The sequence below is a fragment of the Chiloscyllium plagiosum genome, unplaced genomic scaffold, assembly GCF_037043375.1.
Source record: "Chiloscyllium plagiosum isolate Xiang-an unplaced genomic scaffold, Cpla_swu_hap1 HiC_scaffold_4, whole genome shotgun sequence".
Taxonomy (NCBI): domain Eukaryota; kingdom Metazoa; phylum Chordata; class Chondrichthyes; order Orectolobiformes; family Hemiscylliidae; genus Chiloscyllium; species Chiloscyllium plagiosum.
This window is the reverse complement of record NW_028270142.1, coordinates 98,533,205-98,761,723: the sequence shown is the minus strand read 5'-3', so window position 1 is coordinate 98,761,723 and position 228,519 is coordinate 98,533,205. Positions and strand designations below refer to the sequence as shown.

Sequence of the window (228,519 nt, the reverse complement as noted above, 5' to 3'; positions counted from 1 at the left end):
TAAACTTTTCCCAATTCAGTACAATTTATGTTATTTGACAGCGGTGATGGTTCAATGCAAGTTTGCATTGGACATGCTATTTTTTGTGAAAATGCATATAGTTCTATAGTGATTTGTGTTTTAAGTTAACCTTAATCATAAAGTGCAATTAATTTGGCAATATAAACCCAATAGTAATTATACCATTGCTATTGCTGGGTATTTGGTACACCTCTGCTTAACTAACTGAATGGACACTGGCTCAATGCCATCAACAAAAAAATTCGAATAAATGGGCCCTTTTTTCCAAGAAGCACAACTCATAGAAGGCAAAAGCACACAAACTAAAACTTTTATGAAACTAAGTAATTTTGTTAACTGTTTCTTTGACATCAGAAACCACTAGACACCTTAAAATTCAAGATATTTAGTATAATAAAATCATGAGTTTTTTTAAAACATAAACTCGTATAAATTGACAATTGGCCTACACACTTCATTGTAAGTATTGTTCTAGGCTTACACTTTCATTAATTATCTTGCATAGCTTTATACTGTCTTTCTGGGAAGTATTTTGTTTCAAGACCATAGTGATCTATTTCATCTTTTATTAATTTATTCATTCGTGAAATGTGTGCATCACTGACTGGGCCCACATTTATTACCCATTCCTAGCTTCTCTTGAGAAGATGGTGGTAAACTTCTTTTTTGAACTGCTGCAGTCCAGTTGGTGCAAGTAGCTTGGAAGGGAACATGCAGGGGCTGGTGTTCCCATGTACCTTCCTTCCGAATGGTAATGGTTGTGGGTTTGGAAAGTGCTGTCTAAAGAGTCTTGGTTTATTTTTCCTCAGTGCATTTTGCAGATGGTACACACTGGTCCTACTGAGTTTCTCTTCTAATTCCCCCAAGTCCCTTCTTTAAACACTGGTGATCAGATAAAGTGTCTTCTCTGTATTGATCTTTTATGATCAACATGGTATAGGATTGTACATGTTAGGCCACTTCATGAGATAAGAGTGTGCTGTTCAAAGTAGTATATTAGAATAGATAAAGGATTGGCTTATAAATGGAAGATAGGGAGCCTGGATATTGAGACTATTTTCAGAATTGCAACCTGTAACTAGTGGAATGCGACAGGATCAGTCCTGGGGCCACAGTTATTTAGAATATATATTAAAACCTTGGATGAGGATAGTGGATATATTATAGCCAAATTTGTAAAAGATACAAAAATAGATGTGAAGGCAAGTAGTGAGGATAACATGAAGAGTATGAAGACTGATATAAATAGTTTAAATGAGTGAGCGAATCTTGACAGATGGAATATTGTGCACTTTGGCAGGAAGAATGGAGGAGCTGAATATTACTTAAATGGAGAATGACTGTAGGAAGCTACAGCACAGGGATTTCAGAGTTCTCACGCATGAATTACAAAAAACTAACATCCAAGTTCAATGGATAATGGGGAAAACAAATGGAATGTTGACATTTATTTTGAAGAGAATGGAGTATTTAAATAGGGAAGTTTTGCTAAAACTGTACAAGATCATACTAAGGAATGTTTTAAATTTGATTAGATTAGATTACTTACAGTGTGAAAACAGGCCCTTCGGCCCAACAAGTCCACACCGACCCTCCGAAGAGCAACCCACCCGGACCCATTCCCCTAACACTACGGGCAATTTAGCATGGCCAATTCACCTGACCTGCACATTTTTGGACTGTGGGAGGAAACCGGAGCACCCGGAGGAAACCCACGCAGACACGGGGAGAATGTGCAAACTCCACAAAGTCAGTTGCCTAAGGCGGGAATTGAACCCAGGTCTTTGGCACTATAAGGAATGTTATGAACAGTTTTGGGCCCCTTATCAAAGGAAATATATACTGGCATCAGGGAAAGTGAAAATACTTTCAACTAAGTTGACCTTGGATATGGAGAGACTGTTTTGTGAGGAGAGGTTGAGTAGGTTGGGCCTGTGTCATTGAAATATAGAAAAATGTGATGTGACCTTACTGAAAAATACATGATTCTTAGGAGACATGACAGGGTAGATGAGGAGAGATTGTTTCCCCTTATGGGAAAGTCTAAGACCAGATGACATCAGAGAAAGAGGTCACCCATTTAAGACAGTGATGAGGAAGATTTTTTTTTCACTCAGGGGATAGTGAATCTGTGAAATGCTTTACAGCTGTATTGTTAACTACATTCAAAGCTGAAATAGATGCATTTTCAATCAATGAGTTATGGGAAAAAAGCAGGAAAGTGGAGTTGAGGATTATCTGATCAGTTATGATTCCATTGAATGGCAGAGTACATTCAATGTGTTGAATAGCTTACTTCTGCTCATGTCTTATAGTTTTCTGTGTAAAGGTAAAGTCACCATAGTCTTATCAGACCATAGTGTGGCTTTTTCATTAGAGAGAAATGACTGGTGGTGGTTTGACTGAAGTTTCAGCTCACCTCAGGTGAAGGGAGAGATTGAGAAGGAGAGTCTTCCAATTGTAAGCTCAGCCTGTATGGGAATTGAACCAGAGTTGGCATCACTCTGCCTTCCAAACCAGCCACCCAGCCAACTGGTGATGTACAACTTCACTGTGATTTGTGGGAATTCCAATTATTTTTATCCATTAGGAAGAAGGGGAAGGGGGGATATGGGGCTACTGCTCATCAATGTCTTCAGTGATAGCTACTGGCCTTTACTTATAGAAGAATAACTTTGAAGGTCAGGCATTAGCTGCGGTAGAGATTTTGTTAACATTGGGTACAAGTATAATGATCATCAGAAGTATGGAAAATAAAGGAGTCACACTATGAACTTAACTAATGAATATCCTGTGGTTGTACAATAAGTACAATGCAAGAATAGGCCCTTCAGCCCACCAAGCCTGCACCAACTCTAATCTTTATTTAGACCTGCTACCTATTGCCCATGCACAGTTTCTATCTCTCTGTTTGCCTGCTGTTCATGCATCTATCAAGATAAGCCTGAAACATTACTAACATGTTTGCTTCCATTACTTCCACTGGCAGTGTGTTCCAGGTACCCAACACCCTCTGAAAGATTTTCCCTGCACTTCTCCCCTAAACTTTCCCCCTCTCTCTTTGAACCTGTGCCTTCTTCTAGTTGAAAAGTTGAAAGTTATGTGATAACCTGGCTAATCACAATGTCATCATGCTGTCTGTGGATTATGGAAATCTGCCCTAAGTACTCTGAGAGCCTAAGTGAGTTGGCATTGAATAATATTTAATCAATCAAGGGTGATTTTTGGCAGAGGAGAAAGTGAGGTCTGCAGATGCTGGAGATCAGAGATGGAAATGTGTTGCTGGAAAAGCGCAGCAGGTCAGGCAGCATCTAGGGAACAGGAGAATCGACGTTTCGGGCATTAGCCCTTCTTCAGGAATGAGGAAAGTTGGTCCAGCAGGCTAAGATGATTTTTGGCAGAGTCAGTTACCACTGAGTGCTCTTTTCCATTCCCAAGTATCTTGAGTGTGAATTCAGCACTAGGGAACTGAGTACTTTCAGATTAACATATTGTCTGACTGACATACCATAGTTGGAGTTATGTACAGGCCTCCAAATAGTAGTAAGGAGCTGGGGTACAAGATACATCAGGAGGTAGAGAAGGTGTGTAAGAAAGGCGAACTTACAATGATCGTGGGCATTTCAATATGCTGGTGGACTGAGAAAATCAGGTTGGTAGTGGATTGCAAGGAAAGGTATTTGTGAAATGTCTATAAAGTGGCCTTTTAGAGCAGCTTTTGGTGGAGCCCACGAGGAAACAGGCAACACTAGCTTTAGTTTTGTACAATGAGGCAGATTGATAAGGAAGCTTAGGGTGAAGGAACCCTTAGGAGGCAGTGATCATAATATGATTGAATTTACTCTGAAATTTGAGATGGAGAAGATAGAATCAGAGGTAACGGTATTATGGCTAAATAAAAGCAACTATAGAGGCATGAGGGAGGGGCTGGACAGAATTGACTGGGAGAAGAGCCTAGTAGGAAAGACAGTAGAACAGCAATGGCAGGAGTTTCTGGGACCAATTCAGGAGACACAACAGAGATTCATCCTGAGGAAAAAAAAGCATGGTGCAGGGAGGATGACTAGGGAAGTCAGGGATAGCATTGAGGCAAAAGAGAAAGCATACAATGTGGTGAAGGTGGTGGGAAACCAAAGGATTGGAAAGCTTACAAAGACCAACAGAGGGCAACAAAAAAAGAAATAAGGAGGGAGAAGATTAAATATGAAGGTAAGCTTGCCACTGATATAAAAGAAGACTGTAAGAGTTTCTTTAGATATATAAAGTGCAAAAGAGAGGCAAAAGTGGACATTGGACTGCTGGAAAATGACACTGGTGAGATAGTTGAGGGGAATAAGGAAATGGTTGAGGAACTGATTAATTACTTTGTGTCAGTCTTCATAGTGGAAGACACAAGTAATATCCCAAAAATTCAAGAGAGTAAGGGGGCAGAGCTGAGTATGGTGGCTATCACCAAGGAGAAGGTACTAGAAAAAATGAATGGCCTGAAGGTGAATAAACTTTGGGGTCCATTGTGAAGGATGAGATTGCTGACTACTTGAAAATGTATGATAAAATAGGTAGAAAGTGAGGACTGCAGATGCTGAAGATCAGAGTTGAGAGTGTGGTGCTGGAAAAGCACAGCAGGTCAGGCAGCATCTGAAGAGCAGGAGAATCAACGTTTCAGATATAAGCCCTTCATCAGGAATGAGGCACCCACAGCGACCTAGACAACACATCCTCCCACCCTACCTCTTATAAAAATGCCATCCCTCATTCCTAATTCTTCCGCCTCCATTGCATCTGTTCCCAGGATGACCAATTCCACCTTAGAAAATCCCAGATGTACTCTTTCTTCCAAGATCGCAATTTCCCCTCCCATGTAGTCAACGATGCCCTCCAGGGCATCTCCTCCACTTCCCACACCTCTGCCCTAGAACCCTACCCCTCCCAATGCAACAAGGACAGAAACCCGCTTGTCCTCACCTTCCACCTCACCAATCTCCACATACATAGCATCAATCTCTGCCATTCTGCCACCTACAAACGGACCCCACCACCAGAGATATATTTCCCTCCTCACCTCTATCAGCATTCCGGAGAGACAATTCCTTTTGTGACTCCTTCATCAGGTCCACCCCCCTCCCCCCCCCCCCCCCCCCCCCCCCCCCACCAGCCCACACCCCACTCCCGGCACCTTCCCCTGCCACTGCAGGAAGTGCAAAACCTGCGCCCACACGACTCCCCTCACCTCTGTCGAAGGCCCCAAAGGATCCTTCCAGATGTGACAGAAATTTATCTGTACCTCCACCAATGTTATCTATGGTATCCGTTGCACCCGATATGGTCTCCTCTACATTGGGGATTCAGGACGCCTACTTGCAGATAGTTCCAGAGAACACCTGTGGGACACATGCACCCACCAACTCCACCACCACATGGCTGAACACTTCAACTCCCCCTCCCACTCCATCAAGGACATGCAGATCCTGCGCCTCCTGCATCACCAAACCCTTACCACCTGATGCTTGGAGGAAGAATGCCGCGTATTCCATCTTGGGACACATGATCAATGTGGATTTCAACAGTTTCCTCATTTCCCCTCACCCCACATTATCTCAGTTCCATGCCTCCAACTCGGCACCACCCTCCTGACCTGTTCATCACCTTTCCCATTTATCTGCTCCACCCTCCTCCCCCCCATTCCGATAGGAAGGAGACCAGAATTGCATGCAATATTCCAAAAGTGGCCTAACCAACATCCTGTACAGCATCAAAATTACCTTCTAACTCCTATACTCAATAATCTGACCAATAAAGGAAGGATGTTGTGAAACTTGAAAGTGTTCAGAAAAGATTTACAAGAATATAGCCAGGGTTGGAGGATTTGAGCTTGTAGGGAGAGGCTGAATAGGCAGTGGCTGTTTTCACTGGACCGTCAGAGGCTGAGGGGTGACCTTATAGAGGTTTATAAAATCATGAGGGGCATGGATAGGATAAATAGACAAAGTATTTTCCCTGGGGTTGGGGAGTCCAGAACTAGAGGGCATAGGTTTAGGGTGAGAGGGAAAAGATATACAAGAGACCTATGGGGCAACTTTTTTACACAGAGGGTGGTGCATGTACGGCATATACAAAGTGGTGGAGGGTTTGGGGGATATGGGCCGAGTGCTGGCAAATGGGACTAGATTAAGTTGGGATATCTGGTCAGCATGGACGAGTTGGACGAAGGGTCTGTTTCTGTGCAGTGCATCTCCATAACTCTGTGGCTCTATACTAAATGCCTTCTTCACTATCTTATCTATCTACGACTCTACTTTCAAGGAACTATGATCCTGCACTCCAAGGTCTCTTTGTTCACCAACACTCCCCAGGACCTTACAATTGAGTGTATAGGTCCTGCAAAGATTTGCTTTTCCAAAATGCAGCACCTCGCATTTATTTAAATTAAACTCCATCTGCCACTCCTCAGCCAATTGGCCCATCTGATCAAGATCCCATTGTACTCTGAGGTAACCTTCATTGCTGTCCAATATACATCTGCTTTTGCCAGAGAGTGGTGAATCTATGGAATTCACTCCCACAGGAAGCTGTGGAGGCCAGGTCATTCAGTATATTTAAGACAGAGATAGATAGGTCTTAATTGTCAAGTGGATCAAGGGTTACAGGAAGAAAGTGGGAGAATGGGGTTGAGAAACGTATCAGCCATGATTGAATGGTGGAGCAGATTCAATGGGCTGAATGGTCTAATTTCTGCTCCTATGTCTTATAGTCTTATGGTGTTATACTCTGAACTGTGTGTTTATGAACGTTTCCTGGGTGACTAGAAATTCTGGCAGTCTGCCCTGGCTGCCTGTGGGTCATTTCAGTCAGCCGTGCAGATATTTTTCTAATCAATCTGTTCCGACATGTTATTAAACTCCTGTGGTGCAGATGGCAGTTGAACTTGGGACCCGTGCACTCCTTTCCCTCCTACAGCCCCATCAGTGTATATACCACCTTTTCCGAGCTACCATCATCTGAAGAAGGGACATTGATCTCAAGTTTAACTCCAGTTTCTCTCCACAGGTGCTGTCAGAACTGCAGAGTTTCTCCAGAAAGTTCTGTTTTTTGTTTCTGGATACTCTCAGTCTGCTCCTATATTAAATCGGGACTGGGTGCTCATAGCCTGATCCTGGATTAAATCATGGCTCTGTACTCTCAATCTGACCTGGATTAAATCAGGGTTGAATGCTCGCAGTGCGATTCCCCCCAGATTAAATCAAGACTGGTGAGATCAGTGTCATCCGGAATTAAATCAGGATTCTGTATTTTTAATATGACCCTGTATTAAATCAGGAGTCTGTGTTGTCAGTGTGATCCTGGTGCAAATTCGAATTGACTGCTCTCAGTACGATCCTGGATTAAATTAGGACTCTGTTCTCTCAATCTAATCCTGTACTGAATCAGAATTGAGTGCTGTCATTGCGATCCTGCACGAAACCAGAAGTGGGTGTTATTACAGGGACTGGCCACTAGGGAGCAGCCGAACTCCTTATGACAGCGCCCCTGTTGGTCACAGGGGGCGATGCGGAGCGGCCCGGCCGAGGGGAGAATGGCGGCTGTCGGAGGCACCGGAGTTTTTCGGTTCCTGTTGAAAGCCACTGTGACCGGGCGCAGTGGGTGCTGCCGAGTGCAGTCGTACATTTCTAGGCCCGGGGTGAGAGCGCAGGTGGGTGGCGGGGCTTCCGGCCAGCGGATGTGTTATTACCGGGCTCAGATCGTGGCTTTAACCGTCTCCTGTCCCGATGGAAGTTGGACAAGTGGCGGTGACCGCGCATGCGCATTTCCGTTTATCTGGTCTCCAATTGCTACCCTGAGCCCCCAGTCCTGATCAGCATCACATTGCAGCTCCCAATTTAATCTTCGATCCTGGCAAACACCTCAACAGTTGTGTTGTAATCCCAAATATGTTCCGGTCTCATTTCATTTCTCATTTTAAACCTCCATTTCATCAGAGTTCTTATGCATGTTGTCACTGGGGCTCCTGCCCCCAAATTCTTGTCTTGCATCATACCAATTCGATTTCTGCCCTGTAGGCCCACGTTTGCAAGTTTCCGTATTTAAATGTTCTGTGAATGAAAGGTATCTGTAAGAATGTGCATGTTTTGGACATCAAAGCAGAATACCAGAAATTCAGGGGGCAGAGGTGAGGAAAAGGTATTGGGGCAGATGAAAGGTCTGAAGGTGGATAAATTACCCTGACCAGGTGGACTACATCCCACAGTTCGGAATGAGTTAGCTGAAGAGATTATATATGCATTGGTAAACATAGAACTGTACAGCCTTTTGGCCCACAATGTTATGTGAACATGACACCAAAATAAACTAATCCCTTCTGCCTGCCCTTGGTCCATACCCCTCCATTCCTTGCATATTCATGTGCTATTCTAAAAGATCCTTAAATGCCCCTATCTGCCTTCACTACCACCCCTGGTAGTGAGTTCCACACTCTTACCACTCTGTGTAAAACAAAGTTACCCCTCACACCTCCTTTGAACTTTCTGCTCTCACCTTAAATGCATGTCCCTCAGTTTTAGACATTTCAAATCTGGAAAAAAGTTTCTGACCATCAAGCCTATTTATGCTTCTCAAATTTCATAGTCTCCCCTCAATCTCCACTGCTCCAGAGAAAACAGCCCAAGTTTTTCCAGCCTCTCCCTATAATTTAAACCATCTAATCCAGACAGCATCCTAGTAAACCTCTTCTGCACCCTCGCCAAAGCCTCCACATCCTTCCTGTAATGTGGCAACCAGAATTGAATGCAATACTCTTAAGTGTGGCTGAACCAAAGTTTTATAAAGCTATAACATGACATCCTGACTCTTGTACTCAGTTCCCAGACCAAGAAAGGCGAGCATGCCTTCTTTACCACCCTATCTACTTGCATGGCCACTTTCAGAGAGCTATGGACTGAACCCCAGGATCCCTCTATACATCAATGCTGTTCAAGGTCCTTCAGGGTGGTGAACCTTCAGGAATCAGGGAGGCTCCAAAAGCTCTGAAAAAATGGTTAATGTAACACCCCTGTTTAAGAAGGGAGGGAGGCAGAAGACAGGAAACCATAGGCCAGTTAGTCTGATCTTGGTTATCGGTAAGATTTTAGAGTCAAATATTAAGGATGGAGATTGTGGAGTACTTGGAAATACATGGTAAAATAAGGCTGGGTCAACACAGCTTTGTCAAGGAAAGTCATTCCTGACAAATTTTTACAATTCTTTTAGGAGGTAAGAAGCAAGTTAGGCAAAGCAGAGCCTGGGGATGTAATTATTTGGATTTCCAGAAGGCCTTTGATAAATACTCTGCAGGAGAAAGGCTATGGAAATCTGAAGAACAGAGGGACCTAGGAGTCCTAGTTTAAGATTCTCTTCAGGTTACTATGTAGGTTCAGTTAGCAGTTAGGAAGGCAAATGCAAAATTAGCATTTATTTCAAGATGGCTAGAATACACGTTCAGAGATGTACTGCTGAGGCTGTACAAGGCTCCAGTCAGGCTGCATTTGGAATAATGTGAGCAGTTTTGGGCTAGTATAAGGAAGGATGTGCTGGTCTTGGAGGCAGTCCAGAGGAGATTTATAAGAATGATGAAGGGCTTGGCATATGAGGAGCAGTTGAGGTCTGTGTTTGCACTAAATGAAGTTTAAAATGATGGGGGGAGATTTGCTCGAAACTTACTGAGAGGCCTGTACAGAGTGAACATGGTGAAGATATTTCCATTAGTGAAAGAGACTCTGGCTTGAGGGCACAGCTTCAAAGTGGGAGTATGATCCTTTGGAACCGAGAGTAGGAGGAATTTCTTCAACCAGAGAGTGATGAATCTGTGGAACTCGTCACCACAGAAGGTCTGTGGAGGACAAGTCATTAAGGTTAGATTAGATTCCCTACAGTGTGAAACAGGCCCTTCGGCCCAACAAGTCCAAGCCGACCCTCCGAAGAGTAACTCACCCAGACCCATTTCCCTCTGACTAATGTACCTAACGCTATGGGCAATTTAGCATAGCCAATATACCTGGCCTGCACATCTTTGGACTGTGGGAGGAAACCCTTGCAGACACTGGGAGAATGTGCAAACTCCACACATACAGTCACCCGAGGCTGGAATCGAACCTGGGATTTTGGTGCTGTGAGGCAGCATTGCTAACCACTGAGCCACCGTGCCACCCCTAAGTATATTTAGTATATTTGAGACAGGGATAGATAGGTACTTGCTTGGTAAGGGGATCGAGGGTTATGGGGAGAAGCCAGGAGTATGGTGTTGAAAAGGGTCAGAATGGTAGAGCAGACTGGCTGATCCAAATGGCCTAATTCTGCTCTTATGTCTTACAGTCAGTGTCCTGCAATCCCAATGTAATTTGGAAATTTTCACTAAGACAAAGAAGTTGCATTTTGCAATATCTTCTAATATAGCATGCATCAAGAAATTTCACTTAAGATAACATGGATGATATTGGGAAATATGGCTGTTGGCTAGTTAAATTTGGAAAGGAGATTTAAAGAGATTAGGAGCAAGACAGAAGATTAAACAGTTGAGCTTTGATGATGGGAATAGAACAATAAATCGGTTTGGTATTACCATGTACTGGTATTATGGATACTGACTTTTTACCTGTTGATAATGTTTAAGGTGCAATAAGCTGCAAAAATGGATACATCTTGAGAAATCATTGATTGTGAATTCAGTTTACTATCCCTTGATTTATGGCTGGTTTTTCTGACTTTATGGTTTATTATCCATTGTAATTAGAAAAAAATGTGTTCAGGACCAGGGTCTCCAGTGTAGATGAAACAAACTTTCAGGGAGGAGAAGGAAGTCCCATGTAAATTACTGTTTATAATCAGTGCACTGCCAAAACAATTTAGTTCTTACTGTAAGCAGCTGTTCTGGGTTGTTGAGTTTGCTGTTGCAATGGTTGACACATTAGCTTTTTAAATCCTTTGCATTATGAGTCATAGAGTCATGAAGCATGGAAACAGACCCTTCAGTCCAACTAATCCACGCTGATCATGTTCCAGACTAAACATGTCCCACCTATCTGCACTTGGCCCTATTCCTCCAAACCTTTCCTATTCGTGAACTTATTTGAAAATCTTTTAAACATTGTAACTGCATTCACCACTTTCCCTGGCAGTTCATTCCACACATGAATCACTCTCTATATAAAAACATTGCCCCTCATATCCTTTTGAAATCTTTTTCCTCTCACCTGAAAAATATGCCTCCCCACCCCCCCCCTGGTTTTGAACGCCCCACCCTTGGGCGTCATTCACCTTATCTTTGCCCCTCATGATTTTATAAACCTCAGTAAGGTCATCTCTCAACCTCCTATTCTCCGGTGACAAAAGTCCCAGCCTTCTTTTCCAGCAACATCCTGATAAATCTTCTGAACCCCTCCCAGTTTAATAAAACCCTTCCTGTAACAGGGTGAACAGAACTGCACACAGCACTCCAGAAAAGGCCTCTTGTACAACCTCAACATGACACCCCAACTCCTATACTCAAAGATCTGAGCAATGAAAGCAAGTGTGCTAAATCCCTTCTTAACCACCCTATCTATATGTGATGTAATTTTCAAAGAATTATAAACCAGAACCCCTATATCTCTGTTTTACAACACTACTAAGGGCCCTTACATTAATTGCATACATTCTGCCCTTGTTTGGAAATATTATGTATTTTCTCCAAGAGGTAGAATTATCTCTCTTCCTTTTGTGGTGTTTATTTGAAGCATAAAATAGCCAACTAATATAACCATGTGTCAGCAAAGGATAAGCAGCAAGTTCTCTTGACCAGGTGTTCAAATTATCTTCAATTTTAAAATGATATTCTATTTACTGTTTATTATGACTTTGGAATTTAATTGTGTTTAACCATAACACTTATTTTCCATGTCTAGGTTTTGGGAGGTGGTAAAAATTTAGGAAGAGGACTAACTCTGTCATTAATGACCTTTCTGGGTTATGACGTTTACAGAAACATTCCAGGATTTCTCATAGTTCATGCTGATGAAAAAGGTAAACTTAGAATTGGAGATTTGCAGTATGATTTTCTCTGTGAAGTAACTGCGCATTTTTACATGAGAAAATCAGGCTAGCAATGATGCTGGTTATTTATTTTCTCCTCTGATAGTCAGAATTGTCTTCCTGTCAAGTCGGTTAGAATTCTTTGAGGAGACAACAAGCAAGTTAGACAAAGGAGAGCCGGTGGACATAAACTATTTAGATTTCCAGAAGGCCTTTGACAAGGTCTTGCACAGAAGGCTGCTAAATAAGAGCCCATGATGTTAGAGGCAGGGTACTGGGATGGATAGAGGACCAACTGACTGACAGAAAGCAGAGAGTGGGAATAAAGGTGTATTTTTCAGGATGGTAGCTCATGACTAGTAGAGTTCCACAAAGAGTCAGTGTTGGGACCCTGACTATTCATTATATATTGACAATCTGTACAAAGGAACTGAGAGCATTGTTGCTCAGTTTGCAGATGATACAAAGATAAGTGAAGGGACAGGTAGTGTTTAGCAAGGGGGAGGCTGTAGAAGGACGTGGATAGGTGAGAAGAGTGGGTAAAGAAGTGGCAGATTGAATATAATATGGCAAAATGTGAAGTTATGCACTTTGATAGGAAGAATAGAGGTGCAGACTATTTTCTAAATGGGGAAAGGCTTCGGAAAACTGAAACTCAAAGGAACTAAGGAATCTTAGTTCAGGATTCTCTTAAGGTTAACATACAGGTTCAGTTGGAGTTTAGGAAGGTAAATGCAATGTTAGCATTCATTTCAGGATGGCTAGAATACAAGAGCAGAGATGTACTGCTGACGCTGTATAAGTTTGAACAGACTGCATTTGGAATATGAGCAGTTTTGTGCCCTAAGGAAGGATGTGTTGGCATGAGAGAGGATACAGAACAGGTTTACAAGAGTGATGCTGGAGATGAAGGACTTGTTATATGAGGAGCAATTGAGGACTCTGGGTCAGTACTTAATTGAGTTCAGAAGGATGAGGGGCGGTCTGATTGAAATTTACATAAAACTGAGAGACCTGGATAGAGTGGACATTGTGAGGTAGTTCCACTAATAGAACCTGAGGGCACAGCCTCACAGTGAAGGAATGACCCTTTGGAATTGAGATGAAGAGGAATCTGTGGTTAATCTGGGGAACTCATTGCCACAGAAGGCAATGAAGGTTAAGTTAGTGAGTTTATTTAAGACAAAGATAGATAAGTTCTTGGTGAGTAAGGAGATCAAGAGTTATGGGGAGAAAGCAGGAGAATGGGGTTGAGAAACATATCAGCCATGATTGAATGGTGGGGCAGACTCAATGGGCTGAATGGTCTAATTGAACATTTGAACTAATACTTGAACTAAGTAAATGCTGAACATTTTATAATTTCTTGCATAAGGCCCATCTTGCTAAATGCGGTCTAAATGTCATAATGTCATAAGAATCTTGATCTCGCCAAAATCAAAGGTTGGTCCTTCTCCATGTCCAGCCTATTCAAAATTATGGTCTAGAAATTTGGTAGCATCCATTTTTGGGCACCTCCCCTAAAGTGTGTGTTCCAATGTAGAGGTCTGAGCAAAAACAGAAAGTGCCGGAGAAACTCAGCAGGCATGACCGTATTTGTGGAGACAAAAACAGAGCTACTGTTTCAAGTCCAGTGATCCTTTATCTCAACTGGTGGTATTTATGCTGCTGACGTGTGGGCCTGGGGTTGTCGGGAATGAGTGAGATAAATAGATGGAGACAGTGCCCAGAAAGAGAGTGAAAAGGGGAAACAGACAAAAGATAGTAAGCTGGAGAAGAACTAAATGCTGAATAGGTGCGAATGGGATGTGTGAATATCTGAAAATGGGTTAGTTATACTGGAAACAACCCATACAAAACAGGATCTAGGGTTATTCTATTGTGTTAAGAACATGGAGGGAGGTGTTCATTGTTCTGAAGTTGTTAAACTCAAATTGAGTCTTAAGGTCTGTAAGGTGCCAAGGTGGAAGATGAAGTGGTAATCCTCCAGTTTGTGTTGAGTTTTGCTAGAAGATTGAATTGTAGCTTTCCTGATTACAGAGCACTAAGTCCTTCCTCTACTTGTGCTCTACTCAAGGTATTCTCTAAAGCTTCTTAACTTTATTGACCAACAAGGAAAGTTGAGCACAACTGCATTATTGAAAATTAACATAGCCATTGACAGAAGACCGAGTGCTCCATTTTTAATTTTGTTTCAACACATCTTGCAAAGTGAGGCAAGAATACGACTTTTAGAAACTTAGTTTGAATTAGTTTGATGATTGTGGCTGACACCATTATGTTTTCAGAAATCAGTTGTAACGATTCAGAGTTCTTATTACATAATAATAGTAATTTGTATTTATGAAGGTACATGATACAATAAGATGCTCCAAGATGCTTCACAGGAGGATTAGGTCTGACCGACAGCTTGGTCAAAGATGGAGGCTATAAGGAACATCCGATAAGAGATAGAAAGTGAAAGGTTTTCAGGAGTGAATTTCAGGTTTAGGGTTTGGAGAGCTGAAGGCAAGGTCAGCAATGATGGAGTGATTAAAATCTAGAATGCCCATGGGGTTGAAATCTTTGGAGCATAGAGATCTTGGAGTGTTGTGTTTTTAAAAATTCTATTATAAAATGTGGTCTTCTCTGCTGGATCAACATTTGTTACCCATCCCCTTATTGCCCATCCGTAACTGGTCTTGAGAAGATGGCGAGATGCCTTCTGCACCAGTTCATGGAGGGTAGTAGCACCCTGTGTGCTGTTAGGAAGGGAATTTCAGGATTTTAATCCAGCGACTGCTGGAAGGATCAGTGATGTAGTCAGGATGGAGTATGGCTTGGAGGACAACACAGAACGTGGTAGTGGACTTGGTGAATGTTAAGGTGGTGGACTGGGTGCCAGTAAGCCAGTTGTCCTGAAGGTGTCGAGTTTCTTGACACAGCTGTTGCAGTTGCACTATCCATCACACTCCTAATTTGTGCTTTGTAGATGGTGAATAGACAGTTGCTTGCTGCAGTTTTTAAAAGACTTTAGTTTAAACAATACAATCTCTAGGTAGCTTATATTGTTTACCCACTTTATCTCCTGCCTCTGCACTTGAACAGGAAGTCTGTGCTGACAACACTATTATGCACTAGAATCTGAAACAATGTATATTCCTTGTTGCTGTTTCACACTCTCAGACCTGCTGCCTACCCCCTTCTCACCAGCTGCTACTCTGTCCATGCCCATCATTGGTGGCTGGACCCTTGTTTCCACTATGCTCCTGTCCATTCATACTTTCGCTGGCTGCCTCCTCATCACAGGCCATCCCTGTTTGTTGTCAGCCATCCCATTGGCTGCTCTGTCCATCACTGGCCACACACTATCCATTCTCATCATGTTGCCTGTCCCCACCCCTGTTGCTTGTCATCCTGCTTGCCAACCTCCTTGGCTTTGGCCATCCCACCGGCTAAGCCCATCCCAGACACTCGCGGCTGACTCCTGGCTGACCCACCTGACTTGCCATATGGCTCAGAGACTGTGGGCTCTTTCTGAGTTCCCATTGCATGTTTGGTTTTCCAATTATTTCATGAGCGTATGGCTGTTTCATGAGATATATTTGATATATGAAGCCATTACACAAGGCCTCCAAATGGTGATGTCAAAGGGACCATGACTTCATGGGTGCCCCCTGCATTTGTGGTGGCAATACAAGTATTGCTATTTAAACGCTGTTACCTAAATAAATAAACTTTGCTCTAAAATATATTGGTTGCAGTGAGCTCTTCTGTAAACTGTGCTCCATCTACAACTTACTGGATATTAATACTGCTAATAAACAATTGGAATTTGTACAATTTATTTTCATTTTGGAGACTGATGTTTGAGAGTCTCAACCATGTTTCCACTCCATGTATTTAAATTTAGGGATGACGTAAATGAATTAAAGGACAAACGTAGTACTTAAAAAAAGTTGTCATTCAGGATCTGTGGTGGACCATTTTAATTTATTTTTAGAACTGATAACAGGAAGTTCTTCTTCACTCAAAGACTAATCTCTGTGCACATTCACTAAAAACTTTGGAATATTTTCAGCAATAATTATACTCTATAATGTTATTGGGGGAAGGGAGATTGATATCACCCAGTATAGAATAAGCAAGAATGGCCTTGCACTTACATAATTACCTCAAGATCTTATTTGTTTTTGGGTCTTTAATCACTGAAGTTGAATTGTATCGAATGGCTACTCATTCAGTTATCCTTGTGTTAAAGTCTTTATTGTTTATATCTTAGAGAACTTAGACTTTAACAACGACAATGAGATTTGACAGTGATTTTACATTTCAATAAAAGTAATGTATTGGCCCTGTGTGGATAGATTATCTGAGTTAGATAGGTTAACAAGCAGCAGAGGACATGGGTGTGAATGATTTAGGTATAGAATTGGATTATTTGTGAGGAGATTATTTATTTCACAGAGAGTCATCGTTCTATGGAATGTGTTGCAGGCTTGTGCAGTGAGTTTGAATTTGCTGCAATCGATTAGCAGAGAGCTGCTTAAATTCTTGAGAGTAGTCAACCTAATTTATAGAAAATGGTTGGCACGTGAGGGAGGTAACTCCCAGTCATTGTAGTGCCACAAAATTTGTTTTCTTGCTTTAAAGATTGGCAAGAAATTTGTCCTTTTTTTCCTAGATTAGTCATTGGATTTCTTTTATTTTGTCTCTCCCAAGAAATTGGTGCGGTGCTGTTGGGAGTGGGTGGCTATGTCTCTGTTTTGGATGTGAGGTGGGGGGAGGGGGTCAGGGAAAATGTGACTGGAGTCACAGCCATATAATATGCAACATGACGATAGGATGGCCTTGAAGGACCTGATACTCTAAAATATTTTTTATCAACTTGTTTGGATGTATTACATACATAAAACAATACAGCACAGAACAGGCCCTTAGGCCCTCGATGTTGCGCCGACCGGTGAACTAATCTAAGCCCATCACCTATACTATCCCATCATCATCCATATGCTTATCCAAGGACTGTTTAAATGCCCCTAATGAAACTGAGTTAATTACATTGGCAGGTAGGGCATCCCACGCCTTTATCACTCTCTGAGTAAAGATCTGCCTCTGACATCTGTCTTAAATCTATCATACAAGCCAATGTCGTCATCCTTGGAAAAAGACTCTCACTGTCCACCCTATCTAATCCTCTGATCACCTTGTTTGTCTCTATTAAATCCCCTCTTAGCCTTCCTCTCTCCAATGAGAACAGCCCAAGTCCCTCAGCCTTTCCTCATAAGACCTACACTTCAGACCAGGCAACATCCTGGTACATCTCCACTGCAGCTTTTTCAATGCTTCCACATCCTTCCTGAAATGGTGTGACCAGAACTGTACATAATACTCCAAGTGCAGCCGCGCTAGCGTCTTGTACAGTTCAGCATGACATCATGGCTCCAGAACTCAATCCCTCTACCAGTAAAACCTAACACACCGTGTGCCTTCTTAATAGCAGTATCAACCTGGGTAGCAACATTCAGGGATCTATGTACATGGACTCCCAAGATCCCTCTGCACATCCAGAATCTTGCCATTCACCCAGTATTCTGCCTTCCTGTTATTCTTCCCAAAGTGAATCACCTCACATTTATCTGCATTGAACTCCATTTGCCATCTTTCAGCCCAATTCTGCAGTTTATCCAAGTCCCCCTCCACCCTGCAACATTCTTCCACACTGTCCACCACTCCACCGCTTTTAGTGTCATCTGCAAACTTACTAACCCATCCACCTATGCCTGTGTCTAAGTCATTTATAAAAATAGCAAACAGCAGTGGTCCCAAAACAGATCCTTGTGGCACACCACTAGTAACCGGACTCCAGGCTGAATATTTTCCATCAACCACCACTCACTGCCTTCTTACAGAAAGCCAGTTTCTTATTCAAACTGCTAAATCACCTTCAATCCCTCCGCATTTTCTCCAAAAGCCTATCATGTGGAACCTTATCAAAGGCTTTACTGAAGTCCATGTACACCTTGTCAACTGCCTCATCCACAGGGTCACCTTCTCAAAAACTCAATGAGGTTTGTGAGACATGACTTGCCCTTGACAAAATCATGTTGACGATCTCTAATTGTTGCTTGCTAGATGATAATAAATCGTATCTCTTATAACCCTTTCCAAAACTTTTCCTACAACAGACCTAAGCCTCACTGGTCTATAATTACCTGGGTCATCTCTACTGCCCCTGTTGAACAAGGGCACATAATTTGCAATCCTCCAGTCCTCTAATACCAAACCTGTAGGCAATGACGACTCAAAGATCAAGGCCAAAGGCTCTGCCATCTCCTCCCGAGCTTCCCAGAGAATCCTCAGACAAATCCCATCCGGCCCAGGGGACTTGTCTACTTTTACTCCTTCTAGAATTGATAACACCACCCCTTACTAACCTTAATCCTTTCTAGTCTTATATCTCATATCTCAGTCTTCCCTACAATATTCTCCTTTTCTTGAGTGAAAACCGATGAGAAATATTCGTTTAGCACCTCTTCAATCTCCACAGGGTCCACACACAACTTCCCATTTCTGTCTTTGACAGGCCGTATTCCTACCCTCATCATCCTTTTATTCCTCACATACCTATAAAAGCTTGAGGGTTCTCCTTTATTCTACCTGCTAAAGACTGCTCATGTCCCCTCCTTGATCTTCTTAACTCTCTTTAATTCCTTCTTAGCTAATCCTGTAACTCTCCATCACCTCATCTGAACCATCCTGTCTCAATATCACATAAGCCTCCCTCTTCCGCTTAACAAGACGTACAATTTCTGTGGTAAACCACGGTTCCTTATCTTATCACTTCCTCCCTGCCTGACAGGGACATACCTATCAAGGACATGCAATACCTGTTCCTTAAACCAGCTCCACATTTCTATTGTCTCATCTCCTGCATTTTGCTACCCCATTCTATGCCTCCTAAGTCTTGCCTAATTGGATTATAATTATCCTTCCCCCATCTGTAACTCTTGCTCTGTGACATGTACCTATCCCTTTCCATCGCTAAACTAAACATAACCGAATTATGGTCACTTTCTCCAAAGTGCTCACCTACCACTAAATCATGCACCTGGCCTGGTTCATTACCAAGTACCAGATCCCGTGCAGCCTCCCCTCTTGTCGGCCCTTCGACATACTGTGTCAGGAAACCCTCCTGCACACATTGGACAAAAACCAATTCACCCGATGTATGAGAGTTATAGCATTTCCAGCCAATGATGGGGAAGTTAAAGTCCCCCATAATGATGACCCTGTTCCTTTCACTCCAACCCAGAATTGTTTGGCCAATCCACTCCTCCACATCCATGGAACTTTGCAGAGACCTATAAAAAGCTCCCAGCAGTGTGACCTCTCCTCTCCTGTTTCTAACCTCAGCACACATACCTCAGTAGACAAGTCGTCGTCAAAAGTTCTTTCAGCCACCATTATACTGTCCTTGACTAACAAGGCCACACCTCCCCCTATTTTACCACCTTCCCTGATCTTAATGAAAGATCTAAACCATGGAACCTGCAACATCCATTCCTCACCCTGCTCGAAGCATGTCTCCAAAATGGCCACAACAATAAGATAGCTCACCTATCTTATTTCGGATACGTCTGGCGTTGAAGTAGACACACTCCAAACCAGCTTGCTGTCTGCCAGCACGTTCTTGTGACCGTGAAATCCTGTCCCTGGCCTCCCTACTCTCATCCTCCTGTGCACTGCAACTACACATCAGATTCCCATAGCCCTGCTGAGCTAGTTTCAACCCATCCGAATAGCACCAGCAAATTTCCCACCCAGGATATTAGTACCCCTCTGGTTCAAGTGAAGACCGTCCTGTTTGTAGAGGTCCCAAGAATGTGCCCCGATTATCCATATATCTGAAACCCTTCCTCCTGCACCATCCCTGCAGCCACATGTTTAGCTGATATCTCTCTCTGTTCCTTACCTCACTATCACATGGCACGGGTAACAAACCAGAGATAACAACTCTTTTTCTTCTAGTTCTCAGCTTCCACCCTAGCTCCCTGAAGATTAAATACCCTACAGTATGGAAACAGGCCCTTCGGCCCAACAAGTCCACACCGAAATCCTGTCTTACATCCCTAACCCTCTTTCTACCTATGTCATTGGTACCTATGTGGACCATGACTTGGGGCTGGTCATCCTCTACCTTCAGGACCCTAAAGACATTATCTGAGACATCACAGACTCTGGCACCTGGGAGGCAACACACCAACAGTGAGTCTCTTTTGTTCCCAACAAACCTTCTAATTATTGAGTCCCCAGTGACTAACACTGTCCTCCTTACCCCCTTTCCCTTCTGTGCAACAGGGACACACTTTGTCCCAGAGACCTGCACCCCAATGCAACGTATTATGGGAAAGATCACACAACAGGTTATAGTCCAACATGTTTATTTGGAAGCACTAGCTTTCGGAGCACTGCTCCTTCATCAGGTGGTTGATGAAGGATGATGAAGAACCATCTGATGAAGGGGCAGCGCTCCAAAAGCTAGTGCTTCCAAATAAACCTGTTGGGCTATAACTTGGTGTTGTGTGATTTTTAACTTTGTCCACCCCAGTCCAACACTGGCACCTCCAAATCATGGATGTACTATGACAGGCATTTGCTGAGCAGGTGAGACTTGAACTCAGACTTGTGGCCCAGGGATAGGGACACTACCACTGTGCCACAAGTGTTCTTTTATCTGTTATAGATTTCCTATTTGCATTTCTTAAAAAAACAGCAATTTGATCAGTGTTGCAATACTGCCATCTATTGGTTAGAAATAGAAATATGTGAACTGAAATCAGTTTGTCAACGAAATGGGGAATAGGTTGAAACTTTATTGCTGGAACAGCACAGCAGGTCAGGCAGCATCCAGGGAACAGGAGATTCGACGTTTCGGGCACAGGCCCTTCTTCAGGAATGAGCAGAGAGTGTTCAGCAGGAGAAGATAAAAGGTAGGGAGGAGGGACTTGGAGGAGGGGCGTTGGAAATGTGATAGGTGGAAAGAGGTCAAGGTGAGGGTGATAGGTCGGAGTAGGATGGAGGCGGAGAGGTCAAGAAGAAGACTGCAGGTCAGGAAGGCGGTGCCGGGCTGGAGGGATTCAGCTGAGACAAGGTGGGGGGAGGGGGGATGAAGAAACTGGTGAAGTCCAAGTTCATCCCCTGTGGTTGGAGGGTTCCCAGTCGGAAGATAAGACGCTCCTCCTCCTCCGACCGTCGCGTTGTTGTGGTTTGGCGGTGGATGAGTCCAATGACCTGCATATCCTCGGTGGAGTGGGAGGGGGAGTTGAAAAGCTGTGCCACAGGTTGGTTGGGTTGGTTCGTCCGGGTGGCCCAGAGGTGCTCTCTGAATCGCTCCGCAAGTAGGCGGCCTGTCTCCCCAATATAGAGAAGGCCACACCGGCTGCAGCGGATGCAGTAGATGATGTGGGTGGAGGTGCAGGTGAATCTGTGGCGGATATGGAAGTTTCCTTTGGGGCCTTGGAGAGAAGTGAGGGGGGAGGTGTGGGCGCAAGTGTTGCACCTCCTGCGGTTGCAAGGGAAGGTGCCGGGAGTGGAGGTTCCTTCGCTACATTGATGACTGTATCGGCGCTACCTCGTGCTCCCACGAGGAGGTTGAACAGTTCATCCACTACACTAACACCTTCCACCCCGACCTCAAATTCACCTGGACAGTCTCGGACTCCTCCCTCCCCTTCCTAGACCTTTCTGTTTCTATCTCAGGCGACCGAATCAACACGGACATCTACTACAAACCAACCGACCCCCACAGCTACCTGGACTATACCTCCTCCCATCCTGCCCCCTGTAAAAACGCCATCCCATTCTCCCAATTCCTTCGTCTCCGCCGCATCTGCTCCCAGGAGGACCAGTTCAAAATACGTACAACACAGATGGCCTCCTTCTTCAAGGACCGCAATTTTCCCCCCCGACGTGGTCGACGGTGCCCTCCACCGCATCTCCTCCACTTCCCGCTCCTCCGCCCTTGAGCCCCGCCCCTCCAACCGCCACCAGGACAGAACCCCACTGGTCCTCACCTACCACCCCACCAATCTCCATGTACAGCGCATCATCCGCCGTCACTTCCGCCACCTCCAAACAGACCCCAGCACCAAGGATATATTTCCCTCCCCTCCCCTATCAGCTTTCCGTAGAGACCACTCCCTCCGCGACTCCCTTGTCAGATCCACACCCCCCACCGACCCAACCTCCACTCCCGGCACCTTCCCTTGCAACCGCAGGAGGTGCAACACTTGCGCCCACACCTCCCCCCTCACCTCCCTCCAAGGCCCCAAAGGAAACTTCCATATCCGCCACAGATTCACCTGCACCTCCACCCACATCATCTACTGCATCCGCTGCAGCCGGTGTGGCCTCCTCTATATTGGGGAGACAGGCCGCCTACTTGCGGAGCGATTCAGAGAGCACCTCTGGGCCACCCGGACGAACCAACCCAACCACCCTGTAGCACAGCATTTCAACTCCCCCTCCCACTCCACCGAGGATATGCAGGTCATTGGACTCATCCACCGCCAAACCACAACAACGCGACGGTCGGAGGAGGAGCGTCTTATCTTCCGACTGGGAACCCTCCAACCACAGGGGATGAACTTGGACTTCACCAGTTTCTTCATCCCCCCTCCCCCCACCTTGTCTCAGCCGAATCCCTCCAGCCCGGCACCGCCTTCCTGACCTGCAGTCTTCTTCTTGACCTCTCCGCCTCCATCCTACTCCGACCTATCACCCTCACCTTGACCTCTTTCCACCTATCACATTTCCAACGCCCCTCCTCCAAGTCCCTCCTCCCTACCTTTTATCTTCTCCTGCTGAACACTCTCTGCTCATTCCTGAAGAAGGGCCTGTGCCCGAAACGTCGAATCTCCTGTTCCCTGGATGCTGCCTGACCTGCTGTGCTGTTCCAGCAATAAAGTTTCAACTTTGATCTCCAGCATCTGCAGACCTCACTTTCTCCTCTAAATGGGGAATACACTAGAGCTGTGGAAAATACTGAGAGTCTGAATATTATAATAGTTCAATCCACTGCCTTTCCAAGCATATTAGCAGGAAGAGAAATTATGAATCTTTCAAGTTCAGGATTGCTACATAAATTCTTCAATTGTGAAGCAATTCAGGAATTTTTATCATTGTTCCAAATCAAGTAGCAATGCTTTAGTTTGAAACATGCCTTTCACTTCCTGCATTAGATTTTTTTTGGTCTTTGTATGACTGTGATAAGTCAGTTTGCAACAAAGCAGCAGCTGAGTCAGACGCTCTAGAGAAGAAAGGACGTGGAGATCGTAGTAGCTATCGAGAAAGAAACAAATGTAGCATTTCAAGTCAAAAATGACTTCAGAGCCCAATGAACCAATCTGATTTCCAAAGACCAGTAACATTAAACTTGAAATGTTAATTTTGTTTCTATCTCCAAAGATACTGCCAAATCTCCTGAATTTCTCCAGCACTTTCAGTTTAAGTTTCAGAGCTCCAGTATGTGCAATATTTTACTTTTATTTTTGTAAGTTGAAGTTGTGTGTTTTCTGGATGTGACTGGTGCTGGCTTGGCCAGCATTTATTGTCAATCCCTCGGTGCCCTTTCTTGTGCAAGAGACTAGTCGCAATAACTGAACGATGTAAAGCTGATCATACTTACTGATTGGGTCCATCTTCAGAACGATTGAGGAAGTAGATATCTCTAGGTTACAGCAGTGGAGAGTCTCTTTCATTGGAAGTAGTATAGAACAATGAGAGATGCTAAGAGCACTTATGGAGTGATTGACACCATAAATAGAAATACTTAGGAATGATATTTTTGGTATAGTTGGTCTGTAGGATCGACCCAAGCCTCTTCTCATCCAATCCTATTAATATATCCCAATACGTTCTCTAACTTGCATTATCCGCAGTTTCCCATGATATGCACCAGTGCTACTCCCCTTGTTGCAAATGGTGCTCCTAGTGAGAATATTAATGAGGACAAATGCAAACACACAACTTACTTTAAAGCATGAAAAAATATACAGTACTACATAACTTGGTGCATAATAAAAAAAAACTCTTCAACTTCTCTCTGCTTCTTTTACCATTCACTTTAAATCTGTCTTCTGGTTCCTTACTATTTTTGAGTATGTTACCAACAAATCTCTCAAATAGTTTCTGCTGTTTGCTGTGAGAAACAGTGGGTGCTGCAGGCAAAATGTTTGCAAGTGTTAGTAATATGTTAAGCAATGCCCTGACAAACCAGATCTAATGTAGCTAGCTTGGGAGATTCTGCACAGCTCTTTAGCCATTAAGCTCCATTTTTGCAAGCTGTTAGCTCAGTTTGATTCATTGAGTATGCTTCCTGCACAGGACTACTGAAGCATCATGATTAGATACTTAGCTCTGTTTCCTACCTGTAACTTAGCTATGTTATCTCCTCATAGGCACACACTTGAAGGAGCAATATGAGAAAATGGTGTTTTAGAAAATTCTTCTTTCAGTCTCTTAGGCAGTCAAATCTAGTATGGTTTTTACTTTAATTTTCTAATCAAATTTTCTAATTCTATCACACATCTCTGGAGCAGTTAGGACTTGATCCTGAGCCTCCTGGCTCAGAGGCAGGGAGATTACCACTGTGGCACAAGAGCCGCTTCAAATCTGTAAGATATTTTCGAATCAAATTGATCAGAGATATTAATACACACCTCTGGAGCTGGGTTCCCAAGTGGTTTAAGTCTTGCTGTGGCAGTTAACCTTGGTCAGGGAACATGTGTTGAAGTGGCAAGCAACTGGAAGCTCAGGATCATTTACACAGGCAGAATGTAGTTGTCCTGCAAAGAAGTCATGCCTAGTCTCCCCAGTGTAGAAAAGAGCACATTGTCAACAGTGCAGCCAGTCTGTCTAGGACCTTGGATAGGAATGAGGCGGGATTAGAGGAACTTTGGGATTAGCGGGGCTTGATTTCCGTTAATGGAGTATGAATTGTAACTCTGTGCTACTTGTGTATTACCTTTCAGATACCACATTAAATAAACTAATGTTTAAATTGAGCAGATTAGTATAACTTTCTTGTCATACAGTGTGTTGTCTTGAAGAAAAATATTTCATGATGTGATGCTGTTTTCGTATCTGTGATAATGGATGTAACATTAGGCATTACATCGATGCAACCAGGGAATCAGATAGAATAAACTGAGTGAAATAATATTAGTAACGTAGCATGTTCAATGTAACCTTTTATTTTCACAATATTATACAGATGAAAGAATATTTTATGTGTTGACTTTTTAAAAAAGTCATTTTTGTATTTAGCATGGGTATTACATAAGTTAAATCTAATAAGCTTGCAATGCTCCAGTGACATGTTTATCCTAATTGGTATTGCTATCTTAGCAAAGTGAGGAATCATCTGTATATCTTTTGTAGTGCTGTGACTCTTGGGCAGATATTACAATATTGAACCACTTACAATGCTCAATAAATGATGACCCAGAACCGATCCCTGTGGAACAGGTCTCCAGTCGGAAAAGCAACCCTTCGCTACCACTCTGTCTCCTGCCTTTAAGTCAATTATGTGTCCAATTGACAAGCTCATCTTGATTTGTACATGACTTAACTTTACTAATTAGTCTACCATGCAGAACCTTGTCAAAGGCTTTATTAAAATTCAAGTAAACAATGTCTACTGTACTGTACCAAAATCTTTTTGGTAACTTTCTCAAAAACTCAATCAAGTTTGTCCTTAAAATTGCTTACAGATTTTATAACCTGCAGTATTGCTTTACTACTCAAGAGTTTCACAGTCTTGTGATTTGATAAATGCATGATGCTCCTGGAAATATCTGCAATTTTTAACTGTTACATATATAAGACAATGTTTTGTGTGATATCAATTATTCTTTGGATTTCCAGTGGAAGAAATTATAGACCGTGCTGACTATCTTTATGGCACTGGAGAAGTGGAAAAACTTTATCACCTCCTTATTGAACACAAGAACAGGTAATCTCTCAACCAACGTATACATGAAGCATTCAGCTGTGTTAATTACCTGCCACTCGGTGTTCTCTGTCTAATGTTTCTTTGAACTGAGTTTGTAAACCATGGAATGCCATTAATATCTTGAACCCTCAAAGAGGGATTGCTTACTATTAAGTAGAAGCAAATCAAGTGTGCTTTACTGGTGCTTTTTAGTCACCTGTGGATATCTTCAGCTCAAATTAAACTTCAGTATTAATTACATGCATTGACTTTAAATCCAAGTTGTACATATATATTTGAGTTAATTATTGTCAGTGGCTTAGTACAAGAGGTAAATTTTTGTTGACCTCTTTGCTATAGAAGGATGAATGCTTTTCACGTGAGAGTTGACAACTCTTGGCATATTGGTGAAAGTGAGGACTGCAGATGCTGGAGATCAGAGTCAAGATTAGAGTGGTGCTGGAAAAGCACAGCAGGTCAGGCAGCTGCTTGACCTGCTGTGCATTTTCAGCACCACTTTAATCTTAACTCTTGGCCAATGTAAGTACAAAGTAAAATTAAAATTGAAACTAAAATAAAATACTGCAGATATGCGAGTGAAATATTGGAAATGTTTAGCAAGTTTAATAGCATCTGTGGACAGAAAGAGTTCATCATCGGAAATTTGCCAGCCCTTGAGCAGTGTTGGCAAAGATGAGTAAGTTGGGGAAATATTGCAAGATTGGAATACAAGGTTGTTGATGTCGGGGAAGAAAAGGGTAGATTCTCTACGCAAGGCTTTTTTGGCAAGATGACAATCTCAGTAGTGAGTGGCAAGAGGCCCATTTACACTCATTAACACCCCATTATTACCTAAGCTTGCCTCATTTCTAACCAGTTTTCTATTTCTCCAAGTAGTGGAGTGAAACTAGTGGGTGACAATTCCTGACATGAGCACTGTGCGGGTACCAGGCAGCTCCATAGCTAGCGTTTCACAGCACCTCAGGGCAAGCTTCATGGGCAGCAGTTGCACATGCCCTCCATCCATAGACATTGCATTAGCAAGCCTCACTACATCATCGTGGCACTAACTTTTAATAGAATTCAGCACTTCAGGAGTACAATTTGGAGCTCACTGACCCCTTCAGTGCTGCTGCCAGGCCACTTTGTGTGCAAGGACAGGCAAACAGACGGCACCTCAACATCCTGGGACTTAGCAATGACCAGTAACTGCACTAGACTAGCCACTGTACAACACAGTGTCAAGCTTCTTTGTTTTGAATGGTGTCAAACTTATTGAGTGTTGTTGAAGCTGCACTCATCAAATGACAAGTATTCCATCATATTCATGACTTGTACCTTGTGGGTAGGCTTTGGTGAGTTAGGGATGATTTACCTGCTGTTGGCACAGTGGTTAGCACTGCTGCCTCACAGCGCCAGAGACCCGGGTTCAATTCCCGCCTCAGGCGACTGACTGTGTGGAGTTTGCACGTTCTCCCCGTGTCTGCGTGGGTTTCCTCCGGGTGCTTCGGTTTCCTCCCACAGTCCAAAGATGTGCAGGTCAGGTGAATTGGCCATGCTAAATTGCCCGTAGTGTTAGGTAAGGGGTAAAAGTAGGGGTATGGGTGGGTTACACTTCGGCGGGTCGGTGTGGACTTGTTGGGCCGAAGAGCCTGTTTCCACACTGTAATGTAATCTAATCTAATCTAGCCCCTACACTTCTCTTGTAGCCACTGTACAAACACAGTGGGCAGTAAATGAGGCCCAGAGATGGAAATGTGTTGCTGGAAAAGCGCAGCAGGTCAGGCAGCATCTAGGGAACAGGAGAATCGACGTTTCGAGCATTAGCCCTTCTTCAGGAATGAGCCCTTCTTCCCTCATTCCTTCGGGCATTAGCCCTTCTTCCCTCATTCCTGAAGAAGGGCTAATGCCCGAAACATCGATTCTCCTGTTCCCTAGATGCTGCCTGACCTGCGCTTTTCCAGCAACACATTTCCATCTCTGGGCCTCATTTACTGCCCACTGTGTTTGTACAGTGGCTACAAGAGAAGTGTAGGGGCTAGATTAGATTAGATTAAATTACAGCAACACATTTCCATCTCTGATCTCCAGCATCTGCAGACCTCACTTTCTCCAGTAAATGAGGCCCAGTCAGGAAAGCCCACTTCCCATGAATGAATTTTAAAAAATCTTTAAGTTGCCTATAATTTTAATCCTCCATTTTGCTCCAACTCTGACCTCAACCTCTTACACTTCCAGTGAACCTCAATGTAAACTTGAGGAACACCATCTTATCTGTTGACTTGGTATTTTATAGACTTTTGGATTCACAAATACGTACTGTATTACAATTTCAGATTATAATTTTATTTTCCTTTTCAGGTTTTTGCTTTTTAATATTTTCTTTCGGCTGGCAACTGTTCATAATCTTCCCATATCCGACTCCTCGAAATACTTGCAATTTTTTTTTACTTGTTCCATTACTATTCCTATTTTTCTTGCAATATCTGCCATTTAGAGTCATAGAGATGTATAGCATGGAAACTGACACTTAGGTCCAACCCGTCCATGCCGACCAGATATCCCAACCCAATCTAGTCCCACCTGCCAGCACCCGGCCCATCTCCCTCCAAACTCTTCCTATTCATATACCCATTCAAATGCCTTTTAAATGTTGCAATTGTACCAGCCCCCACCACTTCCTCTGGCAGCTCATTCCATACACATACCACCCTCTGTGTGAAAAAGTTGCCCCTTAGGACCCTTTTATATCTTTCCCCTCTCACCTAAAAGTATGCCTTCTAGTTCTGGACTTCCCGATCCCAGGGAAAAGACTTTGTCTATTTATCCTATCCATGCCCCTGATAATTTTGTAAACCTCTATATGGTCACCCCTCAGCTTCTGACGCTCCACGGAAAACAGCCCCATCCTATTCAGCCTCTCCCCATAGCTCAAATTCTCAAACCCTGACAACATCCTTGTAAATGTTTTTTGAACCATTTCATGTTTCAGAGCATCTTTCCGATAGGAAGGAGACCAGGATTGCACACAATATTTCAACAGTGGCCTAACCAATGTCCTGTACAGCCGCAACATGACCTCCCAACTCCTGTACTCAATACTCTGCCCAATAAACGAAAGCATACCAAACGCCTTCTTCACTATCCTATCTACCTGCGACTCCACTTTCAAGGAGGTATGAACCTGCACTCCAAGGTCTTTTTGTCCAGCAACACTCTCCAGGACCTTACGATTAAGTGTATATGTCTTGCTAAGATTTGCTTTTCCAAAATGCAGCACCTCGCATTTATCTGAATTAAACTCCATCTGCCCATCTGGTCCAGATCCTGTTGTAATCTGAGGTAACCTTCTTCGCTGTCCACTACACCTCCAATTTTGGTGTCATCTGCAGACTTACTAACTATACCTGTTAGGCTCGCATCCAATCTTCCATAATGGTACAGAAATTTAATTCCTTTTCCATGCTCATCCACATTTGATAGCCTTGCTTGCTTAAAACCTCTTGCACCTTTAACTTTTTCCAGTTCTGATGAAACGTTATCAACTTGAAAAGTTAATTCGACTTACTTTACCACAGATGTTGGCAGAACTGCCAACTATTTCCAAGATTTTCTGTTATTATTTCAAAATTTGGACTGATTTACTTGAAGCATTCAGAAAAGAGTTGAGATTAATTTGTGTCTTTGCAAGAACATGTGTAGCAAAATGAAAAGTAGTCAGAATCTTGAAAGGACCTCGCTATATTAAACTGCTTATTCAAATTCGTATGTGCTTATTTCCTTAATCCTGGTATTAACTGCATGTCGAATGTGACATGTATGTATTATCAGAAAACCAAAAGAATTGTGGATGGTGGGAATCTGAAACAAAAACAGAAATTGCTTGAACATATCAGCACGCCTGGCAGCATCTGTGGAGAGAAATCAGTTAACGTTTTGGTTCCAGTGACCCTTCTTCAGAACTCCAGTTCTACCAGACCTGCTGAGATTTTTCAGCAACTTTGTTTTTATTTCATTTATTATCAGAAGTCATTTATTCAAGTGATGCAGCATTTTTCTGCATTTAGAAAAATAAAAAAAAATCAGAATTGACATACTTTGTGAATGCTGTTTTATTAAAAATGCTTACTCAAAGGTCTACTGCAATGCATCAGACAGTGGAAGTCAGTTGAGTGTTTTTTTTCTAACATTAAAATGTACACCACATTTCCAAGAAGGATTTAATTGTGTCAGACATGTGGTATTGTACAGTTTAATATACAAAGTAATAATTTGCTAGTGTGAATGATAAAGATGATTTTACAGTAGCTGCTTTAAATGTAGGCATATTCAAATAATTTTGACTATTTGATTTTATTACTTAGTGCCAATCGCCTGCCTTTTCACCTATTGCAGCCTGCCACTTCGATCCAAAATATCATCAAATGACCTCATGAGTGCCTTAGTTTAAGGCAGTACAATCAATACCCTAACTACTCACTGTGTGAAAAGGTTTTCTCTTGCTTTGTTTGTACATCACTTTAATTCTTCTCCCTCTCATTTTCTTTCTTTTCCATGTGGAACAGCTTCTCCCTATCTACTCTGTCCAGTTAGCTCACAGTTTTGAAAATCTTACCAAATCATATCCAGCCATTTCCCCAAGGAGAACACCCCGACTTAAAGTCATAGAAATGTACTGCACGGAAACAAACCGTGCAGTCCAAATCATCCACGCTGACCAGATGTCCCAATCTAATCTAGTCCCATTATGACCCATATGGCCCACATGGCCCATAAGACATCGGAGTGGAAGTAAGGCCATTCGGCCCATCGAGTCCACTCCGCCATTCAATCATGGCTGATGCGCATTTCAGCTCCACTTACCAGCGTTCTCCCCGTAGCCCTTAATTCCTCGAGACAACAAGAATCTATCAATCTCGGCCTTGAAGACATTTAGCGTCCCGGCTTCCACTGCACTCCGTGGCAATGAATTCCACAGGCCCACCACTCTCTGGCTGAAGAAATGTCTCCGCATTTCTGTTCTGAAATGACCCCCTCTAATTCTAAGGCTGTGTCCACGAGTCCTAGTCTCCTCGTCTAACGGAAACAATTTCCTAGCATCCACCTTTTCCAAGCCATGTATTATTTTGTACGTCTCTATTAAGTCTCCCCTTAATCTTCTAAACTCCAATGAATACAATCCCAGTATCCTCAGCCGTTCCTCATATGTTAGACTTGTCATTCCAGGAATCATCCGTGTGAATCTCCGCTGGACACGTTCCAGTGCCAGTATGTCCTTCCTGAGGTGTGGGGACCAAAACAGGACACAGTACTCCAAATGGGGCTTAACCAGAGCTTTATAAAGTCTTAGTAGTACATCTCTGCTTTTATATTCCAACCCTCTTGAGATAAGAGACAACATTGCATTCGCTTTCTTAATCACGGACTCAACCTGCATGTTTACCTTTAGAGAATCCTCGACTAGGACTCCCAGATCCCTTTGTGCTTTGGCTTTATTAATTTTCTCACCATTTAGAAAGTAGTCTATGCTTTTATTCTTTTTGCCAAAGTGCAAGACCTCGCACTTGCTCACGTTAAATTCCATCAGCCATTTCCTGGACCACTCTCCCAACCTGTCTAGATCCTTCTGTAGCCTCCCCACTTCCTCAGTACTACCTGCCTGTCCACCTAACTTCGTATCATCGGCAAACTTCGCTAGAATGCCCCCATATCCCTCTAAACCCTTCCTATTCATATACTTATCCAGGTGCCTTTTAAATGCTGTAATTGTACCAGCCTCCACCACTTCCTCTGACAGCTCATTCCATACACGCACCACCCTCTGCATGGAAAAGTTGCCCCATAGGTTTCTTTGATATCTTTCTCCTCTCATCCTAAACCTGTGCCCTCTAGTTCTGGATTCCCCCACGCCAGAGAAAAGACTTTGTCTATTTATCCTCTCCATGCCCCTCATGATTTTATAAACCTCTGCCAGGTCACCCCTCGATCTCCGGCTTCTTCAAACTATGCTCATTACTGAAGTTTCTCATTCATGGAACTGACCTTGTAAATTGCTACTGCAGTCTCTCAAATGCATTCACATCTTTCTTATAATGTGGGGCCCACACTATTTAATAATCAGGCTGAATTCTGACAAGTATCTTAAGTAATTTGAACATCACCTCCTTACTGTTATACTGTATGCCCCTATCAATAAAGTCGAGAACATTTTATAATGTTTTATAAACTGTTCTCCACCTTTCCTGCCACCTTCAATGATCAGTGCACATATACACCCAGGTCGCTGTGCTCCTGCACCCCTATTTTATGTTGTCTTTCAACATTCATCCAATGTATTTTAGTTGTGGGCCAACTTAATCCAAGTCTGTGTTCTCTATTGAGATATGACATTAGTGTTAACCTCAGAATGGTTAATTTGTGTTTTCCTGCTTGGCATATGGTCCTGAATTAAAAGAAAAAAAAATTGGAAGCAGGACATTTGCAAAACTGAAATTTAAAACAGACAAGTTGAATTCCTTGTTTTATCTAGTACAAATGATGAGCTACTGTGGCGTCTAGCACGTGCGTCAAGAGATTTGGCACAGCTGGAAAGCACTTCAGTGGAAAGGAAGAAACAGCTGACATATGAGGCTTTGGAGTTTGCTGAAAAAGCGCTGGAGCAAAATGAATTGAGCTTTGCTGCTCATAAGGTAATGCATATTTATTTCCAATGTTTTTTTTTAAGTTTCTACCTGCTTGTGATTTTAATTTGTTTTTAATCTGTGCAGTGGTATGCTATTTGTATCAGTGATGTTGGAGACTACGAGGGTATCAAGACTAAAATTTCGAATGCATATGTCATTAAAGAACATTTTCAGGTAAATGTGAAACCTTCCATTATTACCACATTTATTTTCATGATTTTCATTTTGTGAAAAGTCACCCTGCTGCTGGTAAAGGGAAGATTGAGAAACCTAATTAGAGGTAATTTGGGAAGGAGTTAGAAATAAATGCAGTGAAATGTCAAAATAGTTAAAAAAGAAACAAGTTTGAAAAAGGAGAATAAAAGAAAGTGGGGAAAACTGAGGAGGAAAGGGTCTTTGAGTAATATGAGTGGGTTGCATTACGTTGTTTGGCTGTAAATATATAAAACAAAAAATAAGAAAACTGAAGGGAAATGATGTATTCTTGACAGAAACATGACTTCAATTGAAGTAGATCTGACAGCTCAATATTTCTAGATACAAAGTATTTAGAACTAGAAGAGGGAAATGGGTTTGGGATATGTATGGTAATTAAGGACTTCTTGACAAGTTTGGAAAGGGCAAGTTTTATGTCTGAAGAAGGATCACCGGACTTGAAACGTTAGCTCTGCTTTCTCTCCACAGATGCTGCCAGACGTGCTGAGTTTCTTCAGCAATTTCTGTTGTTGTTTTATCACTTGGGCGTAGGTGAGCTGAATTAAAGAATAATAGATGCAGGTCAGTCTTCCATGAACTTTGCACCCTGGCAGTAAATTTGGGGTTAGAGAGTGGACAGTAATTAGACCTTAATGTCTCCTTAATTAGTTAGAAGGGAGATGTAGATTCACATGTAGAATATGAAGCAGGAGAAGTGGGAATTAGATTGTCATCTGAAAGGAAGAACGTACAATGATAGGGAGAAGATTGGGGAATGGCACTAGAAAAATTGTTCATTTAGTGAGCTAGTGCAGACACGAAAGACCAAATGGCCTCTTTCTGTGCTGAAACAATTCTGTGATTCTGTAACCAGCAGATTGAATTGAGAAACAGCTTTTAATAAAACCAAAGGTCATTTCTTCTGTGGCGACTTTGTGAAATTTACTTTTATCAATGGAAGAAATAAAATCTTGATAGAAAATTATTTGAAAAACTTTTCTTCTCTTTCAGAAAGCTATTGAGCTTAATCCCAAAGATGCAACATCGATTCATTTAATGGGATTATGGTAGGAACCTTATCGTATTGGGCAGTTCTACTTACTGAGACTCATTCTAACATTGTTTAAAATTTGTAAAAGGCATTAACATTCATCACTGGAACTGCAAGTATCTCACATTGCTGCTTTTAAACATTTTGTTGTACTAACTGTTAAAGAGCATATGACTAAACTAAATTGTTTAATCTCCTGTTTTATTTACAGTTACCTTCAGTGCCGTATCTAGTTAGAAGTTGATAGATAAGTCTGCTGAACACTAATGGATAACTATGCTGTTGAGTGCAATGTTCTGCAATGTGTGTTGGGAGTGAAGCAGTTAAAGTAGCTATTATACTTAACTGCATAGACTCTGATCCTACATCACTGTTGTTACGTTTGATATTATACTAGACAACAAGCAAAATGAAGATTGTTTGTAACCTGTCAATTAGATAGTGTTAAAATCCCATTTGTATCATGTTATGAAGATGTAGTTGAAAGTTTTATTTGTTCTCATTTATTTCTCTGAAGGTGTTTTACATTTGCAGAATTGCCCTGGGTCCAACAGAAAATAGCTGCTATGTTCTTTGCCACACCACCAAGCTCCTCTTATGAAGAGGTAAAATAAAGCTAATAACTCAGTACTTTCTGCACGTTCGTTTGAAATTGCAAACATTTATTTGTAATGGTCTTTTGCAATGGTTGCCTTTTGATTACAGCTTCTGTTTCCTTCACATTTGGGTCTTTTGGGTCACAAATTGAGTTGAAAGTAGTTTCCAGATTACTTAATGGCAACTCGGATGGAGCAATAAATGCTGGCCGAGCAAGTGACACCCACATCCTGTGACCAGCTAAGAGCAATGTAATGCACTGAAAATGATATTAGGGAGTAAACAGGTGATCCTCTGTTATGAGGAAGGGTCACCAGACCTGAAATATTAACTTTGATTTCTCTGCACAGTTGCTGCCAGACATGCTGAGCTTTTCTAGCAACTTCTGTTTTTTGTTTTTGATTTACAGCATCTGCAGTCCTTTCAATTTTTATTAGTTTCTGTCTCTTTGATAGTGCAAGTTTATAAGTCCACATGCTTGTTCCTTACCATAGTTCCACAGAATTTTTCCTTCAAGTATTTAGCCTTTTGAAACATACCATTGAAACGGCTTCCCTAACAACTCACAATGTTTCTTTAAAAACTTTCTTCACTTCACCTTCGGTTCTTTTGCTGATTATCTTAAATCCCTGGCCCTGGGTTACAAGTGCTTATATCACTGGAAACAGTTTTCCTACTCTACCAAATACATTCATGTTTTTGATGACCTCTGAACTTTCCCTACTCTAAGAAGAACAATTCCAGTTTCCACACTCTCTCCACTTCAAATCAGTCATCCATGGTGACATTCTCGTAAATAAATATTTGGTTCTGTACTTGCTGTACTTTAGAAGCATGAGTAGCGATCTTGTTGAAACACATAAGATCCTTAGAGGCTAAGAGGATACTTCCCATTGTGGATAATTCGAGAACTGGGGCACAGTTTCAAAAAAAGAGTTCTCCTATTTGAAATAAGGGGGACTTTTCTCTTTTAGAGTGTTGTTAGTGTTTGGAATTCTCTCCTCCAGCAAGATATGGAGATAGTGTCAATATTATTAATGCTGAGTTACAGGGGATTCCAGGGTGATAGAGGACAGGGAGGAAGATGGAGTAAATTCCACATCGTATCAGCCCTGATTCTATTCAATGACAAATGGTCCATGTGCTCCTACAAAACCTCCCTCTCATCTTAGTGTCCTTCTCAAAGTGGTACCCAAAATTCAACAGGGTACTGAGACTTACTTTAAGTTCTCTAGTATTATATTCTGTGCCTCCACTAACAACAGCAGAAATTGAGTGTCATTTTCTAATCATCTGCACAACATGTCTTGCCACCTTCTAAGAATTGTGTCCAGACACCCCCAACTCTTGCTTGCTCTTGCATCACATTTCAAGTGGTACTATTTAATTTATATTTTCAGTCCTTCCATTCCAAAATGTAACATTTGACACTTCCCTCTGTTAAATTTCATCAGCCATGTGCTTGCATGTATTTATCTATGTTTCCATGGCTGATTTCTCCTGGAACCAGTCTGTCACCAGAGGCTATATTTCGAGGTCTCTAATCTATATCAAGCATGGCTGAATAGAAGCCTGTTCTGCTCTTACTGCCTGCCATTGTGATTGGAAAGATTTAAAAGTTGATAATTAACCTGTTTAGCCATGTTATGAATACCCCTTCTGTAGCCTTCATATCCTAGAGTGGGACTTGAACCCAAAGCTTAGGCTTAAAGGGAGTCTGTGCCCATTCTGCGTTCAGCATTTTTAGTGTAAGCAACAAAATGACAGAGACAGCTTAACATGTCTCTGGAATGACAAAATCAATTTTAATCATTAATCTACAAGTTGTCTTTCATGACTCCATGACATCCTAAAGTATTTTGTAACTAACAAAGAATTCATAAAGCAACAATGACTAATTTATAAATGGTAAGATCACATCAGTGTTTGATCAGATTAGATCAAATCTGAACAACTTCGAGTCATAGAGATGTACAGCATGGAAACAGACCCTTCTGTCCAACCTGTCCATGCCGAACAGATATCCCAACCCAAACTAGTCCCACCTGCCAGCACCCGGCCCATATCCCTCCAAACCCTTCCTATTCATATATCCATCCAAAGTTTCATTTTAAATTTCTTCTGTTGGATCATGGCCCTAATTAGGGGACAAGCTACACGACAAGAATAGCAATAACCACAGGGAAAATAGTCATCATACAGATGCACTTGGGATTCCTTCAGGCAGGAGAGATACAGAAGCCTGAACATACGCAATAACAGGTTCAGGGGCAGGTTTTTTTCTGACCATTATTAGACTGATGAATGGATTCTCTAGCCTCAATAAGCAATGTAACCTGTATGCCTCTGTCTAAATCTTTTTGATCTGTACATTCTTGCATACTATGATCTGCCTGTATTGCTTGTAAACAAAGCTTTCACTGTACTTCAGTATACATGACAATAAATAAATCAATCATTCGATTAGTCAGTACAACATAGTAGGTAAAGTAATGGAGTAATGGTGTGCTGAAGCAAAGTGTTTACATGCTACATAATGTTAACATCTGATGAGCAGTGTTAGGTTAAAAAATGGCTCTCTGTTGCATTTAGGAATGGAAAGTATCAAGGAGTTTATCAACATGTCTTTTTGGACCCAGTCAGAGCATTGGGTTTTAAGGTGACTCCTCATTTGTCAGTGATGGCTTAGTTGGTAGCAATCTTGCCTCTGAGTCAGAAGGTGAGACACACTCCAGAAATTAGAACACAAAATCCAGACCAGCCCACTAGTGAAGTACTGAGGAAATAATCCACTGGACGATATGTTAAACAAAGGCACTGTCCACCCTTAGGTAGGTGTAAAAGCCCTCATGCCAGTAATTTGAATTGAATTGAATTAGCTTTATTATTATCACATACTCAAATGAGTACAGTGAAAAGTCTATAAGTCTCTACTTATAGTATCATCTTAGAGACCTAGGTACAACCCTCAGTTACAGAATAGAGAAACGAAGAAGAAAGAAGTTATGTTAGCTATACATATTATGACTGTAGATTAGAGAAAACAAGAAGCAAAGTTAAGAAGACAAACATCACAGTCTGCCTCCAAAGGCTGTCCGCAGCAGACCAACGCAGAGAGCCTCCATGTGATCTGTCCACTGGCTGTTGCCACAGTCTGCCACTAGTCTCTCACCGAGTGAAGATGATTTGGGGAATTCTGTTCAATGGCCTGGCTTAGTTTTAATGCCTGAGCCAACATCATTTAAAGTGAATTATTTGGTCCCTATTAAAGTTCTACTTGTGTGATCTTACTCTGTGTAAATTAGCTGCTGTTGTTTCTTATGATAACAAAATGATTTAGGATGACATGGAGCCATGAGAGACACTTTGATGATTAAAAATATTTTTGTCTTTCTAGAAAAATGCTAATCTGTCTCTGTCATTACAATGCCTCTATTAGAAATACATTTCATATTTTGCACTTAATTATTTTAAATCGGATGTCATTTTAAATGCCCACATTTGCTGCTCACCCCTAACTGCCATAAATGAGATGATGGTGGTGAACTGCTTTCTGGAAATTCTGTGGTTCATCTGGTGTAGTTATGTCAGTGGTGCAAAGAAAGTTCCAAGTTTCTGACCCAGTGACTGAAAGAACCATGATATAATTTTAAGTTGGGATGGTGTATAGTTTGCAAGGGAACTTGCAGGTGGTGATATTCTCTAATCTGTTGCCCTTGTCATCCAGCAGGTAGAGATTGTAGTTTTGGAAGGTGTTGTCAAAGGAATACGTTACTGCAGTTCATTTTCTATATGGCATAGGACTGATACTCTGCTTTGACAGTGGAAGGAATGGATGTTTAAGATGGTAGATTGGGTACCAATAAAAAAACATATTTTGATCTGTTGAACTTAGTGTTTTTAGAGCTACATTTCATCCAGGCAAGTTTTCGAATATATTGCTGATGTGTTGATGGTGTAGGGAATTTAGAGATTGTGAGGTGATTTACTTCTTGCAACATTCTCCATACTTGTAGTATTTTATAAGCATAGTCCAGTTTAACATCTGGTTGATGGTTGATGGAGGATTCAAGAATTGTATTGCCATTATACGTCAAGGGGAAATTATTGCTTGGCGCTTGTGTGTTGCACATGTTACTGCCTGAAGAACATTGTAGAAGATACTAAAATTGAGTCATTTTTGTTTTAGGCACTCCAATATTTTAACAAGGCTGAGCAAGGTAGGAACTCAATAAGCCTAACTCCTCTAGTTGCACAGAATTGTATCCCGTTGAACTATTAAATACTGCGTATTAAATTAATAAATGCATTTCATTTGTATAGTTAAATTAAATATGTTGTATTAAACTTTAAATCATATCACTTGTACCATACCTATTACTTTCATAGTATTTAAGTTGACATAATTTCAAAGTTCACATGCGTCCAAAGGTAGATGGCATAGGTTTAAGGTGAGGGGAAAGATTTAAAAGGGACCTAAAGGGCAATGTGTTCATGCAAAGGAAGGTGTGTGTATGGAATGAGCTGCCAGAGGAAGTGGTGGAAGCTGATTACAACATTTAAAAGGCATCTGGACAGGTATATTAATAGGAAGGGTTTTGAGGGATTATGGGCCAAATGTTGACAAATGGGACTAGATTAATTCAAGATGTTTGGTTGGCAGTCTAGTCCCACTTGCTGGTGTTTTGTCCATATCCTGAATCATCGATGGATTGCACTGACGGGTCTGTTTCAGTGCTGTACAGCTGATTAAGAAATGTTTGTAGGGATTTGGGCCAAGTGGGTCTATGGTCAGCATGGGCTGGTCGGACCGAAGGGTCCATTTCTATGCTGTATGACTTACTCTATAATTGAGTCACTGGGGTGAGGAGTAGCAGATGGAGTTTAAGTTTGGCAAAAAACAAGGGCAAGACTAATGCAATTACTGGTAGGACTCTGTTGTGTTATAGAACCGAGACCTAGGGATTCAGGTACATAATCCTTTGAAATTTGCTTCATGTGTGGGAAGGGTGCTCTTTAGATAGGACTTGGGGTGTTATGTTGAGGTTGTACAGGATGTTGATGAGGCCTGTTCTGGAGCACTGTGTACATTTCTGGTCATCCTGCTTTAGGAAGGATATTATTAAATTGGAGAGGGTTCAGAAAAGATTAGCCAGGATGTTGCTGGAAATGGAAGGTCTAAGTTGTAAAGATAGTGTGGGACTTCTACTGCAGTGCAGGAGGTTGAGGGGTGACCTTTTATAGAGGTTTATAAAATAATGAGGAGCATAGATAAAGTGGATAGCGAGGGTCTTTTCTGTAGCATGAGGAATTCAAAACTAGGGTGTGTATTTTTAAGGTAAGAGAACGATTTAAAAAGGGCTTGAGAGGCAGCCTTTTTGGAATGGTTAATGTGTGGAATGAACTGTGGAATATGAGGAAGTGGTGGATGCAAGTACAGTTAAAACATTTAAAAGATATTTGGTTAAGTACATGAATAGGGAAAGTTTGGATGGATATGGGCCAAATGCAGGCAAGTGGGACTGTTGGTTTTGGAACATGATTGGCATGAACTGGTTGGACTGAAGAGTCTGTTTCCATGCTGTATGACTCTCTCAAGTATATTGATAACTTAATTGAATAGAGACCAAAATGTGAACATTCATGATTTTGACAATAAGGTTTGTTTCTGCAATAGTTTGAGTAGAGAACCATATATCACTCTTTAAAGTGTAACAATTTTAAGTTTAGTGTGTGTTTTGTTTTTCAGTTGATCCAAATTTCTACAGTAAAAACTTATTAATGATGGGTAAAACATACATGAAATTAAAAAACGAGAAGCTGGCTCTGTTATGGCTGACCAAAGCAAGAGACTATCCAGCACGTAATGAAGACGACAAGCAGGTAAGGCCATTCATACAAATTTAACCTCATTTGCAAATAATGTTGTTACTGATGGGATACAACTAATTTTGCTTAGTCTCAGCCTAGCTGAAGTGAGCAGCTCCAGCTGGGACAACACTAGATTATTTCTGAAATCTGGAAGAATAGAAATGTTAATAATGTAACTATTGGAATCACGACTGTACTAGGTTGCAGAATTGTGAAAAATAGTGCCAAGATATTAAAAAACTGATTATGTCTATCAAAACAAGCAATTTTTCACAGTACTTTCAGGACACTGTGATTGCTTTAAGGATCTAATTTCATCAAGTCTAGCCACAGGCTTTCCCAATGCACCATTTTGTGTAATTGCAGGAAGCTCACGTAGCAGATCTTATCCAAACAATGTAGATTTTGCCAAATAATCTCACCAACATAACCCTTTGAGAAAAATGCCTTTCTTATCACTGATTAGAATCTTAAGGTCATTTTTATCTTACTATGTAGCTTTTGTTTTTGACTTTAAGATTGTGTTGTGACATTTCTTAACATAAAGCCCAATTGCTTATTCATTGATGGAGTATGAACTCCATAACTAACTCAACCAACACAGTTAATTCTATGATGGACAGGATACTCTTATACTGAATAGCATTAGTAACAAAACACTGGATCATGCAAATAATATTTCAGTGTTTCAACCTCTGCAAAAGGTACTTGACCGCATTTCCCCAGAGCATTAGCCTGGACCTTTGGATTAATGTCCAGTGATATTACCATACCCTATAAACTTTCCTTAATCTCTTCTGGAACTTTTCCTTCTAATCTCAACGTACTTTAACTCTGAACTGCATACTTCTACATTCTTCCCAACATCCATAAACAAGATTGTCCTGGTTGACCCATTGTTTTGATTTGTTCTTGGCTTACTTTCTTCCTATTTTGCCTATCCTTCCTCCCTTTGTACGGTCTCTTGACATTCTACATCACTGCAACAGGTTTCTGTTTGCTGGCCCTGTTTCCTCTTCAGTATGGATGCCCAATCAGAATAGTCTGAGATCTTATATTCCTCAGAGGCCTAATCAGACCCCAGTCACCAGCAACCCCCTCCTTGTGGCAGTGTGTCCTGCAAATAAAGAAAACATTGCTGTGGACATCTGGACCTGAGTTATGCCTGCCTTTCAAGAACATTGCTGACTATTGGTGCTGCTTCCTTCTGCCATGAACTGGAAAGTTCCATTGACTTTGTCTCCAATTTGCACCCTTCCCTCACTCATCCCTGTTGTGCCACTGACTTTGTTTCTGAAGATAAGCTATTAATACTAGGGACTTACACAGCTACCCCAACTACACTTCTGCTCCTTTCCATTCTCCCAGTTTCTCTACTGTATCAGTTCCAATAACTATTTGGCATACCAGTGCTCTGACAGGTCTCCTTTTTCTTTGAGGATTTCCATGTAGTGTGATTTACAGGTATTACTGCCAAGGTTGGAGAGTGCACTGGTTTCAATGCTCTACCCAACTGGGTAGGTTCATACTCTCTCAGCAGGCTGCACCCCAACTGAATTTCAAACTATACCCAAAGAAAAAAAGCCGTAAACTAGACATGTAATTTCCAGAAAACAAGGCCAAGAAAGTAACTTAAGCCATGCGACTTCCAAGACATTTCTTTCTTAAGAATGTCCCAATATGCCTTTTGGTTATTCTAGTCCACTAAGTCACCTTAACATCTCTCCCCTTCCCTATTGCATTGGTCCATGCAAATGTAGATGCACTACCTACCCTATCATCTTTTTTCAAAGGCCAGAAATACACCAAGCGAAAGTAATTGTACTTCCACTTTAGCATGCAGTATTTGCTACTCAATGTTATCTCTACAATGGGGAGACCAAATATACACAGCCTGAGCTGTAACAGTGCTTTCTGTTGGTAGCTTCCCATTACATACTTCAAATATCCATTTTGCTCCTGTGCTGAATGGTGAAGCTCTATGCTGGCTGAAGTAGCAATACTCATGACTCTGCTCTCTACAACCTTTTAACCTCAGCCTTCAGCAACTTTGGATTATAACCTCTATCTGAATCTTGTTTTTTTTCTCCTCACCACCTTTTGTTTGGCTAGGTTAATCTTTGTTTTCTTTAACTGTCTTTGTACCTCATTTTGACACAACCGTTGTTCCTTCACTTTGTTACCACTTGGTGTTCTCCCTGCCCCCTCAATTTCATCTATTAGCTAAAAAAAATCCTAGCTCATTGATCTTTCATCAGATTTCTCTCCACAAATACTACCTAACTTGAGCTTTCCCAAATGTTTGGGTTATTTGACAGCATTTGATTAAATTTCTTTGCATTGCAGTTACTTTCTGGCTGTTGTTGCCAATGAATTGTTTAGGTGAGAAGACTGTTGACTTTTATTGTGGCTGAAAAATGTGCAACCTCCAGACGTAGCAGCTTTTTATACCTCTGCATCTGACCTATATAACAGCAAAAGTGAAGAATGTGATAGAATCTTGAGCTCCTTTCAAATAAACAGCTGGTGATTCTCCAGAGTGCATCTCTTTCTTGTAAAAGAGAATGCAAATTAATTTGCATGTTATACATATTTCATAGTCACTTCTTCTTGGTGTACTCTGCTGAAAGATTAAATGTAAGCTTTCTATACAAATTTATATTGAATGTTCTAACACTGAATTTGGTCATTTGGCAGATGACGAGTTGTGGATAATTGAAGTTGTCTTCTCTTTTTAGGTTCAAAAAGAAGCTATCGAATTACTGAAATTGATCAGCAAACGACATTGAGTAGTGTCTCAAAACAATCAGGTTAATTAATACCAGTTAACATTGCCTCATTTAATATTGAAAAATAATCTGGGAAATCAATTGACTTAATAAATTTAAAGGATTTTTTATTAACGTTTATAATTATAGAAGAATTCTACATGAAGTTGTACAGACCTGACACAGAATTAAGCAAATAAAAATGTTAATGTCATGTTCCTCCTGTGCAGTTAGTAACTCAAGCAAAAAGACAAAAAATTGCAAAGCTATTCAACTCTAGCTTGTTGCCTCAATTTAAAAACAAAGGCCCATTTCCACAAGAAAATCACACATTATCTTGTGCAAAGATGCACTTTCAATGCTCAGATTTCCAAAAAAAAACCTTATGAAAACATGTCACACACTTCACATAAAACGAATCACCTACGGTCCCTTCCATTTTATCATTTTAAAGTTCATTGTGTGATCTGTAACTATTTTTCTGTAACAGCTTGACAGGACAGCTGTCAGAACAAAAAATACAAAATAAATACGCAGAAAAAGTCAGGAAGAAATCACTGTCATTTTATTATTCAGTTTTCCTACCTGTAAGTACTAGTCAGGTTTAAAAGGAGAATTTTATTATGAGCACCCAACAGAAGATAAATAAGTAGTAATTCTGATCTCCTAGAGCAGTGACCACTTATTTGGGTCATGATACCAACAGATCATTTTTGTTTACAACAATTTTTAAAAATTGTAGTGGGGAAAAAACTGACCAAACTCAAGTATTTACAAAACTTTTACAAATTAAAAACTTTAATGGAATTTACAATGTTTAAATTTAAAGCATTACAAATGTTACATTTCAAATGTCCATATCTCCCCATTCACTGCATGGAAGCACGGTGTGTTAGAAGTTGCAGTTCCATATAATTCACAATTATTTTTAAATATATTTTTGTTACATGTAATTAAGTAAATGCCCTCAATACTGGTGAAACTATTTTAAAATCATTTTATTACATGTTCTGAAACTTCTGCATTTAAGAAAAAAATAAATCATGATATTTCTAGCAAGAGTGAAGGCCTATGAGAAAGTATTTTGAAAGAAAAAAAATCAAACCTATGAATAGAATGCAATTTACACAATAGCCTTTAAAAAAAACCCAGCATGTATAACATTGCAATGAGGAAACTAATTACACAACATTCCTTACAATGTGCAAAACTTAATTGATTTTTTTTATTCCTGATTGATTAAATGTAACTCTAAAAGACTGAACAGAAAAGCAGCAGAGGTAATATTTTGCATAATTACTTAAATTGTCCACATTAGCTTCTGTTTATAAAAATTACATTAGTATTATGGGCTACTACCCAGTACATTTACTTTCTTTTTTCAGTCTGCTATACACGAGACATACATAAACAAGCAATAACACAAGAAAGTAAAAGAAAACCTCATGTCAGCATTTACACATTATGATCTCAACAAGCCAGCAGCATTAATTCTAGATATTTGACAGTGTTTGGCATAAGCCTTAAATACTTTTGTGAAAGCCATGCGAGAAATAACCCTGACAGATTTGTTACATCAGTGGAAACTGATTTATAGGGCATGTATTTTCTTCTGGAAGATGCAACTTACACTAAGGGAGCCTAATAGTACACCTACCAGATTTCAAGTAAGCTCTATAAAACTAGAGCCATTGATATTCTAGCTGTTCCTGTTTTTTTGTAAAAAAAATCATGTTTCAGAAAGCAGCTAAACTGTTTTCTCCAAGACACTCATTTTAAGGGAAAACACAGGTATGTAAAATATGATGTATGGTTCAAGACAAATTTGCATAATGATTCAGGAAGGAAAGCAGGATTGGATTCTATAGGATTCCAGAAGTGAATTACTTCTCTAGGCAAATAGCTTATATACAACAGTAGGCATCTGTGCAACTGTAGACTGTTGGACAGGAAAGAGTTACTTGATGTCATCAAGAACATGTGCTGCTTCTATTCCTGCCCAAATCCTTCAGTTTCTTCGATTGCAAAAAGCAGTTTCTCTTTCAACTGTTCATAGCTTTTGTAAGGCGGTAAATCCAAGCGATTAAAGCTGTAAAGCAACATGCAAATGAATAAATTTAGCTCAATTTAAACACTCTTGGATGTTCTGAGTAAATGTCAGTCAAACCACACAATTTGACCAGCAAATCTACTGTAGAATTACTACTTTCTCTCAGTACTGGTTGACCCAGCATTATTCTGTATCTCTTGGAACTTGTTTTATATTTTACACTTATCTGTTGAAGAAAGCTATCTTTCCTCGTAAGCTAAAGCAGTTCACAAATAAAAACGTGGAAAATGGAAATTACTTTAATGCAAGCAAACTTACCTCTGGGTACGTTTGTCTTTGTGGTACTATTTCTGAGAACAGTGAGGTTGAGACACCAATACCAAACTATACACCATACTCTCCCACACAAGCATTCATATCACCTCCAACAAGCAGCAAATAATCAAAATGGGAAGGTTCATGTTTCAAAGTGTTAAAGAGTGCTATAAGCAGTGTTATCAAATGTGACTAGGCTCTTGGTACTATGGACAAGATAACTATTTCAAAGTTATTCCTTTCTGGTTTGACATAAATATAATCATCCAGCTACTTCATGGTTTATCAGAAAGACCACTGACCCAAAAGTTAATTCACTTTCTCTATTCACAATACCGCCTGACCTTTTGAAGGCTATTAAAACTGTACACCACCTGATACTTGAAATCCTAATCTTTTGTAAAACACGATATCCCTCACGTCGCCTTTAGTTCTTCAGTCACCTTTAGTCTGAGTCATCTGTTTATTGACCCTTTAGATGTTGGAAACAGTTTTACAAATGATTAGAATTTGAAACATCAGATGATAGGTACAGTTTTAATCGTGGTCTTCAAAAGGAAATAATAAATCATTTGAAGACTAACTGCAGTGATATGAGAAATGATCAGGAAATTGTGATCAACTGAATTGCTGTTTAAAGAACTAGCATATATTTGATGGGCCAAATGGTCTCCTTTTGTGCTGAATTATGAACAATTGCATGATGGACTTCTCAGAATAAGAGACTGCTAAAGACTTTCTAAAAAAGAAGTGACAAAGTCAAGTTTAAAGTTGACTGGTTGGTGAGTATCTAGTGCAAATATCAAATTTGCAAAGAACAAGATTCATTGGACCTGATTGGTGAGTAATTGTAGTTTACTTTTAGTCTCTAGTTTGATGCCAGTAGTTGAAAGTCAGCTTAAAACATGGTCAGGCATCTCAATACACCATGAAGGTAGCGGTGGATGATCCTCATGGCCTGAATGATCACGAAAAGAAAAATGAAAATTACCCAACGGAATGTGTGGGAATATAGTTACAAGAGAAAGTGAAGATGGTATTGACTCAAAGGAGGTGGCTTATAAAGTATGAAATTTGGGAGAATTTTAGGTTCAGCAAAATTGAACCAAAAAATTAATAGAGACAATAGAATAGGAACATAAACTTCCAAAAAATTTTAAAAATGTTTGTAAAAGATTCTGTAAGCATGCAAAAATGAAAGGATTAGCAAAGACAAATGTTCCATTTCAGGCAGAAGCAGGATAAATTATTATGGAAAACAGCAGCAAGGCTAAATAAATACTTTGTGCCTATCTTCACAGAAGACGATACAAGATGTTTTCCCAAAATAATGAAGATCTAAGCATACAGTGATAGTGAGGAACTGAAATAAATTAGCATTATTAAAACATAGTACCAAGAAATTAATGAGACCGGGAGTTGACAGATCCCCAGGCCTGAATGATCTTCATCAGAGTGTTGAAAGATATGGTTAGTCATAGTGGATGCATTGATGATCATATTTCAAAATTCTATTATTTCTGCAGATTGGAAACTTGTTTAAAAAACAAAAGAGGGAAAGAAAAATTGAATTACAGAAATGTTAGCCTGATGACAGTAAGCGTGAAAATACTTAGCTATTAAGGATGTGAATATTAGACTTGTAGAAAATAATTGCCTGATTGGACAGAGTCAACTTGAATTGATGATGGAAAATCATGTTTGACAGACCTATCAATGTTTCCTGATAATGGTGCTAACAGATTTGATAACAAATGTGGATGTGATGCATTGGATTTTCAGAGGCTTTTGATAAAGTTCCATACAGGAGGTTGGTAAACAATACAAAAGCCCTGAGATTGGGAGTAATCTACAAACACAGATTGAGGATTCATTAAGAAACATAAAACAGACAGTAGGAATAAATGGGTCACCCATAGGCTGGCAGGCTATAAGCAGGAATGGCCCAGAAGGATTAGTGGTTGGGCCCTAACTATTCATAATCCACATCAATGATTTGGACTAGGATCTAATTTAATATTCCCAAGATTTCAGATGACACAGACGAATCTTGCATTGTGAGGAGAATGTCACGAGTGATGTGTCACAGAGGATGGTGCTGGGCTCTCAACCCTTGAAAACCTCTACAAATGCTGGATAAAGGGATCAAAGATATGGTTCCTGATGACAACGATATGTAGGAAAATGAGTTGTGAAGAGGACATAAGGAGCCTACAAAGGAATGGATGACACGGTGGCTAGCACCGCTGCCTTACAGTGCAAGGGACCTGGGTTCGATTCCAGCCTCAGGCGACTGTGTGGAGTTTACACACTGTCCCTGTGTCTGCGTGAGTTTCCTCTGGGTGTTCTGGTTTTCCCCCAGAGTCCAAAGATGTGCAGGTTAGATGGATTGGCCATGCTTAATTGTCCACAGTACCCAGGGATTTGTAAGTTAGGTGGGTTAGCCATGGGGAAATGCATAATTACAATGTTTGGATAAGTCATTTTGGAGGGTCAGTGTGGACTTGAAGGGCTGAATGGCCTACTTCCACACTGCAGGGATTCTTTGTGAGCAGAGATCTTGCAAATACAGTAGAATGTAGAACATGTAAAATTGTCTATTTTGGCAGAAAGAATTTTCAAAAGCAATTCCTAAACTGTGAGAGGCTGCAGTGCTGAGACATTGAGAGATGTGGGTGTTCTGGTGCATGAATTGCAAAAGATTACTATGCAGGTACAGCAAAGTAATGAGGAAAGCTAATCAAATGTTACCTTCTGTTGCAAGGAGAATTAAATGCAAGAGTAGGGAGGTTATATTTCAGTTATGGAGAAAGTGAGGTCTGCAGATGCTGGAGATCAAAGTTGAAACTTTATTGCTGGAACAGCACAGCAGGTCAGGCAGCATCCAGGGAACAGGAGATTCGACGTTTCGGGCACAGGCCCTTCTTCAGGAATGAGCAGAGAGTGTTCAGCAGGAGAAGATAAAAGGTAGGGAGGAGGGACTTGGAGGAGGGGAGTTGGAAATGTGATAGGTGGAAAGAGGTCAAGGTGAGGGTGATAGGTCGGAGTAGGGTGGAGGCGGAGAGGTCAAGAAGACTACTGCAGGTCAGGAAGGCGGTGCCGGGCTGGAAGGATCCGGCTGAGACAGGGTGGGGGGAGGGGGGATGAAGAAACTGGTGAAGTCCAAGTTCATCCCCTGCGGTTGGAGGGTTCCCAGTCGGAAGATAAGACGCTCCTCCTCCGACCGTCGGGTTGTTGTGGTTTGGCGGTGGATGAGTCCAATGACCTGCATATCCTCGGTGGAGTGGGAGGGGGAGTTGAAATGCTGTGCCACAGGTTGGTTGGGTTGGTTCGTCCGGGTGGCCCAGAGGTGCTCTCTGAATCGCTCCGCAAGTAGGCGGCCTGTCTCCCCAATATAGAGGAGGCCACACCGGCTGCAGCGGATGCAGTAGATGATGTGGGTGGAGGTGCAGGTGAATCTGTGGCGGATATGGAAGTTTCCCTTGGGGCCTTGGAGAGAAGTGAGGGGGGAGGTGTGGGCGCAAGTGTTGCACCTCCTGCGGTTGCAAGGGAAGGTGCCGGGAGTGGTGGTTGGGTCGGTGGGGGGTGTGGATCTGACAAGGGAGTCGCGGAGGGAGTGGTCTCTACGGAAAGCTGATAGGGGAGGGGAGGGAAATATATCCTTGGTGCTGGGGTCTGTTTGGAGGTGGCGGAAGTGATGGCGGATGATGCGCTGTACATGGAGATTGGTGGGGTGGTAGGTGAGGACCAGTGGGGTTCTGTCCTGGTGGCGGTTGGAGGGGCGGGGCTCAAGGGCGGAGGAGCGGGAAGTGGAGGAGATGCGGTGGAGGGCACCGTCGACCATGTCGGGGGGGAAATTGCGGTCCTTGAAGAAGGATGCCATCTGTGTTGTACGTATTTTGAACTGGTCCTCCTGGGAGCAGATGCGGCGGAGACGAAGGAATTGGGAGAATACCAGGTTATACCAGGCACTGGACATACTACATCTGGAGTGTTGTCTATAATTCTGGTCTCTGTAGTTACAGAAGAATATTAATGCATTGGAAGTATGCATACACTAATAACTGAAATGAGTGGATTCCCTTATGAGGAAAGGCGAGACAGGCTAGGCCTGTATCCTATGGAGTTTAGAAGAATCGGAAGTAACATAGAAGATCCTGAGGGGACTTGTCTGGGTAGATGTTAAAAGGATGTTTCTTCTTGTGGGAGAATTCCTTTCCTCAAAAGGCAGTGGATGCAGAAATCTTAAAAATTTAAGGCTTCCAATACATTAGTATCCTTTTATATAACACTGGTGACCAGTACTATACACAGTACTCCAAACACTGTCTCACCAATGCCCTGTATAACTGAAGCATAACCTCTCAACTCTTGCACTCTTGATTACCAAAGGGATGAAAGATTGTTGGGAGTTGGCAGTAATGTAGTGTTTGAGATTAAACTCAGATCAGCCATAATCATATTGAGTGGCGGAGCAAGCTCAAAGGACAGAGTGGCCTACTCCTAGTTTATATGGTAATAGATTGGGCTCCCAATCTGGAACACAAACTGAGAAAATATTATGGCTACTCCAAGATAATGAGCATTTCCTCACTGGATTGGGTTGCCTATTATTTAACATTTATGCAGAGATCAAAACACAGTATATGATTTAAAATCATGGATATTCCTGTCATAAGTAGAACGGAGTATTAAGGTTCTGATCATTACTCACCAAGTATGACTTCTGGGTAGCCAGGTTTCTTTACCAACCTTTTCGATGCAAAACTTTTGAGGGCCGTTACTCCCTGTTTGAAATATTCAAAAATCTGTCATTGCTTTGTCAAGAATCTATGTTGCCATGAAAGGTTAAAATTATTTTCAGAGTGCATTCTGTTTTTTTTAAGTACAGTGCAATACTTCCAACATGACGAACAGTTCAGTTTCTTTAAATGACAATTCTTTTACTATTTATTGTTAAGATGTGGGTGTTGCTGGCAAGTATATTATTAATTCCCCTTGCCTAGTTGCTTTTGAAGAGGTGCTGGTGAGACAATTGAGTTGCTTTCCAAATTACTAAACAAGGCTATTGAGAATCAACTGCATTACATTTACATATTTAACTCCTTGTCATAAGTCTTGAACATTCACTCTACTGGTCTACCCATGATTCCCTTGTTCAATTTCTGATTTTCCCTGCCCAGTTTGTGTTATAAAATTAGAAAATTCTGGAAATATTTAGCAGGTCTGACAGCATTTTGTAGTCAGGAACATGATTAATGTTTCAGGTCGATAGAATTCCATCAGAGATGGTTAGCCAAACCCAACTGATGAAAGGTTTTGACCTCAATTCTTCATTTTGTTATTCTCACCACAGATGCTGCTAGACCTACTGAGTATTTCCAGGAATTTTGTTCTAATCCTCCTCACGTTTCTACACCAACCCCTTCATCTTCACTTTACACTGTTGCTTAGCTTATCTAATCTCAATATTTCCCTCCTTTCTTATCCTACATCGTGGTCTTCCCAATTGGCCAGAATGGAGCTGAAGAAGATCAGTGCAATTTATCTTGATCATACAAAATCATCTGGATCCAAATATCAGATTCATTCATTGGAGGGAAGGAAAACTGAAGAAAAGTCAGCTTTGTACACTTTCAAACTCTTAATGGCTGGTTATAGAGCAGGAAAGATATTTCAAAAACTTAGCACACAGGCAACCTAAATAGGCAGAGATGACGGAAGTATCCCAAAACTTGAAAAAATAACAAACAGAAATTAAAAATAAATATTCTCAAGGAATCAAGAAACAACTGAAAACATTGGATATCTATAATTACAGAGATACTGGCTACAGGGTTATCAGGATAGGAACTGAGCTTTCAGGGATATTTAGGAAGAAAAGTCAAAAAAGGAAAAAGATGCGAGGTAGCATTGTTAGTAAAGGACAAATCAATGCAATATTGAGGAAGGATATTAATTTGGCAAATCATGATGAGGAATCTGTATTGATGAAGATACAAAACACCCAGATACCGAATATGTTACAAAACTGGATGGGATTGAGTGTTGTGAGGATGCAAGGACACAGTGATTTAGACAAGCAGAGTGAGTAGATAGTCACACAGCAGATGTAGTACAACATAGTTTAAATGTGAAGTTATACACGTAGGTGTGAAAAACAGAAAGGAAGAATATTAATTCAACAGTGATATATTGGGAAATGTGAAGGTGCAAAGGGATCTGCGTGTCCTTGCACCCTAGTCAATGAAAGCAGACAGTAGTTACAGCAATTAATCAGAAAAACAAATGGTATATTGGCCTTCCTTGCAAGAGGATTTAAGTTCAGAAGTAGGGATGTCTTATTGAAGTTATACCATAGAAGGAGTGCAGTTGCATGAGGCGGATATCAGATATGGAAGAAATGTTCTTAGGGAAAATTAGTTCGATTGGTCCTGTATTCTCTCGAGTTTAGAAAGATGAGAGGGAATCAGATTGAAACGTACAAAATTCTAACAGGGCTGGTCAGACTACATTCAGGGAGGATATCTTGCTCAGTTGGGGAGTCTAGAACCAAGGGATACAGTCTCAGGATACAGGGCAGGCTATTTAGGACTGAGATGAGGAAACATTTCTTCACTTGAAGGGCACTGAACCAGTGAAATTTACTACGAGGGGGCTATGGAGGCCAAGTTACAGAATATATTTAGAAGGAATTAGATACGATTTTAAAGGCATCAAGGTAGAAAGCCTGGCACAGAGAGGATCAGCCAGGATCGTAATGAATGGTGGAGCAGGCTCAAAGGCCTACTCCTGCTCATAGCTCCTTGACTACAAAGGCCATGAATTTGACAATATTCCAGCAATATCACTGAAGATTTATGCTCCGGTATTAACCCCTAAGCAAGCTATTCCAATGCGGTTACAAAGCTATCATTTTCCTGGAAATGTGGAAAGTGGTCCAGGCTTGTCAAACCTGGCCAACTAACTGTCCAGTTAGCTTACTCTCAATCATCAGCAAGTGTGGGAAGGAATCAAGTGTCTTATAAGCATCTCTCTTATAAGCATCTCTCTTATGGTTTCCAGTTTTAGAATAACATTCGTTAAAACTTTGCAGGTTTTAAAAAATATTGCATTAAATTATTTTGACTTGAATAAAATTGTGCTCATAATGAGTACACACCAAATTCTGAGTTCTGGAAATTAGATGTTGAAGTAATATAACGGTAGCTCATTCTCAGAAATTACAATTCCACTGATCAGTCATGCTTACCCAGAAGCTCAGCAAATCCTCCAAGTGGTAAACGACAGGTACCTGTGACAAACTGCATCAATCGTAAACGCACCTCATTATCCATCTCTTTCACAAACTGTAAAATAAAACTTGAAGTCACTTGAAAGATAATATGTTTCAAAACTTTGAATTCTTCTTTGATATTAGAATATTGAAAAGAATCTCTATTTATAATGGAAGAGTTAACCCAATAAAATCCAGAATGCAATTGCAAACCTGCATGGGGAAGACATGAATGTGACTAATAAATCATGGAGGTTGGTAAATAAGGTTGGTGAGCTGCAGTAGAAAGCCATGACAGTCCTAGCCTCTGATCTCCTGTTGTAGTACCAGCATTTATATGATGAGTCCACTTCAGCTTCTAATCAATAGTAACCCACAGGGGAATTCATTGATGGTAATGCCATTGATTGTCAAGTGACAATGGCTAGATTCTGTCTTGTTAAAGATGGTTATGACACATAGCAAGTTGACAACACAAGTGAGAACCAGGCTGAATAGAGTAAACTGTTAGGGAAGCAATAAAAGAAATGGGACAAGCAAATACAGGAGGAGGAGAATCGGGCAGTCAACAGAATTGAATCCAAAGTTTTCTGTAGGTATATGTACATAAGAAAAAACAGGTATGACAAAACAGGATGAAGACCAAAAAGCAGATTTAAAATATTTTTAAAATTTTAATTTAAAATTTTACTTCAAATTAAAAATTTAATTAAAAAAAAATTTAAAGTGTTTTAAAAATGTAAAAGATTTAAAAGCACCCATGTTTTCCTGTTGGCATCGATGTTATATGTATTTCCACTACCTGCTGGATGGTCTGCATTATTTCAGTTGGAATTCTAATTCTGGCTGCAGTGAGGAAGAGTGAGAAGGTGGGTTGAGTGGTGGGATGGCAGTGGTCAGTTACATCACAGGTAATCCAGTCAGGTCAGGTATAAGAATGGGGGGCTAATGCAGATCATAGAGTCACCCAACAGCAAGTTAGGTCCAGATTTCATTGCTCTGAATCTCAGAAGATTCTCACCATTATGTTTTAGGACTTAATCTTTAAGATTAGGTACATGAAGGATCATGTGGTCTGTTCTACAGGCTTCTCTAATGCAGTTCAATTGTTAGCAGTCAAAGAAAGTATTAGGTTGGTTTACGGAGAACGAGGTGCAAATTTACACTTAAAGACAACCGCCGCAGTGTCTGAGTTTACAATAGATTTTCCAAAGAGCCCAGAAAGCTGTTGCACTTCTAAATGTAAGAGTTGAGATAAAGGCAAGCTGATCAGGTTGAAAAGAGGTAGTTTATAGAGCAGCAATAAAGAAATACGGAGAAGTAAACAGTATTGGGAGAGAGTCTGACAGCTGACACATAATTGAATCCGAAGTTTTCCATTAAGCATACGTATCTGGCTAAAAGCTATTAGTTAAAACATGCATCACACTGCTATGGGAAAAACAGCAAAGAAAGTGATGCTTGAGATAAGGTTACAAATCAATATCACAGCATTTAGTATATCTTCATTATCAGCAGAGAAAAGGCAGCTCAGCTTTGCAAGTCACCACGAGTAGATATGAGAACGAGCTAGTCTCTAGTCAAATAGACGCATCCTGCAGCTTTGAGGATTCTGGAAGGCTCATCCTGACATAGCTAAGGGAAGAGGTATCATTGGAACAGGCTTTACTGATAGTGGTGAATTTAAAAAAAAGCAATTTCCCAAACCTGAGGCAAGTGACAGCAGACCATCACTTGAAGTTAGTAATTGGTGAACTAGATATGAGGACACACTGGAAACTGGGAGCAACTGTAGACTGCTTGCTAAAGGGACTGTAATTATGTGGGAAGGGTGATGTGTAAGTATAGAGGGGAATCTTCTTCTCTGTAATCTAATGGTAGTTGCCTTGAAAATAAAAAAGTGTTTAGATAATAGTGCTTTAGTCATTGTTACGGTATAAGTTTTTTAAAAATCCTGTTTGGTCATTTTTTCATTTAGTAACTAAAACTTCAAATCTCTCTTTGCAGAGTCAGGATCAGACAGAAACAGCATACATTTATGAAAGGCAAGTTGAGCTTGAAAAAACCCACTGCAAGTTTCAGAAGGCTTTCAATATGTTGGTAATACATTTACAGGGATAGACAATTGCCTGGCTAACAGGAAGCAAATAATAGGCGTAAATTTTTTTTTTGGTTGGCAAGATGTAATGAATGGCATGCCAGTGAGATCAATGCTGGATCTTGAGCTCGTCAAAAAAAAAAGATTTCGATATATCGACGCAAGTTATAGTGGCCAAATTTGCTGACAAAAGATAGGTAGGAAATTAAGTTGTGAAGAGGGCACAAGGAGTTGAAAAAACAAACTGATAGTTTGAGTGAGTGGACAAAGATGTTACAGCAGAGAATGCTGTTGAACAATGTGAAGTGGTCCATTTTAAGCAAGGGAAAAAAAATATTTAAAATGGTGAAAGATTTCACAGTTTTGAAATGCAGAAGGATCTGGGTGACCTAGTGTATGAATCTCAAAAGGTGCAGGAAATTATTAGGAAAGAGAATTGTATTAATTGCATACTGTCACTTTTTTTTCCCATGAACTTTCACTATTGTTGCATTTTTCAAAGAATTTGATAACTTTTCGAAACATAGAAACAAAGAAAACATGAGCAGGAAGGGGCTATTTGGCCCTTCGAGCCTGCTCTGACATTCAATATGATCATGGCTGGTCATCCAACTCCGTACTCTTTTCCCGCATTCTCCTAAAGTCTTTGATCTTTCTAGACACAAGCACGTATTTACATACTTCTTGAAGGTCTTCAGCGTTTTGGCCTCAACAGTTTCCTGTAGCAGAGAATTGCATATGCTCACCATATTTTGGACTTTCCTGCATCTACCATCTAACCGCATTAGAATTATACAGTTTTTAAAGAGATTCTCCTGCAATTGTTTGAAACTCGAGTGAATATAGCCCTAACTGATTCAGTCTCTGCCTGTTTGTCAGCCCCACCATCCCAGGAATCGGTCTGCAAAACCATCTTTCCACTCCTTCAATAGTCAGAACATTCTTCCTCAGATAACGAGACCAAAATGGCAAACAAAATTCCAGGTTTTATGAATGTCCTGTGCAGTAAGACATCCCTGCTTTGAAGACCAACATCCAATTTGCCATCCAAAGTCACACAGGTCTTGTTGAATCTTCCCCTTTCCCAGTTTATCCCATTCAGATAATAATTTGCCTGCCTATTTTTGCTACCAAAGTAGATAACCCCACATTTATCTATAAGATACTGCATCTGCCATGCATGAGATTAGAGGATGTAGTTCTTCAGGACCCAGACATTTATCAATCTACAGCTCCAACAATTTACTCAATATGACTTCCCTGGTGATTTTCCAGAATTGCTCACCCCCTTCCATTTCCTACTGCTTGTGTCCCTAGAGTGCAGATAGGAGCAAATGACTTGAATGCAAATATTGCAATTTCCTTATTTTCTGTTATTAAATGCCCAGTGAGACTTTCTCGAAGGCCGATGCTCACTCTTAATTCTTTCTTACTTTAAATATTTGTAGAAACTCTCACTATCCACCTGTATTTCTCATTAGTTTTCTCTCACTTTAATTTTACCCTGCTCATTGATTAATAGCTTTGGTATGAATGCCAGAAAAAAAAGGAAATGAATTGTGATATTGGTTAAAGAGCTCCTCAAAACCAAGAAACAGAACACAAAGGTGGTCATTTTCAGGTCAGAAGCTGTCAGTAGTGTACCACATAAGTTAGTGTTTTGAAACTTTGAGAGTAATGGACTTTTGGGGCACATTATTAAATTCACAAAAAACACAAGGAGCTAAACTGTGGGAAGCCAAGACCTTGAGAAGGAATGGCGATAGCGAAGACTACAGATTAGTGTCAAGAATGAGGTGCTGGAAAAGTTCAGCAGGTCAGGCAGTATCAGAGGAACAGGAGAATCGACATTTTGGGCAAAAGCCCTTCATCAGAAAGAGAAGGAAAACCCAGGACAACAAGATTTTTTACAGCAAACTAGAAGTGTACATCTGGAATGGCCCCCAGTCATGAAATCTGTAACAGAACCAGGATCACTCAAAGGTAGATGGATAAACTAAAGATGTTTGAAAACCAGGCCATCAAATAAACAAAGCAGTTTGAAATATGGATTAAAGACGAAGTCAAGACAGGACATCCTGGCTTCGAGCAAAACCTTTGTAAAATCTGTTCAATGAATTCAGATATATGTTTAGCAAATCAATGAAAATATTAAAATAAATAACTGCAGAAGCTCAGGTTTCCTGAAGCAAAAACAGACATTTCTGGAGAAACTCAGTAGGTCTAGCAGCATCTGTGGAGAGAAAACAGAGTTAATACTTCAAGTCTAGTGACCCTTAGTTCTGAAAAAGGATTTCTTTTTAAGAAAAGACATCATTTCATTGGAAGCATTTCACAGGATGTTCACCATGATGATCCTTGGTATAGAGGGATTGTCTTATGAGCAAAGATTAAACAGGTATGGACTACTCATTGGAACCTGAAAGAATAAGAGGTGGTCTTATTGAAATGTTTCAGTTTCTTAAGAGCTTTGACAGGATAAATGCTCAGAGAATGTTTCCCCATATGGGAGAGTCTAGGAGTCGGAAGCCTGCTCTCAGAATAAGGGGTGTCAATTTAAAACTGAGACGAGGAAGAATTTCTTCTGAAAGAGTCGAGTTTTTAGAACTGTTTGCCACAGAGAACTATGGTGGCAGAGTTCTTGTGTATTTTTAAGGTTGAGATAATTAAATTCTTGATCTAAGAGAATCAAGGATTATGGGGAAATAGCAAAAAAGTGGATATACAGAATGTCAGATCAGCCACAATTCTACTGAATGGCAAAGCAAGCTCAAGGGGCTGAATGGCCTATTCCTGTTCCTATTTCTTGTGGTCTTAGAAGGTGGAAGTCAACAATTTGAAAGAGAAAAATGGCAAATTCAAAAATCCAAATAGCCTGCTCTTATTTCTTGTGCAAAATACTGGTTACGATATTCTGGTTGAGTACCATAACACTAACGTATCATCTGGTTCTACAGCTGCTAGTCTATTAAATTAGTTATTTGATTTAATCTGCTCTGTCTGGCTTCAACTTTGAAGACTGTGGCAGGGAGTTAAATTACTGAGTTACTGAAATTCTTTGCTGCATGGAATGAAGCATAGCTCTTAAGTAACTAGGATTGAAGGCTAGTTAAGAAGCAAGCGAAATGAGGAATCTTCTAAAATGGGGAAATTTCTAAACCCAAGACATATGTAATGGGAAATTGGTCTTGTCTCTGTGTGGAGGGATGAAAAGGTTAAAAAAAACGTTGTGACCCTTAGTTTATTAAAACTAAATTCAGATCTTCCATGACTATCTTCCATAACACCTCCATGATTATTCTCAATACCAGTGTCCCACAAGGATGCATACTCACCCCATTACTATACTCCTCACACACACACAATTGCGTGGCCAAACTAAGTTCTAACTCCAATTACAATTTTGCTAATGACGTCACTGTAGGCAGTCAGATCTTCAACAATAATGAGACAGACAGCCTGGTGGTACGGAGTAAAAACAGTCTCTCCCTCAATGTCAGCAAAATGAAGGAGCTGGTCATCAACTTCAGAAATGGAAATGTGTTGCTGGAAAAGCGCAGCAGGTCAGGCAGCATCCAGGGAACAGGAGAATCGACGTTTCGGGCATAAGCCCTTCTTCAGGATTCCTGAAGAAGGGCTTATGCCCGAAACGTCGATTCTCCTGTTCCCTGGATGCTGCCTGACCTGCTGCGCCTTTCCAGCAACACATTTCCAGCTCTGATCTCCAGCATCTGCAGACCTCACTTTCTCCATCAACTTCAGAAAGCAAAGTAGAGGTCACGCCCCAGACTGTATCAATGGTGCTGAGATGGAGATGGTAGAGAGCTTTGAGTTCCTTGCAGTAAATATCACCAACAAACTGTCCTGGTCCATCCATATTGATGCCACAGTCAAGAAAGCACACTGATGCTTCTACTTCCTCAGAACTCTAAGGAAATTTGGAATGTTCACAATAGTTGGAATGGCAACTGCTCTACACAAGACTGCAAGAAATTAGAGAGGTGTGGATGCAGCTCAGTCCATCACGCAAACTAGTTTTCCATCCATAGACTCAGTCCATACTTCCCACTGCCTCAAATTCAGCCAATATAATCAAAGACCCGTCCCATCCTCATTATTCTCTCTTCTACCCTCTTTCATCAGATACAAAAGTTTGAAAATACATCAGATTCAAGAACAGCTTCTTCCCCTCTTATCAGACTTTTTAAACAGACGTCGCATTAAGCTGGATCTTTTTCTGCACCTTCTCTGTAGCTGTAACACTACATACTGCATTCTCTTATTACACTGATAAGGTACAATACTTTTCACTGTACCTCAGTATATGCAATAATAATAAATCATAACAAATCTCGGTATCAGCGTTCTGACGATGTCAACTTCCGCGGAGCAGGCATGAGAAACGTTCACCTTTATCCTCAACAAATTATTCTCCACTACTGTGGCAGACAGGCCCTTAGCCATGTCCAACCAATTCTCCACACTTCTGCTCTCAACCCTTCTATCTACTTCCATAACAACAATAGAGTTCCCCTGTTCTTTAATTTCCTCTAGCATCCACATTCAAAGGATCGTAAGCTGCCATTTCCATCTCTTCCAGTGAGAAGCCACCATCTCACACACATTTCCCTTCCCTCCCCTGTCAGCATCCTGCAGGGACTGCTCCCTCTGGGATGGCATGGTCCCCTCATTCTCCATTCGCAATACCTTCAACACTCTCCTGCCACCTTCCCATGCAATCACAGAAGGTGAAACACATCCGTTTACCACCTCCTCTTCCAGGTGAAGCAGAGATTTACCTGTACTTTACTCAATCTAGTCCACCGTATTTGCTGTTAATAATTTGATCTCCTTTACACTGGGGGGGTGCAAAATGCAGACTGGGTGACCACTTTGCAGAACACCTATATCCTGTCCATAAGAATTATTCAGAGCTTTCAGTTGCCTACAACTTCAACACAAGGTGTTCCCATGCCAGCATTTCTGTCTAAGGACTGCAGTAGTCTCCAGCAAGGTTCAACACAAACTGGAGGAACAAGATCTAGTCTTCTGCTTGGGGACCTTAGAACCTCCAGATCTTAATATCAAGCTTAACCATTTGAGAGCAATAACACCTTCTTCCATGTCTATTCCCCACCCTCACATTCCAGATCCTGCCATGGCACAGTTTGCTTTCAATACAGCCAATGCACTTTCAACTACTCAAAGCACATATTATTACATACCTAGTTTCTCTACTTTCCTGGCTTACTATCAATTATCCATTTGTCTGCGTACCTTCTTTTCTCTCTCTTTCGCCATCTATCTACTCACTCCTTTTCCTCCTTAGGTTCCATTATCAGCATAAACACCACCTTTTTCTCGGGGGTATCAGTTCTGAAGGGTCACTATCCTCAAAACATTACCTCTATTTCCACAGGAAGTTGACAAATAGATGGAAGCACTAAAAGCAGAAGATCTCATTGATCGTATAATAAGCTGCATAGTTATATTATCTTTAAATGTTCATGGCACAAACTAGAAAACTTTGAGGAAATTTGCTTTCTTGTTAATATGGGACACCAGTAAATCTTTTCCCTTAGGCATTACAGTTGTTATCAACAAATCAATAGAATACGGGGATTGAATCAGCTAATTACTGCATGGTGTTGCATGTGGAACATTTTTCATATTTATTGTTGCAGGTCAACCTAGTTTACCCTAATCTATAGTCCTAATCACTGTACATATGGTTAGATTGTCATAACATGGGCACTGTTAGTGTGTGACAGTATTTTTAAAACTCCTTACATAATTCTTAAAATTGTACCAACTCTACCAACTACAGTATAGGAAATAACCTATACATGAGCTTTACCATGACCAAGCTAATATAGCAGACTAGCCTCATAATGCCTGCAAAATTAATTTTATTTAGAATTATTGCAGTTAACTAATTCAAAATTGATGTTTATCACTTTTAATAATCCTGTGATCCATACCTGCCAGAACCAAATGATTTGTTTGCTATTTCTGGTATAATGGCGGTAGACTGTATTCCTCTGCCAATCAGTAAGATCTACTTCCTGCATGCCACAAAGCATAACCTGCAGAAATAAACAATAAGGTTTTACTCCACAAATATGCAGCACAACAAGTAATCATGAGTATCACGTAATCTTTGCGAAACCAAATTAAACATTATCATGCTGCAAGTACAGCCAAACAGCAGCACAATTAAGACTGGAAACGTTTTGGCAAATTGGTTATGATAGTCAGGGGGAAATCAGTCAAAGGTGATTCTTCACGGGAATTCCAGAAGGCAACTGATAAAATACCACGTGTTAGGCTATTTATTAAGTTAAAAGCCCACGATTTTCAGGGGAGTATATTAGCAGGATTAGAGGATTGATTAGTTAATATATTCAAAGTGGATACAGACAGAATTTTAATCAGTAAGGGAATCCTAATGGGAAAAAAAACAGGAAAGTGGAGTTTAAGATTACCATACTAGCCATGATCTCATTGTGTATTGGAGCAGAGTTGAAGGGCTGAATGGCCTACTTCTGCTACTACGTCTAATGATCATTAATAATTGAAAATTCATTTCTGTTTTTAACATCCTTATTGACTAAGCTTCCACAGCTCTTGGGGCACAGAATTTCAAAGATTCACCACCTCTGAGTGAAAGTTCTTCATCTTAATCTTAAATAGCTTGCCTTTTATTCTGAGACTATGTTTATTGTTTCTAGACCACAGAAACAAGGGGAAAACAAGTTTTATATCAACTCTGTCCACTCCTTTAAAAATTAAACAAACATTTTTCAAGATTAGGGACAGATAAAGGGGATTTATTTATGATGTTCAAAATACTGAAAAGTTTCATAGAATATGATAAAGATAGTGTTTCCAGTAACCAACCAGTGGGCACAGATTTAAAGTGACTGACAAAAGAACTAGAGGCAATGTGACAAAAAACTTTGCCAAGTTAGGAACTTAGGAGCAGAAACAGGCCACAAATAAATGCAGTGAAATAGAAAACAAGTAGAGGTATAGGATTAATTGGATAGCTCAGCCAAATCAGCACAGACATACGAACTTAACTGCCTCGATCAGAACTCAATCTAACTGCAGTTAGTTTAAAATATTTAAATCTAAATATGATAATTAAAGTACAAGTTAAAATCAGGTCTGGTAACCAAAGAATTACACACGATAAAATAATGGAACACATAGATCACATAGGCATGACAGTAAAGTTCTAAAATAGACTAGATTGTTTCATAGAGCTTTATTATTTGAAGACATTTAATAGCAACAGTCTCACCTCAAGCTCTTTTTCATCAAAGTACTGCAGCCACTGTAGAGGTACTACCTCATTGAAGCCATCTAAAAAAGCTCTGGTTTGATCTTCCACCCCACGTGAAAATCGCCATTCTGCCATGAGACTGAAAAAGCAGAGGTCATGGTTTAAAGTAACTACACAAAAATACTACCTGTTTAATTAGTTACCCTTTTGTACAACATGAAACTATTTGCTAGTAATATGCCAAATCAAATAAGTATTTGAATTCGAAAGATATTAAATTTATCAAGAACAGCCAGCAAAAAAAAGTGAGAGAATGTTTTAAAAAAACAATTAAAGGGAGAGACAGGGGCTGCAAGCAGTCAGATACACTGTCAGATCCAACTTTTAATTTGTTTACTCCCAGTGCCACTAAATACTGTTCCACAGATTTACATGGTAAATTCAATCAAAAAAGAAAATACATCACTGATTAACTCTAAGCAATCAGAAAAAGTCTAGGATTTAATAATTGTGTATGTTGTGTTTTTAAAATCACACTTATGTTTAAACATTCATGAACTAATTAACTTTCCTGCAACTTTTTTTGAATTATTTATGGAATTCTCGTATCACTGACAAGGCAAACACCTAATTTTGGCCCAATCATATTATGATTAAACAGGAAAAGCAGAAAGGTAAAAGTGGTCAGGAAACAGGAATTTCTGTGTAGTAGAGACGGAGCACTCATGAGATGCAAAACTGAAGTGCTGCAAAGAATGCTGTCAATGGAAGTATAGGCTGACATGGGTAAATTCATTGTAAAAATAAGTCGTCGGCATTTAGGACGATGAAAATTGAAAGGAATTGTGAGCAGATGAGATTTTTTAACATGTCGTGACAAATCTTTGCTTAAAAAAAATTAGCTTACCCAATGTATTCTTCTTTATTTTCCTCTGTCACTAAGATGTTTGACCCTCCTTGTTTCAGTTCATGGGAGGTAACTTTTCCTAAAATTTCCATGTCAACAGCAAAATACATTTCTAGACCACATTCTTCAATATTGTTGTCCCTGCAAGACATGATTTAATAGCATAATGCAAAACCACTGTAAACATGTCAATGATTAAATTAAACATAACATATGATTCTGCTTTTGACCTTCTTGTAGTAGTTCAATGGCTAAATGTGCTCAACTATACAGATCAGGAAGTTGGAGATAAAATCCTTAAATCTATATTGAGTTAGTGGATTTAAGTTGTTGAGCAGCTGCAAATGGCCCTAAACAAGTGATTAAACAGGCTTGGAACCTAAGTAGTTAAGATACCCAACATTGCTTCGATAAATTTGAAGAGAGGGGGGAAAAAAATTGTGAAAGTACGAGGGTGAAGATACAACATATATTTCTAATCAAGGATGCTCAACATATGGGGAGAAAGTGAGGACTGCAGATGCTGGAGATCAGAGCTGAAAATGTGTTGCTGGAAAAGCGCAGCAGGTCAGGCAGCATCCAAGGAACAGGAGAATCGACGTTTCGGGCATAAGCCCTTCTTCAGGAATTCCTGCTCAACATATGCCCCAATTCAAAATCTTCATTTTTGATACTCCTTGAAACTAGTATACATAAAAAAATTTCTTCTGTTTTCCTGACCAAAATGTAATGTGAATGGACAGTGCACTCTTAAATCTGTTACAAGACATTTGTTGATTACTGGAAACAGTTCTAATCCTGCCTCAGGTTTGTCACAGGGTAACGTTTGTAAACTGACAACAGCTTTATTTACAATGTGGTAACAATCAGATAATAGTTTTTAAATTTGTGATGTTGATTGCGGGATAGATATTTTCTGGGATACCAAGAATAACTCCCCTTCTCTTTTTCAAAATAATACCATCTTTTTACATCCACATGAACAGCAGATCAGGCCTTGGTATAATGTCTCATTCAAAAGACAGCAACTCCAACAGTGCACTGCTCCTTCAGTACAGTCCTGGAGTATCAGCTTGGTTTTTATATGGGACCATGTGGTTCCGAGGGGAGAATGGACAGAGCCATAGCTAGCACATAATTCTCACCTGGTATTTTAAATTTTAATCGCCCTTGTTGCAGCAAGTAAACCTTACCAAGAGAAAATGCTTTCAACAAATTTCACTGACTACAGAATAATTCTAAGCAAAGCTTCTGGCACGATTTTGAGAACTTCCAGTATTACGGATTCAAGTCTGTCATGGATAAGTGCTTGGGTTCAGGTGCTCTGATCAAAAAGTGCAAGTTAAGCATCTTAATTTTAAAAGCGAGTTAACTTAAACTACCCCATCATCAACATTTAGAAATGTGTAATCCAGTTATTGCAATGTCTGGGATCTAAACTGCACTTTTATGCCCTTTATACATTTACCACTTCAAAACCTCTAGACAGACAGTTTGGTGATACAAACATTGTAAACTGCTTTATCTCACATCAAAGCAAACATACAGAAACTGTTTTTATGATCCGATTCAGTTAGCTAAATCAATCACATGCAGAATAGGCCAAAAGGACAATAATGGCAAGCTGCTCATCAGTATGCTTATAGGACTGGCAGACTACCAATTAGACCCAACCATAAAAACTGTTCAGACCTCCGGTAAACATCACTGGATATACAGCTGCTTTGTTCTGCTCATTCTGCATGTGAGAAGAATTGGACCATTTCTCTTCTCCGTCAGAGTGTAGACAAAGTATACAAAAACATTGATAAAATGTATGTCATAGTTATTAGTGAAGACAAAGTAAACTCAGAATCACAGGCAGCTTAGAAGAATGGGCAGATTAAATAGATACATATGGACGATGTGATGCAGAAGTGATTCACTAAGAAAATGCTGAAATGTGGAGCCTTAATCATGATGCACTTCACGAAACTAAGTTATGTCACTACAAGATGCCAAGAGGAAATTTCATCACAGAAGTACCCAAAAATTTATGATAAATTGAAATCAAGAACAGCTATTTTTATTGGTTAATGAAATGATTATAGTATAATTTAAAATGATCACAGGAGGAACTAACAGACAAATTGCAAAGCCTCTTTTTTTTATAAATACAGAAGATAATTTGATCTTTTTCATTTGATGTGGTGCAAGTAAATCCATAAAAGCTCCTAAAAACAAAGTAGAATCTATCAAATAGAAATACTTAAGGGAACAATGGGAGAGGGAGACAGAATAGGCTTAAGTGGATAACTGTTTCACAAGGCAAAGATGTACAGATACTTTGGTTCTTCAAGACCATAAAATCCGACAGTACTATTCTATCAATATAAGATAATTAAATAGCATAACATGACAAACCCAGAAAACTATTCTAAATTAAATGAAAATCAATATAATTTAACAGCATGAATTTGCAAGAGTAAATTGTTTTTATTAAACCATTTCTTAGGTAAAACATTTTTGGAAAAATTACACACATTTTGAATTAGATATGAGGTAAAGTAGCAGAAACAAAGGAATTCAGAAAATTCTAAATGTAGTCAGATGTTAACAAGACAAGTTGAAATATTGAAGGAACAAGTATAATGGGCCACATGGTTTCCTTCGTGGGTGCAAAAATTTCTCAACCGGTTTTAAAGACTGGGGAGACTCGAGATTCACCATGTTCAGTTGATTTCACCAGACTGTGCTAGTACAGTACAAACTAGAGGAAACATAAAACCACAGGGAAGTCACAGTCCATTGTGTGCATGCCAGCTGAATTAGCTGCACACACTAATCTCATTTCCCAGGACCTGATCTGATGCTTTGCAGATTCTAGTTCACTCTAAAAGGAGTTGAAAGTTTCCACCATCACCAAACTGGGCAGTGAATTCCCAACACATAGTACCTGAAGGGTGGAAATACTGCTTATGTGCTTTATCCTCAAAACATCAGCTATTTCATGCCTAGCTTCCTTAACAGCCTAAGATACAATTCATCCAGTTCTGATGATTTATCCACATTCATAAGGATCAGGGCATTCAAGTCTTTTTTTTCCACTTTGTTCATTTTATTTAAAATTTCACAGTCCTCTTCTTCAAATCAACTGTCTGCACCATTCCTCTCTTTAATAAAGACAGTTACAAACTACTTATTTAGAATCCTGGGCACATCTATATTAACCCAAACATTATCAAGTATAACCCATTTCTTAGTCATCTTCTTGCTCTTAAGATACTGATAAAACATCTTTGTACTTTCCTTAATTTGACCAGCCAATAATTTTTGTAACTTCACTTTGCTTTCCTAATTTCCTTTCTTACTTCATTCCTGTACTTCCTCTGCTCCTGTTTCTTAAATGTTACATTCTCTGAGACTGTGAGGAAATGGGCCTTATTCTGCTCTATTTTACCTCAAATGCTTCAGAATAATTGGATCACTAAATTTAGCAGTCCCACCTTTTTTTTTGAGGGGATATTTCTGGAATCTGGCTTCTAAATGCCTCTCCATTGCTATGCCACTGGTTTTCTTTCAAGTAGTTGCAACCTCTTCACTTCTGCCAAATCACTCAGCTTTAGCTTCTTAATTTCTGGTTTTACTTCATTTACAACACTTTGTGCTCCTTTCAGCCTCCTAAAGCATTACGTTCCAATTTAGAACTTGTATTTGTTGCCCTTTCCATAATGATGCTATATCTAACTGTAATATGATCACCATCTTCAAAATGGTCACCCACTGCTATTTCATCCACCAGACCAACTTCATTTCCTAAATTTAAAATCTGGAATTACGTCTTCTTTGTCACACTTGCCAAAAACAAACCTCTCCTGAATGTAGTTCAAGTATTGTGTGTCCTCTCTGCCTTTCATGTTATTTGCATGCCAGATGATAAGTGGGTAGTTAAAGGCCCAACTACTATTGCCATGTTGTTTTTGTTTCCAAAAAAATGCCGACACCAATGTTTCTCTCTTTCCCACTATTTAAGGGTCTATAGTACACTCCTGGCAGTGTGGTAGCCATCTTTTCATTTCTGAGCTCAATCCATATGGCCTCACTTGATGCTTCATTTACCCTTCCTACCTTTACGTTACCATTCCTTACAGCCGTGATGGATTCATCAATCTAAAATGCTCTACTTATCACTCTTTTTATCCTCTTTCCTTTCCTGCCTGACAACTCTATAATCCAGGGACGCTATCTGCCTTCCTTGCCATTACAGCATTGACACTATGCTTCCATATGTCCATTCATGCCCTCACAGCTCATCTTTATTCTACTTACTCTATGTCTATTTGCATATACATCTTTTAACAGAGCCAAATTTCAGTGCTGTACTTTTTTTTTTAAAAAAGCTCTGAAAGACAAACTAGAGATTTTCGTTTAATTTCTGCTTCCAGTTCCTTGTTCTGTATTTCCCTCAGGTTCCATGCAATGAATGAAAGGATATGAACCAAGGGCAAGCAGAAGGCATTAGCTTAATTTGGCATCATGTTCAGCACATCACCATGGGTCAAAAGGCTCGATCGTGTGCTGTTCTGTTCTATTTTCTATGTTCTCATTTCCCTACCAATCTAGTTTATATCCTCCCAATAGCCCTAACAAATCTCCTGCAATGATATTTAGTCTGCCCTGTTCAAGAGTAAACCATTCATCTTGTACAGGTGCCACCTTCCACAGAATTGGTGCCAATGTCCACCTCCTACACAAGAGAACAAAATTGATTGCTGAGTACTGATAAACTTCTGTTATTCTGATTGCAATAAATAGCTTCTAAAGTTACAGGATGGCAGGTCAGCTCAACCAATCAGAGCATGTAGCCTGCATTACATGTGAAGTCATGGTACACCATGTACCCCAGAAGAACACAACTACAGAAAGGGTTTGGCTGCTCAAGCTCAAAACTCTGTTCAAGTTCCAAAAGTTGGACCTTTCACCAAGCAGCTTCCTCCCCTGTACTAAAATAAGAGCCAAATAAAGAAAGCTACTCCTTGTGCAATTCTCCTCTTGCACAGTTTCAGAGTCTCAGACTGCTTTGCTCTCATGATATTTTCTCTAGTTATACCAGCTCTGGAGTCCTCACCTCACTTGCTCCTCTGGGAACTCTAGGCCTTGATTTTGTTTTAAATTGAGTAGGTTGTTCAGAGTCATTTCTTAATTTTAGGAAGCAGTTGCAGCGTCTAATCTGATGGCAGAGTATATTTGTGCATTGCTAATTTGTTTATGTTGAGTATCATCAGATCATCCATGATCTCACTGAATGGCAGAGGAGACTTGATGGGCTGAATGGCCTATTTCTACTCCTACATTTTATGGCCTTATGATTCACATTCATGATTCCACCAAACGGTTAATTCCCAAAGTTCTCTTTGTTCCCAAAGGAAACTATAGTTAGAAGGTTTGATACTAGGTGCAAATGGAGGAATAGAAAAGGAGATTTTCATGGTGCAATAACCAGTAATATAATTTGACACTGGCAGCAACCTGGAGAATGTCACTGAATCTGAATTTTACCAGAGATTTAACTCTGATCAATTCAAATATTAAAAAATCCATGGGTAATCGTTTTCAAGTTGCTAAATTCTACCCAAGACAAATTTATCAAATTCAGCTGAGGTGCATGATTTACATTTATCCATTAAAGTCGAATTAAAATATTATTCTACTTAAGATAGTATTCTATTACTACATACCTAATCCAAATAAGGGAATTGTAAAATTCAGGATCAATAGATTCTAAATCCTTAATTGTGAGCTTCTTGTTCAGCATACGCTTGTAGAACGGTAATGAGAATCCAGTGTCAATAAATTTTCCATGGAAAAGAGCCTATGGAAAAAACACAATTGTACATTGAGTTGCTTGATAAAAGTAATGAAATGTCATACAGTAACCAATAAAATGCAGAAAAGCAAGTGACCACACCAGTCTAATCAGATAAGTTAGTAACAACTACACTTTTTAATTTAGATTCTCAGTATGTGACTTCTGAGATGGTGTGTGCCAGAAAGTCATCAGATAGAGGTATACAACTTAAATATTAATCCCAATAACAGGGAAAGGAGAAACTTGACCCAAGCCCAGAGCATATCCACCCAATACCACATTTATATCAAAGGACTTTGGAACATCTAAATATTCTACTGTTGGAGGATGGGGAATTTATTAACAAAACTAAATCAGGCTCAAACACTGCATTTTAGAGCTTGATTTAAAACTCACTTTTCTGCAAGGTTCCCATATTCAGGAAACCCGATAATGGAAGGGAGTCAGTAACCACCTTTTCCAGATGTGGTGGGCAGAAGGGTCTGAATCTATAGTGTATGACTATGATGCCCTGTGGGCTAAAGGGTGCAAGGTGTGTCTCAGCTGATCAGTCAAGGAACTTCTCAAATTTGCCTTGGCAGATGACAGTCTTCCCCTTTCCCATCCCAATCACTGTGCCATTTTTCTACAATATCAACTCTTCCACCTTGGATGATGTTTGAGCTGTCCCACTCAACCTACAATGTTCAATCTCCGTCACCCAGATTGTTGAAACCTGACCCCAAGGATTCCCAGTGCCACCTCCTGCCATTGATTTTTTCTTGTTGCTGTGTGCCAGGCTGCGAGTTTGGTTGCTGTGTGAAGAACGAATTTAACAAATGATAATGTAGTTTGCAGGTCTACTGACTATCAAACTATGTGTTCCATATTTTACACCTCAAAAATATTGATTACAGTTTTGTTGTAACCTTGTTCAATTTTCTAAGGACAACATTTATTCACAAGCTTTTGATAAATTCTTCTAGATTCCTGCAAGCATTACAAATAGGTTAAAATATCCCTCCCTGGAATCTGTCCAGAGGTTTGCTTCATTTATAAATAAAATATTTGCACTTTCTCTGCTGCACAATTTTTCTAGAATGATCCTGTCTATACTGTCATTGAAAAACATAAATCTGATTGATTTTCACAAATAGATAAACTTCAACATAAAATAGAATATTGCAACAAAATACTGGTTATAAGTAACTGAAAGAAACTGACAGGATTTTAATGTCTGCAAAGTCTATGTTATACATTCAAAACGAGTGCATATATAAATCTGATCAAACTTCAACAATCTTACATGATAGATTAGTGAGAGTTCTGCTCCTGACGAATGCCAGAAGTTGACAGATAATCAGCCCTCAAACTGATGTTCACTGTTTGATCCATCTTCTCCACCAATATCTGTGAACTAATATCTGTTACACTAGTGAGCCATATCAGTTGATTTCATCAAATGATCAATCACCTGTACTGCAGTAACTACTTCAGTCATTTGCTTACTTAGAATGCTGCCACATAATGGAAGAGTCAAATCTAAAACTATGCTGCCCTGGTGAAAGTTGCTGCAAAACCAACTCAACTTCATACAAATATAAAAACAAATTGCTGGAAAAGCTCAGCAGATCTGGCAGCATCTGTGAAATCAGAATTAGTGTTTGGGGTCCAGTGACCCTTCCTCAGAACTTTCGGGTTTTTATTCAGTTTCCGTACAAAGTGCTTAAGTAAAGGATTCCCTCACTTTCAGAGATTCTTGATTGTCTCCACAATTAAGTTCTCAATGGAGCTACAGTGTTTAAAAATAACTCTACATATTTAAATTTGCTCCTGTGGAAATTCATAAACTCTGAGATCAGTGCTGAACAGAAGCCAAATGAATTCATGATTGCTGGTCTACTGTTTTACAATGTTCACACTGTACTTTAGGGAGAGGTGGAAGGAAGACAATTATTAGCATTAGGAAATAATTTTAAAGAAGGACCTTGCATTAATGCATTGCCTTTCATGACCTCAGGATTTTCTGAAATGATTTAGAGCAAGGAAACTCGCTCTAAATCATTTTAGAGGTACAGTCACTGTTTTAAATAGAGAAACACAACAACCAATTTGCACAGAGTAAAAGGGTGAAATGGCACAATAATTTATTTCAGTAATGTTGGGTGAGGGATAAATATTACCCCAGTACTGGGAGAATGTCCCTATTCTTCTTCCAGTAGTAAGCAAGCCTCAGTTTAATGTTTCATTTGTAAGATGATCCCTCCAGTAAATGGAGAACTGAGTATTACACTAAGTTCTCCAGGTCTCAAAAGGCTAAAACAAGCAGACCTGAAGGAATCTGAGAAATTTGAGTATTTCCTGCGAATAGCAAAAAAAAAAAATGGGTTCTCTCTACAATGAAGATGACTGCACTGCATTCCGGAACGTAGCACACTTCAATGTTACTAGCAGCATCTCTTGCAAAGATTAAGATTCATTTGATGAAAAGAATTAAGTAATCTAGAAACTATTGGAGGAATATCAACATATCTCCAAACTTTTCCTCAGTGCACAAATATAATTATTATAGACCAGCTACAGGACTGTCCAATGCTCAAGAGAGAAAAGACACTTGGGTAAATCAGACAGCAGATGAAATTCAGTCCTATGGAAATCACAAAAGCAGGAAGCAATTTTACAGTGCAATGTAATCTGCCTATGAACCTCAGTGCCAAAAGGTCAACACTGCTCACAGAATCACAGAATTTACAGTGCAGGAGACTGTTCAAACTATTGTACCTGCAGAGGCTCTGCAAATGAGCATCACAAGCCTTCTTCCATAACCATAATCATCTCATTTCCTCTTCATTCCCTCAACTGAGCGTGCCTCCACCACATTTCCAGGCAGTATGCATTTACTCTCTCTGATCTCACAATTTTGAGAACTTTATTCAACTACCTTTCGCCTCTTCAAGGAAGTCAGTCTAAGCATATTCTTATACAGCATAATGACATCACTAGCAAGGCCAGCATTTGTTGCCCATCCCTGGCTGTCCTTGAACTTATCAGCTCTGAGGCATTTCAGAGGACAGCTGAGAGTCAACCACATTGCTGTCAGTCTGGAGTCACATGTAGGCCCGACCAGGTAAGGAGAGCAGATTTCCCTCCCTAAAAGACATTCATGAACCAGTTCTCTAATTATAACAGATTTCTAACTCCTGATACCATTCTCGTAAATCTCTTTTGCACTGTTTTAAATGTATTTGTATCCTTCCTAAAGTTTGATGCTCAGAAGCGTACACAACACTATGCTGATGTCCAACCAATGACTGATAAAGGTTTAGTACAACCTCCTGTTTGGTACTCTGTGTCCCTATTAGTATAGGCAAGGATACTGTATGCTTCAACAACAGTTTTCTTCACCAGTCCTGCCACCTTTAATCATTTGTGCCTTTATACACCTAGGTCTCTCTGTTCCTGTACATCCTTTAAAGCAATATCCTTTATTTTATATTGTCCCTCCAGGTCCTTCCTATCAGAATCAGTGACTTTACATTTCTCTGCAATGAATTTCATCCATCCATCATATTCCTTCTCTACCAACATATCAATGTCCTTTTGAGGTTCCACATTGTCCTCTTCACAATTTACAATGCTTCATGTTTTGTACTGCCCACAAACTTTAAAATTGTCCTGTATTCTTAAAGATCCAGATTATTTATATAACAACAGTAAAAGTAGGGATCCTACTACCAATCTATGGGACACTACTACAATCTTCCTTCAGCCTGAAAATTATCCATTAATCCTTTCTGTTTCCTATCATTCAGCTAACTTGGTATTCTGAATGATGTGAAGTCTTCTGACCAATTCACAGCCACTAATGAAGATACACAGAGCTCTAATGCCAACTCTCTTCAGCACTCTCCTACACTCTAATGCCTTTCACGATGTCGATCCTGGAATTATAATCAAATATCAACAGATAAGAAATTACTCAATATGAGACGATTCTAGGCAAAAACCAAGCTTTCAAAGTACATACTTTGCAATTTTCTGTTTGCTGATGACTGTGCACTGCTGCCGATTCAGAGTCAGTCAGGCAGTATAACATATGTTCAACAACTTCTGCCTTATAAACATCAGAAAGTAAACTGAAATAATGTACTAGCTTACTCCAGGAAAGCTCTTTCTCACTGAGTTTTCAGTTTTCAATTCACAAGCACAATCTGTCACAGCAGAAGACAGCACTCTCTCTTAAGCGGTCTACATTAAGGATGAAACACATGCAAGAATTATCAAAGCGAGTGTAGCCCTTGAATATCAGTCCAGCAATGGAGAGATGCTGGTCTGCCTATCAAATAGAACGTTTAGAGCAAAAGTCCTGCTTCATCTGCTCTGTGCGTACAAGACTTGGATTGTGTACCAACATACTGAGAAGTTGTTCAATCGTTTCCAGTTGATTTACTTTCGGAAACTTCTGAAAGTCAGATGGCAGAACAAACACCAGACACTGAGGTGCTCTCCCAAGTTGACATGCCAAGCTTCACCAAACACCATCTGGAAACAGTTGCAATGCAGTGCGACTGGTAACATAATCAGAGTGCCTGAAATTTGCTTGGAAAAGTGAACTTTAAGAACAGGTCAAGTCAAGGGTGTGCTCTTACTGTAAACAAAAGGAAGTGTTCCAAGAACACTGACGCTTTACATAAGAGCTTCCAACTTCAAGTCCTGGTAGAAGATTGCCCAGGTTTGTGATACTGGTGAGTAACCAAGTGAAACAAAAACTATTTGGCTTCCTTTGAAAGTAAGCAACTGTCAGAAACAGGGAGAAATCAAAGCAGAGACAAATCTTGAGCCAACAACTCATTCAAAATACAACCATCTGTCATATCTATCCTTTTCTGAATGGAGATCAGCCGAACAACCAACATATATGGTCAACATGGTCACCAGGAGTTATACAACAAAACCTTTAGAGATGCCAGTTAGGACCACAGAGAACAGGATCTACTGTCTCCTAACACATACCTTTTCAAGGGTGCCCATAGTGTTGTGGTACACCCTGCTGACTTTATCCTCTTCCACACAGGCAGCAAGAATAAATTGTAGTTTACGCATTTCACCAATTTAGCATTTTTTAAGAAGTTTCTTTTTAAATCTAATTATCATTCTAGTTTAAATTACAGATAGATTAAATGAACTATTTTCCACATCACCCCTCCCATTGACTAATCTCATTAAAGCTTTGATGAAACCTTGCTATCCCCAAATCTCCTAGCATTCCTATTTGGGAGCGTAGAGAAAATACCACAAAATTGTTCCTATTTCCTAAGCAAACTATTGCACAGGTATTAAACTACCATGGCTCTGCTAGTATCACTGAAACTGTGTATTAGATCGCATGCAAAATTGTAGCTCAGGGACTGGCCTTTAGGTTTTCAAAAACATTTCTGACCTCACTTCATTAACTTCTGTAGACATTCAATCGAAGATGAGAAACTCTTTGCAATCACATTCTATCAGTATGCTAATACTTTAATTTGTGAAAGTAAATGGACTATAGTATAATGTAGAAAATTCTGGAATGCAAATTATAATATTCAAACAGCATCTCACTTCAGACTTATTCCCATAACAAGAATGCTCGAAGGGATTTGAAGCTCATTATCCACAAACTCGCATGAACATTTAACTGATTAACTATCTACTCACCATTGCAATAAATCTTCCAATGAAACAAAAATATGATAGGTGATCTGGATTTATCGTGGATGCTGGATTTATCTGCAAACAATAGTTACTCTTGCCAGCGTACTCAAAAAGACAATACATTGGATTTAACACCTCATGGGATAGTAGAAAAAACCATTCTCTGTGCAAAGAAAATTAAACATTGCTGTTAAAATATACCATCCATCGCTTGATAATTTATAAAAGTCAATATTCCAATATCTTCTACATTACAAAAATTGAATTTCCACTCTACAAGTTTGAAAGGTAATAGATGAAACAATTATTAAATTGCAAGAATAACAACTTCTTAGAAAAATGCTGACAAGACTCAGCATGTCCGATAGTATCTGCAGAAAGTGTAACAAATTTAACATTTTAGGTCAACGGTCTCTAAATATTCAAAATGAATTATTCACTATTTTCTCTGTACACATGGGATACCAATCCTGTACCAATCCAATTGCAGTTCCAGCAATTTTTGTATTTATTTTAGATTTAAAGCACCTGCAGTTTTTTGCTTTTCTAATAATCTATTTCATCTTTAGACAAGCTTGGGCAACCTATTGCAACCAAACCTGCAATTTAACAAAATCCAATTCACTCAAAATAAATGTTTTTTGTGAAATCATTTAGCGGACTCAATGTTTTGAACTAACCTCAACATTTAAAAAAAAAGACAAATTTTATAGCTTTCAGAAGTTATGTGTAGGTCATAAAATTCATTTACAGATTGGATCCATCCTAGATTGTTGTGAGAAAATGAGATGGAGATACCTCAACTGTGACAATTGTTCAAATGTCCTTGGGCATAAATGTGGCTCAAAGAAGTTGGACAATTTCAAGTATTACCATCCTGTTCAAAACGGAGAAGAGGGATGAACCTGGTTTACAAAGACCAGTCTAATGTCAATAGTAAGAAAGTATTAGAAATTACTGTCACAAAGGAAATGGTTTCTCACTTGAAGAAACATGGGTTAACAAGGGACATGAAACAGATATTTTAAAGGAAAATACATCTAATTAATCTGAGTTATTTGATGAAATAATGAATGCTAAAGAAAGCAATGCAGTGGGTATTTTATCAATGGATTTATGAAAAGGATTTTAAGTACAGCATAACCAGACATATCTGGAACAAAGAAGTTTATGATATTAAAGAGATGACAGTAACATAGTAATTACATTATAAAGAGATAGAATGCAAAGCATAGTGATGAAAAGGTAGTTTTTTTTAAAGACTAGAAAGGCGTTTGCATTGGGCCTACAGGCCCCCAAACAGTAGTCTGGATGTCAGATGTAAGTTGAATTAAGAGCTGAAATTGGCCTGTCGCAAAGATGTTGTGAGGGATTTTAACATGCAGGTAGACTAGGAGAAGCAGGATGGTATTGGACCTCAAGAAAGAGACTTTGTGGAGTGCCTCAGAGATGGATTCTTAGAACAGCTGGTGCTGGAGCTGACCAGGGAGAAGGCAATTCTGGATCTGGTATTGTGTAACGAACCAGAATTGGTCAGAGATCTTGAAGTGAAGGAGCCATTGGGAAGTAGTGACCATAATACATTAAGCTTCAATCTGCAATTTGAGAGGGAGAGGGTACAGTCGGAAGTGACAGTAAGTACTTCTGTTGAATAAAGGGAACTATGGAGCTATGAGGGAGGAGCTGGCCAAAGTTCAATGGTGCAATACCTTAGCAGGGATGACAGTGGAGGAACAATGGCAGATATTTCTGTTTATAATGCAGAAGTTGCAGGATCAGTTCATTCCTAAAAGGAAGAAAGATCCCAGGAGGAGGCATGGGCGGCCATGGCTGACGAGGGAAGTTAAGAAACATATAAAGTTAAAAGAGAAAAAGTATAACATAGCAAAGATAAGTGGGAAAACTGAGGACTGGGAAGCTTTTAAAGAGCAACAGAGGATTACTAAGAAGGAAATACGCAGAGGAAAAATGAGGTACGAAGGTAAACTGGCCAATAATATAAAGGAGGATAGTAAAAGCTTTTTTAAGTATGTGCAAGGCAAAAAAATGGTTAGGACTAAAATTGGGCCCTTGAAGACAGAAACAGGGGAATATATTACGGGGAACAAAGAAATGGCAGAAGAATTAAATGGGTACTTCAGATCTGTGTTCACTGGGGAAGACACAAGCAATCTCCCTGAGGTAACAGTGGCTGAAGGACCTGAACTGAAGGGAATTTATATTTGCCAGGATTTGGTGTTGGAGAGACTGTTAGGTCTGAAGGTTGATAAGTCTCCGGGGCCTGATGGTCTACATCCCAGGGTACTGAAGGTGGTGGCTCGGGAAATCGTGGATGCGTTGGTGATTATTTTCCAGAGTTTGATAGATTCGGGGTCGGTTCCTGAGGATTGGAGGGTGGCTAATGTTATACCAGTTTTTAAGAAAGGTGGGAGAGAGAAAGCAGGAAATTATCGACCAGTTAGTCTGACCTCAGTGGTGGGAAAGATGCTGGAGTCTATTATAAAGGATGAAATTACGGCACATCTGGATAGTAGTAACAGGTTAGGACAGAGTCAGCATGGATTTATGAAGGGGAAATAATGCTTGACTAATCTCCTTGAATTTTTTGAGGATGTAACTCTGAAGATGGACGAGGGAGATCCAGTAGATGTAGTCTACCTGGACTTTCAGAAAGCTTTTGATAAGGTCCCACACAGGAGGTTAGTGAGTAAAATTAGGGCGCATGGTATTGGGGGCAAAGTACTAGATTGGATTGAAAATTGGTTGGCTGATAGGAAACAAAGGGTAGTGATAAACGGCTCCATTTCGGAATGGCAGGCAGTGACCAGTGGGGTACCGCAGGGGTCCGTGCTGGGACCGCAGCTTTTTACAATATATGTTAATGATATAGAAGATGGTATCAGCAATAACATTAGCAAATTTGCTGATGATACAAAGCTGGATGGCAGGGAGAAATGTGATGAGGATGTTAGGAGATTACAGGGTGACCTGGACAAGTTAGGTGAGTGGGCAGATGCACGGCAGATGCAGTTTAATGTTGATAAGTCTATGGTTATCCACTTTGGTGGCAAGAACAGGAAGGCAGATTACTACCTCAATGGAATCAATTTAGGTAAAGGGGCAGTACAGAGAAATCTGGGTGTTCTTGTACATCAGTCAATGAAGGCAAGCATGCAGGTACAGCAGGTAGTGAAGAAGGCTAATAGCATGTTGGCCTTCATAACAAGAGGGATTGAGTATAGAAGCAAAGAGGTTCTTCTGCAGCTGTACAGGGCCCTGGTGAGACCACACCTGGAGTACTGTGTGCAGTTCTGGTCTCCAAATTTGAGGAAAGACATTCTGGCTATTGAGGGAGTGCAGCGTAGGTTCACGAGGTCAATTCCTGGAATGGCGGGATTACCTTACACTGAAAGACTAAAGCGACTGGGCTTGTATACCCTTGAGTTTAGAAGACTGAGAGGGGATCTGATTGAGACATAAGATTATGGAAGGATTGGACACTCTGGCAGCAGGAAACATGTTTCCGCTGATGGGTGAGTGCTGAACCAGAGGACACAGCTTAAAAATACGGGGTAGATCATTTAGGACAGAGATGAGGAGAAACTTATTCACCCAGAGAGTGGTGGCTGTGTGGAATGCTCTGCCCTAGAGGGCAGTGGGGGCCCAGTCTCTGGATTAATTTAAGAAAGAGTTGGATAGAGCTCTCAAGGATAGTGGAATCAAGGGTAATGAAGATAAGGCAGGAAGAGGATACTGATTAGGACTGATCAGCCATGATCATATTGAATGGCGGTGCAGGTTCGAAGGGCTGAATGGCCTACTCCTGCACCTATTGTCTATTGAATTGTCTAGAGTCAGTAATAAACCATTGCTTTTTCTTGTATAATGGCCCTGGCTTGGGTCCAAGAAGTACAATTTTGAAATCTAAATACGATGTAAAACAAAGCATGACCGTAGCAGTTGCCACGATACTTCACTTTCTAAATTGGGGATTTAATACATAAAAAGGAGCCAAACCTTTATAAATCTCTGGTTAAGTCTCAGCTGGAACATATCAGCAATATCAGCAGCTTAGAACAGGCACATAAAAAATTTACCCATCTGATACTAGGGATAAGGAACTTAAATTATGTGGAGAGATTGAAGCAGCAGGAATTGTTCTCCTTATGTGCACAATAGGTAATATCGATGAGTAGAGTTAAGTCTTTAGTAAGGGGGTCAGTAGCCAGACATCAAAAATTTATAATTATTCGCAAAGGAACTAGAGAGAAATGAGATTAAACTCTAATCACACAGGTTATTAAGATCAGGAATGCACTGCATGAAAGGATTTGCAGTGGAAAACAGCTAATTTGTGAGGTTATATGAAAATGCTAAGGTCTGGGACTATATTGGACAGCTCTTTCAAACAATTAATACAGGCATAGTGGGTTGAATGTCTTTTGCCATGTAGCAAGTATTTTTAAACTCCAAAAGAGTCTTCATATAAATAATGAATTAGTTTTACAAATATAAATTCAAATGTAACCTGGCACATTAGGATTTTTACAGACAGTAAAAACAATAGGTTCTTACTAAGTGCTTTGTTTTAACATATTTTTATGTGAAATTAAGACCTTTATTTGTAAACCACTGTAAAAGGAGTTTTACCTGGCCAATCCACCGTAATCGAGTCCCTCCTCTCCCCTAAATATTACATATAATCGTCTTCGAAGGTCATAAGGTTTTAAGGCCATGATCTGTTCAAAAAAATCATTTTTACTAAGGCTTTGTTTTGCATATATCAAAAACAGTGAAACATACAACATAAAATTGCATTTTTCTATAAGGAATAATGGCCAAGTTTACTGAAATTGAAGTACTGGATCAGAAATTTAAGTGTACCACAGCAGTAACTTTGGCAGGTGTACGCCAACAGGGCTAAAAAAATAACTTGTGACTTTAATAAATCATTTGAGTCAGCACTGGTGGTCATAAGGGGCACATAATTCTAATATAATTGACAGGATTACTTGGCAAGGACTTTCAGGGTGATAAATCACAACTGTGCTACGACAGAAGTTGGATGAGTGCATCGTCTCTCGCTTTCTCCCTCTCGTCCCACCACTCCACTGGTCACAACATAAGTGAATTTACTATCCAGTGACCAATATGACCAACTATATACATTGTACTTCATCTATATTAGAATCATAATGAAAAGATTCATCATTTTCATCTTATTAAACATTTCTTTAATAAACAAACTCTTGATTTATTATAAAAATGACATTTGACAAAAAAGTAAAATTATTAACTATTTGAAATAAGAACTAAATATTTAAGCTTCTAAGTGTCCCAACACACATGCTAGTTAAAGAAAAAGAATCTACCTTTGTACAGTGTAATTTTGGAAAAATATCTTTGGCTAAATGTTGTTAGCTCTTGAAGATAAAATATGATAAATGCACCAGATTCAGTCTGGTATCTTTGCATTCAGAGGAAGCCTTCCACGAGCCTCTTAGAGAACTGCTGTTTTTTGTTCTTCTTCTGTTTCAGTTCTCTCACAGAATTCTCAAAAGAGAAAGGTGGCAAAGGCTGAGCTGGGGATCTTGTCTTTTCACAGGCTACATACTAACTGAACTCCAAAATGATATGAAAAAGCTACAAGTCCTGACAACATAAAACTTATTAATCTGACCTGCCATCTGTCCAAGCAGTTCCAGTCTAACTTGGCTGCTTACTTTCCTCAAGACATACAACCTCCACTATCATTTCAGTGGTCGTTTTTTAACAAAAAAAAAACGGTCCAGATATATCCTCAGTGCTTTAAACAAATAAACTTTCATAATCATTAAATCACACTATATAAAAAAGGCCCATCAAGTTTAGACTGACTAAACTACTATGAATCTACAATAGTCCCACTTCCCAGCACTTGGCCCATAGCCTTGAATGTTATGACATCCAAATATTTTTTAAAAGTTGTAAGGCTTCTGCCGCAACTACCCTTCTGGGCAGTGCATTCCAGATTTTCTGTCTTTGTCTAAAAGGAAAACTTTCCTTTTAACCTCCTGCCTTTCTCCCGGTTTTGACTGTTCAAATAAGAGTCCTTCTATTCATCCTTTCATAGAGATGTACAGCATGGAAACTGACCCTTCGGTCCAACCCATCCATGCCGATCAGATATCCCAACCCAATCTAGTCCCACCTGCCAGCACCCACCCCATATCCCTCCAAACCCTTCCTATTCATATACCCATCCAAATGCCTCTTAAATGTTGCAATTGTACCAACCTCCACCACTTCTTCTGGCAGCTCATTCCATACACGTACCGCCCTCTGCATGAAAACATTGCCCCTTAGGTCTCTTTTATATCTTTCCCCTCTCACCATAAACCTATGCCCTCTAGCTCTGGAATCCCCCACCCAGGGAAGAGACTTTGTCTATTTACCCTATCCATGCCCCTCATAATTTTGTAAACCTCTATAAGGTCACCCCTCAGCCTCCAACGCTCCAGGGAAAACAGCCCCAACCTATTCAACCTTTCCCTATAGCTCAAATCCTCCAACCCTGGCAAAATCCTTGTAAAGCTTTTCTGAACCCTTTCAAGTTTCACAACATCTTTCCGATAGGAAGGAGACCAGAATTGCATGCAATATTCCAACAGTGGCCTAATCAATGTCCTGTACAGCCGCAACATGACCTCCAACACCTGTACTCAATACTCGGACCAATAAAAGAAAGCATTTCAAACGCCTTCTTCACTATCCTATCTACCTGTGACTACACTTTCAAGGAGCTACGAACCTGCACTCCAAGGTCTCTTTGTTCAGCAACACTCCCTAGGACCTTACCATTAAGTGTATAAGTCCTGCTAAGATTTGCTTTCCCAAAATGCAGCACCTCGCATTTATCTGAATTAAACTCCATCTGCCACTTCTCAGCCTATTGGCCCATCTAGTCAAGATCCTGTTGTAATCTGAGGTTCCCTCTTCGCTGTCCACTACACCTCCAATTTTGGTGTTATCTGCAAACTTACTAACTGTACCTCTTATTCTCTCATCCAAATCATTTATTTAAATGTCAAAACGTAGAGGACCCAGCACTGATCCTTGTGGCACTCCACTGGTCACAGGCCTCTCGTCTGAAAAACAACCCTCCACCACCACCCTCTGTCTTCTCAATGTCTCGCACAATCTTAACACACCTCAATCTGATCCCTCCTCAGCCTTCTTTGCTCTAAAGAAAACAACCTGAGTTTATCAAGCCTCTCTTCAAAGCTAAAAGGCCCAATCCCAGGCAACTTGCTGGTGAATCTCCTGTGAACACCCTCCAGTACAATCACAATGTTCCTGCACACAGTACTCCAGCCAAACCAAAATCCTATACAGCTCCCACATAACCTCCCTGCTCTAATAATCTATGCCATGATTGATGCAGGCAAGTGTCCCATATGGCTTCACAACCACTCTATTAATCTGCATTCTAGAACCTGTGGACAAGCACACCATGATACATCTGTTTCTCTGAGCTTCCTAGTGCCCTCCATTCATTGAGTGCTTCCTTTTCTTGTTAGTTCTTCCAAAGTACATCACCTGACACTTTTTGACAGTTAAATTCCAAGTGCCACTCATTTGCCCAGTGTGTCACATCCTCCTGTAACCCTAGACAGTTTTCCTGACTACTAACCACCCAGCCAATCTTCATGTTATCTGCAAACTTATTTACCAATCCTTCCACATTTCTCATCTATATGGTTTATATATATCACAAACAATAAGAAACCCAGCACAGATTCCTGTGGTATACCACTGGACGTCAGTCACACAAGCAACCTTCTACCACCATGAAGCCAATTTTAGAACATAGAACAGAGAAAAGTACAGCACAAAACAGGCCTTTTGGTCCACAATGTTGTGCCGAGGATTATTCCTAATGTAAAAATCCTAGATGGGGAGTGCACAGTCAAATCATTCAGGAAAGATGTTAGGAAGCACTTTTACACAAAGAGTATTAGCTATTTGTAACTCTCTTTTGCAAATGGTAATCGATGCAAGAGCAGTTACTATTTTTATATCTAAGATAAACACTTTTTTTAAGCAAATATATGAAGTGATAGGAGTCGTAGGCAGGAAAATGGAGCTAGACCACAGATCAGTTATGATATCACTGAATGCTGGAGCAGGCTCAATGGTCTACTCTTGTTCCTATGTTTATCATTCCCTTTAGGCAATGCTGCTCCACCAGATACTTTGACTATTAATACTTTAAGTGATAAACCCATTGAAAGACAAAGCACAATTCTTTTTTAAAACAACATCACAAAAGTGAAATCAGTAAAAACATTTTGTTAAGTCTGGACTTGTGGAGTCTCCGTTCTCAGTTAAATTGATTCTGGTGGCTGCAGACATGGCTTGAAGTCATTTGTACTAGTTTCTGCCCGCCTCTGCTCACACTCGTGCACCGGGTTTTAGTGTTGCACAGTGTAGCTACGGGAAAGGGTTGGGGGGGGGGGGGGGTTGGTGAGAGTGTGTGTGCGTGTGGGCGTGCGCGTACGTGCATCCTGTGACAGAGTTAGCAGGTGGTGTCTGGGTGGGATGCTCTTTGGAGGAGTGGTGTGGACTTTATGAGCCAAATGGCATTCTTCCACACTGTAGGAATTCTAAAGACTTATGATAATGCCACAAGGGAGCATTTTCTTATTTTCACCTCAATTTTAATTCATGTTCAACTCCTCTCATTGCCTCACGTCTTACTCTTTCTGCAGCGTTCTCCAGATCCACAATCCTTCAAGTTCTGAGCACTTCTCCAACTCCGTCCACCTGCCTACACCAACCCTCATCATCCTCCCACTGATGATCTTCCCACTGGCTACCAAGAGGCTCATACTCTGGAAAACTCATTCCAAATCCCACCACCTTCTTAAAATTGCCCCTTGACTAACTCATAGTAATCAATCCTACAATGATACGAAAGCATAACCACAGAAGTCAAGGGATCCTATGATTCTCCATTTGTACAATTAATTTAACATGTACATGTGTGCAGTGTAAAAATATTACTTATGTACAGATTTAGAGGATATTCAAACACCAGTTATACAACAATGGTGTAGTCAAAACGCAAAAGGTTCTTGATGTTATCCATAATCTAAGAATTAGAATCAGCTTTATTGTCGCATGTACTCAAATGAGCACAGTGAGAAGTTTACAAGTCGCCAGATATGGCATCAACTTAGGTCCAAGGTACTTAGGATTCAGATTCTTAGGAATAAATTAGAAAAATACAAAATCATAGGAATAATTTAGAAAAATAAAGGAATAAAAAGTTCAGAATTACAGTCCTTCTACCCATGTCGACATCTATTCTCCAAACTACAAAAAGAATGAAAAGAATTAGCTTTGTTATAATAGATTAAAATTTCTCTATTCTCAAAAATGATCTTGCATTCCAGTTTGCAGATGTTAACTGAATTATCTCATTCTCCAATAATGTGCAGAACAGGTATGTTTAACATATCTACAGCTTACACACTACCATATGCTACAATTATATTATATGCAAATATGCAATCAGACCAATTTGGCTGCAATGGTTCTCTATTCTCTCATTTATGAAATTATTGAACACAATGCACGTGCCCTTATATCAAAATAAGAGGGCATACTGTCAAAAGTGACCTTTGACAGAAGTAACAGGTTGTAGTCAGTTATATCTGGTTTACTGATATAATGTAAACTGATTAAGTGAATTTTTCTAACACTGAAAAGCCATTCAGTGAGGATTCCATTTGACCTTTGAATTAAAGTTTACCTCCATCCAAACATGGATCAACTGGGCGGCACGGTGGCTCAGTGGTTAGCACTGCTGCCTCACAGTGCCAGGGACACCTGTGTTCAATTCCCGCCTCAGGCAACTGTCTGTGTGGAGTTTGCACACACTCCCAGTGTCTGCGTGGGTTTCCTCCGGGTGATCTGGTTTCCTCCCACAGTCCAAAGATGTACAGTCCAAAGATGTACAGATCAGGTGAACTGGCCATGCTAAATTGGTAATGGTGTTAGGTGCATTAGTCAGGGGGGATGGGCTGCTCTTCGGAGAGTCGGTGTGGATTTGTTGGGCCGAAGGGCCTGTTTCCACACTGTAGGAAATCTAATCTAAATCAATTATTTTAGCACGTATGCATCATTAAATTGAAGGTATACAGTGACTGCATAACAATAATTTTTCTCCATTAGTGTATTGCCTCACCCAACATATGATTGTTAACACCAATCTGAATTATTTCAAATAACATACGCACCACCCTCCATAAATTTCAATACATCCTATACTGTGGTGCTACATGTAGACAGACCGACGAGGGGAGGGGCCATTTTGGATTTGGTGCTCTGCAACGAGCCAGGACAGGTGTCATATCTCGCGATGGGAGAGAACTTTGGTGAAAGTGATCACAACTGCCTCACATTTAGCACAACCCTGGAGAGTAAAAGGAGCACCGAGGGAAGATATTTAATTGGGGAAAAGGAAATTATGACGCTATCAGACAGGAGTTGGGAAGTACAGACTGGGAGCAATTGTTCCACAGAAAGTCTCGACATGTCTGCAGTGCCCTAATTAAGGAGCAGTTGTTGCGAGTGATGCACGCATTTGTTCCTCTGAGACAGGTAAGAAGGGATAAAATTAAGGAACCTTGGATGACAAGAACAGAGGAACTTCTCGTCAAAAGGAAGGCGGCAGTTTACGCAAGGTAGAGGAGGCAAGGATCTAGCACAGCTTTAGAGGAATACAGGCTAGCTAGAAAGGAACTCAGAATTGGACTGAGGAGAGCCAGGAGGGGGCACGAAAAAGGCTTGGCAAGAAGGATTAGGGAGAACTCAAAGGCATTTTACTCGTACGTGAGGAATAAGAGAACGATCAGGGAGAAGGTAGGGCTAATCAGGGATAGCGTAGGGAACTTGTGCGTAGAGTCTGAGCAAATAGGGGAAGCCCTAAATGAGTTTTTGGCTTCGGTTTTCACCAAGGAAAGGGAACTTGCTGTAAATGAAAACTTAGAGGAGCTGGGATACAGTCTGGGTCAGATCAAGATTAATGAAGTTGATGTGCTAGACATTTTGGAAAAACATTAAAATTGATAGTCACCAGGGCCAGACCAGATTTATCCTAGGTGCTCTGGGAAGCAAGAAAGGTGGTTGCTAAGCCACCGGCAAGGATATTTGCCTCCTCACTCTCCAAAGGAATTGTACTGGAGGATTGGAAGGAGGCAAATGTTGTTCCTGTTTTCAAGAAGGGTAATAGGGAAATCCCTGGCAATTACAGACCAGTCAGTCTTACATCTGTGGTTAGCAAAGTTTTGGAAAGAATTCTGAGGGATAGGATTTATGACTATTTGGCAAAGCATAGTGTAATTAAAGACAGTCAGCACGGCTTTGTGAGGGGCAGGTCCTGCCTCTCAAATCTTATTGAGTTCTTGGAGGAGGTGTCAAGACAGGTAGATGACGGTTGAGCAGTAGATGTAGTGTATATGGACTTCAGCAAGGCATTTGATAAGATCCCCCATGGTAGGCTCATTCATAAAGTCAGGAAGTATGGGATACAGGGAGATTTGGCTATCTGGATTCAGACTTGGCTGGCTGACAGAAGGCAGAGAGTGCTTGTAGATGGAAAGTATTCTGCCTCGAGGTCAGTGTTGAGTGGGGTCCAGCAGGGCTCTGTTCTTGGGCCTCTTCTCTTTGTAGTTTTTATAAATGACTTGGATGAGGAGGTTGAGGGGTGGGTTAGTAAATTTGCAGATGACACAAAGGTTGGAGGTGCTGTCAATAGTATACTGCAATGCGACAGACAGGATGCAGAGCTGGGCTGAGAAATGGCAGATAGAGTTCAACCTGGATAAATGCGAAGTGATGCACTTTGGAAGGTTGAACCAGAATGCTGAATATGGGATTAAAGGTAGGATTCTAGGCAGTGTGGAGGAACAGAGGGATACGGATGTTCAAGTACATAGATTCCTCAAAGTTGCCACCCAACTGGATAGGGCTGTTCAGAAAGCATATGGTGTTTTGGGCTTTCATTAACAGGGGGATCGAGTTTAAGAGCCGCGAGGTTTTGCTGCAGCTCTACAAGTCCCTGGTGAGACCACACTTGGAATATTGTGTACAGATCTGGTCGCCCTACTAGAGAGGCTTTGGAGAGGGTGCAAAGGAGGTTTACCAGGATGCTGCCTGGACTGGAGGGCTTGCCTTATGAAGAAAGGTTGAATAAGCCCAGACTTTTGTCTCTGGAGAGAAGGAGGAAGAGAGGAGACCTGATCGAGGTGTACAAAATAATGAGAGGAATAGATAGAGTCAATAGCCAGAGACTTTTCCCCAGTGCAGGATTGACTGGTATGAGAAGTCATAGCTTGAAGATATTAGGAGGAAGGTATAAAGGAGACGTCAGAGGTGGGTTCTTTACGCAGAGAGTTGTGAATGCATGGAATGCGTTGCCAGCTGTGGTGGTGGAAGCAGAGTCATTGGGGACATTTAAGCGACTGCTGGATATGCATATGGATATGGATAGCAGTGAGTTGAGGGTGCGTAGGTTAAGTTACTATATTTTACATTGGGTTTAATTCTCAGCACAACATCGTGGGCCAAAGAGCCTGTTCTGTGCTCTAATGCAGTGGCAAGAAACTAACAGATTGGGTGAAGCTTGGGCAACTGACATGGAGATGGAGAAGAACAATCTTCTAGCATTACAGTGATCCAAAAACAAGAGAAGCTAAAAGCAGCAATAGTGCTGCCTGCCTACTCACTTTCCATTCTCTACCTAAACTATTTGGATAAGTGAGACGTGTCTCAATAAAAAGTGTGCAAATCCTCTCATTGTGTAAGCAGATATTCTGTGGAATTCTCAGTTATTTGTTTTTTTTTGTCTCTAGCCAGTAGTGGAGCAACAGGATTGTTAACGCACGAACAGTGAATCAGCTGAACGACTGGTATTTTCTCACCCCGAATACACAAAACCTAAATCTGTATACAGTGAAATGCGGTTGCATAGTTAGAAACAGTAAATGTATTTTTTTTAATTCTGTGAAATTCCAACTCAAAGTGATAGCTTAAGTCTTTGTTTCAAGTTTTTAATTAAGAACTTCAGGTACCTGACAAGCTACTTACTTGTTGAAAGGAGTCTTCAAATAAAGTCTGTCTAGATACAGTGATCTTTACATGACTGGGCAATGCATTAGACTGAAAGAACAAAGTAATTACATTACAAAAAATTACATTCACTCAATTTCTGAAAAATCTACCTCAGTAATTATAGATTCTAAAAGTTTAGGATTAAGAATAAAATAGTGTGGTGGAAAAAGAAAATTATTTACCTGACATAAATATCGGAAATGTGCCAACTTCCACCGAAAACTGCGCTCATATGCAATCTGTGGGCCCTTTGCACTGTGGAAAATTACATTTCATCCATTAGAAATAACAGAAATTGATAATAATTGAATTTTCAAACATTCTTTTGAGATACCTTTAAATAATATTGTGTAAATTTTGAATAATGAATCCTTCAAAAACAACAGACAAATCTGATTATGCAAACAGCACCAGGGACTCTGATGCATCCTAGACTAATCAATGCTTGATTTAAAAAAGAAATTGTCCATGGGATGTGGACTTGACACGCTGGAGCAGCATTTATTGCCATCCCTAATTGTGCAGAGAGTAGTTAAGAATCAACCGCATTGTTTGGATCTGGAATCACATGTGGGCCAAATTGGATAATGGTGACAGATTCTCTTCTCAAAAGGCCATGTGAACTAGTTGGGTTTTTACAACAATCGATTACATTTTAATGACTTTCGTTAGACTTTTAATTCCAGATTTTTACTGGATTCATAATTTACCATCTGCCATTGTGGGATTCAAACTTAGGTCCCCAAAAAATGACATGAGTCTTGCTGGAGTAATAGTTGGGCGATAATACCACAAGACCATTGTTTCCCTAAAACAACATGGTGTCAAAACAAATCCCAATATTACACTAAACGTATTGTTGAGAAAAACATACTTTTCAAAACATTAAAACACAATTATAAATGTTTACAGCATAGGAAGAAGCCTACCAATTCATCGTGTCTATATCAGTCCAATTTTGCTCTATATTCTACCTTTTCCTTGTAAACGCACAGATAAGTTATTTTTCAGGGTTCTTGAAAGGTTCTGCAGAATTTAATTTTACCACTCTTTCGAGTAGTGCATTTCATACCTTAATAAACTTGCGCACGAAGAGATCTCTAATTTTAGAAAATAAGAACCAGAAGCTGTAGGCATTTCAGCTCTTGGAGCCTGGTCCACTATTCTATACGACCACGGTTGATCTAATCTCAAAAGACTTCCTTGCTTGCTCCCCATATCTCTTCAACACTAATTGAAAATCTGTCTATCTCCTCCTTAAATTCACTTAATGCTCCACCCCATCCACTGGGGAAATGGATTCTACAAATTCATAATCCTTTGAGAGAAGTAACTTCTCATCTCTGATTTAAGTCTGCTACACCTTATCCCAAAACTGTGACCTGTTTTTCTAGACTGCTCTTAAGAGAAAACATCCTCTTTACGTCTATTTTGTCAATCCCCTTTAACATCTTGTGTACCTCAATTAGATTTCCTCTCATTCTTCTAAACTCTAGAGAGTATAGGACAAAACGCTCAATTTCTCTTCACAAAACCAACCCCCTCACCTATGGAATCACTAGTGAATCGCTAGTGAATCGCTTTTGAACTGTCTCCAATGCAATTACATCCCTCCGCAAGTAAGGAGACTAAAACTGCTCGAGGTGTGATCTCATTAATGCCTCATAAATTGCAGCAACATTTCCTAACTTCTGTACTTTATTCCTTTAGTAGTATGTGCCTCAAAATTCCATTTGTCTTCCTTACTATCTGCTGCACCTACATATTCGTTTTGTGATTTATGCTGGAGTATATTCAATCCCTCTAGAGAAAAGCACTCTGAAGTTTCTCTCCATTTATACAGTAAGATTCCTTGCTGTTCATCAGACCAAAAAGCATAATCTCACATCCATGTTAAACTCCTTCTGCCAAATTTTCTGCCCATTCACCATATCTATTTGTACATTTATTTCTTTATCGCAACTTAGAGTCCCATCTATTTTAGTATCATCTGCAAATTTGGCTATAGTACCTTCTATTAGTCATTAATATAGACTGTAAATAATTGGGATCCTAAGGATTGAATCCTCTGGGACTCCTCTACTTACATCTTGCTAACCAGAAAAAAAATCCATTTATCCCATGCTCTACTTTGTTTGTCAGCCTATCCTCTGTCCAAGCTAATAAATTACCACCAACCTCTTGCCAGAGAGGATACTTTTCCCTACTTATTTTTTAAAGAAAAACCTTCAAATTTTGAATGCCTCTATTGTTGTCTTTTAAGCTTCTTTGCTTTTAAAACAATCCACATGTTTGCAATTTCACCCTAAGTGAATTTCCTCATTCCTAATACCATCCAGGTAACCATTCTTTTAACCCTCTCCAAGGTTCTAACAGCTTCATAACTGTACTACTCATACCCAACAGAAAACACTAAGAAAAGAAAGAGTCTTAATACTACCTCTGGAAAATCACATTGCAATTTTTCTCTCCAGTCAGAAAAATATCTTTCACTACTTACTAATCTGCTTCCTATCCCTTTAAAAATATGTGCTTTTGTTACCTGTGTGGAGATGGAGTCCACATTATAGGAGGGATTGCAGAGGAGTTTTACCAGAATGTTGTCTGGGCTGCAGAGATTTACTTAGAAAGAGAGATTGAGATTATGAAGTGACAAAGATGTTTTCCTTGGAGCAGTAAGTGAAGCAGGTTGACAGGATTTAGATATATGAAGCTGTGAGAGGATGAGAGGGGGTGAGACAGGGTGGAAAGGAAGCAAAATTTACCCTTTGATGGAAAGATAAATGACCAAAAGGCATAGGTTTAAGCTAAGGAGCAAGTGGTTTAGAGGAGATGCAAGAAGGTAGTGGGAATCTGGAACATACTGTCTGTAATAAAGGCACAATCTCTCACTGCATTTACAAAAGTATTTAGCTGTGAAACTTCAATGCCAATACATATAAAGTTGTGGGCCCAGTGATGGAAAATGGTACTGGAATAGTTTTGTTTGCTTTTGACTGGTGCAGACTCAGTGGCCTAAAGGGCCTGTTTCTGTGCTGTAGACCTCCATACGGTTATGAAGTACTTTATTAATTTACTTTAGAATATCCAGTTAGATTCATAACCCTCTCTGGTATTTTAAATAACAGTCAGTTTAATTAGTCTGGTAGCTATTCCTGAAAAGTCCATGGCTGTCTAAATGAGATTCCATTTTGCTCTTTACATTGCACATTATTCGCATCCGCAATGACTTCAGACTGATTGCCCTGTCATTAGAATGCTCGTCACTTTTCCGTTCTTATTTTTAAGGAGAATTGAAACAACATGGTTAGATATTCTTATATCTTCAGCTGAACTTTCCTCAGCAATTTAGATGACTCAGTGATTTCAATCTATTGTTTTCTATGTATCTTTACCTTTTCTGTATTTTGACTCCTTCCTCCTGCATTGCAACATTAATTTTTCCTCTTCATTAATATTTATTCAGTCATGTTCTCTGCCTTTTTTTCTGAATAATTTGCCCTATCATCCCGTTAACTATCCTTTAACTTCTTAAAATGCTTATAAAATTGTTTTTTGTAAAACAAAATATTGTGGCTCCCACCTTTTTGGCATCTATTTAAGTTTTACTTTCAAATTAACATCTTAATTTATCTCTCCTGCTTTCTTGAAGGCACTTGATGTAGATTGAAGCATGTGGACTTCTCTATTAAATGGCAAATGATAATTCTTCCTGAAGCACTAAATGAAAATGTTTCAATCAAGTGATAACTGAAGATTGTACATTATGTAAATTATATAGGTAAACATAATACTTCTTTATACATAGTGACATCCTCTCTCTGTACCTCAAAATGTGAGAAAGATTAGGGAGTATTGTCCAAATCATCTAGCTGCTTACAAAACATCAACTTGAATCATACGAAAAGGAACATTACATTTTTGGAAAAAACCTTCTTTTGCAAGAATAAATGGTCGTGTAAGAGCTTTCTTCCTGACTCTATGAATTCAGACTGCAAATTAGTGAGGGATGCAGAGCAAGACATTTCTAGTTTATTCATTAAGCGGTGCTGAATTAGACAGCCTGAACTGGTCTGACAGCAAGGTGGCAATCAACACAATTCAACATCGCGAGCTTAATATTCAGAAAATTAAATGTCCTCTGACTAAAGGTCACAGACCTGAGACACTAATTCTGTTCTTCTCTCCACAGATGATGTCAGACTTGCTGAGTGTTTCCAGCAAGAATAGTGGCTATCTGAATGGGACATCACGTAAGTTTAAAGCCCATGCAATGAGATCTCAGTGAAACGAGCAGAGAAAATGTGGAGTGCAAAAGGGTAACAATAAGAAAATAGCTGGGCAGAAAAAGAGCTGTAGAATTAAAATCTTTTCTCAATCTGTTTTTTAACGTTTTCACCAACATTCTAAGAAAGTTACACTTCTAAGAATTTATACAAAGTAGTTTAAATATTAAATCAATTAAAGAAAAACATCTAAACTATTTCTCAAATATAAATTACAAAGACCTAACTTTAAAAAAATGTCAATATAATTAGAGCATGATTTCAATACACAAAGCTTTTTAATTCCTACAACTTTGATGAAGAATAGGACTTACACTGATGATTTGCCTGTACGGGGATCTTGAAAGGTAGTTGTTCGAGTGTTGTGATCAACAAAATAACGGACACCTTCCCTTGTGTATCTAATTTCCCAGCCTTCTGGAAGGGGATCTTCATTCTGTAAACTGCACAAATAATGAATCATAAAAATAGGGAACTAAAATTAACTACAGTCATAGAACATACAAGGTTCAGAGTTACATTCCTTTCTCTATAAAGCAGGAAATTGTCAGATAAGGATAAGCTAAGGACTAGAAGGACCTAACTTCTGCCTGAAACTGTCCATGCTTCTCCCTTAAATGCCAAATTTCCCACAGTTAAAGACACAAAGCAGGTTAAATCAGAGACTTCCAACCTCACTAAAATATTTAATTAGCCAATTCACCTCTGGGAATGGGTTGGCTAAGTGGCCAATGTCACTCCCCATTAAAAGGTAAGTTTGGCTTGGGTTCAAGCTTCAAGATCTTTCTATCTAATCCTGAGAAACTGCATGGTGTGGATACCAGAATAATGCCTCCTCATATGAGACGACAAAAACTAGGGGACAGAGAGTAAGAAGAAAAGGCTTACCTTTTAAGAAAAAGGTGAAAACTATTATTTTCTCTCAGGAGGATGTGGATATTTTTTTTCCCCAGAAGGTAGTGGATACTGGGTCTCTACATGTTTTCAAGGTTGAATTAGATACATTTTTGATAGACAAGGTAGTGAAGAGTTTTAAAGTACAGGCAGGAAAGTGAAAATTATGACTACAACTGATTAACAACAATCTTACTAAATGATGGAACAGGCTAAAAAGGGCCAAGTGGCCTACTCCTGACTATATGTTACATTCAAAGTCAAATCAACTGTTTGGGAGTTAACTTTTATTACAAGGTCATGTTGATAGAATACTTTTCTTCCCAAAGTTAAGTCTACTACTATTTTTTGTTATTATCTTGCAAATAATTCTCTTCTGATAATCGCCTCTAATATTTCTTCTGTTCTTGAAAACAATAGAGAGTCTATATTTTTCTTGATTTTGGATTGTTTATCATTGAACAATCCGAATCAGCAGCGTAAGTCACAAAACAAAATGTATTTATTATCGATAACTTCTAAATAATTCCTGAAGTAAAACTATGATAAGTCAGCTAGTTATCTGATATAGGAAACAAAAAAATTTGATTTTGAGCTGTATTAATTTAGAAATTAACAAGTCACCATAATTATTTAATATTTTAGATTTTCATAACATCTTAAAGAAACAACACAGCACATGACTTTTACGACAAACAATTAATGCTTCAAAAGCTTCTGTTGAAACAATTATACAAGTATGCATTAAGCTTTCAGTTGGAATTAAACTATCAAGATATTTATTTAACTATGAGTATGCTTACAAGATACTTACCCCTGTGTCCTTGGATCCTCCCACTGAGTGGTTTTTGTATTATGATTCACAAAGTAAACTCTATCATTTGCATCCACTCTCCTTTCTGTCACAGAGAAAAACAAAGAACAACTTTTATTTTTCATTCCTCTATTTCCTTCAAGGTAGTTTAATCTTGGTTTTGTTTTGGTTGAGGGAGGGGGGAAGCAGCACTGGTATTCGTGAGGTCCAATGTAGAAACTTGTGTATTTTCACCAATTTTGTTACTCCACATTTCTCCTCCTTGATCTAACCCAGTGTAACAACTGAAAGAATGTCATATGAAGTTATCATATTGTAATCAGAACAAAATCTTAAAAATGCAGGATTTGAGTTTCCATTCATTTTGCGGTGTTCATCAATTTATATCTTACCAGATTGCTAAAATAAATTCTTAACTTGTTTCAAATACGTTTGACTTAGTATGAGAAAAAGAGTAGAGGCAAATTAGTCATGCCAATCAAATTGAATACTTTTTACTTAAAAAGTTAAACTTTTCAATAATGCTAAAGTAAACCTGAATTAATGTGCACATAGTTCACTAACATTATTGAAGGTATCATATGTAGTATCTTTTCAACAAATGACACAAATTACTGCTATTCTGATATAGAGGCAGGATTGGTGTTCTGAAGCATTTACTTCATGGATACCATTTTTTTTTTTTTTTTAAACACAGTACAGCATAATCTTTCCAAAAATTATGACAAACATACCCCAGCCAGGTGGTAAAGGGCCAAGAGGATCATTTTCTGCCGATAACATTGATGCCTGTTGAAAACAATAATAAGTTTAGTATTTTGTTTTCAACCAGTATGCATTACAAAATGCAGAAAGAAGGATCAGCATCATTAGCCTTCTCCTGTTCAGCCTAGGCTATTATTGCCATGGCACCAAGGAAACCTGCATTAAGCACCCTCTATTTCAAACTGCAGGGAAGTATGCTGCTAATAATCACCTGGCTATGCAGCAGCATTCATTGCATGGGATTGGAGGTCTGAATTTGGCCTTAATCAGTAAGCAGCACAGAGTAACACAAGTTGTAAATTTAAGCTTCTAACTAAATTAAAAACATATTGCTATTCTTTATAGACAAAACATATAATGTCAATGATAAGTAGCAAATATTTTATCTACATGAAATGGGTCTTGTTGGCAATGTTACGCAAACTCAAGAAGGAAACAAAGTGAAGGAACATCTACCGAATAGAGGTATCGTTGGTTGAATTGCTGCATAGCTCCCTGTAGCTGATTCCTTTGAGATTGCCATTGTTCAAAGTTCCTGACTGATTCCATTGTTGGCCGTTGCCATGTCGTTGTCCTGGTGTTATGATCTACATAGTACACCCTGCCTCGATCATCCACCCGTCTTTCCCAACTAAGAAACAAAACATGGTTTAAAAACATAACTCAAAGCCTCTTACAAACACAGGTATGTAATTAATTCAATCTATTATGTCTTACCCTGGCGGCAAGGGCTGTGGTCTTTCCCATGTTGTAGTCCTTGTGTTGTGATCAACATAATATGTTCTACCATGAGGATCCTTCCTCTGCTCCCATCTTCATAAAATGGAAATAATTTAGGAAAGAGTTTGTTCAAATAATCTGCACACATACAAACTGCATACAACTAGGAGATTAAAAGGGCAGTGAAAGAGTAAACAGTAACATAAACAAATAGCTCTTTCAGAGTCAGTCACAAATGACAATGATATATTTTACATGACATAAAACGTCACAAATAATACAATATCATTTTAAATTTTTTTCCTCTCTCTTCATATTGAGTTCTGGTGCACTTATTTTTCTGTATTGACTTGTATTAAAGGGACAAATAAAGCTAAAGTTGACAGTGCGTTAATTTCCTCCGTTTGTTTTTTGGACAAGTCTTCACAAAGAAAACTCTTGATGATAAAATTTAGATCAAGGACATGCAACCAAGCACAACATCCTTCAACAATGCTACCCTAATGTTGTTGGAACAACTTATAAAATGCATTTAATGTTTAGATAACTTGCCATCTTTGTGTTGTGAAAGCAGCAGTATTGCAACAATACTTTACATTTCTAAAAACATAATTCCCAATACTCATACTTGATTTAACAATAAACAATATTAGTACAAATTAAGTTTACAATAATTCATACTTAGGTAGTCTTCAACCACATCAACAAACACTTACTACCGCCATCACCAGTGCACAATAGCAGCAGCATGTACCATCCATAAGATGCTGTGCAGAAACTCACTAAATGTCATTTGACAGCATACTAAGCACCCACGACCACTACCATCCAGATGGACGAGGGGAAAAGATACATAGGAACACCATTATCTGCAAGTTGCTCTCCAAGCCACTCACCATCCTGACTTGGAAGTATATAGTTGTTCCTTCAGTGTCACTGGGTCAAAATCTTGGAAATGTCTCCATAAATTGCAGTTGCACCTACCTCAAAATGGACTGCAGCAGTTCAAAGCGGCTGCTCACAGCCACCTTCACAAGGACAATTATCACACGAATAAATAAAAATAACTGTACAACATGCCTGGATGAATTAAGGAGAGATGGAGGGAAATGGATACTGAGCAGGAGTTAGCGAAGTGCCAACTTGTCATGTCTTGTTTTTTTAAATTTAAAAACACAAACAATACTCAGCAGAAATTTCAATCCAGATTAGCCAATTATGAACATTCGTACTCTCTGAAGTCATTGCATAATATATATTATTAGCACTGAATCAAAAATAAATTGGAAGTAAAAGCTTTCTTTAACCAATAATATATGCATATAAAAGATCAACTAAATGCAACCACAGATGTTAGTGAAGCACATGCCAGCAAATTGCCAGATTTAATCTCTTAGCACTTGCTAAATTTGCCAAATTTAATCAACTGGCACTATCAGCAGCGCAGCTGATCACAGGTTGTTCAGCTGAAAAGTGAGATCAGGAAGGATGACAGATAGTGCCAGGTTACTATTTTTACTTGTTATCTAGAGAGGCCTACATGAAATATATAGATACCAAATGCCGAATACACAATCCATAGACTAACAAATAAATGCTACTCAAACCGCATCCTCATATGAATCACCACCTGAACAGAGGCATGGTAAGTGGGAGAGTTGGCAAACCAATAATATACGAAATACAAAAGCCCTCTTATGATACATGAATATTAGTTATAGAATCAGATTTGATCAAGGATTGTGGAGAATCTCCACCATTAAAAATAATTGCATATGCATATTTTAAGAGAAAATAATGCACCCTGAGAGCTTAGAGTACAAATTATTTACAGCTCTGTGAATATGATTCTTCTTTACAATTTTGCAAATCCTCCACTTGGCTTATTTTGGAAAATACGATGCAAACATTTTAAAAGCAATTGATAAGTCAGACATGTTTGAATTAATCAAGTGAGTCATGCTACTGTTTAATAGAACTAATTCAAAGACAGCGGTATATATTTTGATAGGTTTTTTCTCAGTACAAGTCATCCTGCTAACGGGCATTTCATTAGCGTGAATTCGCAATAACGCAACTAACAAATTGGAGACATTGTTTCTAAAGCACAAGCTTTTAAACCGTGTTGACTGTAACGCGATTACATCACCAACACTAAGTGCTGTTTCGAAAGTGTGATTTCTTTTGAAACATGGGGTTACAAGAACTCAACCATCACATTATAGAAGAACTACCTGCAGTCTCCAATTTTACAACAATGTTTGATTATTACTATTAGAAACAAAATCAGAATCAAGTACATACCCAGCTGGCAAAGGCTCTGTGCTAATGCTGTTCGGTTGCTGTCTTACAGGCCCAGCAGATGCATTTGAAGATGAATGTCTAGGTTTACCACTGTCTGTCTCTGTATTGTTTCTGGTGGTGGACTCCATTGTTGTGGCTGCTGTAGGAGCATTAGCAGTTGCACTGCTAGATGTGGTGGTTGTGGATGTTGTGCTAATCCCTGCAGCAGCTGTAGTTGTCTCTGCTAAACTTGCTGCAGACATTGAAGGTGAAGTTGTACCAGTAGTAGTAGTACTAGTAGCAGTAGTGCAAACCATGGTGATGGAGTTCTCTGTAGATTCTGTGAGAACTCCACTATTAGATGTCATAGTCACAGTTACCGTTGGTGAAGAAGTCGATGATGTCAATGGAGGTGTTGGAGGGGCTGCTGGTGTTGGTTCTCCATTTACTGGACAAAAATAAATAAAACATAAGAAATCAGACAACTATCTATCCACTATTGTGAAACAAATGTCTGTATAAAATTTGAACCTTCCATCTATTTTCTTTTAATAATCTGGTGTAAATTACTGATGTTTGTGCTACTTCTGCAAAGTACTAAAAATGTTAGCATTCATACATTAGGAAATGTGTACCTTAAGCACACTTCCTGTGAACCATTTCGTGCATCACTCGAGTACTACTACCTCTAGATAATACCTAAAATTACTTTTGATTGAATATTTCTGTACTTACCATTATTTCCATCAAAAATGTTATTTATCTATCAGGCTTCCTAATACAATGTTCATCTTTTCTGTTCATTTTTCTAGATGATGGTACAGGTAGGTAAAAGTGCATTATATTTTCAACTAGTACAAACTTACATTTTTAGGCCATTTACAACTGCTCCCTGGTATCCTCCGCTTTCGATATCCTACCTTTTGTCACAAACTGAGCAACTACTGACACTGATCCCTCAACAAATGGGATAAACAAACATAATCACAGAATAATTATAGCTCTGGAAGTGGCCATCCAGCATACTGGGCTCATGCCAGATCTCTGCAACAGCAAATCAACCAGGCCCGAATCCTCAGATCATTCCTCCGTGGTCTGCAAATGTTTGCACCTCACACTTTTATCTAATTCTTTACTGAGAATCACAATCTGACTCCACCGTATTCTCAGATATTTAGATCTGAAACACTCAATCATGGTAGCAATATATTTTTTATCACGTTGCTATTAGTGAAATCTTATTTTATGCAAAATGGCTGCTATGCTTCCTATTTTAAAGTAGTAATGAGACTTCAAAAGTACCTAATTGGTTGTAAATTGCATAGGACAGCCTGAAATTGTAAAAGGCACTACATAAACACATGTTCCTCTTGACACTTATCAAACCACCCACAAACTCTTACCAGTATTGCTGGAGCTTTCAGTGGTGAAACTTTTTGGCGCTGTTGCACTTTTAGGCCTGGCAGCTAAAGGACACGGAGAACGATTACTCTCTCCATTCACAATCGGAGAACTAGCAGCAGACTGCCGTGAAGAACTTGTTGATGGACTGTCTGCACAGTTGGAGGTTTCTGTGTTAGATCTTGAAAACAAAATTTCAAGTTAACACATGAGAAGCTACTGAAATGTCACTGCTGGTGAAAATACCTCACTCATTCACAATTCCTCCCTAATGAAGTTAAATCTTCCACGACCTTATTAATGGCAGCGCATGTTCAAGGCTCCATTTGGCCTACTCCTTTTACTTGTGCTCATAAATCTTTCATACATGAAACCTTTTACTCTTTTTTTTTCCCTCTTTCTGAGGGTGACTTGTGTGAAGTTTTTTTTATGTATACTACCTATCCAAGGGAAGTGACTATAGTCAAGTCCAGGTGGTCCTCATCCAAATTACAAATGCGAACACTTTGAACATAGTGACTCAACACTGGATAACAACGGGAATTATGTCCAATTTTTTTCCTTCTGAACCCATATCATTTCACCATGGCTTTGGTAGGTTAATTAAGTGTGGATAAGTCCTGCCACTTTCCCTGACTGTAAGGCTACCCTGGAGGTTCCTCTATACACTAATTAGCTATTTCATAGCATCTGGTCAATGAGGGGTGATTGAGTATGCTCTGGCGTTTAGAAGAATGAGAGCTAAACTCCTTGGAAGTTACAAAATTCTTAAAAGGATTAAACAAGGTGGATGTAGAAAGAATGTCTCCTTTGGCTGGATGGTAAAAGGAGTTTAGAACCAAGAGGGCGGCAGTCTCAGAATAAGTGGCAAGCCAGTTTGGATTAAGATGAAAAGGAGCTCCATCACTCAACTGATAGCATATTTTTGGAGTTCTGAACCTCAGAGGGCTGTGGAGGCTCAGTCAGAGTACATTCAATACAGGAACATAGGTAACGGGAGTTAGCTATTCAATTCCTTGAGCCTGTTCTGCCATTTAATGAGATCATGGCTGATCTGTGGCCTAACTCCATATACCTATCTTTGGCCCACATTCCTCAATATCGTTGCTTCACAAAAATTTATCTACCTCAGATTTAATACTAATAACTGATCTATCAATTGCCATTGGGGAACAAAGCTCCAAACATCGATCATTCTTTGTGTGTAGAAGTGCCCCTGACATCTCTCCTGGACCGCTGAAGTCCAGGTATCATTCTTGTTAATCTATGTCATGCTCCCTCCAAGGCCAATATGCCTTTCATAAGGAGTGGTGCCCAGATCTGCTCTCAGTACTCCAAATGGTGTCTAACCAGGGTTTTGTATAGTTACAGCATAACTTCTGCATCCCTAAACTCCAGTCCTCTAGATGCAAAAGCCAGTATTCCATTAAGTTTCTGACTATTTTCTGCAGTTGTCCATGCAATTTTAAACATCTATGCACCTGAACCCCCGAATTTCTTGGGCATCCACTATATTTAACTTTATGCCATTGAGTAAGTACTGATCTATGCTTTGTCAGTACAAAGGGAATAACCTCACACTTGCACTCCATCTATCACAGCTTCACTCATTCACCAAGGCTATCAATACACCTCTGTAATTTTATGTTAACAGCTATGACTGATGAATTTCTAGTTACTAGTTACATCAGGGGATGTAGGATCGCGCAGAAAAATGTTGAGGTAGATGATCGGCTATGATCTAGAATGAGAGAGAGGCTGAATAGCTTCCATGTACCCATGTTCCTAAATGGAAACAAACATATCTACATACCAATATTACAAAGCACTGTTCACAAATATTGGAGGACACTTTTTAAAACAAAAAGCAGTAGTTATGCTATATAAAGCTTATATGAAAACCAACTGATTGACAGTAACTGAATATCAAATTCCAAATTCATTAAATAAAATTTTCAGGATTTGATAAAATTGAACTACATAAGTTATTATTTAGAAAATCATAAATACGGAGAAAATCTTTAGCTTAGCATTAGCATCCCTGCCTCTGATTCAGAAGGCGCAAGGGTTCAAACCTCAGTCCAGACAATCCTAGCTAAATACTCTCAATGGTTATACGACCAATAAATTCACCTTCTGAAGTGTAATCAGGGACGGTCAATAAATGTGCCCTTGTCACTTCTGATAAACAAATCAAAAAAGGTTTACAGATAGCAGATGAGTTGGATTAGTACGTACATGCAGGGAAAGGAAGGGTGATGGAAGGTGGGAAAAAGCAGGTTATCAGAACTTATATTGGATACAACTCAGTTTCACATTTTTATCACAGGAAAGTTTGCTGAGAAAATGGAAAGAATAAAGTTCTCAGGAAGCATCAGATGAGTTTGCAAATCATTCAAAAGACAGAATACATATGTGAACAAGATGGAATATCAGCAGCACAAACAAGACAATGTGAAGTCAAGGGAATTTTCCCTGCATCCAACACTGGGAAATACACCCCAAGAGGTATCTTTCAGATTGCTGACTCCTAAAGAATAACAGAGATGAACAATAGAGACAGAACCCAAATATTTTATGAAGAGTGAAACAAAGTTTATAAATTGTCATAGAAGGATGAGAGATGAGTAAGAAAAACATTAGTGAGATAAAACAGTTATGAACATTTTTCATGGCATTTAGCTCCAAAGTCCCTCCCTAAATCTCGACTTCTCTTGCCTCCTCTAAGACTTTGATACCTACATCTTCATTAAGTACTTGGTCAGTGCCTCTAATATTTCAAGGAGCTTGATGTCAAATGTTGGTTTATAAAACTTCTGTGAATCACATTTGCATGTTTTACTATGATAAAGATGCTGAACTAATATAAGGGGCGATCATTGCCTGATGCCATTCTCACTACACTCCCAAATTTTGATTATAGTTTTATTTCAGGCTCATGTGTTGTTTGTTATTTGATCCTGCATACGTAAACATTTTTCTTTCGGGTGTGTGGCTCTGTAAAAAATTTACTTCCTGATTTACAGCATAAATAGCAATAGAATACTTATTCTATTGTGCATTTTTGTGGCTTGTTGTGGCAAGCTTCAATTGCTCGTGCAGTTTTGATAAGCCTTCATTGCATCTGTAATCTTACATTTTTAAAAGTGAATGGTTATGCGCATGAATTAGAGTCAGAGTTATACAGCATGGAAACAGATCCTTTGGTTTATCCCATTTGCCAGCATTTGGCCCATATCTCTTTAAACCCTTCCTATTTATGTACCCATCCCGATGCCTTTTAAATGTAGTAATTGTACTCGCCTCCACCACTTACTCTGACAGATCATTCTGCACACACACATCACCCTCTGTGCGAAATGGTTGCTTTTAAATCATTCCCCTCTTACCTTAAACCTATGCCCTCCAGTTTTGGACTCCCTTGCACTAGGAAAAAGACCTTGACTTTCACCATACCCATGCATCTCATGATTTCATAAACCTTTATAACATCACCCTTCAGCCTCCAACAGTCCAGGCAAAGAAATCCCAGTGCATTCAGCGCCTCCCTATAGTTCAAATCCTCTAATTCTTTTCAACATCTTTGTAAATCTTTTTATGAAACCTTCAAAGAAATTGGTTAAGTTGGTGAGACAATTTCCCATGCACAAAACCATGCTGACTAGCCCTAATCAGTCCTTGCCTTTCCAACTATAAATCCTGTTCCTCAGAATCCCCTCCAATAACTTACCCACACTGACTTCATGCTCACAAGTCTATAGTTCCCTGGCTTTTCCTTACCACCTTTCTTAAATAATGGCACAGTGTTAGAATAATTTTCTTATTGCAACTGTATGGCATTCAAACAATGTAACATATTTTGCTCTAATTTAGTTATCAACACTGATGACACAAACATAGGTGGAGAGAGAGATAGTGTTGAGATGGCAGGGAGGCCACAGAAAGATTTGGATAGGCTAGGAGAGTGGGCAATGTAGTGGCAGATGGAATATAAATGTGGAAAAGGGGAGAGGTCATACATATTGGGTCAGAAGAATAGAAGGCTACTCTATTTTCTAGATGGTGAAAGGTTTCAGAAATCAGATGCACAAAAGGACTTTGAAGTCCTAGCTCAGGATTCTCTTAAAGTTAACACATAGTTTAAGTTGGCAGATAGGAAGGCAATTGCAATGCCAATATTGATTTCAAGAGGGCGAGAATACAAGAACAGAAATGTACTGCTGAGGCTGTCTATGGCTCTAGTCAGACCATATTTGAAACTAAAAGCAGTTTTGGGCCTTGTACCTGAGGAAGGATGTGCCAGCATTAGAGATGGTCCAGAGGAGGTTTACAAGAATGAGTCTGAGGATGAAAGTCTGTCATATGAGGATCCGTTGAGGACTCCTGATCTGTACTCCAAGAGTTTAGAAGGATGAGGGGAGTTCTGATTGAAACTTATGGAATACTGAGAGGCCTGCACAGAGTGACTGTGGGGAAGATGCTTCTACTAATGAGATACTAGGACTCGAGGGCATAGACTCAGTGTTTAGAACACAGAAGGAAGATTTTTGTTAGCCAGAGGGTAGTGAATATGTGGAACTCATTGCAACAAAAGGTTGTGAAAGCTAAATCATTGAATGTATTTAAGACAGAGATAGGTTCTTGATTAGTAAGGGCATTACGTGTTACAGGAAGACAGCAGACAATTTTATCGAATGGTGGAGCTGACTCAACGAGTCCAATGACCCAATTCTGCTACAATATCTTATGGTCTTATGGACTGTTGGTCATTATAATACAATTATTCTGTTGTCACTGTTTTAAGAATTGCTGCCATCACATTCTTTTGAAGTAAATACATTTTAGCTCTCGAGTCCCTGTTTGCAAGACATCTGTTTACAGTGATGCATATCTTTATTGCTTAATTAGATTTTGGTTCTTTAAAAGTAAAATATTCAATAGCTGATGCCCTCCCACCCTAGTTATACTCTTTTCCACCCTCTTCAGTCAGGTACAAGATATAAAAGTTTGTATACACATAAAAGCTTCTTCCCTGTTGCTATTAGCTTGTTGAATTGACCTCTCAAATTTTAAATTTAATGCTGATCTTGCTCTCTGTCCACCTTCTCTGCAGCCATAACGTTTATTCTTTGCTCTGTTCTGCTACCCTATACATTTTGCATGGTATGATCTGCCTGTACTGCACGCAAAACAGAAGTTTTCACTGTACCTAGAAACATAAGATAATAATACATCAAATCAAAAGTAATTTACTGGTCCTAAGCACTCTTTAAAAAGTGGATATAATTCTGTCCTAGCAAGCAATTTGAATTGACAGGCAGAGAATAAAAATAAAGGGATCTTTTCAGGATGGCAGTCAATAATGAATAGTGTTCCACAGGGGACCATGTTGGGACCATAATATTCACATTATTAGTTCGCTTGTCCATATGGTGAACCAAGAGAATTATTGCTAAATTTGCAGATGACACAAAGGCAAGTGGAGGGGCAGGTGATGTTGAGGAAGTGGGAAGGCTGCAGAAAAACAGACAGGCTAGGAGAACGGGCAAAGTGCCAGATGAAATAAAATGTGGGAAAGTGGGGGGTGATGCACATTTTTTTTTTTAGCAAGAATACAGGTAAAAACCATTTTCTAAACAGGAAAGAATTTGGAAATCTGAAGCACAAAGGGATTGGGATTCCTAGCTCAGTATTTTCTAAAGGTTAAGGTTCAACTGGCAATTGTAGAAGGAAAATGCAATGTGAGCATTCATTTCAAGAAGGCTAGAGTACAAGAGCAAAGATGTACTGCTGAGGCTGCACAAGGCTGTAGTCAGATCACATTTGTAATATTGAGCGGTTTTGGGTCCCAGATCTAAGGAAGGACACAGAGGCATTAGAGGTGGTCAATAGGAACAACCACAGGGATGAAAGGCTTGTCCTATGTGGAGCTGTTGAGGACTCTGGGTCTGAAGTCTATGGAGTTTAGAAGTCTTAAGGGTGATCTGATTGAGAGGCTTGCATAGAGTGGATATGGAAATGATGTCTGCACCAGTAAAAGAGACAAGGACCCTAGGGCACAGCCTCAGAATGAAGCGACAGCTCTTTAGAACTAAATTTTGGAGGCATTTCTATGGAACTCATTGCTGCAGAGTGCTGCGGAGGCCAATTCACTGAGTGTATTTAAGACAGAGATAGATAATGTTTTGATTGGCAAATGCAGGAGAATGAGGTTGAGAAATATATCAGCCGTGATCGAATGGCAGAAGAACTTGATGGACCAAATTGCCTAATTCTTCTCTTCTACCTTATGGAGAAAGTGAGGACTGCAGATGCTGGAGATCAGAGCTGAAAAATGTGTTGCTGGATAAGCGCAGCAGGTCAGGCAGCATCCAAGGAGCAGGAGAATCAATGTTTCGAGCATAAAGCCCTTCTTCAGGAATGAGGAAGGTGTGCCAAGCAGGCTAAGATAAAAGGTTGGGAGAGGGGCATTGGGAATGCGATAGATGGAAGGAGGTTAAGGTGAGGGAGATAGGCCGGAGAGGGGGTGGGGGCAGAGAGGTCGGGAAGAAGATTGCAGGTCAAGAAGGCGGTGCTGAGTCCGAGGGTTGGGACTGAGATAAGGAGGGGGGAGGGGAAATGAGGAAGCTGGAGAAATCTGCATTCATCCCTTGTGGTTGGAGGGTTCCTAGGCGGAAGATGAGGCACACTTCCTCCAGGCTTCGTGTGTCCCATGGTCTGGTGATGGAGGCGGCCATGGACCTGCATGTCCTTGGCGTAGTGGGAGGGGGAGTTAGTGTTCAGCCACGGGGCAGTTGGGTTGGTTGTGGATGTCCCAGAGGTGTTCTCTGAAACGTTCCGCAGGTAGGCGGCCTGTCTCCCCAATGTAGAGGAGGCCACATCAGGTGCAGCGGATGCAGTAAATGATGTGTGTGGAGGTGCAGGTGAATTTGTGACGCATATGGAAGGATCCCTTGGGGCCTTGGAGGGAAGTGAGGGGGGAGGTGTGGGCGCAGGTTTCGCATTTCTTGTGGTTGCAGGGGAAGGTGCCGGGAGTGGAGATTAGGTTGGTGGGGGGGTGTAGACCTGACGAGGGAGTTGCGGAGAGAGTAGACCTGACGAGGGAGTTGCGGAGGGAGTGTCTTTCCGGAATGCGGGGAGGGGAGGGGAGGGAAATACATCCTTGGTGGGTGGGGACTGTTTGGAGGTGGCAGAAATGACGAAGGATGATACGATGTATCTGGAGGTTGGTGGGGTGGAAGGTGAGGACCAGTGGGGTTCTTTCCTGGTGGCAATTGGTAGGGCGGGGTTCAAGGGCAGAGGAGCAGGAAGTGGAGGAGATGTGGTGGAGAGTATCGTCAACCACGTCTGAGGGGAAATTACGGTCTTTGAAGGCGACCATCTGGGTTGTTCGGTATTGGAATTGGTCCTCCTGGGAGCAGATGCGGTGGAGGCAAAGGAATTGGGAATATGGGATGGCATTTTTACAGGGGGCAGGGTGGGAGGAGGTGTAATCTAGGTAGCTGTGGGAGTCAGTTGGTTTATAGTAAATGTCCGTGTTGAGTCAGTCGCCCGAGATATAAATGGACAGGCCCACCCTCTGATGACCCCTTCTCCCGCCTCCACCACACCCCATCCACCTGGACACCCCGTGCTGGCCTCTTACCCGCCCTCGATCTCTTAATAGCCAACTGCCGCTGCGACATTAACTGCCTCAACCTGTCCACTCCTCTAACCCACTCCAACCTCTCATCCTCGCAACGTGCTGCCCTCCACTCCCTCTGTTCCAATCCCAACCTCACTATCAAAACGACAGACAAGGGAGGCACGGTAGTAGTTTGGCGCACGGATCTTTACATTGCTGAGGCTAAACGCCAGCTCGTGGACACCTCCTCCTACTGCCCCCTTGACCATGACCCCACCACCAAACCATCATCTCCCAAACCATTCATAACCTCATCACCTCACCGCCTCCAACCTCATAGTCCCACAACCCCGCACCACCCGTTTCTACCTCCCGCCCAAAATTCACAAACCTGACTGCCCCGGCCGACCTATTGTCTCAGCCTGCTCCTGCCCCGAATTCATCTCTGCATACCTCGACACGGTCCTGTCCCCCTTAGTCCAAGAACTCCCCACCTACATTCGGGACACCATCCACGCCCTCCACCTCCTCCATGATTTTTGCTTACCCAGCCCCCAACGCCTTAACTTCACCATGGACATCCAGTCCCTGTACACCTCCATCCCCCATCACGAAGGACTCAAAGCCCTCAGCTGCTTCCTTTCCCACCGACCCAACCTGTACCCTTCCACTGACACCCTCCTTCGACTATTGAACTGGTCCTCACTCTGAACAACTTCTCTTTCCAATCCTCCCACTTCCTCCAAACCAAAGGAGTAGCCATGGGCACCTGCATGGGCCCCAGCTATGCCGGCCTCTTCGTCGGATATGTGGAACAGTCCAGCTTCCGCACTTACACGGACACCACCTCCCACCTTTTCCTCCACTACATCGATGACTGTATTAGCACTACCTTGTGCTCCCACGAGGAGTTGAACAGTTCATCCACTTTACTAACACCTTCCACCCCGACCTCAAATTTACATGGACCGTCTCAGGCTCATCCCTCCCCTTCCTAGACCTCTCCATTTCTATCTCTGGTGACCAACTCAACACGGGCATTTACTATAAACCGACCGACCGACTCCCACAGCTACCTAGATTACATCTCCTCCCACTGTAAAAACGCCATCCCATATTCCCAATTCCTTCACCTCCGCCGCATCTGCTCCCAGGAGAACCAATTCCAATACCGAACAACCCAGATGGCCTCCTTCTTCAAAGGCCGCAATTTCCCCTCAGACGTGGTTGACGATACTCTCCACCGCATCTCCTCCACTTTCTGTTCCTCCACACTTGAGCCCCGCCCCTCCAATCGCCACCAGTAAAGAACCCCACTGGTCCTCACCTACCACCTCACCAATCTCCAGATATGTCGTATTATCCTTCGTCATTTCCACCAACTCCAAACAGACCCCACCCACCAAGGATATATTTCCCTCCCCTCCCCTATCAGCATTCCGGAAAGACCACTCCCTCCGCGACTCCCTCGTCAGGTCCACACCCCCCACCAACCCAACCTCCACTCCCGGCACCTTCCCCTGAAACCGCAAGAAATGCAAAACTTGCGCCCACACCTGCCCCCTCACTTCTCTCCAAGGCCCCAAGGGATCCTCCCATATCCGTCACAAATTCACCTGCACCTCCACACACATCATTTACTGCATCCGCTGCACTCGATGTGGCCTCCTCTACATTGGGGAGGCAGGCCGCCTACTTGCGGAACGTCTCAGAGAACACCTCTGGGACACCCACACCAACCAACCCAACCGCCCCATGGCTGAACACTAAGCTCCCCCTTCTCACTATACAAAAGACATGCAGGACCTTGGCCTCCTCCATCGCCAGACCATGGCCACACGACACCTGGAGGAAGAGTGCCTCATCTTCCGCCTAGGAACCCTCCAACCACAAGGGATGAATGCAGATTTCTCCAGCTTCTTCATTTCCCCTCGCCCCACCTTATCTCAGTCCCAACCCTTGGACTCAGCACCGCCTTCTTGACCTGCAATCTTCTTCCTGACCTCTCTGCCCCCACCCCCTCTCCGGCCTATCACCCTCACCTTAACCTCCTTCCACCTATCGCATTCCCAACGCCCCTCCCCCAAGTCCCTCCTCCCTACCTTTTATCTTAGCCTGCTTGGCACACCTTCCTCATTCCTGAACGGCTTATGCCCGAAACGGCGATTTTCCTGCTCCTTGGATGCTGCCTGACCTGTTGCGCTTTTCCAGCAACACATTTTTCAGCTCTTCTATCTTATGGTCTTGTAAGAATTTACATACATACAAACAGGGGAATTAGGAGCTGAAGTAGCTATTTGGCCCCTTGAGCCTGCTGAACTGATATCTTTTCATTTTCGCCTGTCCTCAACTAATATCATGGCTGAACTGATTACTTTTCATTTTCGCCTGTCCTCAATTATCTTTCACCCTTTTGTTACTCAACAATCTACCTACCTCAGTCTTAAAAATATTGGAAGTTTTCCCTCTATACTGGTTCACTGACCATATTTTGTCTATCTGTTTGCTAAACAACTTTTGCAACAGCTTAGTTTGCCTTTAGTCTGTATTGTTATTGTGAATTTAGAGTTCAACCTTGCTTAAGTTTTGTCTATGAAATAGCTCGATAAACTCTTACCCACACACCTGCTCACAACTGAACTAAATATATAAAATCAAAAAACTGCCTCTAGTTTCAAACTTTTGGAGTCAACCCGTATTTTGAAAGCATTCCTTAATTTTTTAACATAATAGGTACAAACATTTGAGGAAGATTAGGCTCTTTACCAGATTACTTTATTTTCTTTATTCTTTAATTGGATGGAAGACTGGCAAGGCCAACATTTGTTGCCTCTTTCTAACTGCCCTTGAAGTAAATGGTTTACTAGGCCATTTCACAGGGAATTTAAAAATCACATTATTGTGGATCTGGAAGTCAGATTAGAAAGTATGGCAATTTCCTGCTCTAAAGAAAGCCCCTAAAGACAACAGTGAATAAAATGGGATTCTTATAACAATTGATGGTAGTTTCATAGTAAACATTCGAGACTGGCTTTCAGTTCCAGATCCCATTAAATTTAAATTACACTGGTTGTTGTAATGGGATTTGAACCCATGCCCCCAAAGCATTAGACTCATTCCCTGGATTATTGATTTATTGACAATACTACTAGTAGGCAATGATTTGGACATAATAAGCTAATTATTCAGCAAAAAATGGTATATTTTGGGCATTTGCATGGTAACATTAACTGCTTATTTTATTTTCAGTTACATTAAATAACGCGTAACTTATTCCAGATTTCCAGACATATTTCTGCAGTGCTTTATTTTACTCCCAAAATGACATTTAAAGAGAACTTGTCTCTGTCAGGAATTTTCTAGCTACATTTCAAGTATTTTTTTTTTGTTTTTACATACCTTGTTCTAGCCCTTGAGGAGGTTTCATCTCCATTTACATGGATGGCATCTCCATTCTGCTGAACTTCTGTGCAAAAGGATTTGATTAAATAGATATGCTTTTAACAATTGCTGGAAAACTATTTTGAAGCAACTGTACAAAATATTTATCATACTAGTCAGCAGATTAGGTGTGTGTTACTCACTGGTTGCTGATGCAGTGCCATTGGGTACAGATTCCTGATCCACTGTCATACCATCAAGGAAAACAGTCAAGTCCCCAGTTTGCACTGTCCCATTCTTGTTTTCTAATGTTAGCTTCAATACTTCTTTAACATTCTCCACTATTCAAAATCAAAGGGTGAATTTTAAAATAAAATGCTTGTTGTTTATAAATACACAGCGAAAGTAACTTAACTGTGTAATCAGAATTATAAAACATCTGATTTTTGTTATATAAACTATGTTGTTACAAAGTTCATTCAAAATATACATGTGAAGTTTCAGCCATTAGCTAGAAATAATCAATTTAAACAATGTCAAACCAAGTTATGAACAATAACTTCTGTCTACAGTTCAATTAACATAAAATAACAGAAACCTATAAACAAGGAAGAGGAGTACACCATTCAGCCCCAACAGCCTGTTCCAACTCCAAAACTCCAAACTACTTAAAGAAAATCATGAAATAAAAAGGACGTTGAGCTAACAATGGAGAAATTAGGAAGGGATGATCAAAATGTGTACTAAAAGATAGGGATGGATTTTATAGAAACTCACATAGGAAGAAAAAGACGTTACAAAGCAACGATTTTAGATAAGATTCCAGAATGGGAGGTGGGGGTGTGCTGGGATAACGCAGCTCAAACCACAACAATGACTGAAGGGCCAATAAAGGAGAATGTAAAAAGACACTAGAGGTGCAAGAGTAGCTGATGCTAGACTGCTTACATTATAAGTTGTCCCCAGCAACATCCATGATTTGGTAGGAAACCCTACAGGGTAAATGAGTTTCAGTGGTCCGTCAGAAGGGGTGTGCTTAAGTTAACTGTACAACTTACATTTTCTGTTGTGCGATTCCAAAGCTTGGCTGATGTCTAAAGTGGCTTTCCCTAGTAGAGCATCGGATTTTAACGTATGATGGCTCCAGATTTTAAAGTCCAATTTGGTGTACGGTGTTACATTCCTGCAAACAGAAAAAAAGTTCAGGTTTTGTAACTTGCATGTTTGTGTGACAATTAATTTAATAATACCTTAATTCATGATAATTCTGAAATTCCATTTGTTTGCACAATGGCTGCATTAAACATTTATGATAACCAAGTAAAACTGCCTGCAGTACCTTAAGGAAGCATGTTCTGTGGAAATATTTTAAGATGACATGTTGATGATGAAGAGATCGCTAGAGAAGACTACTTAAGAGAACAGTTCAATATTTCGTGTTTGTAATGAACTGGTGAGGTTGAAAGTGAACTGAGTTTAATACGCTTTTATCACACAAGATTAGATTTCTCCTACTCAATGGTAGTCTATTCAGTGCAGAAAACCAAAAAGAAAATCCATGCTGAAAACTAGGAAATCTGCATAAGAACATAAAGTTCAGAATGAGAGCTCACCAAGCTCACTGTACTGACTGGCCACCTACATTTATTGTACCATGGATCTCCCTGAATCTATCTTTATCCTGTACTTCTGCTTTCCCGTGGTTGGGCATTTGAGGATTGGCACAGGACAGGAGAAGCTAAAGTTATGTTTCTAATAATGTTGGCTGCGGAAATTCTGGAATGCAGCCAATATCGAAATAGCTTCACGAGAAAAGAGCCTCAATTCAAAGCCAGCATAAAAAGAAAATAATGTTTGGACTTTTGATTTAAATTTTTGCTATATTGTCTTTGCACAAACCCAAAGAAATGGAATTTGCCCATCAGCCATGGGGCAGGCTCAAAAGACTGAATAGCTTCCGCCTGTTCCTGTGTTCCCAGTTCTACAGAGCCAGTATAATTTTGAGATTAGTTAGGAACATATTCAAGAAATTACATGAACATTTGTATAAATTGAATCATTGAAGGTTAATTATTCATTTCATAATTTTGCTTACATTGTTAAGTGCTCATCCCATTTTGGATTGGAAGAACTATGTGACTTTGCAGATTTCTTTAGTTCTCCGTCTGCTGATAATTCCACATAGATTGCAGTTCCAAACCAATTCTTTCTTCTTTTTAATTTTGCAGAAGCAACTATTAAGTAAAATTGTGGTACAAATTTAAGAAAAATACAATTATGAAAACCTCTTACATCCCTAGTCGATTCCAAGCTATTCCAAGCAAATTCTATTTGGATTTGATCATATATTTAAATATTTGATAATACAGATCAATGGAAAAGTTCTATTATTAAAAAATTCATGTTAAATGTCATTAAAATAGTTCTCCATTTCATTTTAGCACAGCTTTTGTTATGCATATAGAATATTTTCATCCAATATATAAATATCTTATACCACAATTAAAGTTTTAAAATATTAGACATTCAAAATCATTAACACTGTTCTGTTAATAGCAATAGACAAAGATATAGACATTTTTACCAATATTCAAAATAATCAAGATTAACCTTCTTCTATTTAAGCATTGAGAAATCCCTTATTAAATGTTACAGCTGCAATCCTGAAAAGTGTAACTTTAAAATCAAAGTTATGCAAATCACTATTGAAATAAAGTTAAAAATAAATTTTAAAAATACAAAAGAAAATGCTGACTCTTTCTATTTATCACTTTTCCCACTCCCTAGCACTCTGGTTTACTGCCTCTCCTAGTCTCAACCCTTCAGTTCATGACGTGTTCATGGCCCTCACAATTGCAGAGGAACCTCAATTATCCAAATGACGTCGGCAGGCAGTATTTTGTTCAGATAATCGAATGCTGGATAACACAGTTTAGCTAAGCCAGGGGACCTTGCAATCTTGCCCGGATAATCAGAAATCTGGATAATCGAATGCTGGATAATGGAGGTTCCTCTGTACCTCCAATTGTGCCCCAACATCCCTCGGCACCTCGGCAATTGTGCCCATCACTTCCCTCTCCTGAAGCCTTGTGGCAAACAAGGGGCTTGTAAGATAAGCAGACAGTAGTAAAAGCAGCTTTAGGGTGCAGAGTTGCAGAGATAAGCTATATATGCTAGAGAAGCAGTGAGTGGGAAGGTCATCCACAACTGGGAGGATCAGCAACAGGGATGGTCAGCAGCAAACAGAGTCAGCAAGGGAAAAGGCCAGCAGGGACTAAGGACGTCAGCAACAGTGGTGCATGTCAGGGAATGGAAGAAGACACTCAACAAGAGCACAGATTGGGTCAGGCTTGGCACTAAAGATTAGAACAACTTCCTGACAATAGACCCAAATATAGGCCACATTAACTGGTCAACAATAAAACAGAAAGACTTAAAAATGGGGAAATTTGGGAACACACTGAATTATAAAAGTATTGATGATCTTGCCTGACATGGGAAAGTCAGTAAGCATAAAGGACACAAAAAAGATTAAGAAGAATACAAGTCCAAAATCACATTGTGATTTTTAACTGTGTTTTGAACACCAAATACTTTTGGTTCTGTCTGAAATGGCAGATTATTCCAATTATTTATTCATTTGGCTAAAACTAATGTGACTGATTTTTTGAAATAAAAGCAGAATGCTGGAAAGCACAGAAGGCACATCCCTTGAAGAGAAAACAGAGTTAACCAGAGCTTGTTTTTAAATCACTACTAATGCCGTCAGACCTACTGCGATTCTCCAGCACTCTGTTTCTACTTTAGATTTCCAGTATCCACAGTTTCTTGTGATTATTAGATTGAATGTTTTTGTTTACTTTTCAGTTCTTGAACTGTACCTTCTTCATTCTACTTTCTGGTCTTATTGTGAATATTCTGGATTGTGAGGAGCCACTGGTTTCGATCCCCACCACAAACTCCACACCTTAGCTGTCCATTGTTGAATGAGAGCGTTTACAATCTAGGTGTCCTATTTCACCCTAAGACAAGCTTAAGATAAAATATTAGTAGAAGCAAATATTGTGGAGACAATGTGATAATTTATCAGGAACAGCATATTAGCCATTTAGAGAAAAGAGCCCAAGTTTGGATCAAAGTTTTATAATCAAATGGTCCATTTTCCAAATCATTTAATATTACCTATATTAAGAACAGAAACAGAAATACTTTGAGAAATTCAGTAGGTCTGGCAGGATATGTGAAGAGAAAGCAGGGTTAACATTTCGGGTCCAATGACCCTTCTTAGTTCTTCACAATAATTCTGAATTTCAATTAGTTGCCTGGCAATGATAGGTACTTTTTCTACTTCACATTTGGCGTCCTATTGATCTTAAAATTAAAAAAAAATTCAACAAATTAAATCAGACCATAACATCTGTACAAATTTGCCACGAAAAAAAAAAATCACTGTTGCATATTCCTTTGACATTTACCAATTTTGGATAAAGTTCTCAACAGTTGACAGACCTATTTCCCTACCATTTCCTAAAGAGAAGCTCATATGATAATTCCCTTGGTGCAACTGACATGCATACACATACCCAACTGAGCGACTGGAACACTCAACTTAAAGCTTGGGTTTCAGTTAAAATGGCAGATTTATTTAAGAAAATAAATTTTAGTTACCTACTAAGTTATTTTATAAGGCACTCTTTCACCTTCCAAAAAAAGCTGGCCCTCCTTTCCCCTCTAGTTTGTTTGTTTTTAATTCATTTATGGGATCCGAGTATTTCTGATAAGGTTAGCATCTTTACTTGCCCTCGAGAAGATAGTATTGAGCAGCCTAGGTATGTCCATAGGTTGTTAAGAGAGTCCCAGATTGCAATCCAACAACAATGTAAGAGCAGCAATACAGATCCAAGTCATAATGGTGTGTGATTGCGGTGTTCCTACTTTTCACTTTATGCCTCCACCTGGTTCATCTGGGCACTTCTCTTCATTACATATCTCCAAGTATTCATCACAGCTTCTCCCATCAAAAATAAAATGCTACATTCATTGTTATTATTTTCCCCTTCAATTGCATTCACAGTCAACTGCTTTTCTATTGTGGGGAGGCAATGACATCGTGGCACTTGCATTGTAATTCAGAGGTCCAAGCAATGCTCTGGGGACCCGGGTTCAAATGCCAACATGGCAAATAGTGGAATTTGATTTTTTTAAAATCTGGAATTAAAGGTCTATTGATCACCATGACACTACAATTGACTGTCATAAAACTCCATCTGTTTTATTAAAATCCTTACCTGGTCTGGCCTAAATATGACTCCAGACACAGAGAAACGTTGATGACTCTTGACAGCCTTTTTAAACGTCTGAGCAATTCATTAAGTTGTGTCAAACAGCTAAAAAAATCTAAAAACGAATGGACCTGAATGGACTACCTGGAATGGATCAAGATACTTGAAATAATGGCAAACTTAGCCCAGTCAACACTGCAAAACCCTCTGAAACTAACATTAGGATTTAGTGCCTAACATAGGAGAACTGTCCCTCAGACAAGTCAAGCAACAGCCCAACATTGTTGGCTATGATTCCAAGAGTACAACTATGTTCCAGCCAACACAATCACCATCTTAGGTTCTGTGCTGTCCTACCAGAGGTAGCAGCATAAGTGGCAGTTGCTCCTGGGAGTCCCCAAAAGTGACTCCAGACTCAAAATCTCATGGCATCAGGTGAAATGAGGGCAAAGAAACTATGTATTGGAAAACCATTCCAGACCACCTAGCTGATGAATTCATATTCCTCCATTTGAGAGGAGGAATCTCTGGGGATGGCAAGGGCACAAAATGTATACTGGGTGAGGGACTTCGATGTCTGATACAATGAGTGACTCGGCAGCATCACTATTGATTGAGCTGGTTGAGTCCTAAAAGATAACTGCAAAACTAGGTTTGAAGCAGGTGGAAAAACATAATTGATCTCATTGGTGACAATCTGAATGTGCAGAAGCACCAGTCCATAACAGTATCAATAGGAATGGCTACAACACAAGTCATAGTGAATTAAAGTCACATCTTCATATTAAACATACCCTTCCTTGTGTTATGTGGCTCCAACACCCTACTAACTGGAATAGATAGTAAACAGATTGAGCAAATCAAGACTGGACAACATGAAACACAGCCATTAGCAAAAGCAAAACTATTCTACAACACAATCTGCAATCTCATGGCCTGGTACACGCCCCAATCTATCAAACCATGAAGCCACAAAATCAATCCTCGTTCAATGAAAAGTGCAAGAGGACATGCCAGAAGCAGCATCAGGCACATCTAAAAATAAGGTGCAGCACAGAACTAACCTGAATGCTCAACAGTATAAGCAGTAAGTGATAGATAGAGCTAAATGATTCTATAACAAATGCGATCAAATCTAAGCTATGCAAGCCTGCCACATCTAATCAAGAAAGGTAATTGGCATTTAAACTCATGAGAAGAGGTGTGTCCACAAACATACCATTCTCAATATTAGGGAAACTCAGGATATCTGTGCAAAAGACTACACTTGTAAGAATCTTCAGCCAGAAATGTTGAGTGGATGATCAATCTCACTTCTTCTGGTGGTCCCAGCAGAGATGCCCATTTTCAACCAATTCGATTCACTCCACATTAAAAGACTGGATACTGCCATGGCTATTGGTCCCAACAACATTCCAGCAATAGCAGGCAAGACTTGCTGTGCCTTGGCCAAGTTCTTCCAATACAGCCACAACACTGGCATTTATCCAATAAAATAGAAAATTGCCCAGATGTATAATATCCAACAAAAAAAAATGCAGGATGATTTATGCTTGCCAATCACCAGCCCATCAGTTGACTCTCAATCATCAGTAGAGTGATGAAAGGGGGTCATCAACAATGCTATCAAACAGCACTTGTTTAGCAATAACCTGCTCATCATTAACATTCAGTTTGGATTTAACTAGGCCACTCATCTCCTGACCTCATTACAATTGTGATTTAAACATGGACAGACTAACTGAACTCAAGGGTTGATGAGAGTGACTGCTTTTAACATTAAGTATGCATTTGACTGTGTGAGACATCAAGGTACCCTTGCAAACCCAATTCAATAGCTCTCCATGAATTGGGGTCATATCTGGCTCAAAGGGATATGATTCTGATTGTTGGAGGTCAGTCATCTCAGCTCTAAGATATCTTTGCATGGGTTCCTTATGGTCAGATCCCAGGTCCAACCATTTGCAGCTGCTTCATCAATGCACTTCTCGCCATTGAAAGATCAAAAATGGGTATATTAACTGATGATTACATAGTGTTCAGCATTACTCACAATCCTCAAATACTGAAGTAATTTGTGGCAAATTCAGCAAGACGTAGGTAATGTCCAACAATGTTCCCTCTAAGCCACACGGATGCAAATCCACTCTAAGGTTCTGAGCACAGTGATTGCCATTGGCATGCTGATCATGGCATTGATTTTTGGTTCCGGAGATCCATGCAAATGGAACGAAAATTAGAGGGAACGCTGACGGCAAGTAAATTCACATCACGAGTGCCAGGAAATGACAATCTCCAACAAGACAAAATCTAATTATCACTCTCAGACGTTCAAAAACATTATCATTGCTAAATACCTGACAATCAACTTCCTAGGGGTGTAGTACAGGGTGACCATTGACAGAAACTGAATAGCGCTGGAAATGTGTTGCTGGAAAAGCGCAGGTCAGGCAGCATCCAAGGAACAGGAAAATCGACGTTTCGGGCATAAGCCCTTCTTCAGGAATGGCTTATGCCCATTCCTGAAGAAGGGCTTATGCCCGAAACGTCGATTCTCCTGTTCCCTGGATGCTGCCTGAGCTGCTGCGCTTTTCCAGCAACACATTTCCAGCTCTGATCTCCAGCATCTGCAGACCTCACTTTCTCCTCAGAAACTGAATAGAACTAGCCATATCAATAATATGGCTGTAAGAGATGTAGCAATTAATTGACCTCTCAACTCCCCAGAGTCTGTCCACCATCTACTAGGCACAAGCCAGGAGTGCTATGAAATACTCCTCACTGGGCTAGAAGAGTGCAGATGCAACAATACACAAAGCTCGAAACCATCCAGGACAAAGATACCTGCTTGAGCGCACCACACTCACTACGTCCACAACCAATATATGGTAGCACAAGATGCATAACGGAAATTATCCAAGGTTCCTTAGACAGAACCTTCCAAACCCATGACCACTATCATCTCAAAGGATAAGGGCACCAATTAAATGAAAACACCACTACCTGCAATTTCCCTCCAACTCACTCACTTTCCTGACTTGGAAATATATTACCATTTCTTGTTAAGTCAAAGTCCTGAAGCTCCTCACACTCAGAGCATTGTGGGTACACCTACAACAAATGGACTACAGCATTTCAAGGAAGCAGCTCACCACTATTTCCTCAAGGTTAATGAGGGATAGGTAAAAATACTGGGCCAGCCTGTGAAGCCAACATCCCACGAATGAACAAAACAAAAATCTATTTTTGATTTAATATCCCTTTGCACATTCCTTTTCTCTTATCATCATGTTTTAGTACTGCTAAAAGATGTTATTTTGCCCACTGCGTTTGTTGATGTGAACTCATTGTCATTGTACTCCTGTCGATAATATGCATTGTTCAAAACCAGTTCCATTCATAACTAAACACTTATAAGAGCAATGTCAATGCACGGGAGGCCTAACTGTGCTTATTTTGTCACTAAATACATCATGTGAACCAGTTTCCACAACAGTGATTGACAATATTGTACTTCAAACATCATTCAATAGGAGAAACTGACAATAAGGGAAAGCACACACACTTCTGTAAAAGTTGTTTTTTGCTTAGACTTTGTGATTTCATACCTCACATAACACTTCTTTAATAAGAGTAAGCAGAAACAATTTTTAATTATGCAAAAAAAAACTGTCTAATTCAATCATTTATTCTGGGAATGTTTCTACTTCCATAGATTTTGTCAAAGCCAATCATTGTCAACAGAACAGCATGCAGTTTTAACTGTAGCAACATAAGCCAAAGATTTAGACGGGATCATGTTTAAACTAATTTAGAGAACAAAAGCTATTGTGTGTGAACATTGCAAAGACTAAAATAATTCTAATTTTTGATGTGAAAGATAGCCAAGCAATGTTACAAATTCTTTTAATAATGAACAAAAAAAAATCAAGGGCTTGGTTTGGGAGGACAGTTAGTTAAGAATGACTGACACTTATTTACTTCCTGATTTTCTGAATGTAATTCATTTTAAACCTGGTTGACCAGGGATATAGATAGAGTAACAGGTTGCCATACTTCCCTATTCTCCACAAAATCACATTCAAAATCATGTCATGACATTGCTCTTATAAGTGTTTAATTATGAATGAAACTGGTTTTTACCTCATCTCAAAAACAGCCTGGAATGAACTATTTAAACCAAAATGAGATCAAAAAATCCTTGCCATTTATAACTGATATGCAGGATATGTTTTGGGGTCATAACTTAGTATAATTAAAATGTATAAGATTTACATTAGTGACAGAGACAGGTCACTAAACTGGAATTCAGGTGTATCATTAGAACAGAAGTTAGATTATTCCAGTTTTTTTTGATGGTGCTCTACCAAACTGTGGATATCTGACAAAAGGCAGATGAATAAAATACAGAACTCAGCAATTGATCCTGACTTTAATTACATCAAAAAAACTAATAACAAAAAAAGGAGAAACTCTGAAAGCCACATTGTGCATAAGTCACTTGTTTATATTTTTAGTTAACACAAGACATGTAGAAAAATGTGATTGTCTAAATGACTTCTTCCAGAATGAAAAAGATCAAAAACAGCGTGTTTAAAACAAAAATTGGTCAAATCTGATGGCAGCAACAATATTTCCAGTGTAAGACTGCTCTAGTGTAGTACTGAGGGAGTATTTTGGATGAGCCATTAAATCAAGGCCCCATCCACTTGCTTGGCATGATGCAAAGGATCCCACAGCACTACTTCAAAGAGCAGTGGAAGAAATATGCCTGTAGCACCAGCTAATACTTATTTTTATTCATTGAGGGAATGTGGGCTTTGCTGGCTGCGAATTGCCCACAGTCAGTTGCCCTTTTAAGGTGACAGTGAGTTGTCTTCTTGAACCACTGTAGTCCATTCAGTGTAGGCATGCTCACAATGCTGACAGGGAGGAATTCAAAGATTTTGACTTGATGACACTGAAGGATAAATTTTAAATTAGCTGACTTGATAACATATCAGCTGATCCAAGTGAAATTCAGAGTACAGTTGATTGATTTATTCAGGCATTTGAGACCATTGCTGTGGAGCTACAATGCCAGGACAACCCATGTCACATGATAACCAGATTGAAGGTATCAAAACATTCTAGCTGTGAAAGCAAAATCTGACTGTCATATCAGCTCCTTAGAACCACTATAGAAAACTAACTGCAAAACTGGCTCCAAATTAACCATAAATGTCTTCGCGGGAGACTTATTAGGTTATGGGCGGCACAGTGGCAGTGGTTAGCACTGCTGCCTCACAGCGCCAGAGACCCGGGTTCAATTCCCACCTCAGGCGACTGACTGTGTGGAGTTTGCACGTTCTCCCTGTGTCTGCGTGGGTTTCCTCCGGGTGCTCCGGTTTCCTCCCACAGTCCAAAGATATGCAGGTCAAGCAAATTGGCCATGCTAAATTGCCCGTAGTGTTAGGTAAGGGGTAAATGCAGCGGTATGGGTGGGCTGAGCTTCAGCGGGGCGGTGTGGACTTGTTGGGCCGAAGGGCCTGTTTCCACACTAAGTAATCTGTAAATCTGTGTGTTATCTGAAGTCTTGCTCTTTTGATAAAAAAAAAGGAGTCAGCAGTTCAAGATGTCATGTTGCGTTGACCCTCTGCAAGAGCAACTTAGTCGCACTCCCCGTGCAAATTTTCACATAATTATCCAAAAAAGCATGTTTCAATTTTGCCTTACTTTACCATACTTTTTGGCAACGACTCAAGTTTGGACGATTCACTGCATAAAATTGTATTGCTTCATGCCTCCCTTTGATTCTATTGTCAGTCACGTGAAATCAGTGTTTGTTGGTTTTTCCTTAACAAACTTAAACAATGATTCTATGAACAAATGCTCTCCTAAATGTTGCCACTTGACCGCACCTCATTATTTTGTCCAGTTTGGACAATCTCTTTCCTAGTTGGCTAATAAGCACTAATCTGAAAAAAAACCTTAACTACATTTCAGAAACTCTCCATTACTATCTCAGAAAATATTGCAACAATTTGAATCTTCTGTTATAACTACCCCAAAGTTTTTGTGCCGTCTGTACTTCCTTGCAAATTTGTTTCTGCTAGTGGATGGCCAATAAAATACACCTATGATTGCAACAATGTCACTACAGTACTAATCAAATAAGCTCTGAACTTGACCTCCTGAGAACACCTTCATTTAGATTAGATTACATTACAGTATGGAAACAGGCCCTTCGGCCCAACAAGTCCACACAGACCCACCCATACCCCTACATTTACCCCTATGCCTAACACTACGGGCAATTTAGCATGGCCAATTCACCTGACCTGCACATCTTTGGACTGTGGGAGGAAACCGGAGCACCCGGAGGAAACCCACGCAGACACGGGGAGAACGTGCAAACTCCACACAGTCAGTCGCCTGAGTCGGGAATTGAACCCGGTTCTCTGGCGCTGTGAGGCAACAGTGCTAACTACTGTGCCACCGAGCCGCCCACAAGCAGTGTACTAGCAGTGTAATCAATTCTGCCAACCTGCTCCTTTCTTTCGCTGACACGTTGGAAAATAAATATTCTTAGATACAAATCTTTCCTTTTTTTGAGCCAGGTCTCCAATATTAGCTTGGCATCATATTCACCTCCATGCCATTTGGGCCCGAAGTTCACCAACCTTATTGACCATAATCTATACATGCCACACATGCAAACATAGAATTTAGTGCATTCACTCTGACTTTAGTTCCATCTAATAATTTATAATTCTTTACCTAATATTAGTTGTTTTTCCTAATTCCTTGTGCACCTTATTCTTCTCTTCAGATATTACATCCTGTTTCCCAAATCCCTGCTAACCAACACTATACTGTACATACGACATCTTCACTTCTGATGCATTGCGATTCGATTTTAAAAGAAAGGAAGTCAAATATTGCATGTTAATATTTAATTTTCCCTGACCTGGTTCCTAGAATTTAGAAGCAGTTACAACTACTTAGCCGTTTTCTCATACAGAGCAGTTGGAACAATGGTTTTGGAACAACATGCCAGATTGGAAATTAAATATCACATCTAATCTAATCTAATATGCTCTGGATTTCAAACATCTGTGAACAAATTTGAGATGGTTCATTTCTTCATAAAAAGCATGCAGCTTCAAACAAAATATTGTGAAATTAAAAGAACTACATACCAGTTACATGCAACTGTGATCTTCCATTTTGATTGTTACTTGAACAGGCTGTGGCCATGTCACAGGCTGCAATGTTAGCCTACAACAAAAATGAAACAATATAGGATCAAATATCCACACTTATCTAAATTATCGTATAGAATCCACTGTTACAGTTTATTCTCTGAAGTAGTAAAAATGTAAGGGTGAAAAATTACTTTTATTTATATAGCGCAGCTTGCAATCTCAGATGTATTAAAATTACCTCAGAGCCAATGAAGTCCTTTATCTTTTAATTTTTTCTGTATTTTGACTGTTTTTTACGATTTTATAATTTTAGACCAAAGGATTGTTGAACGATTGATGCAATGTTTAAAGCGAGTAAAGTGACACTCATTGTTAACTGTTGAAACAGCTACTTATTCAAGCAGTAGTGAAAGCCTGGTTTAAGAATGAGCTGAAGCCAAGGAATGTGCAAGAATGGAGCTTTGGCTAACAACAAGTAGTCAACTGGTCTGTGAACTCGTGATCAGTTATTGATGACAAAGGTCTTCTGTCTGTCAACAACTACATAATTGGCTCCCAGGTGGTTGAAATCTTTTAGCAGTGGGAATGCTTTTGGCAGAAATCATACCTCTGAGGAGAAGAATCTGTTTATGCACTACAGTAAAAAGCATCTCAAGCCTGAAGATAACCAGTTTATTCCCCCTTTCCAGTCACTGGAAGTTGCGACCTCTCATCAGTAAGTCAAAGATCATTATAAATGTGAAACAGTGATCCTGTACCTTCGACAAACAAATGAAAATATCAGAAGAAAGATCTAGAAGCAGCGAGGTCTGATCAGCACAAGAATCACCTCAGCAAATCCTGTGGTCAGGGATCACCGAAATGCCTTCCTAGTCTTTTCCTCTGCACATAACAGCCAGGTTTTCCTTCTAGTCTGTGCCTGTGTGTATGCAGAGTGGTGCTTCTAAGAGGTATAATTCATATTCATGCTCTGATCATTCATAAACATTTATCTGGAGCAATAATCTATTTGTAATTAATAGCAATTCTTGTTAAGTACATAAACTTGGTCCATGCTTTGTGCCAACTTGGGATTAAAAGGCAGGTAAATTGGATATTGTTAAAATCTTTAACTTTTGTGATGACTTTAAGAATAATAGGGTTAGATTCCCAGTGAAGAATAATAGTAACTGAATTCAGGAAATGCAGCAATCATTTTTAAAGTTTGTTCTTTAACATAGCTGAAATAGAAGCATTTATTGCCAATCACTAAATGAAGGTGATGGTGAGCTGTGTTCTTGAATAAGTGCAGACTGTGATGCAAATACCATTTTGACCCCAACAGTGAAGCAACTACAATATAACAGAATTCATCAGCTTCCAAATCTCCCCAACACCCCCCACCTCATTCCAGGCCTGGCCCTCCCTCTCCACCCCACCCCCTTAACCTGACCCTACCTGCCCACCTTCTTTGCTATCATTTTGCTGTCTGCTCCATCATTCCCACTGACCAGTCACAGCAACCTCCTACCTGCATCCATCTATCTCCATCCCAACAACTTTTGCCCAGCTCCACCCCACTCCCTCTATTTATTTCTCAGTCCCCTTCCTCTCCCCAATCCTGATGAAAGGTTCCAACCTGAAACATTAACACCCCTTCTTCTCTGATGCTGCTTGACCTGCTTTGCTTTTCCAGCTCCACTCTATCCACTGACTCTCCAGCATCTGCAGTTCTCACTATTTCCATAGTATACTATCAAATCAGCCAAGAGGTTTTGTCTTAGGTGGTATCAAATTTCTTGAATATTGTAGGACCCACATTAATCCAAGTAAGTGGAGAGCATTCTATCACATTAACATGTGCCTTAACAGGCTTTGAAGAGTCAGATGGTGAGTAATATGCTACAGGCTCCCCAGCCTCTGACCTACACTTGAACCTACAGTTTTTACATGCATGATCCGGTTCAAATTATGGTCAAAGCCAATCCCCACGAAAGCGCTTGTGGAGAATTTATCCAAAGCAAGCCATTGAAGTCAAGAAGAAATGGATAGATTCTCTCTTCTTTTAAGAACTTGCGCACACAGCAAGCTCCCCAAAACACCACAGACCCAATAATAGCAATGATAACACAAAAACCCAAGATTATTATAAACGCGATTGCCCCAGTTGACCCATCATCTATGCCTGCTCCTGCCCCACCAAACTTATCTCCATATACCTTGACACCATACTATTCCCCTTGGTCCAGAATCACCCCACATACATTTGGAACAACACCCACACCATCCATCTCCTCCAGGACTTTCAGTTCCCTGGGTCCTAATGTCTCATCTTCACCACAGACATCCAGTCCCTGCAGATGACAATCAGCCATGACAAAGGCCTCCAAGCCCTCTGTTTAATCCTCTCCCGCAAACCCAACCACTACCCCTCCACCGACACAATCATTCAATTGGCTGAACTGGTCCTCACCCTCAACAATTTCTCCTTCGAATCCTCCTACTTCCTTCAGACCAAAGGGGGAGTCATGGATACCCACATGAGCCCCAGCTATCCTGCCTCTTCGTCAGGCACGTGAAACAGTCCATCTTCCACTGTTACACCGGCACCATTCCCCACCTTTTCCTCCGCTACATCGATGACTGTATTGCACTAAGAGGTTCATCAACTTCACGAACACCTTCCAGCCTGACCTAAAGTTCACCTGGACCATTTCAGACACCTCCCTGCCCCCCACCCCAACCTTCCTAGTTTTCTCCAACTCAACATGGACATCTACTTCAAACCCACCAACTCTCAAGGCTACCTGGACTACAGCTCTTCTCACCCTTCTATAAAAACATTATCCCTTACTCCCAATTCTTCCACCTCTGCCACATCTGCTCCCAGAAGGATCAATTCCATTCCAGAACATCCCAGATGGCCTCCTACTTCAAGGACTGTAATTTCCCCTCCCACATGGTCAACAATGCCCTCCAGCGCATCTCCTCCACTTTCCACACCTCCACCCTTGAACTCCACCCCTCCAACATTAAACAAGGATAGAACCACCCTGGTCCTCCCCTTCCACCCCACTAATTTCATGGATGCAATGCATCATCCTCCATTTCTGTCACCTACAGTCAGACCCCACACCAGAGCTATGTTTCCCTCCTCACCCCTTTCAGCATTCCAGAGAGGCCATTCCCTCCGCGACTCCCTGGTTAGGTCCACATGACCCCCCACCAAACAATCCACACTCCACTCCTGGCAACGTCCCTTGCCGTTGCAAGAGGTGTAAAACCTGCACCCACACCTCACCTTCATCCAAGGCCCCAAAGGATCCTTCCACAGCCAGCAGAGATTTTGCTGCATATCCAAACACCACCTCTACACTGTCTGTTGCTCTCGATGTGGTTGCTTCTACATTGGGGAGACAGAACGCCAACCTGCAGAATGTTTCAGAGAACACCTCCGGGACACATGCACCAAACAACCCCACTGCCCTGTGGCCAAACATTTCAACTCCCCCTCCAACTCCACCAAGGACATGCAAGTCCTAGGCCACCTCCACCACCAAATCTTAGCCACCCAACAACTGGAGGAAGAATACCTCACCTTCTGCCTTCGTACACTTAAACCACACAGAATCAAAGTCAATTTCACCAGTTTAATTATCTCCCTCCTCTCACCTTATCCCAGATCCAGCCCTACAACTCAGCACTGCCCTCGAAGTGTCCTATCTGTCCATCTTCCTTCCCACCTGTCCATTCCACCCTATCATCCCCCAAGTTCATCTACATTTTGCATTTATAGTTATCTTCCCCCTAGTCCCAGCCCCAACCCACTTGAGCACCTCCCCCCCCCCCACCCCCACACTGAAGAGGATCTTATGCTCAAAACATAGACTCTCCTGCTCCTCGGATGCTGCCTGACTGGCTGTGCTTTTCCAGCGCCACACTTTTTGACTCTGATCTCCAGCATTTGCAGTCCTCACATTCCTAGACTAATTATTATGTTGACTAAACCATCAATACTGATCAGGGAAAAGGAATAATTAGATAAGCAGTTTAGAAAAACAAATTGTTAATTTAAAATTTTACGAGTAATGCTCATAAAATGTGAACATCTTCTGCTCCATGTCTCACTCTCCCGTATTCTTCCGAAAAAGGTGTTGTTTTATTGTGAAGAGAATTAACATGCTCCTAAGTAATGTTGTTATTTTGTTACAACCAACATTTTTGCTGAATGCAGCATAAGAGAAAGCATTTGGTCATAAAGCCTCTCAAAAGCCTGTTCTAGCACTCGATCATATTATGGGTTATCTGATTTCCACTTCAATTGCATTTTCCTGCCTGTTTCCCTTAACTCAATATGTTTCGCATAAAGAAAACACAACAAAAGTACAAACTGACTGCTTGTCAGTTACTGCAAATACTGTCGAGAGAAGGTGACGGATTCAAGTCCTACTCCAGAGATTCAAGTGCGAAAACTTCAGTCTTGAGGGTCTGCTGTATTATCAGAAGTTATTTCTTTCAAATGATGAATTAAAACTCATCTGCTCTCTACAGTGGATTTAAAAGTTATTGTGGCACTGTTCCAATAAAGAACAATTCCTGACCAAAATGTATCCCTCAAACACTGCTAAAACAGATTATCTGATTGTTCTCACACTTATGAGCAAACTGGCTAGTCCATTTCCTACATTACAACCAGAGACTATACTTCAAGTGTACTTCATTGGTAATAAAGTGTATGGCTATGACACGCACTATATAAATTAAATGTTTTCTTTCTTTTAGTGCTTCATAATGAACAAAGAACATGACAGTACAGGAACAGGCCCTTCGGTCCTCCAAGCCTGCCCTGATCCAAATCATCTATCTCAATCTGCCGCCTATTTTCTAAGGATCTGCATCCCTTTGCTCCCTACCCATTCATGTATCTGTCTAGATGCATCTTAAATTATGCTATCGTTCTTGCCTCTACCACCTCCGCTGGCAACACATTTTAGGCACCCACAACCCTCTGCGTAAAACACTTTCCACGTATATCACCCCTAAACCTTTCCCCTCTCACTTTGAACTTGTGACCCCTGGTAATCGAGTCCCCCACTCTAGGAAAAAGTTTCTTGCTATCCACCCTGTCTATGCCTCTCATGATTTTGTGGGCCTCAAATCAGGTTCACCCTCAACCTCCTCCTTTCAAATGAAAATAATCCTAACCTACTCAACCTGTTCTGATAGCTAGCATGCTCCAGGCCAGGCAGCATCCTGGTGAACCTCCTCTGCACCCTCTCCAAAGCATCCATATCCTTTTGGTAATGTGGCAACCAGAACTTTACACAGTATTCCAAATACGACTCAACCAAAGTATCCTATACAACTGTAACAATGACCTGTCAACTCATACTTAATGAAGGAAAGCATGCTGTATGCCTTCTTGACCACGCTACTGACCTGCATTGCCACCTTCATGGGAACAATGGACCTGAACACCCAAATTTCTCTGTACATCAATTTTCTCCAGGACTTTTCCATTTACTCTATAGTTCGCTCTGGAATTGCATCTTCCAAAATGCAACACCTTGCATTTGTCCGGATTGAACTCCATTTGCCATTTCTCCGTTCAACTCTCCAGTCTATCTATATTCTGCTGTATTCTCTGACAGTCCCCTTCATTATCTGCTACTCCAGCAATCTTAGTGTCATCTACAAACTTGCTAATAAGGCAACCTAAACCTTTCTCCAACTCATTTATGTATATCACAAAACAACAGTGGCCCCAGCACTGATCCCTGTGGGACACCACTAGTCACAGGTCTCCATTTTGAGAAGCTCCTTTCGACTACTACTCATTGTCTCCTGTTGCCCAACCAGTTCTCTATCCAACTGGCTAGAACACCCTGGACCCCATGCAACTTCACCTTCTTCATCAACCTACCATAGTGAACCTTATCAAACACCTCACTCAAGTCCATGTATATGACATCTACATCCCTTACTTCAATCAACTTTGTCACCTCTTCATATACTGGTTTATTCAAAAGGGGCCTGAATCTACTTGTTTCCACAAAGTTACTGGTAATGGTGACTCATCCTTTTCAAATTTAGTTAGAAATTCAGAAATTGGGACTCTTACAATTTGAGTTTTAACAAAATAATGTGGTGTTTCAGGTTACAGGAAACAATACTTTAACTGAATCCTCCAACATTTAGTTCATCACGAAGTAATAATATAATTTGAAAATATTTGCATAATTATAATTTTGCAGAGATTAACAGTTTTTTTAAATCTGACTACTGGATAACATGTAATGTCAATTACTCTTTACATATTTGAAACAGGATGATCTAATTTAAAAAAATGGAAGTCACTGTATACTCCTGTATCTATCCATAAAATGAATTCACCTAAACATGTAACATGGCACACAAATGAAAGATTAAATGCGTCAGTCTGCTATCACAGCTCCATTGGTCTTGAACTCCAAGACATTTAAGCTTATCTCATGGTAATATAAACTATTGCCACATATTGTGATACACCACAGATTATATTGCACAACTCACCATGTTAACAGAACAGATATTAACTCAGAACTTTATAATGCAATGCAGCTTACAAGAAAAAAATTCTGTATTCAAAAGATAACATGCAAGTTATTTTTGAAACCTTTTTATATAGCATATCTAATACATGGAGTCAAACTACATTCATGTTTTTACATTCACTGGGTATTTGCACCAAGTAACCAAACATCTTTACAAAACAGTCAGTGCCTGATACAAGATCATTCAGCCCGGTTTATATCCAAATCTATTTCCAAGTTTCTCAGTGGTTAGCACCGCTGCCTCATAGTGCCAGGGACCCAGGTTCACCTTTGGAAGACTGTCTGTGTGGAGATGGCACATTCTCCCCGTGGCTACATAGGTTTCTTGTGGGTGCTCTGGTTTCCTTCCACAGTCCAAATATTAGGTTAGGTGCAACGGACATTCTAAATGGCCTATGCGCCCAGGGATGTGCAGGGTAGTGATTAGCCATGGGAAATACAGGGTTACAGGGATAGGGTAGAGGTTGGGCCTGGGAGGTCTGCTCTTTGGTGAGGCAATGTGTACTTGATGGGCCAAATGGCCTGCTTCCACACTGTAGAAATTCTACTGTTCTATGTCTCTGCAGATTTACTAATATTTGTTGGCATTACATGCACTAAACTGTATTGCAAGGGATGTAATATTTTAAATCATTCTTAGATTTGCTAGATTAAAAAGGTGTTATATTTTCTATGAGGAAGGTTTTGCTAAGTTTCCACTGATGAAGGTACCACTTATTTCAGTCTATGATATAGAAAAGAATCAACAAAAAAAACAGGCACAGTATTTCCATGGCTCCTGTGGAAACTGATAGTCATCGTCCCTATAGAATTCACATAAACAGCTATGAAAAGAATGTTAATAACAAAGACAAGACCTATGCAATACATTACTGAGTATTTAAAAGTGCTCCAACCATTCCCAAACATACAATCTGTCTGTATGTAACCTATTTTCCTCCTAGTGCCATACTTTAAAATGATGGCAGCCCACAGGAGTAATTGCAAATTATTAGAGGATTTTAAAGATATTCTTGGAATATGAACAAGGCTAACGAGGTTCCTTTCCCCAGCCCTAATTGTGCTGAGACACGATTGGTCTCTGCTTGAACAATTTCATTCCCTGTGGCAATGGTGCTCCAACAGTAGTAGTAGGAAAGTTGGAGTTTCAGGAAACAAAAAGTATTGGGATATACAAGTATCGACCAACCAAGGACCGCAGCAATTTAAGGCAGCAACTCATCACCACCTTCCGCAGGCAATTAGAAATGAGCAATAACTGCTAGCCTAGCCATGAACAAATACAATGTCAAAATAGCATGCGACTGCTTTCAGGAAAGAATAGGCTGTTGAAGTAACCTCGCTAATTTTCGCAGCATACTTCATATGGACTGTAGTGCTTATTACAGTCTTAGTATGCTGGTACCTGGATTGGGGAGTTGGGTGTTCTGGCTATTGTGCTAAGTCATGGGAATACTAGTAGAAAGTGAGGACTGCAGATGCTGGAGAATAGAGCTGAAAAATGTGTTGCTGGATAAGCGCAGCAGGTCAGGCAGCATCCAAGGAGCATAAGCCCTTCTTCAGGAGTGAGGAAGGTGTGCCAAGCAGGCTAAGATAAAAGGTAGGGAGGAGGGACTTGGGGGAGGGGCATTGGGAATGCAATAGGTGGAAGGAGGTTAAGGTGAGGGTGATAGGCCGGAGAGGTGGTGGAGGCAGAGAGGTCAGGAAGAAGATTGCAGGTCAAGAAGGCGGTGCTGAGTCCGAGGGTTGGGACTGAGATAAGGTGGGGGGGGGGGGGGGGGGGGGATGAGGAAGCTGGAGAAATCTGCATTCATCCCTTGTGGTTGGAGGGTTCCTAGGCGGAAGTTGAGGCAATCTTCCTCCAGGTGTCGTGTGGTCATAGTCTGGCGATGGAGGAGGCCAAGGTCCTGCATGTCTTTTGCATAGTGAGAGGGGGGAGCTTAGTGTTCAGCCATGGGGCGGTTGGGTTGGTTGGTGCAGGTAATTTAGGTAGCTGTGGGAGTCGGTCGGTTTACAGTAAATGTCCGTGTTGAGTCGGTCGCCCGAGATAGAAATGGAGAGGTCTAGGAAGGGGAGGGAGGAATCTGAGACGGTCCAGGTAAATTTGAGGTCGGGGTGAAAGGTGTTAGTAAAGTGGATGAACTGTTCAACCAGGGAATACTGGTGCTGAGCAAGTATTCAGCTCCAACAACAGTCAAAAAGCGTGACATCATCCAGGACGAAGCAACCTGGTTTAGTGACACCACGTCCACTCCCTCCAAAATCAACATACCACCTATAAGATGTATTGCAGAAATGCACCAAAGCTCCTTAAAACCTTCTAAACCCAGGATCACCTCCATGGAGGACAGGGGTAGCAGATATTTGGGAACACCACCTACCAAGCCACTCACCACTCAGACTGATATTTACTGCCAATCCTTCAGCGTTGCTGGGTCAAAATCCTGGAACTCTTTCCCTAATAGCATTGTGAATCTACCTACAGCACAAGGACTCCTGCAGTTCAAGGTAGCAGCTCACCATCACCCTCTCACGAACTACTAAGAATGGACAATAAATGCTGATTCAACCTACAATGACCACGTGAATGATTTTTTAAAAACTCCATCATTGATAACATTAGGCTTCTTGAAATATTACAACAAAGATGGGATGTGTACACTCTTTCGTCAAACTTGCTACTCCTGGTCAAACCACAAATGTAATTATGTCACAGGTCTCAATAAGGCCAATTGGATGCTTTCTTTATAAGACTTAGAATAAAAAAAGATCAATCGACCAGATGCCTTCCATAAATGCAAAATTATTGAATCATCTAAGCCAGAACTTATTCCACTAAGATTAGGAATGGATTAACAGACATCGCTTTTAATATGAAAATAAAAATGTTTTCTCCTCTAAATAGTCCAAAAAACACACACACCAATTAAAATGAAAAGAACTTCACTCTGCAGGCATTCGCTGAGGAAAACAAATCACTTATGGCCAATAACCACTAATCTTCTTGAAGGAAACAAAAGAATAAGGTGCAGAATGTTTAAATGCTCATCAGTCTGGCAATTTGACACAGTCTGGTCAACAGATACAGCAGTTGCCTCACGATACGCACTACAGAGGAACTGCGATTATCTGGATATCAGTTATTCAAAGAAAATCTCAAGGTCCCGTAAAACCATTACGTCAAAGAAGTGTTCCCAACACTGGTGCGACGCTAGTCTCTTTTGTTTACAATGCTTAAAAGTGAATTTGGCTGACTGAAATGCCGCCGTGAAGAGTCCGGGACATCGACGAGCATCCAGACACTGTCTCCAAATGCCTGACCTCCCTCCCCTTCTCTCTCTCCAAACGAACAGGCAGAATGACAATCTGAGCACTGAAAATGTTCAAAGAAAGACCCCAGATAATCTCTCCAACATTGCCCTGTACAGGGCAGAGTCAGAAAAGGTAGGAGGAGAGGGGGCGAGCGAGGGGGGGGGGGGGCGGGCGAGCGAGGGCGAGGGAGAGCGAGCGCGAGGGCGAGGGAGAGCGAGCGCGAGGGCGAGGGAGAGCGAGCGCGAGGGCGAGGGAGAGCGAGCGCGAGGGCGAGGGAGAGCGAGCGCGAGGGCGAGGGAGAGCGAGCGCGAGGGCGAGGGAGAGCGAGCGCGAGGGCGAGGGAGAGCGAGCGCGAGGGCGAGGGAGAGCGAGCGCGAGGGCGAGGGAGAGCGAGCGCGAGGGCGAGGGAGAGCGAGCGCGAGGGCGAGGGAGAGCGAGCGCGAGGGCGAGGGAGAGCGAGCGCGAGGGCGAGGGAGAGCGAGCGCGAGGGCGAGGGAGAGCGAGCGCGAGGGCGAGGGAGAGCGAGCGCGAGGGCGAGGGAGAGCGAGCGCGAGGGCGAGGGAGAGCGAGCGCGAGGGCGAGGGAGAGCGAGCGCGAGGGCGAGGGAGAGCGAGCGCGAGGGCGAGGGAGAGCGAGCGCGAGGGCGAGGGAGAGCGAGCGCGAGGGCGAGGGAGAGCGAGCGCGAGGGCGAGGGAGAGCGAGCGCGAGGGCGAGGGAGAGCGAGCGCGAGGGCGAGGGAGAGCGAGCGCGAGGGCGAGGGAGAGCGAGCGCGAGGGCGAGGGAGAGCGAGCGCGAGGGAGAGCGAGCGCGAGGGCGAGGGAGAGCGAGCGCGAGGGCGAGGGAGAGCGAGCGCGAGGGCGAGGGCGAGGGCGAGGGCGAGGGCGAGGGAGAGCGAGGGCGAGCGAGGGCGAGGGAGAGCGAGGGCGAGGGCGAGGGCGAGGGCGAGGGCGAGGGCGAGGGAGAGCGAGGGCGAGGGCGAGGGCGAGGGCGAGGGCGAGGGCGAGGGCGAGGGCGAGCGCGAGGGCGAGGGCGAGGGCGAGGGCGAGGGCGAGGGCGAGGGCGAGGGAGAGCGAGCGCGAGGGCGAGGGAGAGCGAGCGCGAGGGCGAGGGAGAGCGAGCGCGAGGGCGAGGGAGAGCGAGCGCGAGGGCGAGGGAGAACGAGCGAGCGCGAGAGAGAGCGAGCGAGCGCGTGAGAGAGCGAGCGCGTGAGAGAGCGAGCGAGCGCGTGAGAGAGCGAGCGAGCGCGTGAGAGAGCGAACGAGCGCGTGAGAGAGCGAACGAGCGCGTGATAGAGCGAACGAGCGCGTGAGAGAGCGCGAGCGCGTGAGAGAGCGCGAGCGAGAGAGAGAGCGCGAGCGAGAGAGAGAGCGCGAGCGAGAGAGAGAGCGCGAGCGAGAGAGAGAGCGCGAGCGAGAGAGAGAGCGCGAGCGAGAGAGAGAGCGCGAGCGAGAGAGAGAGCGCGAGCGAGAGAGAGAGCGCGAGCGAGAGAGAGCACTCACCCCCAAATGCAGCAGTCTTGCTATTGGAGGCCACTCCAGTTGCCATCTCCATTCCGTTACCTCATTTGGTTCTGGAGTCCCACTGGGGAAAAGAGATAAGAGGCATGTGGCCGCTTCACTCCATCCGCCAGCTCAAAACCTGAAGAATTGAAAGCACGGGGAAGCAGGGCAGGGAGCAGTTCACTGACCCACTGTGCTGCTGAACGGGGAGCTAACTCAGCAAGTGTTCACTCTGTCAATCCCATCGAAGCGAAGCAGCAGTTGGGAGAGGATTCAGCAATGCTGCAGGTCCCTTACACATGAGTGTGTATGCCCAGAAATAACCCCCGAGTCAGAGAGAGGGAGCAAGGCAGGCACAGAGAGGAAAAAGGAAACATCAGAAAACTGAGTCCCAGAGGCATTGAATCAGTCATCTGAATAATCAAATATTCAAACAAAATACTGCCTGCCCATCTCGTTTGGATAATCGAAGCTCCTCTGTATTTAGTAGTCCTCCAGTTGCTCTTCTAGAAGATGATAATTAGATTTCACACTGGATTCACAACTGCCCTTCAAATACAGGAGAGATTAGCAGAGTGGTCTGTCCTTCTGAACGTATTCCCCAACTGAAAATTAAAGCGTTATATTGCCTGCAAAAGACTCTTCAAACAGAACAGCCAGAAAATCCAGTCAGATGACCTCCAGCAAACACATTCACTAATTAGGTGAAGCCATGTGGTTCCAAGTAATATCGTGTTTAATGAAAAATTCCAATGTGGCTTTTCATCCACCTTACTTTTTGGGAAAAAAAAAGCAGTGTTTGCTGACACCAGCAACTGTGACTGTCCACGTGTGCTCATTTAGAAATGTACATGCGCACATTTCCAAATACAAAATGTCCACATGTAGAATTTGAGGGAGATACCACATGCAGGTAGAGTAATGCTCATGCACAGAGAAGAGTTTGTAATTCCCAAATGGGCTCAGCAGTAGGTTGGTATTAAACATGCCGAAGAGGGAAGAAGCCACAGAGGTGACATGTTCCTTCTCTCAGCTCAGGCCCCAGTTCTCTGCAGATTGGATCCAGTTCCCCCCGGTCCCGACTTCCTCACCCCTCTATTCTCTTGAATCCCAATCTGCCCCTCCTCCTATCCTCTTTCTAGGTCCCAATCATTCCTTTCCCAAGGCCACATCTCCCTCCCCATCCCTCAAAATAATTTGCATGTTCACATATGAATTAAAGTGGCATATTGCATGTGTGCACTGGTGTCAGAAAACACAGCCTTTAAAAAATTCCATGCATCTCCACAGAATATGAAATTAATCCATTCGCCCATAAGCTTTCAAAACGAAAGTCCACAAAAAACTGAAACCTTCATATCACCTATACCTTTGCACAAAAAAAATTTTCAAATGAATTCTATTACAAGATGAGGACAGAGATAAAAACAATGGATACAAGTTTTAAGTGAAATAGCTGTCGTATCAAACTTCATCGAAATAGCTCGGTATATTGATTTTTGAACTTTTCAATAAAGGTCAAGGAATTTGATCTGTATATACCAATGTTTCCCTGTAGGAATATCTAAGAGCCAGTAGTAATCCCAGGGGGTCTTTTTCCACTGCAGCACATCTTTTTTTCTTGCCAATTTGTGTGTTTGGAAAACTATAGCATTGGCTTCTCTATACCTGACTCATCATCCTATAACAAGATCTACACCAAGTCACTACCATTGATTATTATCTTGAAGCATTTAATGAAATTAGGGCAGCCAACACTTGTTCATTAATCAAAATGGCTTGCCTGGGACTAGCCTGACCACATTACTTAGATTTACTACAAGTCAAAGTCAAAGTCAATCAGTAGAGCACCTATAATTGTAAATAAACCACACCAAAAACGTCAAATATCTTCCTTCATTCTAGGGCCAGAGAACTCCACTAAAGCTTGTGCTTTTACAGCTCCTTGCAGCACTTGTCCTTATCCTCATATGTCCAAACTTTTGTATCATCATACTTTTGTAGACTCATTTCTGGCAAAGCTCATCACTTTATCAACTGATTCCAATTTTCTCAATAGAACTTTCAAATGTTGCTTCCAAGTCTTACTGTGTACTAGTAGATAATTAAGGTAAACCAGAGTTAGGAACACTGGTCACCATTTGACTTATTAGTTTCTGGGAAGTGATTGGCGCAGTTTATGGCTCAAATGGCATTACTCAGCATTGGAAAAGTTTAGGGAAATGGAGGCTAATACCTGCTTAGTTCGAGTAGTAAAGGAACCTGTCAATATCCCTTGATAAATCTTTGTTCAGAAATCTGAAGTTTCATTCTAGAGAAAACAAAAATCAAGATATTCGAACACAGAATGAAGGAGTAATATACTGTTGGAGGTCACGTCTTTCGGGTGAGATGTTAAATTGCAGCTCCATCTGCTCTCTCCAATAGGTAAAAAACATCCTTCGACTCTATTACTTAGAATAGTAGATTATTAGCTCTAGTGCCCTAGTCAATACTTAGCATTGCAATAATATATTACCTCAGCATTACCAAACTTCTGTTTATGGGAGCCTGCAGTATGAAGTAACAAAGAACAAAGAAAATTTACAGCCCAGGAACAGGCCCTTCGGCCCTCCAAGCCTGAGCCGATCCAAATCTGCTGTCTAAACCTGTCGCCCAATTCCTAAGCATCTGCATCCCTCTGCTCCCCACCTACTCATGCATCTGTTCAGACGCATCTTAAATGAATCTACCGTGTCTGCTCTACCACCTCTGCTGGCAACATGTTCCAGGCACCTACCACCCTCCACGTAAAGTACTTGCCACGTGTATCCCTTTAAACTTTTCACCTCTCACCTTGAAAGCATGACCTCTCATTATTGAATCCCTCACCTTGGGGAAAAAGCTTATCTCTATCTACCCTGTCTATACCCTTCATGATTTTGTAGACCTCAATCAGGTTCCCAGTCAATCTCCTTTATTCTAATGAAAACAAACTGTGGGCGGCACGGTGGCACAGTGGTTAGCACTGCTGACTCACAGCGCCAGAGACCTGGGTTCAATTCCCGCCTCAGGCGACTGACTGTGTGGAGTTTGCACATTCTCCCCGTGTCTGTGTGGGTTTCCTCCGGGTGCTCCGGTTTCCTCCCACAGTCCAAAGATGTGCAGGGTCAGGTGAATTGGCCATACTAAATTGCCTGTAGTGTTAGGTAAGGGGTACATGTAGGGGTAGGGGTGGGTTTCGCTTCAGCGGATCGGTGTGGACTTGTTGGGTCGAAGGGCCTGTTTCCACACTGTAATCTAATCTAATCTAATCTAATCTAAAAACCTAACCTACTCAACCTCTCTTCATAGCTAGCACCTTCCATACCAGACAACATCCTCGTAAACCTTTTCTGCACCCACTCCAAAGCGTCCACATCCTTTTGGTAATGTGGCAACCAGAACTGTACACAATATTCAAAATGCGGCCGAACCAACGTCATGTACAATTTTAACATGACATGCCAGCTCTTGTACTCAATACCTCGTCCAATGAAGGAAAGCATACCATATGCCTTTTTGACCACTCTATCCACCTGTACAGCAACTTTCAGGGTACAATGAACCTGAACTCCCAGATCGCTCTGCTCATCAACTTTTCCCAAGGCTCTTCTGTTTACAGTATAATTCGCTCTAGAATTAGACTTTCCAAAATGCATCACCTCACATTTGCCTGGATTGAACTCCATCTGCCACTGTTCCGCCCAACTGTCCAGTCTATCTATATCCTCCTGTATTCTTTGACAGTCCCCTATGCTTTCTGCTACTCATGTCATCTGCAAACTTAGTGATCATACCAACAATGCCCTCTTCCAGATCATTTGTGTGTATCACAAATAATAGTGGCCCCAGCACTGATCCCTGTGGAACACCACTTGTCACCTTTCTCCACTTCAAGAAACTCCCTTCAACTACTACTGTCTCCTGTTGCTCAACCAGTTCTTCATCCACCTAGTTAAAATATCCTGCACACCATGTGACTTCACTTTCTCTATTAGTTTACCATGGGGAACCTTATCAAACGCCTTACTAAAGTTCATGTTTATGACAGCTACAGCCCTTCCTTCATCCATCAACTTGGTCACTTCCTTAAAGAACTCTATTAAGTTGGTAAAGCACGATCTCCCCCACACAAAACTATGTTGCCTATCACTGATAAGCCCATTCTTTTCTAAATATAAATAGATTTTATCCCTTAGTACCTTCTCCAGCAACCTTCCCACCACCGACATCAGGTTCACTGCTCGCAATATCCCTACTACCCTTCTTGTACAGGGGGACAACACGAGCAAGCCTCCAGTCCTCCGGCACCCCATCTGTGTTTGCAGTGTGGAAACGACTTCTGCATTTCCCATATTAAACCAGACTTCCTTTTAAAATTCACTATCACCGGCTAGGCCAGCATTTATTGCTCATCCTTTATTACCCAGAGGGCAGAGTCAACCATATTGCTATGGGTCTGAAGTCACATGTACACCAAATCAAGAAAGATGAAACTAGCGGTATTCCGCAAGGATCTGTTTTGGGACCATTGCTGTTTGTCATTTTTATAAATGACCTGGAGGAGGGGTTAGAAGGTTGGGTGAGCAAGTTTGCGGATGATACGAAAGTCAGTGGAGTTGTTAACAGTGAGGAAGGATGTGTCAGGTTACAGCGGGATATAGATATGCTGCAGAGCTGGGCAGAAAGGTGGCAAATGGAGTTCAATGTAGCTAAGTGTGAGGTGATTCACTTTGGTAAGAGTAACAAAAAGATGGGGTACTGGGCTAATGGTCGGATACTTGGTAGTGTGGATGAGCAGAGGGATCTTGGTGTCCATGTACACAGATCTCTGAAAGTTGCCACCCAGGTAAATAGCGCGGTGAAGGCGGCATATGGCATACTGGCTTTTATTGGTAGAGGAATTGAGTTCAGGAGCCTTGAGGTCATGTTGCAGTTGTATAAGACTCTGGTGCGGCCGCATCTAGAGTATTGTGTGCAGTTTTGGTCGCCATACTATAGGAAGGATGTGGAGGCACTGGAACGGGTGCAGAGGAGGTTTACCAGGATGTTGCCTGGTATGGTAGGAAGATCGTATGAGGAAAGGCTGAGGCACTTGGGGCTGTTTTCATTGGAGAAAAGAAGGTTTGGGGTGACTTGATAGAGGTGTACAAGATGATTAGGGGTTTAGATAGGGTTGATCATGAGAACCTTTTTTCCATGTATGGAGTCAGCTATTACGAGGGGGCATAGCTTTAAATTAAGGGGTGGTAGGTATAGGACAGATGTTAGGGGCAGATTCCTTACTCAGTGAGTCGTGAGTTCATGGAATGCCCTGCCAGTAGCAGTGGTGGACTCTCCCTCTTTATGGGCATTTAAACGGGCATTGGATAGGCATATGGAGGATAGTGGGCTAGTGTAGGTTAGGTGGGCTTGGATCGGCGCAACATCGAGGGCCAAAGGGCCTGTACTGCGCTGTATTTTTTCTATGTTCTATGACTGATTTTCTTCAGGGAAGAAGCTATGTACCAGATGGGTTTTTTCCAACAATTGAAAACACATTCATGGTCACCATTAGACTCTTAATTCCAGATTTTCATTGAATTCAAATTCCATCGTCCACCATATTGAGATTTGAATGCAGGATCTCTGGATTAATAGTCCAGCATTAATACCACTGGCCATCACTTCTTATATTGCACATTAAAAGCACTTAATTGGCTGCAAAGCGTTTTATGACATCATAGAAGCCTCATAGTCAAAAGGTGTATTTAGTAAGACATGCCATGTTGAAACAACAGAAGCATTATGCCATGTAATGCATAATGTATTAAGTCATAGCTGATACCTTGTCAAAGCTGTTACGATCTCCAAAGTCACCATGTCTTTTTAAAAAGAGATAGGAATATCCCAGCAACTGTTGAAAAGAATTGCACAGCAAGACTGCATGTGTACATTTAAAGGCATTGACTGTAACAACAAAAATCAACTGAAACCATTATTTAGTAGACAATGCATTCACAAAGTACAGAAAAGAAACTTTCCCCATTTTCTTATCCCGGCTACAACAGGGTGATTCTTCCAGTAACTTTTTAATAGGCCCTTTAATCAATCTCCTGAGTACAATCTCCACAGATAGTTCCAAGTTAGTGCAATAATTTGTGTTACGTATTTGTTTTGATGAAGCAGAAATCAGCCATTCAGTCCACAGAGTCTGCTCTGCCATTCAATTACATCATGGTTGATCTGATAATCCTCAACCTCACTTACCTGCCTTTTCCCCAGAATCTCGATTCCCTTACTGACTAAAAGTCTGTCTCAGTTATGAATATACTTAATGATCAAAACTTAACAGCCCTTTGCGATAAAGAATTCCACAGATTCACTATCCTCTCAAAGGCGAACTTTCCTTGATCTTTAAGATCTCTTCAAATAGGAAATTCAATCTCACTGGCATTCTGCTTGGTGGTTACACGAAAACAGTGCTTTGCTTTGCTTTACACAACAGCTGCTGTTTTTTGATCTACTCTTCAGTTTGACCAAGACTATGAGTCTGTACCCAAAACAAAAAGCTGTACCTTGTATGCTCCTATGTCAAAATACGAAAACCACCACTTGAAGTTCTATGGCTTTTAAGTTTTCTTTCTATCTTCATGACAACCAAAATCATAGACTTGGCTCTGGGCAGACACTGGCCCGATTGTCATTCAGCAGTTCATGAGATACTGCCTTAGTTTAAAGTTAATTTAAAACACCACCTTATAAAGACTTGCTATTACAACCCAATGCTCTATAATCAATTCTCTCCTTTCCTGTAATGTTCTCTAAATTATTCATTTTTATTACAAAGCTCTTATTTTCCACTTCTCTCTCCAAATATATAGCTGCTGCAACTTTATCCCTTTCCTACGCTGAAGAAGCCTCTAATGTTTCTATAGATGTCTTTACTCATGTGCTTACTATTCTTATCTTTCAAACTGGTGGAGACCATGCATAACGGTGCAAGTAAAGAAGGAAAGCTTTATGAAAAGGTAATACACTTTTTTTTGGAAATAAAATTAGATACCATGCCCAAGGAGATACTTGCACCCAGAAGCAGCAAAGGTTTCAGCCTGGAAAACAGAAGTTGTTTGCAAATGATTGAAGCAACATTATTTCAAGTAGTTAAAAATCACACAACACCAGGTTATAGTCCAACAGGTTTAATTGGAAACACACTAGCTTTCGGAGCAACGCTCCTTCATCAGATCACAACCACCTGATGAAGGAGCGTCGCTCCGAAAGCTAGTGTGCTCCCAATTAAACCTGTTGGACTATAACCTGGTGTTGTGAGATTTTTAAACTTTGTACACCCCAGTCCAACACCGGCATCTCCGAATCATTATTTCAAGAAATGATGGTCAAACTATTAGAGCAGGGATTTTTTTTTTTTTACAAAAAAGTGGTTTCATGGATTGTGGCATCTCTGGCAAGGACAGAGTTTATTGCTCGTGGTTGATGGCTCCCATGGTTGCAATTATTAGGATAAGCTTTATATTCCAGATTTATCCAATGCATTTACATTGCCCTTGATGCCATGTGCCCATAGTCTGAGTCTGGACATTACACATCACCCCCATCTCTACAGCTTTTGTGGGCCTGGAAACCCCTGAGATGTGTCAGAATTGAATGTAACACCAGAGAATGAGATTCTTAATGACTGGCTCAAATTTGGCAAAACGGATAGCTGAAACAGATAATATGTATCAGAGCAGAGTAAACCAGCATTATTGGTATTTAAGAAATGCTGGTTCCACAGATTCATTACCCTCTCAAAGAAATTCCTTCTCATTTGAATGTATACCCCTTAGACTGAGATGATGTCCTGTGGTCCTGGACTTCCCCTAAAGAACAAACAACTTTTCCGCATCTACCCTGTCAAGTCCCCTGATAATCTTATTTATTTAAATAGATCACCTCTCAGTTTTCTAAATTCCAATGTCCACAGGCCCATCCTACTCAACCCCTCATAAAAATCACTCCATACCAGGTATCAGTGCAGAGAATGATCACTCGGCTGACTTCAATGTCAGTATGCCTTTCTTTAGATAAGGATCCAAATGTTTACAGCTGTGGTCTGACTAGTGCCTTCTGCAGTTTTAACAAAACCTTTTTTTTAATTCTCCAATCCCTTTCAAATAGAAGCCAACATTCCCTTTGTCTTCCCTACTGTCCATTTAATTTGGATGCTGGCTTTTACAAATTCATTACAAGGACTCTCAAATGTCTCTGTTACGTAGCTTTCTGCAGTCTTTCTCTATTTAAATAATAGTTAGCTTCTCTATTCTTCCTGCCAACGTACATAACCTCATATTTCCTGACATAATATTTCATCTGCCAAGTTTTTGCCCACTCGATTAACCTACAAATACCCCTCTGCAGACTTACAAATATCCCCAACATGCGCCTTTCCAACTATTTGTGTGTCGTCCAAAAATGTGGCCATGGCATATTTATTTCCTCATTCAAGGCATTAATATATTGTAAGTGATTATAGACTCACTGATCTGTGGCATATCACTACTTAGAGGCTGCCATCCTGAAAATGCCCTCTTTATCCCAACTCTGTCTTCTATTAGTTAGCCAATTATCTATCCATGAGAATATATTATCTCCACTGTGGGCTCTTATCTTAAGTAGCCTAGTGTATGGCACCTTATCAGATAACTTCTGAAAATTTCCCTTTATCTATCCTGCTGGTCAACTCTCCCAAAAAAACCTAGTAAATTTGTCAGGCATGACCTCGGCCCACCTTGACTATGTTTAATCATATGCATTTCTAAATGCTCCATTACAATCTTCATAGCATACTCTAACATTTGTGATAATAGGCATTAAGCGAACTGACCCATAGCTACGTGTTTTTTTTTTAATCGCCTTCCTTTTTTAACAAAAGTGTTACATTGGCAATTTTCTAATCCTCTGAGACTTTTCCAGAATCTAAGAAGTTAAAAAGGCATATGAAAGGGGAGGGTCTGCTTCGATCTAGATGAGATGGAAATGTGTTGCTGGAAAAGCGCAGCAGGTCAGGCAGCATCTAGGGAACAGGAGAATCGACGTTTCGGGCATTAGCCCTTCTTCGGGCATCTCCTTCGATCTAGATGACCGTAGTCAAGCAGGGGATTTACAATATCGACAGCAAAATAAGGCAATAAAATTTAATCAAATAATTCAAAATCCATTTATGTACTCTGGCATCCCTACAATATCCAATCAAGAAGGTCCGTTTTATAATGAATGCACGTTAGATAAAATTCTCTGCTATAAAAGTTATTTATGTGTAAATTTTCAACAAGCAATATCGGATGACTGCTCAAACTAAATTTATAGATTTAAGCAGCCTGATTGATCAATCTGTGCTCACAGCCAACTTTGAACTGACAACTTTTGGGGAAAATCAATGAACTTAAGAAATAATGGCTATGTCAATAAAATCTTTACTTCTATCCTTATAGTTGTATCACTTTTGCAGCATCTTGCAAAATTCAAGCTCTCAAAAATAGAAAAAAGTTAAATTCGGGTTCTGATTTATTTCAGCCAACTAAAAAAGTTATAAAGAATCTTTGGACTGTGGGAGGAAACCGGAGCACCTGGAGGAAACCCATGCAGACACGAGGAGAATGTGCAATCTCCACACAGAGACAATCGTCCAAGACTGGAATTGAACAAAGATGTGCAGGTCAGGTGAATTGGCAATGTTAAATTGCCCATAATGTTAGGCTCATTAGTCAGAGGGAAATGGGTCTGGATGGGTTACTCTTCCGAGGGTCGGTGTGGACTGGTTGGGCTGAAGGGCCAGTTTCCACACTGTAGGGAATCTAATCTAAAAAAATACAATTAGGATCAATCATTTGAAATTACATCATGAAAATAAATTGCAGTTTGGTTTTTCCATGACAGAGTTTTTAAATCCACTGGGTTAAATTACAGTCACAGGACACATTCAATTTTGTCTCACTACACCTCTGAAGTGTCTGGAGATATTAGTCATCATATCAATAACAGGTTTTGCTGAATTTGTCATGCAGTTAACTTATCACACTCCAGCCATTGATACAAATTTGACCTCAGTCGCAGTCTCGAACTGAGAAGGAGGTGAAGCAAAAAAAAACTAAAGACTTCACTAAAAGCTATGCAAATACTGCTGTAGGTATCTAATTATCAAAAGTGGCTGAGATGTTACTGCTAATCAGAAATTCTGATTTCTGAATATAGTAAAAGCATTTTGCATCACAACAAATACTTCCCAAAATGCTATTCTTCAATTCTACTGAACTAGGCAACAAATTCCAGACGTGACTAAACCAGTGGATTTTACAGTTTGAGATTTTGGAGAAGATTTGTAGCTCAGGTTGTCGGTTTGCTGGCTGAACTGTTGGGTTTGTTCTCAGACGATCATCATGTTAGGTAACATCATCAGTAAGCCTCCAGTGAAGCATTGCTGTCTTGTCCTGCTTGCTATTGATGGGTCTTGGTTTGATGCTGTGGGTGATATCATTTTGAGAGCAACACACATAGTAGATGAGGTGTGTGGATATACAGGAAAATCTCAGCCAGATGTGAAAAGATCCTTTGGGGCTGTGGATGGAGATGAGAGCGGAGGAGTGGGTGCAGGTTTTACACTATCTGTGGTGGCAAGGGAAGGTGCCACGTGTGAAGGGTGGGTTGGTGGTGGCCTTGGACCTAATGGAGTCGTCATTGAGGGAATGGTCTCTGCGGAACCCCCTCACAAAGCACAACCCTTCACTCCCTCTGCTCCAATCCCAACCTCGCCATTAAACATGTGGGTGGGTGGGTTGGGGGATGGGGGGGGGGGGGGGGGGGGGGGAGGAGAAGAGAGAGAAGAGGGGGGGCAGTAGTAGCTTGGCACACCAACCTCCATACCACCAAAGCCAGGCACAAACTCGTGGACACCTCCTCAGACTGTCCCCTCGACAACAACCTCACCTCCCATCACCATATCATCTCCCAGACCATCCACAGCCTCAACACCTCAGTGGACCTCACATCCACAGCCTCCAATCTCAGTTCCGCGACCTCTAACTGCCTCGGTCTACCTCTTACCCAAAATCCACAAACCTAGTGGGCGGCACGGTGGCACAGTGATTAGCACTGCTGCCTCACAGCGCCAGAGACCCGGGTTCAATTCCCGCCTCAGGCGACTGACTGTGTGGAGTTTGCACGTTCTCCCCGTGTCTGCGCGGGTTTCCTCCGGGTGCTCCGGTTTCCTCCCACAGTCCAAAGATGTGCAGGTCAGGTGAACTGGCCATGCTAAATTGCCCGTAGTGTTAGGTAAGGGGTACATGTAGGCGTATGGGTGGGTTGCGCTTCGGCGGGGCAGTGTGGACTTGTTGGGCCGAAGGGCCTGTTTCCACACTAAGTAATCTAATCTAATCTAACTGCCCTGGTCGACCTATTGCCTTCACCTCTCCTGCCCCACCAAACTTATCCCCTCATATCTTGACACAGTCCTGTCCCCCTTGGTCCAGGAACTCCCCACATACGTTCAAGACAACTTCCACGCCCACCTCCTCCATGACTTTTGTTTCCCCAGCTCCCAAAGTCTCATTTTCACGGTGGACATCCAGACCCTTTACATGTCCATCCGCCTTTTCTTTCTCTCCCGCCAACCCAATCAGTACACCTCCACCGACACACTCATTCGATTGGTGGAACTGGTACTCACCTCAACTTCTCCTTTGAATCCTCCCATTTACTTCAGACTAAAGGGGTACGCCCCAGTTATGCCTGCTTCTTCATAGGATATGTGGAAGAGTCCATCTTTCGCAGTTACACCGGCACCATCCACCATCTTTTCCTCCACTACACTGACTAATGTATCAGCACCAGTCATGGTCCCACGAGGTTGAACAATTCATGAACTTCACAAATACCTTCCACTCTGACCTTAAGTTCACATCGACCATATCTGACACCTCCCTCTCCTTCCTGGACCTCTTAGTTTCTTCCTCCAGCAACCAACTCAACAGAGTCATTATTTCAAACCCATTGATGCCCAACCCCCCTAAAAATTCAATCACTTACTCCCAATTCCTCCTCCTCCACCTCATCTGCTCCCAGGAGGAGCAATTCCACTCCCGGACATTCCAGATAACCGCCTATTTCAAGGACTGCAATTACCCCCTCACATGATGAACCGTGCCCTCCAGTGCATCTCCGCCCATGAATCACATCCGTCCAACTGCAACAAAGATGGAACACCCCCCACCCCCCCAACCTGGCCCTCATCTTCCCCCACTAATCTCCTTCGTTTGCGCACCTACAATCAGACCCCACCAAAGTTATATTTCCCTCTCCATGCCATCTGCACGGACCATTCTCTCCATGACTCCCTCATTAGATCCTCGTCCCACCCCACACAAACCTCCCTCCACCCAGCATATTCCCTTGCTGCCGGAGATGTAAATCTGTGCCCACATGTCCACCCTCTCTTCTATCCAAGGCCCCAAAGGATATTTTCATATTGTTCTGAAGTCGAAGAAGTGTACTGTAATTTTAAGTTAGAGTGAATGCTGCTCTGAACTGATAGATTACAAGCACCTGTGTAAATGACTAGGTGGCAATCCGAGAATGTACTGGAAAATTGAAAATATGTATCATTTGGCTGTAAAATGGATACCTGTGTTTTGGTTGCTGTTTTGACAGCAATTTGAGTTTAATCAGTTTAAATTACATCCCAAGATACGAAAGTCCAATCAAGTTTGAATTTATTGTTCTGCCAACATCAAACCAAATGAGGCAATGTTGGGGGCTATAAAATGCAGACATTTTGAAAATTGGTCAAAGAGCAACTGCCAGACAGAAAAGCATAGCAAGTTAGCATCTTGCTCTCCAAGAATTTAGGATACAATCTCAAAGGTACCTTTTCATGTGAAACATACACGCAGTAAAAAGGAAGACGACGACCCAGAGAGATTCTCTGACAGAAGAAGACAGAAGACAACAATGGCTGTGTGGTTTTGACGTTAGGTTGACGTAATCTTAATAAGTGCCTTATTGGAACAGTATATTGTTTATAGAGTTGGAGGCAGCTACCTTCCCTCCAGTCCCAGCCCACTCCCACCCTCCTATTTATCACTCAGTCCCCTTCCCTTTCCACATTCCTGATAAAGGACTCATGCCCAAAAAATCGATTCTGCTGCTCCGAAATGCAGTGCATTTCCAACATCACACTTCTGATTCTCCAGCATCTGCAGTCTTCACTTTCACCTTGGGTAGTGAGGTAGAACACAGGGACCTAGGGGTGGAGGTACATAATCTTTTGAAGTTTGTCACAGAGTGGTTAAAAGGCATTTGGCACACTTCCCTTCATAGTTCAGACCTTTGAGTAAAGGAGTGGGAAAGTCATGTTGAGGTTGTACAAGACATTGGTGAGGTCTCTTCTGGAATACGGAGTCCAGTTCTGATTGCCCAGTTATAGTTACAATGCTGTCAAGCTGGAGGGAATTCCTAAGAGATTCACCATGATGTTGTTGGGTATGGAAGGCTTGAGTTATAAAGAAAGGCTGGGACTTTTTTCACTGGCAGGTTCAGCGGTAATCCGATAGAAGTTTATAAAATAATGAAGGGTAGAAATAGAGTTAATGGCAGTTGTCTTTTCCCTAGGATGGTGGATTTCAAGACTAGGGGACATATTTGGAGGAGAGATTTAAAAGACATAAGAGGCAAATATTTTACACAGAGGGTGGTTCACGTGTGGAATGAACTTCCAGAGGAAGTGATAGATGTGGGTACAATTACAATGTTTAAAAGACATTTGGATATATATATATAGGAATAGAAGAGGTTTGGAGGGATGTAGGCCAGGAGCAGGGAGGTGGGACTAGCTTAGTTTGGATAATATTCACCATGGAGGAGAAAGTGAGGTCTGCAGATGCTGGAGATCAAAGTTGAAACTTTATTGCTGGAACAGCACAGCAGGTCAGGCAGCATCCAGGGAACAGGAGATTCGACGTTTCGGGCACAGGCCCTTCTTCAGGAATGAGCAGAGAGTGTTCAGCAGGAGAAGATAAAAGGTAGGGAGGAGGGACTTGGAGGAGGGGAGTTGGAAATGTGATAGGTGGAAAGAGGTCAAGGTGAGGGTGATAGGTCGGAGTAGGATGGAGGTGGAGAGGTCAAGAAGAAGACTGCAGGTCAGGAAGGCGGTGCCGGGCTGGAGGGATCCAGCTGAGACAAGGTGGGGGGAGGGGGAATGAAGAAACTGGTGAAGTCCAAGTTCATCCCCTGCGGTTGGAGGGTTCCCAGTCGGAAGATAAGACGCTCCTCCTCCGACCGTCGGGTTGTTGTGGTTTGGCGGTGGATGAGTCCAATGACCTGCATATCCTCGGTGGAGTGGGAGGGGGAGTTGAAATGCTGTGCCACAGGTTGGTTGGGTTGGTTCGTCCGGGTGGCCCAGAGGTGCTCTCTGAATCGCTCCGCAAGTAGGCGGCCTGTCTCCCCAATATAGAGGAGGCCACACCGGCTGCAGCGGAGGCCACCCACATCATCTACTGCATCCGCTGCAGCCGGTGTGACCTCCTCTATATTGGGGAGACAGGCCGCCTACTTGCGGAGCGATTCAGAGAGCACCTCTGGGCCACCCGGACGAACCAACCCAACCAACCTGTGGCACAGCATTTCAACTCCCCCTCCCACTCCACCGAGGATATGCAGGTCATTGGACTCATCCACCGCCAAACCACAACAACCCGACGGTCGGAGGAGGAGCGTCTTATCTTCCGACTGGGAACCCTCCAACCGCAGGGGATGAACTTGGACTTCACCAGTTTCTTCATCCCCCCTCCCCCCACCTTGTCTCAGCCGAATCCCTCCAGCCCGGCACCGCCTTCCTGACCTGCAGTCTTCTTCTTGACCTCTCCGCCTCCATCCTACTCCGACCTATCACCCTCACCTTGACCTCTTTCCACCTATCACATTTCCAACTCTCCTCCTCCAAGTCCCTCCTCCCTACCTTTTATCTTCTCCTGCTGAACACTCTCTGCTCATTCCTGAAGAAGGGCCTGTGCCCGAAACGTCGAATCTCCTGTTCCCTGGATGCTGCCTGACCTGCTGTGCTGTTCCAGCAATAAAGTTTCAACTAATATTCACCATGGACTTGCTGGACCGGAAGTTTGTTTCCATGCTGTCTGACTCTATAATTATGACTACTGAATATCCTACAATGAATTCTCCTCTCCTTGTTTGTATTACCAAAATGCAATACCTCACATTTACCCTTGATGTGGAGATGCCAGTGTTGGACTACAGGGACAAAATCAGAAGTCACATGACACCAGGTTGTTGTCTAACAGGTTTATTTGAGATCACAAGCTTTTGCAACACTGCTGCACCTGACGAAGGAGCAGTGCCCCAAACGTTTGGTGATCTCAAATAAACTTGTTGGACTATAACCTGGAGTTGTGAGACTTCTGATTTTGTTCACATTATCCAAATTAAACTCCAACTGCCACTCCTCAGCCCATTGACCCAACTGATTGAGATTGGTCCTGAACTTGGTCAGCTTGCAATTATATCTCAGTAACAGCTACCAGGTCAATTATATTTCAGGTGATTTTGTTGCAAGTGCTTCATGCATTCAGATATTTCATCTTCTATTTTAACTATTTACCCCAATGCAGCCTTCATAATAATACCCTGTTGCATTATTAAACACATTGTCAAAATGAGACAATTTGATTTGGCTTTATCTAAATCGCTGTTCCATACCATGGCCTTGATGTCTCTCTTTAGAATTACAAGACTGAAAGTGTTGACTGCTGACCTCAAGGAAAGTTGCCCACAAATATCCTGCAGGTTCTGTGATCTAAGCTTACCTTCTGTTATCCACCAACAGTGAGGTAATGAGGCAAGTTATGAAGACAATCCCATTAGAAAACTCTCAGTGACAGCAAAAGAGGTTAGAAAAATTAGGCTTAATCATGCGTTTTAAAATTAATGAAAATTAAATCAATATTCAAAGTTTGTGAGAAGATTTGTAGCTCGGGTGCTCGTTGCTGTGGTTCTGTTCGCCGAGCTGAAAGTTTTTGTTGCAAACGTTTCGTCCCCTGTCTAGGTGACATCCTCAGTGCTTGGGAGCCTCCTGTGAAGCGCTTCTGTGGTGTTTCCTCCGGCATTTATAGTGGCCTGTCCCTGCCGCTTCCGGTTGTCAGTTTCAGCTGTCCGCTGTAGTGGCTGGTATATTGGGTCCAGGTCGATGTGTTTGTTGATGGAGTTTGTGGATGAGTGCCATGCTTCTAGGAATTCCCTGGCTGTTCTTTGTTTCGCTTGCCCTAGAATGGTAGTGTTGTCCCAGTCAAATTCATGTTGCTTGTCGTCTGCGTGTGTGGCTACTAAGGATAGCTGGTCGTGTCGTTTCGTGGCTAGTTGATGTTCGTGGATGCGGATCGTTAGCTGTATTCCTGTTTGTCCTATATAGTGTTTTGTGCAGTCCTTGCATGGGATTTTGTACACTACATTAGTTTTGCTCATGTTGGGTATCGGGTCCTTCGTTTTGGTGAGTTGTTGTATGAGAGTGGCTGTTGGTTTGTGTGCTGTTATAAGTCCTAATGGTCGCAGTAGTCTGGCTGTCATTTCAGAGATGTTCTTGATGTATGGTAGTGTGGTTAGACCTTTGGGTTGCGGCATGTCCTCGTTCTGTTGTCTTTCCCTTAGGCATCTGTTGATGAAATTGCGCGGATATCCGTTTTTGGCGAATACCTTGTATAGGTGTTCCTCTTCTTGCAGTTCTGGTGTGCTGCAGTGTTTCAAAAGAATGAAACCTGAAAGCAACAACACTCCCAGATTCTATGGACTACCTAAGTGCACAAACCAGACATCCCACTCAGACCCATAGTATCACTACCAGGGACACCATCACACAAACTGGCAAAAGAACTACAGCAGAAACTGAAACACTTGATCAGCGGATCCAGACACTCTATACAATCAACACAGGAATTCTTGGACATCATCAGAAATATACACATAGATAAGGAAGAAACCATGGTCTCATTCGACGTAACGGCACTGTTCACGTCTATTGACAAAGCCCTAGCCAGAGAAACAATAGCCAACCTGCTGAACAGACATAACAGACAACAGGACGTTGAACCCATCAACAAAGATGGCATACTTAAACTACTGGACTTGTGCTTCACAACACACTTCACATTCAACAACCAGATATACGAACAAATCAACGGAACACCCATGGGCTCACCGATCTTGGGACTTATAGCAGAAGCAGTAATGCAAAGGTTAGAACAAACAGTCTTACCACAAATTCAACCCAAACTCTGGGTCAGATACGTAGATGACACCTTTGTAATCATTAAAAACACGGAAATAGAGAATACACACCGGATCATCAACTCCACACTCACAGGAATCCGATTCACGAGAGAGGAAGAAAAGGACAACCAACTCCCATTCCTAGACGTGAGGGTACAGAGAACACCAAACGGAGAATTCACCACTAAGGTACACAGGAAAGCCACACACATGGACCAAGTCCTGAACTATGAAGGCAACCACCCCAATACACACAAACGAAGTTGCATCAAGACACTATTCAAAAGGGTCACAACACACTGCAGCACACCAGAACTGCAAAAAGAGGAAGAGGAACACCTATACAAGGTATTCGCAAAAAACGGATATCCGCGCAATTTCATCAACAGATGCCTAAGGGAAAGACAACAGAACGAGGACATGCCGCAACCCAAAGGTCTAACCACATTACCATACATCAAGAACATCTCTGAAATGACAGCCAGACTACTGCGACCACTAGGACTTATAACAGCACACAAACCAACAGCCACTCTCAGACAACAACTCACCAAAACAAAGGACCCGATACCCAGCATGAGCAAAACTAAGGTAGTGTACAAAATCCCATGCAAGGACTGCACAAAACACTACATAGGACAAACAGGAAGACAGCTAACGATCCGCATCCACGAACATCAACTAGCCACGAAACGACACGACCAGCTATCCTTAGTAGCCACACACGCAGACGACAAGCAACATGAATTTGACTGGGACAACACTACCATTATAGGGCAAGCGAAACAAAGAACAGCCAGGGAATTCCTAGAAGCATGGCACTCATCCACAAACTCCATCAACAAACACATCGACCTGGACCCAATATACCGGCCACTACAGCGGACAGCTGAAACTGACAACCGGAAGCGGCAGGGACAGGCCACTATAAATGCCGGAGGAAACACCACAGAAGCGCTTCACAGGAGGCTCCCAAGCACTGAGGATGTCACCTAGACAGGGGACGAAACGTTTGCAACAAAAACTTCCAGCTCGGCGAACAGAACCACAGCATTAAATCAATATGGAACATGAAGATAATTAATGTAATCAAGGTAGCAATTGAAATGTCATTATCAAACAATAATTGATGGAATGATCTAATAGAGAAATTTAGCATTCTACAAACATTAAACTAAACTTTCAGGGCAGAGTCATTACTCATTAGTAATTATCATTCAATATTTAGAGAATTGTTAAGTACTTGAGTGGACAGACTGGGATTGCTGAGCTTGAAAAAAATAAGGGAGGTTGAACAGAGATTTACTAGGCACGTTCAGAATCGTGAGGACTCCAGTCTAGATAGAAACTGATTCCAGTGGAAAGATCAAGAAACACAAGACCATAAAGTATAGAACCAAGGGTAAGCTATTCAGCCCGTAAAGTTTATTCTACCATTTAATGAGATCATGGCAGACACAAAATTAAAGTAACTGATAAAAAAAAGTGAAGCAACACAAGGCACAACGTTTTTTTTAAATATACTGAGTGCTTATGCTGTGGAAGCACAGTCTGAAAGGTGATAAAGACAGATTCACTTGTGGTTTTCAGAAGCAAATGGAGCAAAACACTTGTAGGGAATTGAAAGAGCTAATTTACTGTTTTATTTGAACATGAGATGTGATCATTTGCCAAGGCAAGTACAGATTGCCAATCCTTTATTGCCCACAAGAAAGTGGTGGCGAGCCACCTTTTGAACCACTGCAGTCCACATGCAATTGGTAAACTCAATGTTATCAGGGAGGCCTTTCCAGAATTTTGACCCAGCAAATTAAGGAATGGAAATATATTTCCTATCAGGATGTTGAGCAACTTGGAGGCAAACTTAAAAAGAATGCTCTGATGTTCTCTTGCTTTTCTTGTTTTGTACTTCTAGATATCATAGACTTCAGATTTGTAATGTACTACCAAAGGAACTGTTTCCATTAAAAAAAGGATCAGGAAACACAAGACCATAAATTTGAAGTACACCATGTGGATGATGCACACTACTGCCACTGCACACTGATGGTGGAGATAGTGCCAATCAAGCAGGCAGTTTGCCCCAGATGGTGTCATAGAAAACAAATGCAGGAGTAGGTCATTCAGCCCATCAAGCCCACCATCGTTTAACATGATCATGGCTGATCTTTTACCTGAATACCATACTCCTATTCTCTCCCCTTGACAGATATATTTCTAGAAACTAAATATATTTCTTTCTTAAATATATTTAGTAACATTGTCTCTACAGATGTTGACAATGGAGAATTCCACAGGTTCACCGCCCTCAAAACAAAGTTTGAAATGGCCTACCAACTATTATGAGACACTGAACTCTTTTTCGGGACCCCCTCACCAGAGGAAACAGAAGCCCTGCAACCAGTCTGTCAAGCCCTTTTAGAAGTTTATATCTTTCAATGAGGTCCTCTCTCATTGTTTTAAACTCTAGTGAATACAAACCTAGTCAACCCAATCTCTCCTCATACAAACTTGTCACTCCAGAAAATCAGTTTGGGGAGCCTCTGTTGCTCCTCTTCTGTTGGAGCGAGTTTGTCTTAGTTTGGAGACAAAAACTGCACACAAACTCCAGGTGTGGTTTCACCATGATCTGTACAGTAATGCTTCACTGTTCCTTGGAAACACTCAGGTTTTCAGGAACTTCTACTGAGACTTGCAGCTTCTAGGTTTCTTCTTTATTAACTAAAACAGATTTTTAAGTTCAGAAAGGATTTCCTTCAGATTAGATTACTTAGTGTGGAAACAGACTCTTCGGCCCAACAAGTCCACACCGACCCACCGAAGCGCTACCCACCCAGACCCATTCCCCTACATTTACCCCTTCACCTAACACTACGGGCAATTTAGCATGGTCAATTCACCTAACCCACACATTTTTGGACTGTGGGAGGAAACCGGAGCACCCGGAGGAAACCCACGCAGACACGGGGAGAATGTGCAAACTCTACACAGTCACCTGAGGCGGGAATTGAACCCGGGTCTCTGGCGCTGTGAGGCAGCAGTGCTAACCACTGTGCCACCGTGCCACCCACGGCAAGATTTCTAGGCAAGATTTTCCAGCAATCAAAGGTAATAAATCCCATTTCTTATCCCTTTGAAAGCTTTGTTTTTCTATTTTCTTTGAAGTTTCTTTTTACCGAAAACAGCAGGCAAAAAACTGTCAACATCACTTCTTAATAAAACCCGGTTTAATCCAGAAAAGGTCCAAGCTATTCTAAATCTTATAAATTTTCCACATAGTCCTAAATCATAAGCATGTATTCCCAATTCTTTTCAAGTTCAAATGACTGAGTCAGTAGTCATCATACATAATTGTTTAACTGAGACCCTTACAGAAAAGTAAATAATGGCAATCAAGAAAGATTTGCCATCGAACAATAAATCCATTCCAAGGTTTGAGTAAAATTTGGACATCATTGGTGGTTCATTGTTCTATTGATGCATTCTAAGTACCTCAATTTGAAATCATTTCTTGTTTGTCTTCAAAATTCCTGGTCATCAGACTGATGACTGAGTGAGCTCTACATTTTGTTATGCCCATTTGGCCAGATGCAATTTTTCTAAGAAACCTTCTCGGAGTGGTACTGGAACTACTAGCCTCGCACTGCAGAATGGTACACTTCACAGTAACATGGAGTTGCAAAGAAATTCTCTGACCATATCAGTCTTCATGTAGTTGTACAGACAGCTTCCAAAACTTTAGCTTCATTACGTTGATGAATTTTCTAATTAACCAGTTCAGAGATGTCATGACACACTGCTGGAGCAAGTTGGACTTGAACTCGGGCCTCCTGGTTCAGAGGTAGGGATACTACCAATCTTTCATAAAGCCCTAAGGATGGCATTGAGAATCCATAGATTCTAGATGCATTTACTTAGATTTTCTTATGCAATGGTGTATGCACGTGGAAAGCTACACATAATGCCATATACATTATCTTCAGCAAGTGTAGATAGCTCCACCTAGCAAGATGTGAACTTGATTGCTGAAATCCACTCATACTCTCAGAATAATCTAACACAATAGCCAGCAAGCATTAACAAACTTAAAAAAAATTGTCCTGCTCAGATGCACGGACACTGCATTCAAATTCACCAAAAAAAAACGAACTATGAAAGCTGGAAATCAGAAACAAAAACAGAAATCGCTGGGAAACTTCAGCAGATATGAATTACCCATTGAGAGAAACCAGAAATGTTAACTTTCCTTTCTCTCCACATATGCTGTCACACCAGCTGTTTCCAAATTTAACAATACTAGGTGAGGTTACCAGGTAAGGTTAGCCAGAATCACGCCCTACTGGTACAGAAATCAAAACACTCTGTGAATACACTTGTTAAACATTGAGGTGAGATACTTCAGACCTGCCTGTGTCTGTTTCTATCGAAGGCTAAGCAAGAAGTCCTTAATTTGTAAACTCCAACCTCAATGGATAATATAATTTATATCCTAAGCATTTCAAACTTTCCTGTACCACAGACATTGGCAACAGCATGGGGCTCCAAAACAGTCGCACTATATTTATTATTAATTAGATTGGTAACTAACAATCCAGACTGATAAACCATCATTGAAGGAATCTTCACACTCTTAATGAAGATTTATGGCCTATGTAAATGGTAAAGATACTAATCATAGGTCTGATCTTTATTAGTGAGAGATAACTGCAGGTGGTTTAACCTGATGGTCACCACATCGAGTCCTTCATGATAACCTGAGGAAGTGAACCCATGCTAATGGTATCATTCTGCACTTCAAACTAGCTACCCATCCAACTAAGCTAACTGAGCCACCAAAGTAAAGTTCTCAGTCCCAGAGGACCATATGGCTACTCCCGCAATGGACAGCCAAAAACAAAACTGCAGTTGCTGGAATCCAAAGTAGACAAACAGGAGGCTGGAAGAACACATCAAGTCAGGCGCATCAAGAGGTGGAAAAGTCAACATTTCGGGAATAATCCTCCTTCAGGAATGGAGGTGGGGGGGGGGGGGGGGGGGGGGGAACTACAGATAAAAGCAGCGGGAGAAGGTTTATGGGTGCGAAGACGGGTGGAATGGTGTGATAGTGATACGTGAATACAGATGGTGGGTACGAACTGGTTGGTCGATGGGAGGAATGAATCCAGTTGGTAGCTGAAAGCAAGGGTCAGGAGGAGGCAGGGCTAGAATGGGAGTTGGGGGATGATGGGAAGGTTATTTGAAATTGGAAAAACTCAATGATGAGTCCTCCAGGCTGTAGGTTGCCCTGGCAGAAGTTAAGGTGGTGTTCCTCTAATTTGCAATCTGATTGGCTGAGACAATGAAGGGGACAAGGATGGACATGTCAGAGAGGAAGAGGGAAGGGGAAATGAAATGGACTGGGGGGGTCAGGCTGGTCCCTCCAGGCCGAGCTGAAATGCTCGGCGAAACACTCCCTTAGTTACCGTTTGGTCTCACCAATGTAGAGAAGTCCACATCAGGAGCACCAGATGCAGTAAACTAGGTTGGTGGTGTACCCAAAACTTCCATCCTACCCTTGAGTTCACTTGATCTATCTTAGACACCTCCCTCTTCTTTCCTGACCTCTACTTCCATCTCCTAAACAGAGACAACTAGTAGTGGTTTAATTTCAGGGATACCATGCCTCAGGCGTGATATATGATTGAGAAGACAAGACCTTAATGGTGACCCCTCTGGTGCAGGAATTGAATCTGCACTGTTGGCATCACTCTGCATCACAAACCAGCTCACCAACCAACTGACCTCTTTGAAATCCATGCAGCTGATTAACATTTACATATTAATTCCTTGTTAAAAAGATGAATTTTTTTAACAAAAGGTAAAATATTTGTGTTATGCTCAATTACTTTAAGAAATAGCAAATTTCCCACAGTATCTCTAAATTTGCTCGCTGAGCTGAAAGGTTCATTTCCAGATGTTTCGTCACCCTACTAGGTAACATCTTCAGTGGGCCTCCAGGCGAAGCACTGCTGATAATTCCGGTTTTCTATTTATTTGTTTGGCTTTCTTTGGGTTGGTAATGTCATATATAAACATATAAATAGAAAGTAGGAATTATCAGCAGTGCTTCACCTGGAGGCCCACTGAAGATGTTACCTAGTAGGGTGACAAAACGTCTCGAAACGAACCTTCCAGCTCAGCGAACCTATATCCAGAACCTCAACCTGAGCTACAAATCTTCTCAAAACTTACTAGTATCTCTAAATTAGAATAATTAGATTCAGCTATAAAACAAATTCATAAATTGAGCTTTTGCTTTAACTTTTTCGCTCTTTTTGAGAAGCCCTTGTAACAATCGAATACTATGAACATTCTCTCTGGACTCCAGAATTTAGGTCAAGTATCCAGTAACATTGTTAGTCTTTGGCTCTTTAAATCCTCCAAAACAAATCTCTACATGCCCAGCTCACAGGAAGCTCGTGTAACAATCCACTACTCTTCTTACAGTAATCAGTTGTGATTGCAACAAAATGAAACTTAATGTTATCCTTCCTCTTCATATCCGCCATCCAACAGGATCATTTTTTAAATTTACTCATTGGACATGGATGTCACTAGCTGGCCAGCATTTACTGCCCATTCCACATTGCCCGAGAAGCTAGGCGGCAAGATGCCTTCTTGATCTGCAGCAGTCCTTGTGCAAAGAAATTTACAAGAATCTTAAGACATTAAGGAGGAGAACGGTAAACTGGCAAAATTACACGTAGTTAGGAATCAAAATTAGCCTAGAGCAACATAACAGTATGACTTTGCTAGATTTACTGTATATTGCCTATTTCACACTAAGCTTAAAATAACAAACTTTTTATTAATTGGGAACCTATGGGACCAGGACTGTACTGCTTGATCAAGAGGTGCTCACTAAATAACAGAAACATAATGCAGGCGGTGTAGACATCACTGTTATACTTTATTTATAGCATAAATCACTAAATAAAACAGAGAGTGCCTTTTCACTTGCACCTTCAATCGACTATTCAGACATTGCGATAATGTAGTAAACTTACTTCAGGTATACCAGGCATATAACTTTTGTCAGATAATTGAGAGTACCAGTTAGAACAACATTTGCTGTACTTCCAACATTTAAAATTATAACACAAACTGGAGCATGTACAAAGCTCAATAACATTTGAAACCTAATTATTTCCATAAGAGTTTGGTAATGTAAATATTGCCTGGTTTAAAACCATAAATCATGGCTGATGTCATTTTTCATACTCCACAGTGTGAACTCATAAATTACGAATAAATATTCCAGCATAAAAAGCAGCTATTCAAAAACATTAGACATTAGACATAAGCAGCAACCGAATTTACCACCACTACAATCTGTAATTCATGGTTTGGCACACTGCATTTTCCTTAACCAACATTAAACAAGACTACAAGAGCAGTTCACTGAGGAAGGTAAAGCACCATGTGTGGAATAGCATCAAGTGAACTTGAAAATTAAATGCAGAAAGCTGCAGTGCAGAAGCTACACAGCAGAAGCAGCATAATGTAAATACACCTAAGTGATTTCATAACCAATGATTAGTTCATGGCTCACGAGTCCTGCCACATCAATTCATGAATTCAAGCAGACAATTAGGCATCTAACAGAAAGATATACCCTCCTGAATATCAACCCTCAACAACTGGAAGGAAATGATCAGCAAAGGCCCAACAAATATAGCAACTACATACAGCTGAAACCGTATTAGGATGCTCCACTACAATTAAATTCTACAATGTTGCCAATGCAAAATTGCCCAGGTATGCCTTGCCCAGAACGCAGAACAAAATCTCTCGCACACTCCAATCATCATTCAAAAGATGGAAAGAATAATTAATGGATCTTGTTGCACAAACTTGCCAAAAATCCATTTACTAGATCTGGCAAAACAGAAACGAAGTACCAACAACCTCCATTATGTCCAGATCCAGATACAGGCAGAAGAGTTGAGACTCGGAGGAAAGGTGAGAATAGCTGCCTAAACATTAAGCATTTTGATCATGAGTGACTACTAAATTGACGCAAATGGGGTGCCAAAGGGGCAACACTTCCCTGGCTAAACTCAGCTGGTGTCGTGTGACTTCTGACCTTGTCCACCCCAGTCTAATACCAGCACCTCAACATCACATTTCTTTTGCAGACCCTTTTAAATCTGTGCCCTCCCATTCACGACCCTTTTACAAGTGCCCACTCTTCAAGACCCCTCAATTTTGAAAGCTTCAAAATCTCCATGTAACATTCTCTTCAAAAGGTAAACAGTCTAACCTTCTACGATTTACCTTTGCAATTAAGGCTTCTCAACCCCAAAACATGCTTGCAAACCTCTTCTATTCTCTCCAAAGCCTCGATGCCTTTCCGAAGTATGATGCTGAGAACTGTAGACAATACTCCAGATGAGGTTGTTACTAGCATCTTACACAACTTACCCGCTCTTATACTCTATGCCACTATTAATAAATCCTAAGATACTGTATGCTTTACTAACTCTGCTCTCGATTTATGTTGCAACTTCCAATTTTTTTAATGCACATAAATGCCCAGTCTCTGTTCCTGTTCTTTGGAGATGTACCCTTATTTATATTGCCAATCCTACCAAAATTACTTGGACTTCTCCGTACTGAAGATCATTTCTCACCTATCCTCTCAATCTACAAACTTCTATGTCCATTTGAAGTTCTATACGGTTTACAATGCTTTCAAACTTTGTATTAGCCACAAACTTTAAAACTATATTTTATGCTCCAAGACCTAGATTATTAACATAAATCAAAGTCATATAAAACAAGAGTCCCAATACCAAACCCTGAGAAATGTCACGAAAAATCTTCCTCCCACCAAAAAAAATCCATTAATCATTATGCTGTTTCTCATCAATCAGCCAATTTTGCTTCCATGTTGTTACTCTCTTCTTTTATTCCATGAGTTTTCCTCATCTGTTTTGCAGCACTGTATTGAATTTTTTTTAAAATATAAGTCCACGTAAGTCATTATCCTTGATGAGGAGGTGCCGGTGTTGGACAGGGGTGGACAAAATTAAAAATCACAACACCAGGTTATAGTCCAATAGGTATACTTGGAAGTATAGCTTTTGGAGTGCTGCTCCTTCATCAGGTAGCTAGTGGGGCAGGATCATAACAGACAGAATTTATAGTACAAGATCATTGCGTCATGCAACTGATACGATATATTGAACAAACCTAGATTGCTGTCAAGTCTTTCATCTTTTAGGATGAGTTGCAGGTTTCTATTTATTAATATGTAAATCCCAGAACTTCTTTCAAGTCATATTCTCAAGATAACTTAAAGTTTGATTAAAAAGGTGACATCTCAGCTCAGACAATGCATTAAAGGTGTGAGGTTAGAGTCTATATTCTAATCTTGAGTCAGACTGGTTCTATTTCCAAAGTAGAAATTTATAAAATGTTCTGGCTGTATTAACTGCCTGCAGATTGTGCGCTTTTTGAACAACATAGAATTGATCTGCAAATGCAAATACATCCCATAAACATATGCGTGAATATATGTGAGGGAGACACCGCACGAGTGAGTGAGTGTGTGGGTACGTGCGTGTGTGCACGAGTGTGACAGCCTGTGAGAGGGTGTGCACATGTGTGTAGGAGGTGTATGTGCTTGCATTTGAGAGTCAGCACTTGTAGGAGAGGGGGTCTGTGTGAATGAGAGTACTTGAAAGTGTATGCGTATGCACATGCGCGCTTGTGCGGGAGTGTATAGTGTCGTGGGGTCACCTGTAGCATGACATGAAGCCAAGACTCCGGTTCAGGCCATTCTCATGGGTATCGAACTAGGCTACCAGCCTCTGCTCGGCCATTCTGCATTGTTACATATTCCAAAGTCTGCCTTGGAGGATAGTCGCACGAAGATCTGAGGGAGAATGGCCCTGACTACTGAAGTGTTCCCCAACTGGATGGGAACACCCGTGTCTGGTGATTATTGCGCGGTGTCCATTCATCTGTTGTCATAATTACCAGAACCCATGAGAATAGCCTTAATCGGAACCTGGGGTTCATGTCACACTGCAGGGGCGCGGTGGTGGCCCTGCACTGGCAGGCCTCAATTCTGTCTCAGGGCCCGTAGCACTCTCAGCAATTCTGCTGTTCAGTAATATTTTTTTAAATTTCACCATTAAACTCTCTCTTAATCCGAAATTCAAAAAATTCCAAAATGCCAAAAACCAGCTGGTCCTGAGCATTTCCGATAAAGGATGGTGCACCTGTATAATTGTATAAGTTGCATAACACTATTATCTTGTGCTATAAATTCTGTCTGTCTGTCGTGATCCTATCCCACAAGCTCCTGATGAAGAAGCAGCACTCCAAAAGCTAGTACTTCCAAATAAACCTGTTGGACTATAACCTCATATGATTTTTTTTATTATCAACCCCCTCTATCTCTTCACATAACTCCAAGTTATTTGAACATGATTTTCCTTTAAGAAATCCATACTTATTCCCCTAATTAACCTACACTTGCATATGTGGCTATTAATTCTATCATAAATTTGTTTCAAGATGTTACCCCAACACTGAAGTTAAATTGACTGGTCTGCAATTGCTGGACTTTTCCTTACAACCTTTTTTGAACAAGGTTCTTAGAACTGTCCATGTCCAAGGAAGATTATGGTTACTGCCTCTGCAATCTTCACACTAATTTTCTTAAATAGTCTTGGATGTATCTCAGTTAGTTCAAGTGCATTGTGAACTCTAAAAACCCATAGCTTACTCAGTACCTCCTCCTTATTAACAGCTTTAAGTACCTCAAGGTTCACTACAAGAACAGATTGTCTAATATATGTTAAGCTCAGGTGTAGTACTGAGGGAATGTTGCAATGTTCAAAGTGTCATCTTTTCATTAAGATGCTCAACTAAGGTCCAATTCACTGTACGGCTGCTTGAAGTGATTGCTCGACAATTTTAGGACACTATTTTATAATCAAAATTTCCTCCTGCTCCAATGGCCAATCGTTTCACTCAATTAATAATACCAAAAATAAAATCAACTGATCTTAAAATAAACATATGCATTTCTTTAAACAACACATTAGTCTGATAATGGTACCTGACTAGACCAAAACAGATTCAGCAACATTGGCCTCAATAAGGGATCTGAATCAATCTCTATTCAAAGAAACAGAATTCTCAGTGTATAAATGTTTTCACAGGTCCTCAGAGTTTTATTAAATGAGTATCTAATTGCTGCTATGCAGCAGCTTTTAAACACTTTTGCACCAGCTTGAGCTATATTGTTAAGCCCAAACTTGCTTTTGTCAAGTGGTTGGATGACGCCATCTAAATTACAAATAGTTTGAATCAATATGAAGCCAAAAACACAATCTGCATGTGAACTATGGAAACGCTTAAGGTATCAAGCAGAATTGATACTTATAGTAGTAAAGAATATCATGTCACAAGCAACATGCTAAACAGTAAATCAGAAAACAAGACTGTGTTTATAACACACCTTTCACAACTTTCCGAAGTCCCAAAGCACTTTACAGCCAATTATATACATTTGAATTGCAGCCATACCTCTAACGTAGGTAGCGTGGCAGCCGAGCTGTACACAACAGCTCCACAAACAGCATGTGATCATGATCAGACAACGTGTTTTTGTGTTGCAAATTGAAATATAAATGTTGGCTAGTATACCATCAATAACCCCCTGCTCCTCTTCTATTAAGGCATTTGATCTGAGAGAGCAGATAGGACTTTTGCTTAACATCTCGTCTGAAAGACACTTTGCCAAGAACGCAGTACTCCTTCAGTATTGCATTGGACAGTCAGTCTCAATTTCTCTGCTCACCTTTGGACTCGGACCTGAACCAACAACCTACTGACTTGGAGACAAACGCACTACCAACTAAGCCATGACTGACAATTTAATCTGAATTGGATGGAATTCAATATCCAAAATACTTACTTTAGTTTTTTGTTGGAGTTATTTCACTGATTTTTTTTTATATTAGATTTTTATTAGATTCCCTACAGTGTGGAAACAGGCCCTTCAGCCCAACAAGTCCACACCGACCCATTTCCCTCTGACTAATGCACCTAACACTATGGGCAATTTAGCATTGCCAATACACCTGAACTGCACATCTTTGGACTGTGGGAGGAAAATAGAGGAAACCCACGCAGATACAGGAAGAATGTGCAAACTCCACACAGACAGATGCCAGGGGCTGGAATCGAACCTGGGAGCCTGGTGCTGTGAGGCAACAGTGCTAACCACTGAGCCACCATACCAATTTCAAGAGTATGTTCAGAAATAGCTGGCTCCTACTACCTCACAGAATGTCTATGCTATCTGATGCAATTCTGACAAATTGAATGTGGCAAATTTTGACTCAGTTAAAAAAAAAAATTTATAATGTCCAACACAATTAAGCTATTAGGACATTAAATTTAAACAGCCGAAACAAATCAAAAGTATGTTGTGTTTTCTTCCTAGTTTTCTATCACCTTTCACACCTATTCAGTGTGGTCACCTAAAATCAAAAAGAAATTCACTGAATGGACAGAATCCAAGGAAGGCACACAAGGCTGACACTTCTAGTTCAGAATCTGAAATTTAAGAAAGTTTGTTTTGTGGTTCTAGAAATAAACCAGATAGTCAAAAGAAAAGTATAATGTTAAATTAATTTGTATACTTTGAAATAATGCACACAGGCTCAAACCAACTGCAATTTAACTGTGGAAACAATAGAAAACCATTTCTTACACAAATATGCAAAATTTCAAATAGATTTTCAGACATAACAGGCAAAGAAACCCAGGAAACTTTTAACAGCATATATTAGAGGAGGAATTTCAGATCTTTCTGAATGATCGCAGTAAAATTGGTTAGGTAAGTTTTCTCATTTTAATTATCCTGCATGCATTCTCTTATGCAGGACCATGGGAAAATATCCAAACTCTCTATAGTCTGTATTGTGTAGTAGAGGCCAGTTAACTTAGTTGCTGAAAGTATAGTGTTAAATAAATAGGTGATGCAAATTCAGTTCCTACACCTGAGGCAGTTCTTGGTTCTTGCCACTACCATAACATCAAACTAGGCAAGAAGCAGAGTTGCGTGGACTGCTATTATCAGCAATCTTCTGATACTAAGGATGCTACAAGAAGAGAGAGGGGGGGATATTCTACAAGTAGTTCAACTAGGAAAACTCAATTTCTTCTGCATGAAATAGAATATTCTCAATAAAATCATTTTTCATACATATAATTTTTTATGAATGTTTAGACAAAGTGATTCAGTGCTAAACATTCAAAACTCAGTGCCAGAGATACACAGCTGGTCTGACAATCTCTGTGGAGAGAGCGTGAGCGAGCGAGCGAGAGAGAGAGAAAATGTTGAATCCGATATGCAAAGTCATTTGACATTTTGGATATGCAGTTTCTTCATAATGTACTTTTAAAAATGAACTGAGCAACCTGTGGAATTCTAGGTTTGTTGTGTTGGATTTAGATTTCAAGGCCAAGTAGGATTTTAGGTTTATTGTATTGGATTTAGATTTCAAGCGCAATAAATCCACATGTTTCACTGGTTGTATGCCAAGTAATTTTGTTGAAATAGTCATTGTTTGTCTGATCATCTTTTAAGCTTCTGTCAACTTGGGGGAAGCAGTATTTCCTTCCCAAAACAAAAAGTGTCAGGGGAAAAGCATGGTAGTAGACGGGAAAACAAAACAAGACAAAACTGGCTCCTAACAAGCCTATTCAAAAACGCATAATGATTTGATAATATAAGAAATGCTGCTAGAACAAAAAAGAAAATGCAAGCAAGTTCAGCAGTTTTGTTTTTAAAATCTAAGATTCAGAAAATGGCTACAAAAATAAGGAGTTACAGTAGTTCTGGTAGGCTGCCAAAACCTTTTAGATTTCCACACTTACTTGAATAAAGAATTCTGTAAGTGCTTTTTCCCAAATACATCAAACAGCTCCACAAGTGCAATGTCATAATAGTTAATTGTAAAATTCCAGGAGCTTATGACGATGATGATACCCTGAGAAGAAACTATTTATTTTCAACACAAGAGATTAAGCATTGAAACTAAATAATAATTTAACTGTAAAATTACAATTTAGCAATCCCTTCACAACTGTAATCTCTGCAGATATTATTTCTAGAATTCCAGTCAGAATTTTAATTTCTATTTCCATACTCATTCACATCCAGTAGATCAGCTACATATTCACTGCACCCTATACTTAGTCAAGTTATAATTGCGCGTATGTATGTGAATGCCGACATGTAGTTTGACTCCTTGGGTGGTTAATACTGAATAGTACAAGACTACAAACAAGCTTTTATATTTCCCTCAGAATATAAATGTTTCCAAGCAATCCAGACAACTTAAAGCTGTTCTTTAAAAGTGCTAAGTGTATAGAGAAGAACACCTATGGGATATAAGAATAGCACCCATAAGCTTCACAACTCATTCTTTTGTACTTAAATCCACAATGCATCAGTCCAAAAATAGACAAAATTACTCAAGCCTAACGTATGATGTAAACTAAAAATCAATGACCTTTGAATTCTGAAAGTAAGCTTCTAACTCCTAGAATCTTTCCCCTATAAACGAAGGAAGAAAGGCAGCTAATAAAAATGGCCTAAATTCCAGATTGTAGGATTGTAGATCACATAGGATTGTAGATCACATCTTCCAGGAGTTTGCAGTATGAGAATTGCTGGACAAGGTGATCCTCACAAGAAATGATAAAGGCACACGTAAAGAGTGAAAATAGTGGAAAGGGAAGGTGACAGAACAGTTGAAAAAACTAGTCTGTGGCAGGAACCAAAGAACATAGTTTCAGTTTCCCTAATGCCATAATGGAAGAAATTTTGGCTTATCCAATACAATATCAGGCAAGTAGTGTAACAGCCCAGAGATAGAGAAAAACATAATGGAGAGGTGAAGACAGATGTCACTAAGTGTCAATGGAGAAGGTGATCCCACGTCCCCAGACATTACCAGTGACAGCGCAAATAACAAAGCAGGGATAGAAATCAATGGATCACAGAACTGTTACCCCAGAGATGGCCACCAACAGACTTCTGTGCCGGTCCTCTGCGTAAACATTTCATCTAGTGTCACTTGCCTGAATTACAGGCAGTCCTTGATTTACAAATGTCCGACTTAAGAACAGGATCCCATACAGTGGTATATTAATAGCAGTTTTAAAGATCTGAAATGCAAACTTTTTCTCGTATTTACAAATGACTATTTTATACTGTACTGTATTGTGTTCCAACTGCATACAAATCAACATACAGACTTCACTTTAGCAGGTAGATGCAGCTACTTCCAAATACTGCAGCTCTCTTTCACTGCATCACTGATGAGCAATCAAAATTGCACACGCAAATCTAAAGTGAATCTCTAAGTCATAAGCTGCTGACTCAACCGAGAACAATACTACTGAACCAAGCAGACAGACATTTATTCATTAAGTATTTTGATGGAGATGGCTTACAACATAGTTGCACTGCACTGAACAGCATATCAGAATGAAGAAACTTTTCAACCTTCTTGTCGGTTCACTTAGATTGTTCAATTGTTCATTATTAAATATTCTGGCGACAATCGATTTCAAGCCAATAGAACAATTACCTAATCTCTGCATTGCATCCAAAAAAGAAACTTCGATTAGACCAGCAAATGGATTTTTGGCTTCTACCTGTGCAGTTTGGCAACCCTCAGGCTTTGAATAAATACCCTGCATTAAAAAAGATTCCATTCATTAATAATTCTGGTGGCTTTAATAGAAATTGGTAGAGAAAGCATAACCAACAATTTCTATTTATTTGAGACCTTTAACATAGTTAAATAGTTCTGTACAGTTATAGGTCCGAAAGCATGCAAAGTTGCTAGTGTTCGAATTCAATAAACACTCAAATACTGGTAGCACAAATTCAGAAGAGAAGCTCAAGCATTTATCTATGTTCCTCGCACAATCCTGGAGATCGCAGGATTTTCCTAAGGAGAGATTGAGGAAATGGACCATTCCAGAAGAATAAAGGAGATGATACAAAATTTTTTCATGGTTTAATAGGGTAGATGCAGGATGAATGTTTCTCTTAGCTGACATTGTTGAGCCATGGTTTCAGAATAAGATTCAGGCTAACTCAGACTGAGATAAGGAGGGATTTCATCACTCAGAGGTTTGGCAAATCTTTTAAGCCGTCTAGTCCAAATGGTAAAGGCCAGTAATTAAGGATATTCAAGGCAAATATAATTTTCAGCTGTCAGGAAATCAGGGTGGTGAGTGGCTAGATGGGAAGTTGCAGGTTCCCATCAACCTGATGCCTTAGCCTAAATGGTAGTGCTCTTATATTTGGGAAATGAGGTCCAAGGAGCTTTGGTGAACTTCTGCAATGGATCTTTTAGGTGACATACATTGTTGCCACTGAGCATGGACAGTGACTGTTTGTGGATGTGGTGCCTATCAAGCAGGCTTTGTTGTTCTGCATCAAGTTTCTTCAAAAATTTTGGAGTAGCAAATGGGGAAAATTCCTTCATAATGCTGACTTTTGCCTTGTCACAGTGGGTAGAACTAGGGGGCCTGAAGGTGAATTTGTCACAAAGCTGGTCCTTCATTCTCAAAAACTGTTCCTTTAGTGTGTCCTTGTTTTTTTCAGAGGGGTCGTAAAACTGTCCGGGATTGGAATTGGCTAGATTGGTACAAAGATGAAAAGGGTATTGGGATGAGAAAGTGTATAAGGTATGAGCAGGTAGGGAAAGAGTTAAGTTTTGGGTTGTGTAACAAAGGGTCAGCCAGCATGACTTGGATCAGTTAAGAACCTGCAGTAAACAATGAGCTGCTGGAGGCAAGGGTATTGGGTTGACGAGGTGAAAAAGCATTCCTTATGTAAAGCCATTTAACAAGATGAAAAAGCATTCATTATGTAAAGTCAGTTAACAAGGTAAATAGCATTCATTATGTGAAACCAGTTAATAAGGTTAAGATCATTCACTGTATAATGCCAGATGACTTGATCTTTACTGTTGATGCTCGCTGATTGTAATGATCACCCTCCAGAACCTGGAATAAAGATGGAGGAGGTAAAGCCATACGGTCTCTAAGCAGTTGCTTCAACTGATACCGGGAGAGGGAAACGGAATGACAGGGAGGCCTTTTTGTTTACATGTAAACACATGAGATTTCAGGCCAAAGCTTTTATGTTTTAGAAGGAACCTGTATAAGTCAAGGGAGCATGGCCAGTTCTCTTGCAATGCAAATTGTTAGTTAGGTCAGTTCAGCAGTAGGCTGTGTGGAAACAGGCTGCTAATCTCTCTCTCCTTCTGCCTTTCTAATTTCGACCTCTAAGCCTCTATTTCATTTTTACTCATGTTTAAGGGTTTGCTTATTGGGACTGTTGTGTATTTTCAGAACAGCACAATTAAGTCTAGTTTGGATAGACCGAGTTCTGTGGGTATTCTACATTCTGTTCTTTATGTTTCATTCCGTAATTTTGTGAATAAATTTTTGTCTGTTTTAAAACCTGGTACTCAACCTAGCTAACTTACTCAGTAATTTTCACTGTACACTTACAAAACGAATTGCAAAGTTACGGCCTAGGCTGTTTTGTGTGGTCTGGCCTAGTCCATAACAAGTTATTTGCAGTATTCTTTGCTTACCTACACTTGTAGCCACAGTACTTATATGGCCAGTCCAGCTCAGTTTCTACTCAAAGGTAACCCTTTGAAAGTCAATAGTCAGTGAGTCAGCAATGATATTACCATCATTTGTCAAGAAGTGGTGTTAGATTTTCTTTCATTGGAGATGGTCATTCCCTAGCATTTGCTTGGTGCAAATGTTATGATATTATGCTTCAATTGCTGGGTCAAAATCCTGGAACTCTCTTCCCAACTGCACTGGGCATATCCCTATACTTCAAGGACTACATTAGTTTGAGAAACATTTCATTATTACCTTTTCCATGGTCAGGGGTGAGCAACAAATGCTATCCTAGCCTACAACATCCACATTCCATGAATGACTTTAAAAAACAATTCAGTTGAGTGACAGAAATGCTAAACGGGCTGAATGGCATACTTTTGCCTCCCACTTCCCAAAGTTTTCACAGGACAGCAACTTAGTTAAGACTGGTAAGTTGCCAAACCTCATGGGGCTGGGAAGAGCACTACACAGTTAGCCTAACATCTATCAAAACCAACACTTAAAACTTACTCTCATGCTGAGATAATAAAAACTTTCAAATGTAAAGCTCATTTGCAGAAGATTTTCAACAAAATTTACAACTGAATTTTGATAAGAAGCAACACGCAATCTGTTTTGTGAGAATGGAATTCTATAGTGAACACTATATGGCACACAGCAAGTATCTAGAAAGAGAGACTATAATTAAATAAAACACTACTCATTTTGAAAAGATTAAAAAAGAAACATTTTAAAAAAGATCTAAAATTAAAATGTTTTCGTCATTACGTCCATAACAGATTTAGATAAAATGGAAAAACTGATGTTATGCAAAAAGAGCTTTTTTAGAAAGTAAAATGATAAAATAAAGTCATTTACTAAATATGGCTCATTTCTGAAAGTGTTGATATATTTGTACTGAACTAGAATTAACGCCAAAAATCATACCTAAGAGCACTACTTTATTTCACATATCTTTTTATCCATAGTACTGGTTTACTAATGACTCATTGCATAAATTTCACATCAAGCAGAGCAAAATTCTTCAAATTTCTTCAACAAATAAACAAATCACAGTTATGATACATAAGATCATTCAGCCCATCATGTTCCCATCGGCCAAAAAGAGCTTGCCAGTCTTATCAAATTTTCCAGATTATGGTCCATCTATTGAACCGGCATGGTGGCTCAGTGGTTAGCACTGCTGCCTCACAGAGCTGGGGCTCTGGGTTCAATTCCAGCCTCGGGCAGCTTTCTCCCCACATCTGCGTGTGTTTGGTCTGGGTGCTCTGCTTTCCTCCCACAATCCAAAGTAGGAGGTTAGGTGAGATGTACAGATTAGGTGAATCGATGACGAGGAATTGCCCATAGAGTTCAGGGATGCGTAGGTTAGGTGATTTGACAGGGGTAAATATAAGGTAGGGAAATGGATCTGGATAGGTTACTCTTCGGAGGCTGTGTGGACTTGTTGGGCCGAAGGGTCTGTTTCCACACACAGTAGGAATTCAATGATTGTATAATGCAGATTACCTGAGGTGGATAGCCAAGTCTATTTTTAATGCAATGACCATTTCTCCTAAACATCCTGCAAGGAAGTAGGTCCAAGACTCCACACTTCAGTTAAAGGATATATTCAACTATTTCCTTAAACCTATCAAAGTTATTAACCTCCTGGCGAATGCAAATAGGTCCCCTTCTCCATTCCGTCTAGGCTAGTGTAATTTTATACACACAAATATATCCCTCCTCAGTCTCCTGCTCTGCAAAGAAAACAAGCCTATCCAATATTTTTTCCGTCAAAATTTTCCATTCCAGGCAATATCTCAGTTACTCCTCCAAATCCTCTCTCATCCAATCACATTGTTCTCGTAATGTGTTAAACAGAACTGTAGACTGTATTCTATATGAAATCTGATGTCTTACATTGTGCTATCATAACCTCCTCATTCTTCTATTTACTTTCCTAACCAATCTGTTCTAAGTCTTAGGCCCCAGCTAATTTTTTTAAAATTAGCATATGCTTCTTTGACCATAATAAACACAGTCCTGGTAACATCAGGGTTACAAGTGCATAAAGTACAAAGTGTCCCTGTTCTCAAAATCCTACTACTTATTGTGCATATACTTACCATGATTGCTACCCTCAGATTAATTACTACTTGTTTTTCTGGACTGATTTGCATTTATCACTATTTCATCCAACTGATCAACTTAAACAGCCATCACACAATTTTCATGTCATGTGTAAACTTCTGAAACTCCCTATGTTTAAGCCTAAATCATTGGTTTAAAGTACTGAGTCCTGTGTAGAAAACACAGTCTTCCAGTCAAAAAAAATACCACACACTAACTTGTCACTCCCTGACACAGCACATTTTGGATCCAATTTGCCACATTCCTTCGAATTCAAGGAAGTTTTTAAAATAAGTTGTCAGTTTCTGACCAGTTAGGTGAGAGCTTGTCAAAATCCGTACAAAAATGTTACATCAAATTCACAACTTTCAATAGCCTTCTTCACTATCACCTTGAAAATTTCAATCAAACTAGTCAATCACAAAATTCCTCAAATAATTCCACACTGATTGTCCTTTATAAATGCATGCCTTTCTGAATGACAACTTGTAGTGTCACAGGATCATTTTCCAATAAGCACCACAACGGAGGCTAAGCTGGCATGTCTGAAATTACTTGGGTTCTCTCTCACTCCTGTTTTTCAGCAACAGTGAAACCCGCCAGTTTGATTGCTTGTTTAATTCATTGTTCTCACATGTACCAAGATACAGTGAAAAGTGTTGTTTTACATGCTACACAGGCAAATTATACCATACAAAAGTGCATTGGAGCAGCAGAATGAGTGCAGAATACAGCGTTAACCACAGAGAAGGTGCAGAGAGAACGAGATATCATCATTAACATTTGAGAGGTCAGATTATAGCAGGGAAAAAAGTTTTAAAAAAAACACAACGCCAGGTTATAGTCCAACAGGTTTATGAGGAAACACTAGATTTCGGAGGGCTGCTCCTTCGTCAGATGGTTGTGGATTATAAGGTTGTAGGGCACAGAATTTATAGACGTTTAAAGTGTGATGTAACTGAAATTATATATTGGAAAAAACCTGGATTATTTGTTAAATCTCTCATCTTTTAGAATGACCATGTTGGCTTCATTTCTTTCATATGTAAATCCCAGAACTTTCTTAAAGTTACATTCTCAAGTGAACTTTAACAATGGGTGCCATGTTGGCCCAGATAATGCACTGAAGGTGTGAGGTGCCCTGTGTGAGGCTGTCTGTACCCCAATGTTCAGACTGATTCTAATCTTAAAAAAAGATTTACAGAATCTTACATGGAGTCATGCAGTTTTTGAGCAAAATAAAATGTAATTCTGCAAATACAAATCTACCCCATAAACCTGTGTGTGCGAGCAGTGGGGGGTGTGGGTTTGAGTGTCTGAGAGCGAGTGAGTGTGTGTGTGTGTGTGTGTGTGTGTGTGTGTGTGTGTGTGTGTGTCTGTGTCTGTCTCCCCCAATCTGTGGCTCTGTGCGTGTCAGTCTGTGTACGTGGCTCCATCTGTCTGTGTCTGTGTCGTCATCAGTGTAATATGAACCCAAGGCCCCAGTTGAGGCCATTCCAATGTGTACCGAACTTGGCTATCAGCCTCTGCTTGGCTACTTTGCATTATTGCCTGTCCCAAAGTTTGCCTTGGAGGATGATCACCCGAAGGTCCCAGGTTGAATGTCCCGGACGGTTGAAGTGAAGTGTTCTCCGATTGTGAGGGAACACTGTCTGTTGATTGCTGTGTAGTGTCCATTCATCTGTTGCCGTAGCCTCTGCTTGGTCTTGCCAATGTACCATGCCTCAGGGCATCTTTTCCTGAAACGTATGAGATAGGCAACATTGGCAGTCACATGAGTACCTCCATTTATATGGTAGGTGGTGTCCCCACGTGTAATAGTGGTATCTGTGGCAACACTGACACATCTTGCAGCATCTACCGTGACAAGGTTGCATGGTGTTGCCCTGAAAGCTGGGCAGTTTGCTGCAAACAATGATCTGTTTGAAGTTTGGTGGCTATTTAAAGGCAAGAAATGGAGGTGCGGGGAAGGTTTTGGCAAGGTGCTCAATCGCATTGGTGTTGCAGGCTGCGAAGAACATGGTGTAGTTTTTCGGCTCCTGGGAAGTATTGGTCAATGAAGGGTATCCTGTCAGTTGTAGCTTGTGTCTGTCACCTGAGGAGGTCATTACAGTTTCTTGCTGTAGCACATTGGAACTGGTGGTCGATGAGTTGAACATCATACCCTGTTATTACGCCTCATTGTACCTCACACCTTCAATGCATTATCAGGGCCAACATGGCACCTATTGTTAAAGTTGAGAATGTAACTTTGAGAAAGTTCTATGATTTACATATCAAAGAACTAAAACCAACATGCTCATTCTAAAAGATGAGAGACTTAAACAAACCAGATCTTTTCCAATATATAATTACAGTTACATCACACCGTAAACTTTTGCTATAAATTCTGTGCCCTACGACCTTACACTCCACAACCAACTGATGAAGGAGCAGTGCTCAGAAAGCTAGTGCTTCCAGATAAACCTGTTGGACTATAACCTGGTGTTGTGGGATTTTTAACTTTGTACACCCCAGTCCAACACCAGCACGTCCAAAGCAGGGAAGAAGGTATTCTTGAATCTGTTCACACATGTATTCAAACTTTCATATCTTCTGCCCAATGGAAGAGGGTAGAGGTGAGTATAACCGAGGAAGGAGTCGTCTTTAATTAAGATAGTTGTTTTTCTGAGGCAATGGCAAGTATAGATGGAGTCACTGGATGGAAGGCTGGTTTACATGATGGACTGAGGTGTATTCGCACCTCTCAGTAGTATCTTGCAGTTTTGGAAAGAGCAATTGCCATACCACGCTGTGGTGCATCTAGATAGGACACTTTCTATGGTGTATCTAAAAAAATCAGCAAAAATATCTTCGAGGACATGTCAAATTTCTTTGGCCTCCTGAGGAAGTAGAGTTGTTGTCGAGGTTTCTGGACAATTGCAGCAACATGGGTGGAGTAGGAAAGGTTATTGGCAATCATCACTCCCAAGAACTTGACAATGGACCATCTCCACCTCAGCACCATTGATGCAGATAGGGGAGTGCCCTCCACTTCACTTCCTGAAGTCAGTGATCACCTCCTTTAGTTTGTTGATGTTGACAGAGAGATTGCTGTCTTTATATCGTGTCGTTAAGCACTAAATCTTTTTCTGTATTCTGTCTTGTTGTTGTTTGAAATCCGATTTACAATGGTTGTGCGGTCAGCAAACTTGTGAATGGAGTTGGGGGAAATTTGGCCACACAATTAAGAGTGTATGAGGAGCATAGTAAGGGGCTAAGTACATACTCTTGCAGAATAATGGAACCATTCTCGGAGCAAGGGAGGATTTGAAAAACATGGTCAGGACTGCTGCGATTTCTTTCCTTCTTGCTTTTATTTGCTTCCGAAGATCCATTTAATTTTAACATGGTGATTTATTCTTTTCCAAGGATGCTAAACAACTAAACGTTTCCTCCCTTACTATCTTTATCCCTACGGAACTGTAGTATTTGTTTCATCCCTCTCAAGTGAAACAAATTAAGGATATTTGCTCTGAACAATGTTCATAGTTTCCATCTCCATACAGTATACCATTGTTTTTACCTTTATACAGTATACCTTTACAGCCTTCAAATGAATCAGAATTGCTGAGATTAGATGCAGCCATTCAGTTCATCATGTCTGCACTGGTTGGCTGAATGAGTATTATGACTCATGCTATCCAACTATTCTCTGCACTCTTGCACATATATTAAAGTAACCATCTAATATCCTTTGAATGCGTCAATGGAACTTGCCTCCCCCAACACTTCCAGTGTCTTGTATGAATTCAGCATAAACTCTCTTGTTCGTTTATTCTATAACTCTATAAATAAAACCCAAAATACTGTATGCTTTATTAGCTGCTCCATTCATCTGTCCTGTCACCTTCAAAAATCAATGCACAAAGACCAATGCCCTCTGCTCTTAAACATCATTTAATATTAACTATGTTCTTCCGATGAAAATGCATAATTTCTCACATTTTCATGTTGAACCTCATTTGCCACTTCACACCCCGCCAACCTTTTGTTGCCCTGTTGAAGTTTTACACTCCCCCGAACAGGTTACAATGTTTCTATGTTTCATATCATCTGCAAACTGCGGAACTGTCACCTTCACCCCACGATCTAGATTATTAATATGCCGAGATAAGCAAAAGCACCCTGGGCAACTCCATTGCAAACTTTTCTCAGACTGAAAAATTTCTGTTGACCATTACACTATCTCCTATCACTCAGCCAATGCTGTATCCACATTGCTACTGTCCCTTTTATTCTGAGCAATAACTTAGAATGTAAGAACTAGGAGCAGGAGTAGGCCATCCGGCTCTTCGAGCCTGCACCACCATTCAATAAGATCATGGCTGATTTTTTCATGGACTCAGCTCCACCTACCGTTCTCTCACTGTATCCCTTAATTCCTTTACTGTACAAAATAAATCTTAGCGTTAAAATCATTTACTGAAGAAGCATCAACTACTTCACTGGGCAAGGAATTCCATAGATTCACAACCCACTGGGTGAAGAAGTTCCTTCTCAATTCAGTCCCAAATCTGCTCCCTCTAATCTTGAAGCTATGCCCTTTTGTCCTCGTTTCACCTGTCAGTGGAAACATCCTCTCTACTTCTATCTTATCTATTCCCTTCATAATTTTATATTTTTCTAGGACATCCCCCCTCATTTCTTCTAAATTCCAATGAATATAATCCCAGTATACTCAGTCTCTCCTCATAAGCCAACCTCCTCAACTCCAGAATCAACCGAGTGAACCTCCTTCTGCACCCCTTCTAGTGCCAGTAAATCCTTTCTCAAGGAGACCAAAACCACATGCAGTACTCCAGGTGTAGCCTCACCAGCACCCTGCACAGCTACAACATAACCTCCCTGCTTTTAAACTCAATCCCTTTAGCAATGAAGGACAAAATTCCATTTGCCTTCCAAATTACTTGTTGTACCTGCAGGCCAACCTTCCTTGATTCATGCACAAGGACACCCAGGTCCATCTGCATAGCAGTAAGCTGCAACTTTTTATCATTTAAGTAATAATTCTTTTTACTGTTACTGCTACCAAAAAGGATGACTTCACATTTATTAACATGGTATTCCATCTGCCAGATCTTTGTCCACTCCGAGTATTATGTTCCTCTGTAAAGTTTCACAATCCTCTGCATACTTTGCTGTGCCACTCATCTTAGTATCATCTGCAAACTCTGACACACTACACGTAGTTCCCAAATCCAAATCATCAATATAAATTGTGAATAATTGTGGTCCCAACACTGATTCCAAGGCACAACACTAGTTACTAGATTGCCAGCCAGAACAACACTCAATTATCCCCACTCTTTGCTTTCTGTTAGTCAACCAATCCTGTATCAATGTGAATACTTTACCGTATGCAACAGCCTCTTGTGTGACACTCTGTTGAAGGCCTTTTGGAAATCTTAGTGCACCACGTCCACTGGGTCTCCGTTATCCACCTTGCTTGTAAAGTTTTCACAGAATTCCAAAAGATTTGTTAAGCATGACCTGCCCTGCATGAACCCAATGGGACAATTTCTATCGAGATGCCTTGCTATTTCTTCCTTGATAATAGACTCAAGCATCTTCCTTACTACAGAGGTTAAGCTAACCAGTCTAGAATCCCCCATCTTTTGTCTACTTCGCTTTTTAAACAGTGGTGTCATATTTACTGTTTCCCAATCTGCTGGGACTACCCCAGAGTTGAGCGAATTTTGGAAAATTACCACCAGTGCACTTGCTGTTTCTCTCACCATCTCTTTTCTTACCCTGGGATGCAGTCCATCAGGGCCAGGAGATTTTTCTATCATTAGTTTCATTAGCTTGCTCAACATTACCTCTTCCATAATATTTATTGTTTCCTTCATCTCTTCGACAATTTCTGGCATGTTATTAGTATCCTCCTCTGTGAAGATCGATACAAAATACCTGTTCAATTCCTCGGCCATTTCATCATATCCCATAACTAAATGCCCCTTCTCATCCTCTCAAGGACCAAATGTTTCCTTTAGCCACTTTTTCATTTTATATATTCATAGAAACATTTGCTTTGTGTCTTTATATTCTGCTCTAATTTTACTCTACTTCTATCTTACTTTTCTTTATCGCTCTTTTTGTGGCTTTCTGTTGACCTTTAAAGTTTTCCCAATCTTTCTTCTAGTCTCATGCTGTTCTTTACCACTTTGTATGCCTTCTCTTTCACTTTGATAGCCATTTATTTCCTTTGATACCAATGGAAGATTACCCTCTTTCTAACAGTCCTTCCTTTTCACTGGAATATACTTTCACTGAGCACTTTGAAAAATTGCTTTGAAAGTCCTCCACTGCTCGTCAACTGTTCCATCATAAAATCTTTGTTTCCAGTCTACTTCAGCTAAATCCTCCTTCATTCTATTGTAATCTCCCTTGTTTAAGCACAGGACCCTGGTACTGGATCTTATCTTCACACTCTCCATCTGTATTCTAAATTCAACCATACTGTGATCGCTCCTTCTAAGAGGATCCCTAACTATGAGGTCATTAATTATTCCTGTCTCATTACACAGGATAGCTTGCTCCCTCGTCGGTTCCATTACACACTGTTCAAGAAAACTATCCCGGATACACTCAACAAACTCCTACTCAATGCTACCCTGACCGATCTGGTTTGACCAATCGACATGTAGATTAAAAGCCCCCCATGATAATTGCTGTACCATTTTTATAGACACTAGTTATTTCTTTGTTTATTGCCCACACCAATGTGATTTATTATTTGGTGGCCTATAGATTACACCTATCAGAGATATTTTCTTCTTAAAATTTCTAATTTCCACACAAATGGATTCAACCTTATTCTCCATTGAACCTATATCATCTCTCAGCACTGCCCTGACGTCATCCTTGAATATCAGAGCTACACGGCCTCCCTTACCTTCCTGTGTTCTCCTGAATAGTCTGATATCCTGGATATTTAACTCCCAGTCGTGACTATCCTATAACCATGTCTCCATAATGGCTACTAAATCATATTCATTTGCGATGATATCTGCCATTAACTCATCTACCTTGTTACGACTGCTACGAGCATTCAGGTAAAGTGCCCTTATGTTAGCTTTCTTACTCTCATGACTTCCAACATCACTAATAATATCTCAAGTAATCCTTCATTTTTACTTCTTTCATATAATGCCTTGTACTTAAACCCTCCTGCACACATACTAACCTGCTGCTTACCTTTTTACTTATTATACTTCCTGTCGTTTTCCCTTTCCCTTCCACCCAACTCACTAGTTTAAAGTCCTAGTAACCAACCTATTTATCTTTTTCGTTAGAACACTGGTTCAGGATCGGTTCAGGTGGAGACCATCCCATCAGTATAGATCTCCCCAGTCCGAAAACTGATGCCAATACCCCATGAAACGGGACCACTCTTTCCCACACCACTCCCTTAGCTACGTGTTTACTTTCCTAATTTTCTTATCCCCAAGCCAATTTGCACTGTTGACAGTACCTGCTAAAACAAAAAACACTCATGGGACAGATTCATATGTGAAGAAAATAATCTCTCATCTCCAAAACTAAAAATGCTACAAACTCACTAAAGTACGGTGTATTGTATATTTTAGACTAGATTAGATTCCCTACAGTGTGGAAACAGGCCCTTTAGTCCAACTAGTCCACACTGACCCTCACAAGAGCAACCCACCCTGACGAGTGCACCTAACACTATGGGCAATTTAGCATGTCCAATTCACCTAACCTGCACATCTTTGGACTGTGGGAGGAAACCGGAGCACCCGGAGGAAACCCACGCAGACACAGGGAGAGTGCAAACTCCACACAGACAGTTGCCCAAGATGAGGATTGAACCTGGGTCCCTGGCGCTGCGAGGCAGCAGTGCTAACCACTGAGCCTCCTCCACAGCGAATCAAAACACAAATTGGAGGAACACCACCTCATCTTTCGCCTGGGCAGCCTACAACCTAGGGGACTCAACACTGAGTTCTCCAATTTCAGATAACTTCCCTTCCCATCCACCGTCCCTACCTCTGGTCAACCCTTCCTTCCAACTACCCAATTGGATTCATTCCTCCCAATCAATCAGGTCGTACCCACTACCTATGTTAGTCTATCCCTACCTAACCAACCTCCAAAAACCCTCACCCCCTTTATCTGCAGCTCCTCTTACATCCACCTCCAGTCCTGAAGAAGGATTACATCCAAAACATAGGAAGTGGAGAAGCCAAATGCTGCCTTGCTTGCTGTGTTCTTCTAGCCTCCTGCTTGTCTACCTCTGCTAATTTTCCAGCACTGTTAATTCCTGAGTGCTTTAGCTAGAAGCTTTATTTCTGGCACCTAACAACTCATTTCCAAATCAATTAGAGTCATAGAGACGTACAGCATGGAAACAGACCCTTCGGTCCAATCCGTCCATGCCGACCAGATATCCCGACCCAATCTAGTCCCACCTGCCAGCACACGGCTCATATCCCTCCAAACCCTTCCTATTTATATACCCATTCAAATGCCTCTTAAATGTTGCAATTGTACCAACCTCCACCACATCCTCTGGCAGCTCATTCCATACCCGTACCACCCTGTGTGTGAAAAAGTTGCCCCTTAGGTCTCTTTTATATCTTATAACCAGTTCTTAAATTCAAATTTTCACCTATCAGTTGCAAACCTAACCATTACCCTCTGTATCATGTTAAATACAAACTAGGAGCAGAAACATTCCATTTGGCCTCTCAAGCCTGATGCATCACTGAATTAGAGCACAGTTGATCTGCTTATGTTTTGAATTTCTCATTGCACAGAACTATGTTATTCAACATCAGCATGTACAATAAACCACAACGTATAATAGAAATGTTAAAATACCTGGATGATCTTTCAAAAAAAAAGAGCAAAATCAAAATAATTAGTACACTATTCATTCATCTTCAATATTGGACCAGAGGAGCAAAATCAATCAGGTGCGATGAAAATCTCATTCTGCTAGCTCATCCTACATTAAATAAAAAACAGTTTTAAATCAGATTCCTAGAAGCTGCAAGTTCACAACATAAAACTGCAACATTTTTCATGGCTAATTAGTTAATTAAATCATTGGCCATGAGGATATTACCGTCCAGAATTATTTCTCATCATTCATTGCTGTAACCTCACCATAAGCTCCACCTATACAGCTGAAAATATTCTACAGGACATGAAGTAAACACATTCTGTACATTAGAACAAATGTAGAATCCTACGCCTGACCTTAAACCTCATGATGGGTGACAGAGGCATTAAAGAAAGTTTAAGAGCAACACCATAATATTAATTTCCACTTTGAAACAATTTAGCTTGTGTGACTGGCTTAAAACACTGCTTATTTTCTTCGTATAATTGAAGGTACAGCCAATTTGAGCGATGTCTACAAAAGACCAAAGGAAACAGATTACGTTCACGCTGATAAGCTACTTCAATTAGATAGACTGGGGAGGACATAGTCATATAGGTTGTACAAATTAGGTGGATCTTCTTTTCCTAGAGAATAGTAAACTTACAGAATAAATTTGTGCTCGAGGGACACGCAATTTGCTGTAAACCTGGAAAGTAGCTAAACTAGTTGCTGCTTGGGGCACATGACATCAAACGAAAACTAGGGACCCAGTAATACATTCAGAGTTAATGATGCCATCTTAAATAATTTCAATTACTTAACTGAGTCTCTGGTGTATAGGAATACCTTTATAATTCAAAGTCACATTGTTATACGTAACAGACAAGGTGGAATGTACAAACAGGTTTGCTGACCTTTTCTATCAACATTTTTGTATGTTTGTGTAATAACTGTGCAGAAATAATGCTCCATTGTTAGAAGTTTGGCATTAACCAGAAACTGCAAGAAGGTAATAAAAAGATTCCACATTATTCAAGGAGGCCATTTGAGGTATCCTCATCAATACTCCTCCTTTAACCAACACCACAGAGATATTAGTTGAATATTAATGCCAACTGTGTCTTTAACATTGCACTGTGTCCAATTTGCTAAGAGAAACGAGGGGTCATCTTTTAGGAGAGGAATAAGGGATTCTTCTTTTTTTTCTCCTCTCAGGAGTGTGGCTTTGGATCTTGCTTCCTCAGAAAGTCGGGTCCTTGAACATTTTTAACACAGAAGACAGATTCTAGTTAGGTTATGGAATCAGTGCTAATGGGAATAGATGGGAATGTGGAACTTGGAACACAAATAGATAAGCCATGACCTTTTTCAAAGTGGAGCAGGCCTGAGGAGCCAAATGGTCTAATTCTGCTCATTATTTGTATGTTCGTATATATATTTTCCATGTACAGCAAACCTTCTACTAATCAACACTTATGGAACCAGGAGTGTGCCAGTTGATAAAATATTCCAGATAATCAAGAGGTCCATATAATTAATGTAAAAAAAAAACACACTAAGTAATAGAAATTTATACATCATTTATACTTTATTTACAACAGAGGTCACAATAATAATGCCTACTTTGCCTTAAATAAAAAACTTACTGACACAGAGCCTTCTCACTTGAAACAGACATCACGGTAGATTACATTATTTAACAAGAAATTGACTCAAAATTGAATCAACTGTTGACATTTCATGCGGCCATTCAAATGAACAAGTATATTCATTTACATAAATAAACTACAGATCTCTAATAACTGGACAGAATAATACAGGAAACTGCAGTTTTTGAGTTATATAAATTTTGCCAGTTTATCAAGAGTGCCAGTTAAAACAAAGTTTGCTGTAATGGTGTGCACTGCAAAAGTAATATGATAAATGAGAAGTTTTGAGACATCTGAAGGATGGAATAGGTTTCTATATAAGAAAAAACAAACAAACAGTCATTCATTTCTGCTTTCTTCCTTTACTTCACATAAGGAAGTGAATTTCTAAACAGATCTCCACTTGTCTACCTGCAAACTTCCAGAAAGTGCAAACAGAGCTTACACCAGCTCTCTTGATGTCATAGTAGACCTTTAGAAAACCCCTACAGAAATTCCCACTGTTAACATTTAGTTACCTCCCTTACAGAATTTGTTATTGTTCTGTTGCATACTTTCTCAAAGACGACAAAGATGTTAGAAACACACAGTTTCTAACTTAGAAGCTGGTGACAATGGTTTCATTCTTTCTGATACTTTACAAAGGGAAATGGGTCATACATAGCCAATGTGTCCCCTTTCAGCTCTCCTGTATACTCCAACACCCTCTATATTAAAGGAATTTACTTGATCCCAGATGCCTATACATGTCATTTGCTGCCTCCTTTTTTTTTAAGGCCAGGGCCTCAATGACTCTAGTTATCCAGGGTTCCCTACTCCTGCCAGCCTCACCCCTCATTCTAACAGGAAAATGCCATTCCTGAACCCTCACTGACTCACTTTTGAAAGCCTCTCAATTACCAGATGGTCTTTTGCTTGCAAAGATCCTCCCCCAATAAACTTTTGAAAGTTTCCGTCAGTCCATCAAAATTAGCCTTGCCTCAATTTAGAACTCTAACTTGCAGACCAGATTTATCCTTTTCCATAGTCATTTTAAAACTAATGAAATCATGGTCACTGGTCCCAAACTGCGCCCTTACAAACACTTCCGTCACTTGCCCCGTCTTATTTCCCAAAAGGTCAAGTTTTGACCGTTCTCTAGTAGTGCCATCTGTTTACTGCATAAGAATTTCCTCAATTCTTCACTCGAAGCGATGGGGAATGCAAGAGTGCATGTTGGGGGTACAGGGATCTACGTGGCCATGACAGCTTAGGAAGTCATAAATATCTTAATAAACATCCCTTAATTATGAGCAAATGAGCTGAGCAGTAATGGGATGTTTAGTGCTAGTGATTTGATGAACTGAACAGATATTTTGCATCAGTCTTCACTAGAGAGGATAGAAGTAACATCATGGAAATATAAATCGGGAATTGAAAGGAGGGAGGAACTCTCGAAAATTACAATGAAAAGGGAAGTTGTACTGAGTCAAGGGCTGGAAGTGCAAGTTGACAAGTCTCTTGGTCCTGATGGATTTCATCCTAGAGTCTTATAAGCAGCAGTTAGAGAGATGCTTTACACATTGGTTTTAATTTTCCCAAATTAGTTAGATTCTGGGAAGGGTCCTTTAGATTAGAAAACACCTAATGTAAAAGGGAGGAAGGCAGAAGTTATTAAACCTTTGGCCATTAAGCCTAACACCCATCATAAGGAAAATTTTAGAAGCTATTTAAGAATAAGGAAATACTGTAAGAAAAGTTAACCATATGGCACCTTGCACCTGCTGTTTCCACCTACTTCACACATTCTTCGATTCAAAAGAATAAAAATGTCTATATTAGTCTTCAATAGAGATTGCATTCAAAACCTTTTGAAGTAAGAGATCCAAAAGATCACAGCCCTTTAAGTGAAGAAATATCTCATTAGTCAAAAGGAATCAAAACCATAAGCTAATGCTATGATCGAATGTTCTGGATTCACTGGCAAGCAGAAACAACTTCAGTGTCTACACCTTCAGAAACTTGCATATTTCAATAAAAAAATACTTTATTCATCTAAACTCCAGAGCATAGGCCCAATTTACTTAGCCTTGCATTGAAGGAACCAAGCTAGTGATCTCTCATGATACCACACCCAATGCAAGTATATCCTTCCTCGACTGTGTGCAGTATTCCAGCTGATGTCAATGCTTTTTACAACTGTGTAATTCCTTATTATTCTATTACAAATCTGTTGAAATAAAGGCAAACATGTTATTTGCCTGCCTATTCTTTTTCTGTACTTAGTTGCTAAAGTTCTTTGCTCCTTGTCTGAATAAACCTAAGTCCCCCGGATAATTTTTTATGGCTACAATTTTCCATGCCTTTTAAAACTATTGTGTTTCTATTCTTACTAATAAAGTAAATAAACTCTCATTTCTGTTTTATGGGACTCTATAGGCCTAATGGCCTGCATCCATACTGTAGGGCTTCTACGATTATACGCTATCTTGTTGGCCATTCAGTTACTACATCACTGTCCAAATCACTTCGCAGCCTCTTTTTCTCCCCCTGCTTAGATTCCCATGCAGCTTAGTATTAACAGCAAGCTAGAATACATTACTCCATGTCTTTTCAGAAAAGCTAGCATAGATTGTAAATAACTGAGACCTCAGTATTGATTCTTGTAACATACCATTAATTCTGCCCTGTCTACTTGAAAGATAGGAGCACAGGAGCATAAGAACATAGGAATTAGGAGCATTAGGAATTAGGTCTCATGCATGTTCTGTCATACAACATCTTCCATCTCAATGCCATTTTCCCCCCACAACTTCCATCATTTTTCTGGATACTAATGACAAAGGATATCAATTTGTGTGTCTTGAAACTGCTCAATGACTGAGCTTCTACAGCCCACTGGAGTACAGAATGCCAAAGATCCACCACTGTCCGCATTTATAAATTACATCATAAGAAAATCCAACATTCCAGGGATAGTCTGATAAACATCTGGTGTACTCCCTTCTGTGGCAAACATATCCTTCTTTAGATAAGGTGGTCAAAACTGCACACAATACTCCAATAGTCTCACCTAGTTCTATACAATCAAGACAAGACATTATGAATTTGTATTCAAATCCCCTTGAAGGATAGGCCAACATACTATTTGCCTTTCTCATTGCTTACTGCACTTAGATATTAGCTTTCAGTAACTCAAACAAGATCAACTTTGGAAATCAACACTTCCCAACATCTCACCATTTAAGTAATAGTCTATTTCTGTTAGTTTTCCTACTAAAGTGGATAACTTCACACTTATTCACATCATATTTCAACTTTCATGCTCTTGCACGTTCATTTAATCTGAAGTCTCCTTGCATCATTCTCACTAGTATTCCCATGTATTTTTCTGCCACCAAATTTTAAAATATTATATGGGGTCACCACATCCAACTCAGTCATACAGCATGGAAATGGACCACATGTGATGCAAACTTGAAAAAAACTATTTATCTAAACCCCTAGTTCTCTCTGTTTTACAACATTACCCAGGGCCCTATTATTAATTGCATATCCTACCCTGGATTGTTTTACCAAAGTGCAACACCTTGCATTTATCCAAATTAAACTCCATCTGCCATTCTTCAGCACATTCACCGAATTGATCAAGAGCTTTTTGTACTCCTTAGATAACCTTCTTCGCTATCCACTCTGCCACCAATCTTGACATCATCCACAAACTTATTAACCATACTTTCTCTATTCTCATCTAAATCATTTATATAAATGAGAAACAAAAGTGGATCTAGTACTAATCCCTGTGGAACAGCACTGGTCACAGACCTCCAGTCTGAAAAACAACTCTCCACCATCGCTCTCAATCTCCTGTCGTTAAGCCAATTTCATATCCAATCGGCAAGCTCACTATGAATCCCACGTGATCCATCTTTACTAATTAGTCTGCCATGTTTTGTTTTGAAACTTCGGGAGAAAAAAAAAGATTAAAACAACAGCACTTTAAAAAGGAGGAAGACAGACAAAGGCAGCGATCACATGGTCAGAGAAAGAAACCTATACTGACAGAGCAGCAAATCTGCACAGTTACTGCCTTTGCTGTTTGAGTACAAGTATTTCTGGACATCAGAGTGCATCTAGGAAAAATTATCGAACAGTGAAATTCACAGCTGATGTGGAGGGGCTTGCATGGGAGACTCATAGCATAGGAATAGATAAATGCTTAGTTTAAGTGTTGCCTTGCTGTAAATCTACAATAGTGAGTATAGTGGGTTCTTTGTTGATTATGTGTTTTATTGAGATCTGTCTCTTGATTACATTTTTAAAAATATAAGCGATAAGCATTAAGTTAGCCTGGGATAGTTTTTTTTTAAGATCAATAAGATGGAGTTATTTTCTGGGTCTGTGGATTGTTAAGGTGCAAAGATGGCCTTTAGTACAGTGATGTGCTCTTCCTGTTGGATGTGAGAGTTCAGGGAGAATTTCCATGTTACTGATAATTATGTCTGCAGGAAGCGTCTTTCGTTGTGAATCCCATCAGATTGCATGGACCGGTTGGAGTGGCAGTTAGAGGCAATAAGGAATTTAAGGGAGCAGGGGAGGGAGGGGGGGGGGGGTAGATGGCAGTTATAGGAAGGGGAAAAGTTGCAGATGCAGTCAGGTAGATGGGTTAATTCCAGGGAAGGTAGGAGGGGCAGGCAGGTAGTGCAGGAGTCTCCTGTGGCTATCCCCATTTCAAACATGTATGTTATTTTGGAAAATGTAGGGAATGATGGACTCTCAGGGAAAAATGGCACAAACAGACCAGAGCCATTCTTGGTACCAGAAACCAATGTAATGAGGGGTACATCAGGTTCCTAGCAATCAATTGCGATAGGGGACTCTCTAGTCAGAGGCACAGATAGATGCACACTTCTGCGGCCTGCAGCAAAAAATCAGGATGGTGCATTGCTTGCCTGGTGCCAGGATCAAGGATACCACAGAGAGGGTGCAGAATGTTCTCAAGGGGGAGAGGGACCAGCAAGAGGTCATTGTACATATTGGAACTAATGAGATAGGAAAGGATAAGGATGGCATACTGAAGGAAGAATACAGAAAGTTAGGCAGAAATTCAAAAAGGAGGTCCTCGAGGGTAGTAATATCTGGATTACTTCTGGTGCTACGAGCTAGTGAGGGTAGGAATAGGAGGATAAAGCAGATGAACATGTGGCTGAGGACCTATTGCAGGGGAGAAGAGTTCACATTTTTGAATCATTAGAATCTCTTCTGGGGTAAAAGTGACCTGTACGAGAAGGACAGATTGCACCAGAATTGGAAGGGGATTAATATACTGGCAGGGACATTTGCCAGAGCTGCTCAGGAGGATTGCAAATTGTGGGGGAAGGGGGTTGGAACCCAGGAAAATAGTGAGGAAAGAGACTGGTACAGTTGAGGAAAAAGCAAGTCAAACAAACAGTCAGGTCAGGAAGGAGAAAAGCAGAGAACAAGGTAGGACTGATAAATTAAACTGCATTTATTTCAACACTAAAAGGCCTAATTAGGAACATGGGACTAGGATATCATAGCAATTACAGAGACATGGTTCAGGGATGGACCAGACTGGCAGCTTAAATGTTCCAGACTGGCAGCTTAAATGTTCCAGGATACAAATGCTATAGGAAGGATAAAAGGTGTGTGCGTGTGGGGTGGGGGGGGGGGAAGCAAGAGAGGAGGGGGAGTCATGTTTTTCATAACTGATAGCATTACGGCTGTACTTGGGCAGGATATTCTTGAAAATACATCCTGGGAAAGGTGGAACTGAGAAATAGGAAAAGGATGATCACTTTACTGGGATTGTATTATAGATCACCCTCCTCCCAACTACCCAATACGCAACGGGAAATGAGGAATCAAATTTGTAAGGATCTCAGTTACCTGTAAGAACAATAGGGTGGTTACGGTAGGGAACTTTAACTTTCCAAACATAGACTGGGACTGCCATCGTGTTAAGGGTTTAGAGGGAGAAGAATTTGTTAAATGCGTACAAGAAAATTTTCTGATTCAGTATGTGGACGTACATACTTAGAGAAGCTGCAAAACTTGACCTACTGTTGGAAAATAAAACATGGTAGGTGACTGAGGGTGTCAGCGGGGGAGCACTTTGGGGCCAGTGAACATAATTCGATTAGTCTTAAAATAGTGATGGAAAAGGATAGACCGGATCTAAAAGTTTTAAATTGGAGGAAGGCTAATTTTGACAGCAATAGGCAAGAACTTTCAAAAGCTGATTGGGTGCAAATGTTTATAGGTAAAAGGGACAGCTAGAAAATGGGAAGTCTTCAACAATGAGATAACGAGGGTCCAGCGACAGTATGCTCCTGAGAGGGTAAAAGGAAAGGCTGGTAGGTGAAGGGAATGCTGGATGATGAGACAAATTGAGGTCTTTGTTAAGAAAAAGAAAGAGGCATATGTCAGGTATAGACAGCAGAGATCAAGTGAATCCTTAAGAGAGTTGAAAGACAGTAGGAGTACACTTAAGAGGGAAATCAGGAAGGTAAAAAGGGAACATAAGATAGCTTTGGCAAATAGGGTTAAGGAGAACCCAAAGGGATTTTATAAATACATTAAGGACAAAGGGTAACTAGGGAGAGAATAGAGCCCCTCAAAGATCAGCAAGACAGCCGATGTGTGGAACCACAGGAGATGGGGGAGATAAGAGTAGTTTGCATCAGTGTTTACTGTGGAGAATGACTTTGAAGATAAACAATGTGGGGAAACATGATGACTTGCTGAAAAATATCCATATTAGAGAAGCGGTGGTGCTGGACGTCTTAAGATGCATAAAAGTGGATAAATCCCCAGGACCTGATCAGATGTACCCTAGAACTCTGTGGGAAGGTAGGGAAGTGATTGCTGGGCCTCTTGCTGAGATATTTGTATCATCAATAGTCACAGGTCAGGTGCGAGAAGACTGGAGATTGGCTAACGTGGTGCCATTATTTAAGAAAGGAAAAGCCAGGGAACTAAAGAACGGTGAGCCGAACATCGGTGGTGGACAAGTTGTCGGAGAGAATCCTGAGGGGCATGTTTGACATGCATTTGTAAAGGCAAGGACTGATTAGCGATAGTCAACAGGGCCTTGTGCACTGAAAATCATGTCGCATGAACTTGATTGAAATTTTTGTAAAGTAACAAAGAGTATGGATGAGGCCAGAGAAGTGGGCATGATCGACAAGGTTCCTCATGGTAGACTGGTTAGCAAGGTTAGATCTCATGGAATATACGGAGAACTAGCCATTTGGATGCAGACCTGGCTAGAAGGTGGAAAACAGAATGGTGGTGGAGAGTTGCTTTTCAGACTGGAGGCCTGTGACCAGTCATGTGCCATAAGGATCGGTGTTGGGTCCACTGCTTTGTCATTTATTAAATGAACATAGGAGGTATAGTTAGCAAGTTGTAGATTACATCAAAATTGGAGGTGTAGTGGTCAGCAAAGAAATTTACCTCAGAGTACAATGGAATCTTGATCAGATGGACCAATAGGTTGACGAGTGGCAGATGGAGTTTAATTTAGATATATGTGAGGTGCTACATTTTGCAAAGATAAAACAGAGCAGGACTTATACACTTAATGGTAAGGTCCTGGGCAGTTTTTTTTTAAACATAGAGACCTTGGAGTGCAAGTTCATCTTTCAAGGAGTTATGAATTGCGCACACTATTCCAAAAGTGTCCTAACCAATGTCCTGTACAGCCATAACATGACCTCTCAACTCCTATATTCAATGCTCTGACTAATAAAGGAAAGCATACCAAAGCCGCCTTCACTATCCTATCTACCTGCGACTCTACTTTCTAGAGTCGCAGGTAGATAGGATAGTGAAGGCGGCTTTGGTATGCTTTCCTTTATTAGTCAGAGCATTGAATATAGGAGTTGAGAGGTCATGTTATGGCTGTACAGGACATTGGTTAGGACACTTTTGGAATAGTGTGCGCAATTCTGGTCTCCCTATTGGAATGATGTTGTGAAACTTGAAAGGGTTCAGAAAAGATTTACAAGCATGTTGCCAGGTTTGGAGGGTTTGAGCTTTAAGGAGGCTGATAGGCTGGGGCTGTTTTCCCTGGAGCAGCAGAGGCCGAAGGGAGACCTTATAGAAGTTTATAAAATCATGAGGGGCATGGATAGGGTAAAGAGACAAGGTTTTTTTTCCCTGGGATTCAATATTCGGAAAGAGTCCAGAACTAGAGGGCATAGGTTTAGGGCGAGGGAGGGAAAATTTAAACAGGACCTAAGGGGCATCTTTTTCATGTAGAGTGATGCATGTATGGAATGAGCTGCCACAGAAAGTGGTGGAGGCTGGTACAATTACAACATTTAAAAAGGCATCTGGATGGGTCCATGAATAGGAAGGGTTTAGAAGGAAATTGGCGAAGTGCTAGCAAACGGGACTAGACTAGGTTAGGATATCTAGTCAGCATGGTCAAGTTGGATCGAAGGGTCTGTTTTCGTGCTGTCCATTTCTATGACTCTGCGTAGAACCATATCAAAGGCTTCAGTAAAGTCCAAGAAAATGACGTCAATACTCTGCCCTCAATTTTCTTAGTTACTTCCTCAAAAAAACTCAATCAAGCTTCTGACATACAAATTCCCTCGCACAAAGCCATGCTGACCATCCCTGATCATTCCTTGCCTATCCAAATGCATATAAATCCTATCTTTCAGAATTATTCCTAGCAACTTACTCACCACTGAAGTCAGCCTCACAAGTTTATAGTTCTTAGGCTTGTCCTTGCATCCCTTCTTAAATAAAGGCACAACATTAGCCACTTTCCAGTCATCTGGCACCCCATCCGTAATTATTCATGATACAAGTATTTCTGCAAGGGGCCCTGTAATATCCACCCTAACCATGTATAAATGATTTAGAGGAGAATATAGAAGGCACGGTTAATAAGTTTGCAGATGACACCAAGATTGGTGGTATAGTGAACAGTGAATATTATGTTAGATTACAGAGATCTTGACCTATCAGGTCAATGGGCTGAAGAGTGGCAGATGGAGTTTAATTTGTATAAATACGAGGTACTGCATTTTAGTAAAACAAACAAGGCAGGATTTTTTTCAATAAAAAGAAGAACTCTGGGTAGAGTCGTAGAACTGAGATACCTAGGGGTTCAGGTTCATAATTCTTTGAGGTTTGCATTACATATGGATAGGGTGGTTCAGCACACTTGCCTTCATTTCTGAGACCTTTGAGTATATGAGTTGGGACATTATGTGGAGGTTGTACAAGACATTGGCGAGGCCTCTTCTGGAGTACCGTGTCCAATTCTGGTTAGTAAGGATACTACTAAATTGGAGACACCTCAGAAGAGATTTGTCAGGATGTTGTCAGGAATGAATGGTTTGAGTTATTGGGAGAGGCCTGGACTTTTTTCACTGGAGTGTAGAGGGTTGAGTTGTGATCCTATGGAGGTTTATAAAATCATTAGAGTATAGATAAAGTGAATGGCAGATGTCTTTTTCCTCAGGTGGGGCAATTTCAGGACTGGGAGCATATTTTTAAGGTAAGAGGGGAAAGATTTAAAAGAGACATGAGGGCCATTTTTGTTCCCCCACGGAGGGTGGTTCACATGTGGAATGAACTTCCAGAGGAAGTGGTGGATGCAGGTAAAGTTTTTAAGAGAAATTTAGATAAGTACATAAATAAGAAATGTTTGGAGGAATATGGGCCAAGTGCGGGCAAGTCGGACTAGTTTAGTTTGGGATTATGGTTGGCATGGACTGGTTCAATCAAAGGGTCTGTTTCCATGTTGTATGACTTTATAAAATGAGAAATGGGGATTTCTTCGTGCTTTTCTGGGTGGAATAGTTTGAGTGTATTTTGATAAAAAATGTTAACTTCAGCACAGATAGACATTGAATCATAGAGATGTAAAGCACGAAAACAAACCTTTCAGTCCAATTCATCCATATCAACTAGATATCCTACATAAATCTAGTCCCATTTGGCAGCATGTGGCCCATATCTCTCTAAACCCTTCCAGATGATTTTGTTTATTCTAAGAGTTTCTTGAAACTTGCTAACCTGTGTGATCAACTGATAACCGTGGCCATTTTGCCTTTAAATTATTTTAATCTATGCAAGTACCAGGTATTAAAATTAGATCATAAACATCATGATACTGGTAAACATATGAATTCTAAACAGTTGTTAAAGGTGAAGATGGAGATGAAAAAAACATGGTAAAGAGATTGAATAAAAGATCTGTTAATAGAATAAACAAGATTAAAGTTATCTTTGTGCCCTGGAGTGGTTACCAGTTATAGCAGAAATTAGTAAAGCCCAATAGTTCTGAAGTCATCCAGTCTTATCAGGCAATGCGCAATGACTAAACGAGATGTGCATATACTGGACCAGGATGGAAAAATTAGCAGGATAGAAGACAGCAAGAACTTCACTGGCGTCAAGGACAATGACAGGGATTAGGCAATAACCGAGCAGACAGGATAACTGCAGAAATATCATCTCAATTGCTCAGAAATAAGTTTGACAATTGGAGCCTGAATTGCAAATGCAGCTATAAATGACTTGCCTTTTTTTTTTAAAAAATAGCCTCATGGTACAATTGTAGTGATTGCACCTTAGCCAGGAAGGTTCAGCTCAAGTCCCACCTGCAGCAGAAACATGTCGACCTCTGAACAGGTTGATTAGAAAATATTACAAAGTTGATACAGAAATCAGAGTGATTGGAAGGCTCAGAGGATGCAATTACTGAGAAACACATGGAAATTGTCAGAGATTTCCTTGTCCGTAGACAACACAATAAGCACAGAGACTATACAAAACAGTAAAGGATGAAGCTGCGAAAATGGTTAAGGATACAGTTTACACATAAGAGGTTAAAAAAAGATACTGAGGAAAAACTACAAAGTGAGTTGAGATTGAGGCTGAAACTCACTGCAAACACAAAGAATAGGCAATTCACAATTTATTTTTTACATTTATTGACTTTTGAAGTATTCATGTCAAGTTTAAAGAACCAGAATTTTCAAAATATAGACAAAAACAAGCAAAGCATAAAAACCAAGTTGGATTAAATCTCAATTTTTTGAAAGCCTAAGATAAATGCCCAAAGTATCTGGAAATCCCCGAAATACGGAAACGCGTTTACTTTTTCTCTTATGTTAATAAGAACTTCAATTGCACAGAACTATGCAGCACATTAGAAGACAACTTTGTCCATCTAGTCTGTGGCGGCATGCTGCAAGAGATACCAATCCCCTGATCTTTTCCTCCAGTCTTGTAAATATTTCCTTTTTAATGAGATCCAATTAGCTCTTGAAAGCTTGGACTGATTTCCCATTCCACCAGGCAATGCATTCCCAATTACAGTAAGTCTAACTCTGCTGTAGTTTTCCCAACAACCTTAATCTAGGTCCATCTGACATTGGACTCCATCTTCTTTTTCTCTCTCACTACTTTATCAAGACCATCTCTAATTCTGAATATCTCCATAACACTCAAACATGGGGCAGACAGGCAGATTATAGACCCAGGGTGCCACCATAAGAATCTAGGCTGACATTTCACTGCAATAATGCCTGCAAAGAATGTTGGCACTTCCAGTGATCATGAAAGAGGGTATATAAATGCCTGCAATTTTTATTAAATTGTTATTTACCCTTTTCTGCTGAAAAGCAAGAAAATTCCAGACTACACCAGTCTCCGCACATAACTGAAATCCCTCTTCGCTGGTTCATTCTAGCAAATCCCCAAGGTCTTGATTTTCTTTCTAAAGTCAAAAATTTGACACAGTATCTAACCAGTATCCTTGAAAGCGTTGTTGACTCCCAAATCAGTAATTATAAACATCTATTTAGAAAGCTAACAATCCTCTTGTGCACTTTTGAAAGCAGATTTATAAACTTGTCTCACCACATGAACCTACAGGTGTCTCTCTTGCTGCATGCTCATTACTCAAAATTAATTAATACCACCTCATTACTTTCCCAATCAAGTTGCTCAATTTCACCATTCTACATCTTTATGAAGTCAGCCATTATTTTATTCATCACTTAAATGACTTTAGAAATGTAAAGTTTAGGAGCGAGAGAAGACCATAAACAGAGAAAAACTGCAGGAAATTGCAGCACAGCTTTAATAGGAGGCAGTTCATTAGGATGATCCCCAATATAGTCTTACAATCTTAAATGTCATTCTGTTCATGCTTTCTCCACCATTCAATATGGTCATGGCTCATTATGTAACTCAGCAAACTATTCCTGCTTTCTCCCCATACATTTTCAGCCTTTCAACCCTAGGAACTATATTTAACTCCTTCTTGAAAGTATTCAATGTTTCAGTCTCATCGGCTTTCTATGGCAGACAATTTCACAGGCTCACCATTCTCTAGGTGAAGAAATATCTCCTCTCAATCCTAAATGGCCTACTCCATATCCTTAGACTGTGACTCCTGATTCTCCCTAGTCATCAGGAACATCCTTCCTGCATTTACCTGTGTTAGCCTATAACTGGACATCAGATTCCTCTGATTCTTCAAACAGCAACGTATATAATCCTAACTAATTCAAGCTCTCTTTATTAAATCAGTCCTGCCATCTCAGGAACGAAGCGGGTGAAAATGAACACTGCAGATGCTGGAGATTAGAGTCAAGAGTGTGGTGCTGGAAAAGCACAGCATGTCAGGCACCATTCAAGGAGCAGGAAAAAACATCAAAAAAATACCTATTTTTTTTTTAAAAATCGACATTTTGGGCAAAAGCTCTTCATCAGAGGCTGGGAGCCTTGGGGGTGGAGAGATAAATGGGAGAGGGGTGGGCCAGGGAAGGTAGCTGAGAGTGCATTAGGTGGTTGGAAGTGGGGTTAAAGGTGATAGAGGAGCAGATAGGTGGGAAGGAAGATTGACAAGTGGGACAGGTTATGAGGACAGTGCTGAGCTGGAAGGGTGGAACTGGGGTTAGGTGGGGGAGGGGATAGGGAAACTGAGGAAACTGGTGAAATCCACATTGATGCCATGGGGTTGGAGGGTCCCGAGGCAGAAGATGAAGCGTTCTTCCTCCAGGCGTCGGGTGGTAAGGGAGTGGCGATGGAGACATGCAGGTCCTTGGCAGAGTGGGAGGGGGAGTTGAAGTGTTTGGCCACGGGGTGGTGGGGTTGATTGTTGAGTGTGTCCCGGAGATGTTCTCTGAAGCGCTCTGCGAGTAGGCGTCCTGTCTCCCCAATGTAGAGGAATCAGTCTGGTAAATTTTTGTTGCATTCTCTCTATCGCCAGAACATCTTTCCTCACATAAGGATACAGAACCTGCACACAGTAATTCAAGCGTAGTCTCATTAAGGCCTTGTACAATTGCAGCAAAACATCCCTGATCCTATACTTGAATCCTCTCATGATAAAGGCCAACATACCATTAGCTTTCTTCACTGCCTGCTGCACCATGAATGCTTATTTTCAGCAACTGGTTTACAAAGACACAGGTCTTGTTGCACTATTCCTCTTCCCAATCTACTGTCATTCAGATAATCTGCTTTGCGTTTTTTGCTATATCTTACACTTATCCAGATTATACTTCATCTGCAAATCATCTGCCCACTCAATCAACTTGCTCAAATCACACTGAAGATTTGCTGCACCCTCCTCACAATTTACCCTTCCACCCAGCTTTGTATCACCTGCAGACTAAAGAGATATTACATTTAGCTCCCTCATCTAAATCATTAATATATAGTGAATAGGTGGGGTCCAAGCACTAATCCTGCAATACCCAACAACCCATTTGCTTTCTTTACTGTGTGCCATTTGGAAAAAAAACCTGTTTATTCCATTTTTTTTGTTTCCTGTCTGCCAACCAGTTCTCTATGTCAGTACACAGTAACTTTATCAAGAATTTTCTGAAAGTTCAGAATGCACAAGGAAGTGGATACATTGGTGGACATAATTCAAGATTTCTATAGTTTCTGGTACAGTTCCTATAGATTGGAGGGTAACTAATGCAACCCCATTGTTTAAAAAAATGCAGAGCGGAAACAGAAATGTATAGACCTGACATTGGTAATAGAGAAAATGCTAAAGTCCATTCTAAAAGATTTAATAGCAGAGCACATGGAAAACAGTGGTATGATCGCACAGTCACCATGGACTTATGAAAGGGAAGTCATGCTGGACAAAGCTACAGGAGGTTTTCAAGCACACAACTAGAAGAGTTGATAAGTGAGAGCTAGTGAATGTAAATTAGTTGGACTTTCAGGAGAGACAAGATTCTTGGAAACTGGGATTTAATTAGCCATTAAACTGATGATGAATTTCCCCAACTCTACTTCCATACTACTACTAATTTTTTTTCCAGTTCCTCCCTCTCATTAGACCCTCAAGTGCCCATTTTGGGGCATTATTTGTGTACTCAGTTGTGAAGACAGAATCAAAGCCTGTATTTTATCAGTCTGCCATCTTTGTTCTCCATTGTAACTTCCCTGTTTCTGACTGTAAGGGACCTTCACTTAGCTTCACTTATCTTTTTCTCTTCACATTTCTAAAATAAATTACTGTTTGTATGATCCCTGTATGTTTCTTGTACACTATTTTACCTCTCATAAATCAATCCCTTTGTCCCCCATTTGCTAAAATCTAAACTACTCCCAATCCTCAGGGATGTTTTTTCTTTAGACATTTTGTACACCCTGAATTGGATATAATACTATCCTAATTTCCATTGTTAGATACGACCAGGTCACCTCTCCGGTTTTGGTTTTGTGCCAGTCAGGAATTAACAATTGTTGCAATTCCTCCATGCCTCACTTAAATATTTGTCATTGCCTATCCACTGTCAGCCATTTAAGAAGCGCTCCCCAATTTACCTTTGCAACTCGTAGTGCATACCACTGTAGTTTCATTTCGATTCAGAACCACCTACATCACTCTCCACCTGAAAGAATACTAACCTAATGATCATTCTTCCTCATCTTGAGCAACTAGGTTGCCAATTATTCCTTTCTCATTTCATAATACTGTCTGAAATGGCCTGCTCTCTCGTTAGCTCCCCAATATATTGATCCAGAAACCAGCTTATACACAGCGCAAGAATTCCTCAACAATATTGACTCAATTCTTTTGATTAGCCAAATCTATATGTAAATTAGAGTTGCCCAGAATTGCAGCTTTATTGTTTGCATTTCTAACTTCCTTTGTTTAGGCCTTCCCCAACATACCACTACAGTTTAGAGGCCTATGTAAATCAACCACTCGTTTTCTGTCCTTTGGTGTTCTAAGCTCTACCCTTGCAGGTTCCACTTTACCGGAGTTAGTTTCCTTCATGCTTTGTGTCATCATAAAATTTGAAATGATTTGGAGGTGCCGGTGTTGGACTGGGGTGTACAAAGTTAAAAATCACACAACACCTGATTATAGTCCAACAGGTGTATTTGGAAACACTAGCTTTCAGAGTGCTGCTCCCTCATCATGGGTTTGTGCAACGCTCTAAAAGCTAGTGCTTCCAAATAAATCTGTTGGACTATAACCAGGTGTTGTGTGATTTAACTTTAAATTTGAAAATGATACAATTATACACAATACCTAATCATTAACATAACAAAAGAGCAGTGGTCGAAACTAAAGTCTAATAGATATCACTATATATTTTAGGTTATCGGTTTGCTTGCTGAGCTGATGGGACTGTTCTCAGACATTATGTCACTATGCTAGGTAACATCATTAGTGAGCCTCCAGTGAAACATTGATGTCTTGTGCCACTTGCTATTTATGGGTCTTAGTTTGCATTGGTGGGTGGTATCATTTCCAGTTCTGTATTTGAGAGGTTGGTGAATGGAGTTCAATTCTATATGAAGTTGTTAATGGAGTGCTGGTTTGAATGCCAGCCCTCTAGGAATTCCTGCACGTCTATCCCAGGATGGATTATTATCCCATTTGAGCTGGTGTTCCTCTCCGTCTGTGTGTATGGATACAAGTGATTGTTGGTCATGTCTTTTGATGGCTAGTTGGTGCTCATGTATCCTGGTGGCTTGTTTCTGGCCGGTTTGTTCAAAGTAATATTTGGTGCAGTTCTTGCAGGGTAATCTGTATATCACATTGGTTCTGCTGGTTGTGGGTACGGGGCCCGTTACCTTCATCAGTAGTTGTTTAGTTTGATAGTGGATTTGTGGGCTACCATGATGCCTCGGGGCCAGAGTAGTCTGGTGGTCATTTCAGAAATGTCTTTGATCTATGGTAGGGTGACTACAGTCTCTGGGCGTGTTGTCTTCCTGTTTAGGTCTGTTGTGCAGGAATTGGCAGACTGTGCTTATCAGGTAAACGCTGTTCCAAACATTACACTGGACAAAGTGGCAGGAAACTAGCCACTAGGCAAAAAAATGCACTAACTAGCCACCAAAAGACACGTCCAACAATCACTGGTATCCATACACAGAGACAAAAAGGGACACCAGTTCCATTGGGACAATATATCCATCCTGGGACAGGCCAATCAGATACATGTGCAGAAATTCCTAGAGGCCTGACATTCAAATCAGAACTCCATTAACAACTCCATATAGATTTGGACCCCATTTGCCAACCTCTCAGAAACAGAACTGGAAATGATGTCACCCACCACAACAAACCAAGATCCAAAAATAGCAAGCGAGATAAGACACTAATCCTTCACCACAGGCTCATTGTGGATGTTACCTAGCATGGTGATGAAACATCGGAGAACAAACCCATCAGCTCAGCGAGCAAACTAGCAACCTGAGCTACAAATCTTCTGTAAAATCTCAAACTATATATTTCAATACAGTCCAAAAGACTACAATACTCTGCTTTCTGGCTGAAAGTGATATCCATATCTTCACTGCAGTGCCACTTTAATGCCAGGGACTTTATTTATGCAACAAGTCTATCACGTGCCCTTTATCACAGCCCTGGGACATGAAATACTTCCCAACCACTGGATTAGCCCTGAAGCACATTATCCATTATAAGACATATAAATCAGTTGTTTTTCCCCCAAAAACATCAAATGAGTGAGCATGTAATCTGATTTGAATAATATTAGCTGCAGGATGAGCGTGGGTTAGACACCAATGAAGAACAGAAGATGCTCTTGAACTTGAGTTTAATAAGTCTGCCAAAATTGGCTTCTCTGACAATATAATACTCCCACTGTACCCCAGTGAAACATCCATCTAGATTCAGTCGTCAAGCAGGTAGTCACAACTCACTGAGAAGAAACTGAGCCAAGGTGATATTTAACGTATTAGTTCTGATTTAATACTTGTTTCAAGACATGCAATAAGAAGGTGCAGGAGATGTGGAAAACAGATTTATTACTCCAGAATATCTCAGTCTGTCCAAGTTGATTAACACAAAGGTAGCTTGGAAGTCAGCTGCCACCATTTTTCCTGAATCAAAACTCAAGGATTTCCTAACTGGACGTTAATAATTTCACTGTTCAATTTTTCTATACATTAAAACAGGTTTAAATTTTCATTTTTGAGAAGTCACTATGAATTTCAGTTCTATGCCTTTCTAATTGGCTTTACATGTTGACATAATGATTCATCAGATTAGAATTAAATTGGATCTTGTGATCTGTTTCATCTTAAATCAATGCAGAACAGTGTGTAATTCTGTTTATCTCATTTGCCACTTGAAAAAAAGTTTAACTTTATCATTTATGCCCTGTGTATACTGTCAACTGCAATCCAAAGCAGTTCCAGTTTCCTGTGCACACTGGTTTATAGTTGACAGTACAAACTCTACACTGATTCTGCATTAGATTTTGAGATCTGGAAGATTTTTAAATTAACCCATACAGACATGTGCTACCATACCTCTGACAAGCAGAACTTGAAACTGGATCTTCTGACCCAAAAGCAGAGGTACTACCATTGCGCCACAAGAAACCAGAGGTCTGGAATTAAATATTTTCTAATCAAGCCGTTCAGAATTGTCATTACATACTTCTGGAACAGGCGGGATTTAAACCCAGACTTTGTGCTCCAGAGATTGGGAAATCACCACTGCACTGCAAAAGCCTCGAAGGTCTGGAATTAACTATATTATTATAACTTTAACCTTTTTGCAGTTATCAATGTTACAATATAGAAACAGACCATTCTGCCCTTCAAACTTGTTACTGTTCAATTTCCCCTTGCAGCAAGCAGTCTAATCTCACTCTTCTACTCACTTTCTGAATCCTCTTATGTTAACTCATAAGTAGCTATCTAATTTTAAATACTTTCTAATCAACCAGAGAGGTCATTACACACTTCTGAAGCAGATATGAACCCAGGCTTTGTGGTCCAGAGTTAGGGACACTACCATATCATCAGAGCACTAAGATCCAGGATTAAGATTTTTTTAAAGCAACGTGTTCAGAGACGTTAATACACACTTATGGAGCAGGAGGGACTTGAACCTGAACCTCCTGGCTCAGCAGTAGGGACACAAGTGCCTATTGAGATCTGGAATGTTTTGTAATTAAGCTCTGAAATTATTAGTATTTATACAACTTACATCGGGTACACTAGAATAAAGATAAATTCACACATTTTACTCCAAACAAGAATACAGAAATTATTTGTAAAATATTTGGAGAAATTTCATCATGATAAAGCACCATCCAAAAGTAATATGAGGGTAAAACAAGAAATAAAACGTATTTTAAAAAAGGTATTTGGTAATAAATGACAACCAATTACTATTCCCCCTCCTCTGCAGGATATTTTCTCCTAATGTTAATTTTTAAACCCTAATCTTACAACAATAACATCCCTTGTCCTACCAAGGTCAATTCAAAAGATCAGAAACCAAGTATTGTTGTTGAATAAATTACATGCAAGTCCAATTGGAAAAACATGGAACTGTTATTCATGATGGTTTGTGAAAAATGAAATCTTAAATCTATGCTTATATCAAATTATTGATACATTATGACCTTCCCATAGAAGAAAAACAATATTTCTCGCAAATATTTGATGGAAAGAAGTCTTGTTTATGGTAGGAAATATAGCCCATTTACCTGGCTCCTGTTTTAGATAAGCTAAAACAGTCTGCACCAAAAGCTGGTGTTTTTCCAATTGATAAATTGGTGTTGAATAGACACTATTCAATTGAGCTAGCAGGGCACTTGGCGCGGCTGATCTAATAGCAATTGCTTTTACAATGCCTTTTCCAAATAAATAACATCTACCACAAAGCAACACCTGGTTGATCAATTTGATTACAAAGTCAGTTCTGCTATAAGAGGTAGCTCCGTTCTCGTGCAATCCCATGTTATACAGAAAACGCGTAATAGTGGTACCATTTAAACTAATAGGGCGGGAATCACATTATAACCAAAACACGCTTTAAAAGGTTCGTACTTTAGAAACAGTGTTTCCAATTCGTCAATCTCGTCATAGCGAATTCGCATTAACAAAACGCACTGCTGCAAAGGTGAAGACAAAATAAAATCATCACTTTAAAGAAAATAATTCCAAATATCCAATTTCAGGCCTTTTTCCAATAGTTTTTTGACACATTACTGTCAATTTTTTACGTCTTTACAATTGGGCTTTCACAAACGAGTGTTATCACTTCTCGAATTCATCTCAGCAGAGCTGCAAAATGATGCAATAACACTGCATGGAAAACAATTCAACTATTGTTTTCACATATATAACCAGGTGCTGATTACTCCGTTGGCTGGATGGCTAGTTTGCAATGCAGAGCAGCTTCAATTTCTGTAGTGGATGAGATAACATGAAAGCTCCCCCTTCTCAACCTCACCTGAGGCATGGTGACCCTCAGGTTAAACTATCACCAGTCAATTCTCTGCTAACAGAGCAGCTTTATGGTCCTCTGGGACTATGACAATTTTACTTTTATACTGTAAACAGTCTCTCAATAGAGTGTAAGATATTCTTCATAAGAAAAACACATAACATCGTGTTACTATAATTTTGTTTTCCATTTTTGTAACTAATGCTTTCCCACCCCCAATTTCCTAATGGTATGAACCATTCTTTGACAAGGTGATACCTAAATTAATTTCTCTCATAGCAGTCAACCAAGAGGAGAAGCATGATACAACACGAAATAACTCACCTTCCAACTTTCTCTCCCTGACATTTGTTTTACAAGCTTCCTTTGTTCCTGTTACTTCAGGAGGTGCTATTCTCTCTCCATCGTCAAGCTTCCAGCACATTTCAAGTGACATTTCAAGTCAGAAAATTAAACAAAAAATTATGATAAGTTTATGTCAAAGTACTCATTTGTATTATTGCCTTGAACAAATACCCAACAATTCTTGTTTCAGATTTTTAGTTTTGTGCTTTTCCTTAATGACATCTTCAGTAATCAATATGACTGCCCTCAGCACGACTGTAAAAATAAAGACTTCCCTGGTCTTCTTGCCTTCATACATTTGTGTGTGATGTCAGGGTGCCAAAATATTTCCATTTTATCTAAGATATAAGAAACAGGAACTGAAGGAGGCAATTCAATCCTTCGAACCTGCTCTGCAGGTAATAAATTCACCAAATTCCTTAGACAGCTCCTTCCAAATCCATGACCATTACCATTAGGACAGGGAGAACAGATACATGGGAATACCAGAACCTGCAACTTTCCCTCCAAGCCATTTACCATCCTGACTTGCAAATATATTGCTGTTCCTTCAGTGTCATTGGGTCAAAATCCTGGAACTCCCTAACAGCACTTTGATTCAACCAACAGCACAGAGAATTCATTGGTACAAGGTGGTAGCTCACCACTACCTTCAAGGGCCACGAGGGATGAACAATAAATATTGGCCCAGCCAACAACACCTCCATCACATGAATGAATAAGAAAAATTCTGATGTTCCACCAAAACTCTACTTTTTCACATTATCTCTCTTATTTCCCTCAGTACCCAAAATTATAACAACTTTTGCCTTAAATGTATTCAACAGCCAAATCTCCAAAACTCTCTGCATTAATAGATTCCAAAGATAAACAACTAATTAAATGAAGAAACATCATGTCTACCCTGGTCTATGCCCCACAATTTTAAAAATCTCAATAATAATGGCAAGTTTCTATATACTTCTTAACCACTTTATCCACCTGTCCCACTACCTCAAGGGACCAGTGGAGATGCACACCAGGCTCCCTCTGATCCTCAGTGCTTCCCAGGGTCCAACCCATTCATCGCATAATCTCTTGCTAGGTTTCCCTGAACAAGTGCATCACCTCACACTTATCTGGATTGAATTCCATTTGCCACTGATCAGCTCATCGATATCCCCTGTAATCTAAGGCTGTCCAACTCTCTATTTACCACCTCACCAATTTTTGTACTGTGAACTTGCTGCTCAACCCTCCTACATTCAAGTCTAAACCAAATTATATATACTACAAACAGCAAGGGCCACAATACTGAAGTCTGCAGAATCTCAATAGAGGAGAAAGTGAGGTCTGCAGATGCTGGAGATCTTTCCTCATTCCTGAAGAAGGGCTAATGCCCGAAACGTCGATTCTCCTGTTCCCTAGATGCTGCCTGACCTGCTGCGCTTTTCCAGCAACACATTTCCATCCCAGAATCTCAATAGATACAGGCTTCCAGTCACCTCTCAAACATGAGCCTTTGCTTCCTATCATTCAGTCAATTCTGGATTCAATTAGCCAAATTTCCTTTGATCTCATAGCAAAGGTTGACCAGGGGAAAGCCTATCAGTCTCCCATACGAGACCTTACTTTCAATCGATCACATCCAATGCATTGCCCTCATCTACATACCCAGACACCTCTTTGAAAAATTCAATTAAATTGGACAGACATGACCTCCACTTAACAACGCCACACTGACTATTCTTGGTGAATTCTTGTCTCTCCAAAGGCAGATTAATGATGTACTTCAGAACTGCTTCCAATAGTCTCCCCACTACTGAAGTTAGAATGACTGGCCTGTAATTCCCTGCTTTATCCATTGCCCACTTCTTGAATAACAGTTTAAAAATCGAGCTAAACTGATGTCAAACCACAAGAGTCTTTTTTTTTTGAAAAGGTGTTCTTTTACTTATTTTTACCCTTTTCTGATTTATAGGAAAATCAAATACACAAGACCATAAATGCAACAACTCCAAAGTGCAGTAACTGAAAAAGCTTTACTCTGTCATTGGTCAAACCAAGGGCTCATGCAATCCTATACAGTAGTACAAACGGACTAGCTATCAAATGAGGTGATTTAGCAAACATCTGCAACTTAAAAGTAATTGTCCAGGTGGCCTCAGCAAACTAAGCTTCAAGGGCTGTGTTTGAAAATCAAACATTCAATATAAATATAAGTATCAGGCTTGACACAAGTCAAGTTTTTGTTGAAAAAAGCTCTCAACATAAATGCTTAGCATGAACAGAATGCAAGACCTGCAATGTAAGGAACAGTTTCAACTACAAAGACTATTTTGGACATTAATTTGAATGCTGACAACCAATAACCTTTGTATAAGCCATAAACAAACCAAACAGTAAACTAATGCATTTTTAAACACAACAGAAATGGGGGCTTTGCACTCAACACACATCTTCCTGTAGCAATTATATTTACATTTGATGTTATGATTTCTTTGATTTTACAGAAAACATACTTTTTTTTCTTTTAAAACATACATATCTGTAAATTCAGTAGATTTACAGGGCTTTCCTGAATTGTGGCAGCTGTTATTTGGGCAAGGACAGTGCACCACTACAGCTATAATTTTCCTTTTCATATGAGAGGTTTAAAAATCCATCTATACACGGTAATTATAAAGCTGTAAACAGCTCATCGGGCTGCAGACTCGCAAATAGTACCAGGCCTCCAAAACGGCCCAGTAATAAGATGCTGCAATATTCTACTTCTGTCAGCAGAGGCAGAGGAATCAAGGAATTCTCGGATCTTGGACCTTGTAAGCAAGGGGCGGGCGGGGAGACAACTACAGCTGACAGGAATCCAGAAAACATTTTAAAAACACCCCGAGGAAAATGCGTTTCGTCAAACGGTAAAACTTGCAAACGCCGTTTTCTCTCTCCGATCACATCGGATGCCCTGGACACTAATGCCCAACAGCACGAAGACCGAGAAAGATTTTAGCCAAAAGCGCTTGTGTACAAGTATTAAGACGTGCTGCTGCTTCGTCATGGTCAGGGATACTTTGTAATTGCCAGGAGGGCAGCATGCATTTGGAATTGCAATGGTCCTTTCTCACAAACAACAACCACCCACCCCCACAAACCATCTCATCCTCCCGACACGAAGACAGAGACCAGACAAGTATCCACTCGAGTCCCAAACACATACCAAACCCATCTCTCCCGGCTGGCCCTGGCCAACTCTCATCCATGTATCAGCAATTTTAAAGAAAACAAACAGTCCCGGAGAGGGATAGCATGCTGCAAATGTCCACTCCTTTGACAATAAGTTTTAAATTAATACAACATATCTATTCTGCACAATCCGGATTGAGTGTGTCGGCTGGAAAGCCGGATCAGCAGCTAGCTCCATGTTCTCTCTCCCCCTTCCCAGACGCCGTGCCCCAGGCCTTGGCCGGGGGTACCTCCGCAGGCTCAGGGGTCCGGGCCTCGGCCTCGGCCTCCTCCGCCGCCGCCTGCCCTGAGAGAAGGGGAGGCAGGGCCCGGCTTGCAGCCTCCTCCATCTCCATCACTGACAACTCCGGCAAGAACAGAGACCGAGCGAGGAGTGGGCCAAAGGAGAACAACATCCAAACCGCAGACACAGGCAAACGGTCACCATTGGCAACCCGGCTGCCAGGGGCCTGCGCCGCTCACCTGTTTAAAGGCCTCCTCCTCCTCCCTGGCCCTGCCGCTCCGGCTCCCCTTCACTCCCTGTCTCTCGGCTCCGCCGCGCAGCCCCGCTCGCCAATCCCCATCCCCGGCGCGGCACCGTCACCTCGTGAGTGCGCGTGCGCATACGCACGCGCACGCGCACCGCGCCATCGGTCCGTGCCACGCGCACGTGAGGGCGGTGCTCCTCGCGCGTGTTGTCCAGCGACGCGCAGAGTCACTGTGAGGGCAGCCCCAGCAGCAGCACGTCCGTGCTGAAGGACCCGGCCAATTGCGCCTCTGGAAATGCACTGAGCAAAAGGTGGTCAGGCCCCGCCCACAAACATTCTCAGGCGGTATTGCCTGTTCGAGAAACAAAAGCGAAATGCCGGTGATGCTGCAATTCTGAAATGAAAACACAGAGTGCCTCAGGTCCGGCATTTCTGTGGAGAGAAACTCAGTTAACGTTTCCAGTCCAGTGTGCCGTTTCTCTGATCTGCAGACTTTGCCACACGCAGAACAAGTTGTGCTTGAAGGGTCGAGCAGATTAGGTGTTCGGAGATTTATGTGCTCTCTCCAATGCCTCCCGCCTGCATTTTAGTTCTCCGACAAGCTAGGGACTCCCCATGAGAAAGTTTTACGTCTTTGAGGACATCAGTAAAGGGTTTCTGATGACTTCCTGGAGGTCCCTTGCCACAATTACGTTCCGAACAAAGCAGTTACTTAAATCATCTAGTGTCTGGGACAATTAGTCTATTAATTCTTCGCCCCCAGTATCATATGCTGAAGATACAGGATAACTATGATAGGCATTTTGTCAAAACCTGTCTGCAGCTGGCTCATCCCCACAGCCTGCGCTCCAGTACTGACGTCTACCTACTTCTGGAAAGCACACGATATAAGTTTCTCTATTAGTGGCAAGGAGTTCAAAAACTGATAGAAGACTTCTGCTGGTATCGTTACCACCCCTACTACAACCACAATAACTTGCATTAAAAACCCCGTTGACTAAGCAAATTATCCTTAACAAGGTGCTTTATCAAAATATTTTTAATGCCTAACTAGAGGAAATATAAAAGCAGATGGCCATTCCAGACACTAACCATCTCTGTAAAATTGCTCCTCTGGTCCCTACTTTATCTTTTAATTCTCACCTTAAACCTATGCCCTCTAGTTTTAGATTTCCCTAACATGGGGAAAATCTCTTGGCTTATTTAACGGGTGTCACAGTGGTTAGCACTGCTGCCTCACAGCGCCAGAGACCCAGGTTCAATTCCTGTCTCAGGCGATGGTCTGTGTGGAGTTTGCACATTCTCCCCGTGTCTGCGTGGGTTTACTCCGGGTGCTCGGGTTTCCTCCCACAGTCCAAAGATGTGCAGGTTAGGTGAATTGGCCATGCTAAGTTGCCAATAATGTTAGGTTAAGGGGGAAGTGTGGGCGACTAGATCTGGGTGGGTTGTGCTTCAGCGGGTTGATGTGGATTTGTTAAGGCGAGGGGCCTGTTTCCACACTGTAAGTAATCTAATCTAAAGAATTCTGAATTATCTACTCCCCTTTATAGACTTCTATAAGTCCCCCCTCAGTCTATCCAACCACTCTTTATAACTCAAACCTTCCAATCTGGGTAGCATCATAGTAAATCTTTTCTGTACTCCTCCTAGTTTAATATGTGGCCTCACCAATGTCTTGTACAGCTGCAACAAGACATCTTATACTGAATGCTCTGACCGATGAAAACAGGCATGTCAAAAGCCTTCTTCACTACCCTGTCTACTTGTAACTCTACTTCCAAGGAGCTATGAATCTGTACCCCTCGATCTCTTTGTTCTATAACACTCCCCAGGGTCCTACCATTGCCTGACCAAGTCCTGCCCTTGTCTGATCCACCAAAATGCAACACCTTGCATTTATCTAAATTAAACTCCATCTGCCATTCCTCAGTCCATTGACCCAGTTGATCAGGATCTCACTGAATTCAAGGATAACATTCTTCACTATACTACCAATCTTGGTGTCATCCACAAACTTACTAACCATACCTCCTAAATTCTCATCCAAATTATTTATATAAATGACAAATAGCAGTGGACCCAGCACCAATCCCTGTGGCACACAACAGGTCACAGACCTTCAGTCTGAAAAACAACCTCCACCACCACCATCTGTCTTCTATTTTCAAGCCAATTCTGGATTTAATTGGCTCACTGTCTCTGGATCCTGTGAGATTCAACCTTACTCAACAAGCTACCACATGGTATCTTGTCAAAGGCATTGTTAAAGACCTTGTAGACAACACATACCACATAGTCCTCATCTCGGTTTTTGATCATCCCTGCAAAAAACTCAATCAAATTCATGAGACATGATTTCCCAGGCACAAAACCATACTGACTATCCCAAATGACTCCTTGCCTCTCCAAATACCTGGAGATCCTGACTCCCAGAATCGCCTCTAACAACTCACCCATCACAGATGTTTTGCACCCGATGTGGCCTCCTCTATATTGGGGAGACGGGCCGCCTACTTGCGGAGCGTTTCAGGGAACACCTCTGGGACACCCGGACCAACCAACCCAACCACCCTGTAGCTCAACATTTCAATTCCCCCTCCCACTCCACCAAGGATATGCAGGTCTTTGGACTCCTCCATCGTCAGACCACAGCGAAACGACGGTTGGAGGAAGAACGCCTCATCTTCCGGCTAGGAACCCTCCAACCACAAGGGATGAACTCAGATTTCACCAGTTTCCTCATTTCCCCTCCCCCCAGCCTGTCTCAGTCAAATCCATCAAATTCAGCACCGCCTTCCTAACCTGCAATCTTCTTCCCGACCTCTCCGCCCCCACCCCAGTCTGACCTATCACCCTCACCTTGACCTCTTTCCACCTATCACATTTCCGACGCCCCTCCCCCAAGTCCCTCCTCCCTATCTTTTATCTTAGCCTGCTGGACCAACTTTCCTCATTCCTGAAGAAGGGCTAATGCCCGAAACGTCGATTCTCCTGTTCCCTAGATGCTGCCTGACCTGCTGCGCTTTTCCAGCAACACATTTCCATCTCTGATCTCCAGCATCTGCAGACCTCACTTTCTCATCACAGATGTTAGGCTCACCAGTCAGCAGTTGCCAGGCTTTTCCTTGCAGTCCTTCTTAAGTAATGGCACAACATTAGCCACCTTCAGGCACTTCACCTGAAGTGGCTGTCAATGATACAAATATTTTTGTCAGGCAGAAGATAAAGAAGCCTGAACGCATCCATTAGCAGTTTAAGAACAGCTTTTTCCCAGTTGTTATTAGATTGATGAATGGACCCTCTAACTTCAAATAGTGCAGATGTTGCTAATGTTGATCTTGCCCAGCTCATGGTCTGTGGGCCATAACCTGCCTACCTCTGTTTACGTTTCTTTCACCCTATGATATGTATGTCCTTGCTTACTATAATCTTCCTGTACTGCTTGTAAACAAAGCTTTTCAATGTACTTAATTACATGTGACAATAAATACATCAAATTAAATCAAGCTGGAGGCCCTGCAATTACCTCCCCAGCTTCCCACAATGTACTGGGATACACTTCATCAGGTCCTGGAAATTCATCTACCTTAATGCTTTTTAAGGCTTTCAACACTTCATCTTCTGTAATATAGACTCTCTTCAAGACATCACTATTTATTTCCCCAATTTCCCTAGCTTCCATACCTTTCTTGATGGTATATACTGACGACAAATACTTATTTAGGATCTCACCCATCTCTTGCAGCTCCACACATAGACAAAGTTGTTGATCTTCAAGAGACCGTATTCTCTCCCTAGTTACCCTTTTGCCCTTCATGTACTTGCAGAATCTCTTTGGTTCCCCTTTGCCTTATCTGCCAAAGCCATCTCGTGTCCCCTTTTAGCTCTCCCAATTTCTTTCTTAAGTATCCATAAAAACCCTCTATACTCCTCAAGGAATTCACTTGATCTCAGCTGCCTATATATGTAATATGTCTCCTTATTTTTCTTGACCAGAGCTTCAATAGCTCTAGTTATCCATGGTTCCCTACTCCTGGCAGCTTACCCCTTCACTCTAAAAGGAGCCTGAACCCTCATTAACTCATTTTTCAAAGCCGCCCACCTACCAGCTGTCCCTTTACATGCAAGCATGTAAAGGGACAGCTCCCCCTATCAACTTTGAAAGTTCCTGTCTGATAACTTGTTGAACGGACCTGTCTTTTTCCATAGCTACTTTAAAACTAATGCAATTAAAGTCTCTGGTCCCAAAGTACTTCCTCACTAACACTTCCATCACTTGCCCTGCCTTATTTTTGTCAAGATTTGCCCCTTCTCTAGTCGGGTCAACTACATACTGCATGAGAAATTCTTCCTGAATACAATTAACAAATTTCTCTCCATCCAAGCCTTTAATACTATGGCAGTTCCTGTCGATGTTAGGAAAGTTAAAATCCCCTACTTTACAACCCTGTTATTCTTGCAGCTATCTGCAATCTCTTTACCTATTTGCTCCTCAATCTCCTACTGACTATTGGGAGGCCTATAGTACAATGTTATCAAAGTGATCTCCCTCTTTTTACTTCTCAGTTCTACCCATATAGACTCAGTGGACAAATACTCAAGAATGTCTTCTCTCAGTGCTACCATGACGCTTTCCCTAATCAAAAATACAACTCCCCTTCCTGTCTTGCCTCCCCTTCTATCCGTCCAATAGCATCTGTACCCCGGAACATTGAGCTGCCAGTCCTGACCCTCCCTCAGCCATGTTTCTTTAATAATTATAATATTCCAGTCCCATATGTTCAACAGTGCCCCAAGTTCATTTGCCTTACCTGTCGGACCACTTGCATTAAAATGAATGCAGATTAACCCAGACTTCCATTGCTTCCTGCCGTGCTCATGTGTGCCCTGTCTTGTAGTCAGATTATCAACACTGCCTTTATTATTTAATTTGCTTTCATTAACCTTTGTACTGTCCTCAACCTTCTCTTTCAACTCCCTACTGCTTTGGATCCCATGCCCTTGCCAGACTATTTTAAACCCTCCCAAGTGGCTGTAGCAAATCTTCCCTCCAGGATATTGGTCCCCCAGTGAAGAAAGATAGGAAAAACAGCAAAGGAGTTTTGGGAGGAAATGCTTACAAGTAAGGCAACTGAAAACACAACCACCCAGAAAGAAGAAATATGTAAAGTATATCACCATCAACATCACTAATGAGCCACGGACCAGCAGCATTTTCTGCTCTGTTTCCTCAAGGATGGGGAGTTTTTGCAACTGGCAACACTTTGGTGCTACACATTAAATTTTGCAAGGTTCAACCATTCATCCAAATCCAGGTGTATGTTTCAATGGAAAGGTTGTTTGTCATACATTTGTGTGTGTTTCTCTTGGCTGAGTCACCACTTTTCTCCATTATGTTAACCACCTGATTTGCAGATTGCTTTAATAGAATGAGTTACAGCAGCTGTCCTTGCTTCCCTCTCAGTCTTTTATCCCCAGGAAATATTGGCAAAGATCTTTCTGTTCAACCACATGCCGTGGATGAGGAGTCACCTCCTTCAGACCAGTAGGATTTGAGGGTCAGAACATGGCCTCTGTGGCATATGAAAGCCCACAGCCTCCAAGTCCTCTGGTGCTGATCCTAATGAAAGCAAAAAGGGGTCTGAATGTTTTGATCATTCCGTCCAAATCCATGAGAAGATCAATCTGTTCACATCCACAAGCAGGTCATTGGAGATAATCACTAAGATCCAAAACAGTCTCTGGTTATGGATGTTCAATTGCTGCAGTGTCTTAGTCATTGCATATTTCAGACAATTAACTTTCACATTTGGAAATAAGGAGCTCTTCCCTCAAGAGGCGGTGTGGTGGTGCCGAGAGTGCTTGATATTTCTTTCACCTGGGAAGCTAGTGGTGCACAATTGGACTCAATTGAACAGGTGAGATTTAAGGTCTCGATTTCATGTGGAAATGCTAGCTCTTCTTCCAAAGGATTAAATCACATTGTCATGCATTTGTTTTATTATCTCCTTTTTGCTAGTTTCCACTTTGAGAGAATAGTGCCTTTTCTGCTGGATTAAAAGTAGTGTAGACCTCTGTTACTGTTAAAGTTCAACTCCTAATCGGATTCATTTCCTGACTCATTCACTTCAGCTATCTAGGAGCTGCCACATCTGAAGCTGATCTTCTGTGGATCTCATTTCAACACCACTCACAGTTCTAACAAAGGTTCACTGGACTTAAACTATTAATGCTAATTTTCTCTCAACAGATGCTGTCAGACCTGCTCTGATTCTGCCGCATTCTCTGTTTTTGTACACTAAGAGTCTGTTTGGAATTTGTGACCTAGAAATGCATTGACATTGAGTACGTTATATAGGTACAAACAGGCAGCTTATTATCCGATATGGTAAGGAGCGTGGACCTACACATTATGTGCTTGTGTACCCCTCTCCAGACTGAGGAAATTTGAAGTATCCAGGACTGTACCAAGAACAGGCATTATAGCACCTTTTTTATCTGCAAATAGTATGATATGGAGCCATATTTGACAAAGAATGAATCATTATGACAAAGTAAAGAAGGATATTCTGTTTCCACTAGTGGGTATGGCAATAACTAGGGGTCATAATTTCAAGATTGTCAGCAAGAGAGTTAGAAATGAGATGAGGAGAAAACTTACTCAAAGTTTTTTAGGAATTGGAATTCATTGACGTGGACATTGGTGGCAGTGGAGTCCCTAGGAGGTGTCAGAGCAGAGCTGGATATATATTTGAGAGTGTTGAATTTTGAGGGCTACGGAAACAAGGTCGTAGAATGAGACTAGGTGGGTAGTTCTTTCGGGAGCCGATAGTTTCTCTATCTCAGAGCCAGGTTCAAATCCTCTATTTTGGATACTTAACATAAGAAAATGGCCCTCTTATGGTGCAGTGGGTGTGTCCCTGCTCCGCTACCAGGAGACCTAGGTTCAAGTTCCTCCCACTCCATACGTGTTTAATAACATTGCTGAACACGTTGTTTAGAAGAATAGGTTGAATTTTACTGTAAAATTCTATGATTCCACATCCTTTTGGGGATGTTTGCTGTTGCAGTTGGTGGGTGCTTAAACTAATTTGTCACCGGGTTGGGGATTTGGGTGGAGGTACAGCAGGAATGCACAGACAAGTATAGAAACAGACCAAATTAGTCAAGTGCAAATATAGTCAAGGCACAAGGGACTCAGCAAGGCTGGATGGCATTTATTTTAATGCAAGGAGTTTTGCAAGTAAGGCAGATGAGCTAAGGGTGTTGATTAATGCATCGAACTGAGATATTATTGTTATCACAAAGACGTTTGAAGGAAGGCTTAGGACTGGCAGCTCAGTATTCCAGAATACAGAATCTTTAAGTGTGATGGGGTTGTTAAAGAGAAGTTGGGGTCACAATGTTAATCAAGGTGTTAATTACTGCAGTAAAGAGGGATGATATCTTAGAGAACTACTCAATAAGGCTACATCTGTAGAACTTAAAAACAAAAAGTGGCAATCACTTTGCGAGGGTGTATTATTGAGGCCCCAAACAAACAGGCAGAGATAGCAAGACAGATATGTAGGCAAATCTCAGAGAGGTGTGAAGATAGCAGGGTAATATTAGTAGAGGATTTCAACTTCCTTAGTATTAACCGGACTGCACAATGTCTAAAAGGCTTAGAGGAGGCAGAATTCTTAAAATGTTTTCAGGACAGTTTTTTTTAATCCAGCACTTAGAAAGCCATACAAGAGAGAGGTGGTGCTGGACTTAATTTTAGGGAACAAAGCCAGGCAAGTGATGGATGTGGCAGTCAGGGAGAATTTGATAGTGACCAGGAAGGTACAAGGTAATTGTGATGTTCTGCAAGAATCGTTGCAAGGTTCACTGTTATTTGTCATTTACATAAATGATTTAGATGAGAATATAGGAAGCATGATGAGTAAGTTTGTGGATGAGATCAAATTTTGTGATATAGTGGGCAATAAAGAAGGTTACTTAATACCATGGGATCTTGATCAGCGGGGAAAATGGATGAGGAAGCAGATGGAGTTGAATTTAGATAAATGTGAAGTGTTGCATTTTGATAAGACACACCAGGGCAGGACTTACACAGTTAATGGTAGGGCATGCTTACCTTCACAGGCTCAGGTACATAGTTTCTTGAAAGTGGTGTAACAGATAGAAAAGGTATTGAAGAAGGCATTTGGCATGCTTACCTTCATTGGTCAGAGCACTGAGTCTAGGAGTTGGGACATCATGTTGCGGCTGTACAGGACAATGGTGAGGCCACTTTTGGAGTATTGTATACAGTTCAGATTGCCATACTATAGAAAGGATATTATTAAATTGGAAAGAGTATAGAAATGATTTATAAGGATGTTGTTAGGACTGGAGGGTTTGAGTTATAAGGAGAGTCTGGAAAGACTGGGACTTTTTTGTCCTGGAGCCTGGGATGCCAGAGGTGACTTTACAGAGGTTTATAAAATCATGAAGGGCATATTTAAGGTGAGTAGCAAAGGTATTTTCCCTAGAGTAGGGCAGTTCAAAACTAGAAGGCATAGGTTTAGGGTGAGAGGACCTGAGGGGCAACTTTTTCACACAGAAGAATACGATTGCATTAGAGAGGGTACAGAAGAGACTCATTACGATGTTGCCTGGCCTGGATCAATTCAGCGATGAAGAGAATCCAAATAAACAGGGATTGTTACTCTTAAGGTAGAGAAAGCTGAGGGTGGACCTGATTGAGATATACAACATTCTCAAGGCATAGACAGACGGCATAGATTGGAATAAACTATTCCCTTTAGCAGAGTGGCTCATAACCAGGGGGCACAGTTTTTAGCTAAGGAGCAGGGGATTTGACGAAATATTTTGCCACCTGAAGAATGGTAGAGGTGGGAGCCCTTGAAACGCTATAGCAAAGAAGGCTATTGGCTAACTGCTGAAAAATGGAATAAAAATAGATGGATATTTTTGGATGGATATAAATAAATGGAATAAAAATAGCGTGAACACAATGGGCCAAAGGGCCTCTTTTCATGTTGTTAGAACTCTATGACTCTGACTCTAAAGGACCTTTGGCAATTCTGACCATTAGAAAAACATAATTAGCTATGTGTTGTTTGAGTGTAACCACTCCACAAACACGCTGTATTGTTATGAGGCAGGCCTCTATGAATGAAAACAGTGGATCTACTACATCTTGCAGGCTTCTTCTGAAAACTGGACTCATCACAACCAATGCCAATTTGGCTCTGTTCAGGATAACAAATTCCACATTTTCTCTGTCTGTTTCAGGAAATTTGATTATTCTAGAAAGTGAGATGATAAGGAAGATTTCATTGAACTTGTTTTCACATTTATTATAATAATGGGATGTGGCAAAGTTGGGCAAACTAAGCACATCCATGTAAAAGAATCTGTGCATGTTTTCTTCCATTAGTTAAAACAAAAGAAAAATTGATCCACTTTCTTTCCAATTGTCTACTTCTTTGATACTTAGTAGGCAAAGATAAATGCAACAAAGATGAAAAGTACTTTTAAAACCACTACCATGAACAAATGCATGAATAAAAAGCAATGCATAAAGAAAACCTTGACACATAATAGAATTTAGAATCTTGGACAAGATGAATATTCTATAAGTAGATATGTACATGCCAGCCATTGTGCTCATAGCTTTTGTCTTTCAATATTGATGAATGCAGCCCGAAATGTTTGAACTGTAGTTCTAAGTTTGTGCACACTATGTATAGTTGTTTGGTTTAGACTTCTGAGCATGAGAAAGATCTGGGGATTTTATTTCACAAAATATGGAAAGTCTGTGATCACTGCTACAAGGTTATTGCAAAAATGGATTTGTTGTTTAGCTGGAACAATTAACTTTATAACTAGAAGTACTATTTTTACTGAGAAAAATGCCTTGATTCAGCTACATCTAGAATATTGTGTCCAGTTTTGATAGTTTACATAGAAGAAAGTTTTCAAGGCCTTAGAAAAGGTCTGGAAGAGGGACACTCAGATGATACTTAGTTTAAGGGTCTTTAGTTATCAGAATAGGGAACTGGGATTATTGACTTTGGGAAAAGACTTTGAGGAGAAACCATCAAGGTGCTTAAAATAATGATTGGATTCTGCACATTGGACAGTTTATTTGAATGAGATGACAAGAAAGAAAGACTGGCATGTGGATCTTTTTACAACTCCCAGATATTTCAATTCTACAGCAAGTGAAGCATTTTGAAACATAGTGACTTGTAACCTCGGAAATAAGGCAACTAATTTTATGCACAATGTGATGATGACCAAATAATCTGTGTTAATGATATTGATTGAGAGATAAATATTGTCCAGGATATAGAACTAGGAGTCACTGTTTAAAAACAAGGAATCACCCATTTCAAACAGAGATTATGTAAATTTATTTTCTCACAGAATGTCATTTGGAACTCTCTTCTTGAGAAGCAGTCTTTAGATACTTATAAGGCAGATCTGGATAGAGGATAGATAAATAAAGAATATTGATAGATTTTTGGGGTAGGTGGGAATGTGGATTGTGGTTACAACCAGATATGCCGTGATTTTGTTAAATGGCAGAGCAGGCTTGAGCAGCTGAATGGCCTATTCCTGCTCTTTAGTCATATATTCATGTTTGTATGTTGGACACCAGGGATAACTCCACTGCTCCTTTTTGAAGTAGTGCTATGGAAACATTTTCATCCCCATGAATAGGCAATTGAACAGGGCATTGGTTTAGCATCTCATCAAAAAGATGACATCTCTGACAGTGGAGTACTCCTTCAGCACTGCACTTAAGTGCTGAAGTCCTCAAGCAGGAAGAAATAAGTCTTGAGCATGAAAACTGAAATTTAGGACAGATGACAGTGAGTATTTGTTTGGCAGAGAATCTGAACTGTGGAATAGGCTTTCAGTGTGAGTGTTGTGTAGATTTATTTACATCCTTCAAATGGATGCCGGACAATTCTCAGACGTAGAAAGCATTTTAAGTTTTAGGCTAACTGGGACTAATAGTACTCGTCATTCTACTTACCTGAATATTGCTTTTTTGCTTTTGGGATCAAAAAGCAGTTTCAAAGAATGCTTTATTTTCTTTACTTGGTTTGACTTCTATTCTCTTCACTTGACTTTTCCACAAGGTTGATGGTGTAAGTAGGTTGCACCATATTGAGATGGGATAGAATTATTGTATTGGGTTAGTTGATTTCCCTATCCCTCTTTGTTCATTGGAAAAGTTTATCTTGGGCTTTGGTTACATGACAGTAGGTCCAAATAAATGCCATTGTTCGAGTTTGTGAAGAGTGTGGCAAAATGTATGGTGTAACATTGGCAACACATGCAATGTCTGATAGCTATTTCCATTGATGTGTTACAGTGAAAGAGGGAGTAGTTGCAATACTGGCATGGCTAAAACTAAATGAAAAGGAGGTATTAGAAAGGCTGTTTGTACTAAAAGTTGTTAAGTCACTAGGACAAGAAGAGATGTATCCAAGGATAAAAGGAGAGGTTGGACAGGTTTGTTCTGCATTCAAGAATTTCAAAGAATGAGAAATGTAAGTAATGAGAAACTGAAACAAAGATCCTGAGGAGACTTGATAGGCGGATGTTGAAAGGATGTTTTCTCTTGTGGGAGAAACTAGAACAAGGGAAGATTGATAATAAAGGGTCTCTCACTTATAAATGAGGTAAGGAGAATTTGTTTTTGCTCAGAGGGCTGAGAGTCTTAGAAATTCTCTTAGTCAGAAAGCATGGAGACATGAACAATTTTTTAAGTCAAATATATACAGTTTCTTGAATAACAAGAGAGTCAAAGGACATTTGGCATATGCAGGAAAGTAGAACCATGGCCATAATCAAATCAGCCCGTCTGGAACAGGTTTGAAGGTCTCAATAACCTTCTCCCAATTTGTATGTTTATATGTTCCCATTGATAAAAGGGAACCAGTGGGCACAAATTTAAGATGATTGATAAAAATCCAACAGCAAATTAAGGAAAACCTTTCTCACTCAGCAAGTGGTTTGATCAGAAAGGCACTTCATGAGAGCATGTTGGAAGCAGATTAAAAGCTAGTATTTGCAAAGAAATTGGATAAGCACTCAAACAGAGAACCAATCTTTGCAATACCGGGAAAAAACTGGGGAGTTCGACTATCTGAGTTGCTCTTGCAGGGAGCTGATGCTGACATAGTGGGCTGAATGGTGTCCTTCTGTGTCACAACCGTTCTGTATTTCTCTACAATTCAAGTGAACACCAAGCACCAGGCAGTTGGTCTGACACAGCCTGTTTTGAACCACTAGCCAAGAACAATTTCTACTGTACATTCCAGACCTTAATGAGTCACAGTGTGAAAACAATTCCTCATATCACATTTGCTGTGTTTACTTTAAATCTGTTTCCTCTTGTTCATGATGTTTTCACAAGTGAAACCATTTTCCCTGTATTTAATCTTTCCTAACTGCTTGTAGTTTTGAATGCTTCAATCAAATGTCCTCTTGGTCTTTCCTTCGCCAAGGAAAACAGTCTCAGCTTCTCCAATCTATTTTAACATTTGAACTTCCTCATCACTGGAACAATTTTCAGAAATATCTTCCGCACTTTTTGCAATGCCTTCATATACTTCCAAAACTGTGCCCTCCAGAATTGGATGCAATCCTCCAACTGATGCCAAATGAGCGTCTTACGTAAATTTAACACAACTTTCTTCATCTTATACTTTATGCCCTAGTAATAGGAGCCCAGGATACAATATGTTTTATTGACTGAACTCTGCATCTGTCCTGCCACTTTTAATGACTTTGTACATATACATCCAGATCCCTCTGGTCCTTTAGTCATATCCTTTACTTCATATTGTCTCTCCATCTTTTTCCCACAAACACGTACCACCTCACACTTCTCAATATTGAACTTCATTTGTCACCTACTAACCCATTCTACCAACTCATCTGTCCTTTTGAAGTTTGATACTAGTCTTCCCATAGTTTACAATGTTTTCATGTTTCATATAATCCATAATTTTAAAAGTGTGCCCCTAACACCAAGATTTAGATCACTATCATACATCAGGAGCAACAAAGACCCCAGCACCGATCACTGGGGAACTCCAATATATATCTTCACCAAGCATGAAGATCAACCATTTTCTGTCACTTAAACAAGTTAATATGCATGTATCTCTGTTTTTTTAAATTTCATTAATACTAACTTTGCTCACAAGTGTGCTATGCTGAAATGTATCACATGCCTTCTCAAAGTTCATGTACACCACATGAACAGTATTGCCCTTATCAAACTTCTCTACAATCTCTTCAAAAATCTCCAGTAAGCTACTTGAACATGATTCACCCTGAAGAAATCCATGTTGACTCTTCTTAATGAATCCGCATATGTCCATGTAATGATTACTTGTGACAAGAATTGTTCTTTCTAAACGTTTCCCAATCACCAAACCCAATCATCACTGACTGTAATTGCTTGACTTATCCTTACACCCTTTTTTGAATAAGTGTGTAATATTTGCAATATCCAATTGTCTGACACAATCCTTAAATCTAAGATGTGATGGTGCCAGTATTGGACTGGAGTAGACAAAGTTAAAAATCATACAACACCAGGTTATAGTCCAACAGATTTATTTGAAAATGCAAGCTTTCAGAGCACTGCTCCTTCATTAGGTAGCTCGTGGGCAGGATCATAAGACCAGATTTCATTGTAAAAGATCTTGGGATCTTGGGTTCATGTCACACTACAGGTGAGTCCACTACATTGTACACTTTCACACACACACACGTATACCCTCTCACACGCATATTCTCTGTCACACTCACGCATACACTCTATCAAGAACACACATACACTCACACACTCCCTTTCACACACACATATACACATACTCTCTCTCCCTTACACAAACACATATATATAAGTCTATGGGGTGAATTTGCATTTGGAGATACATTCTACCCCCACATCCATAAATTCGGTTTCCACGGTTTCAGTTATCCGCAGTTTACTGCAGCCCAGAAATGTTACATGGAACATTCCAGAAGTAATTCCGGGGGCTGCTGGGGAGGTAAATTTCCCATTAAAATAGTAGGGTTCACTACTAGCCATGGTTTTGGGCATCCGCGATAGGTCTTGGAACATATTACATTGAGCATAGGAGTTGGGAGGTCATGTTGCAGCTGTAAAGGATGTTGGTTAGGCCACTTTTGGAATATTGCGTGCAATTCTGGTCTCCTTCCTATTGGAAGGATGTTGTGAAACTTGAAAGGGTTTGGAAAAGATTTACAAGGACTTTGCCAGGGTTGGAGGATTTGAGCTATAGGGAGAGACTGAACAGGCTGGGGCTGTTTTCCCTGGAGCATTGGAGGCTGAGGGGTGACCTTATAGAGGTTTATAAAATCATGAGGGGCATGGATAGGATAAATAGACAAAGTCTTTTCCCTGGGGTGGGGGAGTCCAGTACTAGAAGGCAGAGGTTTAGGGTGAGACGGAAAAGATATAAAAGGGATTGAAGGGGTAAATTTTCCACGCAGAGTGTGGTGCGTGTATGGAATGAGCTGCCAGAGGAAGTGGTGGAGGTGAGTAGAATTGCAACATTTAAAAGGCATCTGGATGGGTATATGAATAGGAAGGGTTTAGAAGGATATGGGCCAAGTGCTGGCAAATGGGACTCAATTCGGTTGGGATTTCCTGGCAGCATGGATGAGTTGGACCGAAGGGTCAGTTTCTGTGCTATACATCTCTATGGTACAGGGGATACCTGTATTTTGTTCAAAAAGCACACAATCTGTAGGCAGGCAGTCAATGTGAATTTTATAAATTCCTACTTTGGAAATAGAATCAGTCTGACTCAAGCTTGGGATACAGGCAGACTCTAACCTCAGACCTTTAATGCATTGCCTGAGCTAAGATGTCACTTTTTTTTATACTGATAAAACCTTAAGTTAGCTCAGGACTGTGACTTGAAAGAAGTTCTGGGGTTTACATATTACTGAATCAATACCTGCATCCCTATTCTAAGTGATTTAAGACTTGATAGCAATCTAGGTTTGTTCAATGCATCACATTAGTTGTATGACACTTTGACCTTTAACTATAAGTTCTGTGTCCTAAGATCCTGTCCCACTAGCTACCTGATGAAGGAGCAGCACTTCTAAAGCTTGTAATTTCAAATAAACCTGTTGGATTATAACCTGGTGTTGTGTGATTTTTAACTTAACTCTAAGGATGATACTTCTTGCCATTGTGCAATTTCCACTTTCATTTCCCTCACTTGGGTGCATCTCATGTGGTTCTTATCCTGTGTCAACTTTAAGTACAGCTAGACTATCCATTACCTCCTACTTATTAATTTTAAACACTTCAAATGGCTGAATGTCCTCCTGTTATATTGTAGCCCGGTTGGCATCTTTTTCTGTTGGTAAAACAAATTCGACAGATTATTTCAGTCATATGCTCTGCCTTTACATGTCGGCCCCACTCCTTTCTTTTCAATCATTCATGGCTTAAGGGCTTCGCTGGCTAGGCCAGCGTTTATTGCCCAGAGAGCACTTAAGAGTCAACCACATTTTTGTGGGTCTGGAGTAACATATAAACCAGACCAGTAAGGATGTCAGTTTCCTTCCTTAAAGGGGATTAATGAACCAGATGAGTTTTTCCCAACAATTGACAATGGAGTTATGGTCATCATTAGACACTTAATTCCAGATTTTTCTGGAATTCAAATTCCACCATCTGCTATGGTGGGATTTGAACCCTGGTCCCCAGAGCATTACCTGGGTCCCAGGATTTACAGTCCAATGATTAAACTACTGTCGCCTCCCCATAACATCATTATTACTCTTCATATGCTTACATAAAACGTCAGAATTCCCTTTCATATTAATTGCTAGTCTCTTTCCATCCCTCTAAACCTTCTGTATTCAACTTGGTTCTCACTTTTACTTTTTACCTAACATCTGTCACAAGCACACTTCTTTTTTATCGTAATTTCTATCTTTTTGTGATATCCAGAGAGCTCTGGATTTCTTTGCCCTACCTTTCCTTTTTGAGGGGGTTACATCTTTAGTCTGCACAACCATCTCTTCTTTGAAGTCAGCCCATTGTTCAGCTCAGATTTTCCTGCCAACATCTGACACAATTAATTAGATCCAAGTCTGTTCTTATGCCATTAAAGTTGGTTTTCTCCCAATTAATTAGAACATTACAGCGCAGTACAGGCCCTTCGGCACTCAGTGTTGCACCGACCTGTGAAACCACTCTGAACCCATCTAACCTACACTATTCCATTCTCATCCATATGCCTATTCAATGACCATTTAAATGCCCATAAAGTTGGCAAGTCTACAACTGTTGCAGGCAGTGCATTTTATGCCCCTACTTCTCTCTGAGGAAAGAAACTAACTCTGACATCTGTCCTATATCTATCACCCCTTGTGCTATCAATCATCATCCTCAGAAAAAGGCTCTCACTGTCCACCCGTTCAAACCCTCTGATTATCTTATATGAATTATTCTCATTTTGAATTGTTCATTGTCCATTCTCAAAGTCACCACAAATGTTATGATGCACTGATCACAACTCAAACATGTTCTCATTGACATTTGATTACTTGACCCACTGCATTTCCAAGAATTAAGTCTATCAGTGCTTCCTTTTTTGTTGTACAGGACATATAATGCTGCAGAAAGTTCTTCCAAACACATTTTAGGAACTCTGGGTCATCTCTGCCCTTTATACTATATATACATTAGCTTGGAATTAGGATCTAGAATAAGCCATTCTGACCCTTGATCCTGCTCTGCCATTCAATAAGATCATGGCTGATCTGATTATCAGCCCAAATCCACATTCCCACCTGTGCTCGGTAGCCAATCAACCCTTTGCTTAATGCAAATCTATCTACTTCAGTTCTAAAAATAGAATAGCATTCAAAGAGTTCTAGCAACTCAAGAATGGGCATCCTTGAAGCACTGTGGACCATTAGAACAGCAGAATTCTTTCCAACACAATCTGCAACCTCATGGCCTGGCATATTCCCCCACTCTACCATTACTATCAAGTCAGGAAATCAACATTGGTTCAATGAAGAATGCAGGAAGGCATGCCAGGAGCAGCACCAGGGATACATAACAATGAGGTGTCAAACTCGTGAAGCTACAAAGTATATTTTGAATGCAATTCCAAAACAGAACCACATATTTGGGGCGGCACAATGGCTCGGTGGTTAGCACTGCTGCCTCACAGCGCCAGGGACCCAGGTTTGTTTCCAACCTCCTGCCATTATCAGTGTAGGGTTTGCACATTCTCCCCAAGTCTGCGTGGGTTTGCTCCTGTTTCCTCCCACAGTCCAAAGGTGTGCAGATTAGGTAAATTGATCGTGCTAAATTGCCCATCGTGTTAGGTGCATTAGTCAGGGGTAAATACAGGGTAGGGGAATGGGTCTGGGTGGATTACTCTTCAAAGGGTCAGTGTGGACTTTTTGGGCTGAAAGGCCTGTTTCCATACTGTAGGGAATCTAACCTAATCATGTGTGCCAAAAAGCATAAATAGCAAATGATAGACAGGGCTAAGCTATTCCAACAGATCAAATCTTAAGTATGCAATCCTGCCAAGCTAGTTATGAATGGTGGTGGATAATCAATCATCTCACTGGAGGAGGAGGAGGAGGCTGCATCCGAGATGATGGGGAAGCAATGCACCTAAGTACAAAAAAAAGGCTGAAACATTTACAACAATCTTCAACCAGAAGCTTTCAGTGGATGATCCATATCAGCCACCTCCAGATATCCCCAGCATCATAGATGCCTGTCTTCAACCAATTCAATTCACTTCATGTGATATCAAGAAATGGGTAGAAGCACTGGATAATCCAAATGCTATGGACTCTGACACCATTCAGTGATGGTATCAAAGATAAATGCTCCAAACCTTGCTGCATCTCTAGTAAAGCTGTTCCAGTGCAGCTATAACTTTAGAATCTATCAAACAGTGTGGAAAATTGTCCAAGTTGCTGTAAATTCTAAGCATCTGACATGCTGTTGTAGCCACAGTACTTATGTGGCTAGTTTCTGATCAATGATAAATCCTGGGATGTTGGTCCTGTGGGATTCAATGATAGTTGAATCAAGGGACAATGGTTAGGTTTTGTCTTGCTGGAGATGGTCATTGCCTGGCTTGGCATGAATATTACTTGCCACTTGTTGTGTTTGGTGATTGACACCCAAGCAGTTCTTCTGTCTTGCCATGCTTGGCATTAGTCAGCATTCAAGGGGGAGGGCATGTTTCTATATGTTACCATGCAAAACCAAACTGACACCTGAACCATGTCCAACAGTTCTCATACCAAACACACTGCATGTGCATTAAACAAATGGCCATGTTTCAAAGTATCAGGGGAATATTTTGTTCTGGAAAGACTTGAGACTCTTCAAACTGTAACAGCATTACACAGACACCCATACAGTAAAGGTGAGATGTAATTGCGAGCACTACCTACTATGTGAACCTGAGCCATTACGTTGTGCTGAAAAAGTAAGGGATGGGATCATTTCATTAGAAAGGGAGGAACTCAGAACAATATATAGAATCTGTTTGGGTGGAGTTACGAAGTAGCAAGGGTGGGAGACATTGATTTGGGTTACTTATATGCCACCAAATAGCAGTGGTAGTGTTGGGCATCGTACGAATCAAGAGATGAGAGAAACAAATATCATGGGCAACATAGTCATAATGGGCGATCTCCATCTGTGTATAGACTGGTTAAACCAACTGAGCACTATTGGAGGATGAGTTTCTGGAATGCGCTAGGAATAGTTTTCTGCAGCAGAATGTTAAAGAACCAAGAAAAGGGCATCCTATTTTCAAGATAGCATTAAATAATGAAAAACAGCTAACTGGGGATAAGTGACCACAATATGATAAAATTTTGACAGTGAGGTAATGTATGCAGAAGCAAGACTGTTAATTTTGAATAAAGTAGATCATGCAAGTGTAAAGCACAAATTGCTTGAGGTGAATTTGTAAAATACATTAAAAGACATTACTGTACATCAGCAATGCATAGTCTTTAAAGAGCTATTACATGAGTTACAGCAACTATCGATTCCTTCAAGATGCAAAAACCCATAAATTGTCAGTTAACCAAGGCTAATTAAATAATGACACATGTTCTTTAAGATGCACCAGAACACTGTCAGAAGTCACACAACACCAGGTTATAGTCCAACACGTTTATTTGAAATCACAAGCTTTCGGACCATTGCTCCTTTGTCAGGTGTCCAATCAGCTTGATTAAAAATTGAGTAATGGGCTTCTCAACTTATCGAAGGCTTTGACTTGCCACTAGGTTGGAGTAAACAGGCTACCCTTACCAACTCCATTTGTATATTACCCTGGTTATTCATTTGGGAAACCAGCCACCTACATCTTCAGCTGGGAATCCTCTCTGGAGAGTATGTGTGGGGAGTTTGAGGGGGTGCCAAGTCGAGGTCCTTCAGTGGCAGTTAATTGATCATTTCAGTGCTTTATTGCTGGTGAGTTGAGAACGTCTCACCTGGCTTCAATTATTTGGTGAGGTGGTGAGAAGGAGGGGAGTACCTTTAGAGGGACAACTTACCCAAGTTTTCTCCTCTTGCTATGTCCAGGGAGCATTTCTGGTTTAACATCTTAAGAGACAAAACGTAGAATAACACAACACTTCCTCAGTACTCTTGTGAAATTTTAGCCTAAATTAAATTCTGGGTTAGGGTCAATCCAAAATCCTTCTGTTATCTTCTGTTACTATGCTGTCACTTATCATTTCATGGCAAAAACAATTAAATACTGCGACAAATCAATGTGCAAGTAAAACCTAATCTCTTGTTTTATGACAATTTTAAACTGATGACTTCTTGACATTGATTTCCCCATCCAATTAATTACTTCTCCTTTTCTGTCAAAATTCATTATGATTTTGAAAAACAACATTAAAATACACTTGTTCTTTTCTTCTACAATTGAAATTGTCTAGTATTTTAAATCTGTCTGCATGACTATGATTTTAATCGACTTAATGAAATTACATTAATTGCTGTCCATTGTGGTAATGTCCTCTGCATCATCATGATCTGTCAGTGATCAATATATTTATTCTGTTTGGAGTTGAAATTATGAACTAAATTATTAACCAATAACTTTGAGAAAAAGTTATAACAACTGACAGGCACTTGTAGGAATCAGTCAAAAAGCTCTGAATTCAGTGTTGGCAGAACTTTTAGAACCTTACAAATCAATGCTGCCGGTCCAGGGCACTTCCTTCTCTCCAAGGAATACATTGTATTCTCTGAATCCCATCACACTAACAGACATCATGATTCCAGCAGAGACATAGAAATCCAAATATTCCCCTGATCTATCATATTTGAGTTCTGCCACTCTCCAGATTCTCCCTTATTAGTGATAACATAGCAAACCCTAATGCTATTAATTCCAGGATTTTAGATGTAATTAGCTCGAGGCTAGTATACAAAGCTTGGATTAGTCAGAGTACTATTTTAGCTCAGAACCATTTCTGAAAACAGCTAAATTCTAGTTCTTTCCAACTACTGCCAAGCCAAAATGTCGAGGAATTGGATAGCCCTGTGTTTTGGACACTGATTGAGGTGGGTAGCAGACATATTTGGTATACACATCTCATCTGCATTATTATACTCTGTTCCAAATGACTCCCATGTTCCTGTTTGGCATCCTGCACACAAGCTGACTACAGCCTGTGTTCAAAACATTGTTTGCAGACACATGAACACCCAGCCTGCTCTCGAAAGGCTGAATCTTTAGTGAAACTGCATTGAAATATTGCTACAATGTAAACTGCAAAGTGAACACCAAGGCAGAGACTATCCCACAGTGATGAACATGATACTAGAATCATTAAATGTGGTCAAACTAGTTATTTATATAATAGTACAAAAAATTTAGATCCCAACAGGATAAGGTTAGCATTACATTCACCTTTTAGTGTTTTTGTATCTGTCAATCTTTAATGAATGAGCATTCCGTTCCTCTGCTGCTCCTAGATTCTTATAATTTAGAAAATACCCTGATCTATCTTTCTTAGAACCAAAGTAGATGTGCTCACATTTCTCCACATAAAACTTAAACTTGCCTGAGTTTTGCCCACTCACCTAATCTATCAATGTCCATAAGCAGCTTCCTGCGCACACTGATATGACTTACTGTGCATTTGAATATCAGCAACATTAGATATAGAGGTCTGTATTCTTTAATCCAAGACATTGATCAAAATAGTGAGCAGTTGGGGCCCTAATACAGCTCCTTACGGGACACCACTTGTCATATCCTGCCAATTACAGTATATATATCAACCCCACTTATATTTCCTAACCAATTCCCTACTAAATAGAAGCCACCCATTTCTGGTTAACAGGCGGAATTGTTTGAATTCAATCCCAAACTATCCAAAAATTATTGCAATAAAAATACATATCATTACACATACATTACTTCAACATCACAGTTGTTTGTAGACAACATTGCCTGACTCAGCAAGAGGAAGGTCACAGGAGATCTGCCAATTTACACTAAACTTCAGATATCTTAATGGGCTGCAGTTGATGTTTAAAGATAAGATTTCACTTGAAGGTAAGTGATTAGGGTGACTAAAATGTCAGTGGGGGAGCACTTTGGGGCCAGCGACCATAATTCTATTCGTTTTAAAATAGTGATGGAAAAGGATAGACCAGATCTAAAAATTGAAGTTCTAAATTGGAGAAAGGCCAATTTTGACGGTATTAGGCAAGAAGTTTCAAAAGCTGATTGGGGCAGATGTTTGCGGATAAAAGGACGGCTGGAAAATGGGAAGCCTTCAGAAATGAGATAACAAGAATCCAGAGAAAGTATATTCCTGTCAAGGTGAATGGGAAGGCTGGTAGGTATAGGGAATGCTGGATGACTAAAGAAATTGAGGGTTTGGTTAAGAAAAAGAAGGAAGCATATGTCAGGTATAGACAGGTATAGACAGGATAGATTGAGTGAATCCCTAGAAGAGTATAAAGGCAGTAGAAGTATACTTACGAGAGGAATCAGAAGGGTAGAAAGGAGACAGAGATAGCTTTGGCAAATAGAGTTAAGGAGAATCCAAAGGGTTTTTACACATTTATTAAGAGCACAGTGGTTAGCACTGCTGCCTCACAGAGCCCAAGACCCGGGTTCAATTCCCGCCTCAGGCGACTGACTGTGTGGAGTTTGCACGTTCTCCCCGTGTCTGCGTGGGTTTTCTCCGGTGCTCCGGTTTCCTCCCACAGTCCAAAGATGTGCAGGTAAGGTAAATTGGCCATGCTAAATTGCCCGTAGTGTTAGGTAAGGGGTAAATGTATGGGTGGGTTGCGCTTCGGCAGGTTGGTGTGGACTTGTTGGGCCGAAGGGCCTGTTTCCACACTGTAATGTAATCTAATCTAAAAGGGTAACTAGGGAGAGAATAGCGCAACTCAAAGATCAGCAAGGCGGCCTTTATATGGAGCCGCAGGAGATGGGGGAGATACTAACCAAATATTTTGCATCGGTGTTTACTGTGGAAGAGGACTCGGAAGATATAGAATGTGCGGAAATAGATGGTGACATCTTGAAAAATGTCCATATTACAGAGGAGGAAGTGCTGTGGATGCCTTGAAGCACATAAAAGTGGATAAATCTCCAGGACCTGATCAGGTGTACTATAGAAATCTGTGGGAAGCTAGGGGAGTGATTGTTGGGCCTCTTACATTGATAGTCACAGGTGAAGTACCAGAAGACTTTCCCCATGGGAGACTGGTTAGCTAGGTCAGATCTCATGGAATACAGGGAAAACTAGCCATTTGGATACAAAACTTGCTCAAAGGTAGAAGACAGAGGGTGGTGGTGGAGGGTTGTTTTTCAGACTTGGTGGGCGGCACGGTGGCCCAGTGGTTAGCACTGCTGCCTCGCAGTGCCAGAGACCCGGGTTCATTTCCCGACTCAGGCGACTGACTGTGTGGAGTTTGCACATTCTCCCCGTGTCTGCGTGGGTTTCCTCCGGGTGCTCCGGTTTCCTCCCACAGTCCAAAGATGTGCAGGTCAGGTGAATTGGCCATACTAAATTGCCCGTAGTGTTAGGTAAGGGGTAAATGTAGGGGTATGGGTGGGTTTCGCTTCGGCGGGTCGGTGTGGACTTGTTGGG

At 40.7% G+C, this 228,519-nt stretch overlaps 2 protein-coding genes across 6 annotated transcripts; one reads left to right on the top strand and one right to left on the bottom strand.

The window, feature by feature from the left end:
• The first annotated feature begins 7,567 nt into the window (after positions 1–7,567).
• Positions 7,568–43,414, top strand: rmdn1 (regulator of microtubule dynamics 1). Of its 2 annotated transcripts, none has more exons than XM_043688145.2 (10): positions 7,568–7,711; positions 11,934–12,051; positions 25,969–26,056; positions 32,565–32,724; positions 32,803–32,892; positions 33,925–33,980; positions 34,482–34,569; positions 38,751–38,781; positions 40,311–40,444; positions 43,171–43,414. In XM_043688145.2, exons 1-10 carry the CDS (start codon positions 7,568–7,570, stop codon positions 43,219–43,221), a joined length of 960 nt encoding a protein of 319 aa, XP_043544080.1. In that variant the 3' UTR covers positions 43,222–43,414. The 2 variants fall into 2 exon arrangements, with proteins under 2 accessions (XP_043544080.1, XP_043544081.2); XM_043688146.2 differs by having other exon boundaries at positions 7,584–7,699.
• A 556-nt stretch (positions 43,415–43,970) lies between these two features.
• wwp1 (WW domain containing E3 ubiquitin protein ligase 1) lies at positions 43,971–205,420 on the bottom strand. 4 transcript variants are annotated; one of them, XM_043688142.2, is made up of 24 exons: positions 205,310–205,420; positions 122,445–122,523; positions 112,077–112,215; positions 111,040–111,164; positions 110,185–110,322; positions 110,000–110,066; positions 98,979–99,157; positions 97,597–98,023; positions 95,290–95,385; positions 95,029–95,203; positions 94,542–94,596; positions 93,808–93,892; positions 92,414–92,542; positions 87,996–88,068; positions 87,790–87,861; positions 79,306–79,394; positions 74,659–74,818; positions 68,852–68,985; positions 63,135–63,275; positions 62,246–62,366; positions 60,921–61,025; positions 52,818–52,914; positions 50,280–50,352; positions 43,971–45,289 (listed from the first exon to the last, which is right to left on the bottom strand). In XM_043688142.2, the coding sequence occupies exons 2-24, from the start codon at positions 122,500–122,502 to the stop codon at positions 45,190–45,192; spliced, it is 2,838 nt and encodes a 945-aa protein (XP_043544077.1). In that variant the 5' UTR covers positions 122,503–122,523; positions 205,310–205,420; the 3' UTR covers positions 43,971–45,189. The 4 variants fall into 4 exon arrangements, with proteins under 4 accessions (XP_043544077.1, XP_043544076.1, XP_087842631.1 ...); XM_043688141.2 differs by lacking the exon at positions 205,310–205,420 and adding an exon at positions 201,608–201,676 and having other exon boundaries at positions 110,000–110,063; XM_087986505.1 differs by lacking the exon at positions 205,310–205,420 and adding an exon at positions 201,608–201,675.
• Between the last annotated feature and the right edge of the window lie 23,099 nt (positions 205,421–228,519).

What these genes read in the sequence shown, in the direction of transcription:
- rmdn1 (XM_043688145.2), top strand. Translation starts at nt 7,568, where the DNA reads ATGCGGAGCGGCCCGGCCGAGGGGAGAATGGCGGCTGTCGGAGGCACC. An exon ending in TGAGCTTTGCTGCTCATAAG is followed by an intron (nt 32,725 to 32,802) that starts GTAATGCATATT and finishes TAATCTGTGCAG; the next exon opens with TGGTATGCTATTTGTATCAG. An exon ending in TTTTAACAAGGCTGAGCAAG is followed by an intron (nt 38,782 to 40,310) that starts GTAGGAACTCAA and finishes TTTGTTTTTCAG; the next exon opens with TTGATCCAAATTTCTACAGT.
- wwp1 (XM_087986505.1), bottom strand. Translation starts at nt 201,631, where the DNA reads ATGTCAGGGAGAGAAAGTTGGAAG. An exon ending in CGTACAGGCAAATCATCAGT is followed by an intron (nt 88,069 to 92,413) that starts GTAAGTCCTATT and finishes AATTTTCCACAG; the next exon opens with TGCAAAGGGCCCACAGATTG. An exon ending in AGGATTTGCTGAGCTTCTGG is followed by an intron (nt 50,353 to 52,817) that starts GTAAGCATGACT and finishes TATTTCAAACAG; the next exon opens with GGAGTAACGGCCCTCAAAAG.